This window comes from Syngnathus floridae, chromosome 12 (genome assembly GCF_059516105.1).
Source record: "Syngnathus floridae isolate MCC-2025c chromosome 12, RoL_Sflo_1.0, whole genome shotgun sequence".
Taxonomy (NCBI): Eukaryota; Metazoa; Chordata; class Actinopteri; order Syngnathiformes; family Syngnathidae; genus Syngnathus; species Syngnathus floridae.
In genome coordinates this window covers 9,236,731-9,459,160 of record NC_142424.1, presented here as the reverse complement: position 1 = coordinate 9,459,160, position 222,430 = coordinate 9,236,731, and the positions used below count along the sequence as shown (strand labels likewise).

The 222,430-nt window shown below is 42.0% G+C and overlaps 13 protein-coding genes, 4 long non-coding RNA genes and 1 pseudogene across 35 annotated transcripts in view; 10 read left to right on the top strand and 8 right to left on the bottom strand.

Moving 5' to 3' along the window:
- Positions 1–30,644: 30,644 nt before the first annotated feature.
- Positions 30,645–36,201, bottom strand: june (JunE proto-oncogene, AP-1 transcription factor subunit). Its single transcript, XM_088392635.1, has 3 exons — positions 36,032–36,201; positions 33,249–33,377; positions 30,645–32,594 (listed from the first exon to the last, which is right to left on the bottom strand). The coding sequence occupies exon 3, from the start codon at positions 32,456–32,458 to the stop codon at positions 31,427–31,429; it is 1,032 nt and encodes a 343-aa protein (XP_088248761.1). The 5' UTR covers positions 32,459–32,594; positions 33,249–33,377; positions 36,032–36,201; the 3' UTR covers positions 30,645–31,426.
- Positions 36,202–37,383: 1,182 nt separating this feature from the next.
- On the bottom strand, positions 37,384–47,179 carry LOC148390007 (uncharacterized). The gene is made up of 7 exons (XM_088392886.1): positions 46,977–47,179; positions 44,629–44,763; positions 44,124–44,547; positions 42,906–43,148; positions 42,592–42,806; positions 40,420–41,305; positions 37,384–39,984 (listed from the first exon to the last, which is right to left on the bottom strand). The coding sequence occupies exons 2-7, from the start codon at positions 44,760–44,762 to the stop codon at positions 39,136–39,138; spliced, it is 2,751 nt and encodes a 916-aa protein (XP_088249012.1). The 5' UTR covers position 44,763; positions 46,977–47,179; the 3' UTR covers positions 37,384–39,135.
- A 2,426-nt stretch (positions 47,180–49,605) lies between these two features.
- Positions 49,606–51,662, bottom strand: LOC148390006 (uncharacterized). Its single transcript, XR_015861538.1, has 3 exons — positions 51,372–51,662; positions 51,087–51,244; positions 49,606–49,883 (listed from the first exon to the last, which is right to left on the bottom strand). It is a non-coding gene; the product is annotated as an uncharacterized LOC148390006 (long non-coding RNA).
- A 683-nt stretch (positions 51,663–52,345) lies between these two features.
- On the top strand, positions 52,346–55,127 carry LOC148390005 (uncharacterized). The gene is made up of 3 exons (XR_015861792.1): positions 52,346–52,599; positions 52,686–53,015; positions 54,257–55,127. It is a non-coding gene; the product is annotated as an uncharacterized LOC148390005 (long non-coding RNA).
- A 2,282-nt stretch (positions 55,128–57,409) lies between these two features.
- dnajc25 (DnaJ (Hsp40) homolog, subfamily C, member 25) lies at positions 57,410–61,539 on the top strand. Of its 2 annotated transcripts, XM_088392554.1 has the most exons (6): positions 57,410–57,799; positions 58,550–58,702; positions 58,816–58,986; positions 59,071–59,186; positions 59,275–59,374; positions 60,707–61,539. In XM_088392554.1, exons 1-6 carry the CDS (start codon positions 57,479–57,481, stop codon positions 60,824–60,826), a joined length of 981 nt encoding a protein of 326 aa, XP_088248680.1. In that variant the 5' UTR covers positions 57,410–57,478; the 3' UTR covers positions 60,827–61,539. The 2 variants fall into 2 exon arrangements, with proteins under 2 accessions (XP_088248680.1, XP_088248679.1); XM_088392553.1 differs by having other exon boundaries at positions 57,412–57,799; positions 58,816–59,186.
- Positions 61,540–62,379: 840 nt separating this feature from the next.
- spina (spindlin a) lies at positions 62,380–74,665 on the bottom strand. 4 transcript variants are annotated; one of them, XM_088392390.1, is made up of 11 exons: positions 74,507–74,665; positions 74,281–74,407; positions 73,041–73,674; positions 71,612–71,628; positions 69,835–69,916; positions 69,016–69,113; positions 68,741–68,789; positions 68,514–68,649; positions 67,465–67,582; positions 66,306–66,539; positions 62,380–64,797 (listed from the first exon to the last, which is right to left on the bottom strand). In XM_088392390.1, exons 6-11 carry the CDS (start codon positions 69,053–69,055, stop codon positions 64,598–64,600), a joined length of 777 nt encoding a protein of 258 aa, XP_088248516.1. In that variant the 5' UTR covers positions 69,056–69,113; positions 69,835–69,916; positions 71,612–71,628; positions 73,041–73,674; positions 74,281–74,407; positions 74,507–74,665; the 3' UTR covers positions 62,380–64,597. The 4 variants fall into 4 exon arrangements, with proteins under 4 accessions (XP_088248516.1, XP_088248517.1, XP_088248515.1 ...); XM_088392391.1 differs by lacking the exons at positions 71,612–71,628; positions 73,041–73,674 and having other exon boundaries at positions 74,258–74,407; XM_088392389.1 differs by lacking the exons at positions 71,612–71,628; positions 73,041–73,674 and having other exon boundaries at positions 74,277–74,407.
- Positions 74,666–77,695: 3,030 nt separating this feature from the next.
- Positions 77,696–86,967, bottom strand: LOC148390002 (uncharacterized). Its single transcript, XM_088393013.1, has 12 exons — positions 86,879–86,967; positions 86,725–86,776; positions 86,547–86,647; positions 82,578–82,663; positions 82,296–82,377; positions 82,132–82,217; positions 80,777–80,825; positions 80,587–80,677; positions 79,903–80,003; positions 79,609–79,693; positions 79,340–79,444; positions 77,696–77,800 (listed from the first exon to the last, which is right to left on the bottom strand). Exons 6-12 carry the CDS (start codon positions 82,205–82,207, stop codon positions 77,696–77,698), a joined length of 612 nt encoding a protein of 203 aa, XP_088249139.1. The 5' UTR covers positions 82,208–82,217; positions 82,296–82,377; positions 82,578–82,663; positions 86,547–86,647; positions 86,725–86,776; positions 86,879–86,967.
- Positions 86,968–90,948: 3,981 nt separating this feature from the next.
- Positions 90,949–105,998, top strand: slc71a2a (solute carrier family 71 member 2a). The gene is made up of 12 exons (XM_088392253.1): positions 90,949–91,320; positions 94,429–94,527; positions 95,867–95,929; positions 96,198–96,325; positions 97,124–97,238; positions 97,692–97,910; positions 100,410–100,523; positions 101,188–101,259; positions 102,141–102,253; positions 102,390–102,487; positions 102,669–102,826; positions 102,946–105,998. The coding sequence occupies exons 1-12, from the start codon at positions 91,246–91,248 to the stop codon at positions 103,216–103,218; spliced, it is 1,527 nt and encodes a 508-aa protein (XP_088248379.1). The 5' UTR covers positions 90,949–91,245; the 3' UTR covers positions 103,219–105,998.
- On the bottom strand, positions 91,023–92,305 carry LOC148390001 (uncharacterized). The gene is made up of 3 exons (XR_015861778.1): positions 92,208–92,305; positions 92,105–92,129; positions 91,023–91,391 (listed from the first exon to the last, which is right to left on the bottom strand). It is a non-coding gene; the product is annotated as an uncharacterized LOC148390001 (long non-coding RNA).
- Positions 105,999–108,042: 2,044 nt separating the features above from the next.
- Positions 108,043–109,380, bottom strand: LOC148389999 (protein CFDP2-like; annotated as a pseudogene).
- A 1,599-nt stretch (positions 109,381–110,979) lies between these two features.
- On the top strand, positions 110,980–119,619 carry LOC148389998 (uncharacterized). The gene is made up of 7 exons (XM_088392474.1): positions 110,980–111,160; positions 112,850–112,969; positions 113,067–113,429; positions 115,818–115,931; positions 116,650–117,219; positions 117,910–118,026; positions 118,375–119,619. Exons 1-7 carry the CDS (start codon positions 111,079–111,081, stop codon positions 118,989–118,991), a joined length of 1,983 nt encoding a protein of 660 aa, XP_088248600.1. The 5' UTR covers positions 110,980–111,078; the 3' UTR covers positions 118,992–119,619.
- A 9,744-nt stretch (positions 119,620–129,363) lies between these two features.
- Positions 129,364–181,335, top strand: shroom3 (shroom family member 3). Of its 5 annotated transcripts, none has more exons than XM_088391203.1 (26): positions 129,366–129,947; positions 138,761–138,915; positions 148,795–148,977; positions 158,703–158,828; positions 162,242–162,448; positions 163,726–164,042; positions 164,136–164,370; positions 164,700–164,755; positions 164,947–165,397; positions 165,492–165,773; positions 167,491–167,881; positions 167,994–168,118; positions 168,737–168,871; positions 168,969–169,423; positions 169,865–170,071; positions 170,375–170,561; positions 170,691–170,985; positions 173,979–174,055; positions 175,149–175,204; positions 176,384–177,155; positions 177,229–177,388; positions 178,006–178,148; positions 178,252–178,324; positions 179,034–179,199; positions 179,295–179,416; positions 179,483–181,335. In XM_088391203.1, exons 1-26 carry the CDS (start codon positions 129,756–129,758, stop codon positions 179,870–179,872), a joined length of 5,958 nt encoding a protein of 1,985 aa, XP_088247329.1. In that variant the 5' UTR covers positions 129,366–129,755; the 3' UTR covers positions 179,873–181,335. The 5 variants fall into 5 exon arrangements, with proteins under 5 accessions (XP_088247332.1, XP_088247329.1, XP_088247328.1 ...); XM_088391202.1 differs by having other exon boundaries at positions 167,443–167,881; XM_088391205.1 differs by lacking the exons at positions 129,366–129,947; positions 138,761–138,915 and adding an exon at positions 141,165–141,325 and having other exon boundaries at positions 167,443–167,881.
- On the bottom strand, positions 177,670–183,038 carry LOC148389996 (uncharacterized). The gene is made up of 2 exons (XR_015861563.1): positions 182,430–183,038; positions 177,670–182,339 (listed from the first exon to the last, which is right to left on the bottom strand). It is a non-coding gene; the product is annotated as an uncharacterized LOC148389996 (long non-coding RNA).
- Positions 182,048–187,630, top strand: sowahb (sosondowah ankyrin repeat domain family member B). 2 transcript variants are annotated; one of them, XM_088391208.1, is made up of 5 exons: positions 182,048–183,545; positions 184,698–184,934; positions 185,066–185,433; positions 186,217–186,404; positions 186,670–186,867. In XM_088391208.1, the coding sequence occupies exons 1-5, from the start codon at positions 182,351–182,353 to the stop codon at positions 186,716–186,718; spliced, it is 2,037 nt and encodes a 678-aa protein (XP_088247334.1). In that variant the 5' UTR covers positions 182,048–182,350; the 3' UTR covers positions 186,719–186,867. The 2 variants fall into 2 exon arrangements, with proteins under 2 accessions (XP_088247334.1, XP_088247333.1); XM_088391207.1 differs by having other exon boundaries at positions 182,052–183,545; positions 186,590–187,630.
- A 4,007-nt stretch (positions 187,631–191,637) lies between these two features.
- Positions 191,638–208,122, top strand: LOC148389994 (macrophage mannose receptor 1-like). Of its 6 annotated transcripts, none has more exons than XM_088392164.1 (25): positions 191,638–192,159; positions 193,828–194,045; positions 194,741–194,805; positions 194,880–195,035; positions 195,113–195,207; positions 195,914–195,964; positions 196,287–202,798; positions 203,936–204,156; positions 204,223–204,335; positions 204,526–204,647; positions 204,718–204,780; positions 204,860–204,967; positions 205,102–205,310; positions 205,377–205,489; positions 205,655–205,776; positions 205,850–205,912; positions 205,986–206,144; positions 206,256–206,344; positions 206,813–206,933; positions 207,007–207,042; positions 207,121–207,284; positions 207,555–207,652; positions 207,730–207,807; positions 207,912–207,944; positions 208,008–208,122. In XM_088392164.1, exons 8-22 carry the CDS (start codon positions 204,010–204,012, stop codon positions 207,615–207,617), a joined length of 1,692 nt encoding a protein of 563 aa, XP_088248290.1. In that variant the 5' UTR covers positions 191,638–192,159; positions 193,828–194,045; positions 194,741–194,805; positions 194,880–195,035; positions 195,113–195,207; positions 195,914–195,964; positions 196,287–202,798; positions 203,936–204,009; the 3' UTR covers positions 207,618–207,652; positions 207,730–207,807; positions 207,912–207,944; positions 208,008–208,122. The 6 variants fall into 6 exon arrangements, with proteins under 6 accessions (XP_088248290.1, XP_088248285.1, XP_088248287.1 ...); XM_088392159.1 differs by having other exon boundaries at positions 204,860–205,015; XM_088392161.1 differs by having other exon boundaries at positions 196,036–202,798; positions 204,860–205,015.
- Positions 207,643–210,071, top strand: LOC148389993 (lactadherin-like). Its single transcript, XM_088392603.1, has 8 exons — positions 207,643–207,652; positions 207,912–207,944; positions 208,008–208,160; positions 208,472–208,615; positions 209,369–209,500; positions 209,567–209,727; positions 209,809–209,932; positions 210,013–210,071. Exons 1-8 carry the CDS (start codon positions 207,643–207,645, stop codon positions 210,069–210,071), a joined length of 816 nt encoding a protein of 271 aa, XP_088248729.1.
- LOC148389992 (brevican core protein-like) lies at positions 209,845–213,006 on the top strand. Of its 2 annotated transcripts, none has more exons than XM_088392165.1 (12): positions 209,845–209,932; positions 210,013–210,067; positions 210,195–210,329; positions 210,396–210,556; positions 210,638–210,761; positions 210,842–210,896; positions 210,975–211,035; positions 211,100–211,233; positions 211,303–211,346; positions 211,423–211,570; positions 211,690–211,844; positions 211,913–213,006. In XM_088392165.1, exons 3-12 carry the CDS (start codon positions 210,263–210,265, stop codon positions 212,110–212,112), a joined length of 1,149 nt encoding a protein of 382 aa, XP_088248291.1. In that variant the 5' UTR covers positions 209,845–209,932; positions 210,013–210,067; positions 210,195–210,262; the 3' UTR covers positions 212,113–213,006. The 2 variants fall into 2 exon arrangements, with proteins under 2 accessions (XP_088248291.1, XP_088248293.1); XM_088392167.1 differs by having other exon boundaries at positions 211,423–211,596.
- Positions 213,007–217,906: 4,900 nt separating this feature from the next.
- Positions 217,907–222,430, top strand: part of ehmt1b (euchromatic histone-lysine N-methyltransferase 1b) — a 32,946-nt gene continuing 28,422 nt past the window's right edge. Inside the window, exons 1-2 of one of the 4 annotated variants that reach the window (XM_088392774.1) lie at positions 217,912–217,948; positions 222,246–222,333. In XM_088392774.1, coding sequence (XP_088248900.1) covers positions 217,928–217,948; positions 222,246–222,333 — 109 coding nt within the window. In that variant the 5' untranslated portion in view covers positions 217,912–217,927. Of the gene's footprint in view, positions 217,949–217,994; positions 218,169–218,199; positions 218,642–222,245; positions 222,334–222,430 lie in introns of those variants that run through there. The other 3 variants (XM_088392775.1, XM_088392773.1, XM_088392776.1) reach the window with 3 other exon arrangements.

Below are 222,430 nucleotides of genomic sequence, written 5' to 3'. Positions count from 1 at the left end.
GAGATTCAGGGTTCAAACCTCAGGCAGGAAAAAAAAGAGTTCAGAGGTTGAATGAAGCTCTGATGATTACTCCTGAGGTGGTGCTGAGCAATATACTGTACGTGTGCGCAATTTATATGTAGTAATTTGTGCATACTCGCCCAAAAAGGACCTCCATTAAAAGCTTTTATTTTTCCTTTAATATTTTCTCATGTTTGAAACCAAACCTCTTAATCCAATATACCAAATAAATATGTCACAATTCTTGGTATGGGAATATGTTATTGTTTTGAGAATACAAAATGCGTAATGATTTGCGAATTACGTTATTCAGATGCCTGATTCATGTGCACTAAATAGCAATTCATGTGGAAACTGCTCATTTTATCAACACAGTTTATTAACTGCAAGCGGAAATATTATGTCAATAGAAGTCAATCCAATGCACTGGCTGTTTAGTCACTGACTAAATCCGTTTTTGTTTGGCTTACTAGAAATTCTGCTATGATCTATAGAATGTTGTTTACCTCCACCACAGTGTATGAATGTGAGTGTATGAATAATGTATCCACCTAATACGTCCAATATAAATCTGATACATTATCATTATTGTAATTATGAGAAATGGCTATAATGTTTGTAATGTCTCAGTATTTTTTGGATAGATTTGCGCAAATCAAGCATCATACACAAAAGCAAAAATTGTCCACAGTGGAACCTCAGAATGCCCTAAGATTGTACAAATGCCAATTTGACCAAGAATCGGGGGGAAATATCCCCTTAAAATTTAAATAAAATACCCATTTTTATTTATTGGTCTCCTGGGTTTGCTTTTTTCCAGGAATTCACTTATAAATATATGTGGAAAAACTTTGCAGTGGAAGGGCACTCGTCTAACGTAACATCTAAGAGCATTTTTTTTCTTCTTCATTTAATGCATCCTTGGTTCTTGACGGTAACAGTAAAAAGAATTGAGCTCATGTTCATTTTTGGAATTCTTGCAAACCTTTGTCTTGTGAAATCTCTAAAGCCAACTCGGCCAGATGACTTTTGAGTTTTTCATGAGCTCTGTAAACAAATTTCTAACTGTTGACATCACCCTGAAGCGCACAGGGTGGAGGCTGTATGACATCACTCCTTTGGGGTTAAAGAGCGTCACTGTGACACGCTATAACCATAACGACGTGTTTTTTTTCCTGCATTTACACAGCTGAGGTGTGTGTTGTTGATTTGAGTCATGTCTGACACTTTAATTCCTTCCTTTCCTGTCCTGAAAGCTTATAAGAAAGCAGGCAGCCTGACTTTGACATACAGTCGCAGAGGATCATGTTTACCGAGCATCACTTGTTCATTACCAAAATGCATGAATTGCTTCATCATGCCCTAAATTATCTTTTTTTTTCGTATGTGAATTGACAGATTGATTTTTGTATTGCGTTATGTGACTCGGCAGACATTGAGTATTTTAATAGGATGGCGTATCTTTACATTATGAGTGAATATGAAGTGAAATATTAACGTTGACATGGTGTTCTAACTTTAAATTGATGCGTGTGTTATCTGAAAAATTATCTTTAAAGACTTACAGTCTCTAAAATTATTTTAACCCAGAATGTGAAAATAGTTTTTCCAAATATGTGAAAGGACGAATCGTTGTTAAGCTCTGCAACTCAAGTGACCGTCACATCGAATATAATAGAACACTTCCTGTTAAACATCTTTACTTGTTGAACAAGCCACTAAACAAACAGCATGCATCTCAAATGTCAATTTGTAGGTTAGTTAAAATATGCACTCCCTTCGGACATACAGTACGTTGATAAAAATATTCACTTCCTTTTGAGGCAGGTTTGTTTACTTTGCCACACTTAATTAAACATGATGTGACAGTTCTGTTTGGACTCATGTTTTGTGATTAAATATTTGAATAGTTTCCCTTGTTTGTATGTTCTTACTTCCTGTTTGTCAATCACCCAATCAGCTCTAAGCATACACTTTTGAGTACTTCCCAGCTGCGTCTGTGAGATCAATCTGAGTGAAGAACACTCTAAAAGTCATATCATTTTTCAAAACAATAATCTGCCCCAAAAGTTGCTCAAAAGCCTGAAACATCATTGTTACACCATACAGTGGATAAAAGTCTACGCATTTTTATATGTGATATAAAAAAATAAGACCAAGCTGAGGCTTTTAAAACTTTTTCCATCGTTAATATAACCTATAACCTGTATAACAATTTAATTTTCTCAAAATCTTTTCTAAAAGGAAGTACGTATATACAAATAAGATAAATAACATACAAATAAGATAAATAACTTGTATAACAATGTAATTTTCTCAAAATCTTTTCTAAAAGGAAGTACGTATATACAAATAGATAAATAACGTGGTTGCACAAATGTGCAAAAAAACTCCATCCATGTGCACAGTTAGACTGAAACAGTCGAAAGATGTACACTCACCCTGGCTGCTATGGCAAAACTTCCATCCATCCATCCATCCATCCATCCATCCATCCATCCATCCATCCATCCATCCATCCATCCATCCATCCATCCATCCATCCATCCATCCATCCATCCATCCATCCATCCATCCATCCATCTTCTTCCGCTTATCCAGGGTCGGGTCGCGGGGGCAGCAGCTTTAGGAGGGACTCCCAGACTCCCCTCACCCCAGCCACTTCATCCAGCTCATCCCGGGGGATCCCAAGGCGTTCCCAGGCCAGCTGAGAGACATAGTCTCTCCAGCGCGTCCTGGGTTGTCCCCGGTGTCTCCTACCGGTGGGACATGCCCGGAACACTTCCCCAGGGAGGCGTCCAGGAGGCATCCTAATGAGATGCCCGAACCACCTCATCTGGCTCCTCTCAACGTGGAGGAGTAGCGACTCTACTCCGAGTCTCTCCCGGATGACCGTGCTTCTCACCCTATCTCTAAGGGAAAGCCCGGACATCCTGCGGAGAAAACTGATTTCGGCCGCTTGTATCCGGGATCTCGTTCTTTCGACCCATAGCTCGTGACCATAGGTGAAGGTAGGAGCGTAAATCGACCGGTAAATTAAGAGCTTTGCCTTTTGGATCAGCTCTCTCTTTACCACGACCGACCGATACAGAGTTCGCATTACTGCCGACGCTGCACCGATCCGCCTGTCGATCTAGCACTCCATCCTCCCCTCACTCGTGAACAAGACCCCAAGATACTTGAACTCCTCCACTTGGGGCAGGATCTCATCCCCGATACAGGGAGGGCATTCCATCCTTTTCCGACCGAGGACCATGGACTCGGATTTGGAGGTGCTGACCCTCATCCCGACCGCTTCACACTCGGCTGCGAACCGCTCCAGCTGGAGATCACGGCCTGAAGAAGCCAACAGCACCACGTCGTCTGCAAAAAGCAGAGACGTGATGCTGAGGTCCCCAAACCGGACCCCCTCAACGCTTCGGCTGCGCCTAGAAATTCTGTCCATAAAAATTATGAACAGAATAGGGGACAAAGGGCAGCCTTGGCGGAGTCCAACCCTCACTGGGAACGAATCCGACTTCCTGCCGGAAATGCGGACCAAACTCTGGCATCGGTGATACAGGGATCGAATCGCCCTTATCAGTTGGCTCGGCGCCCCGTAATCCCGAAGCACCCTCCACAGAACCTCCCGAGGGACACGGTCGAACGCCTTCTCCAAGTCCACAAAACACATGTGGACTGGTTGGGCGAACTCCCATGCATCCTCGAGGATCCTGCCGAGGGTGTAGAGCTGGTCCACTGTTCCACAGCCAGGACGAAAGCCACACTGCTCCTCCTGAATCCGAGGTTCGACCTCCTGACGGACGCTCCTCCTCCAGCACCCCTGAATAGACCTTACCAGGGAGGCTGAGGAGTGTGATTCCCCTGTAATTGGAACACACCCTCCGGTCCCCCTTCTTAAAGAGGGGAACCACCACTCCAGTCTGCCATTCCAGAGGCACTGTCCCCGATGTCCACGCAATGTTGTAGAGGCGTGTCAGCCATGACAGCCCCACAACATCCAGAGCCTTTAAGAACTCCGGGCGGATCTCATCCACCCCCGGGGCCTTGCCACCGAGGAGTTTTTTAACTACCTCAGTGACTTCGACCCCAGAGATTGGACAGTCCGACTCAGAGTCTCCAGGCCCTGCTTCCTCAATGGAAGGCGTGTAGGTGGAATTGAGGAGGTCTTCGAAGTATTCTCCCCACCGACTCATGACATCCCGAGTCGAGGTCAGAAGCACACCATCCCCACTGTAAACAGCGTTGACGTTGCACTGCTTCCCCCCCTGATACGCCGGATGGTGGACCAGAATTTCCTTGAAGCCGTCCGGAAGTCATTCTCCATGGCCTCGCCAAACTCCTCCCACGCCCAGGTTTTTGCCTCAGCAACCGCCGAAGCCACGTTCCGCTTGGCCATCCGGTACCTGTACCTGTCCCGCAGGCCAGAACGGCCCGACAGGACTCCTTCAGCTTGACGGCATCCCTTACCACCGGTGTCCACCAGCGGGTTCGGGGATTGCCGCCACGACAGGCACCAATGACCTTACGGCCACAGCTCCGGTCGGCCGCCTCAACAATGGAGGCGCGGAACATGGTCCACGGGGACTCAATGTCCCCCGCCTCCCCTGGGACGTGGGAAAAGCTCTGCCGGAGGTGGGAGTTGAAGCTCTTCCTGACAGGGGATTTTGCCAGATGTTCCCAGCAGACCCTCACAGAGCATTTGGGTCTGCCAGGTCGGACCGGCCAAACTTGATTTATATTTATCACGGTTTATTACACAGCTGTAGTTTATTGCATTTATAGTGATTAATGTATTTTTACACTTGTTTAAGATAGGAATGTTCAAAAGAAGAACATGAACCAGAGTGCCTTCTTCAAGGGGGTATTTTGAGCGACATCAAAAGACATCATTTCATAATTTTATCATGCCCATTTTTTCATACTTGTATGACAGTCAAAAAGTTTTCTTTTTGACAATACAGTTAATTAAGGTTTCCTAATGGTGACAATTTTACTCTGAAAGTAATTTTTTCGAATGTTTGTTTTGGGATGAATTGTTTCGCCTTTGCAAACATTCCTTGTTGGTTTTAAAACCAACATTAAATTAATTGGTAACATGACGGGGTACATATTTATGAAAACATTACCAAAACCACATAAAAGCTAACATAAAAGATATTTTTGTGTCTTCATCTGCTAAAAAAAGTAATTACTGACTGAAACGCTATCAGCAAGCATCACCATTTTGTGTTTTCTCTGCGGACCATGACTGTTAATTTGGTCACGCTCCAATTAACTGAAGTGGTTTCATTTAATTCGCGGAATTGCTCGATTGACGTATTTTCAATTTTAATTTTAATCTGTATTCGTACAAAACAACACAAATTTAATGAAACCCAAAGTACAGTACTTCTGCAATCATTTGACAATAAATGCCATTGTTAAAATACAGAAAACCCCCAAAAGTGAAGTCTAACAAATGTACACCCCCGCATCTGTTTGTCTCTTAATATTAATGTAAATATGTACCTACCCAATTCATGCATTATTCATATGTTTGTGTGTGCGTGTGCGTGTGCATGTGTGCGTGTGTGTGCGTCTGTGTGTGTCTGTGTGTGTGTGTATAAGCCTTCTGGCTAATAATAATCTGAAGGTACAGACAGTGGAACAAATCAACACTGAGAGTATGTCACCATCACGCACATTCATGGATGTCAGTCAGTCTGTCGTTTTGGATTTGTCACATTGAATTGAAAGACTTATGTCTAAACTGCGTAGACTGAAAACTTACGGAACCGTGGTGTTGGCAATGTGGAGGAAACATTGCTCACAAATACGTTGGAACGTACTCACACTTGTTCGAATGTACTTGGAGCTAAATGCTACAAACGTAGTTGGGTGAAATGTTGAACATAATTGTTTTTAGCATTTGACTAACAAAAAAACAATGAAATTCACTAAGTAAAATTGTTCATTTGTTAGTCCATCCATCCATCCATCCATTTTCTGAACCGCTTAGTCCCCACGGGGGTCGCGGGCGTGCTGGAGCCTATCCCAGCCGTCATCGGGCAGTAAGCGGGGGACACCCTGAACCGGTTGCCAGCCAATCGCAGGGCACACAGAGACAGACAACCATCCGCACCCACACTCACACCTAGGGACAATTTGGAGTCTTCAATCGGCCTACCAAGCATGTTTTTGGAATGTGGGAGGAAACCGGAGTGCCCGGAGAAAACCCACGCGGGCCCGGGGAGAACATGCAAACTCCACACAGGGAGGGCCGGAGGTGGAATCGAACCCGCACCCTCGTAACTGTGAGGCGGACGTGCTACCCAGTGCCCCACCGAGCCGCCGCCTTTGTTAGTCAAATGCTAAAAACAATATAGCCTTACTCGCGTATGCACAAGTCAATTACCGTATTTTCCGCACTATAAGGCGCGCCTAAAAACCTCCAATTTTCTCAAAAGCCGACAGTGCGCCTTATAATCCAGTGTGCCTTATATATGGACCAATATGGATTTGTGGATGAGGACTAACTTATTAAAGTAAGCTTCATGTGTTTATTTTGGGTGTTGTGTGCTATTAACGTTTGAGCAACGTTGAGCTATTTATTCTATGCACTTTATAATCCGGTGCGCCTTATATATGGACAAAGTTTTAAAATGGGCCATTCATTGAAAGTGCGCTTTACAATCCGGTGCGCCTTATAGTGCATAAAATACGGTACTCGCACATGCTCAAGTCAATACCCAATGGCATTATGGGAAAAATGCTACGTTTGTAGCATTTTGCTCCAAGTTCCCTTTGAACATATTTGCAAGTATGTTTGAAAGTTTTTTTTTCATACACATATTTGCTAGGTCAAAAATTTTACTCGACATTGGCAGCTCCATGTTTCTGTTAAAATTACATTTTTTAGGAGCACTTGTGATGGCTGCAACCTGATTAGTAAAGCATCCACAACCAACCATATTATATTTTTAACACTATTAGACGTTCACAGCATAAAATAGCCCTCCAAAGCGTAAAGGTATCAATGTGGTGTGGTAAAAACAATGGAGAGACAGTTGGCGCGGGTAGAGGAGAGGCAAGAGGCCACTGCACAGAGGTGAACTGTAGCTTTCATACACTTTTGCTGCAGGTCCAATCATCCAACTCTGCCTGACCCCACAAAACTATTGTTTATGTAACAAATTAAAACTGTCTGGGCCGATGAGACAACCGGGCATGCCCTGCAAAAATACCTTCAATAACTGTAACAGAGTACAGCTCAACCAGTTCACCCTGAATGCATGGTATACCTAAAACTGTAGTTCGTGGATTTTTAGTGTATATGTTACGTCTATTTTAAATATATTGTGTTTAATAAAATGACGTCCATGACACTAAAAAATTCTGGAATGAATTCTGAGTTTTTGAGTTTCCTCAAGGTACTGGTAGGACCAGGCACTCTGTTGTGCAATGCTGAAGTATGTAATTGAAATGAGCATAATAAATTGATCAAGCTAATTATATAAAGGATAGTACAGGTGATGTGAAGTAAGAGTCAGCACTTCTCACAGTCAAGAGTTCGAATTTCAGTTATTTATTATTATTATTATCATTATTATCCATCCATCCATTTTCTGTACCGCTTTGTCCCCACGGGGGTCGCGGGCGTGCTGGAGCCTATCCCGGCGGTCATCGGGCAGTAGGCGGGAGACACCCTGAACTGGTTGCCAGCCAATCGCAGGGCACACAGAGACGAACAACCATCCGCACTCGCACTCACACCTAAGGATAATTTGGAGTGCTGAATCGGCCTACCAAACATGTTTTGGGGATGTGGGAGGAAACCGGAGTGCCCAGAGAAAACCCACACGGACACGGGGAGAACATGCAAACTCCACACAGGGAGGGCCGGAGGTGGAATCGAACCCGCACCCTCCTAACTGTGAGGCGGACGTGCTAACCAGTGCCCACCGAGCAGCCCTATTATTATTATTATTATTATTATTATTATTATTATTATTATTATTATTATTATTATTATTGTTATTATTATTATTATTACAACAATCACAAGAACCACAGGCCCCACATTTCTCCTATTTATGTGAGGTCCACACTGGTGTGCTTGAGTTCCCTAATATGTCTCCATCAATTTGAGCAGCCACTAGTTTTGGGCATTTAGCCTGATGGGTTTTGCTAAATACCATTTTCTGCCTGGACTGAGTAATTGGTGCCCAGCAGTCCAAGCAGACATATGATGACATTTGATTTCTTTGTCACTGTGAAATCTTCTCTTATTAAATCTAATGACATAATGAGAAAAAGAAACTCTAAAAATGAAATACAAATATGCAGAAGTCATTGTATACAACGGTATATCAGTGTATCAACTAAAGCCATACAGTATATACATAGTATAACATATTAATACTAACATATGTTTCAGGTTTTATTTTTTTTCAAAAATTAAGAAGGACTGTTTCTGCTTGTTTAAATGTGACGTGAACTTAGAAAACAGTATTAAAAAACTGAAAAGCTCCTTCTAGATTCTGACGATAAAACATGTCAGACATTGTTTTACAACTGGATAAAATTATTTCATGGCGCTTTGAATGGGCCAATTCTCTCTCTCTCACACACACACACACACACACACACACACACACACACACACACACACACACACACACACACACACACACACACACACACACACACACACACACACACACACACACACACACACACAAACACACACACACACACACACACACACACGCACATACACGCACAAACACACCGCACACATACAATCATGCACCGCTGGCCTCGTCCTGAAAATGACTCTGATCAGATGTGATCAGTTTCCGCTCAGCTTGCTCTTGCACAGCGTGAACGCAAAGAGGCAGCGGCATAAATTTCCTCGTCGTGCTTTTCTCTGTAATTTCATGCAGCACAGCAGCTGCGGGGGCTTTCTTCCATCGTAGCTTCGTCTGACCATACTCGTAGTCCAAGTTGAGCAGGTCGCAAGACCAACATCATGAGCTGTTTCCAAAATGAAGCTTAAGCCAACCCAAACTGACATCACTGAGCTGCTCAAATAAATAACAGACTTTAACGGTTGCTTTCACACTTACAGAGTGGGGTTAGTGTACTGTTCAACTGGGCTTTGTTTAATTTGAATGTCTCTTTTGTTTGTCATTTGATTCCATAACTTAGTGTTCAAACTTTAAAGGAAGTATTCCAGAACTTGAATACTTCGGAAAAAAAATGATTTAAACTGACAAAAACTGTTTACTTGAGCGCAAGCACAATTCACCCCACCCATAGTGACTGCATGTCTGGTAAAACGTACAAAAACTATTTTTATTTTTGTGTCAGTGGCCAATCAAAGTGTTTTTCGTGGCAGACATAGTCATGGTAACTGACGTTAAAGCTGATTGTTTTGGTTATATTTCACCCTTTCTGTGTTGAAGATATTACATGGATTGGCTTTCCGTCTAATTATAAATTTCCTGTTAACTTTAAATGGATTTATCCATCCATCCATTATCTGTACCGCTTGTCCCTACAGGGGTCACGGGCGTGCCACCCTCAACCAGTTGCCAGCCAATCGCAGGGCACACAGAGACAAACAACCATTCGCACTCGCACTTACAAGCAATTTAAAGTGCTCAATCGGCCTACCAAGCATGTTTTTGGGATGTGGGAGGAAACCGGAGTGCCTGGAGAAAACCCACGCGGGCACGGGGAGAACATGCAAACTCCACACATGGAGGGCCAGAGGTGGAATCAAACCTGCACCCTCCTAATTGTGAGGTGGACGTGCTAATCAGTGCTCCTCCAAGCCACTAAAATGATTTAAATGATTTAAAAATATATATATATATTTAAAAAAAATTATGACTAACTTCACGTTTCTGAAAACTCTTTTCCAATATGACTGATTATTGGTGGTGATGAAGGATGATGTGGAAGGAAATTCAACAGATCATTCTTGGAGTAATAATGCAATAATGTCTTTGCTGCCTTGCTCAAGGATATTTTTTCATTGTCACAGGAGAATTTGAGATCAAACATTCAACTCTCATGTTTTATGAGCTTAAGCGTGGTACAGTCTTACCGATATTTGAGGAAAATTGTTCAATGTTGCTTCGAAGAAAGTCAAATTATCTGTGTCTGGTTTCTGTCATCTGTCTCTTTCCAATATATCGATTCTTTACTGTGTTAAGGCCTGTGAGTCAACCAAACACAGCAAGACAATGGTTATTTAATCGAATTTTGGTAATTTCTGTCGTGGGGACGGGTGCAAAGTCCTGCTGGCGCATGAAATCAACACTGGACATCAACAGTCTTGATAGCAGAGGTTGGTGTATTAATACTAGCATTAAAGGTAACAGGGTGGCAAAATAGTGTTGTTTTTTACTAACTAGCTAAATATATTCAGTTGTGATGAAAATATTGAGTGTTGAAAATACTGGCTATGTTTACATGAACATGAACATTTATTCAGATTAAAAACCTGATCAGAATAAAATGCTTTATGTACACAGCCATTTGAAATATTCGATCAAGTCCATTCCGATCAAGTTTTTATTCCAAATGAGAGATGTGGTTTATGTCAATTGATAACCCAATCAGCGCGCATAGAAAACACTTATTCTGGAAAAAAAAAAAACATCTGTAGCGTGCATGTCTGTGATGTCGGTACGTGCATTTCCTTTATTCCTGGAAACTAAAAGAAGCAGAGTGAAAGACATGACGAGCTCAAGACTGAACAGGTCTGGTCAGAAACATTTTAGCTCCATTAGAAAGTGTTGACCTGGTGTAACAGCGTAAATGGGAAAAATATGAGAGATAACGCTCACGTAGAAATGGACAAAGTGATTCATGGCTTCGGCTTCATCTACGACAATTTCCGATATATTTGGTCAACCTGCGCATGTCAAAATTATTAGTTCTAATCGAAAGTGTGATCCTTGGACATGCAAATCTAAATCATATTTCTATATTTAGTGTCCATGAAAACTGCATCTCATCATAATTCGAACTCTGATCGGACTAAAGAACTGTTGTACATGTAAACGTAGCCAACGACTTATTTAACTATAAATGCACATTTGTCCATTTTACTCTGTTGATGCTGCGGTAAAATTGGTTAGTATTGTCATCCTGTGTCAACCAAATATTGACCCCAAAATATCCTAAATTCATCTAAGGATGAGAAAGCATGTTGGCCTCATGATGAGATGTTGAGTACCGATTAAATGACAGTATGTACAGTGTATTAGACAATCCCAGTCGTCAGGTGTCCTGCTATGTCCCCATTTCACTCATCGGTGGGTTGATTGCTTCAAGGCCATCCGAAGTATTCTTGGTGCTTTGACACGTTTAACTTTCTTCTGTTGCCTCCTCCCAAGAACATGCAGCTGGTGTTTGGCAACGCTGTGTGGATTTAGTTAGTGTCTACAGATTGATCACACTGGTTTGTATTTAACCTACTTAGGCAGGGAGTGAACGAGCTAAGCTGAGCCCCCTGCAGGATTTAACATTTCCAACTGTCAGGACGAATTAACCGGCACTAATACCGCTTTCATCCCTCACTGGGCTCCTTCACTGGAGTGACTCACGGCTCTGTAACGCCGAACAGGAGGATGTTGGAGCGTTTCTGAGAGTGATTCTTTAAAACATCCATGCTGATTAAAGTCTGATCTGTTCCCTGTGCCTTTGGGAGAAAAACAAAGCATCAGGGGGTGATTTCTAATATCATAACTGAGGAAAGGACAATTAATTTGAGGTCAAGTACTAGATATTATTACACTTGATTATTTAAAGACAGGTTTTGAAAGCTTGGTACCCCCTATTTAATGGTTTAAATTATTCCATTATTTCTTGAAATTTTCAAAAATAATACAGTGCAGCACAAAAGTATTGCAAAGTATTTTTTGCATAGTTTCTGCTCTTAGTAAATATTTATGATCATAAAACAAATGTAGATCTCAAACAAAGATAACTTGAGTGAAGAAAGAATGAAGTGCTGCACTCTGACACTAATGCTCATGACAGACTTACAAATCCTTGCATATTCATGCTGGTGTGTTTGTGTTATTTGATTCAAATGTACAAAAAGAAAAGAATTTAAAAGGCCAATCTTTTCACATCCATCAAATCACATTTTATTGTCCTACATTGTGCACAAAGCAATGAAGCGTGATGAAGCTATAACCAAAGACACATGTTATTTCAAACAATACATTGCGTTAAATGATCAATTTAAAAAAACGGATCAAATGAGTTACTATGTTGCCTTGTTTTGGAAGTGTAAATATGGAAAGTGAGCAATGTGAACATTCATCTTTTTTTTATGCAGTGGCAGAATAAATACACAATTTTTACTTATCAGATTTATGTGGAGCAAAGAGCTTCTCTAATTTAACTCACAACAAAGCTGCGGATAGCTTCAGACGATGTTTAATATTTATGAACGCTCAATGAAAAGCCTGAAAGGACTTTTAACTGTTTTGCAACTTTAATCAGAATCAGATCTAAAAGACATAATGTTGTTTGTGCGAGTTTAGGGCTTTATTATTCTGTATTGTATTTTTCTATGCAAATATGTCCCAGAGGTCAGGAGTATGTAAAACATTGGATGACAAAAAAAGTTCAACATTTTAATTTTTAATCAAGTCCCTCTTTTGCAACTACGATGTTCCTAATATAGTGTACAATTCAAATAAGCTCCTCTCTTTCCTCCAAATCCACGAAAAAAACACCTCCATGAATTATAGATGAGCGTGACAAGGATTAATTATAGCGCAGTAAAACCTGTAGTTAATATGCCGCACTCAGACCGACACTAATGCTCATGACAGACTTACAGAAACCTTGCATATTCACACTGGAAACTCCCAAAATAGTTTCAGTTTTCTCTGCAGGGATTTGATTTTATCCGAGCAGACAACAGCGTCTATCAATCATCATTGCAATGTTGAGAACTGACCAGTTTCACTCCAATTCAATTGATTCCAGTTTCCCCTTAGTAGAGAATCAGCAGTGAGCATTTCAAGCGGGATTTGAATTCAAGTGGGAGAGTTGGCTTTTATCATGCTCCCGAATTCTGTATTTTATAGACATAAAATGTGTAAGTAGTATACATACATGTTAGTGAAATATACCAAAGGTGCTCTTTTTTTTTTTTTTTTTTTTTTTAAAGTCCCAATGATCGTCACACACACATCTGGGTGTGGTAGAATTTGTCTGCATTTAACCCATTCCTGTGTGATTCTGATCCATCCCCTGGGGGAGACTGGAGCAGTGAGCAGCAGTGGTGCCGTACTCGGGTTTCATTTGGTGATCTAACCCCCCAATTGCAACTCTTAATGCTGAGTGCCAAGCAAGGAGGCAATGGGTCCCATTTTTGGTATGACCCGGCCGGGGTTTGAACCCGCAACCTTCCAGTCTCAGGGCGGACACTCTACCACTAGGCCACTGATATGGATGACAGCACTGGTGGCATTTCATCACCAAAGTGCGATCTGGCTGACATGATTCTAGACCGCATGTAAAACTCCAAATGTAGGACTGCATAGTGTGATTCTCCTTTTAATTGCTCAATCACGCTTTCTTCCTCTGCAAGCCCTGTTTTCCTTGTATGACTCATCAGCACAACCATATGTTGCTTATAAATTATCAGTGGTATAGTTACAGATACCAAGCCATCAAAGTGATTTTTATTTAAGTTTTGAGCACGGTTGCCCACTTTGTTAGTCATCTGACACCACAAGTTGTTCTGCAGACTTTGATTGTATTTATAGTAAGTGAGCATGCATTTGTAAAGAACAATTACCTCTTCAGCGAGGTTTAACCAAATACCGTATTTTCTGGATTATAAGTCACAGGTTTTTTTTCATAGTGTGACTTTTACTCAGGAGCGACTTACCGTATTTGCCGGTGTATTGGTCGACCTTTTTCGATCCAAAACCGACCGAAAAAAATCGACCTCGACTTATACACCGAGTCATAAAATTTAAGTTCGTATTCATCGCTTCAAATGTGATGGTAACCAAGGCCGTTTCTCATGCATCTCATTGTGCGTTGCACTTAGAAAATTTGAACCGGGCGGCGTGCGCGAGTGCGCGGCCCGCTGGAAGTCGAATGAGGCGCCGCGACCACCTCCGCGGTGCTTATAAACAGCCGATCCGCTCGGCGGGGGCTATTTTCGGCCACTTGGCTCGTGCGCACGGCCTCCCGGATGTGCCGGGCGGGTGCGCGAGCTCGCCGGCCGCTGGAAGTCGAATGAGGCGCCGCGACCACCTCCGCGGTGCTTATAAACAGCCGATCCGCTCGGCGGGGGCTATTTTCGGCCACTTGGCTCGTGCGCACGGCCTCCCGGATGTGCCGGGCGGGTGCGCGAGCTCGCCGGCCGCTGGAAGTCCAATGAGGCGCCGCGATCTCCTCCGCGGTGCTTATAAAGTGCCGATCCGCTCTGCTTGGAGCTATTTCCGGCCTCCCGTTGGTGCCGGGCGGCGTGCGCGAGCTCGCCGGCCGCGATCTCCTCCGCGGTGCTTATAAACAGCCGCATGCGCACGGCCTCCCGGAATTTGAACACATTTCGTCAATAAATTTCGCATATTGAATTTTGAAGTTTAATATAATGCAACAATTGAGCTCGACTTATACAAAGGATATATCATAAAATCGTAAATTTCCGTCGAATTTTAGGGGGTCGACTTATACACCGAGTCGACCTGTACACCGGCAAATACGGTATATGTGAATTAATTAACACATTATTACATGATCATTAACACATTGATTACTTACAAGTATATCACTTCACATGTTATTTTCACACTAAACTGCAAAAGGGCCCTCTAGACCCGTGGAATAATTGGAACTGCATATAACGATGAGTCTGACGTCAGCGCCGCATATACTTCCGGAGTGAGCGGAGTGGTTTATAAGTGACACAGAGGATGAAGATTTCGATGGATTTAATGATTTTGAGTGACACGGATGGGTCGATAAACTTGTTATCTATGTTATAGTTATTTGAATTACTGTTAATATGTGACGTCAGGCACGTTTTCATGTCCTTGTTTGTGTTTATGTAGCGTTTAGCCTGTTGTTGCCTATTAAAAAGAGAGCAACAGCAACGTGTACATATTCTGTTAGGTTAGACAAACTCATATACATTTTCGTGTTCATATGTGTGCAAATTTTTTTTTTAAATTATTTTATAAAAAAATTAACTGCTCAATCTGAACTTGGATACAGTACACAGAACTGTGTAACCTTTCAATACACACACACACAAACACACACACACAGGGGTGTGACTCCCCTATACTCATAGATACCAAATGGTCAGGCGACGCTTTCCCGCGTTTTCCGGACAGTATAAAACTGTCTGACCTGGAGAGAGGGGCTGTTGTTTCATCTGCTGTAGTGCCATGTGTACTGACCGCCATTAAACAACCCAAGATCTTGCCAATAAAGAAGTAACTGTTCCTCCACATCTTTGTTTTCCTGACTCAACAATGGACATCATCAACAACACGCAACACTATTCATGTCTGTTCTTGTTCTGTTCTCATATTTTGTCAAATAAAGTTTCCCCAAAAATGCGACTTGTACTCCGGTGCGACATATATGTTTTTTTCTTCTTTATCTTGCATTTTATGGCTGGTGCGACTTGTACTCCAGAGTGATTTATAGTCCGGGAAATACGGTACTAGATTTTTTTTTTTGCTGTAACAAACAATAATATATGGCGGAGATATTGTTTTGTGCAAATGGGGTTAGTGTTTTAAAAAGACGTGGTTCATGGGTGTTTGAGCTGCAGGAATTTCTTTTATTGTCTAAGCTTTGTCCAATATCATAACATCGTGCATTTGGGTGCTTCAAATACAATAGATAAATTAAAAAAACATACTTTCCTACAATCGGAATATTGAGTGGGTGCAATTGCAAGGCCTCCGCCTAATGTGATGTCATGCATTTACCCTCACTATGTAAGTTCCCTCTCAGGGACGTTAATTCTTCCCTGCAGTGTGAGCTTATTGGCACGTCTCCATCAGAGGAAAAGGCCAAAACCCATTACCCTGCTCAAATATGGCAGTCATCTGAACCTGATGATTTATGCTATGGAATGGCAGTGTATTGGTCTCTACTTGTGAGGCTGTATACATTTGTGCCACATGACTAAACTGTCCCATTTTCGAGATAATAATGTCATAGCATACGCTCGCTGTTGTCGCGTTTGTACTGCACATCTTGTTTCTTTGTGCTCATTTCTACTTTTGTGTTTATTGAACTAAAGACTCTTTACCACCATAAAAACAAGATAACCATTAAAATATGACGGCTTCGTACGGGTTCTCACATTCTCAGAGCCAAAGGGTAACATGACTGTAACATGTCATGGACCTATTTTGGTTCGAGACCAGGGGTTGTGAACCCGTGGTCCACGGCCCACTAGTTGTCCGTGGCGGTATTGCAGGTGTTCTGTGAAATTGGAAATGGAAAATAATTGTAACGTTAAAAAAATTATATATTCATTATTTAGACTTGATTTTTTTCAGCTAATTTTGGGAATCATTTACCCATCCAAATGATGTCAAATGTAGCTGAGATTCCCAAAGTAGACATACAGATGCAAATAAATAGCCTGTTTAGGTCTAGCCCCTTCAGTGCAAAATACAATATTATTCCCCCAAAGCTGTGTTCCCCGAGTTGCTTCTTGGTTATAATGGTGGTCCCTTGATCAAAACCAGTTGAAAACCTCTGTTTCAGACCATTAAAGGCTGATATAATCTATTCTTGGAGAAATGGGAAGCCAGTGCAGACACCTGCGTCCTGGGCTAATATGCTTGTATTTCCTGGTTCTAGTCAGAACTTGATCAGCATCATTCAGAATATACTGCAGATTTCTTGCTTAAAGAGCCCAGGTACTTAGTCATACAGTAAAAAACGTGAGGTTAAGATCCCATTGTTTTGATTTGAGATCATGCTTTTTAGGTGGTAAAAATTCAGGTGTTGATGATATTGTTATTTCTTATTGATTTAATGTGGTTGTTAAAATTCAGATCTGAATCCTTTATTAAGTTTCTGTCTCAAAGTGACAGACACTTCTGTGGGCCACAGTTAACAGTTCAAGCTTTGTCTGAGTTTAGCTAAAGAAATTTGTTGAGGCTTCTGTTCGTTGCTCACCGTGATTCACACTGTCACGGTTCTGTGTTGGGGCTAAATCTTGATTGGAAAGTGTCAAGAGCATTAATTTCATAGGCGAAAGTCAACTTTTTATAGAACTTTGCCTTAGAATGGAAACTTTGCCATGGCATGGTAGAGGGACGATGAGGCTTGATGACAACATTCTTCAAGGCCATTGGAAATGTTGCAGTCTGAAGTGAAATATTGACTCACTGAGTAGGTTGTGGTTCCAACTTCCTCAGCACAGACCTGCTAAATCTAGTGGGGAACACATCAAGGCTGCACATCGATGGGCTCAGGCTGCAAATGATCGTTTAAACTGTTTTCTCAGTGACAGGTGTGAAATGCGGCTGCTGTAGATGTCTAGCAAATGGTATTTTAGTCACCAAGATATCAGTTGGTAACAAACTGCACCACAATATCCTGAAATCTTGTAGTGCCCACAGAAAGTGTACATGCTCGCCTTTAATTTTCCAGTGAATATGAAAATGACTCATTGCTTTTGTCAGATACAACAATGCTTGAGCTATTGGGCATCATTTTGACACACAGTTCTTAGAGAAATAAAAAAACTAATAATAATCTGAGTTTGACCCAAGAATTCGCCACCATCAAGCATGAAGGTAGAAACATTTTGTTTTGGAGTGAAAGGCAACAAGGTGACTTCACCACAGCGAGGGGCCCAAAACTGACCCATATACAGTCAAACTTCTACATAAGATTGCTTAAACATATGAATTTTTCAACATTTGACTCAACATCTGAAGTAATTCCCAACATATGACGTCATCATGGTTAGCCTGCTAGACGTCGGCACATCGGGATGACATCAGTTAGCATCCCAAGAAGGCTAACGTAAATGGTAGTAGTGGTTATAATTTCCTTTCGATTAAAACAGAAAATCATAAGAAAACATGAGCGCAGAGTGCACGTGAGTGATTTTGCAAAACAATATAGCCGTAAAAACGTGTCAACAATTTTGATGATCATTAAGCAGAAGGAAGCCGTCAAAGCGGTCAAGCCATCCAAGGGGATCACCATCATCTCTAAACGTTGCAGCCCTACCCTGGAAGAGATGGAACTCCTTTGTTTGTATGGATTAAGAACAAGGAGATTGCTGGCAAAACGATCACTGAAACAATCATATGTGAGAAGGCCAACACCATATATTGCGTTATGTTAACGTTATGTAAGTTGGATAAAAAAATTGAAAAATAGAAAAAAAAATATCCATCCATCTATTTTCTGTACCGCTTTGTCTCCACGGGGATCGCGGGCGTGTTGGAGTCAATCCCAGCTGTCATCGGGCTGTAGGCAGGGGACACCCTGAACCGATTGCCAGCCAATCGCAGGGCACACAGAGATGTACAACCATCTGCACTCGCACTCACACCTAGGGGGCAATTTGGATTGCTCAATCAGCCTACCATGCATGTCTTTGGGAAGTGGGAGGAAACTGGAGTGCCTGGAGAAAACCCACACAGGCACGGGGAGAACATGCAAATTCCACACAGGGAGGTCTGGAGGTGGAATCGAACCGGCACCCTTTGAACTTTGAGGCGGACGTGCTAACCAGTGCAACACCATGCCGCCAGAAAAAACATATGAAGTATAGAAATAAAGAATAAGCTAAGTTAGTTTGAAGTTCTCATACTGTAAGTTACAGTAAATTACGGAACATATGTATCTCTATGTGTCTCTAAGCTACACTGACAATAAAAAACCCTTTTTATTGATTATTTCTTTGTAAATAATTTCTTTTTACATCTCGCTGATATAATGCGTTTGTTTTATTGCTATGTGTAATTATCTGCAGTATTCATTAAGGCGTTATCTTTTTTTTGGCTGTGGAACCAATGAAACGAATTACAGTGTATTCTTACGAGAATATTTGATCGCACATACGACTATTTCAACATACGTATGAAGTAGGTCCCGGAACGAATTAAATTTGTATGTAGAGGTTTGACTGTACTGTAAACTGTCAGATGAAAACTTTCCTTTCCTGGGTTGTGGATGGGTCTTTCGGCATGAAAATAATCACAACAGAGGAGTAACAAAGAGGCACCTCAAGATGAAACACCTTCAGCTCATGGAATGGCCTGGTCAGTCACCAGACATAAACCCAATATAAAACCTGTGAAGGCATTTGAAGCTTTGAGTTTACAATGGGAGCTAAAAAAAAAACAAAGAATGGTCAAGAGCAGTGCCTCAATTAAGTACTAACATGTTTTCTTTGGGGAAAGGTTTTTTTCCCCCAATGAATAAAATGCACATTGTATAACTTTTATGTTGCGTGTTTTTCTGGATTTTGATTATTGTGCTGTCAATTACTATAACCAATAAATAAACATTGAATTAATTTATTCTTAAGTGAGCAGGTTTGAAATAATTATTTACCCCTTTGTATTTATAATGCAATTTATTCTGCATTTTTCAGTTGTTTTTTGTAGTTTGCAGGTGAGATTCTCCGAGGCAGTGGCTTTAAATAAAATGTCACTTTTTATCTCATTAGTTTTTCATAGGATTCCAGGACAGAGACAATTATGTTTGCCTGAGGGTGAAGTCTGCTAACATTCTCTAACATGGATGCACAGCGTTTTGGAAGCAGCATGTCTGATTCGTGCAGGTGCCCGGAGGTCAGAGCTAAAACAAGATTGGACCACAACTCAGTATAATCCAGGCTGACGTCCCGGCGGACAAATAGGCTTCCCAGACAAAAGAACGAGCTGCTGTTGTTGGTTGGGGAAGGAAGAACTAAAGCGAATGCCTGCAGGAGGTGATTCATATAGACAGCGTGAGGAAGAGAAAGCTGAAGATGAGGAGGAGTTGGGGCAACAGTGTTCCAGTCAAGTAACCTCCTCACCTCCTTCTTGGTATCAGTATGAAGACATGACACTTCAAAAACCAGCACTTGGTCTTGTTCACTGGTGCTTTTGTATTGTTTCATTTGAAACAATGTTTTTTTTTTCCTCAAAAACTACACAGGCACACAGATGTGTACTGTATTTACTGTATATATCAGTGGTTCTTAACCTGGGTTTGATCGAACCCTAGGGTTTCGGTGAGTCGGCTTCAGGGGTTCGGCAGAGCTGGTATGGTATTCCCCCCGCCCCCCGCGGATGGCCGAACACACCTGAATGTCCTGTAAATTCGCGATAACGCATATCTGAACTGGTCTTGCAAAGGCAACAGCAGAAGTCACACTGATTTGCTGGTATGTCATTAGCCCCCCCTCCCCCCAAAGAGAGGGGTTCGGTGAATGCGCATATGAAACTGATGGGGTTTGGTACCTCCAAAAAGGTTAAGAACCACTGGTATATACACAGTATGTGTGTGTGTGTGTGTGTGTGTGTGTGTGTGTGTGTGTGTGTGTGTGTATGTGTGTGAATGTTTGTGTGTGTGAATGTGTGTGTTTGCGTGTGTTTGTGTGTACGTGCGTGTGTGTTTGTATGTGAGTGTGTGTGTGCCTGCGTGTGTGTGCACGTGTGTGTATGTTGGTATGTGCGTGTGTTTGTGTGTGCGTGTGTTTGTGTGCGTGTGTGTGTATGTGTGTGCGAGTGTGTGCGTGCGAGTGTGTGCGTGTGTGTGTCACTCCCAAATGTTACAGAAAAAACTCCACAACGTTGCAAGTGTGCATGCAGGCTTGCACAGTTCAGGTGATCCCGCCCCATGCCTGTTGTAATGGAAAAGCAACAGAGGCTGAGTGGTGTGGTGCCAGGCCAGGCTGAGTGGTGTGATGTGGTGCTGTTTGGAGCTAATCAAAACTCTTAGCTGGCCTGGGAGTGTGGGTTCCTGCGTTAACCTCTCAAAGTTACAATCATCCAATCAGAAGAAGAAATAACAGTGAGTCAGATTCTCACTTTCCTGACATTTAAATCAGGTACTCACACACACACACACACACACACACACACACACACACACACACACACACACACACACACATACACACACACACACACACACCACACACACACACACACACACACACACACACCACACACACACACACACACACACACACACACACACAAAAACACACACACACACACGCGCACACTGAGTGCTTGGCAGTTTATGATGACTCAGTACGTGTGTGGGCGGAGCATCTGAGTCACTCTTCAACAACTACCACGCCAGTATAACATTCCTCCATCCCTGAACACCTTCATCACCGATTCTGGCCATCAACCTGTTTCAGCTTCAGTCGTGTTTTTTTAGTATGCGTAGATTGCTGTAAAATTGTACTGGTCTCCTCATAAACTAGTTATCATTGACTGGTGAGGAAAAGTTTATCCTCGCAGTTAGCATATTCTTGAAGCATTTGTTGAACCAAAAAGAGAATAGCCAATAATTGTGACATGTGGAAATAAGAGCAAATCTCTGAATCAGTAAATGATTTCATCTCATGAATATTTTCGCTTACATTTTATATCCCTGTGACACTTTTCATTTCAATGACACTTTTTTTGTTTCTGCTTCACCGTAGCAACATCAAACCCAAACACAGCCGAAAACATTCATCTTGTGTGTGTATGTGTGTGGTTTATGCAATATGCAGTCAGTCTTATAGTAAGCCAACAACCTCACTAGTGAGGAGGCATAGAAAGAGTGATGGGAAATTAGAAGATAAAAGGTCGACCAGGTTTCATTAGCTCGTCCATCATGCTGCTGACAGTTCTTTTGAGCGCTGACAATGCTACTATTGCTCCTCAACTCCAGTGGAAATTAAGTGTTAGTAAATTTGGACCTTCACAACAGTAAGTGTTTGAGCACTTGTGAGTTTTCAATCCTTTTTCAAAGTAGAATCTGTTACTGTCACATCTGCAAAATAGTGGTGATTTTTTGTTGGTATACTGGCATGTGATCCTAAAACGTTTACCAATATGTATGTGTATGTGTCAAAATTGACCGATTAATCGACAACAAATCGATTACCAAGTTTATCGCCTTGTATTTTAGAGATAGTCCAAATCTTCGGATTTCTGGCTCTAAAAAGTAACAATTCTCTTATTTCTGTAGTTTTTCATGAGAGCAAATTGATATATATTTTGTGTTCAATCAAAATAATAAACAAGATCTGCTTTTGCTTTGGAAAACAATGACCATCAATCCTTCTCCTTCTCTGTGATATTGCTTAGCTGTTGTTTAGTTCTTTTAATTATCACTAAATAGCACAGAGCATTTAACAAATACAATCAGTTAACTAATTAATAAAAGAATTCATTGTAAAAATATTTGATAGTGACAGCCCTAAGAAAATGACACATTTGACTGGAATTTTGAAAGAGTGTAGTAATCAAAACACAACTGTTTGAGGCATTATATTTTCAGTCTAACATCACTTATGTTTTTTCCCCCCAATTGTGTCACATCTTGCCTCCAATTTCTGCTGAGCTGTCAACGTAAAACTTTATTCTGTCCTCATGCGAGTCCATTGGAAGAGATTGATGGAGACTATTGTCTTTGACAAAGGAAGTGAATGTGACTCTGCTGCCAGTCAGCAGCTGTCAGTCACTCAAGTCTCCTCTTGCATCATATCCCCGCTGACATCTACCATGTTGTGTCGCTTCCTTCCCCCCAGAGACCCACTCCCATCAAGATAACCACTATCACCTCAGTGTGACATCACAGCTTTAGGCAGTGTCACTGGGTGGGGGCTCTGTGACGCCTCAGGTGAGTCTCATGAATATTTAATGTGGCAGAAAGATAGAATGAAGGAAGATGCAGACTTCCCTCTAGGTAAGAACGCAGGAGTACAGGCCGATGTGTTCCAGAGATCTGACTTGAGGTCAAAACCAGATCAGGGAATGAAATTTATCTGATTTACATAATTGTCCCTGAGCTTTTCTTATCTCCCAAATTTGAGATGGATTGAGTTTTCAACACAGTGTAAAGATCAGGTATATTGGAGGCAAAGGAAGGCGCAGTGAAGAAAGGTGAAGATTAAAAAGGATGATTTACATTCATAGAAGTCCTTTCTAATCAAGTTATAACTTGAACTCTCATTTTTATTACATTTCCATAATTACACCAGACTCCAGTAGGTGCATTTTGCTACTTGTGTACTAAAAACAAATTACATTCATTTTATTTTACTGAGTTTTGATGTCAGAGTCACAAGACAGAACTAACTGAAAGGCTTATTAAATGGAAGCCTATTTTAAGTACAACACACACTGATGTCCAGTCAACACATTTTTATTCAAATATGTCATTATTTTTACTTAGAAAATCACCAAACTTTGAGGTTTTTTTGTTTGAGGTTACTTACGGGCGGTTGTGTTTGCATGTGTTTGTGTGAGTGCACGTATGTGTACGTGTGTTTGTGTGTTGAGGTGTGGGTGGAGGGGGTATTAGTCACGAGAAATGGCACATAGCCTCTCTCTCTCTCTCTGTCTCTCTCTCTCTCTCTCTCTCTCTCTCTCTCTCTCTCTCTCTCTCGCTCTCTCTGTCCCCCCCTCTCTGTAAGTGGGTCACTCCATCTGGAGCAGAATATGGAAAAACTGCACACACACAAAAAAAAATCTTAACCTAACTGTCAGACAAAGAAAATCTTGACTGGTCTCCCATAATTTGGATACAGTTGTAGATTATAGAAACAACTTTTCTCTCGACTTGAAGAAAAACAAAATTGTTGTTGGTCTTAATGTAAGAGCAATTGTTACACAGCATTTTTATCAATCACTACAATAGAACAACAAAACAGAAAGAAACAAAGAAGGCAAGGAGAAAAGCTGTTACTAAAAACAGCTTTGCAGATTCTTAAACAATTATCTTGTATGTTATAAAAGATGATCTAAACTGAAGTGCTATTTCTGGCGTCAAAGTTGAGTTAGTCTGTTGGCAAAAGAGCGCCCCCTCTGCTACAAAGTGTCATGAGGAGTAGGTGAATGATGAAGATAAGTTTACTCAGTGATCTCTCAGTGACTCAAGCATCTCAATCTTCTGTCCTGCAGTGTCACCCGTCTGGTTAATGTCTTTATCGATTCTTTTTGCATCCGTGGAGCCGATGCTTCTCCCCGAGCACGCAACAGCAAAATAGATAGCACTCCCACTTGCAAACTGGTTGATCACCAACATTTTGCTGTACACAATCGTCCGAGCTTCCGTAGACCACAAGAAATACTGTCTGTCTGTCTGATTTTCAAGCTATTATGGTTGTCGTGTAGAGTAGAGTATGGTTAAAATCAGGGCTGTGGACTCGGACTCGGACTCGGGGACTCGGACTCGGTCGGACTCGGTCATTTTTGCCGGACTCGGACTCGGGGACTAGGACTCGGTCGGACTCGGTCATTTTTGCCGTACTCGGACTCGGTGCTGATTTTGACCGAGTCCGACAATAAAAAAAAAAAATACGTTTAATTTTATTTTCATCATGCTGCTGAGAATGCGCGTAGGAATACTGTCCACAGCCCTGCTTACGATCAATGCGGCCACGTTGAGTTGCACTTAGGCTAATGTTTACATTATGTACCAATGTCAAGGATGATTATGTCACCCATCTTATATCATTATTTTGATTTTGATCTAAATTAGCCTTGAATAAAAGCAGTCACATGAATTAACAGAAAAAATGGACAGCCGGACTCGGACTCGGACACGGACTCGGACTCGGTGGTCAAGAGGCCGGACTCGGACTCGGTGCAAAAATCCGACCGAGTCCACAGCCCTGGTTAAAATAGTTGTCACACTGTAGAATAGGGCCTGTTTGTAATCTGTTGTCACAGAAGTGACTCACATTGGCTCTACTCCAAAAACCCTGATGGAGTCATGTGTATTTGACATGATGCTCTTTTTCTTAATAACTATTAATGAAGGTTGTGTGGTTTGGCACAATCCAGTAATAAGTGGGAACTCTCTTTAGACAGATACTTGACACATGGCAACAGCTATCATCATCATAATCAAAAGAGGCAGTAGCACGTCAATACTCGGTCAAACACAGTTTCACTTGTGAGTCATATTGACTCATAGCTAATCATCAGGAAGGATGTCATTAACACGTAGCAGGAAAACTCTCGCAGACTGTTTCAGCGGAAAATTGAATGGAAAAATGATTTCAAAAGCACCCTCTTTTACGCATATTTGTGAGCAGTCATTTGCAGGGGCGGTGCCAGAACATTTTCAGCCGTGTAGCCAGCATGTCACGGCATTTCACTGATGGGTGGACTTAAGCATGCGCAAATATTCGCACATATACATTTGCATACTCATAACCACCGAGTATGTAACTGAAAAATCATTGTTTATCATAGCATCCATGGTGATGGTTTCTTTTTTCAATAAATTGCACATATATCCTGAAACTTGATCCACGCACTCGTTATACAAGCAGAATCATGTCTAAGTAAAAAATTCATGTGCTCATCTTAATATACTAGAGAATGCCATTTTAACTTTAGTTGATTTGCTTTCTCATAGTCCATTTTGGGGATGGACAACATAGATGATTGGTCTATGTGTGCATTTTATTTAATGAAATCGTGACTGTCAATGATATGATAAATAATGACTTCTCAGCCATGTTGCTTGCTTATTATCGTGTGAAAGCGATGGTTTTGATTGAAATTGAATGCACGAATCCAATAATCCAGAGATGGGGACTCGAGTCACTGTGACTTGGACTCGAGTCGCTGTTTTGATGACTTGTGACTTGACTTGACAAAAAATGAAAAAACTTGAGACTCGACATGGACTTGGAAGTTAAAGACTCGGGACTTGACTTGACTTGAGACACGATGACTTGAATGACTTCAGTGTTATTTAGTTTATGTTTTCAGTTTGATTATAAAATTACATTTAAAAAAATAATATCGATAACACGGTAGGAGCGCAGGCTGAGAATGGCGTTGTCATGATTGGATCACTACCCTGTCAATCAATCAGTCGTGCCCTCTCTACCTACCGAACGTGTTTATTGGAGAATCACGCCCCTTTATATCAGACATGCGCAAACATGTCAGCGGGAGCGGTACCGCGAGTCATCACCTTCGGCAGACGTTCATTTGTTTAGATTGAGCATAGTATGAGGTAATTTCTTTTTTGTTTGATTCCATGGTTTATTTTACTGAATATCAGTAATTACAGTGCAAATCCAAATTATTGTCATATTTTTTTAAACAGGTTAGACACATTGGACAATGATGGTTACTTAAAGTTACTGATATCTTGTCTTTTCACTACTAAGATCAGATTCTGCAGGTAAAATTGCAATAATAAGGTGACTTGACTTGGACTTGACTTGACCTATTTAAGGACTTGACTTGGACTTGACCTATTTAAGGACTTGACTTGACTTGACCAAGAAAAAAATGACTTGGGACTTCCTTGAGACTTCAAGGTTAAGACTTGAGACTTACTTGAGACTTGCACATGTGTGACTTGGTCCCATCTCTGCAATAGTCTTTGCCAGTATAGTTTATGACCAGATTAATTGTAATTTTTGTCAGGTTCTGTCACAGTTTGCTTCCTTGTTTTAATGTCATAGTTTCGGTTCGCGTGTCTGTGTGCTCGCCCCTCCCCTCCTGTGCGCTGATCAGTGTAATTGCCGTCACCTGCCTCTCGTTAACTGTCTTGTATTTAAGTCCTGTCTGCGTGTCACTCCCTGTCCGATTGTTTGCGTCTTATGTCTTCTTGTTTCTTCAAGTTGCTTGTCTGTTCTCGCCTTGTTTTGTCCTTCTGTTCAGTTATTCACGTCCCTAGTCGAGCATCTATAATTTGTCTTTTGAGTTTGTTCAATAAACCCAGGTCCAACCTGCATTTGGTCGCCCACCTCCACTCACTTCATAACAATTTTGTTCTGAAACTGTGTTTGCACACCTCCAGTTTTGTTCACTTTGAATGGACCAGGTGTCATTTTCAATGCTGGTCCAGGTTTTTTATGCAGGTGTGAATATACACAAACTTATCAAACATCTGCACCGTGACCCACTTTACGTGGTGGTCTTGATGCGTCTCCAAATTAATACAAACCACTGCTGATCGTTATAGAATAGAAGATTTTACAACTTTTTGGGCTTAACAAGACACCATAGTGAATCGCGATCGTATCTGATCATCCCTCGTCTTTTGACACACAAGCTCCTGCGGGTTACTCTACACAAAATTCAGAAACATGGTGTCACAAAATCTGCACTGAATGGGCTGCTCTTGACACACCAAATTATTTTGCAGCTCTAACACTGCACAAGTATGCAGAGCAAGAATGCATCATGCAGAAATGGCATATTTTCCTCTACTTCCGGGTTTGTGCTCCGAATGCTGCCCTCTTCATTTCTGTCCAACGGGAGCACCAATTGTCGCACGTGTTTACACAACATAGTTTACTTGCAAACAGTGTGCATACAAACCTCACCAAACTAAAAATAAAAATTAAGTCTGCATTGTGATCTAACAACATTGCAACCATGTGAAAATGGTGGGAAAGTCACAAGTATCAAATTAGAAAAAATAAATAAGGGTGGTGTGGCCATGGCCACGGCCACCCCTGGCCACTGTGTAGCTCTGCCCCTACTATTTGTTTAAATATTGCCAGTGAAAAGATATACATAAGTTACATACAGAATGCTTTCCCATGCTTTTTCTTTATTGACACTTCTTGTTTTCATGTCTCTGATGTAAGAGTGGCATTGTCATCTTGAAGGTACAGAGCCTTTCATCGTATAGTCAGACTGCAAGAAATTGGAGTTCCTCAAGACGCCCAAAAACAAAATTCTCAACAAGCTTGATCACCTTAACACCAAACCACATGAAATGAAAGATGAGTAACTGCGGTCATGAAAATGGCACAAATCTAGTTGCTTCCATCCAGCTGTACCTTAAAAAGTAGACTTTCATGCCCCCTCAAAAATCTCGCTGCTCCTGAAAATCTCGTTCAAATGTTCCTGGAAGTGTTGTCATAAATCTTGTCAGATTTGTCACCCTGTTATCGCTCGAGCTAAAAGATTTTGCTCGCAACTTCTTAAGCTTACAAATTTGTGCCAGATTTGTTGGTCCGTTTCCCATATCTAACGTTCCAACCCAGTCTCCATCTGTTTGAAAATACTCAAGGCCTTTTGAGTCCCCCTCCGCCACTCTGCGTCAGCTGAGTCTCCCCCTCTGGCAGCACCACCTACAACCTAAACTCTTATATAAATAACTTGTAATCCGTTCCCTGCATTGTGTTGTGCATTTGGGTTGTTGCACGTAACACACTACATGGCACATGCTGTAAACATGCTTTGCATGCTTTAATAATGTCTGCTGATTCTAAGTATCAATTTAAAATGCTGCAAAGTGTTTCTTAATGAAGGATTTTTGTAACTTCTTCAATAAATCATTCTGAGAAATAGTTATTCTTTAGCCATACCGATAAGTGAACCTTTTGGTAATGTACGATCTGTACTGTGCCACTGCGTGTTACTTTTTTGAAGATTTAATTGTCAGTTGTGAGTGGCCTGTAGGTCGTAAACAATTTGGGGAGCTTGTTAGTGCTGTGGAAAAAGAACAAACGACAACACCGAATCAGTATATACATTTAACCCCCCCAATTATTAGCAACTTGGACATATTTTGTTTGTGAATTATTTTTTCATCAAAATTTTAAATATTTTGTTCCAATCACTTTCATTTCACCATAATAAACATCAGCTATGTATTCTACCGTTGAGAGATGATGTCTGCTTCATCTTTTATTTTCAATAAAGACGACAACAACTGAAGACATCTCAGTAGACCTAATTCATGATAGCGTCAAATGATTGAATCTTGTTTTTTTTCACTCTTTCCTTTTTGCTTTTTCGCGACTTTTTGTTCTGATGGGACAATAGTGCTAAAACATTAACAGCAACGTGAAAAGCACAAATGGAAAATTTACAGAACTTATCAAGAAAGCAGACTCACATTCCAAGCAAAAAAAAAAAACACTACAGCAGTGTCCAGTCTTTATTTTATCTTTTAAATAAAAAAACTTTAGCCCCACATAAACATTACTGTTAAAAATGCACTTGTAATAAAGTATTAGAAAACTAGTTGTTATTTTTATGTTAAGCGGTGATGTTGGCCTCTGCCTAAAGGAATTAATAAATTAACTTGTAAACTAACTGAGTTACTTTTAAAATCAATTTATTAGTAGACTAACTGGCCACATTGTATATGATTCACATTTCTCTCAGCTTTGACTTGACATCTTTTTATAATTTGCTCTTCAAAACACGAACAGGCTCAGTAGGGTGATAACGACCCACTCTTTGAATGAATCAGAGCTGGATAACATAGAAGCTGTGACTGACAGGAGGACGAAGAACAAAGGGTAAACCATGTTGAGCCACTCCTCTCACCCTCTCTACGATGAGCTGGCAGACTGGCAGTTCCATCGCATCATCATCATACTACTCAGGGGTACAACTAAGCTCTTCAGGTACCGTTAGACCTTCTAATGGCTGTGTGGGCCTCGATTTGTCACTGCACCCTCATCACCACTAAACTCGATCAAGTTTGCGTCATCCATACTCAATGTCTGTCTTTACTCTCACCGAAAAGTTGTTGTATGCATTACACATTTCAATATTATTTCTTTTAAACAATATTCAGCTGTTTGTTGCATTACCATGGATTTCTGTAACACTTCAATTTCCCCCTCTGGGGATGACTAAAGGAATGCTATATTAACTAACATGCTTTTGGAATGTGGGCGGAAGGCAGAGTACCCGGAGAAAACCAGCGCAAACACAGGGAAAATATGCAAACTAAACATGAAGGTCTAAAATGAAAACCTTCTTTCTGTGTAGCAGGTGAGATAACCCAATGGGTCACATAGCAGTATTCATATATATAGTGCACATAGCAGGGACGGGCTGTTAGGGCACGCAGGCAGTGTTGTCCTGTCCCCTCCCCTGCATGTAAACAGAGGGAAAAAAACAATATAATAATGATTACTTAAAATCAGGCATGTCCTTGAAGGCTACCATCTTGTTTTTCATGTACGACTCTGGATACCCCAATTTAGTTTTCAATTTAGTACTTGAGTTTGTGATTTATATCAATTTTCTTATTCAATCCAATATGTGGGTATTTTCCTCCCAGGGACAGAGTGGTCCAAAGGGTGAGGGATGAGATAAATTGAACTAAATAAATAAATAAATAATGCGCAGATGAGGGACGGAAGTGTTTTTTTGTACATCCGTGTAATCGTACATATCCAGGTCAAGTGCCAACAAACCTCTCAGTCCGTCCAACGGACGGTTTTGGCACACTAACATGAAAGCCTGGGAAAAAAAAGATTCCCTCTGAAACGGAAATGTGCTACGTATTCATTTTCATCCTGATATTTGATGTATATTTTTATTCATAAAAATATTAATGAATAAATCAGAGCTTAAAAAAAAAGTTCTAAACCAAAATATAAATTTTTTAAATTAATAAATAAATTTCAAAAAAATATTCTATCAAAGAAAGCTTCTGTCAGACAAAAGACAAAAAGTACTGACCGGTACCAACCGATCACTAGACTTTATTTTTAACATGACGTGGCAATAAACATTTTAAAGTTTGAGCAGCAACACATGAATAATCCCCAAATTTACATTTGAAAATTGGACCTTGAACCAGAGTTGATCCGTATACTACATTTAATGAAAATAAAAACACAAACCAAACACAGTAACATAACAGAATAGCAAAATCCATCAACATATTGGTAAACACATGTTTTTAAAATTTGAATTCAGAAATACAGTGACAATCGAATCAAAAGCATTCAACAAGTTGCTTGTTACTTTATTGATTTCAATGACGTATTCATACATGTTTGTATGCCCTCACACTGGCTGATTTAATTATTCAAAAAAAGTCCATTTAACATGTGAAAAAGAGTTTGAGTTCCACTTGAAGTATGATGAGATGCAATAATAATCAAAATTAATAAATAATAGATCCACCATTTAAAGTGTTTCAAAGTCGTGTCAAATCCTGAAAAATGTTCTCTTTAAATAACATGATTCAAAGAAATGCAAACTGTTCCATGTAACTTTCTTGGTGGCCAGGAACCTCATATGTCTGCTATTAAAGCCTTTCACAGTCAGCAGTCTGTGATCTCTGGCTAAATGTCAAACCATCCACGGAGCATTAACTGACCCTGAGCCACTTTCACTAAGCTCTGTTTGACAGCATCGAGCATGAATGAAATTCCCAAATGTTACCATTTGGTTTATCTCCTTCCTTTGTTCTTCTGAGGTGCCCCCCCCCCCAACCCCCCCCCTCAGCAACTGGAGTCCTCGCTGCCAGCACTGCCGCCTCTTCCTCCAGATTTGTTGGGAGAGCTAACGGCAATCTGGCAACCGTTGGTCACATGACTCATGACCTTCTGTTTGAGCTGAGAGACCTGCTCCCGCAACATAGAGGCGGTGGAAGCCAGGTCTGAGTTCTGACTCTTCAGGATCTTCACTTTCTCCTCTAATCGGGAGATTCGCTCAAGTTTACGTTTACGGCATTTGGATGCCGCGATGCGGTTACGGAGTTTCTTACGCTCAGCTTTGATTCTCTCTTGTGTCTCTAAATCAATGGGGGAGAGGGAAGGAGGTGATGTGGGGTCTCCAGGTAGATGAGGGACTTCTGGGACAGTTTGAGGGGCATCCAAACCTCTGATATGTGGTTGAGGGGCTCCACCGCCATTATGGCCTGAGCTAGCACTGTAAGTCATCTGTGCTCCAGAATATGCCAGCTGTCCCTGGTTGTAGCTGCTGAGGTTAGTGTAGATGGGCACATCGCTCGTGGACATCAAGTTCCTCTGGTAGGATGCTTGTAAGGAGACATTGGAGGAGGAGGACGGTGACATGTGCCCTCCCACCAGCTGGTTCTGCTTGTGAAGGTCTGCAAGCGCTTTGACAAAGCCATCGGCAAAGCCTTCTTGCTCGTTGGTGGCCTGGTTCCGATACATGAACGGGTTGGCGGAGTTGGACAGAGGGCTGGTGGTGACCAGTCCCTGGTTGGACTGGATGATCAGATGCTCCAGGTCAGGGGAGGCTAGCTTCAGCATGTTCATGTCAGCCGAGGATGCCGATGAAGTCATTAAGGAGGTATTGTTGGCCAGTCCCAGGTTATTGGGGTTGGTACCTCTTCCTCCTGCTACAATGCTACCACTGCCTGGGAAATGATGGCTTCCTACAGACATGGCCTTCTTACACATTAACATCTTGTTTCCAGCGTAGCGTTCGTATTCTGAAAATTGACTGAAGCTGTGGATGGCGGGGGAGTCGTCATGGTAGAAAGGAGTCTCCATCTTGGCTGTCATTGATGAGGAATTCTCTGAGAGGTAATCTTCATAATCAGATTAACCTCAATAACATAAGAGATTGAAATGCTCCTCTGACGTCGGTGAGTGGAGGATGAAGAATGAGGAACGACAAGGAGACTATAGAATCCAAGTACTGGCAGGAGAACAAGCAGGTCCAGAAGTCAAAATGAGACAAAGAACAAAAAAGATGCAACGTTAATGAGAATATATTAAAATTTTTCAAACTATGTGGATTTTTTTTTTTTTTTTATCCATCCACATTTGTGAGGAGGGAGCTCACTGATGTTAAAAGTGAGGACCTGGCACACAACTGCACTTTACCAAAGTTGTTTGAGGTTGTACAAGTCTCTCAAATCCATCATTGATGCCAAACTAATGCAAGCATGCCTTTTATAGACTTTGCTGGAGCAGAAAAGTGCTCTTGGAGTCGTAAGAGCCAAATTAACTAAAACGTCAGGGTATGCCAACACTGATGTTCTTTCATTGTACCTGAAGTGGAGGGCTTGTTTCACCATTGCAAAGCCAGGATAATGAGAGTAAATGGCTCAAACAATAAATATTAGATTCCTATTAGAGGTAATAAATTTAATTAATTTTGTATAACAGTCACACCCCCATACTATTCTAGTACATTATAAACAAGTAAATGTCTTTGGACGGCAAAATTAAGCATCACCTTCATTAGGTGTTTTGGCTGCACAGAAGGCCGCAAATTTCAAGTTGCTGGGTAACCTGACATTGATTATAAACACCAAATCCACAAAAAGACAAGCAATTCATACATTACCTAAAAGAAAACTCCTGAGGGCAACCTTGTTGTAGGAGCGCCTGGTCAGTTTCTACTGCTGTACCATCCAGAGAATGCCGTCATATTGTGTGACTGTTGAGCCCTGTGCTGTTACCAGCCAGTTGATTCCTGGTACAACAAACACAAATCTTGTCATGAAAGTGTCATAGAAGTCAACAAAAAAAAAGCATAGCCTATCCTGAAAATGTAGCAAGAGGACAAGAGGAACATCCCCATAATGTTCTGAACAGAAAACCAATGCCCTCAAGGAAAGACAGAAAAAAAGCAGAGCATGTGTTTGTTGTATACTATGTTAGCTAGCAGGCTAGCTACTGTGCTAAGGGCTGTGGTAGAAGAAATAAGATCAAGCTGTGCTTGCATAGGTTCTCTCTGGAACCCTCGGACTTGATAAAAAAAAAAAAAGCTAGGTTACTTGAAGATGATTTGTCAATAAGGGCTGTCTGGCGAACACCTCTCACCAAAACTTGGCTCACTCGTGACCCTATTGAGGACATGCGGTGGACAAAATGTATGGATGGATTGGGATGCATTGATTGAACTGCCTCCTCCACAATAGTTAAAAAAACTAACAAAATCAATCAACCAGCAGCTTCTGCCCATACTTTAGTGCAACCCAGGCTCAATGTAGCTTATGTGTAAATTAAACTGGTCAGTAAATTTCAGCAAGAGTTTGTGTATTATTTTTTTGGGCGATTTAAAATAATGTTTTTTACTTTTTTCTGGACTATTATGTTGTTGAGATATTTTTTTGTTTGACCAATAAAAGTTTGCACAACATAGAGTTTACCATTTGTTGTAATTTATAGCTATGACAGCTTTAAAAAAAAATCCACCTGCTTCTGACCCTAACCCTTAAAAACTTACTAACTAAAAATATTTTTAGAATCAATTATTCAGCTGATTATTCCATCGATTAATTGAATAATCGGATGCATTTTTATTTTACATAAAACTGTATTATAAAACCATATATTTCCCAATTTACTGTTTATTTGGTAATGTTTAGTGATTAAAAACAATTAACGGCAAACAATATCACACATGAGGGATTAATGTTGTACTCACCAATGTTTTTCAAACTGATTCAGTTATTGGTGCAATTATTGTTTTCCAAAGTAAAAGCAGAGGCTTGCAAATGTATTGTTTTGATTAAACACAAAATATTATCTGTTTGTTTTCATGAATGATGACAAAAATGAACTAGTGGTATTGTCATTAAAATCTGACCACTCATAATTTTTAATACCACTTATCAACAGGTTTGTGGGTAAGCTTGAGCCTCGGTGAGACGCAGTTTGCACTCTGGAGGGCAGGAGCAAATACAATGTAAAGCATGGGTAGGAAACTTCGGTCCTCAAGGGCTGGTGCCTTACATGGTTTCTACATCTCCCTGTTGCAACACAGCTTATTCAGATGATCAGGATTGTTATCCAGCTTCTGCATACTTTGCTAATTATTTGACCATTTGCCCTCGAGGACCGGAGTCGCATATCAATGGTATAGACCACAGGTGTCAAACTCAAGGCCCGGGGGCCAGATACGGCCCGCCACATCATTTTATGTGGCCCGCGAAGACAAATTGTGCATCAAATTTGTGTGTCATTACTAGAATTGCAAATTGTCTTCACTTTTAATAATATCCTTTTTTTTAATTATTTGACCAGTTCTTACTCGTCTGATTTGAAAACGAGTTATTTGTCAGTTTGTTTTGCAGCTTTTACTGTATATAGTATGAGGTGCTCATACATTTATCTGGGTTGACAGTCATAATGGCCCTCCAAAAGAAGCTATGACTACAATGCGGCCCGCAAAAAAAACGAGTTTGACACCCATGGTTTATGTCACACCCAAATATTCACGTAAATCCTTACAAAATGACAAATTGGCAGGATGATGAATGGATGATGTGCGACACCCCAAAAAAAAGGAAAGACATGATATTTTGGTTATTTATAGCATAGTATGGTATAGTTTTAATGGTCTGGCCCACTTGACATCTACCGGGGCCGTATGTGGCCCACAATGTGAAATGAGTTTGACACCCCTGGCAAACGGAAAGCCAGACATAAGGATAATGTCCAGTGTTCAATCAACCCAACATGGACATCGTTTTAGGATAGTGGGAGGAAGCTGAGGGAAAAACAACTCTTAAGAACGAGGAGAACATCCCAGTTCAACACCAAGGCCAGAGCTGACGTTCGAACACTGAACCTCATGATTGTGAGGCACACCCAATTTCCACTTCTTCACGATACTGGAGTTACACACAAAAAAGTGTTTGGGGTGCTGATTGATTTCAATTTTGGCAAAACCCATGCCTGTCCCATATAAAAACAAACAACACAGTTTTACATGGCTCTCACTTTTTAGTTGCTATACTACTTTGACAGAAACTATCGACAATTACCATAATCTTGACAATATTCAGTTCAATGCAATGCTCAATAAAGACGCTCAACATGCGATCACACAGCTCTGCTTTTCTTATTCACCTACTATCACCACGTGACAAACAAACAAGTTGCATATAAAAAAAATTATTAGGTGTAATATTTTAATGTGCTCTATCATATTTCGATTTATCCCCGGGCTCATCAAGTTTTAACTGCTGCCACGAACTTAAAAAATCACCGTTTTCCCGGTCCGAACAAGACCAAACCTCCTCGTCCACACAAACAAACAGTGTTCTCCTCTAAAACTCACACATGCAAAACAGCAGGTCGGCTTGCGAATATGGAGGATAAAAAATCGTGAATACTCACAGAAGAAGGCAGAGCGATGTCGAAGCATCTGAGAGCAGACAGAGTGAGTCAGGCAGCACACGCGCATACACATGCGCGCATAAACACACAAACGAACTCCTCGCTCTCCGACCGTCAAGTGACTCACGCGCTGACGTTTTTCTTCTGCTTTATTCTCCCTGTCATATTTGTTTTGATATCATCAATTTGAAGTGAAATTGGTTTATCAACGTTTAATAGGAATACCAAGAAAAACACTCAAATCAAACAGCGAATTTTCATGCGCACACTTTGAACTTGGTGAATACGTAGACATTTCCTGGAAATGGTTGTCAGTATGGATGAAATGAGCTAATTGTGAAAGTCAAAAACACAAGGGAAAAAACGAATTTATTTCAAGGTACTGAGTACTCGCAAAGGCTGCGGATACTAGTCATTGGCGTCCTCTGGCGGCCTTTTTACACCCAGGAAGAAAATGGCAAGCATGGCTGACAGAACATCCATATAAATCCCCTCAAATGTTCAATGAGATGCAGTTCATGTTTATGAACTTCATACTCTTGCATGAAGTGCCTTTTTAGTGTTGCTATAAAAAAAATCTGTACGTTTATATAATCAAAGTCAATTTCTGCATGGCTGCATTTTTCTCTTTTGAATTCCATCAATGTCCATCCACTGGTATGCCCATTAAGATGCAATATCCATAAGTATATTATGTCTGTTTTTAATGTTAATATTAACACAATCATCCACACCTGCTTTCTTCAAAAGAGAAAAATAGAACATTATCATTCATCTTTAATATGGTCTAATTTTACTCTTGAAAGCAGTACAGGCAACAGCACCTTTACTTACTTATGTGTATCATACAGAAAGTTAAGGTTGCCGACGTTTTTGTACCTCCGTGTACTTCTTTTACTATATGAATTGTTGCACTTTATTTTCAATCCATTTAATATCTGTCTTATTTTGAATAGGTAAAATAATCAATATTCATCAATATCGGCTGATTACTTACATTCTGATAAAATGTTCAGTCATATATCGCCCAGCCCTTCATAGTGTCTGGCTTAACAATTGAAAGTTGGAACTGTATTGTTTTTGCGCTTCAATGTATTTTCAGCGAATACTAAAAGTCAGGGAGCTTTGTTTTGTTCTTAAATGACATCTGAGTCACATTCACTATTCCTTCCACAGGCAGGTCAGTCATATCGGAGTTAATGTAGCGGCTACATGCTGTCCTCTCGTGGACACAAAATGCCATTGCAACATAAGCATAAACGACGCACCAATAGAGTTGCCATATTAATTTTTAATACTTGGCTTTTTAGTCACAAACTTTCTAGAGAATGGTATTTTTTTCTTTACAAGTATTCTCTTTGATCTTACTAGAAAGACAATTGTAAAATGACTTATGAGCATACCAGATACAATTATACATTTACTCAATATCAGTAGATACTGCAATATTTCCCGTAGATTTATTTACAAATCAAACCAGACACAGTTTACTGAATATTTAGTCATTCCTGTACACATTTACAAATCTGGTGTGTGTGCATTCGGACCTTATTTTACACATTTACAAATCCAATTATGCACATATACATTTAATATTCTAATCATTGCGCTTCATATTCCCCACACATATTTAGAATATCAATGCTCTGATAAATCTCATGAAATATAGAAAGAAAATTCATGGACAATGATTTGAGGTATGACGGATTTGGGTGCAATAAAACTCAATTTTGTGAAGAATCATTGTTTTCTAAAAAAAAATAAAAGAAATAGAATAAACAATTTATAAAGCACACCAAGTAGGACAGTAGAACAATTATGAAGAGTATGAGTTTTTGTCAGGGTGAGAACCAAAATTGAACTTTGGTCATCTCTAGAGTCAATATTTCTAAAAATGTGTATGGTTTTCAATATGAACTGTTATTATATCATGTTGTATTGTGCATTTGTTAAGCGACACCTCTTTGTCTCTTTATCTCTTTATCAGTGCCTAGCCTTGCGCCACATTCCCTCCATGAGTCTCTCATTTCTGCACGGATCCATGAGACTGTTCTTCTGCCTCATTATGAGTTTCCCAGACGCGCCCAGAAATGAACCAACTTGCTGCCAACTTTGCCAGTTCTTGAACCTGGTCACATGTTGTTGCCATTAAACACAAACTGGACTTCTTAAAACTCATTCACTGCCATGTTCCCTTCTATCCATGTTATATTTTTAACTGTTCTGTAAATGAATTTGTTAACCAACATCTCCTTTTCACTCTTGGGTCTTCATCTTTTGCAACATGGAGAAAACTGAAATCCTTAAACTGTAGTGCTTGCTGGAAAGTTGGTTAAAATCTTGGAATTGATACACATACAATAACTCCATCCATCCATCCATCCATCCATCCATCCATCCATCCATCCATCCATCCATCCATCCATCCATCCATCCATCCATCCATCCATCCATCCATCCATCCATCCATCCATCCATCCATCCATCCATTTTCTATACTGCTTGTCCCCACGGGGTCGCGGGCGTGCTGGAGCCTATCCCAGCAGCCATCGGGCAGTAGGCGGGGGACACCCTGAACTGGTTGCCATCCAAATTGCAGGGCACACAGAAACGAACAACCATCCGCACTTGCACTCAAACCTATGGGCAATTTGGACTGCTCAATCGGCCTACTAAGGACGTTTTTTGGGATGTGGGAGGAAACTGGAGTGCCTGGAAAAAACCCACGCGGGCGCGGGAAGAACATGCAAACTCCACACAGAGAGGGCTGGAGGTGGTATCGACCCCGCACCCTCCTAACTGTGAGGTGGACGTGCTAAATTAAGCTTCAAATTTGCTTCATGAACCAGTTGTAAATTTTGATTCCTCTAGATGGCACTGTTGGTTTAAATAAAGGGGTCTATAACCCAGTGTTAAACAGAGTGAAAAGTACAAATGAAGCAAATTTGAAGCTTCATTCCCCATCACTAATTACAAGGATCCATTCTGTTAAAACTGCTAAAATGATTGTATTCAGATCAGTCAGTTACTCTTTTTTTAACTATATAGTATATATTTTTAAACCTAACGTATCATACTACTCCCCCAGCCTCCTTTCATGCATTTTATGTGTCTTCGCCCTTCTTGGTCATCTTCCAGCTGTGAGTCCATTTTTTCCTACGCAGGCTGTCCTCATCCACCAGTCTTTTCTGTTTCACCCTCTGATGCTCTGTCGAGAAACACGCAACTTCATCCTCCTGTGGATTTCTCCAGCGACAGATCCTCCAAGATTCGCGCCAAGCCTTCACCTCTTCTTGTTCTGCCTCGCTGTCGTCGTCTTCATCAGCTTCATCGCTTAACCTGTGAGCCACTGCCACCCTCCAAGACTGTTTCCACGAGGAAAAGGAGGAGTTCAGTCTGTGGAATTGCAGGTGAAGCGGGACGTTCGGCTTGCGGGACTTCTGCTCCTTCTTTTCCACCTCTACGTTACTGTCACCTTCTTTTTTAATTGCTGCCTCTTTATCTGTCTTCAGCATTATTTCCTCGTCTTTGCTAAGAGATCTCTCTTCAATATCTTCTTCTTGTTCTTCCTCCACTTCTTCTTCTTCCTCTTCCTCTAACTCTTCTTCCTCTTCCTCTTCCTCTTCTTCCTCTTCTTCTTCTTCTTCTTCTTCTTGTTCCCTTATGGGGATTTCATTTCTCTTATCCTCCTGGGCAAAAGAGACAAATTCTTCCATATCATCAACCCCATCTTCATCTTTTGCATCTTGTAACTTTTCCGTATTTGCTTTTTGGATTGGTTCTTTCTGATCTTTTCCCCTATCATAATTTTTCTTATCTGTAGCATTGTTGGCCCAGGCGTGAGTTTCATTGTCCCCTCCGTCACTGTCATCTTCGTCTCCATCTGTTTTCTCTCTGCCTTCATTGTCATTGGTCTGCTTATCTTCATCAGTTTCAACTTCTTCTTCTTCCTCCTCCATGACATCCTTTCTCAAGTCTTTCTCCTCCACCTCATCCTTCTCTTCATCTCCTTCCTCCGTCTGCTTGACGTCCTCCTCAGTCTCTTTCCTATTTTGCTCCTCCTCAACCTCAGCCCACCCACCCTCCTCTTTCTCTTCCTCCTCCTCCAGAACATGCTCCTCTTCATTAATATAATGTCGTCTCTTTATCACGTCCGACTCTTTTTCTCTGGCTGCTTGCTCTGCTTGACCTTTTGTACAATCTCTGTGTGCCCCTTCATCCTTTTCCTCTTCATTTTCCTCCTTTTCATTTGCAATCATTCTCAATATCTCTTTGAGCTGCAGTGTGACGTTCCTGTACTCTTGCTCTTCTTTGACTGCATTTCCACGCTCCTCCCTTACCTTCATATCCTCATGCATGTGCTCATTTTTCCTATCCCACTCAACTACTTCCTCCTCCTCCTCCTCCTCCTCTTTCTCCTCCTCCTCTTTCTCCTCCTCCTCCTCTTTCTCCTCCTCTTCCTCCTCCTTTTCCTCCTCCTTCTCCTCCTCCTCCTCCTTCTGCTCAGTAGTTCCCTTGACTCTGTCTAGCTCATGAACTCCCTTTTCTTGCATCACGTCCACTGTATTGTCGTTAGGCCATTTATTTGCTTTCTCTTCTTCTCCATCGTCAGTCATCCCATTGTCTCCATCGTCATCCTCCTCAGGGTTTTGAACGTCATTATTGTTCTGCAGTTTGATCTCATGTGCGACGATGTCCTCTTCACGATCATCCTCCTCCTCATCAAACTCATCATCTTCTTTGCTCTCCTCTTCATGATCATCATCCTCCTCATCAAACTCCTCAACTTCTTTGCTCTCCTCTTCATTTTCTGTATCTTCTTTCTCATTACATGTAGTGTCACTTTGATCATTTTGTGCATTACGGTGTTCTGTCATTATGTCTATATCCTCTTCATTATTTTCAATCCCTGCATCCTCTGCTTTCTCTTCCTCATCGACTCCTTCATCCTCCTCTTTCTCATCTTCACTATCCTCTTCTTCATTCTCAGTTTCCTCCTCATCCAACCCGTCATTCTCCTCAGTATTGTCCACTCCTTCATCCTCTTCTTTTGTGTCATTAAACAATTCATAATCGTCACTGTCTTCTTCCTCACCTTGGCTACTCTCTTCCAATGGGTTCCATTTTTTCACAGTCCTCCAAGAATCCCACCACTCGCTGATATCAGGATTACCATCATTCAGTTGTGATGTAAGGAGGGTGTTGAGAATATTACGCTTCCTTTTCATCATGTTGCCGTGCCTTTGATGGGATTGTAGAGAAGGCCTACCCCACCTGTGGGTGCAAAATACAGTAACTTATTTGTTTTGATACTGGAAGAAAAATAAACAAGTAGATGCCGGCCAGGGTCTTATTCATCGCTTGGTGTGCTCTGCTCTCATTTAGACAGAGTTGGAAAGAAGAGAGAAAAAAAGACAGCTAGCAAAAAGCAAAAGACTGCGGAGTACATGGCTGCTGCGACCAGAGCTAAGGAACAACAGTAGGGTAAGATAACTTTACCGCATGGGCTTATATTTGTCATCCTCAAATGTTACAAACTTGAAATGTTGATGACATATCTTCGTAAGCAGTGAAAAACCAGCACGGGCTGACATCAACCATAAGGTATTTGCTGGGCACGTACATAGAATTCAGGAAGAAATAGTATCTGGCAGTGTTAGGTCTCTGCTGGTTTAAACACAGTCAGAAGCTCTGACCTACATTATCATAAAACCTTAAATTCCAACATTTGTTCAATGAAATTGTATGAATTCATCCCCAACAGTATTTTGAAGTAATTTCAGAGTGTTTCTTTTGCTAGAGAGACAGACAGACAGACGGACAGACAGACAGACAGGCAGACAGATGGACATATGGACGGGCGGACAGGCAGGCAGGCAGGCAGGCTGACAGACAGACAGACAGACAGACAGACAGACACACACACACACACACACACACACACACGCACGCACGCACGCACACACAAACACGTGCACGCACACACACACAAGACAGACACACAGACAGACAGAACAAGAGTGAGGGAGGGACAGACGGATGGACGGACAGTATATGGACAGAGGGACGGACAGTAGTAAATGCCTGCAGATCAGCGGTAAAAAATAAGCAGTCCAAATGTATTCTTGATTTTGAATTAATCATCCATCAAGGCACAGGTGTCAAAGTCAAGGCCCGGGGACCAGATACAGCCCGCCACATCATTTTATGTGGCCCGCGAAGACAAATTGTGAACCAAATTCGTGTGTCATCACTAGAATTGCAAATTATCTTCATTTTTAATAATATATTTTTTTAAATATTTGACCAGTCTTTACTCGTCTGATTTGAAAACGAGTTATTTGTCAGTTTGTTTTGTAGCTTTTACTGTATATAATATGAGGTGCTCATATATTTATTTGGGTTGACAGTCATAATGGCCCTCCAAAGGAAGTTATGACTACAATGCGGCCCGCAAAAAAAATTGTTTGACACCCCTGCATTAAGCAAAACATGAAACATTTCATTCACATGTAGTGTGGTAACTCTTGGTATGCGGATGTCACCTTGCATAAACCTACCTGAGCTGCAGCCTGAAATGACAACAAGAATTCCAGTCATTGTGATTTTCTTCCTCCAACACAGGCGCAGCGATCAGCCAGGACTTGTTCCACCCAGTCAGCAGCACATCATTTATCTTCATAATTTCAAGTGTGAGCTCAGATAGTGTACAGTCTTCAGTACTAATTGTGGGTTTTGAAAGCCTCCATGAATCTTCCCACCCTGGGAGCTCATCCTATTTGGAACAGAAGTTGAATAGTTCACCTTTTTTAAATCAAATAAAATAAGTTTGGAATTTAGTGAAAATCAAGTCTCTGTTGTCAATAAGCCCCACCTGCTCCAAGAGTTGTTGCACTTTGTCAAACTTGTTACTGAAACCTTGTCGTAAAACAGACCATTCACAATCCCACATTTGCTTCTGTTGTCTGAAGGCAAAGTTCATAATCTTCCAGGTGCCAGCCCATACAGGAAGTTGATACACTCCTACTAATGGAATGGGGATCTCATCTCTATGAAACAAAATCTCCCATTGGAATGATTTCTGCCCGGAACACTCTGACAGGGTTGTTCCTTTTACCTGTAACACAAAGCAGTTTTTACAGACGCCAACTACAAACCCAATGACAGAGGTGTCAAACAAATTTTTGTCATGGGCTGTATCGTAGTCATCGTTTCCCTTGGAGGGCCATTATGATTGTCAACATCTTCTATATAGGCTACAGAACAAAATGATGAAGAACTTATTTTGAAATCAGAGACTAATAAAAACTGTTCAAATATTTTAAAAAGACGAATTGCAAGTAGTATCTCTATTTTTTTTTTTAATGTGAAGACAATTTGTAGTTTTAGTTATGACACAAAGTTGATGCAAAATCTGTCTTCGCAGGCCACATAAAATGATATGGCAGGCCGCATCTGGCCCCTGGGCCTTGGGTTTGACACCTTGGGTTTGACACCTATGCCCTATGATGTTTTTATTTTTTTGTGATGTAATATCTGTCACTGCATGCTTGAATGTCAATTTATTTACTATGGATTTTAACAATGTAAATTCATATTACTTATATATTTTTGTCATTGGTTGAGCTGTGGTGGAGAAATCCTATTGAGGTTGAAAATATCTTTCATTGTTTTATTTGTGTGATGTGTACACCAAGAGACAATTTTGCTATGGTGTCCCAAGAGGGGGGCAAACTGCCATTCATTTTCTACTGGTATAAAATGGTACCCAAAGGCTTAGAGTTGAAATTTACCATTAAATGAATAGCACGGTACAATAAACCTTATTAAACCTAATAAATGAATGTTTTTAAATAAGAAAGTATCAAATTTAGGACCGTGTATGTAAAACAAAATGAAAAATTTAAAACACTATTGACTGCATGTTGTATATCCAAAATATTCTTCCTTCTATTTTGCCTAGTTGATGAGGTCCTGCCCAATGTCTTATCAATTGCTTTCACGATTTAAATTTCATCCAGAAATATTTCGAACAGTTTAAATATGATGATCACAGAAAAACTAGATTGATAATCCACTTTCATCCATTTACCTGCTTCCAGGATTGGCTCCAGTCAATAGTAGATATCCATTCAGGCTTTTGTTTGCAGTTCTTGTCTCTGACCACATCTATAGTTGTAAACCCTTGTAGTTTGGTTTTTCTCTCATTGGCCTTAAGAAAAAGATACTTGGGTGGTTTCACACTCATCCAGGACTCTCTCCAGTGTAACCGGAATATGTCCACTTCAACTTTGCGCTTCACAATTTGAGGTTGAGGTGATGCTCTCCTAGATGGAGGTGGAGGTGGCCTTCTACTTTTGGGTTTGGGAGGAGGAGGAGGGACAATTTTGAATTTGATTTTTGGCTTGTTTTTTTCTGCCTCCTCTGAAGTGAGCTTCTGGAAGTCGGAGGTTTCACCTTTTGTGACATCTTCATTGGCGGCCAGAGCCCAGTGATAGTTCCACTTTGAGCAAAGCCTGTAGGCAATTAAAAATGAAATTCAAATCTACTCCCACGACAGTTACAAATTTGAATTGTTCATGACATGAAATGCTCACAATTTGAGGGAACTTTTCTCCTTCAACTGCACTTCCTTTTTGCACTGATCCGCTATTGTCTGCGCTCTCTTCTCCCATTGGTCTCTTAGCCGCCCATTGCTGAAAGACCTCTGCTCACCTTGGTTTGACAACATTCTGTTTCCAAGAGAAAATTCGGTAAACATTTGATCTGATGAAAGGTTATAATCATCAAAGCAAGACAAAACACAACAAATAATTTGCACTATATAATAAATAATTTAAAGGCTTTTTTTTTACAAATTAGTTTACAAAAAATAAATCTTTCTTTCTTTTTTTTTAAAAGTGCATCATGGCCATATCCATAACTATTGTATCCGTACACACCCACATCTACTTATAGATTGGTAAAATGGGTTTGTAATACGCTTTCATGTAAAGTATCTTTTTTGTTAATTATTCAATTAATCGATGGAATAATTGATAGAATAATTTATTCTAAAAATATTTGATCGTGCCAGCCCTAATATTGATTAGGGCTGGCACGATCTTGATAGGGCCGATTTTGATAGTGAATCAAAATCGGGCACGTCGACCTCACAGTTCAGAGGTGCAGAGTTCAAGTCCAGCTCTGGATTTCCTGTCTGGAGTTTGCATGTTCACTCCGTGACTGCGTGGGTTTCCCCAAGTTGTCCCGGTTTTCTCCCACATTTCAAAATCCTTCAGAAATTGGATAAAATTGAGATCGATATTGATATGTAGATCAACCTGTCCACCACTGGTGCAAAGATTAGTCCTCTTTCTGCCACCACATTGATAGGTGTGTAAAATAAAATGCCCAAACAGAAGTCTTGCACCTGCACAAATATCCAGACGCGCTAGTTTTTACACAAGAGCGCACACGCTGTCGACGTAGATAGAGCTCCAGAGTTGTTCCTATCCTATTTTGACTCTCCAGCCAAGGGAGGAAACCAAATACCACATTTCCTAAGGATGTGCAACTTCTCGAATGGTCCACACAGTCATTGGATACTTTAAAATAAAACACGGATTAGAGCTACCTGAAAGTGTATATCCTTGAATCTTGGATTAATAGTATTGCCACAGATAGAGTATACCACATGGTCTAATATTGAGTGTCAGGGTCAAGTATTTGGCTGAGTTCCTATGAATTGCACATTGATGTATGACTCTGCAAACTGTGACATGAGATGCCATCTCTCTCTCTCTCTCTCTCTCTCTCTCTCTCTCTCTCTCTCTCTCTCGCTCTCTCTCTCTATCACTCTCTCACACCCACACAGACACCCACGCACACACTGTTGTCACAAGCAACTGAAATCAACAAACAGCAAGACAACACAACTTGTGATGCATTATCAACTTGACGACCAAACAACATAAAATACTCCCAAATCAGTTAAAGTGCATCAAGGCAAATGTTGGCAAATACTTGATGACCCCCATTGGACGGCTTTGGAAAGACACAAATGAATTGAAACCAGGATGCCCAGCAATCGAATTTTAAAGACTATAAATCAAAATCCGACACGTTCTACTGAAGTGTAAATTGAAGACCAGAGTATTTAATCCTCGTCTGACAGCAGGATGAATCTCAGGGCTCAACAGTGTCTCCGGTGATAAGAAAAGCTGACTAATGCAATAACTATTATCTAAAATTAGGGAATGATCTTAGATGTCACAGCCCCACTGCTCTGGAGTCCCCTTATTCAAACCACTGAAAATGCAATTACAGTGATCTCAGTATAGTAAGATGATGCATTCCCACCTTAAAAGGGGTTCAGATAATCGTATCGCACCACCCCCAGCGATATTTTAGAAGGGAAAAAAACAGCAAAGAAATTCAGGAGTCTATAAAGTCAGAAATGTCAGATCTTCTGCAAATCATGGTCAACATGCCCAAGTTTGACATCACACAACAATGACAGCACACTCAAAGATTGTTGAAACTAGATTTCTTTTATGTATTTCTATCTTCTGTTTGAGACAAATTGGCATGTTGATAAAGCACTACATCCTCTTGCGTGTTGTAATCATGACTTATTTGAACACACACATACACACACACACGCACACACACACACACACACACACACACACACACACGCACATACATACAGGTTTGTCCTGTGCTATAAGTAACATGAGTAATTCACAAACAAATGACACTATCCATCTATTTATCTGTCTGTCTGTCTGTCTGTCTGTCTGTCTGTCTGTCTGTCTATCTATTTATTTATTTATTTCATTTGACAAGAATGCTTTGACGTCTTATTTGCACCACAGTAGCGGTTGGACTGACTCTGCCATAGTTTACAATCCCATACTGTTTAAAATAACCCACAGTAAGTACAAACTTAGAGAAAAGTTACCTGATGTCCACTCAGATAATGTTTGTTGATGATCTTTTGATGTTTGTCTTCAAGCCTTACTTTATCCAACACAATGATTCATAAAGTTCCAATCTCGTATGTATCCAAGATGTTGGTCTGTCTGTCGCTACAGTATTTCAGGGCCTGTTGGCCACATGATTGTCTTCAGTCTGTTTTCGGCGTTTTGCTATCAGCTTGACCAAGTCTAGACTTACATGTAGTCTGTGTCGCGTGTTAGCTGTGTGGAAAGCAAGTCCACCTCCTTGCTATTTTTACATTGTATGTGAGTAGATTCTGAGCTACAGCTCTAAATTTAGTGTGAGAGGGATGCAATGCCAAACACGAGGAGCCCAGCGTGCCATTGAGATGCAGACAAGAAATATGAAATCAATGAAATATGGTACTGAAAATGGTGTGTAGCAAAAACTAATTAGGTGGTAACAAAGTCATAAAAAATGAATATTTGACCCCCGCTGCTCTTACCATTTTGAAACCCTTATTGGAAAAAGAAACAAAATGACAGATGCACATTCTGAGAGTTTTGTTTTGAATACCAGGACAATGAAGTCATCAAACGTCTACAATTTTTTTTTCATGCTTGAAATTCTAAACAGAAGCAATAAAAATGAAAAAGAATAACATGGTAACTATGATGACACAAACAGTGACACAAACCCACTGAACACATTGCTGATTGGATTCAACTTTATTGAGAATTGTTTTATGATGTTGCGGAGGATAATGTGCTCACTGTTAAATTTCAGCTCACGATATATATTCTTTTATTGTTAAGAAAACCTTTTTCATGAAACATGGTTGAGTTTTGCCTAACAGGTGTCAACTTCACAATTCATTACTGCTGGTTCCTCCTCCCTAATACTGGAGTACAAAAAAATGTTTTTTTAGTTTAGTTCTTTCTTTTGCTTTAGTCTTGAATTTGTCTAATAACTCCTATTTCCTTTTTTGGAAGAGCTCTTCTTCAAAATAAGATGACTGGGAAAATTCAAGATTTTGTCTCCAGATCTCGTTTGTTGAAAATGTTCTCATGATTAAAATTCATAGGCATTTGGGACGCTAGCCGCCCTCCTTTTTTCTGAGGCATGGTTCAGATACGGCCCAGCTTTCCATGCAGCAGTCCAGATCTTCATAGCCATTCCACCGACATTATGAGCTTTAAAAAACAGACAGAATTTAGCTTCGGCTTCCTGCGAGGAACTGATCTCTCTCTGCGGTTGGAGCTCCATGAACCCAGATGAGGCCTGCTCATGAGGATACTGCTCTGGCCGATAGAGTGTGTGGAACCTCCAGGCCTCCAGCCACTCATTAAGAGATGGTGTATTGTGATGAAATTTAGTTTCTGAGAGCATCCAGGCTGCCTGCCAGTCAGAATCTGAATTAACTTTCTTACGGCGTGTGTGTAAATCTGCAGGGCGGTATGAAGTTTCCGTTGCTCTACTGCGGATGGTTTGTGCATGACCATGTCCAGTTTGTGGATAAAGGCGCTGCCTTGAAGACCTCCAGGAGTCAAGCCAATTTTCTGTTGCTGTTGGTCCGTTTTTGGTCGGAGGCACAGGTACAGAATAATTCTGGGCCCTCAAAGGAGGTACTCTTAATTGTGGTGTTGAAGGCCAAGCCTGCTTCCACATCTCAGGCTCCTGTCGTAGGCATTGGAGTTTCCGTGAGCTTTTCCACTCCGAGCCAACGGGTTTAATCAAAGAATCTCCAAAGAGACTTGACAAGTCTCTTCTCATTCTCCCATTGTCCATCCCAATTTTATGTTTCACTACCTTCAAGGATTCTTTCCACTCAGTTGGATGAGCTTTGTTATTCTGAAGTTGTTTCAGAAGAAATCTCAAATGAGGAATATTAGCCTTTGGCTGATAGATCTCCTTCTCTGGTGGCAAAATCTCCCTCACCTTTTTGCATGACTTTGAGTTGTTCCTAAGCATCCGCCAGGACCCGTTCTTCCACAGAGAACAGTCTTGCATTTCTTTGCAGTGTTGAATGGGCATCAACTTGGACTTCATTTTAGGAGCCATAAAGATCACTTTGTTGTAATCTAAGTCTTTTTCATAGTCCCAATCATCCATATCATAATCTTGTTCTTGAGATGAATGACCATTTTGGTAAATGATCCTCCCTCCATTGAACTTGTAGCTTGCTTCTCCTCCATACTGTTGATTTATATTAACCGATGTGTATGCTGCAGAATAATTGAAGTTAGGATTTTTCGGACGATTTCCAGGCTTGGTGGATTTCCATGAGTCCATCCACTCGGAAAAGGACAACTCTCCGTTGTGTTGTTGCTTCCCAAATGATACTAAGAGTTTGGATTTGGGCTCATTGTGTTTCAGATGAGGAAATGGATCTTCCTTATTCTTCCTTTCATTTGTGTTTCTCAGCCAATTTGCAGAGTGATAGGAATCCAGGGTTGCTGACTCCATCACTTTGTAGGAAGGCATCCCAAGTCGATGAAAGCTGGGGCGATTCATGCCGCCAAAGTCATAAGGATAGGACTCAGAAATCTCAGAGGAGTCTTGCCCAGTTGGAAAGCCCCAACATTGATGCCAGGCTGATGCAACATTGTCCTCTAGCGGTGATGACAAATCCTTAGTGTAATTCCATGCCTTGTCCCAGTCCAAAGTTGGGTGTTGATTCTCTGGGATGAGCATCATCGAATTTCCGTAATTCTTGTTGTCCAGAGCAGGTGTGGTCGAGCCTTTGTTTTTGTTATCACGCCTCACTAGAGGATATGAATCTTGAATAGTAAGTCTAGTGAGGACTTGTTTGCTCTTCCTGATATTACTCCTGTCTCTTTGAGTCTCATCTGCTGTTTTCGACTTCATTTCTAATTTTTTCTTGTCTCCCTTTTGGTTTTTCAAACGGTTTTCCCACTCCAAATTAATTCTGTGAAAATAAGTAGGCAGGCAAGACAGGGTTAATAAAGAAAAGTTTAGGACAGCATTTCCTATAACAAACAAGCAGGGCTGTGGCTAGACTTTTGGGGGCCCTAGGCAAACAAATTTATTGGGGCCCCCTGGTGCGCTAACAAAGCGTGCCCCTGCTGGCACCAGAAGCGCTCTTGGCATAGTTTATTTAGGGGACAACAGAGAGCTGACAAAATTAGAGTAGAATAGACTATATGGCAGGCATATATCGTGTAGTTAAGTAAAAAAAAAAGAAATACAAAAAAAGGTTTGAAACGGGCAGAAACCGTTCCATTTTCTGATTAGCTGCTGCACAAGACCATGGGGCTCCTTTAGAGTGGTTTCCTACTCTGATGTCATTGCAAAGGGCGGGTTGCTGCGGTCATTGCATTTGCGTCTTTGCCACATTGAGACATGGCTGTGGAGTAAAGTTTGTCGGCCTTCGGGGCCCCCCTAGTGGCCTGGTCAGTGGGGGCTCCAGGCAGTTGCCTGGTCTGCCTAATGGTAAAGCACGGCTCTGCTAACAAGTCCCTATACAATATAATACGCCGATTGTCAGTGTTAAGTGCTTTTTGTTTTAACTGCTGCTTGCTAAGTAAGTATTTATCATTGATCTCTTGTTACATTATAAGACCAATTATTCAAGTGTAATTTTCAAATTTTGGGGATGTCACACATAAAGCAATTAATTAAATAATCAACACCAAAATGAGAAGAAAAATAAAACGTTATTTGTTTCAAAAAATAGTAGTGGTATTATGTTCTTACACACAGTTTTCTGCTCCTCAAACCTCAATCCAGTTTTGTGACTAAAGCTTTTGTAAATGTAGTTTTCAAAATTTTTCAAAATTAATCTGAAATTCAAAATGAATAGTGAATGAATGATCGTATACTTTACAATAGCAAATATTTTGGGAGCAGGGCCATTCTGAAAGCCAATAGGTGTCAACATCACCCAACATAAAAGGTCACTGTAATATAATACTTGCTCCTTTGCTTTATGTAGTCCACATACTTAACAGAATAAAATTATTTTATTTGATCATTATTTTTTTTTTTACTATAAATCCCAACAAAGTATTTGATTTATAGTTTTATTACACACAAAAAAGTTTGTATTTGAATTGTTCTTTTCAACAGGCACAGTACATATTTGCAAACACAACCATATCGTGGTTCTTACGCAGGCAGGGCACTGGTCTGTAGCCGTTTCTGCTCCTGGTCCAGCTTCTGTTCATAATTTCGTGCTCTGATTTCCCAGATGTTCTTCAATAGGGATGTATCAAGGCCATCCACTTGTGCGTTCTTCTCACTGGACATTTTGTAATTGCTTCAAAGTCCCTGTAAATGTCAAGAAAATGTGTCCGTTACCATACATTATCTACACAATTGCATACTTTGACTATTATATACATTTCTATGTATGTTGACACAAACTGATTTAGAAATTGTGGAGGAGAGGTTGTACCTTATCTGATGAATCTCAGCTCTGTATGGACACACTGCTCTCCAGCTATTTATACTGTCGCTCTGAGACTCCACTATCATTGCTGCATTCATGCATGCATGCATGCATGTTTAAGTGGCTAAATATATGACAGTGCAGCAACAGACATTAAGTGAAATTGCCCAGAGATAGTATCATGTTGAGTTTGACATCTTGTAAAGATATGGTACTCAGTGTTGAGTCATTCTTTCAGTTGTGCAATGAAGAAGGACTATAATAACATAAAAAAAAAATAACAATGGATTAATCAAGATGGTGATTTACCGTGAAGTCCTGCCTTCTACGAGCAATTAAGGGCTGTACAAATTGCTTTAAAGCAATAGTAATTACTATTGCACCAAATGACGTAGCCACTTGCAAGTATATCCTTTATCTTGAATTGTGGTTTGCATTTGATTTAGGTGTTACTGGCAGACATACAGGTAGTACATGTCGTGGTGGGATACAAATAGATGTGTACAGTCCGTACTCATGTCTCTTCTAGCAGATGAGACATTTGATACAACCCAATGTGGGTTCATCAAGTTCAGTCCTCGTCCAAAAAACCTTAAGCAGGAATCTTAAATGTGTTGAATGACACTGAGATGTCCAGGATTTTTGTACATGTTGTACAAAACGTGTATTTCAGTTTAATTGTTGCGTGCCTACGTCCATGAATTTGTACACAGATTTATTAGTCTAGAAAAATGACGTTCCATGCTCATTTGTGGTGGTTGTGAGCGAGCAGAGGCGGCTCATTTGGAATGGTGAGGGGGAAACGGAGAGTGTATACACTTATCTATCCTCTAGAATTCCCACTTTCTGACTTTAAAGTCAGAATTCTTTTAAAGTCAGAATTCTGAGAATAAAGTCAGAATTATGACTTTAAAGTCAGAAAGTGGGAATTCTCACTTTAAAGTCAGAATTATGACTGCTTCTTCTTCTGTCTTATGACTTCAGACTGGCAGCTCTGTTGAGGCGAGCCAGGTCAACGTGTCGTCGTCCAGATCAATCAGGCCTTGTTTGCCATTCGGTGGCCGGTGTTTGGGGCAACTGCTGATGATGTGCTCTACTGTCTGGACTGGGTCCCCACACTCGCAGGAGGCACTATCTGTGAGTCCCCACCTCTTCATTGCAGCTCCATAGCGTCCAACGCCTGTCCTCAGGCGGTTTAGGGTTGTCCACTGTTTCCGGGGCAAGTCCTGGCCAGGTACGTCTGTGGGGTCATTGATGTAGTGGTGCAGCCGCGATGATTCTGCTGACTTCCACTGTTCTCTCCATTTGGTCTTGACCCAGGTGGCCTTGGAAGTGTCAGCTGATGTTATGCAGAGCAGCTCATGGACTTGGATGGCAAAGGGGCGTCGTGACTTTAGGCGCACACGTCGTGGTGTCTCTGTGACGATCTTATGTGCGAATGTGCTTGGGTGACGTCAGTTCTCAGCCTCTACGCTGCCTCCCCTACGAGTAGCTTACAGGCTTGATAAGCCTACAAAAGCGAAACTAATGTCTTTGCCACGTCTGTAGACCACAGAAAGCCTAGCTGGTTTAGCGTTACTGCAGCTGAACGTTGAAGGCCTTACCACCACTAAACTCAACGTCATCGAACAGATCGCCATCAAAAACAAGGTGACTACAGTTCTACTGCAGGAGACCCACAACAAAAACAAGAATTATGACTGCAATAACTGCAGACTACCCACGAGGAAATGGGATGAATGAGCTTGAACAAAGTTAATACTGTCAAACCTCGGTTTTCGACCACAATCCGTTCCAGAAGGCGGTTCGAGAAGTGAATCGGTCGAATTCCGAATCTATTTTTCCCATTATAAATAATGAAAAAACAAAAATCCGTTCCAAGACTATAAAACCCCCACCTTTTTTTAAGCATTTTTTTCATTTGCGCATTTTTGTCCGATCGCGCAACTGCAGCGCACCGCGAAACGAGCTACCGTAGTGCGCCGCCGACCGCGCAACTGCACCGCGCTGGTCGCATTATTGTGACAGAGCCGTCGCTGAAATTTAGAAAATATTTTTAAAGTCCTGATGTACTTTCCAAAATTTAAGTGGACCTCAGTGCGCAGGAAGCTTAATTTAGTCCGATCGCGCACCCGCAGCGCGCCGGGCGCTCACTGTTGCACTGCTTTAAGAGCGTTTTTGTGTTTTAGGATGGCTTTACTGCTCCCACTTGCTTTCTTTGGAGGCATGATTAGGGGTTAATACAATCCTCAAAGTAACGAAGATACAATAACGAACGGAGTCAGTCGGCATCCGGGCCGCGCGGTCGGGTTTTCTCGGGTCCTTTCGGCTCATCTCGCGAGGTTCGACCTCTGAATTTTGTTCGACAACTGAAGCAAAAAAACCTCGAATTTTTCGTTCGAATTCCGATTTGTTAGAGAACCGGGACGTTCGAAAACCGAGGTTTGACTGTATTCAGTCAGGAAAGAGCCTGGATTTAGTGGCAGATAGTGTTAACAATGTATAGAAACTGAAATAATTTTCTCTCGTATAATAATAATGTTTGGTGGGTGACATTCACATTTAGTTTAAACTAAATAGTAATTATTATAGAATGTGATACTGTTGACTACAGCAGAGGACAATAGTGGGCTTTTTCTTTGAAAGGACCACTAGCCAGGTACTCGTAATCTTTAAATTGGATGCGTGCGTGCGTGCGTGTGCGCGCGCGTGTGTTTGTGCGCGCGCGCGTGTACGCTCGTGTGTACGTACGTGTTTTTTTTATTTTGCTACTGGCCAGTGGTTACACGGTATTTGAACGTGAATTAAATTCAACATACAAAAAACACGATTAGTTCTCACTATACTTTTGACAAACATAACTCAAACATAACTATATACTATCTATCTAGCATTACAACGAGAAAATATGACAACAACCTCCTGCTGAACGTCAATAAGACCAAGGAAATCATTGTTGACTTCCGGAAGGGTCACACAACACACCTGCCGCTGATCATCGACGGTGCTGTGGTGGAGAGGGTGAGCTGCACCAAGTTCCTGGGGGTGCACATCAGTGAGGACCTCTCCTGGTCCGCTAACACCTCGTCACTGGCAAAGAAAGCTCAGCGCCGCCTGTACTTCCTGCGGAAGCTCAGGCGTGCATGTGCTCCTCAGGCAGTCCTGTCTACATTCTACCGTGGCACCATTGAGAGCGTCCTCACCAGTTGCATCGCTGTCTGGGGTGGTAACTGCACTGAACAGAACTTGAAGGCCCTGCAGCGCATAGTGAATATGGCTGGTAAGATTATTGGTGCTTCGCTCCCCTCCCTGAAGGACATTTACACCTCCCATCTCGCCCGCAAGGCAACCTCGATTGCCAGAGATGTGAGTCACCCGGCTCACTCTTTGTTTGACCTTCTGCCCTCTGGGAAGAGGTACAGGAGCCTGCGCTCCCGCACCACCAGACTCGCCAACAGCTACCTTTCTCCAGGCTGTTAGGGCCCTGAACTCGCTACCCCCTTCTGCGTAGCGTGCGGCACTGTTGCGCTATTTTCGGGAATGTCTGCTGTACGCGCACTTGCTCCTTTTTTTTTTTTCCTGCTCCTCTTATTTATTTATTTATTTATTGTTGTGTTATTTATTCATTATTTATTCAGCACGCTTTTGTTATACTTGTTTACTTGTTTGTCTGTTGTGAGCCATGTCTTGTCACCGTGGGATAGGGGGGAACGAAATTTCGGTTTCTTTGTGTGTCTTTGGCATGTGGAGAAATTGACAATAAAGCTGACTTTGACTTTTGACTTTGATATGAAAGTACACATTTTTAAAAACTGTTCTTCTTGCACATGCACACTATTTTGCGCTGGCACCCTATGAGAAGGGGGGAGATAATGTAATTGATTTTGAGTTTATGAATATGAACAACTATCAGACTTTCATCAACAAGTTCTTCTTTATTGGAGACTTGTTTTCAAACATAATTTTACACCTCAGAACACACCAATATGGAACAATAGGTATATTTTGATTAATAGATTTCTTTTTTTTTTTCTTAATGGTTCTCTGGAGGCATATGGACTATATCTGACTTCATGGATGAGGAGGGAGGAATCTTGCATCATGCTGATTTTTGTGATAGATATAAAATTTCTTGTAATCAAAATAAGTACAAAAAATTCAAGATTCAAGAGTTTTTATTTGCCATGTTTGAGCGTGCCAAACAAGGAATTTGACTTCGGTAAATCACAGCCTCTGTTCAACATTTAGGTGACTAACAACACTCAGGACATGTGAAAAATGGCAAATATTCTCAAACATCCCCTGATCTTAAACTCCCAAGAGGGCAAGGAAAAACTCAAAACTCCAGCTAGGGGAAATGAGAAACCTTGAGAAGAGACCACAGATGGGAGGGCCCCTCTTCCAGGATGACCAGGCTGCAATGGATGCAGAGGACACATAGTACAAACAGTGTAGACAATTCAAGAACAGGTGTGGAAAGCAGGATGTTATTGCACAGCAATGACTCTGAGACTCTAAGAGTGGTGTGAGTTCATCAGAGCAACAGCCTGGGGGAAGAAGCTGTCTCTGTGTCTGCTGGTTTTGGCGTATAGAGGGGAGTAGTTCAGACAGACTGCAACCTGGGTGAGAAGGGTCTGTAGAGATGTTCCTTGCACGTTTCCTGGTCCTGGACATGTACAAGTCTTGGATAGATGGGAGGTTGATTCCAGTTCTCTTTTCTGCAGTCCTGATTATCCGTTGCAGTCTGTGCTTGTCTTGTTTGGAGGCCGATCCAAACCAGACAGTGATGGAGGTGCAGAGGACAGACTGGATGATGGCAGTGTAGAAGGTCTTCAGCAGCTCCCGCGGCAGGTTGAACTTCTTGAGCTGTCTCAGGAAGTACAGCCTCTGCTGGGCCTTCTTCCGGACAGAGTCTATGTGGCCAGTCCATTTCAGGTCCCGAGAGATTGTGGTTCCCAGGAACTTGAAGGTGTCTGTAGAGAGAATAGTATTACTGCGGATAGTGAGGGGTGAAAATGGTGAAGGGTCTCGCCTGAAGTCCACTGTCATCTCCACGGTCTTGAGTGGGTTCAGCTCCAGGTGATTTTGGCTGCACCAGTGGACCAGCCGCTCCACCTCCTGTCTCTACGCAGTCTCATCACCGTCCTGGATCAGTCTGATGAGAGTGGTGTCGTCTGCATACTTCAGGAGCTTCACAGGAGAGTCACCTGAGGAGAAAACGTTGGTGTAGAGAGAGAAGAGCAGTGGGGAAAGGACGCACCCCTGAGGGGTTCCAGTATTGGTGGTCCGGGTGTCAGATGTGATGCTCCCCAGCCTCACACGTTGTCTCCTGTTGGTCAGGAAGCTGGTGATCCGCTGACAGGTGGAGGTAGGCACCGCGAGCTGGATGAGCTTCTGTTGGAGGATGTCAGGAGCGATGGTGTTGAACGCCGAGCTGAAGTCCACAAACAGGATCCTGGCGTACGTTCCTGGGGTGTCCTGGTGGTGCAGGATGTAGTGCAGCCCCATGTTGACTGCATCATCCACCGACCTGTTTGCTCGGTAGGCAAAGTGGAGGGGGTCAAGCAGGGGGCCCATGACATCCTTCAGGTGGTTCAGCACTAACCTCTCGAAAGATTTCATGACCACAGATGTCAGTGCGACAGGTCTATAGTCATTCAAACCTGTGATGGCGGTCTTCTTGGCCACTGGAACGATGGTGAAAACATTCCCATTATCCCTGATTAACATGATTAAACAAGATAAATTTATTCAAAGATAACTCCATGTTTAAGGCTGTTACATAAAATCAAAGTCAAAGTCGGCTTTATTGTCAATTTCTTCACATGTCAAGACATACAAAGAGATCGAAATTGCGTTTCCTACTATCCCACGGATACATGTTAATGGGATTGATTTTTGTGATGAAAAATGTAACAAGTTAATTAGACGTTGTTTTTTCTTTTAGAAAACTGTTTTTCTAAAACTAAAAAATCGCGCTGGCAGCATTTATGTATTTTGTCTTTGTGTAATTGCCGTATGTAGTAAACAAAGATGGCCGACCCAATGCGCATGCGTACAGTAAACGCGTAGGCACCGCAATAGTGCCTTGACAGCCACCGGTAGTCGTGGAGATGGCTACGCCAGCGGAGTCCTGCTGTGGACGTGAGTCCGCAGTGTGGTCCTGGTGGTGGCTCTCCGCGCTATTGTTGTCCTCGCTGCCTGTCGCAAGGGGGCTAGTGGAGGGTCTGTACTGCGGTACCGAGGTCTGCTATGACGTGCTCGGGGTCACACGGGAGGCCTCCAAGGCGGAGATCGCTCGAGCTTACCGGCAGCTGGCTCGCCGCTACCACCCGGACCGGTTCAGACCAGGAGAGCCTGGGTCGGAGGGAGAGACTGTGGAGTCAGCCCACAGAAAGTTTCTGCTCGTTGCTACGGCCTACGAGACTTTAAAGGTCGGCTCAGTTCCCCGGTTATTTTGCCAACGCATGCTCAGTCGCCTCGCTTACGGGCTTAAAATAATACAGGCATCATTGCCGGTGTTGCGTCACATTCATTTTGATTAATTTTAAGGTCTCAATTTTCATTGGGAACTCACCTCATACTCAAATAATTTATTTTGGGTATCTATTCGGTATCGCATCTCGTTGATGTACGAGTAACAGTGGGTGTGCTTGCTTTTTCATTATCACACAAGTGGCATCGCATTGCGAAAGTCGAGTCAAGTATTGTTTTTTATTTTGTATTTCTCCACTTTAGACATCAATCAACGTTGTCTGAAACTTTTACAATAGGTCCACAGTGACTGAGGCAGTTTGTTTGAACGTTTAAGCACTGAAAGCAGGAAGACAGCATTTGCAATGAAAGACAGAAATGAAAAATCTAATCTAAAGTAAACAGTCGTCAAACACAACCTCCACTATTAGCAAGACCGGCCTGGATTCAATTCACTGCCTGTCCAGTGGAAAAGTGCCACATGGACAGACGCGCATACATGTGGCAGCGACCTAAACATAATACTACTACACACACAAACTTTGAAGTATAAATTCCCTTTCTAAGAACCTAAATGAATTGCATTTTTCCAAATGGCTTCCAAAATTTGAAAATTGCACTCAACTACAGTACACTACAATGTCAATTAAAATGTGATTACTTGTTCAGCTCTAATTTAACCGTTAGTATAACCCCTCAAATGTGTGCAGGATGAGGACACTCGTAGGGACTACGACTACATGCTCGACCACCCTGAGGAGTACTACCAGCACTACTACACTTACTACCGCCGACAGCTCACTCCCAAAGTGGACGTCAGGATCGTAATCCTCGTCACCATATGTGCCATCTCTCTTTTCCAGGTAATGTGTAGTCATGAATTATGATGGAATAAATATCACCAACAACATGCAATAACTATTGTTCTTTGGTAGCCTGGTGATAAATCTCTTGTGTCCTCCTCTCCTGACTCCAGTATTACAGTTGGCACAGCAGCTACAACGAGGCCATAAACTGCCTGGCGAACGTCCCCAAGTATCGGATCCAGGCCACCCTGATTGCCAAGGAGCAAGGCCTCCTGAACCGGACCAAGGAGAAGGGCAAGAACCGGCGTGCCAAAGAGGAGATCCGGGAGCAGGAGGAGGAGGTGATCCGTGACATAATCAAAACAAAAATCGACATCAAAGGTGGCTACCAGAAACCCAACCTGTCAGACATCCTGCTGTGTCAGATAGTGTTGTTCCCCTACTACCTGATCAGCTATGTGGCCTGGTATGTCTCCTGGGTTTACCACTTCACCATCTGCAGGGAGGAGTACGGTGACCAGGAGAAGCTTTACATAATCAGGTCGGTTGTTTATGGAACAGGTCGTGTTTGGTTCTGAAGGAAAAAAATGGCCTTCTGTTTTGACCCCACTGTGTACTGGTTTGAACAGGAAGCACATGAAGATCTCACAGTCTCAATTTGACAGACTGGATGAAGCCACCAGGCAGTCCTTCTTGGAAAAACACCTCTGGGTCAAAGAAAACTTTGAGGTTGGTGACATTCCTCAGCAGATAAAGCTCCTTCAATTTGAACTTTGATGATGAATTTCCTTTTTTCATTTTCAATGATTTTTAAGTAGATGCTTTCTTTATCGATTTTTACTTCTCCAATATTTTTTTTGTGGTTAGCCAATGCCCCTTCTCCTTTTGTGGAAAACGTGTTAAAAGAAAATGCAATACATAATTTTTTTTTGTTTTTGTTGAGTCCCCCACCCCACCCAACACATATATACACTGGTACTTTAGAATGGGTGTCAATTACATATAAGGGGAATTTTTGCTTTTTGTGGGCCGGAACAGTCACTATCCACTAGTGATGGGTCCGGCAACACCGATGCGTCGGCGCATGTGTCGAGCTCATAGAGCGAAGCCCCGTGTCGGTGCGCGTATCGCTTTAAAAAAGCCACGTGACCGAACGAGCAGCATTGTAGTCTGTCAAGGAAGCACGCTTTAGCTCTGTTAAAGGAAGCGCATTGTCAACGGGATGGATCTGCTAAAACAATATCTGATCTTTTGCGGTTCATCCTCGAAGTTATCAAGAATTATGGAGCAGCCCCAAGTCAGATACTGGGACAATCAAAAGACCCACTACACTGCACTCCAGCCTCATCTGTGCCGTGTGAGTGTGTGTTTTCAACGGCGGGAGAAATTGTGTCCAAAAAGCGCAACAGGCTCAATTTAAAAACATTGGAAAAATTTTGTTTTAAATAAAAATGAGTAAAAAACAAATCTCAGTGCACAAGCATCCTCTTTCACAACACGTTCACTTAGATTTTCATGTTACGATACATGTTCACATTATTGATTGACTGTAACTAAAAAATAAAATATATTTTCAATTTAAATGAATATGTGAAATAATACAATATAAAATATGATTACTTAAATTAATGAATGTATATACGAGGTCATCAAAGCAGGGTCAGTCGTGTCTGTCAATTAGGTTGCCTGTAGTATTTTTAAGGTCCAGCGGGTGTCAGCAGTCAGCGACAGTATCGACACAGTGTCAAGACAGTTTGCCAATGTGTAGGGATGACACACGACGCCTCATGGACCCATCACTACTATGCACCTAATCCACTGCAGTGTTCCCCTCTTAAACTGCTCTCACCCTCTCAACACATAGCAAATGTATACAGCGCATTTGAAAAAAGTCGAACCTGAGCAGGGTTTTTTTAAACTCGGGATCAGTTTAATCATTGTATCTTTTCCTCTGTATATTATGAATTTCCTCAGAAACATAATTCCGGGATAAACCTTCTGTGGCCTTTACCTGTATTATGAAACTGTAAAGTGTAAACATTCCTCCGGTGCCTTCTCCAGCTTTACAGAGCAGAACAGGAAGAGGAGATGAAGGTGAAAATGGCCACCGACCCGAAGATGAAGAGATACAGACGCTGGAGGAAGAACGAAGGACCAGGGAGGCTGACTTTCGACGACTGACAGCCATAAGTTGTGACGTGCCTCAATGCCAACATACATGGATCATGCCAGTGACGTGTGGGCATACATACATACTGACAAACTGTTTATATTGAGAAATATTTTCATAGAAATGAGGCCTAATGCAAGGACAATTAAGTGGAATAAAGTGTAAGCTGCAAAGGAGATGTTTACATTTTATTTCATTACCAGTAATTTAACTTCAGTGTTTAAGGCATGTCACTTGTCCCATTTTTGTCACCCTGCTCAATAGTAGATAAGAGCTGAAATAAATGTAAAAACTGTAGAAGTGTTACAAAAGGAAGTCTAGGTGTGCCACAGCTGCAAGTGAACTGCACCCGTCTTACCCACAGTCCTTCTTTCTTGCGCGCACGCTGAACACCTGAACAGTTGCAAATTCGCTTGAACCAACGTTGCAAGTTTGACTTTGCATGAGCATTGGATGGTGGTAACGGCTTAGGTCTGCTTCTTCACACAATTGTTTACATGATGAACCAAAGTCATCTCCAAATTTCTGTAAATAGTGATTGGCAGTTCTTTCTCATCACACTGTCTGCTCGGGAGTGCAGATGCATCATTCGGGAGCGCTCTAATCAGCGTTTTTATGAATCTTCAGTATTTGTAGAAGGCACAACCTCCTCCTTTATTCAATTTTTAACATACCATTTTTTATGATGAATTTTATAAATAAAGTTTTGAGGTTTTGACTCTCATCCTTGTGTTCCGAACCTGGTAGATGACTGAGACAGCAGGTGTTTGTTTCAAAGAGACCCCACCTGGGAAGTGGCAACCATTTTAAATTGGGGCGGGGGTGGAAGTAGCACTATGCTATCTCCATTGGTAGCCATTCCTCACCACATGATGTAACAATTAAGTAATTTTGTGGAGAATCTGTGATCTTGGATCTAGGCTCGTTTTGAGTTGGTTTTCTTGAAAACAGGACTCAGACTCTCAAATCGCTTTACAAATATCATTATGTTCAGTTGTGATTGAAATAAGTACTAGTATTATTTAGCAATGTTAATTATTGTGGACAGCTATTGCTTCATGGTCAGAGCTGTTTGTAATATTTTAAAGAATCAAAATATTAGGAACAGCTATTAAAATAAAATATTCTAGCCCACTGCAAGCCAAATGAATACATATACTGCTGAATTAATACTAAAGTCATACTTGAGCATGTCAGTCATAATTGAACATTTTCTATTGTAATGACTTTATACAGGAATGCAGACATATGATGTCATGATGATTACCAAGCATCTAGTCAGATCCACAAACTAGTTTAGTCTCTGGTGGGTAAATTGCTATTGTTTGATGTGATATATTTACAATTAAGTCCTCTATGCAGTTAGTTGGCTTTGCAGTACAACTATAACCTGCAAAAAAAGAACTGCAATTTCTCTTGAAGTCTATTCCATGTCTCATAAGATGCCAATGTAATTGATGGCCACATGATCAGCAAATAATATAAATTTGAATGTAGGGGTTAATAAAAGGCAACAATTCCTCAGTACAGTCTGGGAACACAAACCACATGTTTACATGAACAGTAAAAATTAACATATATGTTTAATCATACAAAAAAAACAATACAAGGCAGGGTGATAGAAAAAGCCATGTCATTCCGACATCAACAACAATTATCAGTAACTGCAAGATAAAAGAAAACAGACTGTTATGAACACAACTTTGCAGGTAAATTGTGTTGTCAACTAAAACAGTGCGTATTGAGATGAAATACCTCTATCGAAAAACATACTATATGCGCATACAAGTCTGGCAAAGACCATTTTTGTGCAGTTATGAATGACAGCTGTCATCTATCTGTTCTGATGACTATCTACGTCACTGGAAGTACACAAACTGAAGGCTTGACATTTGCATCTCATCAGTACATAGACTAAACCAAAACACCCTCAATGGCTTTCAACATTGTTTTCTTTACCTCCTATGTGATTCTTCAGGGTACATTTTGGATTAGAAAACCAAGATCATCTTTTTAGACCTCAAAACATATGTATCCTCAAACCATACATAGCATGTTAGGTTACCTTGTTTAGTAATTACAGACGCAAACAACGCTTCAGAGTCTTTGTTTCGGATATTCAGCTATACGACATTATTGATTTAGGAATGATGGACTGAAACACAAAAATGTCTGTGTTTATCGTAAACCTTCACTTGTGAGTAAAGGCAATGAAATGAAAAGAAACATTTTCTGGAGGATCATTGTGTCACATACAGAGAGTAATACAACCAACTATCTAGTGTATCCAATGGTGTGGAACTGACCAACACAACATATACCAACATCACCAAAAGTCTGATTTTTCACATCGCGAACAAAAGAAACTCGTCTCGAGTTTAAACGCAGACATGGGTGGAATCCCGGTTCTATTCCTCAAAAAAAGTCACATTGGTTACACTCAAGTGTATTTCTGTAAGGTTTCTTTCACTCAAAATCTGACAACTCCCCCAGAGAATATTGGTTGTTTTACTACCTTCTTTACTCCTTCCTCGGGATTTAAGGTGCAACATAATGCAACATTTGCCTTGAACTTCAACACTAAGAATGCATAACTGTTTTCAAACAAGTTCAACTGGAGGAAGCGCAGATATAATAATCATCATAGTATCGTAATAATAAGACAAACTATACCTCACAACTACAACTTTTTGTTTTGTTTGTTTTTAAACTCCAGCGACGTTTCAGCAAGTACACAAAAGCATTATGCAAAGGCTTTAGTGAAATCATAACGAACAGTCAACAACACTTAAAAAAAAATCCACACCAACTAGCAGTTTGGCAATAGAAAATTAGTGGGAAACAAAAATCCCTTTTTTAATCACAGTTTTCATCTGCGGACGTCTGATGATTCCGTTAATTTTGAATAAAATCTCTGAAATTAAGTCTTTCGTTTTTTTTTTTTTAAATCCAATGTGTCTCCTGCTTTGTTCTGTACAAAACCCTGCTTTGTTGTTTGGGATATATCCAGTTTTGATTTTCATATTTTTCATCAACAAATAAATTCCTGTCCTCATGAATGTGAAACTACTAAAATGGCCATGGGTTTGCTTAAGGATCACTGGTTAGTGATAAGCGCAAAACATGTTCAAAAGTCAAAGAACATTGAGGGATGATAGGCCCAAATAAAGGAAATTCCATGAATATCTAAAGCTAAAGGAAAATAAAAACAGTATTCATTAAATAAAGAGCTTTCAAAAGAGTCAAAATGATAACATGGAAGTGCAAAGGACTTTGAAAATAAAGACTGGATTCACATGGTTTGGGCTTGGTATTGGGCATTTATGTTCTTTTCATGGCTTTAAAATAAAAAAACGGGGCATCCAAATGGTCATAATACGAGTCAACAGACAACGATGAGGATGTCTCTGCGTCAAGCTTCATTCATATCCTCATATTCAGAATGTGTAGTGTGATTTTTCTTTAAATGCCATTTACACTAACAAGCACTGTCAAATTGAGTTTCTTGTAGCTTGTTAGTTGACAAAGAAAGAACTACCTTGTTGCTACATTGCTGCCTACCTAACTACCTGGAGTTCTTTCTATATTCCCAAGTCTGAATAACAGACATAATTGCCAACTCAAACATGTATACTTTTCGCCTTTAAAAGATCCCCTGGGGCTTTAGTCGTTAAGGGTCAGCAGAGCGTGTTACGGGACGACGTTTGTGATGTGTCAACGTGTATGTGTCTGTTGTTTGGTTTCCGTCCAAGGAGAAGTGGGGTCAGGGTGTCTGCAAAGTCTTATGAAGTTTTCACCAGGTCGTAGACATAAATGAGGTGGTCATCGTCAAATTTGATGAAGTATACGGACGGCTTGGCCTCCACCTGGTGGATGACCATGCCTGTTCGTTTGCCTCCGTCCTCTTTGGCATACTCCACCTGTTTCCCCACCAGACTGTCCACCACCTCGCCTGGTTCCCTCTCAGCTGGGACGCTGTCATCTACGAAAATGAAGGAATGACAGACAAAAGGTAAGACAAACAAACTGCAAATATGTCATATTTCGGAAATTGTTATCAGACAAAATCCAATTTGGATTCAAGTTGACATCCATTTGTCAAGCAGGTGTCAGTGGAGCTGTAAACAACAGTTACTTTTGTGTCCCAATGGGAATGGAATGCTAGCTCTCCAAATTAGTACAATAATTTCTGGAATATAGACCGTACCAGCTAAAATTAAGGCAAAATTTTGTTTTGTTCATATATAAGAGAACATGCACAAATCATACGATATCATAAAAGTCATGAACAATCTATAGAGAAGACGCACTGGACTATAAGCCGCAGGGTACAGAGCTTGCAAAAAGTAGCGGCTTATAGTCCGGAAAATACAGTAACTAACTCTCCTGGTATGTGGATTACGATGCACTGTGACCTATATTTACCGTATTTATTCTAATTATCGCCCAGGGTAATAATTAGAGAAGGTGTATGTCCAACAGGGGGGGTGGGCGATTAATAACTTTTTGTCTGATCGCCAAGGGGCACTGAAATGGGCGATAATATGTATATTTTCCTTCTGCAGTATGCAATACCTGCATCTCGCTGGTGTTCTTAACACTAGAACAGTGGCTGTTTTGATCTACCTCTAACAGCGGGGTGTGTCAATTGACGCTCCATCGATGCGACACGTTACCGTCGCACATCACATGTTGCGCACGTCATGTTATCACGATCGTCTTGTTCAAGCGCACGCCCCGATAACGTAATTGTGTGAGGATATTGTAGTGGAGTGACGAGTGTAGTTGTATCATAGTTTAAGGAGAAAAACAATTTAAAAGGGACATTTGAGGTGCTGTCAAAGCAGTCATATTTAAACTTGCGCAATGATGTCGGCATACGGTCGCGGAAGAAAACGTATGTTTTGGGGGAAATTTTTAGCAGCATGGGGAATAATTAGAGGTATCAATGTTTTTTATTTATGTCATCGCTAACACACACTGGGCGATTATTAGAATATGGGCGATAATTACAATAAATACGGTATTCACATTTTCACATGGGATAGAAGTTTGATTTTTTTAATGAAATGAATAAAAATTTCAATAAGCGTTCCCTATGAACCCAACCACAAATGTTTTTTTAAATAAAGAAAAATAGAACTGAATGTAATGTAAAAAACAGTTTGTGACACATGACTTCTTGTGCCTCCTTCTGGTGAGTGCATCTCAGCCACAAAATGACCAAAGAATCGAAAACTGTAATTTTATATTACACAATGTTATGTCTTTTTTTCTGGTGGGGCTGGGTAGTCAGAGAGACAGTAAGTCACACACGCGCGAGCACACACACGCGCACGCACGCACGCACGCACACACGCACACACGCACACACGCACACACGCACACACGCACACACGCACACACGCACACACGCACACACGCACACACGCACACACGCACACACACACACACACACACACACACACACACACACACACACACGCTCACTTGAGTCAGGCATGATGCGTAGGTCTCCTTCTTTAAAGTCATCCAGCAATTGGTACATGTAGAGGACTGGATCTTTCTCGTAAGTAATATAAAACCAGGTGGTCATGATGGGAGCCCGGGCCAGGACCATTCCCCGCCATTCCTCCTTTGGACCTTCCTCGGTTTCAAACATATGTTCCACCGCTTTGCCTATCATTGTATCAGCTAGATTGACGTCTGTCAGGCGGGACTTAGCTGCATGAATGGAAGAATAAGAATAATGCATGAGCCACTTTTCAGGAAATCGTGCGGCGCGCTGCACATCAGTAAAACTAGGACATTCCCAAGTAAACACCTTAAGAGTTTAGCAGTGTTTATTTAGAGAAGACAATTCGTTATGAGTGAAAAGTTCCGAACCTAAAAGGCTACAAATTGAATCTGTGAATGCAACGTGAAGAGCACATGTAGGGCTGGTCGATTATGGAAAAAAGCTATGAATCACAATTATTTTGGTAATAATTGAAATCACGAGTCGTCAGGCGATTGTTTGGTGCAAAACAATAAAATGTGTCAAAAAATATTAAGACAAATTTCTGTGAAACTCGATAATTATGTAAGGTCCTTAATGGACTAAACATTTTTTATGACAAAGCAGATGTACTCTATAAATTTAAGAACAGTTTTCTTGTATCCACAAACATTGTGCATTGGATATTAATGCATATCAATAATCGTTTTTCTTACAATGACGCCAATTTGGTAATCGTGGAGTGTAGTAATCGTATTTGAATTTCGATTAATTGCACAGCCCTAAGCACATGTGACATGCATCACACACTGCGAGTGAGAGCATGATGAAATGTGTCATTCTGGACGTATACTGAATATTTGTCAGATCACAAATGACATTTCATGGCAAAGATTAGATAAAATACTGTGGATACATTCAAAGAGGAATGTCGTAAATATTCTTCACCAAGTAGTCTTAAATGGTTTGTTAATTCTATTCTATATTTCATAAGGCATGTTTTTCTCAAATTAAAAACTGCTATTCCAAGAGGCAATTATTTGATATTTTCGTCAAGATCATGATAATGGGAAGCAGTGTGGACATAGATCAGGGTCAAATGTTGTTGAGCACATCGCTCAACATTAGACCCTGATCTCAGTTCACACTTACCCAGTCGGTCAGGAAGCACCTCCAGTCCTTGAACTCTCTCATCCTTGTGAAGCTCCAAACCGTACACACAGTCAAAGCCATCATACTTTATTAGATAAAGAGACGGATTCACTGGGACCTGGTTGTGACAAGAAGCAAGAAGTCAGTAAGTGAAAAGATTGAACACCCTTCAATATTGGCTCAAGTCAGAACAACAATACAGACATTAAGAGGAAAAACGTCAAATCTTAACACTGCATATATAAAAAATATTCAAAACATTTCCTCTACTTCTTCCCCTTGATGAACTGCCTTTTCCGGTCGGCAAGTTTTGGGGCAATATTTGCACACAATCTGTTTGCTGTTGAACTTTTGAGTTAATTTCAGTGCCGTCATTACGTGTTGCATTAATGAAGAAGAATGAGCCACGTCGAAAGAATCCACGCAAACCCAAGCCATGATATTACCTGCACTGAGTTTCACAGATATGTTTTTACATTTCAAATTATTAACTGGGCGGCTCGGTGGCGCACTGGGTAGCACGTCCGCCTCACAGTTAGGAGGGTGCGGGTTCGATTCCACCTCCGGCCCTCCCCATGTGGAGTTTGCATGTTCTCCCCGGGCCCGCGTGGGTTTTCTCCGGGCACTCCGGTTTCCTCCCATATTCCAAAAACATGCTTGGTAGGCCGATTGAAGACTCCAAATTGTCCCTAGGTGTGAGTGTGAGTGCGATTGGTTGTCTGTCTCTGTGTGCCCTGCGATTGGCTGGCAACCAGTTCAGGGTGTCCCCCGCGTACTGCCCGATGACGGCTGGGATAGGCTCCAGCACGCCCGCGACCCCCGTGGGGACTAAGCGGTTCAGAAAATGGATGGATGGATTATTAACTGATCTTTGTGTTTTCAAAGTTGCCTTTCCATCACTTTGGTGACTGTTCCATCTATCATCACACTAGTTGCAGGCATACCGTATGAAAAAAACTGTGACTTCTAGTCCGGAAAATACGGTATACCATGACAGAATGGGAAAAAAAACCCTCATAGTTAAAACTAGTGGAACCAGTATTTCTTACCTGGTCAAGAACTGTCCCTTTCCATACTACATGCCCACTTCCGTCCTTCCAGATGTGTTGGATCCTACAGCCGACAATGTTGCGTCGTGGCTGTGACATAACTTTGGTGGTTGGGCCCAGATTGCTCTTATGTTTCCTTCGGGGATATAGCAAACAAAACTGTCAACTTGAACAGTCATTTGAGGTGCAGTAAATACTCAAGTAGGAACTAAATTAAGGTGACGTACTTATTGGGATTTTTTTTCTTCATCATATTTGCAGAAACACCTGCATGCCCTGAGGAGAAGCAACATCACAACAGAGTCAACAAGTGGGAAAAAAATAAAATTGCAAGGAACTTGCAATCATGGTGGTTGTTTGGTCTCCCATTACACCCAATGTGCAACATCATTGTTACAGCAATGTATCATAAATAATTGATGAAAAATCGAATGTTTTATTCCCATTTCAAATAAGAAATCAAGAGACAGTGACACAAATTGAACATTTTACGAGGTAGGACCTGTATCAGCAGTGTCTCTGTGATCCGGAGTGCTCTTCATTCATCTGGAGGCGGTGAGGCAGTCAGGCTGCCCAGCTACAATGCAAAAGGTTCAAAGGCTGGGGGGGAACAAACAAAAATCATAAATCATTATTTACAGTGGACTGTCTCGCACACAAAAAAAAGTTACAATGTTACTTTGAAAAACCAATTTGGTTAGTTTTAATTGTTCACTGAAGAGTTGGCATTTTATTCACCAATGCCTTTCATTCATTAAACACATTTTACTTTCCATCCCTTTATTTTGAAACTAATGAAATTTGCTTCTCAACTAGTTGCTAAATTATTTGACTTGATGGCATTATTGGTTTAAATAAACATGTTTTAAAAAATAAAAAAAGACAAGTCAGTATGTTCAGCACGATGTTAGACACACAGTGTCCTTGGAAGAGTCAAAAAATACAATTGATTCATAAAGCAAATTTCAAACTTCATTTTCCAAAGCACTATAAAAAAAAGAGAAGATTTTATTTCCAATTGACATAAAAAAATGCACAAAGAAATTATCATTCTATTACTGGTTTGGTTACTAGCAAAATGGTGATCACTGTCTTACAAAGTAAAACCAAATCTTTCATTTTGATTTGCCACAAAGATTATCAATCTGCTTTCATTGAAGACTACAGGAACCAGAATATATTTACGGTTTTAATTTTAAATGAAAAAAAGTATCTAGTGCATGATTAATTGATCAAAGATAACTATTGAAAAACATTTAGTTATTGATTAATTGATAACGGTTACACCTCTAGATTGATTGAATGATTTGTCTGTACTTACATTCTTCTCACATCAGATGATGAAGAGTTCTGAGTTTCTTGGATTCTGGGGGTCTTCAGCTCCACATAAATCCGAAACAAACCTAAAAAAAAAAACTGCTGGTGATTAAAACTATAAGTTGATAACACCAGAAATTTTACAAATTAACAGTAAAACAAAATACAAAGAAAAAGTAGCAAAGCCAATGAATTAAAATCAACTATATTTTGATGTTGATTTGAAAAAAAAATCATACATTGTAATTTATACAACCAAAACACAAAACAAAGAAATATGTACTGATCCTTTTTTTTTTTTTTGCCATGATCAATTATTTTCTTTCAATTGTCAAATTTCCAAATCTTCATAGAACCTTATTCAGAAAATGATTGCACGAACCATCCATCATCCATCCTACCTTTAGGAAGCTATTAATGTCAGTCAAATTTATTTGCACTTGAGTGACAAAACTAAAAACACTCATTTGTCATGCCTAAATAGGTGCAAAACAAAAAATAGAAAATCAATTCTTCACAGTCGATTGGATTCTCAACGGTGACCACCCCCAATTACTCATTGTGAGACAAAACTTTATAATCCAAACTTAAAACAACATTGTACATGACGTTTCAGTGTATGAACAGCGACTCCTGGAAATTCTGCAACACATACTCTACACTGTGTATCAAACCTAACTTGACCTGAAATTAGGTTGTACCCTGTACAGGAAATAAACACGCATGAAGAGCAAAAGCGGTGAAAAGAACTAGCTGAGCCTGCAACTGCTCAGTAAAGCTTTCATTTCGGAAACATGAGACTCGGGCCAGAGAGGGAGTCCCCTGTGTATTATTTATCTACAAGCAGGGGTCTTACGTAACACATCTAGCTCTTAAAAGGAGCTAAAAGAGCAAAGAATGAGAACACGCAGAAGATAGACATGGGCAGTGACATCTAAATCCAGTAGAATAGAAACATGCCCCCTTCTCAGGTATCCCCAGCAGCTGTAGAGGATTTGAAAAGCCATTCAAGGAGCAAATGTCACATGGAAAGGATTAGCTCAAGTTGAATGGTCAAGTTGTTTTATGGCAAGCTGGGAGACTAAAAAGTCATCACAAACAAGTACTATTAAACGACACATATTAATGACTCCAAGTTGCTCTTCTGCCAGCAGGAATGTAAATTTGGACAGGGAAGCAAAAACGGGATACGACTTTGAACTGGAGTCACAATGACCTTCAGAGTCTTGACTCATGACCAAAGACTTTTGAGCGTGACAAACAACCACGGCAACAACAGTAGGGGCAATGAAGCAGAATCTTGCCATAAGCAGACTGACATGCTTATCCCAGGTGGTTACCTGCAGAGGCAACCAACCTTCTAGAAACACATATCATTTTCCTGCAGCTGGTGGTGATTTCTTCCCTGTTGCCACAGGCAACACATGATGAGTCATCGGTTGTAATAGGGCAGAGTTATTTTGGACAGAAACGGCTCAATGTCATCTTGTGCAGCATTGAAACCAGAGAGGGGTGGTCCCATTGTAACAAGGAGCAGACCTCAATAATCATGTTTAAACAAACTAATAAATAAATAAATAGCTATCTTTGTTCACCACCACACCATCAGAATTTCATCAAGTTGTAGGATTATTATGTGAAAATATGTTTGCTGAAATAGATTTTCGAACACCAATTCTTCTAATATTATGAATGAAGACCTCTGATAAACTTGATATGGCCGGGGGAAAAAACATTCAACACTATTTTCTCAGTCGTGTAAAGTCGTTTATATTACTTACACTGAGCTCAGCTCCTTCTGTTGTTTCAAGTGACGAAAGGGGGGGGGGGGGGGGGGGGAGGAACAAGCAGGCAATGAGTGGTGCTTTTTCTTTAGCTTTTTTGTGATTTTACCACAGACGGGAATCAGTGTTCAAATTTGGTTATTTATATACAAACAGGGGTGCACAGAAAATCTTGGCTTGAGGTTGATCTCTCGCCCTCACAGATGAACTTGACAGACTTACGGCACATCCGAGGAAAGCTTATCAATACTGGGTGAAAATGTCATTTTAATTTTACAGCAACTGGAAAAACCCTTTTTCTGATTTTTGTTTGTAAGTATTCCTTAAATAACAACATGGGTCTAAACATCCATCCATCCATCCATCCATCCATTTTCTGAACCGCTTAGTCCCCACGGGGGTCGCGGGCGTGCTGGAGCCTATCCCAGCCGTCATCGGGCAGTAGGCGGGGGACACCCTGAGCCGGTTGCCAGCCAATCGCAGGGCACACAGAGACAGACAACCATTTGCACTCACACTCACACCTAGGGACAATTTGGAGTCTTCAATTGGCCTACCAAGCATGTTTTTAGAATGTGGGAAGAAACCGAAGTGCCCGGAGAAAACCCACGCGGGCCCTGGGAGAACATGCAAACTCCACACAGGGAGGGTCGGAGGTGGAATCGAACCCGCACCCTCCTAACTGTGAGGCAGACGTGCTACCCAGTGTGCAGGGTAAACAATAGAACCTTATTAGAACTGTCACGGCAACATACTGTCCACTTGTCACTACATCAGAAGGGCATGAAAATCCCGATTTGTGCCTTCCATCGATGAGTCAACAAGCCATTATAGGCAAGAAAACGGTGACGACACTACCAGAAGTGGTTGTTGAGTAAGGGGGTGGACAGGAGGGGTCTTTGCATTCCCCCTTAAAATACCACATTGCGCTTTCTCGTCACTAGGTGGCAATGTTTTCTACAGTTTTGAATAAGTGAAGACGCTGGTTTTCTCATTCTGAACAGCTGTTGCCATAAAAACAAAATGACATTTGTATTCTCACCTGTTTCACACCCAAAGGTTTGCCAGCTTTCAAAGGAAATCCATTTGCAGATTTGTGTTGTATGATTCTAACCAAACTAACCACTTCACCACTTACGGTAGTGTTTACTTGTTTGTCTTTTTTCTTGTTTGCTTGCTTTTTTTGTTAATTTGTTCGTTTATTTGCTTTCTTGATTCCACTTCTTTTTTTTCGTTTGCAATTCATTTTTCCTGTTTTGCTTAATTTTTGATTTGCAGTTGTGTTTCATCTTGATGAGTTTTTGTTAGCAATTCTTATTTGCTTGATTTTTGTTTGTATTTTGCCAATTGCAGTGCACACACACAAACAAGCATTCATACTCGCAAGCACATCTATGGACAATTTGGAGTGAATAATGGGCCTTACCATGCACGTTTTGGGAAAGTGAAATGAAACCAGAGCACCAGGAGAAACCCCATGCAGGCTAGAGGAGAACATTCAAACTATTATTAGAGGAGCCACTAAAACTCACGACTTGTTATCTGTTAATCAATTCAAATTTATTTATAAAGCCCCTACTCACAAAGGGTTTTCAAAGTGCTTCTGGTCCACAGCTTACAATGATAGACATCCATCCATCCATTTACTATACCGCTTGTCCCCACAGGGGTTGACAGGGGGATAGACATCTTACTAACAAATACTCAAAACCATGAATTTGAATCCATCTTGGTGAACAATATGGCCTTCTGACATAATGTGAGATTGAAACAGGGGTTGAAACAGGATGAATTCAGAAAAAATATTTTCAATAGACTTATTAAGCATTGACACTGAATCTACATAGGTGGTCCCTCAAGGTTCCCTGGCTGTGACATTTAAAGTTCAGCTGATGCTTAGAAGAGTTTTCATGATCACTTTGGAATTTCAGTGTGATGTTTTTTCTTTACTTAAATCAAAATACACAAATTCTTCATACTGTGCTTTCAGAGGCTGCTGCATTCCTCATGACCTTGCTGAAGAGTATGACGATGACCCAGAACATAATAATGGAGAATGGCTAAAAAGAAACATGAACGCAAACAAAGATATATCTTTAAATGGACAAAGACTACTCTGAAGCTCATTGTGTCATTAACTAGTATATGGTAAGTAGATCTTGCAAAATACTGCATGGATGATATGCTATTATTTTCACCGGTGTGCTTGTAGGACAGCAGCTGAATTGGTTTACCTGGGGGATTAAACTTACCTTTGCTTTAAATTAGTTACATTGGTGCCTATGAGCAAACATAGCAAATAATATTGAAGGTTTGAAATGCATTATACAAAAACAAAATGCAACAGCACAATATGCTCAGACAAAGACATTCTGCTCATGCAGTAAAAATAGTTGTTGGTTTTGTGACAAAAGTAGCTTGTTTTTCTGTCTGCTGTGTGAAATAAGCTTGCTAATATGACCAATGCAAAGGCTGGTTGAGAACATGGCAAATATACAGACATCATCCCCAGTGACTGGGAAACGAGCAAGCGGGTTCTGCAGGGCCAGCGTCAGCCATGTTGCTCGCTTGATTTACTCTCGATTGTTTAAACACACATACAGTGATCAGCCAGATAAAGGTGTAAATGACGTAAGGACTGACCAAAAGATGAAAGACATACATACTGCAGGAAGATTATGTCTCAGGCTGTCTGCTGCGGCGGCTGCTGCTGCTGCTGCGGCGGCGGCTGCTGCTGCTGCTGCCCGGCCCCTCCCCCGCCAGCCGCCACACCAACCGACTGCGTGAGGACGCCTTTTGGCAAAACGAACGCAGAGTGTTTTTGTTTTGGGCGGTTTACCTGCAGCATGACACGCAAGTTGAACGCCAGTTGCGCGTTCACTTCTGTCTTACCGTTTTTATTTTTCACCAGTGTGTCCAAAATATGACTGCAGTGAGTTGTCTCGCCCTCGGCTGTCTGTCAACAGAACCCGTTTCGAATACTCGTGAACGCGCTGGGACTGCACGGCCATCGCATTATGGAAGGTTAAGACATTTTCATACAGTTGTGACAATTCCGGTGAAGACCTTCAAAATAAAAACAAATATGAATCGTACAACAACAGAATGAAAGACGAGGAAATGTGTAAGGTCATCATAATAAGTTTATGACAACTGAACATTGATTCAAAAGATTATTCTGTTTTACTGATGTACGTTTGATTGTGTTTCAATCTATCAAATTTGGTCCAGGAATAATGAGCATCAGTGGTTGGAACCTAAAAAGCACAAATATTGAAATTGATTTTGGTATTTATTTGTCGCACAACTCTTTAAAAATACATATTTTATACCTTGTACTCTTTACTTTGTTGACATAGGCTTGTTACTTTTTATGACCGCTGTAGATTATGGCATAACGTAAAAAAAATTATTGAATTGATTGATTGATTGATTGATTGATTGATTGATTGATTGATTGATTGAACATTGTGTGCAAATACGTTTTCAGGTTGTATAGAAGGTGTGTGTGTGTGTGCGTGTGTGTGTGTGTGTGTGTGTGTGTGTGTGTGTGTGTGTGTGTGTGTGTGTGTGTGTGTGTGTGTGTGTGTGTGTGTGTGTGTGTGTGCGTGGCGCGCGCGCGTGCGTGTGTAAAAAGCTTAGTATGGTTCAACTCTAAAATCAAGGAACCACTGAAACAATTGAAATGTTGCCATAAAAATGTGCTCTTATTTTTCTTTACAAACTCTGTTCCGGCCTTAAAGTCGCAACTTCAGCATGTCACTTTCTCTCCCCGCCCAGGCAGCCTCTGCCAAATAGTGCAACCTGGAAGAAAAGCCTGGCGCATAACGCTTTTATTCTTGCTTAATTGTGTTCCAGCCTTCTGTAGAATGCGGAGAGAAGAGAGCGGCTGTGACTGCGTACGTGCGCGTGCATGCGAACGTGCGAGCGTGTGCGTGCGTGTGGATTTATGCTTGGAGTTTATTAATTAGTGTGAAAGCGAAGGCCTTCACACTTATGTTATTCTACATCATTCACTTTATTCATCTTCTATTTTATTCTCCTCACTTTTTTGACGCGCCTTCCTTCCACATAAACCATCCAATTCACTCCTTTCCACTTTTGACGTATCCAAATATTCACGCGATGAGCGCTTGCATTTTTCCATGTTCCGTTTTCACAAAATTTGCAAATTTACAACAAATTTATCCTCATTCATTAAATTTTAATGGTTAATGATCATAATGGCACATTTAACATTTCACATTTGCGTCATTCTAGTTTGAAATTCTCATCATTCAGAACATTCAAATCACTTTGGGGAAGGTTTTTTAACATTCTCAAAATTGCCAAGTTAAAGAATTTAACGTTTTCATGTTTAAAATTTGCGTAAAATGTAGTTTTTCACTTCTAATTTCTACATTTTTCAACCGATTCAACCCGTTCCAACTTTCAAATGTTCATCTTTTGCCTACCTATTCCGCAACTTTCCACTTACCAAAAATTCCAAATTTTCAATTTTGAAATTCACGCCAAATTTTCCCGAATTTCGTTTTTCCCATCTAATTTCAGTGTTTCAACTAATTAAACACATTCCAGCTTTAAACATCATTCTGTATCATTCCCCAAGTATTTATTGAACTTCTTTGCCTTCACACGCAATTTCTCCAGAAATTGCAAATTCTAGTTCATTATATATATATATATATATATATATATATATATATATATATATATATATATATATATATATATATATATATATATATATATATATATATATATATATATATATATATATATATATATATATATATATATATATATATATATATGCCTGATTCAAGAGTTGTTTTTTTATTCACCATGTTTGAGCGTGCCAAACAAGGAATTTGACTTCGGTAAATCACAGCCTCTGTTCAACATTTAGGTGACTAACAACAACACTCAGGACATGTGAAAAATGGCAGATATTCTTAAACATCCCCTGATCTTAAACTCCCAAGAGGGCAAGGAAAAACTCAAAACTCCAGCTAGGGGAAATGAGAAACCTTGAGAAGAGACCACAGATGGGAGGGTCCCTCTTCTAGGATGACCAGGCTGCAATGGATGCAGAGAGGACACATAGTACAAACAGTGTAGACAATTCAAAAAAGGTGTGGAGAGCAGGATGTTATTGCACAGTAGTCAGAAGTTCGAACGTTTGTTTGACGACACATGTGCAGTAGGACGAGTCAGTCGACGGGGGGGGGGGGGGGGGGGGGGGGTGGACGGACGACGATTTGTACACAACATGTGCGGTAGGACGAGTCAGTCGACGGGGGGGGGGCGCTAGGAATTCACTGGGGAGCCAAGGGGGTGCTCGTCTGAAAAGGTTTGGTAACCACTGGTGTAGAGAGAGAAGAGGGAAAGGACGCATCCCTGAGGGGCTCCAGTATTGGTGGTCCGGGTGTCAGATGTGATGCTCCCCAGCCTCACACGCTGTCTCCTGTGGGTCAGGAAGCACTAACCTCTCGAAAAATTTCATGACCACAGATGTCAGTGCGACAGGTCTGACGGCTGGGATAGGCTCCAGCACACCCGCGACCCCCGTGGGGACTAAACGATTCAGAAAATGGATGGATGGATATATATATATAGAGAGAGAGAGAGGGAGAGAGAGAGAGAGAGAGAGAGAGAGAGAGAGAGAGAGAGAGAGAGAGAGAGAGAGAGAGAGAGAGAGAGAGAGAGAGAGAGAGTCCCTTGCAGTGAAAGTAGCCCACCAGCACACATACGATGTTGAAGATCTGATCATTAGAGATTCAAACACCGGCGGAGAGTTACAGGGGGGGAAATAATTGCATAGGGTATTAAAGTTATATTTTAAGTAAAGGTATTAAAGGTAATTTTAGCACATTTGTTAATTCAAAAGTATGTATCAAACTGGTAACAGAATCAGTGCCGTACCCAAAAAGCAGCGCCCAAAATGTTTTATGGCCAAATGTGTAGACAGAGATATCAACATGTCTTCAGAAATGCAGTCATGTATCTCAAAGCAAAATGTCTAGAGCTACCAACAACAATCACTTTTCATACCACCTTGCTTGTAGTATATCTAAACATTTACATCCCTTTAAACTGCTGCATAATAGATAGAAGATGTTCACTCCGTTTCTGGATGCTGCTGTGCTCCTCCTTCAGCTTCTCTTGGTCTTGCAGCACTTCCTCCTAAAATTAATGAATAGGATTACTGCACTGTCACAGCAAGGACGACTTTAAGGAAGAGATGTGTTTTTCATTGGGGTTTAAATGAATGGATTAATCAGCAAACATCTGCTGGAAAAGAGTTCTAGAAGGATTGGGACAACAATGTCGAAAGTTCTGTCCCACAAAGTGTGATACTTGTGACAATTTATGAGCTCAGCTTTTGAACATCACATGACCGTAGCCAGAAGATGGGTGAGCAGCTTGGTTGGGACTGCAGTAGCAGTAGTAGTTATTTTTTTCTATATTTTAACTGCTTAATTGTATTCATAAATATAATTTTGTAATTCACAAAAAATCTTCTAGTGTTCCAGTTGATTTCGAGATGGAGTTGCTAGTTCTTGTTTTGTTTTTCTCTATGTATTCCTCAATTCCTCTTATATTGGTTCCCAGCTTGTTACTTTGATGTTGAGATATTTTGGAGCATTTTTTTAACAACTGCTTTTTATTTCAGCACTTGTTGCCCAACATTATCTCAGCTATTTTTAACTCTGAGGTTTTACAGGTGTAATACCTTGGACATTTTAATCGTTTTGTAAACACAAAGATTTGCATTCCATTGACCACTGTAAAACATTTATGATCCCTATGGAGGTAGTATCACCTCCTGGAAAAGCGCAGGAGACGTTGGTAATTGCATTATGTCTTGACCCTGTGACCTTAAAAATAACACGGGTGAATTTTCCTACAGGCCTCCTCGGTAATCAAAGACTGGCATGTTTTATGAGCACTTTTTGCCTTGTCATCATATGCACCATTCCCATAAGTACCGCAGCATATTCCACAGTCTGTCTTGCTTCACACTAAGATACTGTGACTGTATTTGGCAGTATATATTCTGTTCTGTGGTTGTGGTGTGGTAATGGTATGGTATACCATAATTCATGCACACTTTATCTACTGATCCAGGCAGATTTGTTTTTAAAATTAAAGTCAATGAATGCAAATGTATTATTATTTGCTTTAAATTTAATATTTTTTCCACACATTGTTCCTTATTCTTACAAATGATCAAAAATATTCCATCTCTCTATGCAGACACCTCAATCAGTGTTCTTTTCTGTTAACTTTAAAAACTTCTAAAGTACCTTCATCCACTGATTTTTAACCTCCACCCCAATTCTTTCCTTTGCAGATCATTAAACAGGTCCTTGGGTGCTTTACTTATCTTTGAATTCACCTCAGTGTGCTCCATGTACTCTCTAGTTTAAAGTGTATATTATTTTAAATTTTAAGTGAAGCTTTTCTTAAACTGTTCAACATGTGATGAAAGCGTGAAGACCCCAAATAAATGCTTTACTCCTGATCTCAACACGTTATGTATACATAAATGCCTTTTGTACCTTCCAATCTTGACAGAAATAAGTGCCTGTGTGTGCGCGCGTGTGTGTGCGTGTGCATGTGTGTGTACAAATGCCAATGACAAAACAAAATGACCCAATGAGAACTTACAGAGTTGTGCGAAATGCATGCAATCCAATGTATTTGTGTGTTTGTATTAACCCTCAGTCTGCAGAGCTCCCTCCTTTCTCTGTCATTTTCCTCAGCTCTCGCACGAAGCCATGCCTCGTTTTGAGAACGATGTCTGTCCAGCATTTCCTGCAACTCCTAATACAAACACATTCACGGAGACACACAAGCGCAACATATCCCACACAGTATTATTGATTGATTGATTGAACATTTATTGGACTAACAAGATGATTTGGATTCTGAAGCATATTAAACACAGAAGTTGTGTTCGATTCAAACAGTTCTATAAAATAATAAACCTGTTGGTGCTGTTGCTTCTGGGCCTCGTGGCCTTCTCTGGCTATTTGCAGAGCAGCAGCAGATTTTGACAACGTTCTCTTCTGCCTGAAACAATTTAAAAACATTTAAAATAAGGAACAAAAAAAGCGATTAAAAAAATGGTTTTGTCTTCTGCTGTATTACAAGTCAAAGCAAATTTACAAATCACTGTTTTACGCTTAGTATTTAAATGGATATGTAGGTAAATGAAATGATTGTTGTTGGCACAGAAGTTTTTTTTTTTTTTTCTCTTTTATAAAGCTTAACTAACGTACTGATCAAGCTTCTGGAACTCCTGGTCAAGTAGAGTGAACGCAGTCTGGATCATCGACATGGCCTTGTCTCGAACTGCACTGAAGTCTCTATGGACAAATATCTGATGCAGAAGAATGCAGAAGTGTAGTTGCACGATACACAAGGCTTCAGACATTAATGAAACGTACGTATACATATTGTTGAGTTAAGTTTATTGTTAGGTTACGTTGGGTTTAGCTTAGTTTCAGTCGATACTGTACATCAGGGGTGTCAAACTCATTTTTTTCGCGGGCAGCATTGTAGTCATAGCTTCTTTCGGAGGGCCATTATGACTGTCAACCCAAATAAATGTATGAGCACCTCATATAATATGCAGTAAAAGCTACAAAACAAACTGACAAATAACTCCTTTTCAAATCAGAGTAAAAACTGGTCAAATATTAAAAAAAAACAGATGTTATTAAAAGTGAAGACAATTTGCAATTCAAGTAATGACACATAAATTTGATGCACAATTTGTCTTCGCAGGCCACATAAAATGATGTGGCGGGCCGTATCTGGCCCCCGGGCCTTGAGTTTGACACCTGTGTTGTACATTATTCATCTTGGGAGAAAAAGGTTATTACAGTATACATTGCACAGTGAATGTTAGATAATTTTGTGTAAGAGATTGAAAAATTTGTATGTGTGCATGTACTAATCACCTGCCCACTTGCTGTTATACTCTTGGATTGGTTGGCGGGAGAAGAGTCACTCAGATCATAGCGAACGTTGGGAATTTTTGTGGGAGTAAAACTGTTGGTTGATCCAACCAAAGTGAAAAGTAGAAAAGTCATGTATGAGTGTTATGTAGGCAATAACAATTGTACACTGCACTCATGCACAGACACACACCTGTAACTGAGTCCCTGAAGACCAAATTCAGACAGAATCTCCTTCATGACTGTGGATGAGAAGTTATGTTTCAGCTTTTACACTCCAGCTTCACGTCATATATCAGGCTCTCTTTTTGTAGTCAGCTTATCTGGAGAAATGCTGACGAAACCTGATTTTTATATCACAATGCAATTCTTGCTGCATGTTTGCCAAACTGGCACACAGGTCTCTGCCAAGATGGGTGGGCCGATGTATCAGAAGTTGTGTCTTGCATTTTGTGAAGTAACAATAACAGAAAGTTGATCTTACACCTGCTAAGTCGCCAGCATAGGATAAACAACTGGTCTATCGCAACATATTTCATTCATAAATATGCAAACAGCAGGCATCCAACTCTCAAAATTATTGCAATAATATCTTTGAATGATCCCACTGGGCAACATCAATTCATTTCATTGCGAGCACCACTTTCATAGGGAATGAAAGGAACTGTGTTCATTGGGCACAGAATACTGACCACTCCCACATCGACACAGCCCTCCCTCTCACAGTTACTGCTCTCATTTGTGAAATTACCAACATCGGGTCCAACCCATCTCTGCACAGAAGATATGCCACTCGTCGAGAAGAATTGATGCCAATCACAAAAAGAGAACCTCATGTTAAAGTCCCAATGATCATCGTCACACACACATCTGGGTGTGGTGAAATTTGTCCTCTGCATTTAACCCATCCCCATGTGATTTTAATCCATCCCCTGGGGGAGAGGGGAGCAGTGAGCAGCAGCGGTGCCGCGCTCGGGAATCATTTGGTGATCTAACCCCCCATTTCCAACCCTTAATGCTGAGTGCCAAGCAGGGAGGCAATGGGTCCCATTTTTATAGTCTTTGGTATGACCCGGCCGGGGTTTGAACCCACAACCTTCCAGTCTCAGGGCGGACACTCTACTACTAGGCCACTGAGCTGGTCATAAAGATGGAAGAAAAATTAAGATGGATTTTTGTGAATAAACAAACCAATGCTAATACCTGGTTGCCTCTCTGAGGGGTTGATAAGTTTCATTACTTTCAGATCATTAAATTCTTGCTCTTCATTCTTTCCTCCAAATATGTACAACTGCCAACCACATAAACAGTATTTTAATAACCATACAAATGCACCAGAAACTGTCCCACAAATGACATTTCAAGGTTATGAAAGTAAGCATACATTATTGAAGGCACGCTGAATTATAGTCGATTTTTCCATTTTTTATCATGTTTAGCCTTCAATCGTTTTTCATTATAAATGAGAAATTTGGGTTTCACCACCCTGTAAGAATGCAACGTTGTCATAAACCGAGGACCTTCTGTTTGAGTGTGCCGCATACTCACATGGCTGTGAACGATAAAGGCGGTGTGTCCGTTTCGTCGGGCAGGAGGAATGCCAACGTAGAAAGGAACTTTCCATTTCATCTTAGCTGAGGACACAAACAGTACCAGGAAGAAGGAGAGATACTTCATCTCTTGGTTCACATGTACTCATAATCTATACTCACCAATACTGAATTTGTGAATCTCATTGGATGATGTCACTGATTGGTCATCATTTGAGCTTTTGCCTCCGAACAGGTAAATATCCTAATCATGTGGACAGTTATGAATGTAGTGACATAAAAGCCATACATGTGACAAACCTATTGCACTAAAGCTTTATTGTTAAAAACAAACAATAATGCCTTTGCTTGCATTTTGACATTTTGTGTATGTGAAATAGTCAATAATAAATCATTAGTACTTTTTAAGAAAAACAGTGTATACATGTGTCTGTGCATGTTTACTTTGTCATGGTGCGCAGTCAAAGTATATCCACTGCAGGCAGCAGGCAACTCTCCCTTTGACTCCCATTTCTGCCAAACCAAATTTTCTAGTGATACAAAAAGAAGGCTCTCAATGATATGTTTTTAAATATAATTTAGTAGTCGCGATTTGTCGACTAATCAGATCATATGTAAAACACAGCATCTATCTATCTATCTATCTATCTATCTATCTATCTATCTATCTATCTATCTATCTATCTATCTATCTATCTATCTATCTATCTATCTATCTATCTATCTATCTATCTATCTATCTATCTATCTATCTATCTATCTATCTATCTATCTATCTATATATATATATATATATATATAGCTATATGTTGTATATATATATATATATATATATATATATATATATATATAAAATGCTCAATTTCTTCCTGAAAATAATTGCAATTACAAATGCTTGGATATTAGAGCGTTAATTTCGTTTGTCTTTAATGTAAAACTACAAAAAGAAGTGTCAAAAAGCCAAATTGGATATAATTCCACACCAAACGTAAAAAAGGGACTAGACAAAAGTATTGGCACCCTTTGAAAAATCATGTGATGCTTCTCTAATTGTTACTTACCTGTAGCGCATACAAGTGATAGGTGAGGTAACAGATGGTGGCAAATACTAATTCACACTTGCAGCCAGTTAAAATGGATTGAAGTTGACTCAATTTCTGCTCTGTGCTTCTTGTGTGTACCACATTGAGCATGGAGAAAAGAAAGAAAACCACAGAACTGTCTGAGGACTTGAGAAGCAAAATTGTGAGTAAGGATGTTCCTGTGTCTCCCGTGCGCAGTGTCATCAAGAAGTTTGAACCCCATGGCACTGCGTCCAACATCCAAACAAGTTCAAGATTTCCTGCTGTCCAAGGGTACAACAGTGTCAACCCGTAGTATGCGTCGGCTTCTGAATGAAAACGGACTCTATGGAATGATAGCAAGAAAGACCCCACTTTTGACCATGAGACATAAATAACCCAGGCTGGCCAAAATTTACCTGAAAAAGGCAAAAACGTTTTGGAAGAATGTTCTCTGGTCATATAAGACGAAATAGAGCTTTTTGGGAAAAGGCATCAACACGGAGTTTACAGGAAAAAAACGTGGCCTTCAAAGAAAAGAACACTGTCTCTCCAGTCAAACATGGCGGAAGTTCCCTGATGTTTTGGGGTTGCTTTGCTACCTCTGGCTCTGGACTGCTTGACTGTGTGCATGGCATTATGAAGTCTGAAGACTACCAACACAATTTGCAGCATAATGTAGTGCCCAGTGTGAGAAAGCTGGGTCTCCGTAAGAGGTCATGGGTCTTCCAACAGGACAATGACCCAAAACAAAACACACTTCAAAAAGCACGAGAAAATGGTTTGAGAGAAATCACTGGAGAGTTCTAAAGTGTCTAGCAATAAGTCCAGACCTGAATCCCATAGAACACCTGTGGAGAGATCTCAAAATGGCAGTTTGGAGAAGGCACCCTTCAAATCACAGGGACCTGGAGCAGTTTGCCAAAAAAGAATGGTCTAAAATTCCAGCAGAGCATTATAAGAAACTTATTGATGGTTACCAGAAGCGGTTGTTTGCAGTTATTATGTCTAAAGGTTGAGCTACCAAGTATTAGGCTGAGGGTGCCAATACCGTATTTTTCGGACTAAAAGTCGCTCCGGAATATACGTTGCATCAGCCATAAAATGCACAATAAAGTGAAAAAAAAACATATATACCGTATTTGCCGGTGTATTAGTCGACCTTTTTCGATCCAAAATCGACCGAAAAAAATCGACCTCGACTTATACACCGAGTCATAAAATTTAACTTCGTATTCATCGCTTCAAATGTGATGGTAACCAAGGCCGTTTCTCATGCATCTCATTGTGCGTGGGTGTGCGTCCGTCAGGCTCATCAAACAGCGAGAAACTGAATCATTATAAAGCGTTCGTCGCATTAACACCTATCCTCAGCAACAATTTCAAATATTCTCACCTCAATAACGGACATCGAAAGCCAGGCAGCGACGATGACTGCTAGGGGGAAGTACTGGGTATTGAGCGAATGTGCGAGTCATCGCGCGTCAAGCAACGACAATAACTACCGGTACGTAAACATTCAATCGCCATGTCTAAATGAATGTCGTTGGCACTTAGAAAATATTCGCCAAACTTGGCCAGACTTCCAGGGGAAGAGGCCGAATTTTCACTTGTTCTGGCCGACCGGAGGAACCAGCCGAGGCGGACTCTTTACGGCGGTTGAGTCGTTGGCACTTAGAAAATATTCGCCAAACTTGGCCGGACTTCCAGGGGAAGAGGCCGAATTTTCACTTGTTCTGGCCGACCGGAGGAACCAGCCGAGGCGGACACTTTACAGCGGTTGAGTCGTTGGCACTTAGAAAATATTCGCCAAACTTGGCCGGACTTCCAGGGGAAGAGGCCGAATTTTCACAAGAACAGACATGAACGAGCAACAACAGGCTAAACGGTACGGTATGCTAAAGTGACATAAACACAAACGAAGAGCTGAGAACGGGCCTGACGTAACATTAACAGTTATCCAAATAACTATAACATAAATAACACCTTTATCAAACCATCTGTGTCACTTAAAGGGAAATGTGCTTTCGGGAGTTTGCAAACATATTTTTTAAGGTTGTGTTAAACTTATAATCATATTAATATCTAGTATTGGAGTGCTCGTGTGGATTGGTGGGTGGCGAAGAATGTGCAGGCAAACTGCATGAAGTTGTTTTCTTCGAAGTGTTGTGGAATAGGCCCAGATAGGGAGTACCGGACGAGAACACCTCAAGGTTGGTGAGAAACGAGAACAACAGCACGTCTATGTGGCCGGGCTTCGCAGGGAAAACCCAACCGCCTGACCTCAGCAACACCTGGACGGGGAGGAGATGGCCATCGACCAATCATCTCACAATATTTTGCATGCTTTAATATTCATATTGTGTTTCTTCAAAGCTGGGCAACCCGGAAGAATGTGTCGTCTTTTGGTGGTCACAAAAACGCACGAGTTTTAGTGTGAGGGACCCGGGACCCAGGCCTGTATTAGTGCGCTTTGTCAGGAATAAACAATTGGTAAATTTGGTCTGATTGATCTACTGGTCTTCTCTTTGACAGAACGAACTCGCAAAATTGTTAGGTGCACCAGTGTGTGGATTAGGACATAGCAATTTATGTGTTAAGTGTTGATCGCAATTTGGAGTCAGATCAATAACTAAAATCCGTAACCTAACACACTCCAAATCATTAAATCCATCGATCGTCCTTTATGTAAACAATGCCGTGTGTGCGCTGCGCCGCTGACGTCGGTTGCAGTTCAAATTATTCCACAGGCCCATATAACGACATATAAATTATATATCAAATAACTATTATATAAACAACAATATTATCAAACCATCTGTGTCACTCCAAATCATTAAATCCATCGATCGTCCTTTATGTAAACAATGCCGCATGTGTGCCACGCCGCTGACATCGGTTGCATTTCAAATTACAGTAATCCCTTGCTACATGACGTTCGTTTATCGCGGTTTCACTACATCGCGGATTTTTGAATTTTGAAAATTTGTGAATAATTTTACATATAAATCGCTCCTGAGTATAAGTCACTCCCCCAAACTATGAAAAAAAAAAACCCGAGACTTATAGTCCAAAAAATACGGTACTTTATGTCTGAACCATTTTTGGAGTTTTGTGTAAAACGACAATTGATTTGACTTTTTTTTCCATTCTCTTTTGTGTTTTTTTACATTGCAAGCAAAATAAATGAAGATATTAATATGAAATCATTTGTGATTGCAATCATTTTCTGGAAAGAATTGAGCATTGGCTGACAGAATTGCAGGGGTGCCAATACCTTTGGCCAGCACTGTATACCTCATTATCATTAATTTACAGCTAAGACTCTCCCAGTCTGGTTAGGTCAACTTACCAATATTAAGGACATGAATGTCCTTACAGAATTCTCCACTGTCTGCATAACCCCCAAACATGAAAACCTGGTCACCAACCAGAGCACAACCCTGTCCAAACCTACACACACAAAAGTATATATGAATGCGCTCTAGGGTGTTTAATCCAGTTAACTCTTTAAGAGGAGAGCCTCTCACATGGCAGGGGGTGGTGAGCCACTTGTCTTAACTGGTGTCCAGGTGTAGGACACTGAAAACAGTGTGCATGAAACAAAAACAGAATAAAATACGACAGCAACATACAAATACATACATATAAACTGTATAAATACAGTACTTCCAGAATTTGTACCTGTGTTGAAGACCATGAGGTCATCAGTTGCTATACCCCCGAGAGTTCCTCCATACACATAGATGTTATCTTTGACAGCAACAGAGCTATGTCCACGGGTTCTGAGTGTCACACCTCCGACCGTTAGGCAATCCCAGGTTAGAGACACTTATAAACAATGAAAGGTTTTGTTATACTTTTCTGAGTGAAGACAACAAAACAGCAGCATGCATTCAATGATCATGTGATGGACACAACACTACACTCACCTATGTCAAAACTGAAGACCCCTGGGAGGCATTCAGCAGCCTTGGGATTGGAAACACCGCCAAACACATACACCTTCCCTTTAACAACACTGACACAGAAAATAATCTTATACAGTCATTTTGATTGTTTCTTTTATGTATAGTAAGGGTCATTAAAATTACTGATCACTTAAAAAATTGAAATTTTAATTCAAAGCCACTATTTTTTTTTTCTAAACTTTCTTAGCACTATATTTACCAGAGAGTGTGGCCTTGTCTGGCTGTGGGAACCTCTCCAATCTGTGGAATCTGCTCCCATATTACATCATCTGGGGAAACTACACATATCACTTTTGATTAACATTGGTCACCTCTCGGATTGGGCTTAGTAATTATTATGTGAATTATTTATTTTCAATGTGTGTAAGTATTTGTGGCTGTATTTACTAATTGTGTCGTCAAGTAATTATGGCGTGTTTGAATTGCGCAAGATACCCTTCTTCAAGTCATCTGCAGGATCAAACAATATGGATTAAAATTTAAGATCCCAGAAAGTACAGTACTGCACCTGTTAGCATGTAGAAGTCATCAAAGTAAACAGGGTTGTCCTCCTAAATTAATCAATTGAAGCAAATGAATGTAGGCTGTAGTATCAAAGTATCCATTTAACAAATTCCACACCAAGTCACCTCTTGGTTGTAGTTGGAGGCTCCTCCAAAGAGAAAGACGATGTTCCCTGCCAAAGCTGAAGCGTGGCCATATCTGTCATTAGTACACAGAAACGATTATCAAATAACAAGAAAACAGACTCAAATATTTACATACTAATTAGGGTTGTTACTCTTGAATATTTTTAAAATCGATTATTCTATCAATTAATCAAATCATTAGAAACAATTTAATTTGCATTAGAGTGGAATTTTTCTTGACTGATTATTGTTTATTATTCAATTGTTGTTTATCTAATATTATTTAGTGATAAAAACAACAACAGCTGAACAACAGTTAAGCAATATCACACATGACGGTGGTCATTCCTTCTCAAAGTTAAAGCAGATATTTTCAAAATTTTGCTTAGAAATGTTAAGGATAACTCGATTATTGAAATAGGAAGTGATTCATTTTATAACCGATTTGTTGTCAATTATTCAATTGGTTTTGACACCTCTAATACTAATTGGCATAAAACTTGCTTGCAATAGTGGAGAAACATCTGTTGTAATCGTGGCTGAAATGTGACCCACCTGGGACATGGAGCCTCTCCCTTCATCTCTTTGTCTAGCCAATGACCGCTAGCCAATGCCATCTTCATTGTTTGAGCAGACACAAAGTATACAATACTGTAAAATCATAACTGTAAAAGATGTGAGTGAGAGCTGCTTGATAACTATAATAATGATGCAAATAAATCCAGACAAAATTACTCAGTGAAGCTGCAAACATTGTTACAATGTGACGTACGACATGAAATATTCATTAGCAATTGCAAATGATTGTTTGTCCTCAAAACCTACCTGCTTCAGAGCTAAATGTCACAAAATTAACTATTCTTCTTTTTCTGATGGTATTGTTGCGAAGCTTGAAGCTGTGCTGAGCCGAAGATGACTTTGCCCTCAGTCCTCAGGTGCTCAGGTAACAGATGGTTTACACACTCCCCTGCTTGAACACTGTTGCCTAGCAATACCTACAATTGGATCCGATCAGGTCTGCAAGATAATAGGTACACTAACCAATGAGTTACCTCCCAAATTTCCAAATCATTCATATGTTAATTGTACCAGATGGATTGATAAACTCTAAAAAATAAACTTACAGTAGATGACTGCCTGGTCTTTATTGTTCATTGACATGAACCAATCAAGCCCTGACTTGCCACCAGACAATAACAGCTGGCGAAGTAAGGATCTCCAAAGGCTCAATAATATGACCCAGAGGATCATCAATTATCGTCTGCATTCCCTTATAAAACTGTACAGATCTTGCTTCAGTGAGGCGCAAAAAAAAAAAAAAAACCTCCTAAATCACCTGTTTGAACTTTTACTATCAGGCAGACAACACTGAAAAGTGAAATAAAAAACAAACATATTTAGACTTTTTTTTCTGCAAGTGCCATCTCTTTATTAATCTCTGGCCACATAAGGTAATATTAGGTTTATTGATGAAATAGAGATGGTCTGCTGTGTTTTACTTATTCATTATTTATCATGCACTGTGAGAAGCACTTCAATTTCGTTTTTTTATTAGAATGAAAATAAAGAAGTAGATTCATTGCTAGTAATGAGCTTTGTGTGAAGGATTCTTGATTCTTTAAAACCAAAGGAAATAGAAACAAGAAAGCTGACAATTATATTTAAGCTCAAAATGTCAGAGTATGAATGCAAAGGCAGGTGTTTGAGGGTTACTGCAACGACAAAAAGCCACCCTCTGTGATTCAGTTTAGATTTGGGTTATATAGTAAATTAGGGTTCCTGTGAATCCTTAACCCCGATGATCGTATCATATTGTCCTTGAGCAAGGCATTAAACTTTATTTTGTTCCCAGTAGGGCCTGGCAGCGCCGTTCACGGCAGCATCACTTTTCTGTGTTTCTTGGGGGTATTTTCACCAAGCGTAACAAATTTGAAAAGGTCTCACGCCCCCCCCAGCAAAGTTACAGTGGTTACTCATTCTAATAGCAGCCCTATTAGAATAAGTCAACCTGTGAGATTAGGTGCCCCCTCCCATTTTCAAATTCATCAACTGTTTGTAGCTATCAGTGATTTCTAATTGTGAACTAGTAAATTGGCTTTTTCACAGCATGGCTCAGTCGTAGAATGAATTCAAGGTGGTGGGTTCAATCCTAAACCCCAATGACCAGTGTCCTTGAGCATGACACAAGCACTGGTTCATAAAATGTTCTAAAAGCCATATAATTCACACATAATGCAGCAAATTTAATTTACCCTAAGATGTATTGTAGGAACCTTGTAATTACTGCACAGTGAAAAGTGGTTGACTAAATATTTATATTCATAACAACTTGGACTGTATGTTATAACATATTTATAAATTCTGCTATAGGCGGAACGTCACGTTATTAAACCTGGAAAACGAGTGAGATTCTTGTGTATGTAGTAATTCTGACGAGCATAGCATCTGCTTGCCATGGTGGTTTGAGATTGCTCATTATTTTTTATGGCTGTGATTTTTGTATAGAAGTTAATAGAGGATGTTTGAATGCAAACAAAGGACAATTTAGAATCTTCCATAATCCCAACATGAAAATTGTTGGAATGTGGCCGTATACTTCGGTGAACGTCATGGAGTGGAATTATTTATAGTATTCGACTATCAGGAGTGGCAAATGTATCATGTGTTAGAGCATTTTTTGAAAAATCTCTCTGATTGATAAGAGGCAGTCACGTTTTCCTCCATCATTTTTCAGGCACACGAACGCACGCACGAACCCTCACGCACAAGCAGCCAGCCAAGACCACTGCCATTTACACGTGATCAGATTACACACTGCTAGTCCGTCTCCGTCTGTTACTGCGACAACAACCGGAATGTTTCAAAGTAAAAAATATACTTTGCCAAATGCGCAGACGCAAATCGGTGGTTCACGATCGACATCTTTCCTTCATTTGAAGGAAGCAACATAAATTAAATTTGATCAATTTACTGTATTTATTGGTTGAACGAATCACCGTGCGAGAAAGTGAGAGAGCCAATTCAAAATGGAACCTCATAATTAGTTAATTGCTCAGTGCTTCATGGACCCTTCATAGCTGTGTCTTAAGCAATGAGTAACACAGGCATGAGAACAACTGCAATCAATCAATAAACTCCGCAAAATTTTGCGCCATAGCGAAACGTAAGACGAACCGGAAGTTCAGTGCTTCTCATGTCTACCTTGACAGTATGCGTGAATGCACCATCCCAACGGAGTGAACCGCTGAGTGCTGACTAAACCGATGGAGTAACCAACTAAACTATCCACCCTGAGACGATCATCTCATTATTGCTTGCATTCTGTTCGTAATCCCTTCGCTCGGTCTAGCCTCTTCGGGGCTCTCTTTAAGGTGACATCCTGGAACCACCCGGAGAACCGCGGATATCAACGCGGCAAGGATGCTTCGTCACCGGCGGCAGGTGTGAAGAGATGGCGGGGGAACCGCCGGCAGGCACCGGCCGAGTGGTTCTTGTCAAGAAGATCGTCATGAAGGACGGGGCCGCGGTGGGTAGATGACACGCCATTTTGACATCATTCTGCCTCAGCAATCCGTTCAGCATTGTCCTTATTTCACCCTGCACGTGTTATTGGAATTATCACTATTTGGATTGGAAAGCGATCACGTGAATTAATTCATTTGTCATATGATGTTATGATATAATTTGACATTTATTTTTCACAGTATGCAAAACACACCTTCAGACCAATATTTCATTTGATTAGAACGAGGTTTTGAATAAGTGTTTGAACGCAATATAGTCAAACAGTATAATAGGGCGCGTTATAAGACAGAGGCCCATTTGTGTTATAATCAATCAGTCGGCTGTGATCAGAGCAATGGTGATGTGCTCAGGATGCAGCCATTATCTGTTACATAACAACTCTGCCTCGAACACACAGCGTTCAGTGGCAGTCTGCACCCTCTACAATAGATGCTCAAGCGTCCATTTTAACATCTCTGCTGAACTCAGCTCACCGCATTGCAATCACTCTGACACATACATTGTCATTCATATTAGCAAATATTTTGTTGTTGATTAGTTAAGAAAACACATTGATTTGGACTTTGCTCCTGTGTATTGTACTGAATTTTGTGTACAGCTGGTTGGATAAGAAAATTATGTAATGCCTGTCAATTACTAAGACTGCACGCTGCATAAGTGGGTAGCACAGATGCCTCACAGATTTGCAGTTGTGTTCGAATCCCAGCTCGAGCCTTTTTATGTGGAGTTTATTCTATCTGGATTCTCTGATTTGCAAATTAAATTGAAGACATCATTTTACTTACAGTGCGAATGGTTGTTTGTCTTTACCTGTATAGAAAATGATTGGATGGCTATCAATTTCAAATTAATTACATCGGTTTACATTGTAGAGCAGTGTTTGCCAACCTCTATTGAGCCAAGGCATACGATTTGGATGAATAAAGTCTCGTGGCACACTACCAAACAAAATGTAACAAAAATACACTGCTCAAAAGGAACAGTTTTTTATCAGGGTATGTATTGAATTCAATTAGACTTTTCTGATAATGTTTTGGTCAGGTACGTGGCAGAGGGGGTTGTTAATCACTTTCAGCTGCATTGGTGTTGATGGAATTAACAACAGGTGCACTAGAGGGGCAACAACGAGATGGTCGCCAAAACAAGACTGATTTTGCAGGTGGGGGCCATTTCAAGTTCCTCCCTCTTGATCTTTTTTAACTGTTTTTCCACAAGTGTTGGCTTTAGCTAGAGTCATTATCACAACTTGGAGCATGAGGCGATTTCTTAACCCTCCTAAAGTTGCGCACATTGTCCAACTCCTCCAGGATGCTGTTGCAAGAAGATTTGATGTGTCTCCCAGTACAATCTCCAGAGCATGGAGGAGATTCCAGGAGACAGGCAGTTCCTCTAGGAGAGCTGAACAGGGCCGTAGACGTTCCTCATTCCATCAGCAGGACCAATATCTGCAGCTTTGTGCAAGGAGGAACAGGTTGAGCACTGCCCGAGCCCTACAGAATGACCTCCAGCAGGCTACTGGTGTGAATGTCTCTGCCCAAACAGTCAGAAACAGACTTCACGAAGGTGGCCTCAGGACACAATGTCCTGTAGTGTTTCCCGTGCTCATTGCTTAGCACCGTGGAGCTCGATTGGCATTTGCCATAGAACACCAGAATCGGCAAGTCCGCCACTGGTGCCCTGTGCTTTTCACAGATGAGAGCAGGTTTACCCTGAGCACCTGTGATAGACGTGAAAGGGTCTTGAGAAGCCAAGGAGAGCACTATGCTGCCTGCAACAACATTCAGCATGACCGGTTTGGTGGTGGGTCAGTGATGGTCTGGGGAGGCATTTCCATGGAGGGACAAACAGACCTCTACAGGCTAGAGAACGGCAGTGTGACTGCCATTAGGTATCGGGATGAAATCCTTGCACCCATGGTCACACCCTATGCTGGTGCAGTAGGTCCTGGGTTCCTCCTGATCCACAACAATGCACGGCCTGTTGTGGCAAGAGTATGCAGACAGTATCTGGAGGATGAAGGAATTGACACAATTGAATGGCCCTCATGATCACCTGATCTAAACCCGATAGAACACCTCTGGGACATAATGTTTCGGTCCATCATACGCCGCCAGGTTGCTCCTCAGACTTTACAGGAGCTCAGTGATGCCCTTAGACAGATCTGGGAGGACATCTCACAAGACACCATCCGTCGTCTCATTAGGAGCATGCCGCGACGTTGTCAAGCATGCATACAAGCTCGTGGGGACCACACAAGATATTGAAAATAATTTTGAGTTGCAGAAATTGAATTTAGGCAAAAAGGACGAGTCTGCCATATCATTTTTTCACTTTGATTTTTGGAGTGTTTGCATACTGAGCCCTCTGTAGGCTGAAAACGTTTATTTCCATCAAAAGATGTGGTATCCTTTTGTTCCTGAGACATTAAACTGTCCATATCGGTATAGATATCGCTCCCAAAAAATGTCACCATTGAAATCTAATGTGTTTTCAAAGTGTTCCTTTAATTTTTTTGAGCAGTGTATATGCATACTGACATGACAATAACGTGGTGGTATCACAAGAACATTTCATTGTGTGTGTGCGTGTGTGTGTGTGTATGTGTATGTACTAAATGCGTGATATGTATACATATATGTATGTATATATATATATATATATGTATGGTTGTATATATATATATATATATGTATGTGTATATATATATATAGAGAGAGAGAGAGAGAGAGAGAGAGAGAGAGAGAGAGAGAGAGAGAGAGAGAGAGAGAGAGAGAGAGAGAGAGAGAGAGAGAGAGAGAGAGAGAGAGAGAGAGAGAGAGAGAGAGAGAGAGAGAGAGAGAGAGAGAGAGAGAGAGAGAGAGAGAGAGAGAGAGAGAGAGAGAGAGAGAGAGAGAGAGAGAGAGAGAGAGAGAGAGAGAGAGAGAGAGAGAGAGAGATACTATATACATATATACACACACTATTATCATTTTATGTCCGTGATGGAGTTTTACTGAGTTAACAGAGATATGACACTCCCCAACTGTGACATTAAACTCTGGTGGCAGAATTAGATTGTATGCCTCTCTGCCTCACTAAACTATAGTAGTGATTTGAATGTGTGTATTAGCTTCAACAGGGTATCGGCCGACCAAGTGTGTACCATGCAGTTGTGGTCATCTTCCTTGAGTTCTTTGCCTGGGGTTTGCTGACCACACCCATGCTCACGGTAAGTAAGTTTGTGTCACACACATAAAACAAAGTTGCATCTTGGCAAGTGTATAGACTCGTCAACAATTCACAGTGAAAACATCTGTTGTCTTCTGTCCAGAATAGCACTTCACTTTAGAGTAGTTCACAAGGCCATTTGAACCTTGTTGATGTCATCACTTTGAATGAAGAAATTGGAAGCTTTTTGTAGGTCGCAGTGGGATTTTAGTCTATCCATCCATATTCTATATCGCTTGTCCCCACGGGGGTCGCGGGCGTGCTGGAGCCTATCCCAGCAGTCATCGGGCAGTAGGCGGCGGACACCCTGAACTCGCAATCACACCTAGGGACAATTTGAAGTGCTCAATCAGCCTACCATTCTCCTCATGACCATGGTGTAATCTTTTCAATAACAATATAATTTATGAACTCATGACCACAGTGCAATCTTTTCAATAGCAATTAACTTACCACGTTCCTTTCACAGTTTTCATTACATTGCACGGAATCATTTGTTTTGCTGTATAGACGTTTGTACCAAGCATGTTTTTGGGATGCGGGAGGAAACCAGAGTGCCCAGAGAAAACCCACTCGGGCTTGGGGAGAACATGCAAACTTAAGATAGGGAGGGCCGGAGGTGGAATCCAACCCACACCGGCGGATGTGCTAACCAGTGCCCCACCGAGCCGCCTTGGGATTTTAGTGCTTTTGCTCATCTTAGTAATTATCTTCATCAATGTCATTGCACAGGAGATAAACACTTTAGAACTATCACTATCAAATATTTTTAGAACCCATTAGTCTCCTAAATATTCCATCAATTAATCAGAAACAATTTTATTTCCTTAAAAGTGTATTTAAAGAAAATCCCCAACTATTTATTAACCAATTATTTTTGTTTATTTTATGTATTTAGTATTTAAAAAGTAACAAAACAACTTGGGTAAAGTGGTGTGATCCGTGAAGATAGCTTTTCTGCTTGGAAATGTATCGACGATTTTTTTACTCAAAACCAGAACTCGTGGAAGTCACATTTTTATTTAATAAATATGATGAGGACTCAAATAAAGGAAGGGTATTACTTTTTAGAAATTCTACTTCATATAATTTCTTTTTACCCCTGAGTTTAATATATATTTTTGTTGAATGCAGAAATACTAATAATATCAATAATGATACCATTCAGTAAAAGAAATATTATCTTTGTGACTTGATTTGGTGGTTAAAATATATTTTGAGAATTACCAATGTAGTTCAAGTCGTGTAGCTGCCTTATTTTTAGATACAGTGGCAGTGATTGTACAAAGTTTATTAAACAATATGAAAATATGATCTATCTTTATTGTCTTTCTGTGTAGGTGTTACATGAAACATTTCCACAGCATACGTTTCTGATGAATGGACTCATTCAAGGCGTGAAGGTAAAAATGTTTTTCAAAAATGTTATTTGCAAATCATTGGTATGGATTTTGCATTTTTTGGGGGGAAAATTTAAATCAGACTACTCGGGTTACTGCAAATTACATCGTCAAGAGTTGAATTGATATACAGAAACATAATGGCATAGAAAATTCACATTTTGGTAGGACTAGAATCAATTTTAAACAAGACATTGGCCTTATTAACTACTATTCAGCATTTTTTACAAGTGTTTTTTGCTGTCACTGACTTTCTTTTCCTCCTGTCAAGGGTCTTTTATCGTTCATGTCTGCCCCTCTGATTGGTGCTTTGTCTGATGTGTGGGGGAGGCGTTCGTTCCTGTTGGTCACTGTCTTCTTCACCTGTGCCCCAATCCCCCTCATGAGACTCAGCCCTTGGTAGGTCACGGTGTAATCTTTTTCCACAATAAAAATTAACTTCACAGTTTTCATTACATTGCACGGAATCATTTGTTCTGCTGTATCCAATAGACCAGGGGTGTCAAACTCATTTTTATCGCGAGCCGCGTTGTTGTCATAGCTTCTTTCGGAGGGCCATTATGACTGTCAACCCAAATAAATGTATGAGCACCTCATATTATATACAGTAAAAGGTACAAAACAAACTGACAAATAACTCGTTTTCAAACCAGAGGAGTAAAAACTGGTCAAATATTAAAAAAAAAAAAAGATATTAAAAGTGAAGACAATTTGTAATTCTAGTAATGACACATGAATTTGATGCACAATTTGTCTTCGTGGACCACATAAAATGATGCGGCGGGCCGTATCTGGCCCCCGAGCCTTGAGTTTGACACCTGTGCAATAGCCATTTCTCAAATGCTGAGCCTCTAAGTCAAAATTATGTTTTTTTTTAGAGACTTTTGTGTTAGTGTTAAGCAATTAACAAGTAACATTGATCATCCCATTACTACGAACGCGTGGCCAACTTATCACTGCTTCTATTTACAATATACTTGTCTATATATATACTATATATATATAATCGTCAGTCTCAAACTGTGGCAAGCATCAACTCTTCTTTATTCAACCACTAAAGCCATTTCCTTAAATAGTATTTAGTGATTTATACCTTTGCTAATATTGCTAAAAAATGAGCAATGGCCAAGAAGTAAAATTGAAATTCTTTTTCACAAATATATCTATGATGTGACTTCTCTCTTCCTTCTTTAACAGGTGGTACTTTGCCATGATCTCCATGTCAGGAGCGTTCTCTGTCACCTTCTCTGTCATTTTTGCGTATGTTGCTGATGTGACAGATGAAAGAGAGCGGAGTACAGCTTATGGTCTGGTAAGTACTGGATTATCTTGTCCTTTCTTTTAAGGTTTGTTAATTTTATTAACAAATGCTTGCTAACCATTGTTGAAAAAGGACTTACAGTATGCTTCTCAGCTGTAGCGGATAGTTGAACCCGTGGCATTCACAAACGGGCTTAAAAGAAAACAATGAGGCACATCAAATTTAAATATGTTGTTTATGATTCATCTTTAAGGCTTCGAGTGAACACAAGATACACATTAAAAGTCAATAGTCCTGTGACTTTTGTTGAAATATGGAGTGTGAATGATTCATTGCTGCAATTTGTCATCCATTTAAATGGCAGCCAGTGAGTCACTGCAAAATTATTATTTTATAGTTACATGTTTGGCTGCTTGTGGAGCCGGCATGTGCAGTTAAAGAAAATGTTCATTTCAAGTCAACGCAATGCTGCATTCCATTCCTCCTATTGTCCATTTGTTCCAGGTGTCTGCTACGTTTGCAGCTAGCCTGGTGACAAGTCCAGCAATTGGGGCATATTTGTCAGCATGGTATGGGGACAACCTGGTGGTTCTGGTGGCTACACTGATCGCCCTCGTCGACATCTGCTTCATCCTGCTTGCTGTGCCTGAGTCTCTGCCGGACAAAATGAGGCTTAATACCTGGGGTGCACCAATATCCTGGGAACAAGCGGACCCCTTCGCTGTAAGTAACTGTATTTAAAAATGACAATTTGGATTACTAGGAAAAGTCTACACTTGCACAGGTACTTACCTTTTGCATCTACCTTACTTAAGCCACTTTAGAAGAACATTAATACAAAATTAGCCCAATAACAATCACATTCATACCATGGATGCATGTACTACTTAACTCAACTTTATTCAGATAAAAGCAGCAGAAACAAAATAAAAATTGAAAATAAAATATAATGATGGAAAAATAGCAATAATAATAATAGTTATAAATGTGTATTTTTACTAAAATGATGAAAATGCAATCTTTAAAAACATAAAACCAGTGAGTAAGATCACTCCCACAGAACCACCACAGGGGGCCCACCATATCATTTCAGGTTTGCTAGTCAATCAAAATTTACTTTGCTCTGACATTTGCTATTTATCAATGATGATGGAATCTCCCGTCGAGCCGAAGGATGAGTAGACTAGCAGTTATTTCTGCAAGTTTTACCAGCACAAATATTGTTTTAAGTGTCAAGCGGCCGTGCCGTCCCCTTGCCGCGCTCTCGCCTTCAGAGGGCCGTTTGCCCAGCAGGTGCAGGTACTGCCACATGCAGGGCGCCCTAAGAAGGTGCAGCTTTACAGCATTCCCAATCCAACCCTTAAATGCTGAGTGTCAGGGGTCACCAACACGTTGCCCGCGGGCACCAGGTCGCCCGTGAGGACCGCACGAGTCGCCCGCAGGACTGTTCTAAAATTAGCTCAAATAGCGGCACTTGTCACTGAGCTGCATCTATTTATTTTGCAGTCAAACCTCGGTTTTTGAACGTCCCTGTTCTCGAAATAATCGGAATTCGAACAAAAAATTCGAGATTTTTTTGCTTCGGTTGTAGAACAAAATTCGGAGGTCGAACCTCGCGAGATGAGCCGGGAGGACCCGAGAAAACCCGACCGCGCGGCCCGGATGCCGACTGACTCCGTTGTTATTGTATTTTCGTTACTTTGAGGATTGTATTAACCCCTAATCATGACTCCAAAGACAGCAAGTGGGAGCAGTAAAGAAATTCTGAAACACAAAGACGCTCTTAAAGCAATGTGACAGTGAGCGCCCGGCGCGCTGCGGTTGCGTGATCGGACAAAATTAAGATTCCTGCGCACTGAGGTCCACTTAAATTTTGGAAAGTACATCAAAACTTTTAAAATATTTTCCAAATTTTAGCGACGGCTCTGTCACAGTAACGCGCCCAGCGCGGTGTAGTTGCGGGGTGGGCGACGTTGCGCGTTCGGCGGTGCGCTGCGGTTAAGCGATCGGACCAAATTAAGCTCCCTGCGCACTGAGGTCCACTTAGATTTTTTAAAGTACATCAGGACTTTAAAAATATTTTCTAAATTTTAGCGACCGCTCTGTCACAATAATGCGACCAGCACGGTGCAGTTGCGCGGTCAGCGACGCGCTACGGTTGCGTGTTCGGCGGTGCGCTGCTGTTGCGCGATCGGACAAAATTAAGCTCCCTGCGCACTTAGGTCCACTTAAATTTTGGAAAGTACCTCAGGACTTTAGAAATATTTTCTAAATTTCAGCGACGGCTCTGTCACAATAATGCGACCGGCGCGGTGCAGTTGCGCGGTGGGCGACGCGCTACGGTTTACGCGTTCGGCGGTGCGCTGATGTTGCGCGATCGGACAAATATGCGCAAATGAAAAAATGCTTAAGAAAGGCGGGTTTTTTTGTCTTGAAACGGATTATATTTTTTCCCATTATTTGTAAAAATAGATTCGGAATTCGACCGATTTGCTTCTCGAACCGCCTTCTGGAACGGATTGTGGTCAAAAACCAAGGTTTGACTGTATTTTTGCTATTCTTGTTAAAATCACACTTACATGTGAACTGGAAATGACAATAATAACACATAGTGAAAGCCAAATTGAGCAAATTGACTATTTCAGAAGTATGTGTCAAACTGGTAGCCCTTTGCTTTAATCAGTACCCAGGAAGTAGCTCTCCGTTTAAGAAAGGTTGGTGACCCCTGCTGAGTGTCAAGGAGGGAGGCATCAGGTTCCATTTTTTATAGTCTTTGGTATGACTCGGCCAGGGATCGAACCCACGACCTCCCAGTCTCAGGGCGGACACTCATACCACAAGGCCACTGAGCTTATCAATAAGACAATAAATATAATACACCTAAAGGAAATTCTGACTCATGATGACCTGATGCGAATATTGTGACCTTTATGCACACAAATGCTTTGCTAATAGGGTTATCAATCAATCATAAAATATTTAATCCTCCAACCTGTCCCATTTTTTAAATAAATGAAATAATATTTGAACAAACCATCTTCACTGGCTGTTCTTTTGTATGTAGTAAGAGGTGATCATATCATCCGGCATCATATTATTTGGGTTCATAGTCATAACCGCCTTCCGAAGTAAACCATAACTAAGATGTGGCGGTGCTTTTTTTACCTACTTCTGTCTTGTATTTCCTGTCTTTCTATTGTTGTTTTGCTCTCTTTCTTTCAGTCTCTGAGGAAGGTGGGTCAGGACCCTACAGTCCTACTCATATGTATCACAGTGTTCCTGTCATACTTACCCGAGGCTGGACAGTACTCCAGCTTCTTCCTCTACCTGCGACAGGTAAGATACACACACCACTTCTCTTTAATAGGTCCACCGATGTTTGAAGCTACACTCCCTTATAACACTCCCTTATAGCGGTTTTTGATTTGAACAAAGAATTATATCTCGAAACAGGTCATTTTACATCACAAAATAGTATTTTCCTTAAAATTACATTAAATCCAATTTTCTTTAACTTATATTGAGATGCACTGAACAGTCTGGAAATTACAGCGTTTGGAGGGAGGGATCTCGCCTCCAAAAAAAAATTCATCTCATGGTGGAAATATGAGTTCAAACACATAACGTTCAAGAAAACGACTTACATTTAGTGAAAAGCATTCAAGATGAACGTATTTTCTCATTTTCTCATCGTATTGGGAACAAAGGGCGGGGGAATTTTGGAACAGCAGATTTCAATTCGTCAATCAGAGCAATCAAAATAAAATACAATAAACCAAATTAGACAGAGTTAAACAGAATTAAGATGTTTAAGTAGAGTGAAAAATACAATCTGTCGTGCAGTGGATGTGTATTTTCTCTCTTAGATGTTTTAAGGTAACACTTAATCTAATTATTAACTTAAAGAGGAAAGAAAAGGAAAACAAATACATTTTTGTTGTAAATCTGCAATATTTCATCAGCATGTTTAATCATATTCACTTTTGTAAAATCCTTGCAGGTCGTCAATTTCTCCTCTACAACAATTGCTGTTTTTATTGGAGTTGTAGGAATTCTCTCCATTGTTGCACAGGTAAAACACTCAAGAAGATTTTTGCACTACAGCTATCCATCCATCCATCCATCCATCCATCCATTTTCTGTACCGCTTGTCCCCACGGGGGTCGCGGGCGTGCTGGAGCCTATCCCAGCCATCATCGGACAGTAGGTGGGGGGACACCCTGAACTGGTTGCCAGCCAATTGCAGGGCACACATAGACGAACAACCATCCACACTCACACCTCGCAATTTAGAGTGCTCAATCGGAATTTGGAGTGCTCAATCGGCCTACCAAGCATGTTGTTGGGATGTGGGAGGAAACTGGAGTGCCCGGAGAAAACCCACGCTGGCACGGGGAGAACAGGCAAACTCCACACAGGGAGGGCTGGAGGTGGAATCGAACGTCCACCCTCCTCACTGTGAGGCAGACGTGCTAACCAGTATGTCACCGTGCCCCCGAGCACTACAGCTAATGAAGTGGAATAAGGAAACCAGATTATGAGAACAATCGTGTCGTGACATTAATATGCTATTTTGTCGTAGTTGTGTCTGTCGCTGCTGCTGCTGCTGCTGCTGTTGTAGTTGGTGTTAGTAGTTATCATACGTAGTCTAAGCGAATATTCAAAACTAACAGCATGGCTTAGTTAGCTCTTTGTTTTTAGCCTCTCAACTGTCCATTTTTCAAAAAGCAACCACTCGCAAAACATACAACATAAGCGGAATGCGGAAAATGTTTTTAATACCATTTAATGCAAATAAAACTGTCCAACTATTCGACTATTCGATAAATCAATCTAAAAATATTTGATAGTGACCCTATCATAATTTCAGCTAAGCAGACTTTTTTTATGCAGCTCAACTCATGAAGTATAAAAAAAAATGATAATAATAATTTGGCTGTTTTTCATCTTCAGACTCTTGTGCTCACACTGCTTATGAGGACTCTTGGTAATAAGAACACAGTTCTGTTGGGTCTGGGCTTCCAGATTCTTCAACTGGCCTGGTATGGCTTTGGATCAGAGCCTTGGTGAGATCCATTTGTGTTTTTTTTTTTTTTTTGCATGAACATCACCACTGTTCAGACTCTGCGAAGGATACCTTAACTCCCACCTTATTCCCCCAGATAATCATGTTGTCATGTGTTTGGGCGTTTATGTTTACAGGATGATGTGGGCAGCTGGTGCTGTTGCAGCCATGTCCTCTATAACCTTCCCTGCAGTCTCAGCTTTGGTGTCACAGTCTGCTGATCCAGATAAGCAAGGTGACAAAGAGAATTTCTACCCTTTTCTGCTAAGATCCCATCTCTCTCACAATGAAAGGTCACTGCACCAGTATTAAGATTGGTGACTGGACTCATGTGAAGAGGTCATGTATTATGAGCACTTAGCAGTCTGTAGCTAAGTCACTTATTATGTTGACCTGAGTTCAATATGTCCCCATAGGTGTGGCGCAGGGAATGATCACGGGTATCCGAGGTCTGTGTAACGGTTTAGGTCCAGCTCTGTATGGATTTATCTTCTTTCTCTTCAATGTGGAGCTCAACACTATGGACCCCATCGAGGGAGACTTTGACCCCCTGCCTCTTCACAGTCCCACTGAGGTACATACATAAAGAAATTAAAGAGACTCTTGATTGTTTTTAATAAAACACAGGAGGAACAAGATATCAAACCAGCACTTTATTAAATTATTAACTTTTTTTTTTCTTGTTTGTTCTAGCAAACGCTCATCCCTGGCCCACCTTTCCTTTTGGGGTCATGTACAGTGATTGTCGCCTTCCTCGTTGCTCTCTTCATCCCAGAAAAAGCATCTTCCGCCTCTTCGTCATCCCAGCTGCCTCTCAGTGACAAGCCTCGCCCAACAAGCAAAGAGTCGCTGTCGTCACTGGCAGGCATCCATATTAACACACCTCTACCAGGCAGCGACGAAGAAACTCCTCCCACCACCAGTGATGAGGATTTTGAACCTCTGCTGCAGGACAGTATTGTTTGAAGGACCACTGATAGGACCACAGCTTGTGGGACTCACATTGTAATTTGATTGTTTGGCATTTTGTTTGAAGCAAGAGCACATATCCATTGCTGCTGTGAGAGTAAAAGTACAGTATCTTGATAGTCTGAAGTTTGTGACTGACAGTAAGATCCTCCAATTGCATTGATGCTTTGCCAGTGGGCGGGACAAGCAATTCACTGAACTGACCAGCAGAGCCAGCAGTTGGTTTAACAGAGTGGCACGCGCAAAGTGCTCCAAATGTGAGCCTAATGTGAAAGTATGTGATTGATAAAATTAAGTTGTGACCAAGATGGATCACACTGATATTGACACCAGCTTTTGATTTGATTGAAAGGAGAATCATATATATTTTGGTTTTCCTAAGAGTTTTCTTGAAAGTAAGTAGTGTCTCACTCTTGGTGAGTACCCAGCTGAACTGAAAGTCTTTAGGGTGGAACTGTTGTATATCTTTATGCCTAAAATAGAAGATTTTTTCAATTCAAGGAAGTTATCATTTTCAGCTTCATCTTAAAGCTGAATTGTACTGATGTTCATTTTTTAATGGGTATTGTTGTTATAGAAACATGTCTGCAACATATTTACAGCTGATAATGTATCAGTGGTGATTTGTAAATTTCTACTTGGTAAGAAAGAACAAAATATGAGAACCTACTATAATATCCTGGAAGATAATTGAGCCACATCAAATCTTGAATTTCAAGATGTATTTTTAAATACCTAATTCCATCAATCTGTTCATTCGTCTTCTTCCACTGCTCTGTGGTTTGATCATTTGGACAGCTGCCTAAGCAGTGAACCTCAGACTTGTTTTGCCACTTTGTCCATCTCTTCCATGAGATCCTGAGACATCTCCAGGGCAGCTGAGAGACATTGTGAACTTTACTCTGAGCACCTCCAGGGTTGCTTACCTCCTCCTAGAGTATTATTTAGGGATAGTGAAACCCTATGGAGCAATCTCATTCTAGCAGCTGTTTGTGATTTTGTTTTTTCTACTATCTACATCTTGTGCCCGAAGGTGATGATAGAAACATAGATGGACTGGTAAATTGAGAATCACCTTGCCACAGCTCACTTTTCATTTCGACAGACCGATGCAAAGTACGCATCACTGTCAATCTCTCGCTAAAAAAAAAAAATCCTCATGCGAGCAAGACCCCAAGATACTTGGACTCTTACACCTGGGGCAGGTGCTCATCCTCATCCCAGGGAGGGATTGAAGCCTTTTCTAACTGAGGCTCATAGTTTCAGATTTTGAGGTGCTGATTCTAATACCAACCGCTTCATACTCTGATGTAAACTACTTCACTAAGAGTGGAAGATAGCTGCTTGAACAAAACGAAATCATCTGCAGAGGACCCCAATCCGGAAGACCTCAAAGACTCAGCAGCGTCTGACCCTAAAGATAATAAGTGACAAAGGACAACTCAGAGTCTAATCCTCACCGGAAACAAATCCGGTTTACTGCCAACAATGTGATCCAAACTGTGGCAGCGCTCGTGTACAGACTGAAAGGTCCATATCACGAAGCACCCTTCACAGGACAGGCTAGTTGATAATCTGGGGATTATAGCCATGACAGGCACAGACCACTTAATATTTATCTTTAGAAAATATTGAAAAGCTAGTTAAACTCAAAATTGGGCAATAGCATAGCATCTTCCTATAATTTAAATCATCATGCTACCTCAGATCACACTCAACCTCTTATCATCTCTTAGATTTGTTTTATAATATCTAAACTTGGGGTCTTAAAGTACTTCTGAGTACTTGTATTAGACATTATTGTTGCAAACATTCTGGTGCTAATTCAGCAGTAGATGACATTCTTAATCATACAATATATTACCATGTTACAAATGTATTCTCAAAATAACACAAGTTGTGGTATCATTAGTGAATGTGCTCCAACTTTTTCTTTTTCCTCACCAGTATTCCCCTCCCTACCTACGTATGTGTGTTATGCTTCACACAAAAGCAATCTTTGTCACTTTAAGATGAAACTTAGTGCATCTTCACAATGCAATGCAGGTATAATGCTTGAGCTTCATGAAAGCTTTCAAGAAGAAAAAATGAGGAAGGAATGTCCAAGAATTTGTCTGTAGAAAAGTGGCACAGTGTAAAAGTGTTTTCTTTATGACCTAAAAATGTAACTGAACATGACAATGATTCATATGGCTAATTTAAGATTTTATGTTAATTAACTCACTGGATCAATATGAACTGCGATTAACCTTTGCTTTTAACACTGAGAGTTAATAATACAGGAAATCTGTAACCTCAAGATAGAATTTTTGATTAAATTAAATCAATATTTTCTTTTTTCTTGCGGTCATCGAATCAATACTCAACTGGCTCATACTAGCTTGTTTTCACCATCAATATTCTCGTGGAATCGTCACTTTGAAAAACCATTAATTGTAATAAACTGCTACAAAACCTCTGCCCTCACCATTGATATTTTGTCATATCATACAGTGTGTGGCATTTAAAAAATAAGACAACTGTCGATAATGTTTTTTCCCCCCAAGCTCTTATCACAAGATGCAAATGTGCACAACATTAACTGATTGTTAACCATTTTAATGCGAGCTGTACATCAGTCAGTGTCTCTGCACTGTAAATACTGTACATGAATTCAAATGTTTGCGATTAAATTAACTGTACATGCCATTTACTGTAAAATGTCGGCTCTAAATGTTTTCAGGCATATTGTTGATCAGTACAAATTAAAACAGAAACATTTTTTGACACCATCATAACCGAGTCTCTCTCAGCGTGTTGTTTATGCTCTTATGTTACTTCAGTTGTAAAAAAGATGCATTAAATCTTTAGTTTGCTCTTATTAAGATTTTTCTTCACCAGTTTACATGTGCAGTGAAAAAAAAATATATATATATGTGTATATCATCATCATCATCATCATCGGCGGTCACTCGGGACGAGTATGACTGTCTTTTTCTCAGGGTCGTCTACTTGTGGGTCCGCAGGTGGGCGTAGAGGCCGATCCGGGATCCACATATTTTTGAGCAGTGTGGGCAGGGGAAAGTGGTGGTGGTTTGTGGTCGTGCTGGAGCCTGTTTTTGTCTTTCCTTACGGAATTGTCGTTTGGTTTCTGCGACACGGCGGAGTTCCTTTTCGTGATGTGCTGCACCTTCTTGCACCGCTGCCCTCCAGCAGTTCCTGTTCAAGGCAATGCGCTCCCAGTCCTGAGATGTTATTTGGAATTTCTTGAGATTGGTCTTGAGGTTGTCCTTAAAACGTTTCTTTTGCTCGCGGACCTCTCTCCAGCTGGGAGTATAACATCTGTTTGGGGAGGCGGGTGTCAGCCATGTGGATGAGATGTCCTGTCCATCGGAGTTGGTGCTGCATTATTAAAGTGGTGATGCTCGGTATCCTGGCTTCCTCTAGAACGCTGATGTTTGTGTGTCTGTACTCCCATTTGATCCTGAGTATTTTCCTCAAGGTTCTCTGGTGGTGTTGTTCAAGAACTCGTAGGTGCCTGCTGGAGGTTGTCCATGATTCTGCCCCATAAAGTAAGGTGGGGAGAACCACAGCTTTGCAAACCAGGAGCTTGGTGTCAGCCCGGAGGTCTCTGTCTTCAAAGACTCTTTTCCGGAGTCTGGCGTACGTTCCACTGGCACAGCTCAGGCGATGGTTGACCTCAGAGTCAATGTCCGCTTTGGAGGAGAGAAGGCAGCCGAGGTAGGGGAAATGGTGAACATATTCAAGTGCAGTGTTGTCCACATTTATGATGGGCGGAGTAGATGGCTGGTTGGGTGGGGGTTGATGTAGCACCTGGGTCTTCTTGATGTTCACGGTCAGACCTAGGGCTCTGTATGCCTTAGCGAAGGAGTTCAGGATGCCCTGGAGGTCTTCTGCAGAGTGTGCTGCAATGGCATTATCGTCTGCATACTGGAGCTCCACAACCGTGGTGGTTCTGATCTTGGTTTTGGCTTTGAACCTGTTAAGGTTGAAGAGCCTGCCATCAGTTCTGTACCAAATTGGGATTCCGTGTGGTAGTTCTTCGTTGATGAGGTGGAGTATGGCGGCAATGAAGACAGAGAACAGGGTGGGTGCAATGATGCATCCCTGTTTGACCCCTGTCTCTACAGTGAAAGGGTCAGTCAAGGAGCTGTTGAGCACTGTGGCTGTCATTCCGTCATGTAATAAATGCAGTATTCTGACGTATTTATCCGGGCAACCATACCTCAGAAGGATGCTCCATAGGGCCTGGCGATCCACCGAGTCAAAGGCCTTTGTCAGGTCTATGAAAGCCATGAACAAAGGCTGTTTATGCTCACGGCATTTCTCCTGGAGTTGGCGTGCTGTAAAAATCATGTCTGCAGTGCCTCTAGCTGGGCGAAAACCGCACTGCGATTCTGGGAGAACTTCCTCAGACAGTGGCAGTAGGCGGTTGGCAAGAACACGAGCAAGTACTTTGCCAACTGTTGAAAGGAGCAAAATGCCCCTATAGTTTCCACATTCCGCTTTGTCCCCTTTCTTGAAAATGGTCACTATCAGAGCATCCCTGTGCTCCGAGGGGAGTACTTCTTTTTCCCAGACCTTCAGAAAGAGGGAATGGAGGTGGCGCTGGAGCTCTAGTCCACCTTCCTTTAGGACTTCAGCTGGGATCCCATCTGGCCCAGAGGCCTTGTTGTTCTTCAGGCTCCTGATGGCATCTTGGACCTCTGCTAAAGTGGGAGGTTCACCCATGTCTTCCCTGATGGGACTCTGAGGGATGTGACTGAGGAAATCTGACTGAGTTGTGCTGTCACGGTTGAGGAGTTCCTGAAAGTGCTCTCTTCACCGGTTGTTTATGGACTCATTGTCCTTCAACAGCTCCTGCCCGTCTTTAGAGCGCAGGGGGTTTTGGCCGCGATGGCTTGGGCCGTAGACAGCCTTGGTAGCACTGAAAAAGCCTCTGGTGTCACCAGAGTCTGCCAAACTCTGGATTTCCAGTGCCCTTTCTGTCCACCAGGAGTTTTTAATCTGTCTCACCCGGCTCTGGACGTCAGCCTTGGCTCTGTAGTGAGCCTGTCTCTTTGCTGTGCAGGTGATGTCATTTTGCCAGACACGAAAGGTTTCCCTTTGCTTGGAGATGAGCTGTTCTATCTCTGTGTCGTTCTCATCAAACCAGTCCTGATGCTTTCTGGCCTTGTACCCGAGAGTGGCACTGCAGGTGCCGAGGATGGAAGACTTGAGCAGGCTCCAGTGTTCTTCAATGTCCTCAGGGTATTCCTGATTGAGGCTTTCTCCAAGAGAGGCCTGAAACAGCTGCAGGGCGGCAGTTTTATTCAGGGTCTCAAGGTTTAGTCTTTGCCGGCTCAGCTTCTTTTGCAGTGTCCTCCTCCTCTTCAGTCTGATGGACATCGTGGATCGTATCAGGCGGTGATCTGTCCAGCAGGCCTCTGAATCCATCATGGCTTTTGTGATGCTCACGTCGCGCTGATCCTTGGCTCTGACTATGACATAGTCAATAAGATGCCATTGTTTAGAGCGAGGGTGTCTCCATGACCCCTTGAGTTTGTTCTTCTGGCGAAAGATGGTATTGGTGATGATAAGGTCGTATTGAGCACATTTGCTAAGAAGCAAAACCCCGTTGGAGTTGATGTTTCCAATGCCTTCCTTTCCAATGGTGCCCTTCCAGAGGTGGTGGTCACGGCCCACTCTGGCGTTGAAATCTCCCAATATAATAATCTTGTCCTCCTTGGGGATTTTTGACAATACCTCATCCAGACAGGCATAGAAGGCCTCTTTTTTGTCCTCATCGGAAATGTGGGTAGGTGCATAAGCACTAAGAACTGTTGCCGTCTGGTTGTTGGCCAGCACCAGACGGAGTGTCATCAGGCGCTCACTGATTCCCACAGGGAGTTCAGAGAGCTGACTGATCAGTTGATTCTTGATGGCAAAACCAACCCCATGGATCCTAGGCTCATCTGTGGCCTTTCCTTTCCAGAAGAAAGTTTATCCACCCTTTTCCTCCTTCAGATGACCTTCCTCTGCTCGTCGGGTTTCTGAAAGAGCAGCTATGTCAATCCGGCATCTTCTCAGTTCCCTGGCAATGATGGCGGTTCTCCTCTCCGGCCTATCACTGGTTACACTGTCCATTAGTGTGTGCACATTCCATGCTCCAAAATTCATGTTTCTGTGTTTTCGACCGCATATTGGTGATCCCTTTGAACGCGGTAATCCAGTTGGGAGGTTTGAGGCAGGCTATGTTTAGGGCACCTTTTCTAGCCCCTTCCCCCACAGGGGTGAGCAGAGTGGATCCTAAAAAGGGCTGCTCAGTCGTGGATGCAGCTACCGAAGAGCTCTTCTGCCTCGGTCCAAGAGCCCAACGATCATCTAACATCCACCGCCTGATGTGCCAACTTGTGACTAGGGGCTTCCAGACTTCACAATCCTGCCCCCGTTGCCACTTACCGGTCGCGACAGGACTTTAATCCGGGATGTAAGGTGGATTCCCTGAAAAAGACGCCTGTGCGTGACTTTGTTTAGAGTGGGGAGACTGGTGCACAGTCACCACACTGTTCTTGACAGATCAGGGTCAGAGTCCAGTGGCAAGGAGACCCTTTTCTGCTGCAGCCTTCATCCGCCTTCCCAGCCGTTGTGACGCCACCCCTTAGGTCAGCCATCATCCTCCGCCTGGTCCACCGTTGAGGTCTTCACTATTTACCCATAGCTGGAGCTGTTTACCCACAGCCGGGACAGTGGTTGATGGGCAGTAGGGCATGTCCACATGCCACATCTCTGGGGCCCACTGCTGCTCCGAGATCCTGCACAACTTAGCCTGGGACCGCAAGGTGCCAGTTACCGTGTGTGGCCACGAGGAGGCATGTGCAAGTCTTGGCAATGGAGAGGCTGTGTACCGGCTGAGGAGGCTTATGCACTCGGCTCCTCTTTTCACCCCCGGAAACAGAGGGCTAGCCGGTGGCAGTAGCTGAAAGCAGAAAAGTGGCAAGCAGAGGCAGCATGCAGCATGCACAAACTACAGGCCAACTACTCCAACACTACTGCACTGACGCATCACACGCTCTTTTCTCACCCCCCGTGGGTGGTCTCTTTTTCCCTTCAAGCTCGGGTCCTCTACCAGAGGCCTGGGAGCTTGAGGGTTCTACGCAGTATCTTTGCTGTTCCTAGTACTGCACTTTTCTGGACTGAGATGTCAGTATATATATATATATGTATATATATATATATATGTGTGTGTGTGTGTGTGTGTGTATATATATATATATATATATATATATATATATATATATATATATATATATATATATATATATATATATATATATATATATATATATATATATATATATATATATATATATATATATATATAACACACACACACACACACACACACACATTTTCAACGGCCCGCCGAGCTTCCAGAGGACTTCCACCCAAAGTGTCCGCCTCTGCTGGTTCCCCATGTTGATGTGTGTGTGTGTGTGTGTGTGTGTGTGTGTGTGTGTGTGTGTGTGTGTGTGTGTGTGTGTGTGTGTGTGTGTGTGTGTGTATGCATATATATATATATATAGAGAGAGAGAGAGAGAGAGAGAGAGAGAGAGAGAGAGAGAGAGAGAGAGAGAGAGAGAGAGAGAGAGAGAGAGAGAGAGAGAGAGAGAGAGAGAGAGAGAGAGAGAGAGAGAGAGAGAGAGAGAGAGAGAGAGAGAGAGAGAGAGAGAGAGAGAGAGAGAGTATAAACGGAGACCTCTCCTGGTCAACGTGCACACTGTTAACCTCGTGTAACTGGCGTCCAATCAGAGCTTGCGTTGGTGATCACATGATCGTGGAGTCAAACAGGAAGGGGACCAAACAGCAACAACGAATATGGACGACTCTCCAATCAGCTTCACGCCTGAGAGATATTGGACAGAGGAGAAAGAAAGGACACTCATTTCATTCTTTTCCAGTAAGTGCTGTAAATGACCATTGCTTCAAATCTTTTTACTTCATCAAATACCCCTTTGTCACAGTGATGAGTGTACAGCGATTTTCGCGATCTTGACTGTGCGTTTTGCATTATTTGGCAACCGTTGCTCGTTTCGATCCAGTGTTGCAAATAAAATGAGCAACTATCCCAGAAATTGCGACCTGCAACCCGAGGCACGCAGATAGTTGGCTTTACATTGCAGCCAAAACACGCTGGTAACACAAAACGTTACATTCTTTAAACTACAGGTTTCAAAACTCTGAATTCTGAAATAAAGTGGTTGAGTTCAAATTGATGCCATATTCTAGGCTTGGTTTTAATTGTTGGAATTAGACAAGTAAGCAAACGTTACTTAATTCTTTTAGCCCTACGTATACACTAAGGAGGTGGCTTCAATCACATGAAAGTGATTTATTTTTTTCCTTTTGGGTAGGGCAACACCGAGTGTTGTGAAAATCAAGTGAAGTGATTTTAATCTCTGATAGTATTTAAGAAATTACTGAAAAAATAGCTTTAATGTAACTCCTGCTTCAAGTATGAGAATGAAATACACATTTCAATGAACTAAACTAGATATTCTGAAATGCCCTGCAATAATTATCCAAGCCACACCATAAAGAACTAGGATGGTTATCACAATGCTGTGGAATTTCCACGATGAGCAAGAGAAAATATTTACCAAAATTACCTCAGCTGCCTTTAAATGGATGTTTGTAAACTTTGAAGTGCTTTGAATTTATGACCAGTAAAGAGATACATTTGTCAACATGTACATGCATGGAACAGCATGCAAAGTAAAATTTACCACTCATCAGTTGTTGTTAACCATGAAAATCTAGTCATTCCTAAAAAATGGCGAATTTACATGACAAATAAATAATGCAGCGGCTCGGTGGGACACTGGTCAGCACTTCCGCCTCACAGTTAGGCGGGTGCGGGTTCGATTTCACCTCCAGCCCTTCCTGTTTGCATGTTCTCCCCGTGCCTGCGTGGGTTTTCTCCGGGCACTCCGGTTTCCTCCCACATCCCAAAAACATGCTTGGTAGGCCGATTGAGCACTCCAAATTGCCCCTAGGTGTGCGTGCGAGTGTGAATGGTTGTTCGTCTCTGTGTGCCCTGTGATTGGCTGGCAACCAGTCTAGGGTGTACCCCGCCTACTGCCCGATGACTGCTTGGATAGGCTCCAGCTTGCCCGCGACGGTATAGAAAATGGATGGAAATAAATAACGCTCGCACAGTGAGCCTGGGCGATGGTTCAGCTGCCCACTGTAATTGTAAGAAGGTAAGCGCTGGAGTTTTATTCAAAGTCCTTGCATAACAACATTCCATATTTGATACATGCGTCCCGTGCTCCACATACGCAAATCTGCACATTTACAGACGAGTGTATTTCGGTGTGGTGGTTCAAGAGAATTCAAGCGGCCTTTATAGGGTCTTACACTGGGGGAAAGCTGCTGCTCTGATTCGCTCATTCATCCTTAGCCCTATTGACCAGATTATTAAAACATCAGCAAACTGCTTTAAATTGTTAACAAATGCATATTATAGCTTCTTTAAAGTCTTCTTCTTCTTGATATCTCCTTTAATGTTCTTGAGATAAGAAAAATCACTATTTTCTATTAGTGATGATTATAAAGACTAGTGAGACCTATTTGTTAATTTTTGTAGAGAACAGTTGCCTGTGGAACCATAAATTAGAAAGCTACAAAAATCGACAGCTGAGATGGAAAATGCTGGAACATTTAAGAATTCTTCTGTCTGCTCAACCCCCACCAGCTCCGTTTACAGGTATGGAGTCATACTGCTGATTACAATGCGTGTCGTATAATGCGTAGATTGGCCCCTGTGACCCCCTATCTCATACTGATCTGTTTTCCATCTCCAGTGGAAGACATCAAGAGCAAGTTCAAAAACCTTCGTACCACCTTTCAACGGCAGTACAAAGCGGTGAAGGCGAGCGAGCTCTACAGTCCGGATGTGTTTGTACCGCAGTGGAAGCACTATCAGCAGCTGATGTTCCTACAGGCTGCAGGCCTGGATGCCTGCAATGATGCCCCACTGCAGTCGTCTTTAATTGTTTCACAGGAAAGCCCACATGTTCTCACCAACCCTGGACTTATCATCTCCATCCTTCCTCCTGAAACCTCCACCACAACCACCTCGTCGTCATCTTACATCCTCTCAAACATGGTAGCTAAATCATTTTGGACAGAAGAGAAAGAACGTGAGCTCATTGATTTCTATGCAGGTAGGCAAAATCAAATCGCATTTCAACAATTTCCTATTGAGTTAATCAACACATAACTGATAGGAAATTACTGTATTTGCCGGTGTATTGGTCGACCTTTTTCGATCCAAAATCGACCGAAAAAAATCGACCTCGACTTATACACCGAGTCATAAAATTTAACTTCGTATTCATCGCTTCAAATGTGATGGTAACCAAGGCTGTTTCTCATGCATCTCATTGTGCGTTGCACTTGAAAATTTGAACCGGGCGGCGTGCGCGAGTGCGCGGCCCGCTGGAAGTCGAATGAGGCTCCGCGATCTCCTCCGCGGTGCTTATAAACAGCCGATCCGCTCGGCGGGGGCTATTTTCGGCCACTTGGCGCGTGCGCACGGCCTCCCGGATGTGCCTGGCGGGTGCGCGAGCTCGCCGGCCGCTGGAAGTCGAATGAGGCTCCGCGATCTCCTCCGCGGTGCTTATAAACAGCCGATCCGCTCGGCGGGGGCTATTTTCGGCCACTTGGCGCGTGCGCACGGCCTCCCGGATGTGCCGGGCGGGTGCGCGAGCTCGCCGGCCGCTGGAAGTCGAATGAGGCTCCGCGATCTCCTCCGCGGTGCTTATAAACAGCCGATCCGCTCGGCGGGGGCTATTTTCGGCCACTTGGCGCGTGCGCACGGCCTCCCGGATGTGCCGGGCGGGTGCGCGAGCTCGCCGGCCGCTGGAAGTCGAATGAGGCTCTGCGATCTCCTCCGCGGTGCTTATAAACAGCCGATCCGCTCGGCGGGGGCTATTTTCGGCCACTTGGCGCGTGCGCACGGCCTCCCGGATGTGCCGGGCGGCGTGCGCGAGTGCGCTGGCCGCTGGAAGTCGAATGAGGCTCCGCGATCTCCTCCGCGGTGCTTATAAAGTGCCGATCCGCTCGGCTTGGAGCTATTTCCGGCCTCCCGTTGGTGCCGGGCCGGCCGCTGGAAGTCGAGTGAGGCTCCGCGATCTCCTCCGCGGTGCTTATAAACAGCCGATCCGCTCGGCTGGAGTTATTTCCGGCCACTGCGCATGCGCACGGCCTCCCGGAATTTGAACACATGTCGTCAATAAATTTCGCATATTTCTGATTGAATTTTGAAGTTTAATATAATGCAACAATTGAGCTCGACTTATACAAAGGATATATCATAAAATCGTAAATTTCCGTCGAATTTTAGGGGGTCGACTTATACACCGAGTCGACCTATACACCGGCAAATACGGTATCAGGAAATTATCAAAGCCAATGAAAAGGCTAAAAAAGCTGATTCATTATTTTTTTTAGTCTGTCAAAGCCAAGTAATCCTGAGAGATGAATGCAGAAGAGACGTAGTTGGAAATGGAAGAAAAATAAGACAAGTATACAAAACATTTTTGTTTTAAAACTCTTAAGCGATATAGACTAACCGACTATCAGCTAATCAGAGATGCCACGTGTTTTGGTGCGACATGGAGCCTTTTCATTTGTGGCCATGTTGCGGTCGCCCTGCCAGAACCGGTGATCTACTCAGGTGTTCAGATCCGTTCGGGGGTCCTAACACTTCCGAACATTTTTGATGACATCACGGTAAATGATTGGCTGGAAGGACAGTACGGCGACGTTTAAGATTGTGGTTGGTCTGGTTTGCGGAACTGGGATAGTAGTTCATACACGGACAATTTTTACGAAGAAAACTTGGAAAAACCACAGTCAGTGATCATTTGATTTATTAATGCTTTTGAAAGTAAAAAATTTGCAATCACAGCTGTGTGCATGTTTGTTAGACATTTTGAGTGGATGATAGAAGATTGCCTGATTAAAAATAATGTCACAATAACAATGTACTTTTTTTTTTTTTTAAACACAAATAATAAACTAACTTGGTCCAATAGATAAACAATCCCATACCGTACACCATAAATAAAGTTTTATAGGATTGTTAATTTTTTTTTTTTTTGCAAAAATGTGTTAGCACTTTGAATGGATCTGAACACCCGATGTGGTACCTACACTGGCACTGCCTCTGTATATTTTTCAAATTTCAATCATTATGATTATTTCAAAGTTTGTGTCTTTATAATGTTATTCAAGTCTTAAAAATTGATTAATCCTGCAATGTTATTGGTGAGTTACAAATGGAAATACATTTTCATTTATCAAAAAATGTTTAAAGTGCCCATCACAATGTTTAAGCCTTGTAACCGTTTTGTTGTAGGACCTTGAAAGAGCTTTTAAATGACGCCACAATCTACTTCTAATATGGTGTAGGTGTTTAAAATTTAGCGGTATCCCCACCTAGCTAATAGCCTACTCACTTGGGGGTGTAACAAACACAACAAGGCATGCAATTTTAGACTGGCCGCATGTTTCCTAGTTGCATGGACTTCATCTGTGTATTTATGCAGCGCACAGCTGCCTGTGGAACAAGAAGTCTAAAAACCACAACAATCGGCTGCTCCGATTGAAACTTCTGAAGATTCTCAGGAGACGGTTGTCCGACCAGACTTCGTCTTTCTCAAGTGAGTTTCTTGACATTAGCATTTTATAAATTTTGGTTAGTCCAAAAATAACTTTTAGAATTACAGCATTTCACTTGACTTAATTCTTTATTTTTAATTTTTTTTTTTTTTTTTTTTTTACCTTTTTACAGTTTTTTGTATATCATTGTTTGCATGATCCTGATTTCAAATATTACGCAAATAATCGTGATTAATGGTGTTTTCATAATTGAGCATCCCTACTACAGGTGTATCATGAAATATCTTAGGACACTGGTGTCAAACTCAAGGCCCGGCGGCCAGATACGGCCCGCCACATCATTTTATGTGGCTCGCGAAGACAAATTGTGCATCAAATTCGTGTGTCATTACTAGAATTGCAAATTGTCTTAACTTTTAATAATATCTTTTTTTTTAATATTTGACCAGTTATTGTCTGATTTGAGAACGAGTTATTTGTCAGTTTGTTTTTTAGCTTTTACTGTATATTGTATGAGGTGCTCATACATTTATTTGGGTTGACAGTCATAATGGCCCTCCAAAAGAAGCTATGACTGCAATGCGGCCCGTGAAAAAAACGAGTTTGACACCTCTGTCTTAGGAGACCATTCTAAAAAGTTTTGGTCTTTCAAAAGCAAGGAAGCAGACTTTAGTGGCAAAGCTTTCTGGTATTTTCAAGTGTAAACAACAATTTGAATTGTAAAGAATTTTTACAGATCGTTTTACTTCTGCCTTGCAGTTGAAGATATAAAATGCAAGTTCAAGAATCTTCGGACAGTTTTTAACCGTGAATACAAAGTGGTCCAAGTGAGCGAGACATCTGATAAGCATTACCACTCCAAATGGAAGCATTACCAGCGGCTGCTCTTCCTCTGCGAGTGGTGCAAAGATGAAGAGAGCCCAAACAATTTGCAGGAAGTGACACCACAGGAAGCAAAAGTGCTCGAGTGTGGAAACCAGTTAGCATTGTCCACCACGGGCAACTCCTCATGCGCCACTCAAACGAACAATGACAGCAACACTTTCACTTCCTTTGCCATTAAACAGACGGATGCCTACACCAATACCACTGCCAACCTCCAAATGGTTGCTGCTGCTCCAGATTACCTTGAACCACAGAACCAAAAACCTGTTTCCACATGCCCTAATTCACGATCCAGTTCACCATTGGATAGCAAACCTAGCACAAAACATCTCCCCAGAAGGGTTTCGCAATTCAGTCCAGTTAAACTAGAATGTGGGCCGGTTTCTAATTCTCGCTGCCAGTGGAATGAAAGTAAAGTTCATCAGCTCATCTCATTTTACTCCGGTATGTAAATCACATTCATTTATGGCATACATTGATGTTTGCGTCTTGAACTTTTACTTTTGTAGTAAATCATTATGCAGTTTTATTCTGGGGCAATTGGTTTTTTTTCTTGACGTTATACACACATTAAAAACACAAAACGCATGTTTTTGATTATGATCAGTCGTAATCTGTGAATAATTTACGATTTCGTAAATGAGTTGCGACTGAGGCCAAAGTAAAAAATCGAGTGTTCAAACTCACACATTGTGTTTGAAATTGTAGTTTATGGTGGTTTGTACAGGGCTGAGTGGTGTTTTGAATATTATATACATTTATATAATATAATATGTTACTAATCTAGCAATTTAAATAGACCAAACCAATTTCACAGTGATGCAGAACAACAAATATAAACTGCGTTTAGTGTAAGTATTGTTAAAATAACGTCTCTTGAGTGTGTCAATCAAAACAGAATGACATATTTATTTTCTCAACAGATCTCATCATAGTGTGTGCAAGTATTCGTAATATTGAGACAAATTAATGTTATTTGGGTTAATTTATTAATAGTGTAGTTTTACCAGCTGACATTAATGTATGAGAGGAGTATGTGTTATGATTTTAAAAATTATAAATGGACATTTGTTTGAAAAACAAAAAAATCCAAATCAATTCTGAAGCTGTTGTTTGTTTTGCCCTCATTTCCAGAGCATGACTGTTTGTGGAACTATAAGTCAGTGAGGTACAAGAACAAGTTAATGAGACAGAGTCTGTTGGAGACATTGAGCGTCTTACTCTCCTCCAATGAACAGCTCCCTTTTACAGGTAACATCACGTGAAGAAACATGAACCACTGTTATCACTATGCCACTGATGTTACGTTTTCTGTCATGTGGTCATTGCTGTGATTTTCTTCTCTTTTAAAGATTTTTAAAAATCACCAATTTGGTAAATTTAGTTTGGTACTAAAGAACTTGTGTTTGAAGATTTTTTTTGTTTTAAACATGTTGTTTGTGCCCAAAATAATAAACGATCATTTGAATAACTGAGATTCTAATCCTTACCAAAATAATTTTATTAATGTCTTTTTCATAATCGAGCAGCGCGAACTTATGTTATTTTCAATGGGCAACTTTGGGCTTGTCTAATGTGATTTGTTATTTCTTTCTCTAGTGGAAGACATCAAGACAAAGTTTAGAAACCTGCGAACCATCTTCCAACGTGAACATAAGGCAGTGAACTCTAACAAAATCTGTGGTTCTGAAGACTTTTATGTACCCAAGTGGAAACACTACAGAGAGCTCATGTTCCTCTGTGACTCTTGTGACGAGGAGCAGCAACAGCCTGAAGACGTTCGCTTTGAACAGCCAGTGGACATCAGCCTCCATTCTCCAGACAACCAAGCCCCTCTCACTTCATCATCCCAACAGTGCCACGACTTACTTGAAACTACCAATCATACAGCTAGCAAAATAAAGACATTTGAATCTCCACCTTCACCTCCTCCACTGGACCCCCAACACTCAATGTCCTCGTCCTCATCCTCATTATCTTCATCTCAACCCGACTGCGGCGTCTTGGGGCACAAACGTGTGAACCAACAGCAGCCTCCTGCCGCCCTTGAGGTGCTGGACTTCATGAAGAAATTCTACCAAAGTCAGATAAATTCACCACATGCTGGTTTCCTGAAGTATGTGGAGGAGTGTCTTATTGAGGCCCCGCCGGACAAAGTGAAGCGAATGAAGATGAAGATTATTGAGACAATCCACAACATGTCGGAGGATGTTTAAACTGGCCCAAGAAAGATTTGAAACTCAATCCCGGCGCCTGGTCCTGTGTAAGAATGTTGTTGCCCTCATAATTTCCACTCAAGCAGGAGAAGAGCAGCTCATGTGCAATGTGCATGATAGCTTCTTGAACGTAATTGAAAAGATGTTAAAAGCCGCTTAGCATGAACACAGTTTTTAACGTTTTATCACACAACTGGGCAAGTAGCCACTATGTAGCGCAAATTCTCCACAAACTATGTATGTGTTACTACCGTATAGATGTGTCAAAATTAATCAATCAAATTAATCACCTCCTATTTTAATAATCGAGTACAGTCATCCCTCGCAATATCACAATTCACCTTTCACGGCCTCGCTGCATCACAGATTTTTTTTTTTTACAGTGCATTCATTGTGTTATGGCTTCAGATGAAAAAAAACACTACAGAGCGGAGTCAAGCCGCAGAGGCGCATTATATAGTACGTACTTTTTATTGATGATCAAAATTATTATTTTACAGTAGTTATCTGGAAGAAAGTGTTTACTTTGTTAAACAAATGCTTGGGCCTGAAAACAAGTTTTGTCCTTTGGATTCAATGTTATACCTTTATAATAATGGTAAAAAAATAAAGGTTTTTACTTCACAGATTTCACTTATGACGGTTTCTTTTCGGAACGTAACCTCAGCAAAGAACGAGGAATTACTGTAATCGTTTGGAAAAAAAATTTAACTGAAGATTGTCCAAATCTTCTGACTTCAGGCTCCCAAAAATGATGTTTGAATTCTCTCGTTCGTCATAAAAGCAGGGTGATTCATCTTTTGTGTTTAATTAGGATAAGACGTTTGCAAACATACGTATGCTTTCACTTGGGAAAACAATGGCCATGAGTCCGTATTGTGTGAGATCGCTTCACTGTTGTTTAGTTGTTTTTAATCACTAAATAATACTAAAGACATACCGTATTTGCCGGTGTATTGGTCGACCTTTTTCGATCCAAAATCGACCGAAAAAAATCGACCTCGACTTATACACCGAGTCATAAAATTTAACTTCGTATTCATCGCTTCAAATGTGATGGTAACCAAGGCCGTTTCTCATGCATCTTATTGTGCGTTGCACTTAGAAAATTTGAACCGGGCGGCGTGCGCGAGTGCACGGCCCGCTGGAAGTCGAATGAGGCGCCGCGAGCACCTCCGCGGTGCTTATAAACAGCCGATCCGCTCGGCGGGGGCTATTTTCGGCCACTTGGCTCGTGCGCACGGCCTCCCGGATGTGCCGGGCGGGTGCGCGAGCTCGCCGGCCGCTGGAAGTCGAATGAGGCGCCGCGAGCACCTCCGCGGTGCTTATAAACAGCCGATCCGCTCGGCGGGGGCTATTTTCGGCCACTTGGCTCGTGCGCACGGCCTCCCGGATGTGCCGGGCGGGTGCGCGAGCTCGCCGGCCGCTGGAAGTCCAATGAGGCGCCGCGATCTCCTCCGCGGTGCTTATAAAGTGCCGATCCGCTCGGCGGGGGCTATTTTCGGCCACTTGGCTCGTGCGCACGGCCTCCCGGATGTGCCGGGCGGGTGCGCGAGCTCACCGGCCGCTGGAAGTCCAATGAGGCGCCGCGATCTCCGCGGTGCTTATAAAGTGCCGATCCGCTCGGCTTGGAGCTATTTCCGGCCTCCCGTTGGTGCCGGGCGGCGTGCGCGAGCTCGCCGGCCGCGATCTCCTCCGCGGTGCTTATAAACAGCCGCATGCGCACGGCCTCCCGGAATTTGAACACATTTCGTCAATAAATTTCGCATATTGAATTTTGAAGTTTAATGTAATGCAACAATTGAGCTCGACTTATACAAAGGATATATCATAAAATCGTAAATTTCCGTCGAATTTTAGGGGGTCGACTTATACACCGAGTCGACCTGTACACCGGCAAATACGGTAATTGATTAATAAAGAGAAAATCTGTGAAAATTTTTTTTAATACACTAACGCAAATAAAAGTGTCAGATTAATCAATGGAGTAATTGATTCTAAAAATATTCAGTAGTTAGAGGCCTACTACCTTATATTTGCAGCCAATATTTCCTTTTACAGATGGGAATGTCATTTTTTTTCATATCTGTGTAAAGAATCGTATAGCAGAAATAGGCTTTTTTTTTATTGATAAGTTTTCAGCAATTAATGTTTACTTTGTGAAACAGGGCCGGGTGGCAATGCATGTTTGTAATTTGCTCATGATGAAGACATTTTTGCATTTGCACATGTTTATTACTAACCTTAGTGCCTTATAATTACAGTAACTACATTTCATTAGATGGTCTCACTTAGTGACTGCCAGGGCAGCTTCATCAAATATACTGTGCTTGTATAAGCATAATGAAGAATGGACATCGAGTGTGTTTTTAAATGTTTATTCTTGCCTGGTGTCTTTGGAACATTGATATTTATGGCCAGAGATGTTTTACTTATTTTTTTACTTGTCATCCATTCTCAAGTCAAGTCAAGTTTATTTGTATAGCCCTAAATCACAAACAGTCTCAAAGGGCTTCACATAGACAAAAATTGACAATTATTCTCAAAGCATCCCCTGATCTTAAGCTCCCAAAAGGGCAAGGAAAAACTCAAAAAAACCCTGCCAGGGGAAAATGAGAAACCTTGAGAAGGGACCACAGATGGAAGGATCCCCCTTTCAGGATCACCAGGTATTCTCAATTACAAAACTCCAATGTGTTACAGAAATGGATTGCGTATTTGTAGTTTGACACACATGTCCATTTAGATATGGGACTAACACGTTCTAACTTCAAAAGAAAACAACGTGGCTGTATTTTTTGTTTGCTTTGATTATTTTAGTTATTCGTCGTAACTATATGTGCAGTGTAGAAATGTCTAAAGCAGCATTGTGGGTCATCACATTTTCAACATAAACTCTCAATTGCGTAAAAACGTTGAACATATGCATCGATTTGCTTTTGTGAAAGCAACTTTGAATCCACTGATGTTTCACATTTTTAAATTAAATTATTGTCGGAATCATGCAGATATTTATAAAAAAAAAAAACGTGTTGGGCCACAATGACTGGAAAGAGTGTGACATTTTCCGCCTCTAGATGGGGATGTCGACATGTAGTGTACTGTATTGTAGTGCCTTTATTTGGAAGGAATTCTTCGGACACAAAAGGTCAACTGCTGACAAAATGTTCAATAATAATAATAATAATAGTAATCATAATAATAATAATAATTGTCTTGTTTGGAGAAAGCTGTCAAATGTTGTCAATCAAAGAGCCATGATCAGCAACAATGTGGCCACTTGTGTGTTTTATTTATTCCGCTCTAAAGAATCAAAATGTCCAGTTTGAACTACAGGTGGAACCACAGGGTGGCCATGTGTGGCCAATGGCGTGCTGGCAAATCGGCGGAGTTGGGACTTTCCCCGGAGGACCGCTCCAATTGTAATTATTACAGATGCGTTTAGAGCAGGGGTGGGCAACCCGCGGCTCCAGAGCCGCATGCGGCTCTTTAGCACGCCCCTAGCGGCTCCCTTGAGCTCTTGCAAAAATGCGTGAAAATGGAAAAAAATGTTGTTTTTGTTTTGTTTTTTAAAATATGTTTTTTAGATGGTAATCATGACGCAAACATTCTTATGCTGTAGTAAATGCATGTAGTTGTTAATATATTAAAAATACCGAATTTCAGAATGGCGCAAAATTGCGTCATAGCAAGGGACACACCACAGGCGAATTGTAAACAAACAGGTGCGTGAGTGACGGGCCATGGATTCAAAAGGCAAAGAGAGAAAGATTGCTGATGAGAACAGAGGCTTTAAGAAAGAATGGACTCAATTATTTGCTTTCATTGCCAATGCTGAAGGATTCCCTGAATGTTTGATTTGCAATGACAAGTTGTCAAATATAACAAGAAGAGCAATTTGGAGCGACATTTTCCGCTAAAGCATGCTAAATTTGCTGCCGATCACCCAGTTGGAACTGAGAGGAAAGGTGCAATTTGAGGAACGAAAAAACTGTTTCAATAAGTGGATTGCATATCCAAACTCAACTACTGCGGCAAGTTTTGTTGCAGTCCGGGAGATAATAAAGCGCGGAAAACCATTCACCAATGGCGAGTACATGAAGGATTCATTCGTTAAAATATCAGAGTGCCTATTTTCGGACTTCAAAAACAAAACAGAGATCATTCAGAAAATTAAAGACATGCCTCTCTCTGCAAAAACAGTCAAGGAAAAGGTCATTTGAATGGCAAACAATATCACCGATCAGCAAATCAAGGACATCAATTCAGCTCCAGCTTTCTCAATTGCCTGTGATGGATGAGTCGTGTGACGTGACCGATATTGAACAGTCAGCTCTGCTATGCAGTTACGTGAACTCTAATGGGCCGCAAGAAGAAATTGATACCACTAAAAGGCCAAACACGGGGGGAAGACATCTACGAGGCTGTGCTGCAGTGTTTAAATCACTGAGATACACACTGACCACCTGATTTCAATCGCTACAGACGGCACACCGAGTATGAGAGGGTTGCAAAAGTTTGTGACTTTACGACAGAAAGCATTGGATCGAAATTTGCTTGCATTCCATTGCATATTGCACCAAGAGGCGCTGTGTGCGTAAACATTCCCACCGGAGTGTATGGAGGTAATGGACCCATCCATCCATCCATCCATCCATCCATCCATCCATCCATCCATCCATCCATCCATCCATCCATCCATCCATCCATCCATCCATCCATCCATCCATCCATCCATCCATCCATCCATCCATCCATCCATCCATCCATCCATCCATCCATCTTCTTCCGCTTATCCGGGGTCGGGTCGCGGGGGCAGCAGCTTCTGGAGGGACTCCCAGACTTCCCTCTCCCCAGCCACTTCATCCAGCTCATCCCGGGGGACCCCAAGGCGTTCCCAGGCCAGCTGAGAGACATAGGCTCTCCAGCGCGTCCTGGGTCGTCCCCGGGGTCTCCTACCGGTGGGACATGCCCGGAACACCTCCCCAGGGAGGCGTCCAGGAGGCATCCGGATGAGATGCCCGAACCACCTCATCTGGCTCCTCTCAACGTGGAGGAGTAGCGACTCTACTCCGAGTCTCTCCCGGATGACCGAGCTTCTCACCCTATCTCTAAGGGAGAGCCCGGACATCCTGCAGAGAAAACTCATTTCGGCCGCTTGTATCCGGGATCTCGTTCTTTCGGTCACGACCCATAGCTCGTGACCATAGGTGAGGGTAGGAGCGTAAATCTACCGGTAAATTGAGAGCTTTGCCTTTTGGCTCAGCTCTCTCTTTACCACAACGGACCGGTACAGAGTCTGCATTACTGCCGACGCTGCACCGATCCGCCTATCGATCTCACGCTCCATCCTCCCCTCACTCGTGAACAAGACCCCAAGATACTTAAACTCCTCCACTTGGGGCAGGATCTCATCCCCGATCCGGAGAGGGCATTCCACCCTTTTCCGATCGAGGACCATGGACTCGGATTTGGAGGTGCTGACCCTCATCCCGACCGCTTCACACTCGGCTGCGAACCGCTCCAGTGAGAGCTGGAGATCACGGCCTGAAGAAGCCAACAGCACCACGTCGTCTGAAAAAAGCAGGGACGCGATGCTGAGGTCCCCAAACCGGACCCCCTCAACGCCTCGGCTGCGCCTAGAAATTCTGTCCATTAAAGTTATGAACAGAATCGGTGACAAAGGGCAGCCTTAGCAGAGTCCAACCCTCACTGGGAACGAATCCCACTTACTGCCGGAAGTGCAGACCAAACTCTGGCATCGGTGATACAGGAACCGAACCGCCCTTATCAGTTGGTTCGACACCCCGTACTCCCGAAGCACCCTCCACAGAACCTTCCGAGAGACACGATCGAATGCCTTCTCCAAACACATGTGGACTAGTTGGGCGAACTCCCATGCACCCTCGAGAATCCTGCTGAGGGTGTAGAGCTGGTCCACTGTTCCACGGCCAGGACGAAAGCCACACTGCTCCTCCTGAATCCGAGGTTCGACCTCCCGACGGACCCTCCTCGCCAGCACCCCTGAATAGACCTTACCAGGGAGGCTGAGGAGTGTGATTCCCCTGTAATTGGAACACACCCTCCGGTCCCCCTTCTTAAAGGGGGCAACCACCACCCCAGTCTGCCAATCCAGAGGTACTGTCCCCGATGTCCACGCAATATTGTAGAGGCGTGTCAGCCATGACAGCCCCACAACATCCAGAGCCCTTAAGAACTCCGGGCGGATCTCATCCTCTCCCGGGGCCTTGCCACCGAGGAGTTTTTTAACTACCTCAGTGACTTCAACCCCAGAGATTGGAGAGCCCGCCTCTGAGTCCCCAGGCCCTGCTTCCTCAATGGAAGGCGTGTAGGTTGAATTGAGGAGGTCTTCGAAGTTTTCTCCCCACCGACTCACGACGTCCCGAGACGAGGTCAGCAGCACGCCATCCCCACTGTAAACAGTGTTGATGTTGCACTGCTTTCCCCTCCTGAGACGCCGGATGGTAGACCAGAATTTCCTCGAAGCCGTCCAAAAGTCATTCTCCATGGCCTCGCCAAACTCCTCCCACGCCCGGGTTTTTGCCTCAACCACCGCCGAAGCCGTGTTCCGCTTAGCCATCTGGTACCTGTCAGCTGCCTCCAGAGTCCCGCAGGCCAGAACGGCCCAATAGGACTCCTTCTTCAGCTTGACGGCATCCCTTACCGCCGGTGTCCACCAGCGGGTTCGGGGATTGCCGCCACGACAGGCACCAACGACCTTACGGCCACAGCTCCGGTCGGCCGCCTCAACAATGGAGGCGCGGAACATGGTCCACTCGGACTCAATGTCCCCCGCCTCCCCCGGGACGTGGGAAAAGCTCTGCCGGAGGTGGGAGTTGAAGCTCTTCCTGACAGGGGATTCCGCCAGACGTTCCCAGCAGACCCTCACAGAGCATTTGGGTCTGCCAGTTCGGACCAGCATCTTCCCCCACCATCGGAGCCAACCCACCACCAGTTGACAGCTCCGCCCCTCTCTTCACCCGAGTGTCCAAAACATGCGGCCGCAAATCCGATGACACGACTACAAAGTCAATCATCGAACTGCGGCCTATGGTGTCCTGGTGCCAAGTGCACATATGGACACACTTATGTTTGAACATGGTGTTCATTATTGAAAACCCGTGTCGAGCACAGAAGTCCAATAATAGAACACCGCTCGGGTTCAGATCAGGGGGGCCGTTCCTCCCAATCACGCCCTTCCAGGTCTCACTGTCATTGCCCACGTGAGCATTGAAGTCACCCAGTAGAACGATGGAGTCCCCAGAAGGAGCGCTCTCCAGCACTTCCTCCAGGGACTCCAAGAAGGGTGGGTACTCTGAGCTGCCGTTTGGTGCATAGACACAAACAACAGTCAGGACCCGTCCCCCCACCCGAAGGCGGAGGGAGGCTACCCTCTCGTTCACCGGGGTGAACCCCAATGTGCAGGCGCCTAGCCGGGGGGCAATAAGTATACCCACACCTACTTGACGCCTCTCACCGTGGGCAACTCCAGAGTGGAAGAGAGTCCAGCCCCTCTCGAGAGGGCTTGTACCAGAACCCAAACTGTGCGTGGAGGCGACTATATCTAGTCGGAACTTTTCTGCCTCGCACACCAGCTCGGGCTCCTTTCCAGCCAGAGAGGTGACATTCCATGTCCCAAGAGCCAGCTTCTGCAGCCGGGGATCAGACCACCAAGGTCCCTGCCTTTGACTGCCGCCCAGCTCACACTGCACCTGACCCCTTTGGCCCCTCCCACAGGTGGTGAGCCCATGGGAAGGGGGACCCACGTTTCCTTTACGGGCTGTGCCCGGCCGGGCCCCATGGGCGAAGGCCCGGCCACCAGACGCTTGCCTTCGAGCCCCTTGTCATCCATATTGTGAACAAAATAATCGCAAAAGCATTAAACCACCGCCAGTTCCGTGAATTGCTAGATGAAGTTGACAGCGAATATGCCGATCTCCTGCTGTACAACAAAGTCCGCTGGCTATCCAGGGGCGACGTTTTGCGTCGCTTTGTTGCTTTGTATTTCAAGATTCAAGAATTTTTATTGGTCATCTTTGAGAGTGCCAAACAAGGAATTTGACTTTGGTACATAACAGCCTCTGTTCAACATTTAGGAGACTAAAAACACTCAGGACATGTGCAAAAATTGACAAATATTCTCAAACATCCCCTGATCTTAAACTTTTATTTGTAGCCTACTTAATTATTTTAATCGTAGGCATACTCATGTATTGGCAGTCTATGTTGCCTTATAAAAAGCTTTTAGATTTTTGCGGCTCCAGACAGGTATGTTTTTTTTTTGGGGGGGGGATTCAATATGGCTCTTTGAACATTTTGGGTTGCCGACCCCTGGTTTAGAGGAATAGAGATGTCCAGGCGCACAGGCAAAATTGGACTCTTCCAATTTCAATGAGTGCTGGGGGTGGGTGGGGCTTTGAACATGTAAAGGTATCTCCCAACTTTAGACACGGGGAAGAGAACTGCGATGCAAAAGGGGTGTTGTAGGTCCTAATATGGTGAAATTGAAAATTAATTGAATTAAAAACATGAATAAAACTTAGTTAACTTGTAGCCTATAAAATGATGGCCCCCATTGGCCCCACATTGCAGATACAGCTTTACATCTAGTGGTGAACTAATAAAATGCAAGGACCAAAGTTTGAAGTGTGTGCATTTTATTGTGAAGAGGGAGCAACAGTAATGTGTACATACTCTTATTAGTTTAGAAAAACCTATATACTTTATCATATCAATCAATGTGTAAATACTCTAATTAATTTATACAAACAGTTGCTCCATCAGAGCACAGACACAGCACAGAGCTGGTAATACACATAAGGCACAGCTCAGTAACTTCATGACACATTGATACAAAACATTCAGTAGATAACAGGACATTCAGGAGATAACAGAACAAATGTCTGCCTTATGAGGCTATGTTTTTCCTTCTTTTCCCCCTCCCTTTTCTTCTCTTCCTTATTCCTGCTCATGGACACTATAAAGCCTTCTGACCGGAACTGGGACGTTGTTGTTTCATCTGCTGAAGTGCATTGTGTACTGACTGCCGTAAAACAACCCAAGATCTTGCAAATAAAGAACCACAACGACTGCAATCTCACTATGATGCTTCAGAGAATCCACACTTCGCAAAACTACCACCAATTTATTCAGCACAGGTGCATGCAAAATGTCATGCCAATTACAGTTTTTCTCACGTAACGAAGTAAGCACATTGCATTTATTACACATGCTGTAGTCACTGATCCAGCAAATATGTGATTCCCTAAATGTCTTCTTTGGATGTCTGATGCGGGCAGCACGGCGCGGCACTGGTTAGCAAGTCCGCTTCACAGTTCAGAGGTTACAGGTTCGATTCCATCTCTGGCCCTCCCTGTGTGGACTTTGCATGTTCTCCCTGCGCCTGTGTGGGTTTTCCCCGGGAACTCCGGTTTCCTCCCACATCCCAAAATCGTGCCTGGTGGGCTGCTTGAGCACTCCAAATTGCCCATAGGTGTGAGTGCAACTATGAATGGTTGTTAGTCTCTGTGTGCCCTGCGATCGGCTGACAACCAGTTCAGGGTGGTATGCCCGCGACCCCCGTGGGGACAAGCAGTACAGATAATGGATGGATGGATATCCAATGCAGGAAGACGGCTGTGAAACCTGTGAGCCTCCTGTACGGGGAGGCACGACCCATGTCATATAATTAGACAACTACGATGATATAAAAAATGTGCATTGATGTGATACTTCTTTTTTTGCATATTATTTTTTTTTCAATTAATGAACATTGAGAAAATTCCTACACTGTCTCTTCAATTCTACTGAATGTAAGCATAAAACCGCTTTTTGAAATTAAGCCTTGTCGTCCCAAATTCACTACTCTTTGGACATCTTTCTTTCTGATACACATAGAAACAAAGTGCTTTAGAATCATACGTAAACAAACAACATCCAGTTCAAAATGTTAGGACATAAGATGTGACAGCCAAAAAATAAAAAGCCAAATGGAATAATTAATTAATTACGTGGAAAAAATATAAACATGTCCGAATTAATAGGGCCTTGAATGTACTTTCACTCATTCTCATATGTGGATATAAATCCAAATCATTGCTCTTTTGTTTCTGTTTGTTTATCTCCCACATTCACACCGTCATATGCGGGAATCGAATTTCGTCAGAATCAATCAATTCCCATTTTTTCTCGTTACGTCACACATTTCGGTGTCCTTTCACTTATCCCCACCTCTCTCTCTCTCTCTCTCTCTCTCTCTCTCTCTCTCTCTCTCTCTCTCTCTCTCTCTCTCTCTCTCTCCCTCCCTCCCTCCCTCTCCCTTTCTCTTTGCTCAGTGAGTCGCACCAAACTCTTTTGTGATGCTAAACTTTCGGAAGAGAGACAGAGACACACTGAGAAAGGGAGGAAGAGCGGATTGAATTTCTGTTTGGACAAATTTGATCTAAGCGCTGCACATCTTGACGTGTGATCCTTTCCTCCATTCAGTGATCTTTCAAACTTTTCCCCTTACTATTTCAAATTCTATTTGCCAGGGAGTGACCTGGTGTTGTTTTACCGGACCTTTCGCCGCACTTTTCGCTTCAGGAATGCACTGTGCACTTTTCAACGCGGTGCTCGGATACCTCCTCCTTTGCTTTTCCTCGACCAGGACCTGTAAATAATCGACGGTCATGTACTTGTGAAGGACAAGACTATTTTCGTCAGCCTGTTCCCCCCGCGGTCCGCCTGGTCGCAGCCGGACAGATGACCGGTGAGCCCGATAGGAGCGCTTCCTTTCCGCGCATGGACAGTGGCCGGGCGGTGCTCCAGCAGGCAGCTGGCGGAGGAAGAAGAGGCGGATGGGTGCTTCTGAAGGCCCAGCTGCAGGGTGGAGCGCCGTGGGGCTTTACGCTTCAGGGTGGCCTGGAGCATGGAGAGCCTCTCATCATCTCCAAGGTACACATACTAATGTCAATGGCTTCAAACAATGTTGAAAATGTTCATTTTCTAGTATTTTGATAGTAGAGCAACAGGTACAATAGCTTATGCTCCAGGTGCACGTTGCACCAAGATAGCTGAAGAGATCTACCAATGGTGTCAAACTCATGTTTTTTCCCGGGTCAAATAATAGTCATAGTTTCCTGGGGAGGGCAATTATGACTGTGAACCTAAATACATAAATATATGAACAACTCATAGTCTCGTACTATATACAGTATAGGCAACACATCAAATGGATAACTAGTTTTGAAATCAGAGGCTAGTAAAAACTTAAAATATTTTGAAAAGACGATAATAACAAAAATTGCTAGCAATATCTCTGTTTTTTTTAAAGTGAAGACAATTTGGAATTTTACTATTGACACATGAAACTGACATACAGTTTGCGTTCCAGGCCACCTAAAATGATGTGATGGGCCGTATCTGGTCCCTGGGACTTGATTTTGGAAGCTGCGATCTAGACCCTTTTTTTTTTTTTTTTTTTTAACCCCTACCCATATCAAAACAGAGTTCGACTTATAAAAACACACTTTAAACAATATTCCATAGCACCTGTTCTGACTCTCTTGCTGTCAAGAAATGGGAGACTATCATCACTTTGGAGAAAAGTACCTTCGGTTCTCCCAATAAGAGTCTTCAAGCTGTTAATTTGTCATCCCAATTGATTTTTTTTCTGCAATACTAATACAATAAACAATGTATATTTAAATGTTCATATTAAACAATGTATCCGCATTCATAGAAATAGTCCAGTGATTCATAACCTTATTGGAGGTACCGAACCCCACCAGTTTCACGTGCGCATTCACTAAACCCCTCTTTAGTGAACAAATTATTTTTTTCAAATTCAAGACATCATTGTTTATTTATTACAGGTGCACAAAATGAGCCATGCATGAACATCACCTTGTTCAAAGAACATAACCAATACAATGCATGAACTTAAAACAAATTACATACCTGCAAATCAGTGTGACTTCTGCTGTTGCCTTTGCGAGACCAGTTCAGATATGCGTCGTCACGAATTTACACAATAATTCAGGTGTGTTCAGATCTCCGCAGTGAAGGCTCTGCCGAACCCCTGAGACTGACTCACCGAACCCCTAGGGTTCGACCGAACCCAGGTTAAGAACCACTGAAATAGTCCAATAGCTTTGAGGTAACATATAATGTGAAACGTCATAGCTGAGCAAGCAGTAAGAACATATATTTTATTTGATTAGAAAACCTTCAAAGAACTGCTACTTGAACTAATGGAGCATTAGCCATGGACTAATGTTGCATTTGCGAAAAGACTTTTCATACTTCCAATCAGAAAAGCTTTGAACTAAAATGGTCTGAAAGTTGGGAAAAAGACTTCCCATCTTCCTCAAATGCAGAGGGTTGGAAGTCAGAATTATCCCACTTGGATTTTCCCATATTCGACCTCAGAGAGTTTTGGGCGAATGTCGACAACAAAGATGGCTGATCCTGATTTTTGTTGTTCTCATTTATCACAACGCATTTTAACTTCCAGCAAACCTTCTTCATAATTTCCTTAAATTAAATAGATACAATCGAAATGTTGTATCTTCAAAGCATTTCATTCATTTCGCCAAATAACTTCATGCAGGTGGATAACGGCATCTATTCACAGTCAGTACAATTAGTATATGAAGTTTGCTCAAACCTCCCAGTTCAAATGGGTGTTTTTGCCTAGTTGAATGTCATGAAAGTCCAACTTCCCACTCTCATCAAATGCACCATACATCACAATTGGCCTCTTTTGGGTGAAGCCAGAAGGCAGCCATCTTATGTTGCCACCAATACTGATAACTTCGGTTTGTTTTTTGTTGCAAAACACAGTTACCAATTCATGTTTGATGCTGAGATCCATGCGTGGAGTATTGAGAGCCTCTCAAAAAACACACTTCACTCTTAGACCATTCAGAGCATATTATCTCAGTAGGTATCATGAATTGTGACTTGCAGAAGTTAGGTTTGTATCTCGCTACAAAATTTAATTTAATTGTTCATGGTTCCTAACATGACGCGAATGAATCTTTGAGTAGCACAGACATTTTAAAATCACATTCTTACTTTCAAAAAGTTGATATTGTGCTTCTAGAATTCTTGGTACAACTATACATCACACACTGTGGCATTTTCACCATAGAGACAGGAAATAACATGAATGTATTCAAATTCGGATATTGTCATGTGGGCTCGGGAACAATTAGTCATCAACATTTGGTCACTACTTCTACAAACACAAGTTCAAACTATTATTCAAAGCAAAAGCCATACAACAACACCCAGAAACACCACCAACTTCTTTGGGCTTGAGGTCATCTGAGATTAACTGACACAGTGTGTCTTCATAGTAAAAGAATGAGTCCTGAACCATCAGGTTGCCAAACGATTTTGCAAATCATACTTTTTAATGTACATTTCATAGAAAATCCCGACTTCATTCGAAAATGATTTCCCTGAAAGCTGCCAGGGGCCCTTTACTAAACTGCAAATCAACAGGCAGGCTTCCTACAGGTGTAAGGATGTTTTCCCGAGAGCAAAGTCAAAAGACTGTCTAATAGGACCAGAATGTGAAATATGTGTTTTGGGGGTGGGAGAAATCAACACTTTGGGTTAGGCTTGTCATGGAGCTTTTTTTAAAAAAAAAAATTATACGAAGCCAACAGGTTTGTCTAATTTCTGCAATGTTTCTCATAACGCTGCTTTTATTGTACTTGTTATCCTAAATTGTTTGCCATCAGCACATTTCTTAGTCCAGGTTCACCTATTCCACATATTTCAGCTTAGGCTAAATAGTCTTAATGAGTATAATCTGGAGGTCTCGTGACCGACTTGGAACTAACTAGTGAAAGTGACACAACATTTGTTTGCACCCCTAATTATATGCAATAATAATTGTCCTGAGGATCAACTGAAGCAAAACCAGATCTGAGTGTTTCAAATTATCTCTTGTAATTCCAGGACTTTTGAGGTTTGTACAATCAATGTTCTCAAATTAATTTAATTTAAAATATTAACTAATTAATTTAATAAATTTTAATTAATTTTCATTCAATTCATTATACAAACAAAGAAATAGCTAATTCCTGCGGTCCCTGCGATTAGCCCTCAAAAAAATTGCTCCTCGAAACTGAACAGTTCCTCCTCAGCAAGTCGCTGATTAGCAAAACTGCTCTGCAATTATTTTTAACCTTGGCATAGTAGCACACAACAAACAGAATCTTAGGGTGTTTTCACACCTGGACCTCTTTAAGTGGACCAAAAAGTGAACCAAGAGGAAACGAACTCAGTTCTTTTTGTGTTCACATTGTGAGTGTGTTTCAAAGAGGACCGATTTCTCTTTCTGGTTCAGTTCAGCCTTGATGGGGCCTCAGTCCTCTTTCTGTTCACACTTGGTCCTCTCGAGCTCTCCCACTCCCACTGCACTGCATTCTGAGTAGTTTTCAGTTGGAGCAAAATGTCTGCTGCTGTGCTTGCACTGGTGTGTTTTCTGGTGAAATTAGCGCACAAAACAAGCATGGCGGAGAATAACTTCGTTGCAACAAAAAATGATCAAAGAACATCTGATTCTGGCAACATTTATGTATAGAAGTTCTATCAAAGCCGGCTGCTTTCATTCTCAGAAAATTCTTGAAATACTTTAGCATTACGGTTAATGCTGTCGTCTTTTCCCCAAACTATGCCGCGTCTAGGTGCCGTGGCGGAACTTTGAACGGCACATGCTTCTCTACGTTAACTATTACGACAGTTTTGTTTTTGCGCCTGCAGTCACGTGACCAATCTACGGCAAGCCAAAATGCAAGATTAGGCGAACCGCACCGTTGACTTTTTAGCGAACCGTACTGAGACCACCTCCCGAGGAGGTCTCAGTACGGTTCGTTTTAAAGGGGTCTGAGTACGGTTGGAGCGTTCACATATGCGCAAAAAATGCTGAGTCATCGATCCGAGTTCGCTTCGAGGGCTGAAAGGGACCAAGTGTGAAAACACCCTCAGTTTATCCTGCCACAGCCTCAGCAGTTGAAATCCCTGGAGTGAACTCGATCAACAATATGAAACTACATAGGTCTACAAAAGGCTCTACAAAATATTTCTTCTTGTGGAAAAAATTCTGTCCTGAATTTCAGCCAAGGGCCCTTGCTTCTGTTTGAGGATGTTTTCTTGAACTATACAGTCCTTATTGATTAGAGAAGGTATGGTAGTTTAGTCAAAGTGTGGAAAAATGCTGAACTGATCTGCTGTCTGCATGATAATGAATATCAGATGAAATATCAATACCCCCACCTTTCACACACACAGGCACTGTTTTTTTTCAGGCTGTGAAATGATTTACATTTGAATCACTTTTTTTTTACAGAGGATAGTCAATTTTAGACATATTAGTGAAACTCTTTAGGGTTAGTCGTAACCAAAATGTTCTTGATTGACAACAACACTCAAGCTATGTTTCATCTCAGCCACCTTTTTTTTTTTTTTTGTAGTTAGGACGCTTCACACCATGAAAGCATCATATTTTGAGAAAATGTACAGCGCTCAAATGTCCAAAATGTGTTTTGATTCAGAAAAGGGGTCTGATGTGCCCTGCTTGTGAGAGATTCTTGGCAGTTGTTATAACAGCTGAAGAAGACCAGATTGTTGGAGTCTATTGTTTCTCAACAGTGCTAGACAACTTACATAAGTCACAACCATATAAATTAAAGAATACTCATGACTGTCACTGTGTTAAACCCTTATGGTGACCTAAAGTAATTACAATGTCAAATTAAGATTACTATGTAATTGAGGTAGATACACTTTTAATGGTTCTGTTGACGTCAAGACTGAGAAAACACACAAAACAAGAAATGCCTGTTTAAAACTTTCAATTTACCTTACTGCAAAGAGAACTGTAAATTTCATAAATATAAATTTTATCCTATTAAAACATTAATTTGTCTCATTCTAAAACATAAGAGCTGTATAGTATAGATTGCATTTTTTTCTTGACTATGTCTCTTTTTTTCCAGACAGACTAGTATGAATATGAAAAAAATAACTACCGTATTTTCCGGACTATAAGTCGCTCCGGAGTATAAGTCGCACCAACCATAAAATGCCCCAAAAAGTGAAAAAAAACATATATAAGTCGCTCCGGAGTATAAGTCGCATTTTGGGGGCAATTTATTCGACAAAATCCCACACCAAAAACAGTCATGAACGAGCAACAACAGGCTAAACGATAGCAACAACAGGCTAAACGATAGGTATGCTAACGTGACAAACACAAACAAAGAGCTGAGAACGGGCCTGACGTAACATATAGAGTGATTAAGGACAACTATTACATGAATAACATGTTTATAAAACCATCAGTGTCATTCCAATTCATTAAATAGCAACAACAGGCTAAACGATAGGTATGCTAACGTGACAAACTCAAACAAAGAGCTGAGAACGGGCTTGACGTAACATATAGAGTGATTAAGGACAACTATTACATGAATAACATGTTTATAAAACCATCGGTGTCACTCCAATTCATTAAATAGCAACAACAGGCTAAACGATAGGTATGCTAACGTGACAAACTCAAACAAAGAGCTGAGAACGGGCCTGACGTAACATATAGAGTGATTAAGGACAACTATTACATGAATAACATGTTTATAAAACCATCGGTGTCACTCCAATTCATTAAATAGCAACAACAGGATAAACGATAGGTATGCTAACGTGACAAACACAAACAAAGAGCTGAGAACGGGCCTGACGTAACATATAGAGTGGTTAAGGACAACTATTACATGAATAACATGTTTATAAAACCATCGGTGTCACTCCAATTCATTAAATCCATCGATCGTTCTTTGTCAACAATGGGTGCGCACGGCTGAGGGCGCTTGCGCTTCAAAATATTCCACAGGCTCATATAACGATAGATAAACTATATTTTAAATAACTATAATACAAGCCAATAATATTATCAAACCATCCGTGCACTTTAATTCCATTAAATCCATCGATCAAATTCCTCGTCCTTTGTCAACATTGCCGCGCGTGCGCCCTGACGTCAGCCTCGTCTTTATTCCACAGATCTACTATATAACTATATTGTAGCGTTAACAAAGTACAAGGATAGACGTAGGTTTGGTAAACGGCTCTTTATTAAACAAAACAAACTTCCAAGCGTGTGGCGGCGTGGACTTCCAGACAGACCGGGCGTGCGTAATGGCCATGTCCGAGCCCCGCGCACCGTTCGCGGACAGCCACTCGGCCGAGCGCCGGCCCCCGACTCAGTAGAGACCGGGCGTGCGTAAAAGCCATAATAGTTTTTCAAACCTTCTATGTCACTCCAAATCCTTAATTCCTTCAAACTCTTTGTCCTCCGTGTCACTTAGAAATGATCACCGCTAATGATGTCCTTGTGTGGGCACGTTTGTATGTAAACAACCGGCGCGCCGCGCTACTGACGTCACTTGAAATAGTAATCCATTGGTACATCACGGTTCTCCAAACTTTCTTTCTGCTGCTCGATTACTGTTTTCAGCTGCATATTTTACAACTTGAAGTTTGTAACCTGCAAAATATGAGTTTCTTTTTGGTGCCATTTTTCTTAAGCCCACCCAGTTGATGAGTCACGGCCAACGGTAAAATTTAGAGCGCCCTCATCCAGTTTCGTCTGAAAATATAATTTTTTTTGGTTGTTTTATCGAAGTCAAAGTCTGCTTTATCGTCGATATATTTTTTTATATACTAAGACACACAAAGAGATTGAAATTACATTTCCACTATCCCTCGGTGAGATAGTACACATATGCATACAAGCAACACAAAAAAAAACAAGAAGGCACTAACAATGAATAAATAAGAGTGTTGAATAAATGATAAATAAACAAATAATAATAAATAATAATAAATATAAGAGGAGCAAAAATGGAGCAAGTGTACATACAGCAGACAGTGGACTTGGATATGGTGCTTTAAAGTGTTAATTGCTTTATTTGATGTTTTCTCTATTTTTTATGTTTTGAATATGTTCAAGATAAAGAAATAAAAGCATGTGAAGTGATCAACTATACTAAAAATAACATGGGAGGTGGTCAACTATACTTGTAAGTGATGTCTTAATGATCAAGTAAAAATTTGTGAAAAAAAACATATATAAGTCGCTCCTGAGTATAAGTCGCCCCCCCACCCAAACTATGAAAAAAAACGCGACTTATAGTCCGGAAATTACGGTACAACGTAGGGGCCTGCAATCTTTAGGAATACCGATATGATAATTCTTGTTTAATCCTAAGAGACATAAAGAGCTGTGGGAAAAGATATTTGTGGCTAAGTGTCCTAATAAAACAACTTGTTTTTGGACATACTGGTAAAACCAAATTGCTACATCCTAGTCCCTGCAGACTCAACTTGTTTGTTAACAATAAATGCTTTTGGCAAACTCAGAAAGAATCCACCGTTTTAACTCATTCCCAACGCTAAGTTTGAACACACTTATCTCTCAGGGAACCAGAGAAAACAAGACAATGTGACCTTGACATGACACATACTCAACGGACACATGTAGATGTCTGCTGGCCCACTCACTTACAGACTGCTAAGAGCCGTCAGCAGTGTGGTTGATAAAGCGCTCGAGCAATGCTGATACAGTTAAGTGTGTGTGATGAATCATCACACAAGTGACATTCGTATCTGTGTCACACTTTTAATAAAATATTTCATTTTGGGTAAACATATAGTACGTACTCTAAATACACCATGTGAAGCCCTGCAAACTACAAATATTCTAAAATAGAATTGGGGAACTTAGAAGAGGCCTGTAATTTTTCATCAGCGCTACAGAGTGTTTTTTCTAAGAGCACGCACTTTCTCTCCAGATACATGATAAAAACACCATTTTAATTATGGACAACATAAATGCATAATTGTCAGTTTGTAGTGAATCACTGTACTCCATCCATCCATCCGTCCATCCATCCATCCATCCATCCATCCATCCATCCATCCATCCATCCATCCATCCATCCATCCATCCATCCATCCATCCATCCATCCATCCATCCATCCATCCATCCATCCATCCATCCATCCATCCATCCATCCATCCATCCATCCATCCATCCATACATACATCCATCCATACATCCATACATCCATCCATCTTCTGTACCGCTTGTCCCCACGGGGGTCGCAGGCGTGCTGGAGCCTATCCCAGTCATCGGGCAGTAGGCGGGGGACACCCTGAACAGGTTGTCAGCCAATTGCAGGGCACACAGAGACAAACAACCATCCGCACTCGCACTTGCACCTAGGAGCAATTTGGAGTGCAGCGTACCATGCATGTTTTTGGGATGTGGGAGGAAACCGGAGTGCCCGGAGAAAACCCATGCAGGTACGGGAGAACGCTGCTCACTGCTCCCCTCTCCCCTAGGGGATGGATCAAAATCACACGGGGATGGGTTAAATGCAGAGGACAAATTTCACCACACCCAGATGTGCGTGTGACGATCATTGGGACTTTAACTTTAACATGCAAACTCCACAAAGGGAGGGCCGGAGGTGGAACTGAACCTGTATGTATAAAATTCTATGGAAACCACAATAGAAAATTAAAAGTCAAATTAGATATGTTTCTTGTGTAAAAGAGAATTATTTCCCTTTGACCTCCCCTCAGGTGCATTCAACTATTTTCTGCTGAGTTAAGACACCATTGTGTCAAATGGAAAGCATGGCTGTACATTGTTGGTAGAGTGACAAAGTATGTTTGTTTGCAGGTAGAAGAGGGCGGTAAGGCGGATACTTTGGAGTGCCCACTGCAGGTGGGGGATGAGATCATCATCATAAACGACATCGACTTGACAGGTTATCGTCAGGAAGCCATCGCCCTTGTCAAAGGATCGTTCAAGACTCTACAGATCACCGTACGCAGGTAAGAATGCATTTAAGTGTGTGTGTTCATAATCACAGCAATGGGTGGGATTAGACAACAATACCATTGGTTACCTCCAATAAGAATGTTTGTGTCTTTCCAAGGTTATGCAACAGTATATTGTGCCGGCCATTTTTTAAGACTCATCAAGAAACGTCCGTTGCGGCCCCTTAAAGACGTGTTATTTGATAAAGCATTCTTAAAATTCATACTGATACCGTGCTAGCTACAATAGCTGGTATGTGTTTGGACTTGGGGTGTGGCTGCATGTAAAGCTTATGTTGCTACTGCAGCTTTTAATTTGTGGACATCCAGTGAGAAAACTGACTCAACATTGGACTTTACACACACAAACACACACACAGAGTTCGACAGAAGTCGTAGTACACATGGCATTGTGATAAGGTGTGGCAAGAATCTCAGAAGGACTCTTCTTCCACACAATCACAGTTCAAGTGTGGGTGTCTGATTAATTTCCTGTAGATTTAAATGGTTCTGTTTTTTTTTCGTGTGAAATAATAAGTATTGCAAATAGAAATCTCATGTATGCTGAGCACTAGTAATTAGCATTAGACCTTGATATGCCTTTTCCCTCTTTCTACTGTGAAGCAGACTTGTAAAGTAGGTCAAACTCTATAGCTTCCTCTTTGAGCTGCCTTCACCTTTGGACTATATTGTCTCAATCATTCACTCAGTGTTTTATTGATCGAATTTCTAGAGAGGAAATTATTAGGATGCTAGGAAGCTCCTAATACTGAAAACCCAATAAATTATATTGTCTCACTTGCATGTTCACTGTAAGAATTTTTCTTTTAATAAACCACATGGGTCACGGGGGAACTCAATGCTGATTGGTCACCAGATAATTGCGGGGTACAACCACTCATTGCACAGTCAGTATTACGACACCATTGAACTGTTAATGTGTAAAAAAAAAATAAATCCATAGTCTACTGTATCTCTTCAGTATTTTTATAGCTGCCACGTGTGTAGCCGAATATGGACCCTGAAGCAGACATGACACGACAGTTGAAAAATCTTTATCAAGTATCAACAGAAAGCAGAGCTCGGCACTCAAGAAAACATTGTACATGGAAGTAAGCTTGACGTAGTTACCCAAGCTTATATACTGTAAGACATCAGGTCTATATGGCAGAATAAATGTTGCCATAACAACAGGACAAAGCATATAAGGGAAACTGCAACTGCATAGCAACTGAAATCAAGCTTATAACATAACGAAGATATAATAAAAGGACAAAGCATAAAGGATCAGCAACTTACATCAGTTTTATATAACAAACTAAAGATTGACATAACAGGACAAAGCACATAACAAAAGGACAAAGCATAAAGAGTCATCAACTTTATAACAACTGATACATCGAGAAATGTCGCGTGACTGACCGGTCACAACAATTTGCTCCATCCAAGCTTCTAAGAGCTAGGACAATAATCATTTACAGTATTAAAAAGAATCATGTTCATTTCCATTAAAGGGTGTTCATTCATGTAACTTTATTAAACTACTTTTTTAAACTACATGATGAATATATTTAGTTTAAGAAGGAAGAGCCAATATTTGTCATGATGCAAGAATCTAATAGTTTGGGATTTTTCATTATGGTCAGTTTTTATTTGTTTAATTTTAGTTTTTTTAAATTCATTTAGTTTTTGAAATAGGTTTGTTAGTTTTTACTTTTATTTTCCTAAAATGCTTTGTTTTAGTTTAGTTTTGATTAGTTTTAGCTTCATTTTAGTTAGATGGAGTAAGCTAAGGAAAAAGGAAAAGGAAAGTAAACTTTGTACATTCTTTCTTCTCTCTAGCCATATCGGAATACCAAAATAAATGCACAAACCTCAGATGAAATTAATTAGCAAAGATGAAAACAGAGGATATTTGTAGTTTCAGTAAGTTTTATAAAACCAAATGTAGTTTTATTTCTTATTTTAAAGCAGTCCCATTTAAATTTTATTGAATTGTATTTTATTATAAAATGTTTTTTTTATTCCATTTGTGTTATTTCATTGGTGTTAACTACAATAACCTTGGCTTGTGCACGGGTACAGTTTGTGTTTAAATATGCTACTAATGTTGTATGCCATAGACAGGTGTTTAAATGTGCGAATACATCCTTCATCCTCTATTTCACGAGGACAAAAGGTGTGTGACTCGGAGCACACCTGTCAAATGCAGCGTCACTCACCATACCTGTCTGTCCCACTCCCTGTCTCTCCTCCATTCCTGCCACACTCCCTTTCTGATTGGCACATTCCAGTGAAACCTGGTTGGTTCATAACATGAGAACAGAGTAAAAAGACAGAGTGGAAGAGACAGGTGCACACTTAACATTTAGACAGCAGCAGCACCTTCAAAATAAAGCCTTGCGAGGACCTTCACATCGGTTTAGTAAGTGCTACTTTCATCTTTTGTGTACTTTTCTTTTTTTTTTGTTCTGTCAGACCAACATTCACAAACTCAAGTAATGGCAATTGACTGTAAGTGAAAGTAAAATGAACTGTATGCTACTAAATGATAATCCACAGTTTATACACCACATATTTGATCAAACAAGTGAATTTAGTTCTGCTTTTGTGTAACAGTCCTAAACAAATTCATCATGTTTATCTATGTATGAAAGTGAATAGCGCGATAGTGAAGTCAGTAATTTAGCCAACGTGTTGCAAGAACCTTCTTTAGAACTTCACCTGACGCTTGATAGCTATTCTCGTGAAATAAGACTTTTCCTGCTCCCTTAAGCTGGTTTGTGTTGATCTGTCAAATTGTGTGCAAATATCAGGAAGCATTTCTAAAGTTTGTGTGTTTTTGAGCATGCGTGTCTCCTGTATTGCTCCTCGCTCCACATTCAGCAGATGTTTTGTCATTTGATACCCCCTTAGAAGCAGGCTGCGCCGCACTGGTGTTATGTTGCATATGACTCTTGTTTGCCTTCAGATAAAAAAAGGAACTTCATAGGTGGCACCTGCATGGTATTTGCCATAAGGATGTAGCTGCGTGTATAATTTTATATATGTATGTATGTATACTCCGCACATCTCTTGATATACCACTGCAAGCCACAAGTCGCAAAACTAAATGTTATTTTTAGATTGAAACGATAATAGGGTTTACTAGTTCTTCCCGCGCATGTGTGAAATTTCTCCGGGTACTCTGGCTTCCTTCTCAAGTCCAAAAACATGAATGTTTGGTTTCTTCAAGAAACTAAATTGCCCACCTGTGAATGTGAATTGTTTTTGGTTCCATGTGTGCCCTGTAATTGGTTGGCGGCCAGTCCAGGGTGCAGCTCGCCTCTAACCTAAAGTTATGGAGAACAGCTATAACCCAAATGAGGACAAATGGCATAAATATTGATGATTGGTTAAATAAATACATACGTACGTACGTACGTACATACATACGTACATACATACATATTTAATAATAAATATATAGTTAATAAAATAAAATAAATAAATAGTTAAGCAAGCATTATTATCATCTTTGTAAAGACATTTTAAAACAGCTCGTATGGATTAATTCTTTTGAGATTGTGCAGGTGGTAATGTTATATTATGAGTGTATGGTAAACGTTGTTGTGATGATGTTTGTTCATGAAAATACAAATGACGTCACTGGAATGTGCAGAGGTTTAGCAGGTTTGGCCAAGCTCATCATCCTAATCTTACAAGTCTAATTATAGCTAATAGCCAAACATGCATGCATATCAAGCTAGGTAACCTAGGGTTGTTTGCGTTGGAGTTGATGTTAGTGTGTATGTGATTGCGCTTTTGCTCAATATTGGATCACAATAGTCATTCAGTCTTGATTGGTTCATTAAATGATTAATAATTCCGTTGCTTTGTGGGAGTTTATTTTTTTATTTTTTGTATCTCATTCAGTGACATACTAGTACGACATTACTATTGACCCCAAATAAATTCAGTTGAACCCAATCCTAGTCATTTAGTTGCGTTAACCATAATAAACTACATTGAACTCAGACAAGGACTTGAAGATAAACTTATCCAATTGCTTAATGCTTCAAGAAAATATGTAAAAATGCTCTCCTGTGATTTTTCGTCCAAGTTAATTTTGGTGTACACCCTACAGCACATGTGTCAAACTCAAGGCCCGGGGTCCAGATACGGCCCGCATCATTTTATGTGGCCCACGAAGACAAATTGTGCATCAAATCCGTGTGTCATTACTAGAATTGCAAATTGTCTTCACTTTTAATAATATCTATTGACAGTCATAATGGCCCTCCGAAAGAAGCTATGACTACAATGTGGCCCGCGAAAAAAATGAGTTTGACACCCCTGCCCTATAGTATCAAAAGCAGTATTAAATGGATGGATAAATGTATATATCATCAAGCTGAAAATTTAAAGTAAGGATATTTTTTTCATGACAATATTATTACCCGCAGTAGACTTATTAATGTGATGACTGTATGATGCAGTACAGGAGCTCAATACTGCTGTAAATTAAATTCTTATAACTGCCAGTGTCAAACAAAAGTGTTTTCTTTGTAAACTATACGAATATTTAACAAGTAGTAACTTTTGTAAAGCCATCCAGCAATGGTGATGATGATGATGATAGAACTTTATTTATCCCACAGCGGGGAAATTTACTTGTCACGGCAGCGTACAAGAGTGCAAGAGTACAAGAGACAAGTGCCAAATGTAAAAATGGATAAATAACAGACAAGGACAAAGACGAGTGCCACTAGTAGCGGTAGACACGAAACACATGATCAGGTGCCATGCATGTTGTAGAGTCTGACAGCAGTGGGAATGAAGGACCTGCGGAATCTTTCCTCCCTACACCGTGGGTGTAATAGTCTGCTGCTAAAGGAGCTGCTCAGGGACCGCACTATGTCATGGAGGGGGTGAGAGATGTGCATCCAGTTAAAATATATTTTAATGGCAGTGCTTTATACTCTTTGACACACAAATGGCAACAGAGACATTGATTTCTTGAGGGTTTAGGTCCAAGCTGTGTTGTCTGAATGCCCTCACTCAGACAGTCTCTTTGTCTTCTTTGCATTCAATCATTTTCGCTGACTCTCTTCCTTTGTGCCAGCTTGTTGTAATCAAGCTGAATGAATGTTTGACTTTCTCTGGCCCAAAAACCAACAGGAAGAAGTCAGTACAGGGACAACTGCAACAAAGCTGTTTCCAGGGCAACCGCTGTGCACGGGTTGTGTATCCGTGGGTGTTCTTTAATAAGATTCTGGACACAGGCAGCTCACTGAGGGCGCTTTTATGTTGGACTGTTTCGTTAAACCTGTAATTAGGTTCAGAGACAACTTTCTTTTTTCTGGGTGACAAGAAACAATGAAATTTGTTTTTTTTAGTAGATTTACCGCATTTGTAGGCCTTTGTGTTTCTTGATATATTTGTGAATAGAAAATAGAAAAGTGGCATTTCTCCCCAATAAAATGTTCTCTCTTAAAGACAGTTATTTGAATTCATTCATTTTTAGAAGAGGCACTAGGAGACATTCCTGTCTTGTGTGACATCCAAATTGTGTTAATTCAACTTCCCATTGTCCTGTGTGTTGCCTCAGCCAAACGCCCGGACTGTTTGCCGGAACATTGCATGTCCGGAATTAGAAGAGATGTCAAGGTTGCTTATAAGCCGTGCAATGGGGCTGATTGGGTTTGTTTATCAGCAGAGGAAATATACATAGTTCAATTCAATTCAACTTGAAACATTAAGCATTAAACAGTGTTGTAGTTGTAATAGTTCAACCAAAGAGAGAGTCCGTGACACATCATCGATAAATAACATCTTTGTGAAATGATGACATTGAAGAGATAACATCCCATTCCTTCCTCCTCACTATTCAAGGAGGATGACAGACTGAGAAATCTTTCAGCCACATTGTCCAGTTTATTGTGACAACTGGTGATGAATTACAGCCCTTGCTTGTTATTGGAACCTGTGGATTCATAAGCCACACCCACACGGACCATTTTTAAATACTACAACCAATGTTTTAGTAACAGATGCCTGATCAAGATGTGTCAAAACATTTAAATGAAATCATTGGAATCTAGTTAGTGAGACTTTCTTTTGCCTTGCTCAGGGGCACACCTGGGCCAGAAGCAGTTAAACTCCCATACTCTTATCTGATTTAAGTGGCCAATTCCCTTACTGCCTATATTTGACAAACAGTACACGTCGATTGTGATTACAGAATACACTTAACAACCCATGCGCAGACATCAGAAATGTAGATAACCAATTTAAAGAAATAGTAATTTACTGAGAAATTCTTTACAGTGTATCTGTGTATCTCGCTGGTATGACACCAGTAAGGCTTGATTTGACAGAATCAGTTCGTTTTCTTTACTGTCGCTTTGACACATAACCAGTATCAGTTTTGCCGTACTAGATACGAGATGGACTGATTTGGGATAGGTATTAGTTATAAATAGTCCATTCTCTAGATAAGATGACATTTATTTTTCATGCCATATTCTTCTTCATTATAATTTGTAACTGTCAAAACATTAACTCTTTAATAATATATATTATTCATTGGATAATAATAATAATAATTGTAGCCGCCCACTGGACTGAAATGCAACATTATCAAGCATAACATGTGGACGGGTGGTTTTGTTGTCGTTTTTAACTATTACTAACTGCAGCTGCAGAGCTTAGTCGTCTTATTGTGCCGTTTCTCTTCACCGCTATCTGGCATTTTTCTTCCACTTTCATAAAGATCTATACTTTGCTAAATGCTCTCGCATGGCAAATGGAACCTGAAATTAAAAGATATAACTAAAAATAGTCAAAACAAAATTAGCTTATATTCTAGGTGTCGTGGGGACAGTTTGTTGCAATGGGTTAAGAAGATTTTTTTCCCCTGTTGAATAGATTGTGTCACACTTCATAAACATTTTTGGTAAACGAACACTGGACTGGTGTATGCTGCGTTCAATCACTGGATGTGTGTGCATGTGTGTCTGCGCATGATGGCGAGTGGAATGTGACAACATGGTGCCTTCTGTCGAGAAGATTTCAGGGTGTTCCACATTCCTGACACCAGTTGAACAGGTTCCACAATGAGACTCTTGTCCGTGTGCCTCCTTTTTGTTAATTTTTTTATTTCCCTTTCAAAAAACTTAAAGAGAACACAAATTCGCTGACTTAAAATCAATGACTGATGTTTGTTGTCACACAACTTCAATGTTTATTATACTATTGCTACTCAATAGGAATTTAATTGAACAGAACTGAACAAAAAAACTAAATCTGATATTTAGAACAATAAAGCAATGTTTGGTACATAAATTATTTCACAAAAAAACGGACAATACTCGTATTCCTAGATGTGCCTTTTAAACTTTTTATTACTTTATTACTTTATTTATTACTAAGATAATAATGTTACCAACAGAATTGCTTAGATTTTTTTTCTTTTTCCGGGTCAAGTTCTGCAGCCAAATAGCAAAAGATGTAATGAGCCAGACAGATGTGTCCGCCTTTAAATCATCAGTTTATGCAGACAAGGTTTTACAAGTCCGTAAATGTACTCGTATCTTATCTCACACAACGGATCTAAAGTAAACAGAAAGATCAACATTTCACCCATGGTCATTCAGTATGAACTTGCTCCTGCATAAGTAAAACAAAGTTGGTGAATTTAAAATTTTAAACATAATATTACATAGTATTATTTATTTATTTATTTATTCATACTGCTTGTCCCCAAGGGGGTCGCGGGCGTGCCACCCTGAACTGGTTGCCAGCCAATCGCAGGGCACACAGAGACGAACATCTGCACTCGCACTCACACCTACGGGCAATATGGAGTGTATGGTGTATGAGAAAATAATTTGTGTCTGGCAAACTTATATTGTTATGTCAACATTTAATCTCTGAACTGTGCTGAAGAAAAGGAAATAAGAAGCCTACCATGTATGTTTTTGGGATGTGGGCGGAAACCGGAGTGCCCGGAGAAAACCCACGCAGGCACGGGGAGAACATGCAAACACCACACAGGGAGGGCCGGAGGTGGAATTGAACTCACACACTCCGAATTGTGAAGTGAACGTGCCAACCAGTGCTCCACCGAGCCACCCATTGATTTATTTATTTAAATACATTGGAACATATAGTACATGATTTGTAGGTGAGCAAAAGTAGATATTTAAGCCTACTTAAAGTAGATGGATTAGAAACTAACTTCTAAACATTGGTGAAGGCAATAGCTGGTGCAAGCAGTTTCAAGGTAATTTGCTCACTGTGCGCAGCCAGAATTGTGTCTACTTTATGTGCATAATTGCAGTGCAGTTCATTTTGTGTCATCTGGGAGGAGTACATACACTACATACAAACAGATTAATGTAGCATGTGAAATGTGATTTCTCAAACCTGAGACAAATAGCTCTGGATCATTTTGGTGCCTTTAAATACCTCATCTGAGAGGCAATGGCAAACGAGCTCACATCGAACATGCAAAATGAGATGTGGTGGGAGGAATTTTTTTTCTGAAAACAGTTTTGAAATGCCAGAAACAAAAATGACATAACTCGTCCTCTATGCACTTTTGGAGCTTCTAAATGATCTATGAGTGACCTGGAACCAGTCGCAAGAAGACCTCATGCCATATTACCTATGAGACAAATTTCTCTCAAATCTGCATTTTTTTTGGGGATCCTTTCAGAGCAGTTTTCCTGCGGCGGTGAGATTTTCAATGTTAATGTTATGCAGAATGGGCACTTTCATCCATCTGACTACTGACCTGAGTTAAATAAAACAAAACATTTTCTATGCAGTCACCGTCGTCACCTGAATTATTGGAGCGATGAATCACTCCGTTTAAAATGTTTGCCTCCGACACTTAAACTTCCAATTCCATCACTTCAAACTTCATTTTGCACTTACAGTGCTGTCCCAGGAAATTCTTCTAACTATGGCCAATATTTGTGCAGTTGCTCTAATTTATTTTTTCATCTTTTCAAGTAGTTGTTCAATTGTTGTTGGTTTTCATGCTGGTTATACGCAACCAAATTTATTCTGTACGGGTAAAATCCAAATCTAAAAGTGAGTGGACATATTCAAACAATGAATAATCAATTACATAGGACATATTATGGACACACAACAAACCTTTCACATGTTCCAATACAGTTGGTTGCTTGTACTGAACATTTATTCACGGCACAAAAGACACACTTCGCACCCTACACGTGAATTTATTACTGTCCCTCGTATAAAATTCCTTATTTTAGACCAACAAACAAAATTGTGAAGATACTAGACTGCTGCAGACTGCTCCAACACTTGCGTTTTAACAAACAGGTATTTAGAGAATGTTTCTTTTAAAATAAAAGTTGAACATCAGCTGAGCATTGAATCATTTGAATTGTTTGTTTTAAACTTGTTTGACTTTCCACTCACACAAAACAGGTCAGACCTACTTTTGGGTCGCAAACAGCTACAATAGTTGACAATTATTGGTTTAGTGGGTGATGGTGTCCATCCATCCATCCATCCATCCATCCATCCATCCATCCATCCATCCATCCATCCATCCATCCATCCATCCATCCATCCATCCATCCATCCATCCATCCATCCATCCATCCATCCATCCATCCATCCATCCATCCATCCATCCATCCATCCATCCATCCATCCATCCTCTGTACCGCTTATCCCCACAGACATTATTAAGACAAACGAGCTTGGTATGAAACAACCAAACACCAGAAAGAAAGAAAGAAATCGTACTTGACATCACAAAATAATATAAAGAATGTGATTGTATGTTTAAAGCAAGTGCAGAATATTTTATTATGTAGTCAGATTGTCAAAATATGCATGGTAATAATAATTTTCCTTTTCCATCCGTAGGGAGTTTGATCCCGGGTACATTGAGGAATTTGGGTCATCCCCTGCGTCATATCCTTCTTCCTTTCGTGCTTCTTCACCTCCTCTTTCTTCCACCACACCGCCACCGCCTCAACAACAGCAAAAAACAACCCACCTCAGCAGACCATGTTCAACAGGGGGAGTCCAGCTACGCATCAAGAACAGGTACATGACACTAAAATACCCTCCACAACAAAAGATAAACAGCATGAAGTTTGTATGATCAGTTGTGAAATGAGCCATCCAAGTTACTTAACAAAAACAAACACTTTCTTTCTGCATTAGTCCACTTAATTTGTGTGTGTGTGTGTGATTACTGTGGTATGGGTGTTGTAGGATACACGGGACATAAATACATAAATAGTGAGTGGACGAGTTGTGCCAGTTCAGCAGGTCATGACCCCTTGTGGTAGGATGTCCAGGCTAAACTTCCTTTGTATATGCACAAGTGTCAGGATTTATTAACTCCAGCTGCGTGTTTGGGATTCAGGCTTCTAACAGCCAATATTTCCATGGTGATCTCCTAACAATGTTCCCTGTTTGTTATTCAGCCGCTTTGTCTCACTCTAGTAGTTTTACATTAACCGTTTACACGAGTCGTAAAAAGATTTTGTCTCGCTCTAGTATTTTTACATTAACCGTTTACATGAGTCGTACAAAGTCAAATTCTTTGTTGTAAAATCACTTAAGTGGTAAAATTATCAGTCGTTTGTAGCACAGGTGTCAAACCCAAGGCTACGAATCTGGCTACTACTAAAGGTAATAAAGCTAGTTCATGTTTCTTGCGTAAATGGATTGGTTTTTTTTTTGTTTGACAGAAAATCTGTATCAAATGATTTTTACTGTCAAAATGGTCTTCTGAAGAAAACACATTTTTGTTATGATTGACTCAGTTGGTACTCATAGCTCCTGTCTAAACGCTTAAATGCATAGAAAAAACATCACTACACACCATGTGACAAATAAATGCACTATCGTCTGAATCAATAAGTACTCTATGTTGGACTGTTGCCCTTTTAGCAAATTAAAAATTGAAATTTTTTGGGCCCAAATTTGAGCTGGCTATGGTTTACTATTTTTCAGTGATGTTAAGCATTAATGTTTGAATATTGATAAATACCCAAACTGTTTCTGTAATATTTTAGCAATAAAATTAACTTCATTAAAAAATGTACAGACTGGGGGTGTGTTAATTATGGCAGAAATATAACAAATACTTTTTTAGATCTTAGGTGATGGTCTAATAAATTTGTTAAGCATTGTACAAGGGTGTTGTTGAGAAGGACTTACATGAAGTTAGCCTTGCACATACTTGTGATAGCCCATCCAAAAAAGTATAGTAAAGTATACAAGTATACAAGGTATGCTCTGAATGGGGTCAGCTAATCTACAGTGGCTTAACACTGCTTGAAAAAACCTTTCTCTCATGGCATTCTCTCTCCCTTGTGTACTCTTGCTTCAAACAAAAAAATTATAAATACCATCACTCGTCTGTAGCCAGTTTTATCCTAATATGGAGGTCAGATCACGGGTGTGCGTATTTGTGTGTGTGTGTGTGTGTGTGTGTGTGTGTTATATGTTGGAATGTGGTGAGCATCGCAGCCTCACGGCGGTGCTATCGTGTGATTTAAGACATTGATGTTGATTCTTAGAGTGTATTCAGATCAGAAAAGTCCGCTTGTTTGGTCCGGGGCAAAAGCGGACTTAATTTTTCTTTTTAAATTGTTCATTTGGTGCAGTTCCCATTCAGACATTTTGCACATTTTGCAAGTGAAGTATATTTTGTAAACGCATCCACGCTTGTGACGATCTGTGCTCCCAATGGACAGCAATGACCAGAGCGGCATACAGAACACAGACCCGGAAATGGAGAAAAAGATGCGAGTCTTACGTTTTCCTGCTCTGCATATTTGTGCTGTTGGTTTGGCTCTACGCTGTTTGTATTCACACCTGAAGCGAACCACACTAGAGTCTGTTTGGAAGCGAACCGAGACCATTGTAAAAATTGGGTCTTGGTCCGGTTCTTTAATCAGCACCAGGATTCGTTTGCGTGTATTCACACCTGCATAAGAGATTTGGACCAGCGTTAGAATCGAACCCTGGACCAAACAGTCAGGTCTGAATAGATGGATTTGAAGATCTTGGATGAACTTTCTGCTGGTTTAAGATGGGATGTTGCTGCTTGTTTGGCATTGTGAAATCTTATGTCATCAAGTGTTCCAGCACTGTGCATTCAAGCTAGGTGGGTTACTTAGTTGATGTAATTCGGATTTTGCTTCTTTGTTTGCAGTATAGGGTCATGATAGACCATGGTGTGTTCAACCTACACTTACATTTGGATTTGTAGCTCTTTCCTGTCCTGGGAAGAAGTCTTAGGACACCACAGGCTTGGTTTCCATGATGTTTTTTTTTTTACAGCGGTCATTTGGACTTTGCGAACTGTAAAAGAAATCTTTGGGAAAAATGTATAGATTCTCTGCTCTTCAGATTAAGAAAGCGCCGAATGTCTATTGGTCTGCCACAATCCCCTTGGCTCGGGGGCTGTCATCAGATAGCGTTGGGTGGAGATGGGGAGGATTCTTGTGTCTGATTTGTCCAAAAACCGGAAGTGGACCCGAGCCCCGCGAGGCTGGGTGTTGATTTGTGAGGGACATTGATAACAGGATCCCCCATTCCTTTCATTTCCTTTCCTTCTCCCCTCTATCTCTCTATCCCTCGCCCTCCTTCCACTCTTATAGTTTATTGGCCCTTCTGCCCTTCATCGCATCTTTCCTTTTTCCTTATTCTACTCATTTTAATGCTTTCTTTCTGGTGCCCGGAACAAGTTCTTAGTCTCTCCCTCCCTCCTCCATACATTTACTCCACTTCTCTACTTCCCACCCTCCTCCTTCCTGTCCAGTGTTTATCTCAGTTCCTCCCTTCTCTCCTCCCCTCCATTTCCCTCTTCTCCCTCAACTCTTTTCATTTTTTCCCGGTTGAATTTTCTTTACTACTGACATTTTTTAAAACTGAGCTCATCATATTATTGCTTTAAACGCACACACCCACACCAAAGCAATACAAACAATTCCCTTTGTCAGACTTCTGCACATCTACCATTGACTATTAGCAGTGCAATCATGTTTCTCTATTGACTATGGAACGTGCATAGACTTCGAGTGAAGAAATTGTCACGTTCGTTTTTTAACTGATTTCAGGGATGTCGTAGTCGAACCCAAATAGGTCCTAAAAATGATTTCACCAAGATCTTAAAGTGTGTTGTTCAAAGAACACCCACTTATGACATGCTCACACAGCGTGTCATACACTCACATTCCATGTTTTGACAATCATCTATTTTTATTTCTGGCAGATTTGAGAGATTGCACTTATTACGGGCTGCAGCAACTGTTTCCCACGGCACTTTTGTTGAAAAACAGACTTTGTGTTTGGTCTAAGTACTCAGGGAAACTCCTCATTAAAACAGCTATTACGCAATTTGTCTAATCTGGCATCTGTAACATTAGCATATCATTCCTATGGGTGGATAAAAAAAAGTAATATAAGAGGAAGCCTTTTTTTTCAATGATTGTACCGTATTTTCCGGACTATAGGGCGCACCTAAAAACCTCAAATTTTCTCAAAAGCCGACAGTGCGCCTTATAGTCCAGTGCGCCTTATATATGGACCAAATTCCAGCCCGCGGGCCAAATGCGGCCCGTCTAAATTTAAACTGGTCGGAAAATTGTGTCATAAAATCAATCATAAGTGGCCCGCTGAAGACTATGAATCATGAATCAAAAAGACAATGGATCATTATTTTGTGATTATAAAGTAATTTGTTGCGTCTGAAGTTGAAATAAAAAAGATAAAATGGAGAATGATTTGATTTGGATTAAAAATCTGACATGATGCTACCTGGCCTGTTAACTGCAGTCACAAACACCAATATCACCCTTCTTATTTATGCAACAATAACAACAAAAAAACTAACTTAATACATCTAATAAAAAAATTCATTCAACTTTCATAAAATTGTTCATTTGTTATTATTTTAATCTTTAACTTTTCTGGTAGTGCATTTGACAACAGATTCTCATTTGCAATATCAATCTATCTGCAAAGGATATAGTAAAGGATATAGTTACATATTTACAAGTTCATTCACAAAGGTAATGGTTCGTGGAATGTCAATGCGAATGGTCGGCCCCTATACAGGACTGTCTCAGAAGATTAATGCATTAATGGTGCGCCTTATAGTCCGGTGCGCCTTATATATGGACAAAGTTTTACAATGGGCCATTTATTGAAGGTGTGCCTTATAGTCCGGTGCGCCTTATAGTCCGGAAAATACGGTAATCATATGAATGATGTAGTTGGAGTCGAAACAGTGACAATATCAACATTAACCTATTAATAATATAATACTTGAAGCTCCCACGCAACAATTTTGGAAAATAATATTTAATGTCCTTTGTAAGGTACTTTGGGTCGTAAATGCCCACAATACTATGTTTATTTCGGTTGGTTTTAGATGCCAGAGATGCAAAGCAGTTTATCCTTCCGTCTGTCTGTCAACCCATACATGCATACATTTTCATTTGCTTATCTGGGGTCAGGTCACACAGGCAGCTGCTTGAAAAGGGGAACAGGCAAGTACAGACTTCCCTTTCCCCAGCCACTTTGTCCAGCTCTACTGAGGAAATCCCAAGGCAGCCGGGACACGATGAACACCTCACCAGAGAGGCATCCAGTTGACATTGTAATCAGATCCCGATCCACCTCAACTGGTTCCTCTCAATGCGGAGGAGCAGTGGCGCCACTCTGTGTCCCTCCGGGATGGCCGAACTCCTCACCCTATCCGTAAGGGAGAGCCCAGACACTCTGCGGAGGAAACTCATTCTGCCTAGTTGTATCCGCAATGTTGTTGTTTCGGCCACGACTCACAGCTTGTAGGAGGGTAGGAACATAGATGGACTGGTAAATCCAGAGCTTTGCCTCCCAGCTCAGTTCCCTCTTTAGCATGATGGACCGATACAGAATCTACATGCCTGTAGATGCTACACCCACCCTCCTATTGATCTCACACTCCATGCTGAACAAGTTTGCAACATACTTGAAGTACTCCATTTGCGCCAGGATCCCATCCCCAACCTGGAGAGAGCACTCCACCCTTTTCTTACTGAGAATTATGGTCTTGGATTTGGAGGTTCTGATTTTCATGGTCTCATATTTGGAGCTGCTGATTTTCATTTTCATTCCAACTGTTTCCCACTCTGCTGCGACCCACCCCAGTGAAAGTGAAATACTCAGGCCACTAAACCGGACCTTTGGCTGTGCCTAGAAATTCTGTCCAAAACGGTTATGAACGGTTGGTGACAAAAGAGAGCCTTGGCAATGTCCAACCCTCACTGGAAACATGTTTGACTTACAGACTCATTTTTTCTTGTTATGCATAGAACATTAGGAAAATAATCAATTTTGATAGCATGGTACCCCTAAATAATTAGTTTTTTATTATATTTTTGAATAACCGTTTGTTCTTCGCATGAACCACACGCTACATTATGAGATGACAGTCCCCGCAGCTTCAAAAAGGCTGTATAAACTGTATAAACACTTCAAATTTTTAAGCATATGAACTAATTAAGCCAAGTGATACAATAAGTATTTAAGTATTTAAAATAAAATGCACACGTGCTATGAGTATTAAAATCACAAATAAAGAGAATAAAAATGAATGCGTTATTCTTTCCCACTTTTTAATTTTCATTATGTAATCCCTCCTGTTTTTATTCTCTTGTGAATTTCTTTTGACGTCCTGCTGTTTCTTTATCTTGTGTGTGATGTCGTTATTTTCCTTCTTACCATAAAACCGTTAGTTCCACACTCACATCTCTGTTCTCTTATCGCATTCCATCCTCCTGGAACATCGTCCTCCCTCTTTCTCCTCTGTCTCCACACATCCATCGCTACCATCCAGCCGAACTAAGGATGTTTACTTCATGCTTCTTACACGCAGCAGCCTAATGACGCGTAATTGTTTCAATTGCGCAACACGCTCAAGGTCAGGGGCTAAAGCGGTGCCACTCTCTCCAGCCTAGCAGTACCAGAATAGAAGCAGAGGAGAAGAGTTGAGGCTCAATACGCAAGGGGTTTCTTTGTAGCCATGCTGAAAATATTTCAGTATACATAGAGAAGAGACAAAAGACTGGATATTAGGTTGGAGACATAAAATAAGAAAGGATGTGAAAGACAGTTAAAGGTTGAAGGTATTTCAAAATTTCACAGGTCAAACTACTCCTGTAAAGTTCATTTCACGGTGGACAAAGCTCTTATAGGTTTTTGTAAGAGAGCCGTGAATATAAACGACAAGAGGTGGACTTTGGAGCACGGACATGGAGTTGTTGGAGGCATTTTATCGTAGGAAGCTTCGAAAGAAGCAGAAGAAAGCGGCGCTGGGCCGGTCTGAAGGGACTCTGTGTCGGACACCGTCGGAAGCTAGCGTCAACAATCTGGCAACTGGTCTCATTTCCAAAGTCCTTAGATTCACATCCAGGTAAAATGGATCCTATTGATTTCTTTGATTGCACACTAAATGATAGTGGCTTTTTGCAACAACATACATATCTATTGAGGAATGATGCATGTATCTCTCAATGGTTGGTTTGGTACAATCCAATTATGTGTATGATAAATGTCATGTTGTTGTTTATCCGGATTATTGTGGCTCAGGTTCCAGGACTGACTCGTGAATATGAGGGGAATATTTGTTAGCACGGGTTAACGATTTTGAAAAATATCCTTATTTAAGAGTTGACAACCCCATTCAATATTGTGAAACAAGATTTTTCTTTCAGGGTTTTCTTCCCAAGTACATTTTAACACGCACAAGTAATGTGTTGATCTGTATTACAATAACAACTTTTTTATTGTACATAAATGTTTTGATTTTATAGTTAATGCTGAAGGGTGAACGAACATGAATTAGACAGTTTATTTATTTACTCCCATTGCGGTTGTTCTTACTAGTCTGTTGCAGTCTGTTAAGGGTTTACAATGAGAAATTAACGAAATTCCACCTAACAAGTGTGCTGTAAATACGTATACATAGGTAAAAAATTACCGTATTATCCGGACTATAAGCCGCTCCGGGGTATGTGTCGCACCAGCCATAAAATGCATAATAAAGAAGAAAAAAACATATATAAGTCGCACCGGAGTACAAGTCGCATTTTTGGAACTGTATTTGACAAAATCCAACACCAAGAACAGACATGAACAGGCAACAACAGGCTAAACGATACGGGATGCTAACGTTACATAAAAACAAACGAGGAACTGAGAACGTACCTGACGTAACATATTAACAGTTTTTTAAATAAGTTTAACATAAATAACACGTTTATCAAACCATCCATGTCACTCCAAATCATTAAATCCATCGAAATCTTCGTCCTTTGTGTCACTTATAAACAACGCCGCTGCTCACTCCGGAAGTGCATGCGACGCTGACTCATCGTCAGTTGCTGTTCCAGTTATTCCAAAGGCCTATATAACTATATATAAACTATATATCAAACAACTATAACATAAATAACAATTCTATCGAACCATCCGTGTCACTCCAAATCATTAAATCCATCGAAATCTTCGTCCTCTGTGTCACTTAATAAAAAAACGCCACTGCTGACTCCGGAAGTACATGCGGCACTGACGTCGGACTCGTTGTCAGTTGCAGTTCCAATTATTCTACAGGCCTATGTAACTATGTATAAACTATATATCAAATAACTATAACACAAATAACAAGTTTAGTGAACCATCCGTGTCACTCCAAATCATTAAATCCATCGAAATCTTTGTCCTCCGTGTCATAAACCACGCTGCTGCTGACTCCGGAGACTCATTGTCAGTTGCGGTTCCAATTATTCCACAGGCCTAGTTCGCCCTCATTCGGTTTAAAGTGAAAATAACGTGAAGTGATCAACTATACGAGTAAGTAAGTAATGTGTTAATGATCAAGTAATAATGTGCTAATAATTTCACATATACTAAGTCGCTCATATAAGTCGCACGCCCGCCCAAACTATGAAAAAGACTGCGACTTATAGTCCAGAAAATACGCTATATATGTAAACAACACTGAACATATTTATCCATCCATTATCTGTACCGCTTGTCCTTCTGGGGGTTGCGGGCGTGCTGGAACTTATTTCAGCTGTCATTGGGCAGTAGGCGGGGGACACCCTGAACTGGTTGTCAGCCAATTGCAGGGCACACAGAGACAACATCCATCCGCACTCACACTTGCAACTATGGGCAATTTGGAGTGCAGCCTACCATGCATGTTTTTGGGATGTGGGAGGAAACTGGAGTTCCCGGAGGAAACCCACGCAGGCATGGGGAGAACATGCAAACTCCACACAGGGAGGTGGAATCAAACCCGTGTCCTCCGAACTGTGAGGCGGACGTGCTAACCAGTTCTCTACCGTGCCTGAACATATCTAGATAAGATCTAAAGAAATACATAAAAATAGCAGTTTATATGAAAAGTGACACATGACAACCGACCAAAAGGCAGCCCCCCGCCCTCCAAAAAATGCAGAATGAAAATTGCATTCAACTACAATTATTAATTGTTCAGCCCTATTTGTTCATACATGCTTAGGGATCATTGGTGGTGTACTGGTTAACATAGCTAACTTTTTGGACATTACTGTTCTGTTTTTTTTCTGTTTGTTGTTTTCACTGTACATTTTGTGCTAATATTGAGTTTTTGTTATTTTGCTTTTTTATGTATGTGGTGTATATCATTTGCATGTTTGGAATAAACCAAATATAAGTAGCTGACTTCATGTGGCAGTCGTGGGCTGAACTCTCCAACCGCAATTGCCCTGCTCTTGGTGGAGGGTGTAGTCCACTTGAATTAACGAAAATGAGCTCAGCTCGCCTGCAATTCTGAACTGCATAAACAATGCAGAACATTGACAGTTATTTCGTATAATGGTTGCACAAATGATAAAACACTGATGCATCCAGTTGCATTCTTTACGCACGTTCATGAGGTTCTGAGACATGCAGGTTTTCACGTAGCTGTCTTCTACTTAGGCAGATATGATCTCTTCCTGTTTGTCAACATGAATAAATACGGGACAGCCAAGTGTATCCAGAGTAATGTGAAATGTGAAGTCTTAGACAAATTCCAATAACATTAAGATTTTTGTTGCTTGATATGTTGTTCCGCACACAATTCCATAATTACTACAAATTACAGCAGACCGACATATTTGGATGCCTTCAGTTGTAATAATGGAATTATCACTCAATAGTTATGATGTTGTTACTTTTTAATAAAAATGATGAATCCTACATCCCAAATGTTTTGGTCAAGCACGGTCTAACCGCATAGGCGTAGTTTTCTAATTCCTTTGGTATTTTTGCAAATCAAAGCAGTTAGAAACAGGAGTTTGCATCTTAGTGAGTGTGAACACAGCCGACTCATCCCCTACAAATTCAATGCAGGATAGTTACACGGTCTGCGTGATGGAAGCAGAAAGTCCATGCAGGAGCTGGTGTGTTTCTAAGGAACTACAAGAAGACTTGTGGATGCCACTTAAGAACTGCCTTGAACACCAATCGTTCGCGTCCATGTATGCTTCAACCCTACATACACGTACAATAGCACCTTTTGTGATATAAAGTCACCAACGACAAAGCTGTAGCCTATCCCCGCTGACATGAGAAAGGGTATTGATTTCTGCCACTAACACAGAGAAAGACAGTTTTCTGTGTACCATATAAACATAGTTGGTTTTGGACTGTATGCGAAGCCAGAGAACAAGGAACTACATAGCAAGTATAGTAGTTTGAAATTGCAGAAACAATTTGTTTGTGTATAAACCCCGCAGACGCAATGAGACCGCATCTCGTCCTCACTCGTGGCATTCAACAAAACTGGGGGAAGGTCAGCAAGAGTCAGAGCAGGAAGGGATGGACACCATGAGCAGTGCCTGGCACCACAGTTACCACGCAAGGTCAGTGTTTTCTGGATTCTGGACTGTTTCAAAATTACATTGAATACAAAACAAACACAACTGCCCTATAACAGTAAATTCAGAATACAAAATGTAATTATTGTAATGTAATTCTTTTTGTAGGATTATTTGTTTATTTCATTCGTATTCTGGTCATTGACCAGATATAGTATTTTCACTGAAGAAAAAAGTAAATGAATTGGTTGAGGAATATGAGGAAATTGTTTCATTTACTTTTCGACTCACTTTACAAGCTGAGAAGAATCGGTTCTCATTGAGAGCCAGTATTGCATGCATGACAAAGTTCTGAGTATGTTTGCTTCAAAATGGGAAAACAGAATGCAGGGATACAGTATTTGCGCAACAAAAGGGCATTGATGGCAAAAAATGATTCGTCATGCTAATTTTTGTTTGTGGCATTATAAAAAATTTATATGGGCGCAAAGGCTCTCCCTACCTCCTCTCATTTTGCTTGTGCTCCACTGGCACTACTTTGAATGCTGGTTCGCGCCTGCCTCTTAAATTGATCTATTTCCTAATACATCTTCCATAACTTGGTAAATGAACTGTGCAGCAATTTTGCAGGGCAAGGCACCCACGGGAGTCGCGGGCGTGCTGGAGCTTATCCCAGCAGTCTTCGGGCAGTAGGCAGGGGAACTGAATCGGTTGCCAGCCAATCACAGGGCACACAGAGTCGAACAACCATCCGCACTCGCACTCACACCTATGGGCAATTTGGAGTGCTCAATCGGCCAACCATGCATGTTTTGGGGATGTGGGAGGAAACCGGAGTTCTCAGGGAAAACCCACGCAGACACGGGGAGAATATGCAAACTACACACAGGGAGGGCTGGAGGTGGAATCAAACCCACACCTTGTGAACTGTTAGGCAGACGTGCTAACCCAGACATGGGCAAACCACGGCCCGCGGGCCACATCCGGCCCACGGGGCCGTTTAATCCGGCCCGCCAACCCTCAATAAATTGTATTATTAAACATTTTTTGGGTCATATTCCCTGCAATGACTGTGTTTCCCCAGTAGATCTTTCACAAATTTGACCTGCAGGCGCTGAAGTGATAGAAACTGTTATTCATAATAACAGTGTCATATTTAATGAGAATCACTTTTTTTTGGTGAAATATTTTTTTAATGCTGTTAATAAATGCATTTGTGTTTTGAATATCCATGCTTTACTACCTAGTAAAGGCCAAAACCTTTTATGCAATGACCTTTACATGTCGTTTATATTACTTCACACAAACACTACGTCCATCTGGTCCTGGTTCGGCACCCCGGTCAAAATTTAGAACCCAATTTGGCCCGCAAGTCAAAACGTTTGCCCACCCCTGTGCTAACCAGTCGACCATGTGCAGCCTTAAAAGCAAAGCAATAAAATAAAATTGTAAATTATATTTGTATTATTAAAATGCAAACTTATGCACAAACCTTTATTAAATGTGTGGTATTGCATATTGCGTACCTGTTATGTAAAGAGGAGGCGTTGGTCAGGAGATTTATATCGTCAGACAAACTGACGTCAGTGTGTTTGTCAAACAGCAGTGAATGGACTTAAAAGGCTCTGACATGACTCTGTTTGTTAGGCGGGGGCATTGACGCTAATACCCAAAGAGTGGGGGAATTCTTCATGCTCCCTCCCGACGTCACCTCCGGGTTTCCCATGGCAACATCTCGCCTCCAACAACAGATACACGCGCTCCACTCACTCGACTGCTGTACTGCTATGTTGACTTCATACTTAGCTATTCTGAATTTAATGTTGTTTTTAATATCATGGCTTTAAACCTAAGAAACAGTGAGTAGAGGCAGTGGGGCTGACAGAACATGGAGAAGCAGGAAAGTTACTGACACAGAAAAAAGAATGACAAAGACTGCCCTCTTTTCAAAAGCAGCAATTGCATTGTGTTCGGTTGGAAGAGTTGGTGAATCAAAGTGTGACGTAGATGCACACGTGTGCAAACACACATGCGCACACACACACACTGTCACTTGCAAGACCCAAAACTTTGTTTTCAGTCCATGTCTCATGGTTTTTTTTTGTTAGGTTACAACCATCACATTTGTCAATGTTTTTAAGCTTTTGAAAGAAACACAGAGAAACCTCTTGTTCTAATTCTGTCCTCACATCCACTCTTACATTTCTAACTTCGTATTATTCACTTATTCACATATTATTATTCACTCCTTCCATTGGAGATCAGAGTGGGCTTCTAAAGGTGCTTTGTGAAGATGCTTGACTAAGTCTGGCATTTTTGTTACATGAAATGTGCTTTTATTTAGGTGGAAATGCTTTGATGTGCAAAATGATTTCATAATAATGAGTTGTCTGAGTGAATTATTTGAATGTTAGAAACACAGTTGCAATTTGAGGTTTACATACATTTTGGAAGTATATTGGCCCTCCGCCCCACTATTTGAAAAGCAACGTGCTAAGCAGAGCCAGAGAGCTAAATAGCCGCTTCACCACCTTCATCAGAAGTAAATCAATCGCACGAATGCAGATATCCAAACATAAGGAGGGGCTTTGCCTTCCAGTTTTTTGTTCTAATAATGGTAGAACGTGTCCCGTTTGTGAAGTGTTCTTTTCAATACTTCAGTTTCCTAATGTACAATATTTATTTAATAGTCTGTGCCAGTGGTTCTCAAAGTACTGTTTCCACTAACATTGTGCCCGATAAATATAGCAGATTTTCAGCCATATTTGGAAGAGGCCTAATTCTGATCGGAGGATATCCAATACTATGTTTTTTCTCCTCCTTGCACTGCCATGGTCCATATTCAAATTGTGCCACTGAAGTGCCCAAAATCGGAAGTGTTTCTTACAGAATGCAGTGGGAATCAATTTGTTGTCTTGTCGTCATGTAAAACCTTTTTTTCAAAGGCATTTGGCTCGTTCATTGGGGAATGCACAATTTAATTTGACAGCTTCAGGATGCTGGCAAAGTAGTGTCAAATCCAATAACATGTTTTTTTTTGTTGGAACTCATCTTGTACACTTGTTCATGAACTGACTGATTATGATTAAAACTGATTATGGATATACTGTACAATTACAACATTACATTGTAACATTCATCCATCTACCCATTTTTTTATGCCGCTTATCCTATTCATCGGCAGATAATTGTAAGGCACATATGAACAAACTACGATTCACACTCACATTCACCCCTACCGCTAATAAATGACATTTATGTTGAGTTTATAAAGTTATAATCTGACCGTAAGTGAACTTAGCATATATAATACTTTCTAGGTTAATATTAGTAACTTCTCATTTCTTAATTTAGGAACAGTGAATGCACATTTGTTTAACTGAATACTTTTTGTTTTTGTATGCACATAAAATGATACTTCCTGGTACTTAGTGTGTGTCCATCTGTGTGCTGAACAGTGCCTCCACCACAGACATCTCGGGTGCGTTTGAGTCGGATGGCGGCTACCTGAGGAAGAGTCCTGACCAGTACAGCTCAAGAGGCAGCATGGAGAGCTTGGATCCTCCTCAGTCAGCGCACCTCCAGCACCAACATACACTGGGCCATTACACCCACAGTGGGGCCCACCCTGCCTACTCCTCCTGCCAACAACTCTCTTCTGCCAGGTTTGTATAAACAATAACAATTTTAAATGAAGTGAAGCCCATACATGCAAGAGGACATATTTTAGCCAAGTTTAGATTAAAAGTGAAGAAGGAAATCCTTAATTTTCAATCAGTGGTGCCGCCTGTAATGATTGACATGTGTCATACCTTCGCCAATGATTGCATAAGCAGAGCTCGCCAATGACAGTCGAATGTTTTTGTGAATCCTAAATATTGAAACGCAAGTCATATTATGGCAGTAAAATACCAAAGCAAACAAACTCTGTAGCAATTTCTCACGATGGAGATTTACAGTATGTAGATAACAACATTAAGTGAAGTGGATGTCGGGCCACCTTTATGTAATTTTTCCACATACTTGTAAAAGGCTATTAGATTTCCATTGTTTGCTTTGGGAGTCTCCACTTTCATGTGCCAAATGCATCTTGTATGAGGTTTAAATCTAAAGATTGACTTGACCTTCCACTTTTCTCACTTGATTAACTCCTTTGTTGCTTTGGGTCATTCATTGTCTGATGAATGCTTTTCCTATCGGTTTGATTGAATCTTTCTTTCAATTGGAATATAACATGTTTCTGTTGACTTCTCATTTTATTTTACTACTGCCATTGTGTGTTTCATGATCATCGATGTAGCTTGGTGAGTGTATCTTAGAAGAAGCCGTTAACGACCAAGCCATGACATATAGTGGTTTTGATCTGCTGGTAACAGTTAAACAATGTTTCTGTAATCCATTCATGCGAATTAATCTACCCATTCAATAGCTGTTACGATGTCTTATAGGTTCACAATTTCTCTCATCTCTCTTGTTTACATGCTAGTTATGCCTCAATCTTAAAACAAACATGAGACTGAGCATAGATGTTCACATTATTGTTTGAAAAATTCATGTTGTAGGACGCACGCAGGCAAAAAAAAACCATTTAAAATGAGCGCATTGAAATTAAACATGCTATACTTGTACTGAAATGAATTGATTAAGACAAGTGATTGTACTCTTTGTTTGGTCATGTCAAATGGTACAGACCGTTTGTTGCTATGCAGAGTTCGAAGGGTTCTTGCTGTATGCTCTATCTCAAAGGCCAATTAAAATAAAGAAAAAACACCAAGTTTGGCCGCACGAGTGGGTAGTAATCAGTCACAAAACACGTCGTGACAGAGACGGGAAGCCAGAGACTATCACGCGCAAAGCACATTTCTCTAAAATTCAGCAAAGATAATGAAGTGGTTTCTTCATGTAATTTAGCAACTCTAATAACCTTCACATCTCGTTATAGGTCCTCCAACAGCATTGATCACCTCCACAGCAAGCGAGACTCTGCATATTCCTCCTTCTCTACCAGTTCCAGTATTCCAGAGTACCTTGCCTCTGCTCCGACATTCAGTGCAGAGCGCTCCTATTCACTGGAGACCGTACCCCAGAGAGGAGGAAGTAGCGAGATGCAACAAGCTGACATACGTTACATCCGGACACTTTACAATGCCCAGCAGGGTCTCTCTCAGGAGCAGGAACTGAGGTCTCCTTTATCACTACATAGCAGTGATTCAAGAAGTGGGGAAGGAGCAAAGGGAGGGCACAGCAGAGATTTACCAAGTAAAGTATCATGTTCAGGAAAGTGGTCATTTTTTGGCTTCGTGAATTTAATTAATCAATTTATTTATTTATTTATAACCCTTGGTTCAACAGGTGGAGTGTGTTACCGTGGCAGCAGCAACAGTAGTGGTGCAAGTAGCAGTGGTGTGCTGGCTGCAAACAGGCACAGTGTGGGTCCAATATGGGCACCTGGAACCAGTCACAGTTCTTATGAAAACCTGAAAGGGGCACCTGCTCCACCCCGGCGGAGCGACAGCTTTGCAGCCATTAAGAACCATGAGAGGCCCAACTCTTGGTCAAGCGTGGAGCAACCCCGGGTGGTTAATAGGTGAGATGGTTGGATCAGAGGTTTCATTTTATTTCATTTCAATTCATTACATTTTTAATGAATGCATACTAAAGGCAATACACAGTTTTGAAAGAAGCAACATTGATATCAATAATTCATCATTGGTGTGTATTTTTATGTTCGTTATTTTATGCTGTAAGAATTTTGGAAAAGTAAAACATTACACTTAGTGTTTATCCGTGTATTTAGCATATGAGTGAGAATTTGCTGCGCTACTTGATTACTAAATTTTTTCATATTTTTGGGGCACTCTATACCTTGCTTTCACCATTAATTTACTATAGTCTCATGGATTTTGTTCCAATCAGGTCTCTGCAGAAGGGCTCTTATCATCACTCCAGTGGTTCAGTTGCCTCAAGTGCAGGTACAGTATTTTAAGAACAGAGAGAGAAAGCTCAAAATCCACCCCTTTTTCAGCTATACTAATATTCTGTACAAGACATGTTACCTGATCTGGGATTGGCCTGCTGATAGCCTCCAGCTTGTCGGCCACCCTAAAGAGGATAAACCGCATGGAAAATTATTGATTGACATTTTACCTTATTGTAATTTCAGCGAAAGGCTCGTGCATCACCGAGTGTCAACTCCACACAGTCATAGAAAAGAGTCCAGAGAGCAGCCCCATCACAAAACCTCGACAGGGTTTTCCCCCGCCAGGTTCACCTTCTGAACCTGCTACAAGCCTTACAAGTCCAGCTCCTCAATCAGGACGCCTTATTCTGCCCACAGGAGTATACCTCGTACCCCAACCTGAACCCCATTATGCACAGATGCCCAGCTCAAGTCCCATGTCATCCACCTCAGGAGTTTATCCTGCTCTGGCCAAGGACAGCAACCGGCAGCAACAGAAAGTCAGAGGACAGGAGGAGGAGGCGACCGAGCAATTGAGAGATGGAAAACTGCCATCTATCGAAAAAGGTCACCAAATGAACAATTTGTCCCCATATCCCCACTCCACCATTCCAACAGTTTCCACAAAGCAGAGCAGAGTACATGAATCAGAAAGGTAATGATCAAATGTGTCAATCACTAGACATGTTAAACTGTAAAAGTATTCCATACATGTTCCCCCTGAACCTTAATGTTCTGTTGCCTTGCAGGAAACAACTGGAGGATAATAATTTTGGTCTCAATAGAAACTTTCTGGCAGCAGAAAGAGCTGAGAACCAGGCAGGGGTCAACATGATTCACGACCAGCAAGGGCCCCAGGCTCCTAGCCCTCATCACCATATGCATTCTAACCACGGACCCTACAACAACATGTTGCAAGAACAAGATGTCCTAAATCCCCAAACTCAGTCAACTGTGGCTCTCGGACCCCAGACATTCCAAGAGCGGAGGGACCCTTACACAACTGTGCAGTCTGTGGGCCACCTGAGAAGGTATGTCGAGTTTTAAATTGCAAAATAATACTGGGAAAATAGATCCTAATACGTTAAAGTTGAAAACTTGGTAAGATTTCATGCCAATAAATAGAACCTCTGAATTAGTCAAATGAGCAGGCAAAGCACTTGTGCTTTTGTTACTGTATATTTTAGGATAGACTTGCACAGGCGGGCGGTCGGTCGAGCGGTCGACAGTTTATTGTTCCCGGGGGGGACAATTGTCTCAAGGCCACTGTGCCCGCTAGCTTGTTGCTACGAGTAATGTCATGCTCTACAATATTGACCTTTAAATATGTTTTACGTTTCTCACTAGTTTTTTGTAAGACTGTCATTTCCAAATTTATATCAATGCAGATGTAGTACTGTAAAATATTAGCAACAATAAATTACATGAAGCTTACTGGTAAATAATGGTAATGATATTCTTTTAGAATAGCAATGCAAAAAAAATTAGACACGTCAATCTGAGGAGTTATTTTTAGAACGGGTTACTCATATGGTCCTTACAGGCACCATGTTGGCCCCTGCACAAAAGAATCTTCAGGTGTAGTATAACCTTGTATCTTAATTTTTTAGGGCTTGTCGTGTGTTTTTGACATGATGTGGTCGTTTTTTGTTGTTTTTTGTGCTTAATATTGAGACGTACATTTTCAGAATAAGCATTGCCTTTTTCGCAAAGATAAGCAGGGCTATCCCTGAGACAACCTATGTTGCTGCAAAACCTGTTTCTTTACGCATCAATGGTGCCTTCACAGATGTGCAAGGTACTCGTGAGTAGGCATGCATTAAGACACCCGCCAGATCACAGATGTTGGCTTTTGAACTTTTCGCTGATAAAAATCTGGGTGGTACATTTCCTCTTTAGCCCAGAGGACACAGCATCCATGATAACCAAAAACAATTTGAAATGTGGATTCGTCAGCCCACAGCACATTTTTCTATTTTGTGTCATTTCAGATGACCATGGCCCTAAATAATTGAAACTTGCAGATTAGGAAACAAACAGTGTTAACTGACAGTGGTAGTGTCCTTTACACAATAATTATGTCTTTTTTTTTTTTTTGTGTAATGCAGTGCCACTTGAAGGATCAAAGGTCACAGGTATTCAGTGTTGAGTTTTGGCTTCGTGCGGAGCAGGGGTGTCAAAATTAATTGATTCGTCGACAACAAATCGATTATTAAATTAATCACCTTGTGTTATAATAACCGTATGGAGCCATTTTTTAACAAAACAATGTCCAAATCTTCCAATTTTAGGGTCTCAAAAGTATTAATTCTCAGATTAATCTAGTCCTTCATGGAATCAAAACTGATTTATATTTTGTATCTCATCAAACTTATTCACTAAATAATACCAAATAAACGAAATCAATAGGTTAATAAACAGTAATCTGGGGGGAAGAAATTCATACACTTAGTACATATCATACACTGTCTGTTTATTCTATTAATTGATGGAGTAATGGATAGAATAATGACAAGAATAATTAGCTATTGTCGGGTCGAGTTGATTTTTTTTTTTTATTGAGTGAGAAAAATGCTCCTCATGGAAAGTGCCTCAAAATGACTTGTTTTTGAATTGGTGCTATTAAAAAAAAAGTTATTTCTACAGTTTTTAAATTTGAAAGAAAGTACTAGAGTAATCAATTTAATGGTCTATTTTTAGATTGGTGGACCAATCCAATGTTCATCCAGAGCCAATGTTGTATTCCAGAGTTGCACAGGGACAAGTACCCCCATCCCATCCAGCAGTTCAACCTCAGCACTCCTCCTCCACGTCCCCCACTCAGGCCTCCCTCGGTCACCACAGTGACTCAGCAGCTCTTCATTACCATCACTCGGACCAGAAAGAGCAGAACAGAGACAAAGAACACCCGCTGACTCGTCTCGAGAATGCCCTCGTAGAGGTACAGCGTTCTACCAGCCCCAGCAGTGTTGTCTCTGCCAGTAGTCATGACAACAATACGTTGGGTGAGGGTATCCAGGGACCCACCCGTAGTCTCTCTGTCCTAGAGAGGGTCAGTCGCTTTGAGCATAGCGACAGAGCAGGAAAGCAACGTAGTCAAAGCATCAGTCATGGCCCCCACAAGAACTCTTTCCGCAGGGTAAGTCAGACAAACCAATAAATATAGGCCTTTACATTCTGCACACACGGTTAAAAAAATCCCAGTCTCCATATAACCCAATCTTATTTGACTAATTTGTAATCAAACTCAGATGACTGACAAATCCTATGGTGGCCCCTGTGGAGCAGAGGATCTCAGAAGCATGCTTGAAAGAAGCACCAAAGCCCATAGAACTATGAGCTATAGAGGAGGCAGCGTCAACTACAAGAAAGAAGGGTGGGTCCATGACAGTGTTTTATTTATATGGTAGGCCACATTTTTTGGGAGAGTTTGTAATTTTGAATGTTGTCACTGTGCTTTCCGTATTTGTTTGTTTCTTTGTTTGTTTTATGAGTTCCTTTCCATTATCTTTAGAAATTACTTATTCTACACATGTCCTTTGACTCTAGAATGTAGCCATGAAATTACATTTGAATGGACTAACAGTGGCACGTACTCTGTGAGAAGTGAAGCCACTGGCGGCCATTTTATGTTGCCAATTACTAAGTCTGCTTAGCTTGAGCTCATTCATGTGACTATCAGCAGTAAAAATGCTGAAAGGTTGATGGAAACAAAATGTACGTTTATAGTGCTGGTATAATTTTGCAAGTGACAAATAGAAGAAAAATGAGCTTTTTAATAAGCATTTTTCAATCATGGTAAATGAAGTAAATTCATGAAATGAATTAAAAAACATAAGTCAAAGATAATTAAATCCACTCTTAAAATAAATATGGCATCATAATTGTGATGCACAATAACACAGAATAAAATACACATACAGAAAAAGAGATCCAGAAGCCTTGGGGGAGGTTGTGCACTTTCTTAGCGCTGTTGTTTGCCTGCTCTATTCAGAACTGCACCTGATCCCAGCTCAGCCCTGGAGAGGAGCCTAAGCAGCCTCCATTTGGATGGATCCAGGGAAGAAAACGAAAACAAAAACTCTTGGAAACAAGATGTCAACAATATGTCGAGCACTTTGCAGGACAGGTCAGAGGTCACTTCAGCAAGCCAATCTATTGTCATTGGCCAATTGGTGCTTTGTGTTTGTCAACCATCTTAATTTGAAAACCTTGTCTGAAAAAAGATCTTACAGGGACTCATTGAAAGAAGCGCAATCTAAGGTCCTGCACTCCACCTCCTTGAGACACAATTCCTCCACTGTTCATTCCTCACATGCAGTTTCTTCTCCAAATTCTTCCTCACACGGAAGCCATCAGCCTCTACCTTTCGTGTGCGACCATCCCCCCTCAGAGAAAAAAGGCCCTAAAACCATGCCTAAACCCGTGGGCGTTTTTACCAATGCCCCAGTCACATCCGCTCACACTCCAAAGGAACGCCATGTGGTTGGACCAGAGACCCAAGGCCCAAATCCGCCGGCCTTGCCCCGCGTCGCGCCAGTTGGACCTCCTGCTTTGTTGCGAATCGGTGGACGCAAACGTTTGAGCACAGACCAGAAAAAACACTCCTATTCTGAGCCAGACAACATGAATGAGATTGGAATTTCAGATTCTGAGAATGGTCTCTTCAAGCTTGGTGGAGGTAAAAGAAACAAAACGTCTAGTCTCCTTTGTTCTTTTTGGGGTATTGCTCATTGAAAAAGGATCGGGTTGGGCGTGTGGAGTTAGTTGCACGTTCTCCGTGTGCTTGTATGTTTATTTTTGGGTCCTCTAAATTCCCGACTCCCCAAAAGCATGAAATGATTAATAACATATCTCCTGTTATGGAATAAACCTTGTGATTGACTGTTTATTAGTTCAGTGTTCCTGACCTCTTGCCCTAAATTAGCTCGTGTAGACTCCAGCTTTCCGATGACCCTGAACAGGATATGAAATACAAAATACATAACTGTGATCTAATCCAGGAGGCGGGGGACACCCTGAACTGATTGCTAATGCTACTGTTTTAATGGTTCTCATGTTCACAAAAGTTATCTCAGGTTGCTCCCCTTATAAATTGACACAGGATCTTCCTCTCTGCTAGAGACCAGTGTGGCTGACCGCCGGAAAATGTTTGAACTTGGGTTTGCAAACAACACCATATCAAGGCCTGACTTGCGGCAGCTTCAGCAAGATGCTGTGGCTCAGTATGTGCAGAGGAAGAGAAGTGCAAAGAAAGATGAAGGAAGAGAGAGGAATGGACCAAGGCCCTTCAGCGCTTATCTACAGTCTGACAATACCTACCATTCAGGTGAGTGGATCAAGGCTGAACTGAAACTGCATTGTGCTCTTTAAAACATACAGTAGTTTGTATTCATCTACTTTCTATTCTATTGCGTTTTTCACATTTTGAGCTGTATTTTGGAAACCATAGCAAAGTATGACTTCAATTGCTGAGTTTAGTGTAACCACATTTTTTTCTGCTGTGCATGTAATAAAACATCTCTGTCAGACAAAACAAATACAGTCGTGGAGATAACTGTACTCGGCTCGCTTCCGTTTTTATTTTTCTTACCTGATTCTTGGACTCAATTTCCCTCATCCCCTCCCGCAGACACAATCAGCCTCTCCTCTACCTCCAGCCTTCTCTCACTCCAAGACTCTGGCCTGGATCGTTGCCTTTCTTCGAGTGAAAGGCGTCACTTCTCTTCTCCTGGAGCTGACCTGCGAAGCCTTCAGTCTAACTTATACTACCCAGGCAGAGTTACCACTCCACGGGCGCCTTCCTACTCATCCCCACGGTAACCAAGTCTGCTAGTTGAAACAACCAAAAGAGAGACATGTTTAGCCACTTTTAACAGGCGATGTTTGATCACATGCCATTCTTATTACAAAAACAATTAGCAACTTCTGCTCCTTGTGTTCCTTAGTGGTGACCCAGCACCTGAGTGCCACACATCCATCACCCACCTCCCACAAAATTTCATCCAAGAAGCAAGCTCCAATAAACAGAATTCAATTTGGTCAAAAGAAATGCAACAGACGGCAAGGCCACGACAGAAGCGTTTAGGGTCCAAGCAGGCGACCGGGTCACCAGCAATGGTCGGATCCATCTTGGGGTCTGGTAAATCCGCCTCTGTTGAAGATCTTTTGGAGCGGTCAGAGGAAAGGATCCCAAACCACTCCCGCTCCCGCTCATCCCCTACTCTAGAGAGACTCAATCAGGTAATATGCAACGACACCGGCACTCTAAATCATGCAGATTGATTACTTGGTCTAATAGCACATTGCTGTGAGGAAGGAGGGAATTACATTTTTGCCATTACATTTTGAAAATGGTAAAAATGTATTGTTCAGAGACTGTATGTGCTAAAATTATGAAAGGGTTGGCAGGCAAAGCTTGTTATAGTGAACATTGAGTTGAGTTGTATAAAGCAATGTTTCTGGCGCGGCACGGTGATGTGCCGTGAGAGATGTTCAGCTGTGCTGTGGGAAATTGTCCAATATTAATTACGGAGCGCATTGTAAACAGGATCGCCTGGTCAGCCACTTGCTAATTTCGCATGCGTGGCGAATCGGAGAATCTCGAGATTTCACGTTGTGTCGGTCTGATTGTATTTCAACGGCACATGCTCAGTTTGTGTGTGTGTTGCTGTGTGCTTTCGCTAACTGACACTATGACGGCTGTGGTGCGTTTGTTGTCAGATAGAAATCAGAGCATGCAGTTCAACCGGAGAACCTTGATTGTTCATTTTTCATCAACATAAAATACACAGTCAAGTCGAGACACCTCAACTGTGATAGCCACTCAGCTGCTGCCAAAACAGCAGAGCATCTATAAAAGTGACTTTGTTCTTATTGTCGCAATATTTATAGAGCTAGTCTAAAACTGTGAACAAAGTCATGTTGATTCTTTTGGATCTGAATCACAATCACTTACAATAGTTTATTTCTTACACTGTCTAAAAGCTTTTTAAAAAACTGTCACTTTTCTTGAAAAAAGAAATACAATTTAAAAAATATTTATTTTTATTCAATTACTTGACTCTCCATATATATATACATATATAGGAATAGGACTTTACTTGTATAGCAATTTCACAATGTCTTTTGTTGTAATATAACCAATTTTAATATAGAAGCTAATGTAACATAGATTTTTGTTGGTGGCGGACCAGCGTGAGAATCGAACCCTGGTCCTTTTAAATTGGACCAAAAGTCAGGTCTGAAAACACCCTTAGAGATAGGACAAGAAGCTCGGTTATCCGGGAGGTACTCGAAGTCGAGCCGCTGCTCCTTCATGTTGAGAGAAGCTAGATGAGGTCGCTAGGGCATCTAATTAGGATGCCTCCTGGATGCCTCGTGAGGTGTTCTGGGCCACGACCGTGGACACATTGGCGATATTGTCTCCTGGCTGGCCTGGGAAAGCCTTGGAGAGCTGGACAAAGTCGCCGGGGAGAGGGAAGTTTGGGACTCTGCCGAAGCTGCTGCTCCAGCGACCCAAGTGATGGCTAATGGATAGATAGAATGGATGGTTGGAGAAGGTTGACGGACATACATTTTTGGCCACTTTACTGCCAATGTGTTTGAGTAGACAGGATTAATCACGTGACGTCCGGAGCTCTATTAGCACTGAGCTTCTGTTACATACTACATAGTGAAACTATCTTCTGACTGGGTGAGGGAACAATGAATGTAGGTTTTATGTGGCAAATCCCTAAGAGAAGAAAAGACAAATATTTATAAACGCAAGGCAGGTGACGAGACAAATAATTTGACTGTCTCATCCATACTATGCCAATTAGACCTATTTGCAATTTTGCAACTTGCGAATCATGCACGTAACTGGCGCTCTCTCAGTCTTGTCAGTTTGTTCACAATTTCATCAGCAATGGCATGAACATTGACAATGATGTCATGATTAAACCCTCAAGTGCTTTTGTTACATGATGAAGGATCAAGAACTCATTTGGCTTCAAGGACATTTTGTTCTGAGTCGCACAGGAAATATCTAAAATCCTCAATGTTTCCTGTATGGTGCCGGAGAGCTGGAGATGGTGGCTGGGCGCTGTTTGATGTGGCAGATAGGAAAGATAAAACTCAAGCACACACATATACATATGACATCCTTAGAGTCTTAAATGAAAGGCAGCAAAAGACTAACTTCTCTTTCATCTGTTTACCTTATCAGTGGGATCAGTGTCACATAAACAACTTACATTTGAGGCAGACACACAGCGACATTCTTTTCACTTCAAGGTTCTCTGCAGAATGATATTTTACTTTCCGTTAAATAAAAAACAATAAGCGGTATAACACTAAATTGACACTGCTACTTGCACCGATTTGTACAAGACACCCTATCCATCTCAGTCCATGTAAGGAGGCTTACATACATGCAAAAAACTATGCACTATTTTGCTTGCAGTGGTTATAGAGGCAACTGACAATATACGTAAAAAAAAAATAGTACTAGTATCTTTGTATGTACCGTAAGTATTTGCATATATTTGCATGCAAAAGTAGATTCATCATTTGTATTTTCTGGTGAAAGCAGAGCCGGTGTGTGTTTGAGAGGGTATGAATGGTTGCGGGTACCTATGTTATATTTCACAGATAAAAAAAAAAAAGAGGTAAGTTTTCAATGTAATTGTGGAAAAGCATTAGAGTACTATTGTTTGTTTTTTGCATGAACACCCGAGTGAGTTATTAACATCATAACTGATTGAGTGATTATGTGAGACCATTTACATTGGCCTACTTTCGGTTTACAATTATCAATCATTTCCATGTCAAGTGAGATCATTTAGAAATGCCGAAACAATAACATGTTTACAAGTAACAATGACAACACAGCTTTCAATTGTAGCCACAGATTTAATATTTTGAATTTTCATCGATTAACAATTCATCTCTAAGTCAAAGTCAAAAAGTCAAAGTCAGCTTCATTGTCAATTTCTCCACATGCCAAAGACACACAAAGAAACCGGAATTTTGTTCCCCCCTATCCCACGGTGACAAGACATGGCTCACAACAGACAAACAAGTAAACAAGTATAACAAAAGCGTGCTGAATAAATAATGAATAAATAACACAACAATAAATAAATAAATAAGAGGAGCAGGGGAAAAAAAAAAAAAAAAGGTCAGAATTGGCCTTTGCTGCATGAAAAGATCCTTAATACAATTATAATACGCAAAAAATGTGTGTGTTTCAGGACTCTGCATCAGATCAAGTGAAGATGTTTGATGCCTTTGTGTCTGAGCCAGAACACTGGACTAAAACTGAGGGCAGGTACTGTACGCACATCATCGTCCTCCATTGTCACACTAGCCTAGTAGTTAATACATATACTGTAGCTTTGTCTCTGCCTCCATCTCATCTATTTTGTGCAGTTAGATTTCTGTGATTAATCTGATTTCGCCTCTCGCAAATTATGTAAAAATCTAACAGAATATCAGTGAGCTAAATGGTAAATGGAGTCGCTATTACTTTTATTACAAATGTATTACTCGTAAAGGGTCAGTTAAACATGAACTTGTGTTGTCCATGTGACAGAATATGATGCTAGGGTAAAAAGATTGACAGGACAGTTGCAAGACCAAAAAGGTAGAAGAAAATGGACACAAAACAATACAGGGGAGGAGAAACTTGATGCAATTCCTTGGAACGGGGAGAGCAAATGAGAATGTATAGTTGGAAAAACAAAAAACAATGAAAACAAATTAAATATTAGAGTCCGAGGCTAGGGCAAGACGAAAGGAAGGAGTTAAGAAAAGTGTAACGGTACGGGAAAGAGGAAGATACGTTTTACACTGAGGAATTTAAGGAAGAACAAAAATCCCTGGCACTGACATTGAAAAAACAAACAACTTCAGTGCACTGAGATTTATTAAGCCAAAGCTATTGGATATGTTTACGCTTAAAATGTGAAGGGCAGGGGTCAGTTAAGGAATTCAGTAGTGTGTGCGTGGCGTGGGTGTGTGTGTGGGTGTGTGTGTGTGCTCGTGCGCGTGTGCGTGCGTATTTGTGTGGCGCAAGTGTGTGTCTTAGTGTTTGTGTGGTTGGATGTCAGATCAGATTTGTATTGCCGCACTAAGCTCATGAATGTATTGTTTCTTTGTAAACAGAACCAAACAGGAGAATTTTGAATGACAGTGGGAAAGCTTATACAGAAGACAAATACTTTACAATTGCAGTCAATCAGAGATTGATGTAAATATGACAAGAACATTTAGCAGCAATGTAGCATGAATGTGGGTTTAGTCAGAGAGATGGCTACAATATTCAACTGATAAAAACATACAAAAGGAAGTCAAATGTTTGACCCATGTGACTGACCATGCATTTGTATATTGCATTGACAATTTCCTGTTACGTTGCATAGCATTGGAGACAACAAGCCACTAGAGGGCCTTGCCTCACCTGCTGGGTCTTCTCTAGGTGAGTATGCTGAATGGCTGAAATATGTGCACTCGCACTCCACACTTATGGGTATGTAAAAGTAGAAATAATAGTTTAAAACAATAAAGTTAAAGTATGTTCAAGTGTTTTTTAGGTAAAAGTAAAAAAAAGGTACAGTACAGTCTGAAATATACCTAAGTACAAAAGTTATGCTGACTAGCTATTTTGATAACTTCACACTAAAACTTCACAGCACATAAAATATTTTCCTTTTTTTATGAACTTATATAGTGCTTGTGGGCAAAAAATAAAAACAATGGACACATCTTTGCTGCAAGCTAAATTCTGATAGTAGAAATTGAAGATCACACTGGGTTGTCCATGAGCAAAACAAGACATCACAAAAATGCTAACGCTTTTCAAAATGCGCTTACACTCACTTGGGGTAAAAACCCACACACAGTTGAAATTGCTCTCAGTAAAATGTGGCAATTAAAAAATGAGGTGCCTCAATCACAAATGGCCGGCAGTTTATTTCACAGGGTTGCTCACCACAATTCTGTTGTGCACTATTATTATTACTATTATTATTAACTTTTCTCAGACTGTTTTTTTTTTTTTTTAATGTACTACACAGCTGTCACACTTCCTCAGACAATTGAATGTGCCACCAACGCAGAGTGACAAATTACTTTGAAATTTCTGGTTAAGTTGGAAGTTGGTTGGAGTTATGGTGTCCGCTTTGTGTGCAAAAATCTAAATGCTTGGCACATCGAAGAGAAAAATCACCTGATAATATCCCACACAGCATGTGTAACAAACACAATGCACTTAATTTTTCACTTGAGTAAATACTAGAAGTCGTTTGCTAGCACCTCTGCTGAAGAACATGGTGGTAGGCTTGCCAAGTGTGGACTGTTTCAAGCACGCGCTTTGAACTTGGGTTGTAGCATTCTAATAGTCCACCACTAGATGGCGGTGAAACACATAAATCTAAACACTTTGTCTTTAGCCAGATTGCCACATTGCATTGTGGCTGAAGGTAAAATCCTGGCAAGTTTGTACAAAGTGAGACGTTGTCAAAATCGGAAGTCTACTTTAACCCATTGTGGCGTACAGAACAGGGAGAGCCAAGAAAAATCACAGTAATACTTAATTGACCAGTGTGATGTGAACTGTGCCATCTCTTTTATCCATTTTTATCTCCCTCCTTTCTAGGTACAGCCTTCTCCCACTCCCCTGTCCCACTGAGGGACAGACAGCAACGTCAGAGGAACAGTGAGCGTCAGCGAGCCCATAGCATGTCCTCTCTAGCAGCCTCAGTTGGTCTGCCTTATCCCCTCTCCTCCGTGTCCGGATCTCAGGACGGAGATGGCCCTGACTGGCAGTCTAGCAAGGGTCAAAGTCAAGCCAATCTGGATGACATCACCTTCCCGGGAACACCCCGCAACAACATTGCAGAAAGTTTTGGCGGCGCTGTCAGCCTCGACGGCCACCTTGACACCTTTGCGATGGACAAACCGGCGAGGCACAGTTTGAGTGATGCTAGCATATCACACGACACTAGTACGAATGGCATTCACGGAGAGCGAACATTTAGTTTAGAGAGAAATGGAGGGCATTATGAAGAAAACATCAAACCGGTGTCTTCAGTGACCACATCACCGCTGCTTCATTTCCAATTTGCTTCCACACCAGATAAGAAACACAGTGGGAATGTCGAATCACGTCCTTCCACACCCTCTCATCAGTCCCTCCTTCAGAACCTTCCCTCACCGATGAGCCTCAACAGCTCCACTGACCAAAAACAAATATCAGTAACATCCACAGGACTATTTAATGAAGACATGGATGAGGTATTCCTTCTAAATCCTGCACCTCCATCACCTTCTCGTTCAATCATAGAGACGAATATCATGGGAGACTTCCCTTTGCCTCACACTCCTCCCCTTGAGTTGGACAAGAAAAACTCTTTGCAGATTGCGGAAAGGTTGGTTTTCCATGTGTTTGAAATGAAAGATGTATCAGTTGAGATCTTAAACATTCTTTCCATTCTCCGCCAGCCTTGTTGTCCCATCCTCAAGGCCACGATCGTCCACTCTCACGTCCACCTCTTCTAGCAACCTACAGCTTGATGACACGCTTAACCTTGAGTACCAGCCACTGCTCAAGAGGGAAAAGACAGTGGAGGAGCTACAAGTGGAAACGCTGGCAAAGCAGCTAGTGGGTACCTGTAGTCAAGTGGTCCATCCCAAAATGGATATTGCGTATTGTTTTTTTTCTTTTGTATGTCTTTTTGGTAACTTCTCATCAAGGCCATCGTATTGTTGTCATTGCAGCTATACATCAGATGGCATATTGTAAAATTAATTAGTACCATTTGTAGACATAATCTTTGGTCCTCTTCTGTTAATGACAGAAACACACCTCAGAGGTCACAGAAATAACTATAATCTGACATACACAACGTGAGTTCAATTCTCACATATGACGTAAGGTGTGTGTGTGTGTGTGTGTGTGTGTGTGTGTGTGTGTGTGTGTGTGTGTGTGTGTGTGTGTGTGTGTGTGTGTGTGTGTGTGTGTGTGTGTGTGTGTGTGTGTGTGTGTGTGTGTGTGTGTGTGTGTGTGTGTGTGTGTGTCGGTGTCGGTGTGAAAGTGTGAGTGAGTGAGACTTACCATGTGAGCACACACTTGTGTGCTCACATGGTAAGTCCCATGTGTTGTTTTGGACTTACCATGTGACTTTTGCCCTCGTTTAACCTACAGTACATATCTATTCATTGTACTCAGCAGCCGTTGGAGTTGACGACAATTCTTCTGTTTTCACTCTGTTTCCATAGCTAGTGAAGGATCGCTCTCTGACACATATCCTAGAAACATGGGAGGGTAAATCACCTGTAGACCTTGTGGAGGAGATCTTTCAAAACAGCAGACTGGATGGTAAAGTGCCTTGGCAAGCCAGGGGTAGCCCATTAAATGATAGGTATTCATTTTTCTTTAAACGTTGTTTGACCTTCAGACCTTGCTCACCTTTCAATTTTTACCTTGTTTGTGTCCATTAAATGTTTGCATTGCCCCCTGTACAGGAGTGAGAATGTTCTCAATGCAGCAGTCGACGAAAGGACTGAGATGGAGGAGAAGGACCTCAACAGCAGCAAGGTAATGAAAGAAAAGAGAAAGCATGACATACTAAGTAGCAGCCATGTTAGCAGGGGGAGCAAATGTCATGGAAAGCATGGACCGTGAGCTTAGCATCGCCATTACATCGCATGATAGTATCCATCCATCCATTTTCTGTACCCGCGGGGGTTGCGGGTGTGTTGGAGCCAATCCCAGCAGTCATCGGACACCCTGAACCGGTTGCCAACCAAAGGCAGGGCACACAGAGACTAACAACCATTCGTACTCACACCCAGGGGCAATTTGGAGTGCTCAATCAACCAACCATTTATGTTTTGGGGATGTGGGAGGAAACCAGAGTGCCCCGAGAAAACCCACCTAGCCACGGGGAGAACATGCAAACGCCACACAGGGAGGGCTGGAGGTGGACTCGAACTTGTATCCTCCGAATCATGACGTGCTAATCAGTGCCCCGCCCTAGTGAAGAATGATAAAAGATAAGATAAAAAAATGAAGCACACTAACATAGTGGCTCGAGCCACCGGGCGCAGTGGGTGGGTTACTAGGCATTTTTAGGCCACAAAAAAATGAACCACCAAGTATGATGTGTTTTGATGAATATGCCCAATGAATCCATAATGAGGAGTTTCTACTGTATAATTGGCACATCAAGATGGTATGCTTTTTGTAGCTATGCTTATTCAGAAATGTCATCTTTGCCTGTTGTTTCTCCTGACCTCTCTGTTAGGTGGAACTCTGCAAGGCTCTGAGGTGTAGTGTGGTGGCTATGCATCAAGAAAAGGATGCTCTGTGCGAGGAGCAAAAGCGTCACCAGGCACTCGGGGCCAGCATTGGCTCTCTGGTGCACAAACTATGCAAGATAAACGAGAGGGACAAGTACAACATGTTTATTGGTACAACATTCGGGGAAAATATAGCTCAAATAGCCAAGGCTCTGGCTAACTCTTTGGTAAAAGTAACCTTTTGTTTTTGTTTTTTTGTTTTGCAGGTGATCTTGAAAAAATTGTGAACCTGCTATTGTCACTGTGTAGCCGGCTATGGAGAATTGATAAATCTCTGTTTGTTTTGCAACAACAAGAGCTCACAAAGGAGGACATTTCAGAGGAGCGGGTGAGAAAACTTTGCACACTTTTTCATATTAGTCCTCAAATATTGTAAGCATTTTTTTCCCCGCAGGACTCCCTCAACCACAAACGCTCTCAGCTCCTCAGTCAAACAGAGGATGCCTGGGAACTGAAGCAAAACCTGGACCGGCGGCAGCGCGTTGTTCACGCCATCTTGCGAGGCTACCTCACTGATGCCCAGCTCCAAGACTACCTACACTTTGTTAGCACCAAACCCTCCCTACTGATTCGCCAACGGAACCTCGATGATCTCATACGTCAGCGAGAGGAGCAGCTGACGAGGCTGGCAGAGACCCTCCCGCCAGAGTTGGCGGCGGCTCGTGATTGGTCAATAGGATCTTTCCGTGCGTCCTCGAACCCCATTTCCTGCTCCATTCCCTGCCCGCCGCCGATTCCTGGCAACACCCACTCTGGCAGGTCCACCACCGTGACATCGCTGTGAGGTTATGAACCAGCAACAAGCAGCTGTGCAGAAACTACGTGAAAACTTACAATTGGGGGAGTACGGATGCAAGAGTGGGCCCAGTCCCACTGAATCTATGCACGCAGGATGTCGCACGTGAAGCTGCAAACACTCGTCATGTGCCTCGTTTTATTTGCGCCCGACTGAAACTTTTACAAGAGAAGTAATATCACATCTGCCTTAAGTTTTAAATTTACCCAACCGCTGCCACTCTTAGCTGTTGTTTTAAAGTTCACTAAGCGTTTAAGAAAGGTTATTGTTGAAAACTTGCAAGATCATTCGGGTTTAATGAAGGGTCGTTCTCTTCTATTTCTTCCTCCAACTTTTTGAGAAATACTTGACAAATTTATTTGAGGCATTTGAAAGATGTAGTCATTTTTCGAGATAGGACTAGGACTGCAACGCTTGACATATGAAATGTTTATCTGAAAAGTTCTTTCATTTTCTTCCAAGAATATTCAGGATATAACAGAGAAGAATGGACTGTTACAGGAAATAACAGGAATACAGTGAGAAAACAATAAAAGGTCCTGTCCTGCAGCTTTGCCATTTAGAAGGCACCAATGGTGCTCTCAATTTAGGCAAGTTCAATTTTATCTCAAATAGAAAAGTGTGTTTGCTGGTGGCCAAAGACAAAATAATAATAACAAATTGCCACTACAATTGTTTTTGATGTCAAAGGAGGAAGAGTCCAAAGATTTGGATGGGGTGCAATGCTCAATGTTGTTTTTGATCATTTAAATTACGAAATAATACCGGTGGAACATAATTACGTATAGATTACGGCTGTAAATTTGCCTAGGAATGCATCTTGATTTTACAATGCCTTCAACTGGATTTATGACTCCAATAGGAATCCAGAAAGGTGTCTCATTATATAACATGACTTTTTTTAATGGCTGTCAAAAAATGGAAGCTGCACATGGAAATTTTAGGCCATTTTTATGTGTTGGTTATCCACTGGTGACAATTCACAACACACATTATAACTGTACTTTTTAGAGGTTCATCCAATCAGACAACCGCACGACATTGAATGTCAAATACAAATGAAACATGTTACATTCTTTATTGAGGCAGCAGTGCAGTTTTAAAAAAAAAAAAAATTTTAACAACTTGAGTACACGTTATTCATCTTGAAGTGTCTATCTAAAGACCATTGTTTATCCTCCACCGACAAATTTGACTTGTTTTCTAGTTTGGAGAGCACATTTAACATACTGTCGGTTTTTCCTAATTTCCATATTTCACGCATAAAACCACATTCACAATCACATTCACTTTTTGATTTATTCATCATAGGCACAACAGATTATCCCAGATGTTTTGCTGGTTGACTTGCGGAGCTATCAAAAAAAAAAAAAAAAGTCAGATGATTGGAAAATGGCTCCTGATGTTTTTCTATCCTGTTTTTGCTAAATAAATATATTTTATAAATGTCATTCGGGGTAGTCTGTGATTCACTAATAGGAGTCAATACATTAACTCTACGCTGGGTCTCTGGTTAGCACGTCCGCTTCACAGTTCAGAGGGTATGGGATCGATTCCACCTCTGGCCCTCCCTGTGTGGAGTCTGCATGTTCTCCCCGTGCCTGTGTGGGGTTTCCTCCCACTTCCCAAAGAGGTCAAATTGTCCTGAGGCTTGAGTGCGAGTGCGGATGGTTGTTCGTCTAGTTACCCCGCCTACTGCCCGATGACTGCTGGGATAGGTTCCAGCACGGCCGCAACTCCCGTGGGGACAAGCATTACAGAAGATGGAGAGAGAGAAAGCGGTTGAGCGAAAGAGTTCTGGGCCCTAGAATCCGTCACTTGTATTTACTTTAAAATGATCACAACTGAGGGTGTATTCAGACCTGACTGTTTGATCCGCTTTAAAAGGACCAGGGTTCGGTTGGAAGGCTGGTCCAGACCTTTTGTGCAGGTGTGAATACACGCAAACAAATCCTGGTGCGGATTAAAGAAACGGACCGAGACCCGGTTCGCTTCAGGTGTGAATACAAACAGCAAAAATCCGCACCAATAGCACAAATGTGCAGAGAAGGAACACAGCGGGTGGGACTCGCATGTTTTCCTCCGTTTCCGGATCCGTGCTCTGTGTGCCGCCCCGGTCAGTGCTGTCCAATGGGAGCACAGATCGTCACAAGCGTGGATGTGTAGACTTCACTTGCAAAACGCACTAAACAAAACAATCAAGTCCGCTTTTGGTCCGGACCAAACAAGCGGACTAAAAGACTTTTCTGGTTTGGTTAGATATACCCTTAGACTCTTTAAAATTATTTGGAATGAACCCGTCTTTAAAATGAAGAATGATCATCAAGTTTGTATGTAATGTCCCCGGTTCACCTGCAAGAATGCCGCGAGCGAGAAAAGGGTTAAATACCTGAAGTGGGCGAGGCTTCATTTCTCAACCAACTCCCGACCTTCGGAACCAACAGGGAACAAACGACTGAAACCAGAATGAACACGGATTTCACTCAAGACTCGGTTTTACATTTTCTCCAGAGCAGAGGAGGCTCGGTGAAAAATTCCGACCTACTTCAGCACTTTAGAGGCTTCCTCCGGGACCATGCGGACCAAGTTCGGAATCGCGAACTCTTCAAGAAGTTCGTCAACTCCGTGGCTACCGTCAAGCAAGAGCACGGCGTCTCTCATGTTGTTCTCAGGAAGAAATTTCGAGGTTCGGGACCAAGCGGTGGTTCTGGGACGCCCGTCCAGAGGACCGCTGAGCCGTCACCCTTGAACCCGGCTTGGAGCAAAGAAAAAGTTTTGCAGAAGTCATTGCCCCTAAAGGAGGTAGCACCCTCTCTGCCAAGAGAATCTAACTTGAAAAATGTCCTACCGGTGGCTGATCTCATACTGAACAACAACAACCGTGTAGAAACAAATTTGAACCTGACACCGGAAGCAAGGGAGTTCAGTAGAGATGAAGCCGCTCCAGCGGTGAGTCATGATCAAATCTCAGCCAAAACACATCCGAGCCCCCAAAGTAGCGCTACGAGACAGCGCCATCCCCAAGCGACAGTAAAACGCGAAGCAATCAGCCAGCAGGTGCCACCTTCTGGAACCCCAAAAAGCAAAGAAGGGGGTCATCCCCATCATGCTCAGCAACGCCGCACCAGACACAGGCAGAGCTACAAAACTGCAGTCTCCTATGATGATGAGGAAGAGGATGATGATGAAGAGCTCAATGTGATGATGAGCACATCTGGAGCAGTTGGACCTCTCAGAGGTCACCTTGAACCCCTTGCCGAGTACAGCTCAAGCCAGCCCATTGCTTCATCATCAACAGAGTGGGTTGTTCCAAAAATTTCGGTAAAGAACATAGCTGAGGGGCAAGTGCCCCATTTGGAATCAGAGCTGCAGCCTAGAGGTCCAAAGGTGGGTCCAAATGTGGTTCCTGTATCACCCATCCGGCTTACTCTGCCCGCCGAACATTCCATGCCGTCGCCAGACAGAGCTGAAGATGAGGAGAGACGTTATAGGCGTCCCTTGGAGCACGAACATGATTGGGGTCATAATGAAAGGACGTGGTTGTCGAGCAGCCACGACAGCATCTTCTCCTACCCGTCTGATGCTGGCTTCTCGAGCCGCGAGTGGGCCGCCAGAACATCAGGGTGGAACAGCAGCACTGACAAACTGCAGTTATTAGCAGGTAAGGCTGCACCTAATTTGTTTGGTGTAGTGACTCCCAGCTGCTGTGCCCATGTACCCAAACACTTATTTTACATTAGAAAATCGCACCCACCAAACAAAGAATGTCACATGGTAAAGAAGATTGTGACCCACTGTGGAGCTTTTGAATTTTGTTGGTGTTTAACTGTCTATAGTCAGCTGGACAGTACAAACCATATTCATGGACTTGAAAGGCAAATAAATTATTTTTGGTCATCAATCAATCAATCCGTCAACCGAAGGATTTTTAGTCCAAGGTTGGTCAGTTATTCTCAGTCTGGTACCACGAGTACAGAAACAATCAATGGATTAAGTGTTAAAAATGTATCATGTTAGTTACTTAAAACATTTTGTAATACAGTACAGTTTGGTTGTATCCACATTTTTGAGTACAATACTGTTGACATATGTACATCTTTTAAATGAAAGATTTCAAGTGTTTTAATTAATCCTGATAGAGATGCAACAATTAATCATTTAATCAACAACTAACCAATCATCCAATTAATCTAACTAGTTAGTTGATTAGACATGATTAAATTAAAAAATATCTTAATCCTTGGAATTTAAGCCTCTCAACAAAAAATATTGTCAGATGTCTGTAGTCCTCCATTGATTTTTTTCTCTAAAAGAAGAATCGTTTGCAACATCTCTTTTACTTTTGAAAACAATAATAAATTTCTTTGCCCATTTGGGGATGGGCCAAACCCGTAATTAGATGCTAATGAATTCATGTTTGTACATTTTCCTCACTGCTAATATAAAACAATGTCCTGTTTTGGGAAATGCTTGTGAGGAGCGCTTTTTCCTGCTGCAACAGATTTCTTTTTATATATCTGGGTGCTAGTAAGAGAACATTTTGTTACAGTTTTAGCGCTTTTAGTTGCTATTTTGGTAAAGCTCTTAAAAAAAAACTCATTGAAATTCTCCTCCTTCTTCTCCTTTTTCTCCTTGTTCTTCTTCCTTTTGTGGCCCAATCAATATAGATTTTTGAAGCTGATGCCAATTCCAGAAAAAAATTCTGGTGACTGATTAGACGATTATTTTAAAAACGTATAGCACAATGAGTACATTGTTTTAGATCTTCAACAAAAGATATGATTTTAACCCCCCCACCCCCTTGTTTTCTCAGGTGCTTCTGCGGGTGCCTTTCAAACGCAGGAGGTCCTCCAGCAAATTTCTGAAGCAAAGCAAGCATCCAAGACACATCACACTGAACTGAAGGTCACGGCACCGTGGCATAACTCAAAGGGCAATATCCTAGACAAACGGGCATTTGTCACTCATGTGGCATCATTCCATCGCTCCTCTGAGCGTCTTGACCAGCAACAGTATGTGCCCAGAGGCGTTCCATGGCGTCACTCCTCAGGTAAGTTGTTGGTATTTACAGAAGTTTAAATAGGGTCTGCTGTAAAGGTGCTCAAATTTCACTTGAAAAGCAAATATCTTGAATGTGGCGTGTCTGAGTGGTGTATCCTAAAAAATTGTCTGAATTTCAAGGTGATCTCTACGACGACCACGAATCAAGCGACTGCTCCGCTTCGTCCCCTGCGCCACGTCCGACACTCGCCGGGCGCATCAGCGGTAGGCTGAGGGGCCGGATGTGCCGCAGCATGGGTGCCGACCTCAACGAGCTACTGCAGGAGGAAGAGGCGGCGGCGGCTGAAGGCAGAGTAGCAGGGAATGAAGCAGCCAGGCGGAAGCGCCTCCACCGGATATCGTCCTCGCTGAGCCTCCGCTACAACCTGTCATCCTCCTCGCTGTCGTCTTGTTCCACGCCATCTCGCTGCAACAGCCTGGCTGACTTGGCCGAGAGGACGGAAACCAAAGAAAAGGCTGGTGCGCATCAAGAAAGCCCCTGTAGGCAGGTAAGAAACTGCAAAAACTGCAACCATATAAGAACGGCTCAGAAGAAAAAAATAATTGCAAAGGCTGAGACTACGAGCCAAAGTTGTTACATCCTTATGGGGAAATTTGTCACATGCATTCTAGTTCAAGTGTTGAGGGGATACCTTCTTCTCAAATTCAAATTGAAATTTTGGAGCATGGCCTTGGTCACCATGACAACTGCTAGTGCAGTTAGGGTACGGAACAGAATGCATGAACTCTTGTATTACCAACTTAGAATCTCTGTACAACCTGTTGCGCGACAATTACAAAAAATGAAGGCTGCAACTAACAATTATCCTAAATAATTTTTCAATTATTTGGTAATTGTTCGATGAAACTAGTTAAAAAAATAAATGAATAATCCATCCGTTGGTTCCAAAACAGGATATCATTTCAAATGGACAGTGTAGAAAAGCCACAAACATGAATTAATAGATTCATTTCCTGTTTGTGCATGTGTGTAGGGTGATTGGGTGTGTGTCCGTGTTTAAAAGCAGCACATTTTGTGGATTTATTGGAGGCTTCAAGCAGAGAACATACGTGTTTAAAAGCAGCCCATTATGTGGGCTTACTTAAAATCAGCACATCATGTCTCAGCTAATCAAGGGACAGGCATTCCCGACGAATTGGAAACGAGTGTAGTAATTTTTAGACTATGGCTGCTGAAACTGGATTTAAAGAACAATGCTGTACACTTTGTCACACGTTAAAGTTTGTTCTTTTGTCTTATTCTGCTCCCTGACATTTGGTTTTGCTTCCAGTCTTTGGTTCCACTAGAGCCCAGAGAACACGCTTGGCTGGTGAAAGGGGCATCGGGAGCTTGGCCAGACATCTACTCGCTGTTCCGGGAGGACTGCACTCTTCTCAACAGACGAGACTTCATCTCTGGTTTCACCATACTGCACTGGATCGCCAAACACGGCGACCATCGAGTTCTCAACACGCTCTGGTACCTCTTGTGTGCAACCTTATGATTCTGCTAGTGAACACACAAATGTTTACAGTGAGAACATAAAGTAAATTCGGTAAAACCATGTGGTGGTGCTTTAACAAGTGCCAGCTCCTGCACTTTAGTCATTATAGTAGTTTTGATTAACTAACGAAAAGCTTTCTTCCCTCTACTTGTGGTTGAAGGTATGGTGTCCAAAAGGCCGGTTTGGCGTTTGACATTAATGCCAGGTCATCATGTGGCCAAACGCCACTTCACATTGCAGCCATCCAGGGCAACAAGAACATGATTCGCCTACTGGTCAACAAATTTGACGCCGACGTGAAGCTGAGGGACACGGCTGGGAAGAGGCCCTGGCAGTACCTGAACCGGAGCATGCCCTACGACATCTTCCAATTGCTGGGAGGAGCGCCCACACGTAACGTCGAGAGAGGAGGGGCAAGTTCCCTCGCGGCGGAAGGTCGAGGTAAACAGAAGCCGCATCAGCGCAGACGCCATCGACACCTGTCCTTCGCCTCTCAGGGCGCGAAACCCAGAACCATCTCAGGCACCAAGGTTAAACGGTCATCATCAATCGCAGCATTCTTAAAACACAAATCACTGGCTCGCTTTCATGGATACAAATCTGACGGCTGAGGCGCACATCAGTTTTGTTTTGTTTTGATTTGTTTTGTTTTGTTTTGTTTTGTTTTGTTTTGTTCTTAAACTGCTTGACTGAACCATAAATCTGCATTTGTGTTGTTTTCACAAATCTCTTACAAAAATGGAAAGCTGTTGGAGCTTTCGTTAAGTTTTCTTGACAGCGGTCTTTAGGTCTAATACTAAGATGCCCTTTGTTTACACTAGTAAGGCAATTCAGTGCACTGGGAGAATGACTGAATCTTGCTAATAATGTTTTACCTGCAACTATTTGGCATTGTTGCATACTATTTGAATGACGACATTTTACCAATGAAGGCAAACTACCGGTGGAGATTTCAATGCCACAGTCAAGGTTAAGAGGCCACTAGTGCATGGCACTTGCTGACTAGTAAATGTTACTAGCAAAGATTAATTGCACACTATTAGGCCAAATATGCCACTGGGAGTGGATGAAACATTCCTAGGAAGACACAGACATTCTACAAATGCACTGAATTGACTTGAATCAACTCTACTGAACAGTTTTTCTATTAGTCTTTGACTGGACAGAGTTCACTGCATATTAAATGTGTTTCTCAACTGGAGCGGTTTCTTTCAATCTACTATAAAAATGCCCAACTTATTGCTGCATTTCTCAACCCGTATATCCAAGGTAATGTTGGACGTGTTGGCATGGAGAAAGTGAAGGCTGCCGAAAATGTCAGCAAGGAGTGCTTGTCTGTGATTAGTTAGCACAGCAATATTATTTTAAAACGAGTTTAGTTTGGGGCAAAAAAAACATTTAGATGTTCAGCTTTGGGTCATTTACAGCCCAAACATAGGAGTGTCCATATTTTCCAAGTCTAGTAAAGCTAGCGTAATAGTACATTCTTCAAAAGTCAAGGTGAGGCTTGTAATGAGTAGCATGAATTTAAACCTTGATTGGATCGGACAAATGTTATTCAAATACATATTCAGAGGTGCTTTTGCACGTTTCTTCATTAGATGAGCGGTCCCATCCAACACACTTGATCCTATTTTTAACCTCACTGAATAACATTTGTAAAATGTCGGAAGTACGAATAGGAGTAGCAAATGGTCATTTACTTCAGTGTAATTATGTTTGGAGGATGTCAATAGCAATCTGGAAACAATTTACAAGGAAAATTAACCGCCTCAAAAAGTAGTTACCAATAAGTGCCAAAAGATGGCAGCTTATCCAAGAAACCCTTCAAGGATTTACAAGTATTCATTTAGCTTTACTCAGATATAACAATAAAGTTCTCCTGTTAAAATTGTCTCCACCAATAGTGAATATCATTTCATCAATTACTTTACCGTCATGATTATCTACCGAGTGTCCAAAAACTCCAATGTGGAGGTGAGGGAAAGAGATAGAGATAGACAGTTGACATTTTCCTAAAAGTTTGCTGCTTCACAATTTGTGTTTAGTCAGATGTTAAAGTATAATGAAATACTAGAGACGTGTGTGGCAGCTTGAACTTCCTGAGCTGTCTCAGAAAGTACAGCCTCTACTCGGCCTTCTTCCGGACAGAATCTATGTGGCCGGTCCATTTCAGGTCCTGAGAAATTGTGGATCCCAGGAACTTGAAAGTGTCTGTGGAAGGAATAGCATTACTTAGGATAGTGAGGGGTGGAAGTGATGAAGGGTCTCTCCTGAAGTCCACCGTCATCTCCACGGTGTTGAGTGGGTTCATCTCTAGGTGGTTTTGGCTGGACCAGTGGACCAGCCGCTCCACCTCCTCTCTGTACGCAGTCTTGTCACCGTCCCGGATCAGTCCGATGAGAGTGGTGTGGTCCGCATACTTCAGGAGCTTCACAGAGGAGTCGCCAGAGGCACAATCATTAGCGTAGAGAGAGAAGAGCAATGAGGAGAGTACGCACCCCTGGGGGTCGCCAGTGCTGGTGGTCCGGATGTCGGATGTGATGGTCCCCAGCCTCACATGCTGTCTCCTGTTGGTCAGGAAGCTGGTGATCAACTGACAGGTGGAGGCAGGCACCGTGAGCTGGACGAGCTTCTGGTGGAGGATGTCAGGAGCGATGGTGTTGAACGCCGAGCTGAAGTCCACAAACAGGATTCTGGCGTACGTCCCCAGGGAAGTTTGGTGGCGCAGAATGTAGTGCAGTTCCATGTTGACTGCGTCATCCACCAACCTGTTTGCCCTGTAGGCAAACTGCAGGGGGTCAAGTAGAAGGCCCGCGATGTCCTTCAGGTGGCTCAACAGCCTATCAACGGATTTTACGACCACAGATGTCAGGGCGACAGGTCTATAATCATTCAAACCTGTGATGGCAGGCTTCTTGGGCACCGGAATGATGGTGGAGCTTTTGAAGCACAGAGGCACCTCACACAGCTCCAGGGAACGATTGAAGATCCGTGCAAAGGTGGGTGCCAACTGTTGAGCACGGACTTTCAGGCAGAAGGGGGACACGCCGCCTGGGCCTTGTGCCTTCCTGACATTTTGTCTCCGGAACATCTGACACACCTCCTCCTCGCGGATCTAAAGTGCGGGTGCGGCTTCTGGAAGAGAAAGAGCAGGTGATAACGACGATGGAATTGTGAACAGGGGGTTGTGGGGGTAGGTGTGGGTGTTGACTGTGACTCAGGAGGTCCTGTTGTGTGGGTGGACCATTCAAACCTGCAGTAAAACCTCTTTAGCTGGTTTGCAAGCCTTGTGTTCTGCAGCCCGTGATGCGCTGCAGGCCTCTCCACACTGTTGAGGGATCAAGATTGGCAGAGAGTTGTCTCTCCAAGCTCTGTCCATAGCTCCTCTTAGCTTTCTTGATCTCTCGGGTCAGTGTGTTCCGGGCGTGCCTGTCCCCACTTCTGTAGGCCTCCTCGTTGGCTTTGCGCAGCATCCTGAGGTTTGTACGTAGATGTTGCGCCGAAGGTCTTAGTCTGCAAACACAAGTCCTCACAAAAGCTAATGTATCATGTGTCAGAACAAACCCAATCGGTGCAGTCAGAGCAGGCTTGGAGGTTCTGCTTTGACTCCACTGTCCATTTCCTTACAGTCCTAACCACAGGCTTAGAAGTTTGTAACTTCTGCCTGTTGGTTGGGATCACTAGACAGTGGTCAGAGAGTCCTCTTGTGTTTGTGTGCGTGTGGGTCTGTGAGTCAGGTTTCGTTTTCTTTTCTCTGCCACCTCTCTTATCTTAGAGCCTTAATTTGTTCCGGACATATTTCCGATAAGATCCTGCTGGTAACAAATGTTTCCAGCACAGTGATGCTCAGGGCCTCTTGGTTACGTTCAAGGTCATTCAATGGCCACCGTGGAGCCAGGATCATTTCCTTGCTATCCTGAATCTTCATCAATTGTAATTTTACTCTATGTGATTCCACTCAACAGAACTGTCTTTTTTTAGTGACGACGTACACTCACTAATTCACGAGAGCACCTAAATGACCGTCCGGCTCCCTTTTACGTGGCACATGCATGATTACAATATGCAGTGGCAACAAGAAAATGCCAAGGATACTTTGCCAGCTGACACAAAACCAATAAAAAGCAACAAGTACCAATTTGGGAACAAACGTTTGCTCAATATGTAGTAGCTGTTTGTCAGCGAGTTAGGTTTCGTTTTCTTTTCTCTGCCTCCTCACTTGTTTCCAGCACAGTAATGCTAAGGTCAGCTTGGTTTTATTCAAGGTCATTCAATGGCTACCGTGCAGTCAGCACCATCTCTTTGCTGTCCTTAATCTTCATCAATTCGAATTTTACTCGATGTGATTCCACCTGCCACCGTATTCTTTGTCAGTGAGGACACTCACTCATTCACTTTTACGTGGCACATGCATGATGGAATTATGCAGTGGCAACAAGCAAATGGCAAAAATACTTTGCCACCAGGCACAAACTGATTGAGAAAAGCACGAGGTATCAATTTAGGAACCTTTGTGTGTGTGTACCTGTGCGTGTGTCTGTGTGTGTGTGCGCGCGCGTGCGCGTCAGTGTGTCTGTGTGTATTTTGGGGGGGGAGGAGGGCTCTGAGACAATCCCCTTGGTATAACTGTCTAGAACCGCCAGTGCCTTTTAAGAAGACATTCCTTCTATGGAATAGACCTGCTTGCCTGCATTTGGCTCCCTAGCCCAAAAGGTGACATGTCAACCTGCTCATTGCTGCTCGGACACAATTGATCATAAAATGTCAGCTGATTTAGTGACCCAATGTTTTTGCTCTTTCCGTCAGCCAACGTTGTCATGAGCTGAATCTGCTTCGACGGATGTCGAGTAAAAATTACTTTTACACATTACTTGGCAGGCGGCTCGGTGGCGCACTGGGTAGCACGTCTGCCTCACAGTTAGGAAGGTGCGGGTTCGATTCCACCTCCGGCCCTCCCTGTGTGGAATTTGCATGTTCTCCTCGGGCTCGCGTGGGTTTTCTCCGGGCACTCCAAAAACATGCTTGGTAGGCCGATTGAAGACTCCAAATTGTCCCTAGGTGTGAGTGTGAGTGCGATTGGTTGTCTGTCTCTGTGTGCCCTGCGATTGGCTGGCAACCAGTTCAGGGTTTCCCCCGCCTACTCCCCGATGACGGCCGGGATAGGCTCCAGCACGCCCGCGACCCCCGTGGGGACTAAGCGGTTAAGAAAATGGATGGCATTACTTGGCTTCACTTTGAAACGTAGGTTTAAGTGACCATGCACAAAGGTTGTCCCTCTTTTCTGCTTAATTCAACTGTTACCCATACCGAATCAAATCAAAGTGGTGTCAAAAGTCTGAGCGAAGGTGGCCAAAATAATATCGCGTTACCACTGCCAAAGACGTGCACACGTAAAGAGCGTCTCCGCGGGAACGCGCTCTCCCTAAGGCGCGTGAGTCACGTGAGCGGGGGCCGAGCAGCAGCAGGAGCAGCAGCAGGAGCAGCAGGAGCAGCAGGAGCAGCAGGAGCAGCAGGACCAGCAGGAGCAGCAGGAGCAGCACCGGAGCAAGCGCCCGTTCGGCGGCCGTCACCTGTTTTGAGCGGAGCGAGTGTGTGCACCACATCGTGATTTCTGCGTTCAATAGCCTCTCTGGTGGCCTTCCGTCACCATGATGGCCCCGCTGGCCACGCGCCTGGCGCTGGTCCACCTGTCTTGCGTCGTATGGATGATGTACAGCTGCGCAGCCGGTGAGTACATAAAAGAAAATGTCCAACTTTGCGATTGTTGTACTCTTATTATAACTTTGGAAGGAGGCATTTGGTTCGGATTGCAGTGCGGATCCGCTGCTGGGTTAAAAATTGGACCGGCTCAGGAAGCTGGGTGAAATTTACTATGGGATGTTTTGGCATTTTTTGAGTTTTGTATAAAAATGGATTGTTCTGCGCCAAACGGTTACTGATTTGTAACCCAAATTTGGTCAAATTTTTGACCCAAATGGAGTTGTTTAAAGATCGGATGTTCTGGACGTCACATAAATGTTGTTCTTGTGCACGTAAACCTTGTGGGTCAACGTTTTTCCTTGAGTCATGTGAGTGCAAACTGTCTTTTTATGTTATACCTTTTTAACAAGCTGACATTGATTGCGAGACACAATGGGACATTGTATCCAGTGTATACAGAGTATCACTTTTCTTGAAAGGCAGAGGCCCTATTTTTCTCCTCACATGCACTGTAGTGAAAATAAGCAAGTAGTAAATTTTGTACTTAATAGTAATGAAGGTGTCCGTTCTACATTAAAGTCGTACATCATTGTGAGGAGAAGTACAAGTGATCAAATCTCTCTTTACCACCAAACAATGTTTTATATGAAGTCAAGTCAAGTCAAGTCAAGTTTATTTGTATAGCCCCAAATCACAGTCTCAAAGGGCTTCACATAGACAAAAATTGACAATTATTCTCAAAGCATCCCCTGATCTTAAGCTCCCAAAAGGGCAAGGAAAAACTCAACAACAAAAAAACGACCAGGGGAAAATGAGAAACCTTGAGAAGGGACCACAGATGGAAGGATCCCCCTTTCAGGATCACCAGGTTGTAATGGATGCAGAGAGGGCACAAGTAATACATAATATGAAAATCAATGAAAAAATGGATGACGGAGATGCCCTTGATTGTCCTGGCTATTATATCTAATAGGACGTGCAATATTGATCCAACTGAAACGATTACAGCAAAGAATATCATATGATCCACTTTGATTTTAACCTTACACTTTTTTTGTCCATCCCTTCAAACAAAATCCACAAAAACATCAAGTTTTTTTTTTGTTTTGTTTTTTGCGTATACGCTCACGTATAGCGATGTGCACATGCACATGTTTCACATAGCGAGACCACTGTTGGCTTTGATATTCGCAACTGCAGATTGAATTTGTCTCATTCCAATTAAAAAAAAAAAGGGAAAATACTTTGAAACGTGTGTCAAGTGTGAGGCAAATGGAAATACTCGCGCTCCAGAGTCTGCATGTGTGGTGGGGGGGGGGGGGGGGGGGATGTGGACTTTGTTGACCTGTAGTGCCATCGTGTGGGCAGAACTTGAGTAATAAAAAAAAAAAAACTTCTTTCTCCGAGTGGCAGAACGACAGAAGTGGACTGAATCTCCTCCGTTCAGTTTTTGAAATAATTCAGCATATTGAAACTGGTTATCCTCTGAAAAAATGTGCCTTGTTGATTTTTTGTGACTCCATTTTTTCAGGCCAATAGCCCTAAATTCCCAAGTCTTTTGTAAGTCTTGTCAATTGTGGATTGTCAGTCATGCAGGTGACACAGTTAGGTGGCGTGCATTCTTGCTTGTTTGCTGAATTTCTGGTTTTCACCAAGAGTTGAAAAATGACCATGGCAAATTTTATGGTTCATCAGGTGTAACCCGTCATTAGCCATGTGACACAGACGACGGATGGAATTCTCATGGCTCCAAATGCTACAAGAAGATAGACACAACCAACGGTTGGCTGGGAGCTCGTCATGACTGCCTCTGGGAGGGCGGCTACCTGGTCTCCATCACCTCTGAGGAGGAGGAAAAGTTTGTGAAGGAGCAAATGGGGGACAAGCCGTTCTGGATCGGACTCAACAATCTGGTGAGATGGAAGCGCAAGCGGCTGTTGTATGGAGGTAGCCTGGGGTCAAACGTTTTGAACTTTGCCCTTAAATCTCTGTTGGTGCTCAGGACTGTCACTCAGAACTGGGTATTTCAATATAGATTTGTCACGGGCATCAATTCTAAGGCTGCCAACGTCATGACTATGCCCGTATTGAGGTGTCAAATTCCATTTGTTTTAGTTCCTACGTTCCCTGAGAGCGCTGTCCCTGGGCAGTGGTTCCAATTAAGCCTTCCACTTAAGCTGTCATTTGTGATTCCACGCCCCGCTCAGCGAGCACCTCGCCACACGCCAGATTTGGGATTACAACTCAAAAAGATTTAAACCTGAATAAAAAAGATCCCAATCTGAATAAACAAGAGTTGAACCTGAAAATAATTGCGAATCTGAATACATGCAACTGGAAAAAAGATCTCAAATCATGAAAATAAATTGCGGTGAAACCTGAAAATAAATACTTTATTCCAAAATATTACCAAGGCGAACTCAAAAACACTTTCAAACAAGTGCTTTGTTTTACGACATTGTTTTATTTTTCTAGTTTTAAGATCAGCTCGTTTATTTTCAGATTTAAGTTTTATTTTTTCAAGTACATACGAGTTTTGTTTTTTCAAGTACAAAACGTTTGACCCCAATCTACAAGGGATATTTAACATCAAATCCTTTCGATGAAGCATACTGTTGGCGAGCTTTTGGTACGCCATTGACAACGGGATTGGTTTCGGCAGGTCTGCGACAAGTGAGTGGCAGCGACACTCCTTTTGACACCAGCGCCATCTCGTGGTTTTCTAATTAGTTTCATTTGGCTTTCAGCTTCCTACTGCGACTCTGGCGAGTTCCTGTACAAGGACTCTTGTTATCATTTCGAGGGGAGACTTAAAACCTGGCAAAAGGCTGAAGATTTGTGCAAGGAAGAGGGAGGTCTCTTGGCCAGCGTCCACTCAAAGGTTGACGGCCTATTCTTGACTGGTGAGCGCTTAAACAAACTGACGATGCCAGTTATCATCCTGCAACGTTTCACAAGTGCTTGTTCCGTTCTCCTCAAGCTCACGGTCGAGGAGGCAGCACATCTCATTTTTATTCTTGGCTGGGACTCAAGAAGAACAATGGCAAATTTGAGTGGCGCGACGGATCATCTACAGTAAGTAGCAATGTGTGCAAGGGAGGTCTAAAAAGTTGTCACTTTGCCCCAATGAAGCTGTCATGTTAGAAGGCAAGAGTTAAAAGTGTCATTTTAGTAGAATAGAGTTGATTGAAATAGAAGGAAAAATCTGACAAGAATGGTGTTTCTGTCAAATAGATTTGACTTTGACTTGTATTGAGTCATGTTACAAGTGAAAAAATGTCTTAGATTTATGAGGATGACCATTGTAATTTACAAAGAAAAAACAATGACGTGATTTGTAGAATCAAAGTGCACCATTCATTTTCGGGGAGACATTTTTTATTGAAAAGTTTCAATCAGAAAGTTGGAAGGGGGTTGGAACATCGCAACAATTCTTGTTGTGAGAAAGCGTTTGTGAAAATAAATTTGAGCGGTTTGAATCAATCAAGTGACTTTGAAGGAATGTGGTGGGAAGCCATCCGAGCTACTGCAACACCAAACACGCTCAAGTCATGTCCACTGTCGTCCGCAGTATGATCTCCCAGGCTATCTTCATAAATATTCTTTAGACTGCACAAAATTGAATTATAGTGGAGAAATTGAGACCACCAATTTATATATTATATTTAAATACTGAACTTCGTCCATCCATCTGTCAAAAAGGTCATAAAGTCACAACCTCTCATTTGCCCTTTGTCTTCTCATTGCTCTCTCATATTTGACCCCTCTCGCATCCTTGCAGGCAAGGCCAAAGCTTCTCTTCTGCTTCTTCCGGCGTCAGCATCAGCATCAGGTGGGCGTCCCAGCCTGCAGCCCACATGCAGAATTTTGCTTGCTCTCAAGTGACTCAAGTCTCGCTTGCAGGCAAGAGTGCAAATTGCGGCTGGTGGCGGGAGAACCCCGCCAACGAGGTCGAGTGATTAATTGTATTACTGAATAAAAGTAACTCGTTACCAATAAAGGGAAATGTGCTTTCGGCAGTTTGCAAACATATTTTTAAGGTTGTGTTAAACTTATAATCATATTAATATAATATCTAGTATTGGAGTGCCCGTGTGGATTGGTGGGTGGCAAAGAATGTGCAGGCGAACTGCATGAACTTGTTTTCTTTGAAGTGTTGTGGAATAGGTCCAGACAGGGAGTACCGGACGAGAACACCTCAAGGTTGGTGAGAAACGAGAACAACAGCACGTCTATGTGGTCGGGCTTCGCGGGGAAATCCAACCACCTGACCTCAGCGATAACACCGACATGGGGAGGAGATGGCCATCGACCAATCATCTCACAATATTTTGCATGCTTTAATATTCATATTGTGTTTCTTTAAAACTGGGCAACCCGGAAGAATGTGTCGTCTTTTGGTGGTCACAAAAACGCACGAGTTTTAGTGTGAGGGACCTGGGACCCAGGCCTGTATTCGTGCGCTTTGTCAGGAATAAACAATTGGTAAATTTGGTCTGATTGATCGACTGGTCTTCTCTTTGACAGAACGAACTCGCAAAATTGTTAGGTGCACCAGTGTGTGGATTAGGACATAGCAATTTGTGTGTTAAGAGTTGATCGCAATTTGGAGTCAGATCAATAACTAAAATCCGTAACCTAACAATTTCTTGGTGACCCCGACGTGATGTCAAGAGAAGGGTAATTGACAACTCGTGGTCTTTAGCCAAGACACCGGACAGAGTCAGGGACACTGTCTCTCGGTCGGCGAACTGTTTGGAATAAGCGCACAACGTTGAGCTGGTACGACGTCTCCTCAACTCTGAGCTCATCACCGATAAGGTAAGCAGAATACCTGTTACTATAAGTCGAAATGCTGCAAATTGAAAGAGGAAATTTAAGAGGAGACTGTCGTTCAGATCAAATAAGGTGTGCATGAAGTTAAGATACATACGGTGAATAAGTTTGGAACTTACGTGTGTAACGTGTACGGTAAAGTCAGGGACTTACGCGTACTAAGGATAGGTCAGGGACCGAGTGCTTCGTCGTGGCGGACAAGGGTGCAGTGACGATCGTATTCAAATAGCTGGGGTTTTTTAGAGATCCCCGAGGGGAAGTGAGGCCTCCTCAAAAAATATCCAGTGGTAACAGTTCCTCCTGTGAGAGATCAGACCGCTAAAATATCCAAAATGAGCCAAATTGGGGGGAGAGTGTGTGTGCGCGCAGAGGATCCTCATGAGTGGGTGTGTATATGAGTGTGTGTGAGTGAGATGTGTGTTCTATGGAAGAAATCAGTAATGGAGAATGTTTAGGAGGCTTTTGAGCGATAATAGGGAAAATGAGAAGTGGACAATGGTGTGTTTAAGTTGGTTAGAGAAACTAAGATGAGCAAGGTGTGGCAGTAGAGAAAATAAGGCGTGTGACAGAAAGTTACTAGAACGGTGGCTTGATAGGATGAGAATAAGAGACAACAAATGTTGTGTAGAAGACATTGAAAGATGTCGAATGTGAACATGATGAAGGGCGCAACAGCAAAGTTGGCCTGCCCTTTGAGAGGTTGAGACTGATGAGCGTGCCTGCACTCGCGCGTAGTCGCGGGTCTGGGCTGTGCGCGTGGGCCTGTGCTATGCTCGTGCGGGCGGTGGGCCGGCATCATGATTGTTGCAGGAAATGGCCAGCCTGTAACCGGTCAACATTGATGCCGCGTCCCCCTCGCACGGGGGGTGCTATGGCCCGGGCGGGGCAGGGACAGTGTGAGTTTCTCAGTGAATGTTTGAAGCAGTGAGATTGAGCGGTTGTGTGTGCTCTCGGTGTGTGCGTTTATGTGCACACCCTGTGTGGGTGCAGGCGTGTGAGGAGGAAGACGGCATGGATCAGAGAATGTTCAAGAAAGGGGGGCTAACTCGTAAATAATGAGGAGCTATTGGGAGTAATCTGTTTGTCCTTTCTTTAAAGTGCTAGAGACATCCCTTTTTTTTATTCAATTAGAACGGAATTTGATAGAATGTATAAAGTGAACACATTTGCCGCATTGGAAATTAAAAATGGACACCGATTACTAAGAATAAAGCTGAAATGAAATGCCAGTTTATCGATCGGGTCCCGCACGAAGCCAAACCGGCGGCGCCATTACTGTGGCGTCACAAGTTGTACATCTGGATGTCAACAAACCCAAACAACATGGCAGATGATAGCGACAGCTCCGTTTCTAGCGGCAATATTAGCATCATTTTATCCGATTCAGAAACCTCTTGACGCAGAATATGATGAATCTAGCAGTTCACTTGGGCTGAGCTGAGCACATTTTCTGAATTGTGCCCCTCCCGTCACTCTGGTTAGGTTGGCATAGTAAAAAGTAAAAAGTGCTCTTGGGGGCTTTAGAGTGCCGAGTTGATCTCGGCACATGAAGACATGACCACCTGCAACGTTTGGTTTAGGTTTTATAAGCAGTTTTAATTTTATTGCTTAAATCGCATTTTCTCGACGAGCTGAGCACGTTTTCTGAATTGTGCCTCTCCCGTCACTGTGGTTAGGTTAGCATAGTAAAAAGAGTAGAGTGCCGAGTTGACCACTGCGAATGAAGAAATGAACATCTGCAGCGTTTGGTTTAGGTTTTAGGCGCATTTTTAATTTTATTTCTTAAATCGCATTTTTTCGACGAGCTGAGCACGTTTTCTGAATTGTGCCCCTCCCGTCACGCTGCGACATACTTTTCAAAGTCAAAGTCTCAAAGTCAAAGTCTCCTTTATTGTCAATTCCTCCGCATGTCAAGACACACAAAGAGATCGAAATTACGTTTCTCACTATCCCAGGGTGACAAGACAGCGTTCACAATGCACATACAAGTAAACAACACAGGAAAAATAAAACAAGAAGATGAACAATAAGAGTGATAGCCCGCTAGCCGCTCCCGATGCACAGCAGAGTCCGGAAAGACAAGACGGAGTTCACAGCGCACATACAAGTAAACAACACAGGAAAAATAAAACAAGATGAACAATAAGAGCGATAGCACGCTAGCCGCTCCCGATGCACAGCAGAGTCCGGAAAGATGACAGTCAACCAGGCCACTGTGAACACGAGCACACAGCAGGCACGCAAAGTCCGGTTCGTGGTTCCTATCAGGCGAACTCAACCCATCTTGTCGTCCCGCGAACGAACGTACGCCAGGATAATGGAAGGCACGGCTAGGCGAGCTGGGTTGGCCGCAAACCTGGCCCGACGTCTCCGCGCTGGCCCATCTTCTCTTTTTGTTTACATTCACTGAAGCTAAACGCGTACAACTTGAGACGTCATGAGACGTCACTTCCGGCTGGCGGCTCGGTGCAGTCAAACTCGTCTGTGCGGCAAATTTAAATTATATTTTTCAGAGCAACAGCTTCCTTTTCGTTGTTTCGAGCGTCAATTTATATTTATAAGCCCATAAGCTACCTAAAACCGATTTATACATATACCGGTGTCTGTAGCCCTTTAAGGTTAGGTTAGGTTAGGTTAGCAACACGAGCGATTTAGAGGTTCAAAAGAAAGACAGTTATAAGAAAATAACATTTTTGATTTGGACAATTGCAGGCTAACAAGAGCATGAGAAAGAAGAACTGAGAAGCGGGATCCAATTTGATCGGGGAAATTGGAAATTCACAGCACCATATTCTAAGGCACATTTTTGAGCAAGCATGACAGGTAATAACGTTTGAGAGGTCAAGACATAGATCAGGGCAAGATGTCGAACGCAGACCTCGATGAGTTAGTTTTGAATAATGATACTGAAGACACAATGTACTGTCGCATTAAATTGGAACTATAGACTAAACGTAGCTCGGAAATAGGATGAGTTGCAGGACTTACAATATAAAGATGAGATCGCTGATACTAGGAGAATTTGACATTTGGTAAACAAACGTTACAAGTGAATTGATAGCAGCAGCTACATTTGGAAATAGTCTTACAAGTTTGATGTCCCAGTCTGTCACTCTCAGTGCCAGGATCCCTGAAACTCGATCCCGAGACTACAAAACGGTGCCTGGCTTTGAGGCACCTTTGACCTTTGGCAAGGACAAAGAAAGACTGTTGTTGTGCTTGGAGGGGGCAAGTATACCCCGGAGGAAAGTCAACATCCTCGGGGACGAGAAAAGACAGTGAGAAGCGGAGGAACTCACAAAGATGAAAATGGACTCATTTGAACAATGGACTCATTCGAGAGTGATGGATGGGTTGGCTCTGAAGCAACCACAAAAGAACACCAACTTGAGAGTGTGAGGTGCTGCAAAAGAAGTGTCCGACGGCCAAATCACACTCCTTGCTGTGGCGTTACCAAACTGGGTAGAGCTTGGGTCAAGGTGGACAGGAGCTTCATTGTGCACTGAGTTTGACAGAACTGAGGAGATTTGATAAAAAATTGAATAATGCGTAGAGCTACAGAGAAAAGCATCATAGTCAGAGATTGAACAGATTTGGATAAAACAAATAGGCTAAAACGGTAAGAAACAAGAGCGAGATCTGATATTTTGGCTCGTCAGGCTTAAGAAGTAGAAGTCGAGTTAGATACATTTTTAGAATAGGACATTTGGACTAAAGTGGATTCAGTCAAGAGGAACAGGGGCATTTTGGCATTTTAACAGGGATTGACAGCAAGGGAGATTGAGGATAGAAGATCTGGACAGCAATGACGTAAATTACATTAAAAACTGCCCATTCTAGGGAGAGGGCTTGGCGCTCCCTGTGTGGAGCTGCAGCTTTGCAGAGGGGGGCAGACCGCGCAAGGGAGTAAATGAAAGGAGTGGAAATAGGTGACGATTTAAGGAAGCAGGGAGAGGTGCTGGATGGTGTGACAGGCAGGATTTTTAGGAAGAGAAAAAGGGGGGAGTGAGACTCACCAAGAGGGGCAATAAAGAGAAGCAGACTGAGAAACATATTTGAGCTAGACAACAGGAAAAAGGGGGAGAGCCAAATGATGACGTAAAAATCCAGAGGGAATAGTCGGACCCATCTTTATTGAATTTAATTAGGATAATTAATAGGGATCGAGTTTGTAGGAGCAATCTGAGGTTATGGAGGCTCCCCTGACACGCGGGTCCCACAGTCGTTTCCCCCCCCCCCTCAGATAGACATATATGACAATTTGCGATGAATCTGATGGGCGTGTTTATGGAAAATTGAATTGGAGATTTTACAAGAGGTCATGTTGACAAGTATGTCCAAATGTGAAGAGTTACTATTAGGAGTCAATGTTTGCCTGCACATTAACATACTAACTTTGCTTAGTGTGGGAGGAGAGCTGAGTGACAGAGACAAATGTGTGTGTCTGCGAGTGTGTGGATGGGTGCATGCGCATGTGATCATCTATGACTGTGTGTGCGCAGTATGATTGGCCAGAGAGGTCTGAAGTTGGGGTGATGTGTTTGCAATTGAGGAGAAAATTCTTCTCACCTGAAGGGGTGGTACAGACTGGAGGGTCTGGAACTGGTAAGTGATGAGTTCTGACCGGAACCATGGCTCAATGATCAATCAGGGGCACCATCGACAACAAAACGGTGTGATGGAGAAGGCCCATTTCAGTGATATGGTCAGACAAGACAGAACTAGTATCGAACAGCAAGACTTTGGACGATTTGACGTGTGACGACTTTGAGCTCACCCGACGGGGCGACGGACTAGGTGGACAGTGACCAATTGTTTGACGCTTGAACGTGTTTGCGACAATAGCACGCTCTGCTTTGTTTTTCTGTGTGACTTGATTTTTTTTTGCAGCATCAGCCACCAGCCAAGGAGAGGATTGCATCTCTCTGCATCCATTATAACCTGGTGATCCTGAAAGGGGGATCCTTCCATCTGTGGTCCCTTCTCAAGGTTTCTCATTTTCCCCTGGCAGGGGTTTTTTGAGTTTTTCCTTGCCCTTTTGGGAGCTTATGATCAGGGGATGCTTTGAGAATAATTGTCAATTTTTGGCTATGTGAAGCCCTTTGAGACTGTTTGTGATTTAGGGCTATACAAATAAACTTGACTTGACTTGACTTGAGGATTGCGCGTTGCTTGCGTAACTTGCTTGCTTGTTTTCCTTCTTGCAGGTTGTCGATTGCATTCGTGGAAAGTTTGTGTTGGATTTACAAGAATATGTTAACCCTTGCCCTTTTGGTTTTATGATGAACTTGTTGATGACGTGGTTTTCAGGACATGATCCGCGGGCGCCAGGATTCATTTTATGACTGTTTTTATTTTGATACTTGATGTCTGTTTTTGTGTGTACAAATGTCCGCTGTCAGCCGGGCTATAAGCTCACTGACAGGAGTGCGATGATTTTTGTTTGTGTTGCCGAGTGTGTGTGGTGGACAGTCAAGTTTCAAGGACTTGGGGGATGGTCCCGGGGCCCAGATGGTAACTAGAGGTTCCGCGGGCCTGGCTACAATGAGTGTGGTGATGAGGGGGGACGCTTTGCAGGTTCCTTTTGATACGTAATGACACATTGGGTGAATGTGTCAAATGGGGGAGTGGTAAAATAGAAATGGGTGAGTAGGTTTCAATTTGTAATTGTGATATACAAAGTTTTTTCCAAATTCACTTGTTTTCAAGCTTTAACAGGACATGCCAGAATTCACCCAGCAGTGATGGAAGGAGCAGAGGAAGACCAGTGACATCTGGTTGTGGTGTGGTGATGACAAATTATAGGATCGCTTGCCGAAGAATGCATCAGGTATCTGTGCCCTCGTGTCGTTGATAATGCCTGTGGTGGTTGTCCCCATTGAAATACAGAATCTCAATTGAAACCTGGAGTTCCCACTGGCGGGGCTCCTGAAGCGAGCCAAAAGAGACGTTTTGCCCCCGTGGTTGAGCGACGACGATCCAACATATATTGACACTATAGGAGTGCCCCGGGGTGTGCCAGATAAGTATAAACTCGTTAATCAAGTGTCCTCGGGATTCGAAAGTATCTTCCTATGGATCACCCCCAATAAAAATGGAGACCGTATTAATTACGTTCATTACAATGTCCAACGACTGGGTAATTATACAGCTGAATAATTTGCCGCAGTTCATGAACAATTTGCGGCAACGTCGTTAATGGCGTTCCAAAATAGAATTGCGTTGGACATGCTAAGGAACATGGTGTGTGTGGAATGTTTGGTGATGCATGTTGTACTTTCATCCCAAACAACACGGCACCAGGAGGCCGAGATTTATGTTAACCCGGAAACTCCTCACTAGCCTCCAGCTCTTCCACCCGGCCTACAGATGAAGGTGGCGCTAAAGTCCCCTCACAGTGATAAACACAGTGATAAAACCACTTAGCTTTTTTTGTTGATGTTTGCACCGCCCCTCACATGACTTAAAAAATGCCACCCATGTTGACTGCGCACTAAATTTCCTTTGTTCTTTGACATGCACAACAGCGCTTGAAATTATTCAGCATCTTGAAACTGGTTGATAAATATCTCATGAAAAAAATTGCCTTGTTTAGCTCTTGGGACAATATTCTTTCAGGCTCATAGCCCTAAATGCCCACCTATGTCTTGTCAGTTGGGGATTGTCAGCTATACAGGTGACTTAATCTGTCAAAAACTGATATAAAGTTAAAGTCCCAAAAGTCCCAATGATCGTCGTCACACACACATCTGGGTGTGGTGAAAATTGTCCTCGGCATTTAACCCATCCCTGTGTGATTTTGATCCATCCCCTGGGGGAGAGGGGAGCAGTGAGCAGCAGCGGTGCCGCGCTCTGGAATCATTTGGTGATCTGATAAAGTTGGCAATGCGCTTCATGCCTGTTTGCTGAATTTCTGGTTTTCGCCAAAGGTTGAAAAATGACCAAGGCAACTTTGCTGTTTCATCAGGATCGACCGATCATGAGGCACCATATGACACAGTCAACGGATGGAGTCCTCACGGCTCAAACTGTTACAAGAAAATGAGCACAACCAACGGTTGGCTGGGGGCTCGTCACGACTGCCTCTGGGAGGGCGGCGACCTTGTCTCCATCACTTCAGAGGATGAAGAGAAGTTTGTGAAGGAGCAAATGGGCAACAAGCCGTTTTGGATCGGAGTCTCCAATGTGGTGAGGCGGAAGCGCAAGTGGGCTTCCTACTGGTACTCTCGTGACAACCAGTATTGTTTTTGGCAGGTCTGCGACAAGGACTGGTGTGAGTTTTTTCAAGCGGGAGAAAAGGGGCTGACTTGGTCCGACACCGGTGTGACCCCGACCTACGCTAACTGGGCCTCAAGCCAAGGCGGAAGGTAGGAGAACACCTCTTTGTGTCCTGTGTCAAGCAAGATGCATGGGGAGATTTTGGAACCCCTTTCCAAAAATGTGTAAATATGTGGTGAGGTTTAAAAAAGCTTTTGTTTTCTTTTTATCGGGGAAGAGGAAAATGAACTCCAAATTGGTTTGTTTGTCACATGTGTGTCTCTCGACTTTTCCCAAAAGCTCCAACGATGAATCCTGCGCGTACGTCAACCAAGGTGTGCACATATACAATCAGGACGGCAAGTGGAGACGTGGGTCGTGCGGATCCTCATTGGCGTACATGTGCAAGCGGTCGCCCGACGGTAAGTCTACACGTCTGTTGTGATGTTGACGCTGAAATGAGAAAAGCGCAACCACGCCATATTTCTGCAGACTGCCCGGAGGGATGGCCGTGTTCCTACAAGGACTTCGGTCACAGATACAGTCGAGTTGAGAGTTGAGTGGCAGTGACGCTGCTTTTCCACACCCAAACTGCGTCGTCGTGGTTTTCTAATTAGTTTCTTTTGGCTTTCAGCTTCCTACTGCGACTCTGGCGAGTTCCTGTACAAGGACTCTTGTTACCATTTTGAGGGGAGGAATGGAACTTGGCAAGCGGCTGAAGATTTCTGCAAGGAAGAGGGAGGTCTGTTGGCCAGCGTGCATTCACAGGTTGACGGACAGTTTTTGGCTGGTGAATGACTTATTCTTATTATTCTAGCAAAGAAGACAAAAACCATTGCGTTATTACGTCAGAGTAATCCCAAAATGTTCCCTCAGGCATTCAGACATGTGAAATGACCAAAGGGTGGCACGGCTTCGGCTCCAGCTGCTACAGGAAGATGGAGACCACCAACGGTTGGCTGGGGGCTCGTTACGACTGCGTCTGGGAGGGGGGCGACCTGGTCTACATCACCTCGGAGGATGAGGAGAAGTTTGTGAAGGAGCAAATGGGCGACAAGCCGTTCTGGATCGGACTCTCCAATCTGGTGAGACGGAAGCACAAGTGGGCTTCCTACTGGTACTTGAGTGACAACCAGTATTGTTTTTGGCAGGACTGCAACGAGGTCTGGTGTCAGTTTTTTAAAGCGGGAGAAAAGAGGCTAACTTGGTCCGACACTGCTGTGACGCCGACCTACGCTAACTGGACCTCGAGTCAAGACGGAAGGTAGGAAGGTCACCTCTTTGCGCACGGGGAGATTTTGGAACCCCTTTTTTAAATTGGGTGAGCATGCCATGAAGCACCTTTGTATAATTTTTATCAGAAAATGGAGAAAGCAACGTAGCCCGTCTCTTGGATGTGTGTCTCGTTTCTCACGCTTTTTCCCGACAGCTCCAACGATGAATCTTGCACGTACGTCCGCCAAGGTGGGCACGTAGACAGTCAGCCTGGAAAATGGAGACATGGCTCGTGCGGATCCTCATTGGCGTACATGTGTGAGCGGTCGCCCGACGGTAAGTCCGCACGTCTGTTGCGATGTTGACGCTGAAAGGAGAAAAAAAATGCAATCAGGTCGTCCCCCTGCAGCCTGCCCGTTAGGACGGCTGTGTTCCTACAAAGACTACGGATTCGGCTACAATCGAGTGGAGAGTGAGTGGCACTGACGCTTCTTTTCCACACCTGCCGTTGTGCTTTTGTAATCTGTGTTTCTTGGCGGCTTCAGCTTTCTCCTGTGACACTGGCGACTTCCTGTACGGGGACTCTTGCTATCACTTTGAGGGAATGAAGCGAACTTGGGAGGCAGCCGAGAGGTTCTGCGAAGAATGGAACGGTGGTCACCTGGCTCGCGTCCGCTCACTGGTTGATGGCCAATTCTTGGCTGGTGAGCTTCAAGACAAACTGCCGATGCCAGCCATCGTCCCCGAGCGCTTCACAATGTCTGACACGATGCTCTTTTTGTGCTAAATTTCCTTGCTTCTTTGATATCCTCAAGCTCACGCGCCATATGCAGGAGGAGTGCAATTTTGGGTGGGACTCAAGAAGAACAAGGACAACTTTGAGTGGAGCGACGCAACACCTACGGTAAGGGAAAAGTTTAGAGCAGTCTACAAAAGTTGTCATTTGCTCAGAATGAAGGTGTCATATCGGAAGCCAAATTTTACAGAACAATGAAAGTTAGACTTTGGCAAGAATGGTCACTATGTTACAAAAAGAGATAAACATTGAAGGTGTTAATCAGCTGAAGCATTAACAAGGACAAAGTTATGAAATTATGAGAATGAAAGTGAATGAAGTGAAAAATCAAAGTGCAGAATTTCAGAGGTCAAGGTTAGACATTTCTGAGAATAAAATGACTGGATAAGTTCGAGTATGAAACTCAAGTTGTGATTTAACTGGAAGAAAATTGTAAAATGAATTCAAGTCATACCGTAGGAAAGGGTTGAGAAAATATTGATCAGTGGGACGAAAAAAGGACTCATCATTTTGGAGGAAATGTGGTGGGAAGCAAGCCCAAACGCACCAAAGTCACATCTGGCGTGTCGTCGGCAGGGCAACATTGTGTGGGTGCCAAACGGGCCGAAAGGGCGTGGTGGCTGCTCTGCCTTGTCGCCGACTGGTCAACTTGAGGATTGGCCCTGCACCGAAAGTCAGCCATTCATCTGTAGAAAAGGTCAGAAAATGACGACCAATCATTTTGCACTTTTATATGGTCTCTCATAACCATCCCTCTTCCTTTCTTGCAGCCATGGTCCAAGAGTTTCTTCTTCCTCCGTCGGCAGGTGGGCGCCCCACCTGGCAGTTGAAATGTGGTCTCTTGTTGCCGGTTTGCCCTCAGGTGACTTGACTCTCGCTTGCAGGCTGGAGTGGAAAGTGCGGTTGGTGGCTGGACCGATCCTCCTCCGACTTCTGCTACCTGATCCAACGCAGGCCCACCAAGACGTGGCAGAAGGCGCGAGACGACTGCCTCCGCCGCGGAGGCGACCTGCTCAGCATCGCCGACTCAAATGAACAGACATTCAAGGTAGGCTGTCCATCCGTCAGGTCTCTGAAGGGTTGTTGAATTCCCCCAACATGGGCAGAGCTCCAGACGTTACCTGCATTTGGATAGGAGGTCAACTTTTAATACACTTGAATCTACGATACTTTGGGACTGCATGTTGAGCAGTTGGTCTATTTTTGCTCACCCTGGAAGAAGCTGTCAGCGAGCCGAGCACCAACGAGAATGTTTCAAACTCTTGTTGCACACTTTACCATTTACCTTCAAATGGTAAATGTACACTTTTCTGCCGAGCGCTCCCTCTCTGTGGTTGGGCGTCAACAACAACATCACGAAAGACGGGAGCGAATGGACTGACAGGTCCCCGTTTGGTTACGTGCTCATGGACGGAGGTGGGTCAAACACCCAATCGATGTTTGCCTGAAATGTTGCGGAGGAATGGAAATGAGCATCTGTCGTCTCCTTCCAGATGACCCCGGTGACCTCTCTGGTGCATCCTGTCTTTCCTTACTCACAAGAAACGGCCGCTGAAAGTTTGACGATTGCCGTAAGAAAAGAGGCTACATCTGCAAGAAAAAAGGGATGATGTGGCAATGCTCTGCGGATTCTCACAACGTGCTGACTCGTGTCTTTGGCTTTTTTGTCTTGCAGGAAACACTTCAAAACCTTTGAAGCCTCATGACAGTAAGTCTCATTGCACGGTGGCTTCCGATGCGGGAGAAAAATGACATGACGATGTTTTTGCAGGCTTTAAGGAGATCCTTGTCTGCAATAACCGTTCCGCTGACCTCGTGTGTGAGGGTGAGGGTCAGAATCAAAGCCGCATCAGCATCCAGTCCGCCTTTTACGGTCGCCGGAGTGACGACGTTTGCTCGGAGGACAGCGACTCATACGACGACGGTAAAGACCTGAGAATCCACCATTTTGATGCTTCCAATTAAGTCATTTGTCTGCCAACCTCTGTAAGCTCATTCAGCGTGTTTCTCTCAGTCTCCTCCTGAAAATCTCCAAAGAACTTTGGCACGCTACGGAACATAATGAAAATGAACCAATTCTTACAAACCGCTCAAATCCCAGAATGAGTCTGTACTCAGAAACGTTCATCGGGCAGAAGCGACCTAGTTTGGTTCGACTTTGTCTTGGTGAACTCATTCAGGTGCATCAATGCTCATCAGGCCCACTCAGACTCACCGGTGTGTTGTAACTTGCAGAGTACTGCGCAGTGGAAGGCATCCTCCCTCGCTACAGGAAAATGTGCAACGGCCACCAAAAATGCCACATTGAACTTTTGGAGGACGATTCCTGCCCTGCCACCTTCAAATATCTGGAGATGGTCTATAGCTGTGAACACAAAGGTGGGCTTTGCGTCTCGTGATCTTCTGCTCTGCAATCCCAAGAAATAATGCAAGGAGTCTGTCAGGTTCAAAGTGCTAACTGAATATCTGAATAAAAGAAAAGGATCAGCAGACAAAAACAAGTGAGGCAGAATATAAATTTTTCTCGCGAGGAGTGCGATACAGATTGCTTTCTACAATCTGACTACACTAAAAATCTGTTTACACTCTCACTCTTTTTATTTGGAACGCCCTACCCACAGTGTGAGACAATTAGCCCCTGAGGGTGAGGGGAAAAAGATTGTGGGCTTCGTCTCGTAAGAAAAGAAACAAAAAGTAATGCACAAAGTGTTGCGTGCAGATATGGCTCTATCAGCAAAACAGTTTAAGCAATATTCCGAGAGTTAAAAAGAGAAAGTGATGTTCTTTAAAGAAGATCAGAAGGTTCATGACGCATCGTTTGATGTGATCTGTTCTGGTGGATGTCATTTTTCTGCTGAGATGTCAGCAGTATCTTGTTTGACACAACCCTCATCTCGCCCCTGACTCAGCCGTAATCCTTCTGTTCTGTTGCACAAGATAAGAATAAGCAAGGCAAAGCAGCAATCATATTGAGCAGTAACATTATGAATAAGTACTCATTAGAGAACGCATGATAACATATATATACAATTTTTCTAACAGAGTCCCACGAGGGGACAGATGGGCAGATTTTTATTTTATTTGGCCTTTAAGCATCCGTTCCAAATGAAAATGACTTTTGGCTGTCCTCAGTATGTCTTGACAGTCTGGGCATCGCGGACGGGAGCCTCGCAGACTCTCTCTTCAAAGCCTCCTCAATGGAAGATGCCACCCCAGAAAAAGCCCGCCTCAACGGGGAGTCCTGCTGGAAGCCGTCAAAAGATCGTACGCAGATAATTGACAGCTTGGCACTGTGGTCTCCTGAGCGTTCTAATGTCTTGTCCCCTCCAGCCATCGGCAGCTGGATCCAGGTGAACCTCGGTTACATGAGAAAGGTGACGGGGATCGTGACCCAGGGGTGTGATAGCGCTATTACTGGCTCCTGGAACATCCAACTTGAGATGCAGCTGAGTATTAATCAGAGGAAGTGGACAAAACACCCAGACGGAAAGGTGAGTGCAGGGACAATCGAGTTGACTGCAACCTCATCCTCCAAACTTGTCACAACAAACAAGGACACATTCTATTTCTAGTTCATCGGCGGTGGGACTCATCTGCTTGAGACGCCCGCGTTCGCTCAGTACGTCCGCATCCTGCCGCTGGAGAATCATCCAGAATTTGGCCTCCGCTTAGACATCTTGGGATGCGCACATGACGGTGAGCAACACAATCCACCGCTTTGCTTGCCGAAAACAACAAGCCCAAAAAATGCGATGATCTCGCCTTATGTGCGACAGATGCGATGACCTGTGCCAAACAGTTCAACAGCCTCCACTTGACCGATTTGATGACGTGAGTCACACCTGACACAATGTTTCACGACGATGACTGCCTGGCGTCAATTTCAATGGGCAGATTTTTATTTTATTTGGCCTTTAAGCATCCGTTCCAAATGAAAATGACTTTTGGCTGTCCTCAGTATGTCTTGACAGTCTGGGCATCGCGGACGGGAGCCTCGCAGACTCTTTCTTCAAAGCCTCCTTCTCGATGGAAGACGCCACCCCAGAAAAAGCCCGCCTCAACGGGGAGTCCTGCTGGAAGCCGTCAAAAGATCGTACGCAGATAATTGACAGCTTGGCACTGTGGTCTCCTGAGCGTTCTAATGTCTTGTCCCCTCCAGCCGTCGGCAGCTGGATCCAGGTGAACCTCAGTTACAAGAGAAAGGTGACGGCGATCGTGACCCAGGGGTGTGATAGCGACAATACCCGCTCCTGGGACATCCAACTTGAGATGAAGGTGAGCGTTGATAGGAGGAAGTGGACCAAACACCCAAACGGGAAGGTGAGCACAGCGCTAATCAGGTCGACCGCAACCTCATCCTCCAATCTTGTCACGACAAACAAGGAAACATTCTGTTTCTAGTTCATCGGTGGTGGGATTCATCTGCTTGAGACTCCCGCGTTCGCTCAGTATGTCCGCATTCTGCCGCTGGAGAATTGTCCAGAATTTGGCCTCCGCTTAGACATCTTGGGATGCGCACATGACGGTGAGCAACACAATCCACCGCTTTGGTTGCCGAAAACAACAAACCCAAAACATGCGATGATCTCGTTTTGTGTCCGACAGATGCGATGACCTGTGCCAGACGGTTCAACAGCCTCCACTTGACCGATTCGATGACGTGAGTCACACGCAACACAATGTTTCATGACGATGACTGCCTGTTGTCAATTTCACAACGTGTGCGTGCCTTCTGCAGGTTCTACTGTCCACCAGGCTGTGCCAAACACGTTGTCTTTGGAACATTGGTCTACTCTGAGGTACATGAGTGCCTGAGCCACTGGTCGAGTTCTTGTATGTGACTGCAAGTTTGTGTAAATGCAGAGCTCGCACATTTGCGCCGCCGCCATTCACGCTGGAGTCATTCAGAATAACATCGGAGGAGATTGCATTGTGATGAGAGCTCCCAAGCAGCATGTTCACTTGGGCTCCACGAGGAACGGAATCACCTCCAGACAGTGAGTGGCCAGCTTTCACAAAAAGTCCCATTAGGAACCACCAGCTAATTCCCATTTTCCTATCTGCAGTTTGGACGACCCACTGGGTGTGTCTTATACGTTTGCCGATGGGGGTGAGTTCAAAAACCATTTCTTTATGTCACCCCAACTGTCATGACCACTAAAACTCACACGGGGTCTCGCCTGCAGAGCCCAGATGCTCGGCACCTGACTGGGAGGAGTTTGCGGGATTCTGCTACAAACCTTTTGACGACGAAAGGGACTGGGCTGATGCTCAACAAGTCTGCCGTGGTTTTGGTGCCAAACTGGTGTCCATCCGCACCGAGGTCGAGCAAGCGTGGGTGAAAAATGCCTCCAACTTTGGTCCGCATCCCAAACGTTAATTAACAGTCTCCGTAGAATAACTGCAATACCTGAGAACTGGATGAGAACTCTGTTCCCATCCATCCTCTGTAGAAACCAGCGACATGTGGACCGGACTGAACGACCTGGCGCTTCCCGGCATGTTCGTGTGGTTGGACCGCCACAAGGTGACCTTCACCCCATGGGCCGCAGGAGAACCCAACCAGCGAGTTGCCCTCGGCAAGCACTGCATGGCTCTGTTACGGCAGGTGGGTGCCCAAAAGAGCATTTGGAAGAATACCTATGCGGTCCACTGAAACTGATTGTTTTCTTTCAGACTGGAAAATGGAAGCTAATGTCTTGCGCCCAAGTCGACAGCTTCATGTGCAAGATGCCCACAGTGCGCTTTCCAATTACCTAATTGAAGCCACAGGTAGCACAGGAGAGTCCACCTTGGTGACAGCCTCGCTGTGTCAGTTCCCAATGGCTCAAGACCAATCGATGCCCATGGAGAAATTTGACAATGGCGCCCCCTAAGCAAGTCATCGAAGAAGAAGATTTAATGCCCTCCCTACTCTGCTCAATAATTATAAACAGTATCAAAATTGTAATAACAACACCTCTGCACAAGTGTATAGCATTTAGCTTAGCTGTTATTAGCCAACTAGATGTGTCCAGATGAAATGTGAACAAGCGTTCTATGTTCACTAACACTCGACTCTATTTGGGGCCTGTTTGTCCTTCTATTCTTTTTTGCGCGCGTGACAACTTTGACTGCCTTTTCGTAAACAAGGTCATTCCCTCAAAGAGCAAAACACATTGATTCCAGTGCTTTCAAAGAGCGCAATCGTAAGAATGTGAGCGACAAGAATAGTTTTGAAGCTTGAATGAAAGTCCAAAGTCTTCGTTTTGTTTTTTAATCATGTCGTGTTGTCTAGTCTTAATCACCCTTTAAAAAGGGAGCCCAGACTCGACAGCTTTTTGTTTTATTACGGTCAAAGAAAGCTTCTATAGATTGATTACAAATAATGAATCAAAAAAGAGCTTTGTTACTGCTCTTTGTCTGCAATTAAACACTGTAGAGAGTTTTTACCTGGAAGGATAATCCCGTATTTTCCATAATCCATCATTTTCTACGGAATGTTACTGTAGCTACAATTCACTGTATATCATGGAAATGTATATCCAGTTATTGCATTTTTGATTACTGATTGCAGTATATTACTTTATCACTGCTGTCAGAAAAATGTCGATTTCATTGTTGTTGTTTCTTCGTTATGTTACTGCATCTACAGTTCACTGTATATCATGGACATTTGTATCCAGTAATTGCATTTTTGATTACTGATTGCAGTATATTACTTGATCACTGCTGTCACAAAAATGGTGGTTTTCACTCTTGTTTTTCAAAATAAAAGCAACTGATTACGATTTTTGGGTGGCGGGTCAGAGCTTGCTTTGACAAAGGAAGTGTAAGGCGCTCCTTCCCTCCGCTAGCCTATGGGAGGTCCTTGGGCAAGACTGAGTACCCATTTAGCCCCCCTTGTCAGGGTCACGATGAAGCCACGGGAAGCAGGTGGTGGATGAAGTTTGAAGGCAGCCAGAGAGTATCTTTGTGACTGGTTTTGGACTTCGTTGTGCTGAGCAGAGGATACCCTCAGGTACAATGGTCAGGACAGCCGCCCAGTATGGACACTGCTCGGACAGAAAGCAATTGCAACCTACTGTCTGTAAAATTGCAAAGAAAGCCATGGAAAGACATTCAATACTTAAACCGAAGAACAGCGTGAATGGGGTTCTCAATAAGAACACTTCGCTCGGTAGGGGTTGCCATGATGGACAGGTGGCACCAGATCGTCATCAAGATACTGCCCAAAACCAACCAAAGAAACAACCAATATATATATATGGGTACATGGAATGTGAGGAGTCTGCACCAGAAAGGAAAGTTTGAAAATGTAAAGATGGAAATGAAAAGAGTAGGGATTGACATCTTGGGACTTGCAGAGGTCAGATGGAAGGGAGCAGGAGAGTTTAGTTCAGACGGCTACAAACTACTATACTCTGGAGGAGACCAACACCAGAGAGGTGTTGGAGTAATGCTCACACCCAATATGTCAAAATCTTTGAAAGGATACTGGCCAATATCAGACCGTATCATTGTGACCACTCTTAACAGCAAGCCTTTTGACATCAGCGTTATACAGGTATACGCACCAACAACTGACCATGATGACACAGAAGTTGAGTCATTCTACGAAGAGCTTGACAAAACATTGAAACAGCTGAAGACGTCCGATGTCAAGATTATAATGGGTGACTTCAATGCTAAAGTTGGAGCAAACAGAGTTGAAAACATCATTGGCCCACACGGACTCCGTCAAATGAATGATCGAGGGGAGCGATTGACTGAATGGTGCTCAGAAAACAATTTCACAGTGACAAACACATGGTTCAAGAATCATCCAAGAAGGAAATGGACATGGATGAACCCAGGAGACAGACAACGCAATCAGATCGACTACATCCTGATCCAGTGTCGCTTCCGAAATGCAAGCCAATCAGCCAAATCCATGCCCGGCGCGGACTGCGGAAGTGACCATGTTCCTGTGGTAGCGAAAATGAAGGTGAAGCTCAAAGCTATCAAAAAGGCAAAAACATATCCGAGCTACAACTTCAAATTATTGAAAACAGACAACAACCTCAGAACCAAATTTGCAGTTGAGGTAGAAAACAAATATAATGCTCTTGAAGCAATCACAGAAGAGGAGAGAAAATGGGAAAATCTGAAAGAAAGCATAAAAGAGGCTGCTAAAGAAAATATCCCATCCAAGCCAAAGAAAGAGCACAAAAAATGGATGACAAAAAAGATCTTGGACCGCATGGACTCCAGACGCAAAGCGAAAAATGACCCTACAACATACAAATCCATTGACAAGGAAATAAAGAAAATGTGCAATGATGCTAAAGAGGCTTGGTTAAATGAACAGTGTAATGAAATAGAGAGAACATGCAGGACGGACAGCAAGTACATGCACAGCAAGATCAAGGACATTTCAGGCAAAAAGACAACATCCCAAAGCGGTTGCATAAAATCCAAAAATGGAAACATCCTGATGGAAAAAGCAGACATTCTCAACAGGTGGTCTGAGTATATTGAAGAATTGTTTGATGACGACAGAGAAGACCAACCAGAGAGTATCAAACCAATGGAAGGACCGCCAATCCTGGATACGGAAGTCGAAGAAGCAATTAAAATGATGAACAAAGGAAAGGCTGTAGGGCCCGATCAAATTCCCATAGAGGTATATGAAGCCCTTGGAGAATGGGGAACACAGAAACTTACTTCACTGCTGAATGACATCTATGATACCGGGAACATACCTGCTGACATGCTTCGCTCCACATTTATCACACTCCCCAAAAAACCAGGAACAACTGATTGTGAAAGTCATAGAACGATAAGCCTCATGAGCCATACATTGAAACTCCTCCTGAAAATACTTCTGGTGAGGCTGAGAAATAAAATAAGACCAGAGATCTCAGAAGCACAATTTGGTTTTGTTGCTGATAAAGGAACAATAACTGCCATATTCACAATGACCATGATAATAGAAAGGTGTATAGAAATGCAAAATGATATCTACCTTTGCTTCATTGACTACTCTAAGGCCTTCGACAAAGTGAGGCATGTAGAACTTTTCCAAATTCTGAACAAACTGGATATTGATGGTAAGGACCTTAGAATATTGAGCAACCTCTACTGGAAACAGACAGCCACAGTGAGAATAGATGGCGTGCATAGTGAAGAAACTCCAATCAGGTGGGGAGTGAGACAGGGATGTGTCCTATCCCCAGACCTCTTCAATTTATACAGTGAAATGATTCTAAGGAACATCGAAGACATGAGAGGAATATGGCTGGGCGGACACAATATCAACAATCTAAGATACGCTGACGATATTGTTCTAATGGCACAGTCAGAACAGACCCTCCAAGAGATACTGAATACTGTTGTGGAGGCAAGTGAAAGGAAAGGACTGGCTCTAAATATATCAAAAACAGAAAGCATGACGATCTCAAAAAAGCCTATAGCACCAACATGCAAACTACAAAGTCATGGCGCACAGGTAAAACAAGTTAACAAGTTCAAATATCTGGGCTATTCCATTACATCAGACGGGAAATGCATATCAGAGGTACAAAAACGCATTGCCATAGCGAAAGTCACATTTAAACAGCTGTCCCCAGTCATGACCAACAGAAACATCAAAACTACAACCAAATTCAGAATACTAAAGGCATATGTATGGTCGGTTCTCTTGTATGGATGCGAATGCTGGACAATCGACAGCAGCATAAGGAAAAAACTAGAGGCAACAGAGATGTGGTTCCTCAGAAGAATTCTGAAGATATCATGGAAGGAAAAACGGACAAATCAGGAGGTCCTCGAAATAATGAATATGAAAAGATCTCTCCTCAATACAGTACGAAAAAGACAGATGAAATTCTTTGGGCACACCTACAGAACAAAGGGAGTAGAACATCTCAGCGCAACAGCAAAGATTGAGGGAAAGAGAAGCAGAGGACGCAAACGACAAATGTATGTGGACAGCCTCAATGAATGGGCAACTCATAAAGAGCTAACAAACAACCAGTTCATGAAAGCTTCGGATGACAGAGAAGAATGGAGGGCCATGGCCGTAAATGCCTGTTCCAGGCAAGACACTTGATGATGATGATGATGATTACAATTTAGGGTTTTTTTGCTACATTTTTTGACTGATTCAAACTTTGCCAACTAAACTGTTCAGTTCTTTATGTCACCTGCCGTGCCACCTGGTATTACTCGACAATGGTGACGCCTCGAGGCCATAAATATTTTACCTAAACAGCCCTTTAACCGATTCCCAGTAACTGCCAATTGATCCTAAAATCATTACCCATTGCCCCCAAAACTGTTTGCCTCATAATGATGACAATAGAGAGGCAGTTCTTTTCACCAGGTTTTTGGGGCAGAAACTGAGAAAGTACAGTCCCTTCTGAGTTTTCTCTTGGTGATGGGGAGTTAGCAAGCACTGACCTGTCAACCTTAGGCATTCTGAACGAGCTGTCGTCAGGCATGCATGGTCTGGCTGACTCCAACAAAAATTGCAATACAGTAGTCTAAAATTTTTTTGACAAAACCATAAATTGTGCTGTTTGGAGAGGAATGTTATGCGTGTGTGTGTGTGTGTGTGCGCGCGTTTGTTTGTGGCCTGGTAAACCTTCAACTTTTGAAAACTGTGTGAAAGATTGGGCCCAATTCAGATCTGAGCAATCCGGGCAACTAGTTTCTAAACTTACACCTGAAGCTCAATTTAAATTTTATTCCATGCGACTTTCTATTAAACGCAGACCATGGACCCCAATTTTATTGTCATAAATACATTTTCAAGTAGTATTTTAAATGGATGATATAAGGACCTTACAAAGCTAACTGACTAGCACGTACACGATAGCGCGAGTGATTTGATGAATTTCTGTGACCAATTTAAAGGTGTTTCATAAGATGTAAACGGGCTGTTTGAGCTGTTTTTGCTGTTTTATTGTTTGTTTATTTATTGTTTATTGTTGTTTTGCTGGGCGGCTCGGTGACGCACTGGTTAGCACGTCCGCCTCACACTTAGGAGGGTGTCGGTTCGATTCCACCTCTGACCCTCCCTGAGTGGAGTTTGCATGTTCTCCCCGTACCCACGTGGGTTTTCTCCGGGCACTCTGGTTTCCTCCCACCTCCCAAAAAACATGCTTGTGTCACCCCTAGGTGTGAGTGTGGATGATTGTTCATCTCTGTGTGCCTTGCGATCGGCTGGCAACCGGTTCAGGGTGTCCCCTGCCTACTGTCTGATGATAGCTGGGATAGGCTCCAGCACACCTGCAACCCTGTGGGGAGAAGCAATATAGAAAATGTATGGAAGGATTTTGTTTTGTTTAGTATGTAGGCATTACTTAGGTTGTTATTGACATTGGGTGAACATTTCATGTCAATAACAATTTCTGCCTCCACTAGTGTTTATGAATTAGCTTTACAGGTAGCGATTAAGAACCTTCTTGCTGTTTTGGTACTTTACTGAATGTAACTGTAAAACGTTAGCATTATAGAGAGACAGACAGACAGACAGGCGGATAGATAGATAGATAGATAGATAGATAGATAGATAGATAGATAGATAGATAGATAGATAGATAGATAGATAGATTAGATAGATAGATAGATAGAAAATAAAGGTGTGATATCGCATCTCGGAGGGTGGGCGGGGGAAATTTATCTACGTGACGCAGCCGTACATGGGCGGAGCTTAGTTCAGGCACCATGGCTTCGGTAAAGACCGAGGTGAGTGAGTGAACCTTATCTACTGCAAGCTTGTATCACTTTCCTCTATTTTCTCAGAAAAATTCATTACTCTGTTGTACGCGGGGGCTTCGTGGTAAAGAGGCATAACTGCCGTCAATTTGTTGTCCATTTCCCGCTGCCAGCCTATGCTCTCCTGCTTTTGTGCTCACCGGAGGGCTGCTGAACGTGTAGGAAGATGCTGCGCCCCGGAACCTGAATGGTGTGTGCAGGCGCGGTTTATGCTAAGCTCCACTCCTTGTGTTGTCCATACATGCTCCATGTCGAAAGCAATTTCTTGCCCCTGTCTACGTTAAGCCCTCCAAATAAACCAACACGGGATTCATTTTCGCCCTTTTAGCCAATGCCGTTCATGTTTTGGCTGTGTAGAATTTTGCCGGTCTGTGGTGGCCAATTGCATACCATTGCTGTTTAGCTTTTTGCTAGTTAGCAGACTACAGAAATACGAACATAGCGACGTTTATATAGACTTGGGGTCAGCATCTTCACATAAAATTAAAGTGTAATTACGTTGTAATATTTGGGAGAATATGCTGCTGTGTTTGGCTCTGTTAGTGTAAGTATCGTATATAATACTATGTATGCTAGCTACCTAAACACTCAAGGCTGGGCAGCTTCCACTGTAAACACATGGCACTGGCTTGTGAGCATTGCTGTTTTCTACGTTTTAAACAGGTATGTCTTTTATTTGTTATTTTCGAAGTACGATGTGCCTCCTCTGTAAAGCAGACCTTCTTTGGCGTGTTATTGTCATGGCTTTCTGTCTTTGCTAAGCACTCAGGGCTAACGTAACTCCACAATAACAAAATACAGAAATTCTCCTGTGACATTTGAAGAAACGTGTGAAGACGCAATAATAACCATTCATCCACCTGAACGTTGGTGGATTTTTGTTTTTCCCTTGAAGCGCTGTGGTGTTTGGCAGGGGCCGCCCATTTTGCGTTGTGATGGCATCGACTGACTGGAAAGGTGGACGGTGAAGGAAGGCTTCATCTGAATAATCATAGCTTTGTCTTCTGTACCACACTGATGATAATTGTTGGCCTACGAGGTTCACAGTTCAGAGGTTGCGGGTTCGATTCCACCGGCCCTCCCTGTGTGGAGTTTGCATGTTCTCCCCGTGCCTGCATGTTTTTTTTCCGGGTACTCCGGTTTCCTCCCAAAAACATGCTGATTGAGCAGTCCAAATTGCCCGTCGGTCTGAGTGTGAGTGCGGATGGTTGTTTGTCTCTGTGTGTCCTGCGATTGGCTGGCAACCGGTTCAGGGTGTCCCCTGACTACTGCCCAATGACTGCTGGAATAGGCTCCAGCACGCCTGCAACCCCCGTCTAAAAAAGCAGAATGGAAGTAGGATGGATGGATGAAATTTTATTTCAAAAGTACAATAATTGCCGGTACTCTGTATCAGTGCTTGTACGGGTCTGAAAAAATAGCAGTATATCAATCATACATTTGAACACAACCAAATCAGATGTGTCCTCCTAAAATGCTAATTTAGAAGACAAAATCATATCAAATGAATAAATATGTCAAGTGTGTCTAAAACAATATGTACTTTTGTATGTTGTATTTGGAGTGAAATAACAGTAAGTATAAAGCTCGTCTCTGCTGAGAAGTTCCCATCATGTTTCAAAAAGCTTTATGTGAAGAAGACAGCAGACATTTTATACATGACTGTTTACGCTTGGGTTGTACATTTTCTTTCTTTACTTCCTTGACCTCAATTGCTATCGGACGCAATGAATCCACAATCAATAGCACATTATTGACTGAAGACTGAATCGATAAGAATGCCCATTTCTTGTTTAGGTGGCTTTAAAGTCAAGTTGCAACACCTAAAAATTCAATTGTTTGTAACGTTGTGCAAATGCGCAGTTGTTTGAGCTTTGGTAGAGGTATGCACTCTGTGTGCGCTCGCTCATATTCGATAGATATGTAGTTGTCTGTCGCAAATTGTTCACTCGGAAGAAGTTTGCCAGATGTTCGCCAACGATGTGAGTTATTTTTTTTTGTTGCACTTTGCTGCTCTGTGGAATAGGCTTTATGCTTAGCATGAATTCAAGGGTGCCCATAAAGTCTCTAGTGTAGATTTAATTTGTTTTGGCGACCTTTGCACTTCATTCAACCTTTCCCTTAGTACATATAATACAGGCAGTTACATTGAATGCATATCATTTTATGAGATAAAGTAGCTGTACTACAGAATTATAAGATGCGTTGCTTTCTGATTTCTTTCGAGCCATGTTCGATTCACTGCTGCTGTCTTTGTATTGAGATGATTCTGCAAAGTGTTCTTTATAAGAATTTCACAGCTGCTTTTTATTCCTTTCATAAAGTATTTGAGACGACCTCAGTCTATGTAGAGGTCTGCACTCGTGAAAATGTCGGCCATTTCAGTACCCTGTTTTTAGTTTAGTTTTCCTGTGTCTCAAGGATTGCTAGGTATCTTACATAAAGTAATCTAATTGAACATTTCGAAGCAGAGATTCTTTGTCAATTTGTCAACGTTTTTTTCTTTGTCCCTAAATAAATCCTGAAGATAATTTGCATCTCTACAAAAAGAGCCCAATCTGTTCAGCGATTAGTGATAAATTAAGAACCTGAAATTCACGATGATACAAAAACACATTCAATCAAATTTTAAAGCAAATATTAGTTCCTGAGAAAAGTAACATACTATTAAGATGGTTAAATTTGTTCTATTTTGCTGTGTTGTTCTGTTGAAGAGTTTATCTATCTCATCGGGCTCTTAAAGCAATCATTGTATTAAAACAGCAGTGGATGGGGAGGAATGCAGGTTTTGTTTTCTTTAGGTGAACACAATTAATTTCTCATCGTTTCATCTCACGTGTGACAGTGACACGTTGCTGCTTGTTGTCACTGGCTGTCAAGCTGTTTTGGTAGTTTTGACCTCGTGTTTTTAGTAAGGAGTCTGAATTGTCTGAGCAAGTGAGTAAACCTAAGAACAGATAACTAGCCATCGAATGAACAGGTTTTATGTTGCTGTTTTGTGGCCAATAGGTCCACCTCAGTGTTTCAGAAACTCCAAGGTATTCCGCTTTTCCATTTTCATGTCATTGCCCAAAATTATTTGCGGTCTTTGACTGCCACCTGCAACCAAATTTGATAGCCTCCTATTGACGTGCATTGGCTTCCAGACCCCTATGTTTCCCCATCTTGTGTAAAACTGCGGCGATGGCTGCATTGTGGCAGTAAACAATTCAGTTGCAAAATGGCGGAGCTCTTCAGACAGGCTTCTCTGCCTCCCTTCCCCCTCCCTCCTGGTATAGCAGTTGTTTAACTGGCCACCACTAGGGGATGAAAAGAGCACAAAGCCATTCATAAACCAGTCCATGAAAATATTGAATTGAAGGATTATTTCCCTTTACACACAAATTTAGAGAAAGTTCTTTCAGACCATTGATCTGTGAGAAGAGCCTTGCTCGGATGAGATGTGTTTAGGGAGACATGTTTGGTGTGGGTGGTTCTCAGGCCTGCCTGACATGGCGCTTGCTCGCCCTGGCTCAGAGAACCATTGATTGTCCTATCTGAGCCCTTCGTTCACATGTATCTTCTGGATAAGCCATGAAATGCAGGTTTATCTGCTACAGATCATTTGGGCTTAAGTAGGTTAAAAACAGAAAGAAAACATTTAAGAGCAATATTGTTTTTTTTTCTGCCACGGTCAGCACAATGTTTAGTTATCTGCTGATTTTGTGTACAAACATCCCCGCAAGGGGAAGTCTGTTTTCCCGGTGAAGTATTAATTTTACTATTACATTCCCGATGAAATATTCATTTTACTAATACATTCCATTTGAGAATGGCTTGTCATGAAGTGGAAAGGAAAATAATATTAAATTTGATAACACTGTGGACTCCATGACCTTTTTTTTTTTCTTCCTTTGGTGCTTTTTCAGCCTATGTTTGGTAATCTCTTCTAGGAGAAGTGACACAGTACACAATATACCATATTTAATGCTGCAGTGATAAAATAATTATAAAGTAGTCGTAAAGTATCACCAGTTTTCCGTCGGTTTGCTCTGAAGCCCTCTGTTGTGACGAGAAACGTTTCGGATGCTTGACGTGATGTTCTTCACCAGCCTTGTATTCATCAAAATGAAGACGAAGCCTCCTGTTGTACTAAACTATATGACATTAATAGACCTCAAATACAGTCCTGTCTTTCCCACAAATGCAAATCCATGTATGAGCTATATTATTTTCAAGGTCTGTCTAACGTTAGGTTATTCTGATGAATCTGTTCTTCTTCCATTAGCCTACTGGTCTTGCCAAAGGAAGCAATTACAAAAGTGAAGAACCATCAAATAAAGAGGGACTGGACCTGGCAAACAATGGAGGGACAGGTATCATTTTTACATATGTGATGTAGGAGAGCAGTTCAGTAAAAAGACTAACACACTCCCCCCTATCTTCTGTGATACTTACCGTATTTTCCGGACT

Coding starts and splice junctions, on each gene's coding strand:
- LOC148390002 (XM_088393013.1), bottom strand. CDS start 82,207: ATGGAAAGTTCCTTTCTACGTTGGCATTCCTCCTGCCCGACGAAACGG. Junction 80,826..82,131: donor CCTTTATCGTTCACAGCCAT/GTGAGTATGCGG, acceptor TCTCATCCACAG/TCATGAAGGAGATTCTGTCT. Junction 77,801..79,339: donor GGGAGCTCTGCAGACTGAGG/GTTAATACAAAC, acceptor CATTAATTTTAG/GAGGAAGTGCTGCAAGACCA.
- LOC148390007 (XM_088392886.1), bottom strand. CDS start 44,762: ATGTTGTCAAACCAAGGTGAGCAGAGGTCTTTCAGCAATGGGCGGCTA. Junction 44,548..44,628: donor GAGAAAAGTTCCCTCAAATT/GTGAGCATTTCA, acceptor AATTGCCTACAG/GCTTTGCTCAAAGTGGAACT. Junction 39,985..40,419: donor AGGAGGAGGAGGAGGAGGAA/GTAGTTGAGTGG, acceptor GATGTCATGGAG/GAGGAAGAAGAAGAAGTTGA.
- shroom3 (XM_088391202.1), top strand. CDS start 129,756: ATGACCGGTGAGCCCGATAGGAGCGCTTCCTTTCCGCGCATGGACAGT. Junction 148,978..158,702: donor CAGCTACGCATCAAGAACAG/GTACATGACACT, acceptor TAAACCCCGCAG/ACGCAATGAGACCGCATCTC. Junction 165,398..165,491: donor AGAGTACATGAATCAGAAAG/GTAATGATCAAA, acceptor GTTGCCTTGCAG/GAAACAACTGGAGGATAATA.
- slc71a2a (XM_088392253.1), top strand. CDS start 91,246: ATGGCGGGGGAACCGCCGGCAGGCACCGGCCGAGTGGTTCTTGTCAAG. Junction 94,528..95,866: donor TGACCACACCCATGCTCACG/GTAAGTAAGTTT, acceptor CTTTCTGTGTAG/GTGTTACATGAAACATTTCC. Junction 102,254..102,389: donor GGCTTTGGATCAGAGCCTTG/GTGAGATCCATT, acceptor TTATGTTTACAG/GATGATGTGGGCAGCTGGTG.
- dnajc25 (XM_088392553.1), top strand. CDS start 57,479: ATGGCTACGCCAGCGGAGTCCTGCTGTGGACGTGAGTCCGCAGTGTGG. Junction 58,703..58,815: donor GTGCCATCTCTCTTTTCCAG/GTAATGTGTAGT, acceptor TCCTGACTCCAG/TATTACAGTTGGCACAGCAG. Junction 59,187..59,274: donor GAGAAGCTTTACATAATCAG/GTCGGTTGTTTA, acceptor TGGTTTGAACAG/GAAGCACATGAAGATCTCAC.
- LOC148389992 (XM_088392165.1), top strand. CDS start 210,263: ATGGAAGACGCCACCCCAGAAAAAGCCCGCCTCAACGGGGAGTCCTGC. Junction 210,330..210,395: donor CTGGAAGCCGTCAAAAGATC/GTACGCAGATAA, acceptor TGTCCCCTCCAG/CCGTCGGCAGCTGGATCCAG. Junction 211,571..211,689: donor CGCACCGAGGTCGAGCAAGC/GTGGGTGAAAAA, acceptor CATCCTCTGTAG/AAACCAGCGACATGTGGACC.
- sowahb (XM_088391207.1), top strand. CDS start 182,351: ATGAACACGGATTTCACTCAAGACTCGGTTTTACATTTTCTCCAGAGC. Junction 183,546..184,697: donor CAAACTGCAGTTATTAGCAG/GTAAGGCTGCAC, acceptor TTGTTTTCTCAG/GTGCTTCTGCGGGTGCCTTT. Junction 184,935..185,065: donor TCCATGGCGTCACTCCTCAG/GTAAGTTGTTGG, acceptor CTGAATTTCAAG/GTGATCTCTACGACGACCAC.
- LOC148389994 (XM_088392163.1), top strand. CDS start 204,010: ATGAGCACAACCAACGGTTGGCTGGGGGCTCGTCACGACTGCCTCTGG. Junction 205,016..205,101: donor TGACGGACAGTTTTTGGCTG/GTGAATGACTTA, acceptor ATGTTCCCTCAG/GCATTCAGACATGTGAAATG. Junction 206,345..206,812: donor GGAGCGACGCAACACCTACG/GTAAGGGAAAAG, acceptor TGTCGTCGGCAG/GGCAACATTGTGTGGGTGCC.
- LOC148389993 (XM_088392603.1), top strand. Junction 208,616..209,368: donor CTATAGCTGTGAACACAAAG/GTGGGCTTTGCG, acceptor GGCTGTCCTCAG/TATGTCTTGACAGTCTGGGC. Junction 209,728..209,808: donor CAAAACACCCAGACGGAAAG/GTGAGTGCAGGG, acceptor TTCTATTTCTAG/TTCATCGGCGGTGGGACTCA.
- LOC148389998 (XM_088392474.1), top strand. CDS start 111,079: ATGGACGACTCTCCAATCAGCTTCACGCCTGAGAGATATTGGACAGAG. Junction 111,161..112,849: donor ACTCATTTCATTCTTTTCCA/GTAAGTGCTGTA, acceptor TAATTTTTGTAG/AGAACAGTTGCCTGTGGAAC. Junction 118,027..118,374: donor TGAACAGCTCCCTTTTACAG/GTAACATCACGT, acceptor TTCTTTCTCTAG/TGGAAGACATCAAGACAAAG.
- spina (XM_088392391.1), bottom strand. CDS start 69,055: ATGAAGAGCACTCCGGATCACAGAGACACTGCTGATACAG. Junction 68,790..69,015: donor CAGAGACACTGCTGATACAG/GTCCTACCTCGT, acceptor GCTTCTCCTCAG/GGCATGCAGGTGTTTCTGCA. Junction 64,798..66,305: donor ACGCATCATGCCTGACTCAA/GTGAGCGTGTGT, acceptor TCATTTTCGTAG/ATGACAGCGTCCCAGCTGAG.
- june (XM_088392635.1), bottom strand. CDS start 32,458: ATGACAGCCAAGATGGAGACTCCTTTCTACCATGACGACTCCCCCGCC.